The sequence below is a fragment of the Canis lupus genome, chromosome 7 (assembly GCF_048164855.1).
Source record: "Canis lupus baileyi chromosome 7, mCanLup2.hap1, whole genome shotgun sequence".
In the NCBI taxonomy this organism is placed as follows: domain Eukaryota; kingdom Metazoa; phylum Chordata; class Mammalia; order Carnivora; family Canidae; genus Canis; species Canis lupus.
The window spans coordinates 40,156,544-40,444,901 of NC_132844.1; the positions used below are offsets into that span (position 1 = coordinate 40,156,544).

Genomic DNA, 288,358 nt, shown 5'->3' on the forward strand with positions numbered 1-288,358 from the left:
ACAGGGATTCAGTTAAACATAAAGCCTGATTAAAATTAGTTAGCAAACAAAGATTTGAAGTTATTAAGTACCATATGCTATGGAAGACATTCTCTACATTTGTGTAATTGAAATCAGAATCCAAAAACAGATTAATTATATAGCCAGACATAAGTCTGTATCTTTCTACTATACGACTCAAGACTGGATGATTTTGTTTCAGCAAACACCATCATTCATCACATTAAAATAATGCTTTCAACATGGATTTTATTTTCTTTTAAAGTTTTGCTTAAATTTTATTTTTTAATTTGTTTTAAAGTTATAAAAGATCTATAAGCTCAAGTTATTTATATATAATTTTATATTTTTATATTTGAATTTTATATTTTTATATTTGAATGGCATTACAAAAAATAATTTAAATTGACAATGGGATTCCCCAAAATGTTTTCCCCTTTGAGAATATCCATCCATGTATTATTCAAGTTTGAGAAACACTGGATAATCATCTAAAACATGGAGACTTTTATTTACTTTTAATTCCAAAGCAGAGACCTACTTCTCTTTTTTATTTACTTAAATTCAGTTTGCCAACATATAGTATAATACCCAGTGCTCATCCCATCAAGTGCCCTCCTTAGTGCCTGTCATCCAGTCACCCCATTCCCTCATCCTCCTCCCCTCTGTAACCCTTTGTTTGTTTCCCAGAGTTATGAGTCTCTGGTGGTTTGCAGAGACCTACTTCTTAAGAAAAGAGCAACCAGAAGGGAGGTAGAGGAATAAAACCCAGATGCTTAGCAGGAGTTTTGTGAGGTGAGAGCAATGTACATAAAAATTTAATAGGGAGATAGGAGAGGTGGGGGGGGGGATACTGTTAAGAAAGGAGTAGTACTTAGCACAAAATGTCAGCCTGTCTGATCTTTAGCAAAGTTTTCTGGGAATTAGCCAGAGGAAGAGAGAGAGAATTTTTTTCTCAACCGCAAGGCAGTAACTTTAGGGAGTTAGTCCTTTTCAGGAAAAAGAAAACAAAATTAATAATACAAAGTCCGATTCAAAAGTGAATTTTCATTTAGAACAAGAAGAAAACAAATTAGAAAATTGTAATAGCTGACAAATACCACATACATCAAAAAATAAAAAATAAAAAAGTCCAGGCTTGATTCTGGCTCCACACTTTTCAAAACTTGTGTCTCCTTCATCACCCACAAACTTCTGCTATTGAGTACTGAGATTTTTTTCTCATATCACACTACAAAGGCCTCTGGTCTTGGCCTTTGTATCATGGCACTCATTAAGTTGTGGGATATTTACCAACACCAATAATCAACTTTCCAATTCTCCTAACACAAGCTGGGTATCCAACAATTCAATTCAAATCTGAAACAATCTTCCTGGAGCTGGTGTCAGATCTCACAAGCTAAAGGGTTTAGTCCTGTAAGACTGCCTCCACTTGAAATACCAATCTCAAGTCCTGGGTCACTCATATTTCTGATTGGTAGTAAATCTGGGTTTCCCACAATTCCCTCAATGATTTGCTGGGTTCTATAATCAGTTAGAATGGCTCACAGAGCTTAGAAAGGCAACTTATGTTTATGTTTTTTTATAAAGGGCACAGCTCAGGAATAGCCAAATGAAGGAGAAGCAGAGGACAAGGTATGGGGAAGGGGAGTCCTTAGAACTGTTATGCTCTCTGGGAATACCATCCTCCCAGCACCTCAATATGCTCACAATCTGGAAGTTCATCAAGTCATTCAAGAGTTTTTATAGTACTTAATCGCCAATCCCCAACCCTCCCCTCTTAGATGTTGTTGAGTGGGGCTGAATGTTCCAACCCTCTAATCGCTGAGACTTTCCAGTGACCAGCCCCATCCTGAGGTTGTCTATGAGACCACTCTAAGTTACCTCATGATTGTCAGTATAGGAGTGTTCACAAGGGAGCTCATTATAAATAATAAAAGACATTCCTATTACTCAGGAAATTCCAAGAGTGTTAGAAGCTCTATGCCAGGAATCAAGGACAAAAACCAAATACATTTCATATATCACAATTGGAATAGTGGGCCATAAAAACATTCCTAGACACCATTCCTACACCAAGATGTCTAGCAATAACTTAACTATATAAGAGTATAACTATGAGCCACACAAATATATTTCATTTAACCCAAACTGAATGAAGCCCTAACTCTATTTGCCCAGAGCTGGATTCTCAGAATGCCTGTGGTCACTCAAAAGACACTCATAGGAGAGGGACCAGGATACAGAGATCATCTAAAGGGAAAGAGACGGTAGTGTCAAAAGATTAAAGTGAAAGTACATTTCTCTAAAAATTTTTTACAAATACCATGAAACCATGTGAACACATTGCTAGGCCCTTTTTCAGGGACCATGAAAAATACCTATGCAAGTGGGCCATCTAGGTTTAAGTTTCATTAGCATCACTGTAAATCTGCCCCTGGAGACTTGTGAGAGGAAATGAGAGTAAGGTCTATGGGGGACTTTAAAGAAGTGTAATTACCCTAATTATCCTTTGGTGATTTCTCAAGATCCTAAGTAAAGATTTTACTTCTTCTAATTATATTTTTATGCCTACATGGTATAATTCTTTGAGTCCAGACTGGATTATGAGTAGCCCCAGAATCATACAGGTTACAAGATAATTAGATAAAAGTAAATTGATAGTTGACCTTGGTAGATGGTAAAGACCAAATCGTTTTCAAAAAAAGTTGTGAAAACTTATATTTGCATATATTTATCAGAAAAAAAAATTTGGCCTGAGGGGAAAAAAGAGTTCTAAATATCAGAAATGGATAATTTCTTATCTTCTACAGAGCTCCATTTGCCCTTAAAAATTAAGCATATTCTAGAATTGGTCAGATATTCATCGGCAGAATGGCTTAGTGTTTTTGGTTTTTGTTTTAGTTTGTTTAAAAGACGTGAAAAGGAAATTGCTTAAGGTTTTCTATCAAATTTATTACCAAAGCTGTCTTCTATTTTAATATGAGAAAAAGGCTTGTCTGAGTGACAATAAGCTATCAATCCATAAAGTGTGCATGTGGACACATTTATGTATTGATGAGAATAATTTTGAAATCAAAATTTGATACTTTTTTAAAAAAAGATTTTATTTGTTTATTCATGAGAAACAGAGAGAGAGGCAGAGACATAGGCAGAGGAATAAGCAGGATCTCTATGGGGAGCCTGATGTGGGACTTGAACCCAGGACCCCAGGATGATGACCTGAGCCAAAGGCAGAGGCTCAACCACTGAACCACCCAGGTGCCCCATGATACTTATTTCTAGGTTCTGGTTCTTTTTCTTTAAGGTCCTATATTGGCAGAAATAGCCCAGGCTTTTTATTTTACACAATTTTTAAACTGTCTGCTGGCTAAAGTTTATCTATAATTGATGATAGAAAGGAAATAGATATGGAATCAACATTATAAAAAAGCCCCTTGATCTTTAAGATCTTTAAGACCTATGGAAAGTTTTTTTTTTTTTTTTTTTTTTTTTAATCCAGTAGAGTTAACACACAGTGTTACATTAGTTTCAGGTATACAATACAGTATTCAACGATTCGTACATTACTCAGTGTATATCAAGATAGGTATAATCTGGGATCCCTGGGTGGTGCAGCGGTTTGGCGCCTGCCTTTGGCCCAGGGCGCGATCCTGGAGACTCGGGATCGAATCCCACGTCGGGCTCCCGGTGCATGGAGCCTGCTTCTCCCTCTGCCTGTGTCTCTGCCTCTCTCTCTCTCTCTATGTGACTATCATAAATAAATAAAGTAAAAAAAAAAAAAAAAGATAGGTATAATCTTAATTTCCATCACTTGTTTCACCCTACCCACCCACCTCCCCTTTGGTAACCAACAACTTATTTTCTATAGTTAAAAGTCTGTTTTTAGTTCATCTCTTTTTTCCCCTTTGTTCATTTTGTTTCTTATATTCCTCATATGAGTGAAATTGTGTAGTATTTGTCTTTCTCCAACTGCTTAGAATTATATTCTCCAAATCCACCTATACTGCAAATGGCAAGATTTGCCATTCTTTTTTATGTCTGAGTGATACTTCAGTGTGTGTGTGTGTTTGTGTGTGTGTGTGTGTATGCACCACATATTCTTTATCCCTTTATCTATCAATGGACATGGACTGCTTCCATTTTCTGGCTATTGTAAATAATGCCACATAAGCATGGGGTGCATATAATCTTCCAAATTAGTGTTTTTGTATTTTGGGGGTAAATACCCAGTAATGGAATTACTGAATCATATGGTCATTCTGTTTCTAATTTTTTGAGGCAACTCCATACTGTTTTCCAGAGTGACTGCACAGTTTGCATTCCCACCAACAGTACAGGGGGATTCCTTTTTCTCCATATCCTCACCAACACTTAATTCTTGTGTTTTTGATTTTAGCTGTTCTGACAGGTGTGAGGTGATATCTCATTGTAGGTTTTTTCAAAAAAATACTTTATCCATCTATCTGAGAGAGAGTGCACAAGAGAGAGCAGAGAGGACAAGCAAGAACTAGGGGGTGGGGGAGAGGAGCAGAGGGAGAGGGAAAAGTAGACTCCCCGCTGAGCAGGAAGCCCAATGTGAAGCTCCATTCCAGGACTCTGAGATCATGACTTGAGCTGAAGGCAGATGCTTAAATGACTGAGCCACTCAGGTACCCCTCATTGTGGTTTTTGGTGGGAAACAAAGGCAAAAGAAAAATTAAATGTTTTTAACTGTCTACAGCCCATTGACAAGTCCTTGAAACAAGTCCCTTCCTCTGGGAGCTCAGGTGCCCCAATGTTGACACTTTGCTAAGGGCAAAAGGCAATGTGAGCCATACCTCCAGGATCTTGTAAGTCTACTTTAATGTATAAAAATTCCTTTGCAAACTTCCTTTATCTCTATGCCCCGAGATACATGCTAGCAATCATCCCCCAAGCATATGGCCCACTTATATACATCTGAAGGGCCTCATGACTGAGTTTTTACTAGACAGTAATAAATGACCTTTCCTAGCAATAGCTAGCCCCCTTAAGGTCCTGGAAATCTTTTTTCCAAAATACCTTGGGGGTTTGTGCTATCCTTAACCTCTTCCTAACTCATCAGCCACTCTTCAAAACCTCAGTGCAGCTCTTTCTGACCTGTCCCAGTGCTTTAATAAAATTGCCTTTTTGTGGGGCACCTGGGTGGCTCAGCCAGTTAAATATCCAACCTGAGGTCATGATCTCAGGATCATGAGATTGAGCCCCAAGTCCAGCTCCACACTTAGCACGGAGTCTGCTTGAGATTCTCTCTCTGCCTCTGCTCCTTTCCCCACTTACACTCTCTCTCAAAACAAAAATAAAAATCACCTTTTTGCACCCAAGACCTCTCAAGAATTCTTTCTTGATTATTGGCTCCAAGCACCACCACTTCAAACCACGTCAGTTTTGCTTTGTATTTCCCTGATGACTAGTGGTGTTGAGTGTCTTTTCATTTACCTATTGGCCATCTGTATATGCCTTCTTTGGAGAAATGTCTGTTTATGTTTTTGCCCATTTTTAATTGGGTTATTTGGTGTTGAGTTGTCTAAGTTCTTTATATATTTTGAAAACTAACCCTTTATCAGACACATCACTTGCAAGCATCTTCTCTGGCTTAGTAGGTTGTCTTTTAGTTTTATTGATGGTTTCCTTGGGTGAGCAGAAGCTTTTTATTTTGATGTGGTCCCAATAGTTTATTTTTGCTTATTTCCCTTGTCTCAGAGATACCTAGAAAAATGTTCTATGTCAAAGAAATTATTGCCTGTGCTCTCTTTTAGGATTTTTATGGTTTCAGGTCTCATATTTGGATCCTTAATCCATTTTGAGTTTATGGTATATGGTATAAGAAAATGGTCCAGTTCATTCTTTTTCACGTAGCTGTCCAGTTTCCCAACCTCATTTACTGAAGAGACGTCCTTTTTCCCTTGCATATTCTTCCCTCTTTTGTCAAAGATTAATTAACCCTATAATCATTGGTTTATTTCTGGGCTTTCAATTCTGTACCATTGATCTATTCAATGCAATCTCCATCAAAATACCAACATTTTTCACAGAACTAGAACATTCAAACCTAAAATTTGTTTGGAACCACAAAAGACCTCCGAGTAGCCAAAGCTATCTTGAAAAAGAAAACAAAAATGGAGGTATCACTATTCCAGATTTCAAGTTATACAAAGCTGTAGCAATCAAAACAGTATGGTGTTGGCACAAAAATAGATACAAAAACCTAAAGAAAAGTTTAATATTGTTCTTTTTTTTTTGGGGGGGGGGTAAAGTTACCAGTGGCAGTTATTTTTTTAAACATCAATTTATTCAAAATTTTTAAAAAAGAATCATCCTCCTAATTGGAAAGCTGTAAAAACAGCTTTTATGAAAAGATGAAACATGTGAATATTTTTGTAATCCTGCAAAGAATTAGAATCTTTTTATTTTTTATTTTATTTATTTATTTTTTTTAGAATCTTTTTAAAACCATAGTTATCATTGGTTGTTTTCAATGCAAAGTGAACAATGGGTATTAATTAAGACAAGGATGCTGGGCCTTTTCTTATTTAGAAATACCAGTTTCTCATTAACTAGGCAAAGTTAGAATAGTCTTTGTTGTCACTACTGCTAGAATACATCATAGAATCTGTAGAAAATGCTTTCTTTGTCTTTACGAAGAGTTCTATTGTCTTGGGTCTTAACTACCATTTGGACAAGCCCTTCCTTTTCTGTTCATTGTTTTCCATTTGCTCCTCCAGATCCATTCTCCACTCTTCTCCACCCTGCTGAATATCCAAGGAAGCTGATTATTATGCTTTCCATCAGATGGACTCCCTTGCCCTTTGACTTCTTAAGTTCATCTGAAGAATGCAGTGGCAGGATGGGAGGAGAGAGAATTCAGGGCATTTATCCTCCATGGCTCTCACTCTAAGGAACTTTGGGTTGACAATGGCTGCTATGCAGTTCTTTCCTAATAAGTTTACAGGTCTTGCCAGATTTCAGTAACTTCTTGTTTTATCCTTTTAGCAGTGGTACTGACTTCCTGCTGTTACCAATCTTAGGGTTAGTTTAACTTTATCCTGTTCACACTTTTGTAAATAGCTCAGTCATTGACCTGTCTTGAATCACCTCTTTTGGCTCTAATCTTTGCTTTTTTTTCTGCCAGGATCCTGGGTGATTAACTCATCTCCTTCCTTTCACCTGACTACCTCATTTCTTCAGAGTTCAAGTTGTCAGTAAGATGACCTTATAACCAAATTTAGACTGATGTGCTAACTGTGGCTCTTGTCTTTACTATTTATCTTAGAAACAAGTTCAAGGCTGAGTCACTTGTAACAAAATCTCCTTCGATCTCATTCTCTTCATATTTTTTTCATTGTCCCATCCTCCTTAGTCAAGCTTCCTTAAAGAAATGTTCACATTCCTGATCTCTGCTGTCCCAATTCTCCTTCATTCCTTAGTCCAGTGCACCTGGCTGCTTCTTCACGACTCTGCCGGTCATTTTAAAAGTTGTTAGTGGCCCTTATCTTGCTATATACTCAGTGGGTACTTGTCATTTCACTGCATTTGACATTGATATCTCCTCATAGCTTGTAAAAATTATCTTCTCACTTTGCTTTTATGTCATTTTCTGAATTTTTTTCTGATGACTCATTTCTTTTTTTTTTCTTTAAAATTTTGAGTTCTTTACAGTTGCCTATTCAGCTCTTCTCATGCCATCTGCTTTCCCTAGAGATTTTATCTATTTCCATTGCTTCAACTTTCACTTGAGTAAAGATGACTCTAGAAGTCCTATCTCTATGGCAAGCCTCATAGCTGGGTTTCATTGTTTCCTACCTATGTATTCTATGAACTAGAGTGATCCATGTCCCTCAGGTACTTCAAATTCAAGATACCAAATCAAATCCATTACGTCCTTTCCTTCAATCTAAGGTATCGTTGATTGTAAGGCATACCATCATTTTATAAAATACTAAGGAAGAGATTCCAATTAAAGTAGTAAGATCTCATCAATTGCAAGATGCATCCTGACTTCAGAGGCATTAAAACGTAAAGAGGGCAGCCGGGATGACTCAGTGGTTTAGCGCCGTCTTCAGCCCAGGGCGTGATCCTGGAGACCCAGGATCCAGTCCCACATCTGGCTCCCTGCATGGAGCCTGCTTCTCCCTCTTCCTGTGTCTCTGCCTCTCTGTGTGTGTCTCTCATGAATAAATAAATAAAATCTTTAAAAAAGAAAAACAAAACGTAAAGAAGAAAAGCGTATCTTAGAATCTCCTGCATCTTAGGATCTTCTTCATGTGTTCCCTACCCTAATTAGTGGCCCCCGTCCTTCTCCACATTTTTCAATTGAGAACCAGCAGTGATGTTGCTGTGCAGGTATTTCCTAGGTGTGATTAACATCTACAGCTGATTCAGTAAACAAGATTATTTTCCATAATCAGGATTGGTTTGATCCAATCAGTTAAAAGGCCTTCAGAGCCGAACTGAGGTTCCCATGAGAAAGAGGATATTCTGCCTCTGAAGTGCCAATGTCAGGTCCTGCCTGAGAGTTTTTAGCCTGTGTTTTCTGGTGGCCTGCTCTATGGAGTTCCGACTTGCCTAGCCAGCCCCCATAATTGCGTAAACCAATTCCTCCCGATAAAACTCTCTCTCTCTCTTCACCTTTCACACTTAGACTTCAGGTCTTGGAAATAAATCTTTATTACAATCTCATAAATCTATCTTCTGCTTTCATGTTGACAGCCTGTTTAGCTTTCATCATCTCTTGCCTTGACTATGGTGACAGTATCTTAACAGAAATAAACTCTCCTTCCAGTATGCTCCATCTCCAACTCAGCATTCAGATTATCCTAAGGGGACCTTTCCAAAATGCAAGTCTTATTATATTCTCTCTGCTTAGAACATTTCATGGGTCCTTGCTGACTATAAGATGAAGCCCAAGTTTCTTAGTGGGGAATATACATCCTCTCCTGACCAGTCTCTCAAATGTCTAATTCCTCTCCCCTCACACTGATTGCTCAAGTAATACTGAATATGGTATCTCATGCTCTGTGTCTTTATACATGCTATTCTCTTGATGGAATCTTTGCTCACTTTTCTCCTTGTCTGTTTGAAAAACTCTTAAGTTAGTCTCTAATGGTTCTGGAAGCCAAAAGTCCAAAATCAAGGTGGCAGCAGGGTTATGCTCCCTCCAAGGCTCTGGGGAAAGATCTGTTCCATGCCTCTCTTCCAGCTTATGGCAGTTGCTAGCAATCTTTGGTGTTCCTTGGCTTATAGACACATTAGTTCAATCTCTGCCCTCATGTCCGCACGGTGTTCTCCCATTGTGTCTGTGTTGATAAATCCATTTTCATCCTTTAAAACCTGATCCAGTGTTACCTCCTCCTGGAAGCTTTCTAAACTTCAATGAATGTATTTCATATTTTTAATTAAAATATTTGTCAAAAAAGAATTTGGACATAGTGATCGAAATTCCCACTTTGGGGCACGTATGTGGCTCAGTGGTTGAGCGTATGCCTTTGGCTCAGGTTGTGATCCTGGGGATCCAGTCCCACATTAGGCTCCCCTCACAGGAAATCTGCTTTTCCCCCTGCCTATGTCTCTGCCTTTCTCTGTGTGTCTCTCATGAATAAGTAAATTTAAAAAAAATCCCTACTTTATAACATTAAAAAACAATAGAAGAATTTACAGTGACTATTTGGCAACAAAACATAAGGTTAAATGTCTTTATCAATTGTTTAAAAACTTAAAAGATCAACTTAAAATTCATTCATATTGTGCTACAGATATAGCTATCTAGACCTGAGCTACTTTAGCTCTGTAAATTCTAATAATAACAATTGGTTTCACAAAATTTTATGACTTATAAATTATTAACACTTGGGAATTTAACTCCAAAAGTTCCATTTGATTTATTTAAAACTTATATTTAATAAGTTGAGAAACTGTCCAGAAGTGAAGCAAGCAGAACCATACAAAGTATGAGAATAGATGTTGGAGTCAAGAGAGGAACCCCATTGTTTGAAAAAAGTTGAACATATGTTACAAATAAAAAATGCATTGTTTATTAAAATTATGCAGCATGCTATGGATTTTAACTATAAATTAAAAATCAGTTTCTATTGTAACTTTTACTCATATTACAAACTGTCTTTGACATTTCCTTATTTTGAGTTGTATTTGCAAACTTAACTTTTTATATCTTAAAGTAAATAAACAGCGGATTTAGAAATTGGCACAATGAAAAACACTTGGATGTATTAAGTGACATTTTAGCATGTCTAGACTATGTTTAAATAATTTATTTCATAGCCAGAAGAGAAATCTTAAGAAGAAAACTAACATGCATCACCAGTTCATATGGGAATGTTTGTTCCACTGGAAGTATATAGATGTTATCCATTAAGAGTTTATAATTGCAGAAATATGGAGATGTGAATTTTACAATTCACATTACGATACTGTGTGCAATCTAATTTTAGGATGACAAATTGGAAAATTGTCTTTGCATCCACAAATCAGAAACACCAGATATTAACATTTCAGTGTTATTTTCTATACAATGAAAACAGATGAACTATACTTTTGAATATACCTTATACTTTAGGGGCTCAATAAAAGCTATTTTGATTTTAAATGAACAAATGTAGCCCATGAGCATTTTTCATGGATTGGCTCTTGTGCAAAAACCTCTGGCTCCCCACAAAATTATATACAAATGAGCAAATATTCTAGTAGAACCAAATAGACCTCTTCACACATATGTGCCAATTCCCTCTGAAACACACTTTCAGTACTTTCACAGAGAAAAGAAGAAACTTCTCAGGGTTTCAATGACCAATTCAGTTGGATGACAGTGGAAAGATTAGGGGAGGAAGGAGATAATGCAGTAATAGGAAAGAAAGGTTTGCTCAGACCTTCTCAGGCCCACGGTAATGTTCACTCAGAATCACTGTTAAATCCTTTTGACAGAAGATTAAGTGTAGGCAGTACATGGAACAGAACAGAGAGTTAAATTCTAAATCAACACATAATGGATCAGGCCCGACATGTGCAAAGTCACTAGGATCTGAGGCCAACAAGGCTTAACTGTAACCTGACTGAAGGTATTAAACAAGCTAAGGAAAGAATTTGTCAATCAGAAGGATTATTGGTTAGCAAGAGAAGCACAGACAACATGACAGAAAGAGAAATTTTAAGGCTTTTCAAGTATCTTATTTGGACAGAAAGTTCAATATTTTAAATTTTCAACAAGGTAACAAAAATAAGAGAAAAATGATGTATAAAAATCAGCTATTTCAAAAAGAAAACACAAGTTAACATCTGGTTGTATAATACACACAGTTAACTTGGATGCATAACTAGACTTTGCTGTGGTCTAAGTGTAATTTCAGACTGCAAGCTGCTTCATCACCTTGTATACTTCCCATTGGGTGGTTAGCTTGATGATGGAACTTTTTGAGATTACTGACTGACCCCTTTGCCAGACCCTGAACTTTCTGTGTTCCTGTCTCATCTACCCTCTAATTCTAGGCCTCATTAGGCCTCTATGTCCTACTTTCTTACTTTATTCTCTACCTCTTTTTTGTCTCATTGACATAAATTATTCTCCCAGTCTTACTTTTTCCTCTTAATAAATTAAAATGTTCAGTTTTCTTTTTGCTGTTTCTACCAATTCCTATGTTAAGATCCTTTTTATAAATTTCACCTCCTAGCCTGTGTCACTTGATCATAACCTAACCTGGAGTTAGGAGTGATTATCCTTTCATGAATTCTTTTGTTGGCAGTTTTGGTATCTGTGTTCACTGTAGTTTTCTATATTCCATTTCATCTTTTTCCAGTTTTGGTAACAAGGTAACCTTTCTGTAGGTCATCACTGCCTGTCCCACTTGGGACTTTCCCCCAACTTTTTGCTATCCACATGTTTCTGGGTCTAGGCTGAGAGAATTCTTAGTAAGCTCTCCTCCAAAACAAACAAAAAATTAAAAATTAAAAATTAAAAAAAAAAGAAAAGCCTCTTCTAATAGAGGTTGCTGAATGTGTCCACAGGAATAGGCACATAGATAGGGTGGTTCTCAAGGGCTATCTACGAAAGCCTTCTGTATGAATTGAATGGGCATTTGTGGGCGGGGTTGGGAGGAAGGATGGGAAGGAGCTAATCTACACACCCTTTCTACACCAAAATACTCCCAGCACAGGTTTCTTTGCTAGCTCAGCACCAGGTACCTCTGTGAGTCAGCCACTCTCAGCACTTGCAGCAAGACCCTGGGCCTCTCCCAAAATTCAGGTCACACCCTCTAACCACATGGGTGATTCTCTTATGTGATCCCCTCTTACTGGCTTTAGGGGAGGAGGACAACTCAAAGGCTGAAGAACAGAGGAATGAGGAGAGGATACTTGTTCTCTTGCAAATGTTGCTTTCCTCCAGAGGTCTCTAGCCCTCTTAATATAGTCAATGTGGCTAGGTTTTGATAGGAGGTTTTCTGCAATGTGTCCTCTTATTAAATCCCTCAGGAGTGATGGGCTCTACATAACCATTTCTTTGAACTTAAAATAGAACAGAGTTGGGGCGCCTGGGTGGCTCAGTCAGTTAAGCATCTAACTCTTGGTTTTGGCTCGGGTCATGATCTCAAGGTCCTGGGATTTACCCCTCGTTGGGCTCCACACTCAGCATGGAGTCTGCTTGGGATTCTCTCTCTCTCTCTCTCTCCCTCTGCCCCTTTCCTTGCTCTCTCTCTCTCTCTCTCAAATGAATAAATACATCTTTTTAAAAATGGAAGAGTCCACAGTACCTTCCTAAGAGTTGCTGGTTGGGGGTAAGGCAAGGGCATTCTTTAGTAATGCCAGGTGTCTTAGTCTCTTTAGGCAGCTATAACAAAAATACCATAAAAGGGTGACTTTATAAACAACAGAAATTTATTTTTTATAGTTCTGGAGACTTAGGAAGTCCAAGAACAAGGTGCCAACCGATTCAGTATCTGGCTGGGGCCGGTTTCCTGGTTCATAGCTACTATCTTCTCACTGTAACTTGATATGGTGGAAGGGGCAAGGGAGCTCTCTGAGGTCTTTTTTCCATAAAGGCACTAACCATTCATGAGGGCTCCACCCTCATGACCCAAATGCCTCTTAAAGGCACTATCAACAAATACCATCACCTTGGGTTTTTAGGATTGAACATATGAATTTGTGGGTGTGTGACACAAATATTCAGTCTATAGGACAGGGGGAGCAGAAAAGGATTATCTGTTGGTTTTCTGTAACTAGTCACAATTATCAGCAACACAGGTTTGTAAATTTTTTTCCACTTGAAAATCAAGCAACTGCCTAATAGGACCCCAATACTTAAGCATTCAGAGTCAACAAAAAAGCTAAAGCAGTTTATTAAATGGGCTTAATTAAATGGACAGTACAGCAGATATTTAAAAGGTTCAGTTTGGTCTTGCTAAAAACTCCAATTTCACATAAAATTTAAGTGGTAAGAAAGATTATAGTCTTTAATTCTTTGTCTCTCTCCTAGCCATGAATTCTCCTTCATATGCAAAATTAAAAAGGGTTGTGAAAGGAAATTATTTTACAACTCTTGAACCCCTCAGCCAAAAAAATAAAATGTTAGGAAATGGATTAGAGTGAGGAGAAGAAAAATTGAAAAGATTTCTTTCTTTTTCTTTTTGTTTTGTTTTGAAGAGATTTCTTTCATGAGAATTTTCCTGGTTTGTGGATTTCCACCTTTAACTCCAAGGGATAGTGTGCGTTTGGGGGAAGGGAAACATCAGGCTAGGATGTTCTCATGTTTCTAACTAACTCTTAGACTAATAAGGGAGGCCTCAAGGGAACCACTGGGAGAATTTGAAACATGGCGTCTGCAGTGGGGAGATACAGAGGGCTGGTACTTGATTCAGGCCTGGGAAAACTGCAGCAAACTGGAGGGCAGACTGACTCCTTTTGGGATATCCAGGAACAGCTGATTGCTTTGATGGTACAAATAGGAGACTGCAGCAACCCTGAGATTGGCCTGTGCTTCCAAAGGTAGTAATGCAAGGTATGCAGAATCATTTCCTATAGAGAGGGTTTGGGCCATGGAGGAAAGGGAGAGAACTGGCCTGGGGTTGTCTTAGACCTTTCCTTCAAGCCAAGTGAGCCCCTAGGAAAGGATAAGGAGACTAGCAGGAAGAGGCAGAAGAATACCACAGGGGTGCCTGGCTGGTTCAGTTGGTAGAGTGTGCTACTCTTGACCTCTGAGCTCTACATTGGGTGCAAAGAATACTGAAAAATAAAATCTTGAAACAAACAAACAAATAAACAAAGGAGTACTACGCTATACCTGAGAACTGGTGAAGGAATTTAAATGACCACTTGAAACAGAAATGTCTCTATTCACTTTAAGGAAACTATAGATTTCCAGAGAAATCAATGTCCCACAGAAGCAATTCATGAGCAAACATATGTAGATCCAGAGAGCGTGAAGCCAGGTTATGATGGCACCAATTCATGTTAAAACCGTTCTGTCCTCTATTTCCTTCTTTCCTTTTCCCTTCTTCCTGACATCAGGATTCAGCTAGAAGTAGGCCTTAGGCGGGGGATAATTTATCACCGCATAATGCATTGTAAAGAGAGGACAGGGAGACGCCTGGGTGGCTCAGTCCATTAAGCATCTGCCTTTGGCCTGGCTCCCTGCTCAGCGGGGAGTCTGCTTCTCCCTCTACCTCTCCCCCTTGCTCCTGCTCGCTCTCTTACAAGTCCTGCTTCTTCCATTTAGTGGTTAAATTATGTAACCCCACTCCAGGGAACCCAGGCAAGCGCTCCCAGGAACTACCCATCCCTTTGCCTCACTAGGGCCTACCGCACGCCTCTGTTAACTTATGAATACTAGGAGAGCCTGCAGTTTCGCCATGAACGTGTTCACAACGTCATTACTGGAATTCGCAGGGAGGTATAGGACTAAACAGAAAGGCCACAGCATCACGTGATAAGGCAGCATCCGGCCAACGAGTGACCCAGGCTGGGCCTCAAAGCTGGCAAATTAGGAAGTCCCTGGGCACCAGGCAAACTGCTTCATCACAGCCAAGCCGGCAACCTGGTGGGCTCTGCTAGTTACAGGGCCCATTCTCTAGGACACCAGGTGGAAGTCGGAGCTCCTTAACGTCGGCGTGAATTTCTGGAAAAACGCAACCCAGGCCCTGTGGAGTCTCCTCGCGTTTCCAGTCCATCGGCTCAGGCCCAGCCAATTAACCCCGAGAAGGGCGCGGGGCCTTCCCAGCGCCCGCGGAGCCCCGGCGCGGGCAGCGTGGTGACGTCACGGCGTCCCGGGCGCGCCCCGCCCCCGCCCGGCTCAACGCCAGGGGACGCTCGAGGGCCGGTCTCCTTGGCAACGAATGCTCCGCCCCCTCCGCCCCTTTAACCTTTAGGGTGCACGGGCGCCGCGTCCGGCGCGCTCTTTCCCCTTTCCCCCTCCCCTTTCCCCACCCCCGCTGCCCCAGGCGTCCGGGCCGGAAGTGAAGATGGCGGCGGCGGCGCCGGCCGGCGCGGCTTCGGCCGGCGCGGCTTCGGCGGAGCTGGTGATCGGCTGGTGCATATTCGGCCTCTTACTGCTGGTAGGGGAGGTGCTCGTAGTTTCCCCGGTGTTGGGGCTGGTGGGAGAGAGGGAGGGGCCGGCCCCGGAGCTGGCCTTCGGGGCCGGGAGACCGTCTCCGTCCCGCCCGCCCCCCGTTTAGTGTGGACGGGGTCGGGGGGGCCCTTCTGTCCCCGGGCGGGGGCTGCGCTCGGCGCGGGGAGAGGAGGCCGGCGGGGGTTCCGGCCGCCCTTGCTGGCGTCTCCCGCACGACGGCTAGGGGTGCAGGTTTCCGTTCTCAACGCTCTTGCCCTTGCCCCTGACGAGGGCGCCGGGACGGAGGGGACCCTCGGGGTTGAGAAGGGAGACGTGGCCTTGGGTCCCCAAGGCGCGGGGCACAGCGCCCGACCTGTGCAAGTTCGGCCGGCTCCGGCCTCGGTCTGGGTGAAGGGGCCGCCGTGCTGCTCTGAATGCGTGTGTCCGTGGTCCCTACCCTTGCGGTTCCTGGACCTCCAACCTTCTCCGCCCATTGTGCGATGCTGCCTTGATGACGTGAGGTGCTCGTTCTGACTTCCAGGTTTCACGTTCCTTCCCAGGCTTTCTTGTTAGACGTAGAAACCTGTGCAGGGAAGAGCCGTAGCCCTCTTTACTGCCAGTATCGGTGTATTCTGCTACAACTTGTCGGACCTCAGGTGCTTTCTTTCCCAGCCATCTAATTCCTGGTTATCCAGTGATCAAAACGTGGGCTTCAGTAGTCCACATGCCCTAGTTTTTACTCTTGCCTAATATGAAAACCCATGAGCTTATTTTATTTGGGGGCCCAGTTTTTCTCCGCACTCCCCACCCCTCCCCATTCTCACTCTTTGCTCGTTGTCTTCATCCTGTCGGGTTGTAGCATTGTGTCCCAAAGTATTTTGCTGCTTTGCATTTACTAAAACAAAAACAGAATCAACCCCAGAACTCACTAATTTCGGTTTTAGAAATCAAGACTGCTTGGTACTTGTTAGATTGCACTACAGTGTCTGCAACCTGGGTACTAAGTAGTATCTTTTGCTGGTAAATGTCTTAGTAGAAACTTTACAAAGAAAAAAAAAAATATATATATATATGTGAAAACTTATGGAGAGTTATCTGTTCTCACCTCCACACTCTCAGAAAATAATACTGTCTTTACACTACAGCATACTTTACTCCTGTTGATGGAGAAAATGGAAACAGTAAAAGGTGTCCCTGGTCCTCAAAGCCCATTCAGTCCTGTACTTGAGTTCACTGGCTTTTCCAGACCATCATATATTCATTTGGTTTAGAAGAGGACAAATGAGCATGTAACTAGTATCAAAGTCTAGTGGGAATATTTTGGCAGTTATCAGTTAATAAGTGCTTAATGTAGAGCAGCCCCAGTGGTGCAGCAGTTTAGCGCCGCCTGAAGCCGGGGGTGTGATCCTGGAGCCCTGGGATCGAGTCCCACGTCGGGCTCCCTGCATGGAGCCTGCTTCTCTCTCTGCCTGTGTCTCTGCCTCTCTCTTGCTCTCTCTGAATGAATGAATGAATGAATGAATAAATAAATAAATAAATAAATCTTTAAAAATAAGTGCTTAATGTATATGAGTTGTGCAATAAATCGTGGGAGGATGCAAACAAAACAGTGTCTTTTAAGGGGGCCTGAAGATAGGTGGGAAAACGAAGTTTCTTTCTTTTTTTTTTTTTTTTTTTAAGATTTATTTATTTACTTAAGGGGTGTATAGCACAGAGAGAGAGAGAAATGCATGGATCTCCATGCCCAGCTAGAGATCCAATGACTGAGATCAGAACCATAGTTGAAACCAAGAGTGGGACACTTAACCAACTAACTATACCACCTAGGCTCCCTGAGCACAAAAATTCTTAAAATAGGTATATATAAAAAAAAAAAAAAAACAACAACAACAACCCACAGGTATTTTAAGTACTAAAAAACAAAGTATGATTTTATAAATGAAATAGGACCTTAGAGAATAGAGAACAATATTGGAAGAAAGCGAAATTGAGGTAGACTTCGGATAGATGAAGAAGGGAAGGCATTGAAATTGGTTATAGTACAGCAGGAAAAAAAGTGAGAAGGGAATTAAGGAGTTTGAAGCTAGATGTTGGAGTAGAAGAAAATAAGTAATAAGGGCTATTTAATTTTCTGCAGATTTCTTTAATTCCTGACTGATTAGAAGAGAGCTAGATTCTCATGTCTGCTGTGCATTCAGTCTTTTGAGATGTTTTGTGGTGGTGAAGAATGGAACAACTATTTGATTCATGCCTAATTTGCCAGCAGGAAAAAAATAAAATTGCCATTGTCTTGATTCATGCTTGATTTGCCAGTTTTTTACTAATGACTTACGCAGCATGAGTGCAAGTATCAACATAGTGAAAAGGGAAATAAATGACTTTTTAGTATTATGATCATACTTTTCAATTTGTAAATCCCCAGAAAGGATTCTGAGACTGTTAGGGGTTGGAGCACTTCACACTTTGAGAACTGCTGCCAGTAATTTACTAAAGAATCAGAACTACTAGTAAGCTTGACTACAAGTGTGATCCTGAGGAAACAGAATGGACTTTAGTTTCTTCTGCCATGTGAGAAATGGTTAAATTTGGTCCTCCAACCCTGTGATCTAACTATATGTTTCTTTTATGAAATCTAAACCTTTCTACCTAAGTCCCCCAAGATCTTCAATTACATTTCCCTTTGCTATATAAATAAGAGTCTTCATTTCTGTAAAGCAAGTTTACTCTTATTACTCAAAATGGTCACTTGGGAACTTGTTAGAAATACTATTAAATATAAGACCCCAGCCCTACTGAATCAGAATCTGCAGTTTAACAAGATCCCAGGCAGTTTATATGCTCATCAGTTTAAGAAACACTTATCTATTTTCATTCCTACCTCTGCCCCAGTCGTCAGCCTTGACTGCTCATCAAAACCAATTAAGGAGTTTTTAAAAATCCTAATGCCTAGACCAATTAAATTAGAATCTCTTGGGAGGGGCTGGGGCCTGTTCTAAACCTTTCTTTATAATTGTTAGCAAAATTATATATTTCTTTTATGAAATGCTCTTAAGATGTTATTTCATTACATTTGGTTTCATATGATATATATTATGACAATTCATATGACAGTTGCTATTTGATAGTTACTGTGGCCAGACACTGCTAAACTTTTTTTTTTTTTTTTTTTTTTTTTAAATGATAGTCACAGGGAGAGAGAGAGGCAGAGACACAGGCAGAGGAAGAAGCAGGCTCCATGCACCGGAAGCCCAATGTGGGATTCGATCCCGGGTCTCCAGGATCGCGCCCTGGGCCAAAGGCAGGCGCCAAACCGCTGCGCCACCCAGGGATCCCTGCTAAATTCTTTATATCTTATTTAACCCTTATAAGCGGTTATGAAGGATTTTTGTTACTATTTTATAGATGATGATATTTGGTTTATTTTATAATATAGTAACTACTGATAGATTTAACTCACATAAATACAAAAAGCTCTTTGGGGTTTTCAGTTTTAAAAGTATAAAAGTATAAAGGGATCCTGAGACCAAAAAATTCAGGATCATTTGGCTTAACTATTTTGGCTGGGTTGCTTGCCCTTCCCCCCTTGTCTGCCTGCTATTGGCAAACATATGCCTCTGCAGTAAAACCTATCACTTTGAACTTTGTAGATATGCAGATCATTTTGAAATCCAACAAAAAAATTGTTGAATACTTTGTGTCAGGTCCTGCTAAGGATAGAATGCTAAGCTCAGCTTCCAGTGGCTTCAAAATAATTTGAGGAATGTTTTAAATAATTGTGAATTCACCTAAAAACAAAAACAAATCCATTAGTATAAATTTATGAGAAGTAATTTCCTCAAACAAAAATAAATTAGTAAATAGTCAGAATTTGAACCTAGGTCTTTTTCCCCTCCAACATCCAGGTTCCAAAGTACATTCCATTCTCACTTTATTTTTTCCTACTGTTCTGACACCAGGTGAAATGTTAGTAATGTGAAGGAATTACATGAAACAACTTGGATGGATTTAAAACGCATTGTCCTGGGATCCCTGGGTGGTGCAGCGGTTTAGCGCCTGCCTTTGGCCCAGGGCGCGATCCTGGAGACCTGGGATCGAATCCCACGTCAGGCTCCCGGTGCATGGAGCCTGCTTCTCCCTCTGCCTGTGTCTCTGCCTCTCTCTCTCTGTGACTATCATAAATAAATAAAAATTAAAAAAAAATACAAAAAAAAAAAAACCCCGCATTGTCCTAAGTGAAAGAAGCCAGACTCAGAAGACGATATGCTATATAGATACATTACGACATTCTGGAAAAGGCAGAAGCTCTAAGAACGTATAATAGTGGTTGTCAAGGGTGGAGAGTAGAGAGAGGGGTTCAATATACAGGGCAAAGGGGATTTTTCTGCAGTAGTGGAACTGTTCTTATGTCTTGATTGTAGTAGGGGAATTTGGAAGCTGTGAAACAAATTAGGTGGTGGTATTAGTTCAGTACAGGCTCCTATACTAGGATACCCACAAAGGAAGTAACAGTGGTATCTGTTGAAAAGAGTGAAAGGACAAAACAATGCCTTTGTCTCAGAGCTCTTAATAGAGTTTATTTAAAACAATGGTTCTCTCTTATGGCTAAGTAATATTCCATTGTCATTTGCCACAACATGGATGAACCTAGAGAGTGAAATAAATCAGATACAGAAAGACAAATACTATATGATTGCACTTACATGTGGGATCTAAAAAAGCAAAACAAAAAAAACAGAAACAGACCTGTAAATACAGGGAACAAACTGGTGGCAGCCAGAGGGGAGGGGTTAAGCAAAATGGGTGAAAGGGAGTGGGAGGTATAGGCTTCCAGTTATGGAATGAAAAAGACATGAAGATGAAAGGTACAGTATAGGAGTCAGGGACACTGTAATAGTGTTGTATGGTGACAGATGGTAGCTATACTTGTGAGCATGGCATAGGGAATAGAGTTGTGGAATCACTATGGTATACACTCGAAACTAATGTAACATTATGTGTCAACTATAGTTCAGTAAAATAGGAAACAACAATGATTCCCAAGTTTGGCTCAGATTGGAATCCTCAGGCTTTTTAATTTTTATTTATTTAATTTATTTTTTTTAAGATTTTGTTTTATTTATTCATGAGAGTTACACACACAGAGAGAGAGAGGCAGAGACACAGACAGAGGAAGAAGCATGCTCCACTCAGGGAGCCCGATATGGGACTCGATCCTGGGACTCCAGGATCACGCCCTGGGCCAAAGGCAGGTGTTAAAACCACTGGGCCACCCAGGGATCCCTTATTTTATTGTATTGTATTGTATTTATTTTATTTTTTATTATTTTATTTTATTATTTTATTTTATATTTTATTTTATTTTTTTATTTTATATTTTATTTTATTTATTTTATTTTATTATTTTATTTTATTTTATTTTATTATTTTTTAGTTTAGTTTTTTTCAACCCTCAGGTTTTTTAAAAGTGCTGTTGCCGGGAGGAGCCTCACTCTGATTGAATTGGTTTGTGGGGACAGCATAAGGGTATTTAAAAACTGCCCAGGTGATTTTGACAGTCTAGGCTGAGAATCACTGATTTAGTACCTATCTGCATTTTCCTAAATTTGAGTAGAGAGCAGAGTTTCTCCTAGTTCTGGACCAGTAGCAGCCTCACCTGGGAACTTGTTACAAATACAGATTTTCTGGGCCCAGTCTAGACCTCTGAATCTGAAACTGGGGGTGGGGCCCATTCTGTACTATATAACAAGCCCTCCAGATGATTCTGATACTACCTAAGGTTGGAGAACTGTGAGTAAAGTTCTGTATTCTATGTCAGTCATTAGAAAGGCATTGGTAACTATTAAGAATACTTGGTGGAGGGACACCTAGGTGGCTCAGTAGTTGAGCGTCTGCCTTTGGCTCAGGGCATGATTCTGGGATCTGGGATTGTAGTCCCACATCGGGCTCCTTGCAGGGAGCCTACTTCTCCCTCTGCCTATGTCTCAGCCTCTCTCTTTATGTCTCTCATGAATAAATAAATAAAATCTTTATTAAAAAATAGTACCTGGTGGATTAGAGATGCCATTGTCAGTACCTCTGGGTGTACTTTTATCACTGGAAAGTTCCTTGCGATGCACCTGTACTCATTTTAAATGTTTTCTTTGTTTAATGCCCTTTAAAATTTGAATTCTAGTATAATTTGTGAATTGCATGGTGATTATTGGCATTTAATCTTTAGCTGAATTCTTGAACTGTCATAATGGGGCTAATTTCAGTTCAAGTTATATTTTATTAGGTTGGAGAAATATATAAATAGAAAGTATTCAAAACTAATAATGACTGTGGTGATATGTGAAACCATTAATGTTTGCAGTGTGTTCAGTGAGGATATATATAATTGAGCACTGTTAACAAAACTTGGTTTTTTGTGTGTCTCTGCACCTAAGTGAGATTGTACTGCATTCGTGAATAGGCTTTGAAAATTATAAATCTTGAATAAGTTTATAAGAAGTAGTGGACCTTTCATACACATCTAAAAGAACCTTTGTTTGACATAGTTTCCCATTGGAAACTTAAACTTATACTAACATCTGTGTTAAAGAATACATAGAGCAATAAAAAAACATTTTTGTTTTCTTTCAGGCAATTTTGGCATTCTGTTGGATATATGTTCGTAAATACCAAAGTCAGCGGGAAAGTGAAGTTGTCTCCACCATAACAGCAATTTTTTCTCTGGCGATTGCACTTATCACATCAGCACTTCTACCAGTGGATATATTTTTGGTTTCTTACATGAAAAACCAAAATGGTACATTTAAGGTAATTACTGTCATGCTTTGTGATTTCTTTTTCCTTCAAGTTCTTGGTAATTAAGTGTTTTAAGTTTAGCAGTCCAGTATATATTGTGCTTTTTATTGTGGTCTCTGGGGAATAAATGAGAGTGGAAATGCAGCATAGAGGCTGAGAATGGGACAACCACCATCGAAAACTAGAAACAAACTGTTAATTGACTTAAGAACTGTTAATTTGGGAGCCCTTCAAATGTGAAGAATCCCTTTTGTTTATCTGAAAATATATTAAGTAATTGAAATAGGTTTTATTTTTGTGTCTCTTATAGCTCCCTTGAAGTTTGAGTTGATTTATATTAATGCAGTAAATAAATAATTTAGCAGGGCTTTTGTTAGTGGTGGATCAGAATCTCAGTCTGTTTCGTATTAAGTACTTTGAGTCAGTACTTTATGGAACTTTATGGAAAAGTTTTTTTCCATAAAAGTTTTTTCTTTATGGAAAAGACCACTAAGCTAGCTCGGAGTTATTAAGACCTGCTTTCTAGTCTTGATGCATTATTATCTAGGCTGTGTCTTTGGCCAAATTAGTTAAGTTTTCTGAACTTCAGGTTCTTCATTTTTAAAAAGAAGGGTATTGGACTGGAAGGACTCTTTTCAATTATGTAAATTATTTTTAAGTTTCTTAATAGTGTAAGCTTCTTGAGGCAGGAGCTGTGTCTTATTTATTGTTGTATCTCAAGTGTTCAGCACACAGTAGATATTTAAATATTTGAATGAAATATTTCAGTTAACTCAATATTACATGCTTTCAGAATAAGTTCCTGGATTGAGCCAACTGGACTTAAATAATTTGAAAATGTTTTTGTAGTTAGGTTTAGATACATTATGATTGGTGTGAAAACTAGTTACTTATGTAGGTTATTTATTTAAAGATTTTATATATTTATTTGAGAGGAAGCATGCTGCAGAGCACAAGTGGGAGAGCACAAGTGGGAGAGGGGCAGAGGAAAAGGGACAAGCAGACTCCCCACAGAGCACAGAGCCCAACCAGCCATGTGAGGCTTGATCCCAGAATCTTATGATCATGACCTGAACCAAAGTGAGATACCTAACCAACTGAGCTACCTAGGTACCCCAGTCACTCATTTATTTAGCAAGTATTAATTGAGTGCTTAGCATGTGCTAAGTGCTATATGAAGATAGTAATTAACATCTATTGAATATTTACTGTGTTAGATCCTATTTTCAATGGTTAATGTATATATGAACTCTCTTTAACCTCCCAAACAACCCTGTGAGGTATAGTATTATCCATGTTTTTATGGGCAAGAAACCAAAGTCTGGAGAGGTGAAGTAACCTGTTTAAGGTCCTACAGCTTGTGGGTGCCATAGCTGAGATCTGAAACTCTGCAGTCTGGCTTCAACAGCTCTTTGTTCGCTATATTATATATATATTCTCAGTGAGTACTATATAGGTATAGAGGTAGATAGGTATCTGGTATGGAAGTAGTAGTATCCCTTATAATTATTGATTGAATAGGACATTTTTAAATTTTTTAATTTTATGAATTTAGAATATTTGGTTTGTTTAGATTTTGTGGAGATATGTTTCCATCTTGAAATTTCTAAAGTATTTTCATGAAGTTTTGAACCTTCTCTTAGAATATGTAGTTAGTTTTCTGGGACTATGCTTAAATTAGTAGTTACTCGGTATTAGTTTTTGTTTTTTAATCTGTGAGATGCATTCTACCTATTTGAGCAAGACTGAGAATACACCCTCCTACAAAAGCAAAACTATAACCTATAAAAATTTAGGGTACTTGTTTTATTAAATGTTTCCTAAGAGAAGAAAATGTACAACTCTATTTAATGTGCTTATTTTATATTTGTTATGTGTAAATGTGGCACCAGTAATTATGAGAGAAAAATGTTCATGTTTTTCCTCTATTTTTACTAACTTCTTTCTTTGATTATCAGATTATTTATTCAGTAATTATCTGTTCTCTTTTTACTACTTTGCATTTACTTGTCTCTATTTTGTTCTATTTTTAGTTACCTCAGAGCTTAGATAATGTATTAGTTTTTACCCTCAGTACTTTGAGACTTTTTTTCTTGGTATCTTGAAACATTCTTTGCTTCCCTTTCTCTCTTTCTTTCTCTTTGCTTTTTGAGGTGGGAGGCTGGGGGACTGGTGAAATTCGTAGTTTTCATTTGAAGAATGCCTGTGCTAATGCTTAAAAGTAGAACTGAAAAGACTTAAAAAAAAACCTTTTCCTGAATAAACTGTAGAAAATATTTCTCCAAAGAGTTCTGATGAAACTTCTTGAGGTGTTTAGTGAAAGAAAGACAAGTGCAAGTATTTAAGAGTTCTTCACACTTCATGCCACAATTTTAAGTTCAGCCATATTAGAGTAAAAGTTTGGCATAATGATTTTAATCTGTCTATCCTTCTTTATTATTTAGGAGAAATGTACAAGTTCAAACTTTTCTATAATGAATTATATTTTATCTTAATTTTTCTGATGTGCATTTATTCTTAAAATTCTTACCCATTTTCACCTCAAGTATTTTGAAGCCTCTGAATGAGTGTAGGCTTGTTGTTTACTTTCTATTATTAATTAATTAATTAATTTTTGTGTATTATTTTATTGGAATTCAATTTGCTAACATAGAGTATAACACCCAGTACTCATCCCGTCAAGTGCCCCCCCTCAGTCTTACTGTTTATAAGGTATAATTATTTAGAAATGCAAATGTCATGATTGTGAACCGAAGATGCCTAAGCTTTTCTGTGAGCGGGTCGTAAACAGTGCTTTTTTGTTTTGTCTCAGTTAACCTTCCTTGCTTTCTATGCCTCTTATGGCAGGGATATATTGTAATAATGCCTGAGTTTCCGAGTTTCCATTGTTTTTTTTTTTTTTTTTTTCCTTCTTCTTCTACACATGGCACTATGGCACTATGAATAATTTTAGCCAGATAATGTTTCTAGTTCTTTTGCAAAACAATTAACTTTTCAGATTAAACAAACAAGCAAACCTTAAAGAATAGTTGTAAGTATTCCGTTAGTGTCTTATATAGTTGGCCAGTAACTTTGGATAATGGTATACACAAAATGTGCCAATCACAAAAAAATCAGAAATTGGCACTGACTTTAAAAAATATTTTTTATTGTATACAGTGTGTAAGAATTGTTCTAAAAAATTAATAGTTAAGATATGGCATTGGAACATTTAGTGTTTTGGTAGCTAAAATGTTCATATCTTACTCCCTTTCTCCAATGATTAATCTCTCTTCATGGCCTGTTATTAGATGTCTGGGTTTAACTCTCCAGTACTGCCTCAGTACTCTCAAATTGTGTTTTAGAACTGCGTATTTTTCACTGCACCTTAAATATATTTATTTGCTTAATACTTATTAAGTATGTAGTATGTACTTGACACACATGAGTGCTGGAGATTAATAAAACAAATGAGGTTGCTGTTTTCATGGGGCTTATATTCTGTAAGATCTGGCCAACAATAAACAATAAACAAATAAAACAGACTGACTTTGTAGTGATACATTCTATGAGGAGATATAACAGATTGATGTGAAAGTCTAAGTCGTAGGTAATTCAGATAGGGACATAGGAAGGCCAAATTGCTGAAACAGATTACTTGAGATGAAGCTTGGACAAGGGAGAGCCAGTCAGAGGAAGAGCCAGAGATGAAAGCCTTTAGGGAAAGGGAACAACAAATACAGAAGCTCTTAGAGATGAGTTTGGCCTGTTTGGCTCAAGTGTGGTGTTAGGGGTTGTACTTTGGTACCAGCTGAGATGGAAAGGAATGGTGGGATCCAGATTGTTCATGACTTTTAAGTCGTGTTAAAAGAGCTGTAGTTTGGGCAAATTACCTTCAATATTGTCTATTTGTGTGTGTGTGTATCAAGTAGGGAGTTGGAAGAGTTGGTGAGAGATGTAGTGAGAAGGATAGAGAAGTGATTGCTGGCTTTGGTCAGTGGTGACCAAAGAGCAATGTAGTTTCAGTGGAGCATTTGGGTGGTTAGGTTGGAGTGGGTTAACCGTGGACAGGGAGATGAGGAAACATTGACAAACATTGATAGGGAATGCTAAAAACTTTTCAAGAACTTTTGTTTTCCTAAAGAAAACAAAAAAACGTGGGGTCAAGGGAAGTATTTATTATTTATTTATTTTTATTTAAGGTGATTCTGTGTATATCTCTGTGCTTAATGGAAGTTACTAGGGTTTATACTTTAGGATTCAGTGGAGTAGGAGAAATTTTTAGAGGGAAGAGAGGATACTATTGCAAGCCAATGTCTTTGAGAAAGCAAAGGGGTTGGGGGTTTAATGTGAAAGAACTGGCCATAAGTAGGAGTATAGGTACTTGGCAGAAGGAAGGACTAATATTTAAATACAGATAGGGTTAAGTTTTAGATTTGGTAGTAAGTTGAGGAATTCCTATCTTTTGACTCCCAAGTTATTTTAGGGACCTCAGAGTCAGTGTTTCTGAAGCATTGACATTTTGTGCTGGTTAATCTGTATTGTGAGGATTGTCCTGTGCATTGTAGACAGCAGATCTTTGCTTCCTCCCACAAGTGCCAGTAGTACACGGACACTCTCCAGAATTCCTGGGTCTCCATTGCCAAATGTTCCATAAGGGACAGAGTCACCCATGAATGAAAGCCACTGGTCTAAGGTGAGAATATCAGTGAAAATTGAAGAGAGTTGAATACTTTTGCATTGGGCAGAACATTTCCAAACATCATCTTGAGGAATAGGAAAGGAAATTTTACATACATGACCTACTACTTCTTTCTTCTATGGAATTTATATTCATTTTCTTTCATCTGAAATGTAATTTAATATTCTTCAGTATTCCAGTTCTTTAAGTCTTAAATGACTCTGGTTTCTTTCGGTCTCTACTTTGGGAGGCTGTGATCTATGAAACATAGCAAGGGCATAGTGGTTTTCAAAATGTAAAAGAAGGAAGGTTTCATAAACTAAGCTTTTTTGACAGTATATACCTTAAAGACAAGACAGGGTATAAAAGCCAAATGCACTAATAGTACTTGAATGATGTTGTATATATTACACATATTTTTAGCCTCAAAATAGTAACATTAATATTTTCTTGTTATAAGATTTGGTTAAACAAAAGAGCTTTTCAGGGTAAAAGTTTTTTTTTGGGGGTTAAAGTTTCTAAATGTCAGTGTATCTTTGGCTTTAAATTACCTACATACTTTCTTCTTTCAACTTTTTTCTGGGATTGGGGTCTTAGTTAATTTTAAAGTTTAACTTTTAAGTATTCTCAGTGGGTTCATTAATACTTTGTGGGATTATTTTGGAAATTGGAAGGGAGTTTGTATAAGGATAGGTGAATTATCCAAGATCTTCAAGATTTAAAAATCTTTTTAAAATTCCATTTTGTGTATAAACAGTAACTAAAACTGTTAGGAATTAAAGTTTTGATTATGTGCATATCCATTTGGATACTTGAATCATTGATGAAAAAAATTTCCAATCATTGCACAGAATTATTCCCAGTGCTTTGCAATTCCCATGTGGTAAAAGCACTGTTCCATTTTTTTGGTATATGTGTGGTATTTCATTTTTTAGACAAAGATTGCATGTGTTAAAACTATTAGTTGGAATTCATTCTGTGTACCTCCCCCCACTCAAAAGTACCTCGATATTTATATATACCAGGTTAGACAGATTTCATTGTTTTTAATGTCTTACAGTTTTTCCTCAGGCATTTAGATTGTTTCTAATTCTTACTGTTTTTGATTTTTTTTTAACAATACTGTACTGCATATTGTTGGATAAGGAGGTCTTGAGTGAAAAATCAATAAACATTATTTGGTGTAGGCTGGAATTTATAAGGATAAGGGTCCACAAGTGCACAGGTTCTAATATACTTGACATTCTGTAAAAAGGTGAGCTTTCCCAAAGTGCAGGTGCTTCAGCAGAGGTACCGCTATCTTTTTTTGTTTTCCCTTCTTCTAAGGCAAGAAGAGTGGCCTTGCAGATAGGTAAACACTAGAGACTTCGGTGCCAAGTATTGTGAACTTATTTAGATACAAGCTGTCTGTGACATGAACATTGGACATTCCAGTTGCTGAGCACCTAGAGTCTTCGGGGCCCTGTAGTACTGTAATAGAGATGGGGTGCAGCTCTTCTACTGAATGGGAAGAGGAGGCCCCCTTTTGGTAGCTTGTCATGCAACCCAGTAAGACCTCTTGAGGTCATTAATTACATAGTACTACTACTTATCTTTAAAACTTAGGTGTGTACTGATATCTGTGCTGATTTGTGTGACTCTTTTTAGGATAGATTCCAAAAAAGAATGTCTGTATCATAGACTATTTTTCTTACTATGTAGGAGATGACTTTTCCTCCAAGTTTGCCATTAATAATGTATTTTAAATTTTGCGACTTAGGTAAATAAAAGGTAGTAGATGTTCATGTTTTATTAATAAAATCTAGTAATTGGGTAAATTCCTCATTGTTGGTCTTTTTCAAAAAATTTCTTAGCTCTTGCCTATATGTTTTTCAGATGATTTTTATAATCAGCATGTCAAAATTACTCTACTTCCTAGTATATTAGGATTTGGATTGACAGTATATATAGTTTTTATAGATTAATTTTTAGGGATTTGGTGTTTATAGTCTTTTCATGTAGGTGCATGTTTCTTTCCATTTATTTAGATTTTTAATATTCTATAAGTTAGTTTTCTTTATGTAGTTAACATAAAATTTTTATTTAGCCTATTAAGTTTCTTATAGTCTTTATTGCTATTGGAAAAATACAATTTTTATTGTTCTTTGTCAAGGTTTTGCTTATAGTGCTAAATTTGGATATTCCACAATTTTGTTCTTTGAGGAATTTGTCACTAAGAAATTCATAGATGTTCATTGCTAGAGGTGTGTATAGATGAAAAAAAGGAAAACCTAATTATTTGAGATTTAAATGTTGCTATCCTTCCTTCAGTGCCAGTGTAGTGGGATGTTGATATTGCCTTGAGCTCTTAAAGTGTTTATAGAAAAGAAATGATCTGTATACTAATTTAAGCCTTATTATTTAATAGTAGTAGTCACTTGGACTCTCCAGGTTTAATTTTTCATATGCTTAAGCATAGGACATTTGGTAAAAAGACTTGCCATTTATACCTCAGTTCTGATTCATTAGTGTACAGATTTTTTTTATTTGAAAAGATTAATTTGAATTATATTTTTTATATTTTTATTAATATGAATTATATTTGTAGTTAAATTACTACATTTAAATTACTAATCTAATGAATTCTTGTGTGGGATGAGTGCAGAGGAGTTTTAGATTGACTCAGGTATTTTTAAAAAATATATTGTACTAAAAATATATATATGTAGTGTACTCAAATATCTTTCTAAAATACAAATCATATTTCACTCTCTGTATAAAAACTCATCACAATTTTCTGGTGCCCTTAGGACAGAGTCCAAAATACCTAGCATGACTCATAACTTCCTTAAACCTGTGTCCTTTCTTCGGTTGTTCCACCTGCTTTTTCTTACTTTTCCAAAAGCTCTAATAAATCTATACATATCTTCTTGCAGTTTTCTCAGACTTTCCTATACGTTCCTTCTCTTTTCTATCCTTCCTATTGTGTTTTCTCCTTTTCTCTGAGTATAACCTTTCTTCCTTCATTGTTCAGTTTCGAGTCATTTTAGGAAGCCATCTCTGATCTTCAGGCCAAGTTAGGTGCATCTGCTTATGTGTTTCCCTAGAACTGTATTGCCATCTTATCTCAGTATTTACCTATTGAATGTGTGTGTCTATGTATCTGTTTCTCAGTTATTGAAGGCACTGATCATACTTGGTTGGGTTGTAGATACATTTATAAGTGAAATTCAGTCATATTAAAACTTAATCATAACTGTTAAACAAATGGATGTTTTGTTAATATTGCTGTTATTTCCTTTTTATTGTAGGACTGGGCCAATGCTAATGTCAGCAGACAGATCGAGGACACTGTGTTATATGGTTACTATAGTAAGTATTTGAGTTTCATTTCCTTTCTGGGCTGCTAACCAAGATATAGAATTAAGCTATGTATAAACATTTAATTTTGATACCACATTTGTGATTACTGCTTCAACACCAGGAGTAAGTAATACAGTATTCATTCTCATAATCCAGAAACTTTTCACCTATTTTGCTTTATTTAGGTTCACTTGTAATATGTCTTTTTGGAGTTTCAGTCAAATACTTTTTTATTTTATTTTATTTTATTTTTATTTTTATTTATTTATGATAGTCACACACACACACACACACACACACACACACACACACACAGAGAGGCAGAGACACAGGCAGAGGGAGAAGCAGGCTCCATGCACCGAGAGCCCGACGTGGGATTCGATCCCGGGTCTCCAGGATCGCGCCCTGGGCCAAAGGCAGGCGCTAAACCGCTGCGCCACCCAGGGATCCCCAGTCAAGTTACTTTAAATCCCAAGTCTCTTCCTTTGTCTATATTACCAGTATGCAGTCTTGATTTTAAAAATCTCAGTTTTCTAGACATTTTTTCTAAGTATTGACACTAGTAGAGGGCATTCCAGGGAGTTTGTAACATCAGCTTTATTGTACTGTACAGAGCCAGTTTAAGGGATTCTGATTACAGAGCCACTTTAAGGGATTCTGATTGATTGGGCCTTCCCTCTCTCTTCCTTCCCCAGTGTTCAATTATTAAAGCTTTATAATTAGTTTCCCAGTTTTTCTCTTTAAATATACACATACAACTTGTGTTTTTATAAAAGTGTGTAGGTGCTGGGGCGGCTTGGTGACTCAGTTAAGTATTAGACTCTTGGTTTTGGCTCAGGTTATGATCTCAGGGTCCTGGGATCCAGTCATGTGAGGCTCCGCTCTCAGCAGGGAGCCTGCTTGGATTCTCTCTCTCCCTCTCCCCACTTCCCCCCTGCTTACGGGCACATGGGCATGCACACACACATGCTCTCTCTCCCTAAAGTAAAAATAAAATAAATAAATCTAAAAAAAATGTCTAAGTACTGAATTAAGAAAGGGATGTGATTTTTTTTTCAGCAGTTGATCAAGATGTTGAATAAGATTTCAGTAGGACACTAAATTGAAAACTGAAAAAACAGCTTATAGAATTTCTTTTCATGGGATAATTTTTTCAAGGGTTTCATTGAATTTTCATTTAGCTGCTCTGACTCTGCCTTATCTCTTGATCTGAAATCTACAGAACCCATGAAATTATATCCCTTTGGTGTATATTTTAGAAATGTTTTGTGGTATTTTAATGTAGAATTCATTATTTCTGATGAATACATTATATTTATATTTTAAAATATAAATTTGACTTCTTAAGTTAAAACCTTTGAAGTGGTGCTATATTACACATAAATAAGATTCAGGGTGGTGGATTCAAGTTTTCCAAAAATCCTAATTTTCTTTTGAAAGCTTAGGTTTTATCATTGACAGCAAATACTGTCATTTTTTTTCTTTGAATTAAAGGGTCACTTTATTCATTTTTGGAAAAGTCCCTCTAATGCTCAAGGGTAGATAATTACTATATTTTAATGTAGAATTCATTATTTCTGATGAATACATTATATTTATATTTTAAAATATAAATTTGACTTCTTAAAACTTTTGAAATGGTGCTATATTACACATAATGTTGCCTTTCAATACAAATTTTGGGAGGATATAAATCACTTCAAAAACAATTTTACGGGAAGTGAGCCTCTCTCCTATGTGACATTTTTTTTTTTTTTTTTAAATTTTTTTTTTTAATTTTATTTATTTATTTATGATATTCACACAGAGAGAGAGAGAGAGGCAGAGACATAGGCAGAGGGAGAAGCAGGCTCCATGCACTGGGAGCCCGACGTGGGATTCGATCCCGGGTCTCCAGGATCGCGCCCTGGGCCAAAGGCAGGCGCTAAACCGCTGCGCCACCCAGGGATCCCTCTCCTATGTGACATTAAAGAGTATTTGTGCTGTAGAACATGTGACAAGATAAGGTAGCTTTTATCTTGGTGCAGTCCAGGTCCATGAGCCATATCTTATCATTGAACCTAGAGGCTGTTGGATTAATCCATTGTAACCAAGGTTACAAAGACTTATAAACAGAAATATTAATTTATGCAGCCCTTCCACTTGTTTCATGTAGAGAATTAAGTCTACCAAAATGATTTTAGTGAGTATTTTTTTTCAATTCTCCTAAGAATAGTATGTCTCTAGTATATTAAATGCATAGGAGATAAGTTAATCATTACAAACAGTAGATGACTTAGGTATTAGGGTTTGATTTTCTGCAGAAGTTGAGTTGTTAGAAATATAACTACCTTGGGATAGGATGGTTGAGATACTCATATAAGGAAGGACTTTGCATAAGAAGCCAAATAATGATAGAAAACTTCTCGATGACTATGGATTCAAAGCAAGATTTAATTCAATAATATTAATGGTGGTTGTTATAAAGATGACAGTCATATCCACTTTAACTGTGGATAATAGGCCTTTAACTTTGTCTTAGAAAGGTGACCTATAGTCAGGAGCCTAAAAGGATATATAGCTTCTGAAATAGTTACTATCTTCAAGCCCAGGTGTTTTTCTAGAAATGTTAGATATTATCTAACTGCCTGTTAGCTATCTCCTCCTGGATGCTGAGAACAAAACAGACTCCAGATAATTGAAAGCACCATTTTTATACATCCCCTTATAGTTCATCCAGTCTCTCCTAACATCAACACGTTTTCATTGTCTAACCTTGCCAAAAACTGTAGAAGACTTTCACCTCAACATTTTACTTAATTTTCATGAGTGTCATTTTTTGGGGAATATATTTTATGTTTTACAGATGGAGAAATTGATATTTAGAGATAATAAAGATCGCCTTGTTAGTGAGTGGCATAGCCTAAAGTGGATTTTATTTCCTAAGCTGGAGCTTGGTAGCATTAAGTGAGCTGCCTTATAATAAATAGTCCTTGGGATGTTTCCTGTGAGAATGCTTAGCAGCACTGAACCCTCAGGGCAGCTCCAAATATCATCTGGGACCTTTTAAATAATACAGAATGCTAGAGTCCATCCAGAGAGATTCTGATTTCCATTAATGAATTCTCTCTTCTGTTAGTGTCAACACTGCTCTTGTCAGAAACATGTTTATCTATAGGGAAGAAGTAAGATTCAGGGTGGTGGATTCAAGTTTTCCAAAAATCCTAATTTTCTTTTGAAAGCTTAGGTTTTATCATTGGCAGCAAATACGGTCATTTTTTTTCTTTGAAGTAAAGGGTCACTTTATTCATTTTTGGAAAAGTCCCTCTAATACTCAAGGGTAGATAATTACTGCTGGTCTGTCAGTTCTTTCAAGTAAAAAATGGTGTTCTTTGAAGGAAAGTGACTAGTGTAGCTCATAAGTAAAATAGCACAGTGCGTCTCAGAAGTGTGATTCATGAGTACTTCCTTTCTCACAGAAATTTTTTAAAATGTGTATTAAAAGTAGACATCTAATAGAATCATTACTACTTCAAAAGGAAGTTTCCTGAATAAAAGTGCTCCCCACTAGTGAGTGCTTGATGGTGACAAACATAACTGCTGGTGGAAAGGCTAACAACATTTTGATATTATTATGAAAATAGTTTTCTTGTTTTGGGTACTCTCTAATCCCTGCAAATCAGGGTCGGGAAAACACATTTTTGAGATCCTTCTGTTATATTAATTGAACTTTTGTGTGTGTGTGTGTGTGTGTGTGTGTGTGTGTTTCTGGAAAATTTGTAGAAGTCAGGCCAACTGCTGCTTCTACCTACTGGTTCTTCCCCAGCTGCTAAAATGATTATTATTAACAGTCCTTAATTACCTCACACTGACTGCATGGGAAATACAGGTTCTTGGATCTTACTGAACGATGAAAGAGTAAAATTGTTTTTCTGCCCTTTTGTCTGATACTCATAGGGACCCTATACCTAGAAGGAGATCCCTTCATCCAAGGATGTTGTACTCCTCCCAGAGACATTAAGGATTCAGTCTTTTTTTTCCTTTTTAAATGTTTTTGTTTCTTCATTTATGTCTTTAAACCTCTTTGATATTTTCCTTTAAAAAACTACTCTTGTCTTTTTTATTCTCAGTTCCGTTTTAATCCTATGTTTGAGCCTATTCAGGATTTTATTTCTTATGTATTATGTTTAGCCTTTTATCTGAGTCCTATTTTTATATTTCAAATTTATTTTCATCTTTAAATCTTTTACATTCTATTTAATGTACTTTATTGTAAATGTTTATTCTAATGTTTTCTCTAACCATTCTTGAAAGTTTTAGTCTTAATTCTTTCACTGTCCACTTTAAGTGAATTTCCATTTTACTTAATAGTTTTTCTAGCTTTCTGTTTTGATTTTCAGTGTATACAGGGGTTGTAGAAAAGGAGAGAGCTCAAACCATAAGCAGGAATTTTTCCAGACTGTTGTGTTCAGCCCTTCTGTAGTTGTATCACTTTATCCTAGAGACACTTTATTTTCTTGACACTGATTCTTGGGCTATCGTTTTTGTGTGTGTGTGTGTGTGTTGATATAAATTGAATCATACAGTAGGTATTTTTTCTCTTCTGGTTTAGTGGTCAACATTTTATTTGCGATTTATCTGTATTGTTGCAGGTAACAGTACCTCATTGAATGTCATTGTTGTAAATATTCTATTGTATTAACATCCCATGGCTTGTTTGTCCATTCTAAAATTTATGGTCAGTTAGGTTCAGTTTTTGGTTATTTCAAATACCGCTGCTTTGAGGATCTAGTATATGTATACTTGCATTTTTTAAAAAAGCATTTACTGCATTGTTTGCCATTGTATGAGTACTCTTCTTCAAAGAATCCCAGATTATTAAGATGTTTAATAAGTTCTTACTTTTTGCTCTCCAGCATTTCTGCAGTGAAAATAGGTGTATACATATTTGGGTAAGGTAAATTATGGAACTAAGGAGGAATAAGATGGACGAAGACACTTTCAGACTCCTGTTTCTATGCCATGCCTTTTAGAGTACCTAAGAGAATTTTTAGTAAGTTTTTCCGTATGTCCTATTGGTTACTTGCTGAAAAATTGTACCTGGAGTCTATATTATGCGTTTTGAACTTAAGGTTTACAACTTCCTACTGTCTAATTTGAGAAGAGTACCATGAGACCTTGAAGTCACTTAACTTCTTTATGACTTTTCCACTTGTGAAATGGTGATAAAGTAGTATCTACTTCATGGTATTAGGAGTGTGAGATGTGTGATTAGTGCTAAATAGCTGATAACTGCTATTGTTTTAGTTCAGATTAGCTGAATTAAAACAAGGGTAGTAAACTCAGTGCAATGATATGAGAAAATTAATATGAAAGAATTGACCTAGCATCTCATCATGTTTATGTCTTTTTGATTCTTTCTTGTTTTGGAAACATCTCTAATATATTTAATTGCTTTTCTAGATAAGATAGACTGGGACTAATTTGGGGGACCTTTTCAGTTCTGCAGAGTTCTTCTTGATGAGATAGTTGTATCCTATCTCCTGCTTTCCCTCTCCCTTTTTAAAAGACTGTATTCTTAATCACTGGGGGAGTTTTCTAAATGGTTTCTAATTATATTTGCTCAAGAAATTCTCTAGATAATGACTTCATGAGATTCAGTAACCTAAGAATTTGTTTCCACGTGGAAAGATTAGAGGAAACCAAAAAAATCCATAAGGGAAATGACTGTTCTTCAGACTACATATTCTAAGTTAAAGCCTGTAAACAATTTTGTACTCTAATTGTATACACGGTCAGATCATGCCCTTTAATGTTTGAATTAGTGAGGTACTATGAGCAGTGATAATAGTTACCTATTGTGGTATACCAAATTATCCCCAAATTTAGCAGTTTAAAACAAACATTATCTCATAGTTTTTCTGGGTCAAGAATCTATATGTAGCTGATATAGGTCCTCAGCTCTGGGTTTCTCCTCACAAGGCTGCAGTTGTGTATTTTGGGACTACAATCATCCATTAGGGGAGAGTTGGCTCCCAATCTCCCTCACGTGGGTAGGGGCTGGCTTCAGATCTTAACTACCTGTTGCCAGCAGCATCAGTTTCTTACCACAGGGACTTTTTCATGGGACGGTTGACAACATGGCAGCTGAGGTTTCTGAGAGCGAGCAAGATGGAAGTCAGAATCTCTTAGTACTAATCCTAGGAGTGACATTCCACCACTTTGTCACATTCTTTTCATCAGCAGTGAGTCAGTGATCTACCCCACACTCAAGGGAAGGGGATTGCACAAGGGTGTGGGGATCATCAGGAGCCATTTTAGAAGCTAACTATATAGCAGTCTTATAAGTATTGACAGTTTTGATGTTTATTCAACATATAATGCTTTTATACTTGCAATATATCTATTAAGCATGCAAAGTATGAAGTTTGAAGCCCCTTGTGTGCCTTTCCATGATGCCACCTCTTCTCCAACTCCCTTAGAAGTAACCACTATTATAATTTAGTCTCTGTTAAACCCTTGATTTACCTTTAAAGTTCTACCAAGGTGTATCTTTAGTTTTACATTTTTTTTACTTTATATGAAATTTCATATAAAGTTGCTTGTTTTCTCTCAGCCATATGTTTCTGAGATTCTTTCGTATTCGTGCATGAAGTATAGCTTATTTTTATTGTCTATGAATATAACACGTGTTAATCAGTCTGGACATTTGGATTGTTTGCTATTAAAAATTGTGTGTTGAACATGTTTGTACACGTTTCTTGTTGCCTAAATGCAAAATGCATACATACATAGAGTTGATAGACCATAAGTTACATGCATCTTCAACATTCTAAATAACGACAAATTATTTTTCTAAGTGTTTATACAAATCCCATTGAAAAGATAAAAACATTCCAGTTGCTCTGTATCCTAAACTTGGTATTTTTTTAAAGATTTTTTTTTTTTTTAATTTTATTTATGAGAGACACAGAGAGAGGGGCAGAGACCTAGAGAGAGAAGCAGGCTTCCTGCCAGGAGCCCAATGTGGGACTACTCGATCCCAGGACTCCAGGATCATGCTCTGAGCCAAAGGCGGACACTCAACCACTGAGCCACCCAGGTGTCCCTAAACTTGGTGTTTTTGTTCTTATTTTTGTTTTTGTTGTGTGTTCCAGTAGAACTTTATTTACAAAAGCAAGTGGTAGGCCAGATTTGGCCCTTAGGCTGTAGTTTTTTGGCACCTAGCCCAATGAGTTACATAGCAAATAAAAATAAAAACACTGTGTATACAATTAGTGACTAGAAGAAGATATCCCAAAGTTTAAATTAGGTGGCATTTAGATAGTTGAATTATCTATAATTTTAATTTTGTGTATATTTTTGTATCTTACAGAATTTCCCAAATAAGTATATACTACCTCTAAAATGAAGGAGAGAAAAAGAACATTTGAAACTGTTCATGCATTATCTGAGCCCTTGGAATAGCAAGGAAACTTTATCCTGACATTAAAATATTGCTGTAAAATCCTGCCGACAAGACTAATATTATTTGGATTATGTGGGACATCAAGATTGTAGCTGTAATTTTAAAAACCATAGTGTACTTTTTAAAATATGGCTGACACAAATATTACATTAATTTTGGGTGTTCTGTATGCCAGACTTTGGTATTGCTATGCATTTTTAGTTTTTGCCAGTCTGGGAAGTGTGAATTGATAGTTCCTTAATCTGCATTTCTCTTATTTGAAAATGAAATTGCATGTTCTTAAAATATTTATTGACTTTTTCAATTTTCTGCTTTAGTTACCTTTTTTAGTTGGGTTGTTTGTATTTTTCTTATTTAAGAAATTTTTTTTATGTACTCTGAGTAGTTTGCACAGTGATTCTAAATATTTTCCCCCCACTGAATTCTTAGGAGAGTAGGGACTTCTGAGCTTTGATTTTGCCATATCCACGAACCCTAGAATGATGCCTGGAACATACTAATTAGATATTTTTTTAATTGAATACCCTTTACCAGAGTATCATACGGAGTTTTTTGTTGTTGTTTTGTTTTTTAATAATTCTTTCAAGTAACGTATTACATGGATAGATTATTCTTCAGTCAACTTTGCATTCCTAAGATAAACCTTGACTAGTCGTGATGATGGCTTTTTTGGTTTTTAAATCTCTTGCTGGATTTGATTTGCTGTTTTCTTATTTGGTTCTTTTTAAAAAATTGACTCAGGTAGACTGGTATATAATTTTCCTTTATCTTACTATTCTTACCAGGTTTGTGTATGAAGACCCTACAAGCTTCATAAAATGAACTTTGAAGTGTTAATTTATTTTTTTCATTTAGGGAATGCTGTGGACCAGTGAGCATTACATGGTCTCTTTGTCCCATAATCTAGACCTATGTTTGATAACTAAGGGATAGAAGTGAGCATGGCAGTTTGTACAATAATTCCTAATGAACTAGCCACAAAACTTGTTTCTTGTAGCTGAGTTCTGCTAGTTAGAATTTTTAATAGCCATATGAGAGTACTTCCAGCAAGGATGCAATAATAGCTTTGTTGAATTAGAGGTATTATTTCCACCTGACCATTTGGTCTCCTTATTCTGTTGCATAAACAGGCAATAATAGTTACCATGTAGTTTGGAGTGATTGATCCTGGCTATAAAGGGAAATAGAGTTGCTGCTACCTAGTAAAGACAAGAACTGTATCTTGAACCCAGGGGATTCTGTGGCACTTCATGATGCTACCATGTTCAATGGTTAAAGTTAATTGAGATCTATTACACTCATGGCTCACAGGCAGGACCACCATAGTTCAGGAGTGAATGTTTGGGTTCCCCCATTTCTTGTATCAGATTCTGCTTCAGCAATTACACTTGGCAGCTGTTAACAGACTGGAAGTAGATGACTTAATGGATTGTGGTTTTAAATCTCACTTAAAATAAGTCTAGAAATGGGCCATCCATGGTTCAGATGGCAGCATTATGGCATGAGGATCCTAAACATGTGTTTGTTTTTTTCCTTCTCTTTTCCATCCTTAATGCATGATTTCCATCTTAAGGTTACGAGAGTCCAAAATGGTGGTTAGAGAGTAAGCTATCATGTGTCCATTTTAGGCAGGAAGTAGGAAGGAAGGGGAAGGACAGAAAGGAGAATGCCAGCTGAGATGAAAATGGGATATGTAGCTAGCAGTCTTGACCCCAGATTTCTCCAGCTGGGTAAATGGGATAATTTTAGAAGGCTTTTAGAATTCCCAGAATATCTTTATACTTTGGCCTTCTGAAACAAAAAGCTTTGTAATGATTAATTATACTATCACAATATTGACTAAGTTATTCTTTGTCTTAATGTTTTCATCAGTAGTTGGGAGGAATAAAAAATGTCTAAAAATCCAAAAGCTTAATTTATCCAAGTTAATTTTCATGTGAGTTATAATTTAATGATACCCAGTTTTTAAAAGGGGTAGGTTATTTGCTTCATGTATATGAAAAGATAACGATCATCATATTCTTTGCCACAGTTTTTGTCCATTTCCTTTTAAGGGTTGATGGCTGTCTGTTCACTTGTTTTTGCTTGTTCTTGCTAAGATGTTTTAAAAAAAGGACTTGTTTTATGAGTTTATTTTTTTTGCCAACTTCTGTGCACATGAAGTTTTAAAATTTGTTCTTAATATGTTTTCTTTGTTTGTGGGACTAAACCAAAGAGCCTGTTTATCTTTTCTTTGCTAGTAGCAGTCTTTTAACAAAAACATTTACAAATAAAAGCATACTTTATAAAGATGTCAGGATATGAGAGTGTCATCACTGTTGGAGTTAAGAATAATTTTCCTTTGAAAATAGCTATCAATTGGAAATAGAACTGTAACAGAAGCAGTTTCTCTGTTTCATAATAGTGGTAGCAGCAACTTTTTTTTTTTTTTTTTCATTTACAGATATATAAACCCAACTGGACATTAGAACTGATCTGAAACACAAAAATGTTAATTATTTTTCTTTATAGATTAACACTTATGGGTTAAAGGAAGAGATCTTTATGAAGGACACTGAGGAAAGAACAGTTAGCTTCACAGAAGATCATTTATTTAGCATGTGGTGTTAGCAAAACAAAGATTTAGAGCAGTTGTTCTATACCTATTTTGAGTCACAGACTGCTGAGGGGTTATTATAGTCTTTTCAGATTGTTTCTGTTCCCCACTTCCTTCCCCCAGGCATGGATTGCTAGTAACTGCCTTTTTCTGAATATTCCTGTTGCCATATATCTTCATGTCTCTTTACAGTCAGTAGCTGCCCCAACCACTTTTTTGACTTGCAATAAATTAGTTACGCCAGTTTTAAAGCTTTCCTAAGTTCAGTCATAGAAAATGTACTCCTGTGTTTAGGCTTATTTTATTCAGCATAAGGTTTGTGAAATTCATCCTCATCTCATGTATCCATGGTTGCTTCTTTTTTATTGCTGTATACTAGTCAATTATATAAGCAAGCAATCTATATATTGTTTATCTGTTCACATGTTGATGGATGTTTGGGTCATTTCCAGTTTTTGACTACTGTGAATAATGTTGCTAAGAACATTCTTGTTATGAAAGAGTTAATGCAGGGGGTACTTGGGTGGCTCAGTCTGCATCCGACTGGATCTCAGCTCAGGTCCTGATCTGAGGGGGGGTCCTGAATTCAAACTCTGCATTGGGCTTCACATTGGGCATGGAGCCTACTTTAAAAAGAAAGAAAGAGAGAGAGAGAGACAGAGAGAGAGAGAGGAAAAGCGAGAGGAAGGAAGGAAGAGAGAGAGGAAGGTAGGAAGGAAGGAAGGATTAATGCAAGACACTTGAGATAGTTCACTTGTATACTTTCAGGAGGGCCTTCTTCTGTGGCTGACCCTTACTGATTTGTATAAAATCAGTTTTATAACACTACATATTTTAAACTTCGATTGGGGAAATTATTTGTATCAAAAGGACAGTATTGATTATAGCTATTTTTTTTAATTTGACTGGAAAATATTGTGTCAACTTGATTTTCAGTTGGAAGGAATATAAAAGTTAACATTCCTTTATTTTTTAAAAATATTTTATTCCTTTATTTATTTTAGAGACAGAGAGAGAAGGTAAGTACATGTGTGTGAGCAGGGGAGGGAGCAGAGTGAGAGGGGAGACAAGCAGACTTCATGCTGAGCACAGAGCCCCTTGTGAGGCTTGACCCCACAATCTGAAGCTCAGGTGTTAGCTGCTACACTTGTTATAGGCACAGTTATTATCATTACTGCTGAAAATTGCCCCATGGTTAACTTAAATTATGATCTAATAATGCTATTGATTTCTTGGGACAGGGATCAGAAAAGGCTGATTGGGATATTACATATAAACAGTTATGGGTATAGGGATCAGATGGGGAAGTGACTTTGTTATGTAGTGTGAATTTGGTAAGTTACATTTGTATGTTAATATGTACACACACAAGTATATATATCACAGTTATTAAGTTTATGTGTATTCGGTGGAACTCAGCTTATGTCTTTCCACAGCCTTATATTCTGTCATACTGTTCTGTGTGTTCTTCTGGATCCCTTTTGTCTACTTCTACTATGAAGAGAAGGATGATGATGATACCGGTAAATGCACTGTAAGTATGTTTATTTTATGTTCAGGGAGGAGGAAAGATTATTTCCTTTCTCAAAGAATGACATGACTGAATTTATTCTGGAGCAGTGTTGTCTAATGGAAATACAATGTGAGCCAGATGGGAAATTTTAAATTTTCTAGTAGCCACATTGAAATAAGTAAAAAGGAGCAGTTGAAATTATTTTTAATGATACATTGTATTTAATGTAATAGGTTCCAAGTATTACCATTTTAAATAGTCAAAACGCATTCTTAATGAAACATTACATTTCTTCTTTCACACTAAGCTTTTGAGATTTAAAATGTATCTTAACACTGCAGCACATCTCAGCTTGAACTAGCCATTTTTCAAAAGCTCAGGAGCCACATGTGACTTGTGACAATTGTTTAGACAGCAGTTCCAGAGCAGGGGTTGGTGGACTTTTTCTCTAAAAATCAGGCAATAAACATTTTGGGCTTTGTGGGCCATGTGGTTTATCGCAGCTACTTACCTCTGCTGTTGTACTGTGGAAGTAGCCAGAGATAATACTTAATAAGCTTGATGTGATCCAGTAAAATAGGAGATAGGCTACATGTGGCCAACAGGACAGTCTGCTGACCCCTGTCAGCAGGAACACTTGTAGACTATTTTTACTAATCCAGGATAACATTGATATAAAAACCTGATAAATATAACATACATATATATATATCCAAAACTTCAGACCAACATCACCTAAGTGCTGGTATACGAATCTTAACTGAAATATTAGCAAATTGAATTCAGAGGTATCTTAAAAATATATGAATATAGTACAACTGAGTTGGGCCTGTCTCTAGATTGCATGGGTGGTTTAGACAGCGTATCTATTAATATATAGTCATTTAATAGGTCAAAGAAGAAATCATGTTGAAAGATAATTTGCTAAAATTGGACCTTTTTTTCTGATTTAAGGGAAAAAAGGCAACATAAAAGGAATTTTTTTAATTGCATTACAGGAATTTGTTTTATACCTTTTTATGTTTTGTATTTAAATACAAAAAATACATATAACTTTCACTTAAAAGCCAGCATTATGCCTAATCATGTTTATTAAAACCTTAAAGTATTCGCATTAAGATCAGGAGCGAGTACAATGTTTGAAGTGATTCCAAGTGGCAATCAGTACAGTTTGTTAGAGAAAAAAATAAGATGTTTAAATATTTATATAGAAAGTCAAAATTAATTCTTTGCAGATACTTCTGTAACTCTGTATTTGTAAACCCAACATATATGTAAGTTAAAGTGGCTGGTTAGGAATTTAATGTTAAAAATGGAATGAATGAGGGACGCCTGGGGGCTCAGTGGTTGAGCGACTGCCTTCGGCTCACAGGATCCAGGATCGAGTCCCTCATGGGGCTCCCTGTGGGAAGCCTGCTTTTCCCTCTGCCTGTGTTTCTGCATCCTCTATCTGTGTCTCTCATGAATAAATAAATAAATCTTTAAAAAAAATGGAATGAGATGCCAGCTTTCTCTTTTCACTTCTTCTGAAGTTCATCTTCCCCAACCTTTTGGTTGAACTTAAGATCCTCCTCAACCTTTACTTTAAGATTTTTCGTAAAGATTGTCTTAACTCCTTTGTGAAGAATTCGTCAAATGAAGCATGAATTTAAATTTTAAAGGTGATTTTTAGAGAATTCCTTAGGCTGAGAGATGAATAATGTTTGTTTATTTGTTTTACTGATTTAACCTTTTCTCTGAGATTAACTTTTCTTTCCATATTTAGAATATCCAGCTTTGTGTTTTTCTTTGTCTTTGGACAAAGATAATAATAAATGTGTTATATATTTATATATATGTTCTATGTATTTTCATTTTATATAAATATAATTAATATATGTTATATATAAATATAGAGATATATATACACATACATGCATATTAAATATTATAATTATTATTTTAACCCATTTTAATGAATTAAGGGAGAGGTATTGTAGTTTCTGTTTGCTTCCTGTTTTGGGGAATATTTTATTAAATATTCTTATAATTTTACTAATGATTATGTTGAACTGATTACAGTTTTCAGTACTGATTTCCATAAGTCTAACCATTGAAAAGATTTTAAAATCTAGTGTGGTTTGCAAAGATACTTATGATGTGACGTATACATTGTTTTTCCTTAAATTTCAAGATTATTTTTCAACAAGGAAATTGTACATAGTTGAATATAAATGTGTATTTGATGTGAAAGTACTGTTACACTGTAGCAAGGATATTTTACATTTTAATTTTTTAAGAGTATTTTATATATTAAAGGTTTAGTAAATGGTATACTTTTTCCCCTTGACTTCCAGCAAATTAAAACGGCATTCAAGTATACCTTGGGATTTGCTTTAATTTGTGCACTGCTTCTTTTAGTTGGGTAAGTCTTGATTTTTTTCCCCCTGAAAATGGAAATAGCATAATAATAATAAAGGCTCATTCAGAAAACTGTAGGGAAAAAAAGTGTAAGAAAAAGAATAAACTACTGTTTATGTTACGACTAACCACTAACCTTTTTTGTGTATATTTTTCTATTAAGACATTTTTTATGTGCTCAGATACATTCAGGGTGCTCTCCCCCCCCATACATATACCATCCATGTTATAATTTTAATGGTTTTATTTTATGAATTCTTGATAATCTACTTGCTGACATACTGTAGGCATCTCTTTGGATAGTAAATGTAGATTCATCAATTTTGACTGTATTGCATTCTCCTTTTAGGATACAACAATTTAATCTTGTAGTGATGATTACTTGAACATTTATGATGTTTCTAGGTTTTCCATTTTTATGAACAGTTCTTAAATGAAATCCTATCTCTGCATCTTTTCGGAGTTGATGCATCAGTCTTTAAATCTTTGAATTAGGGATCCCTGGGTGGCTCAGCAGTTTCACGCCTGCCTTTGGCCCAGGGCACAATCCTGGAGTCCTGGGATCGAGTCCTGTGTCGGGCTTCCAGCATGGAGCCTGCTTCTCCCTCTGCCTGTGTCTGTGCCTCTCTCTCTATCATAAATAAATAAAAATAAAAATAAATTTAAATCTTTGAATTAATCTTTGTGTATGAGTTCCTTTCTTAAATCTTCTTCCTTAAGGTTTTATACTAATTTCAGTAAAATTTTGCATGTTTTTATACATTTAAAATTTTCTCTTTGGAAAACATTTGTCCTTGTTAATGGAAGACATTTCTCTTTGTTAAAATAGGTTTTGATTCTTTTTTTTTTAAATGTTAGGAAATAAAGTGAGGTGTTAATAAGCTTTTAAAAGGTCCTTTGTATAATTTGCTCTCAGAAATTTCAGTAAATAAAAAATGTCATTGAATACATTTTGTGGTGGGAATAAAATTGGTCAGTAACCTTTTGTAGTTCTAGGAGTTCTTAGAATACAAATGTTTTATACTCAAGGCATATTTCCAGTACCTTTTGTCTGCCTTGATGTGTCATGAAAAAAGAGTACTTATTGAACGGACAGGTTTTTTTTTTAAGTAGTTTTTCTATTTATTTTAGCTATTGATTTTTTTTTTCCTAAGTCTCTTTTGGCCTCTTAAGAAAGCAAGTTATGTGAATTTTCTTTGTTAATATGAAAGTCTATCATTTAGAAAACTAAATTATCTAGAACAGAATTTAGTAAACTTTTCTTTGAGTAGTTATTAGTAAGTATTTTAAGTTAGAGGTCCATATGGTCTTTGTGGAAACTACTCACCTCTTTTGTAGCTTTATAGCAGTCATGGACACAATGCGAAGAGAAGGACATGGCAGAGTTCTAATAAAACTGCTTACAAACAATCAGTAGTTTGCCAACTCTTCATTTAGAATGTGACTAAGAACCATTAGTAAACCACACTTCTTAATTAGCAGTCAGGGTATCTCCCAAAGGTATCCGAAAGTATATTTGTAAATTTACTTGGTCTTTTCATGGCATATTACCCTCAGGCCCCATTTAGAGTTACATTTTACACAGTTCTGATACAACTTTAACATTCTCTAGATGACATTTATTTATTTAGAAGCAGTATACTAAAAGTTAAGAAAATGTTTCCTTGCAAATACACGAATAATAAGCAACAGTTTCATCAGCCATTTTGAACAATATAACATTCACTTATTTTTCCAAATATTATTATATACTAGTTAGTTCCAGATACTGTACAAGAGCCTAGTGAAACAGCAGTTAACAGAAAAGATAACTCCTCTTCGTGGAGCATTCAAGAGAAGTTTAGAGGGGCAGGGAAAGAGAATAAAAAAATGAGTTGTGTTAAAGTTGTGAAATGTTAGGGAAAGCACTGATAAGGGAATATTTGAGAAGATATTTGAAGGAAGTGAGGGAGCCATGAATATATGTGGGGTGAAGAGCATTCCAGACTGATAAAACAACAGATGAAAAGCCCTGAGACTTGAGAGTATCTGGCATATTTAAGACAATGAGGAAACTTAGTGGGCTGGAGTAGAGTGGGTAAAGGCTAGAGTAGCTGAAGATATGGTCAGAGGTAACTAGAGCTGCCAAATTTCGTAGGATATCATAGGCCATTGTTAGGATTTTGACATTTATTGTGAGAGAAAGATGGGAAACTCTCAGAGGAATTTTTGTCTTTGAGCAACTTAATCTGATATTTTAACAAGATTCCTAGATGGCGTTTTACAGTTTGACTTTATAGGGGTAAGGGTAGAAATATGAGATCTGTGAGGAAGCTGTTGTAATAACTGAGGCAGTGCATAATGATAGCAGTAGTGATTTGATTCTGCCTATCTTTTGGAGAAAGAGCCAGCATGATACTCTGATAGGATGCATAGGTGTGGTGTGAGAGAAGGAGAAATTGAGGATATATTGTGAAGTCTTAGGAACACTTCTCTCACTTTTGACACCAACTGCAACTTTGGGAGTTTCTTAAAACAGTCTCAGGTTTGATAATTCTCTAGGATTCACAGAAATTTTTAAAAGCTATTATATTCATTGTTATCATTTATTATAAGCAAATACAGGTTAAAATCAACTAAAAGAAGAGACACATAAGGTAGAGTCTGGGAAGATTCTAAATATGAAACTTCTATTGTCTTCAAGATATGTTACTTTTCTGGCATTGATATATAGCTGTATATGTGGAGTATTGCCAACCAGGGAAATTCACATGAGCCTTAAGACAGAGTTTTTATTAAGACTCTGTTATTTAGGCAAGTCTGATTGATTGATCGCCCACATAGTTATCTCAGCCTCCAGGTCAATGGATCCCATGTGTCTCAAAGTCCTTACCCTAAGTCACGTGGTCAGTCTTTCTGGCTAACCATTTAAGATGTTGCTAGCTCCTGCCCTAAACAAAGACATTGAATACTTGCCAGAACCATGGGTAAAATTCACACCTTTTTTTGGGCAAAGCCAAATTTTTTGCTGCACAGAAAGGGTGAAGTTGTTATCAACTCAGGCAAATCTGAAGGAGGAGGTTTGGTGGGGAAGTATCAGGAGCTCAGTTTATTTCATGGTAAGTTTTATAGGCAGTCAGGAAGAGATGAGTAAGACACCAAATCAGGCGTCAGGAAAGTCAGAGTTTAGTCTTTGCTCTTCCAAAGCTATATCTAGCTCCAAAGAGAAAATTAATTTTTTCTTTTGTAAAATGTAAAGGATAAGCTGAAGTATTTTTCCCTGTGCCACCTCTTGCCTTTTTCAGTACTATGGTCCTTTTGTAATTGAATTGATAATGTTGCCTCTCAGGCGGATAATAGGTGAGAAGAAATGGCCTTAGAAAGCATTAATTCAGTGGAAGGCTTTGATTTAAGTGGAAAGATATTTCCTCCATTGTTATATGAGCAATAAAAACGAAAAGAGGTGCAGGTGGTTTCTTAGGTTTTGTGTGCAAATAAAAGAATTCTTCTCTGATTGGCCTCTATTTTCTCACTGATATTTGACATCATCAGCTGAGGGCACTGATAGAGGGGACTGCTATATTTCACAAGCCTGAAATTTGTGAATAAAATACTAATTATGTTTTGGTTACCCAGGATAATGTTCTTCTCATTACCATATTTGAATGAGGTATATTATACATTTAAATTAAGTGATTGACTAAATTTCTTAAAATTTTCCTGAAGGTAACCTACTTCTAGTTTTTGTTAAATTATGTATGTTTTTCTTTTAAAACAATAGATAATTTTATGGCAAAAATGTGGTTGAGGTTTAACTAAGTCATGTAGCTAACATTTTTGGAGCACTTTGTTGGGTAGTGGGCAAGGGCTTGGGGATAAAGATGGAGGGCCATTGTGTCTTTCCTCAAGGTTAACAGTGGGGAGAGACATAAATATATAACTTGAGCTATAATTAGGTGTTCTCAAAAGGGATAAATACTAAGTTTTGATGATAGAGTAGCAAATTCCTATTCTTGCCTTGAAATCAGGGAAGACCTAATAGGGAATAATATTTGAATTGAAATTTGAAGAGTGAAAATTAATCAGCAGACTAAATAGAGAAAAAAAGATAAATAGCACGTATAGTGTATTAGTCTTTTCAGAGTGCTGTAAGTGACATATATTTATTTTCTCATAGTTCTAGAGGCTAGAAGTCCATGATCAGAATGTTGGCAAGTATGGTTCCTGGTGAGAGCTCTTGTCCTGGCCCATGGACAGCTGCCTTTTTACTGTATCTTACATGATCTTTCCTGTGTGCTCTCACTAGGAGAAAAAATGCTCTCTGTTGTCTCTTCCTTTTCCTAAAGAGACTCAATCCCCTTGGACTAGGGTCCCAACATTATGACCTCATTGAACTGGTTACTTTTCTAAAGGCCTTATATCTAGATGCCATCACATTAGAGGTTAGGCCTTCAACATAGGAATTTTGTGGGGACAAGTTCAGTCCATAACATTCTGTTCTCTGGCCTTGCAAAATTCATGTCCTTCTTATGTGCAAAATACATTCATCCCATCTCAGCAGCCCTCAGAGTCTGAACTGAGCATCAGTTCTGAGTCCAAAGTTTCATCTAAATATCACCTAAATCAAATATGGATGAGACCTGAAATATGATTCATCCTGAGTCAGAATTCTTCTTTAGCAGTGAAGTTGTGAAACCAGACAAGTTATGTGCCTCAAAGATAGAATAGTAGGGCAGGCACAGGATAGACATTTCTGTTCTAAAAGGGAGAAATTGGAAAGAAAAAAGGGGCAATGGGTTCTAAACAAGTCAAAGCTAACAAGGCAAATTATATTAGATCTTAAGACTCAAGAATAATCATCTTTGGTTGGATGATCTGCTCTATAGACCTACTAAGGGGTAGGTGGTAGAGTCACCACCATGGCCCTAAGTAGTGGCCCTGCCCTCTTGGTTCTCAGCATAGGTCCTGCTCCCTTGACCCTTTGTAACAGTTTCCTGGTGGCTGCAATTGAGGAAACTGAGGAGGAAGCAGCCTTGCCACCTGGGCCTGTGGTGGGAATGGCAGCCCTATTGATAACTGAATTGCTTTTAGGTACGTTTTTGTGAGGGATAAAGCATGTTCTCAACTAAATAATTCTGTCTTGTCCTGTAGAATCCCATAGGCTACCTTATTTTGTTCCATCTCTGTTCCCTATATTTTAAATTGGCAGTGTCCCTGCTAGTATCATCCTACCACTATTCCTGTGTAGGCTGAAACTGTTGATTAAACCCATTGTTGCCACCCATACCCCTCTCCTCATCAAATGGTTGTTCAGCCACATTCTTAGCACAGGCTTCAATCATTTTTTTTTTTTTTTTCAGTATGGATGCATTAGTTCTTTTTTGCATAGCAGTTCCTTTACCTTACCTGTCTCCTCTCACATTTTACTGTAAACAATAATGAGAAACCAATCTACTCCTTCAACACTTTGCTAAGAATCCTCCTCAGCTTTAACACTTTGCTTAGAATCCTCAACTAAATACCCAATTTCATCTCTTAAAAGTTCTGCTTTCCACAGAACTACAAAACAGTTTAGCCAAAGTCCTTGCCACTGTTTAACGAGTTATCTTCTTTCTTTTAATTTCCAATAACATGTTCTTCATTTCTAGCTCAGATTTCACGACAATGACCTTTAGTATCCATATTTCTACTAATGCTCTATTCTATATCTTCTCTAAGACAACAGAGGCTTTCTCTGTAATTCTTTTTGAGTCCTCCCTCTTGCCTTTAACATCCATGTTTTTATCAGTAGTCTCTTTGTTAAAATATAAAATATTTGTTAAAATATAAAATGAGTAAATTTGAAGATCCAGTTGGTTTTATTCAGCAGTTTGTGAGTTTGGGCAGCATCCAATCTAGCAAATAGAAGGGAGCTCTAAGGAGTTATGCGAAATGGAAGATTTTTATAGGTAGACGAGGTGGGATAAGGAAGTTCAAAGAGGGTATTGTTTCAGGCAAGACAGGGTTTTATCAGGCAGACTCGGAAATTCCAGACTGATTGGTTTAAAATTCTACTCTTGGGAGAGGCTGAAGTTGCAATTATGTATTAAATCTTGGTGGCGCTTAGCACAAGTGACTCCATTTGGGACTGACCTTCCTCCCCTCCCCTCCCCTCCCCTCCCCTCCCCTCCCCTCCCCTCCCCTCCCCTCCCCTCCCCTCCCCTCCCCTCCCCTCCCCTTCTCCTTTCCCTTTTTAAAGTCACCTTCAAAGCAGCCTAGGCTTTTTCTCATATGCACTAAAACTCTTCCAGCCTCTGCCTATTACTGAGTTTCAAAGAGATAGCCTCATCTTTAGGTATTTGTTACAGTAGCAATACACTTTATGGTACCAAAATCTGTACCAGTTGGGGCGCCTGGGTGGCTCAGTGGTTAAGCATCTGCCTTTGGCTCAGGTCATGATCCAGAGTCCTGGGATTGAGTCCCAAATTGGGCTCCCTGTGGGGAGCCTGCTTCTCCCTCTGCCTGTGTCTCTGCCTCTCTCTGTGCCTCTCATGAATAAATAAATGAAATCTTTAAAACACACACACACACACACACACACCCCAAATCTGTATCAGTCTACTTGGGCTGCCATAATAAAATAGCACAGACTGGGTAGCTTACACAGTGAACACTTATTTTCTCACAGTTCTGGAGTTCTGGAGGCTAAAAGACCATGATCAGGGTGTCAGCAAATTTGGTTTCTGCTGAGTTTACTTGGTGTGTAGATGGCTGCTTTTTCACTGTCTTCTCACATGGCCTTTACTCTGTGCTAGCAGGGAGAGAGCGAGCTGTCTAGTGTCTCTTCTTTCTCTTATAAGAACACCAATCCTGTTGGATTAGAGCCTTACCTTATCTTTAGGACATCATTTAACCTTAATTACCTCCATAAAGGCCCAGGATCCCAATACCATCACATTGGTGGTTAGGGTCAACATGAATTTTAGGGGGCGGGGGGGTCTATAACATGGTAACTGAGAGACTGCAGTTAATATGGAATATTTGAAAAATGATATTAAACATATAATGTGTGGGGTTTTTTTGTTTTGTTTTGTTTGTTTTTTAGAGCAAGAAACAACACAAGTGGGGTAGGAGAGGGGTGGGGAAGCTGGGAAATCCCAAGCAAGCTCCATGCTCAGTGCTGAGCTGGATGTGGGGTTTAATCTCACAACCCTGAGATCATGACCTGAGCCAAAATCAAGAGTCGAATGCTTAATTGATTAGAGCCACCCAGGTACCCTACATATATTGTGAATTTAAACTCCTACCCTCTCAATACAAAAAAAACCTATGATGTGATGTTTCAGGTGTTTGTGTGGGTGACAGGCCATGAAAGCCAGGTAGGTAGACTCTGGGTCTTACAAACAATGTTTAAGAAATTTTGAGTTTTATCCTGCTGAACAATTGAAAGACAGTGGAGATGTGTATACATTTGTATGTGTGAATGCATAAAAGTAAATATATATGAATTTATTTTAAGAGTTACAGCACTGTGAAGGATGCATTTGAAGGGGCATTTGGGAGTTGGATTGGAGAATTGGAATATAAATGGTAGTTAGGAAGACAGATTATATAATTATTGTAATAGTTCAGGTGATAGATGAGAGTCTGAATTAGAGTAGTTACAAAGAGAGCAGAAAGGAAGAAACTGGTAAGTTTGGAAGATAAATATGACTTGGTGATTTGGTATAAGATGTGAAAATCTTATTTTCTTTTCTACTGAATTTATCATTTCAGTTTCATATCTACTGAAATTCATTAGCCTTTCCTTTGTCTTTTCCTTAAGAGACAATCTATATTAAACTAATACCGTGAGTCAGATTGGGTATAAAGTATTTTTACTAAGCAGTTATTCAGTTTTACTGTTTTTAAGATTATAAGAAAAATTTATAACCTTTTGAGGCTCCAGTTCTTGATCTAGTATGGTGTATTTTTGGAAGCTAAGGTTCTCTTTATTCCTTTTTTTTTTTTTTTTTTTTTTTTTTTGAGAGACTGAGATTAAGAAAATACCTGTATTTTCTACCACACAAATCTCATTATACTCATACTCTTGGTTACGTCATTATCATTTAGTAAACGGCTGATAACCATTAAATGCTGCCTCCTCATCAAAATTGATATATCTGTATTCCAGACATATCTGACTTTAATTTTAGTTGCCTTTGCATCTTTTAGGAGATTTTCCTTTCTCTTTATAGATCTTTGTTCTACAGGATAACATTTGGCCAGTGAACATTGGTTTGCCCCTTCCGTTGTTAAGAGGTTGAAATGCTTTCATATCAGTCAGCTGCTGCTCTGCCTTCCTGAATCTTCTTATGCCACCCTAGGCCCATTTAAAGGGTAAATCCTGGTTCAGTAGGATCTTCAGAATTAAGGCCAGTGCCTTTGTCGGCTCGTTTGTGTCTTTGCCAAATTGGTTGTGAAATGTTTTGAATATTACTGTTTGGGACATGTAGATTAATTTAGTTATAACTCTTGAATTCTGCCTCTATGGTGTTTCTCTTAGTTTATGTGAAAATATTTCACATCTGTTTCTTAGATTATACAATCCTGGTGGCAATGCGATTCTCCTCATTGAGGGGAACCTGCTTTGGGGTTTGTGCTTTTGTGACTACCTCTAGTTCCTACCTAAAAGTAAGTGCTAAAATGCTAACTCTACTGGATCTCTTCAAAATAAGTATTTTCCTGGAGTCATTCTGACAGTAGTTTGGGCCATTTGATCCTTTAAAAAAATTTTTTTTTCTTGGTCATAGTTTTTTGTTATATATTTGAATTGCTAAAGAGTCCAACTCAGGAGTTTGAACATGTAAGTGTCATCAACAACTAAGAGTTAATTTTCTTCTACCATTAGGCAGAACCTTTGATTACCTAAAATTGATATAGATAATAAATATGCTAAGTACAAATACTTTTTTTAGATATTTGTAATATATATTTCTATTTTAAATAAAATCAGTGGTATTTTGTACATGGAAGTTTTTCCCCATACTCACAGAATTGGTCATTCCCAACTAACAAATTCAAAATAAGCATATATATGGAAAAAACTCTGTCCAAATAAAATCGAAGGATATTATATAGGTAGTTTTTTCTTGCTTGGTTTATACTTTTGTTCAATGCAAATAAATAAGTTAATATCATTATAGAAGCATAATTTGCAATAGTTTTTTTTTTAATTTTTTGATTCCACTTTACTACTTTAATTTGCTTTTGATTTTATGGCCAGGGCAATAATGAACTATTTTACATTTATTGCTATCTGTGTGAGTAATCACTTTTCTTTCTCAAAGTGGTATGAAATAAGTCTCCAAGGTTAAGAATGCAATAAATGGACATCAATGCAAATAATTAGAAATTTTAATAACTTTCTGACGTGCTCTGATTATTCATCTTTTTATAAGAATAGTAAGTATCAGTAGTACCCAGGAGTAAAGGCTAAAAAAAGAGAATTATACTTTGTTTTAGTTACACACATTATCAGAGTAGATATTTACTATATTGTTGAACTCATTTAGCATTTCTTCTTTATAGATTTTTGTGATTTACAATTAAAATTAGGTTAGAAAGGAGGTAGTATTAGAGTTATTTCTTAAATTTGTTTGATTATCCACATACACAATTTAGGGATACTCAGCCCGTTACTTTAGTCTTGTTTCTGAGCTAGATACTAAAGTGGTATCTTTCTTCTTCCTTCTCTTTTCTTTCTTTTTCTTGATTATTTCTTTGTCATTTCTTTCTCTTATTTGTTTCTTTCATCTCTGTCTTCAATTTGTCCCTGTTTAAGCATCTAGAGCAAGTCCTAGGAAGCCAGCTATCACTGTTATTTTTATGATGCCAGCTGTGGATTGAAAAATAAATAGAAACTACTTTCACTCTATGTATTGGTTAGACTCTTTGAATGACCTAAAAAAAATGCTAAGAAGAGAGTAAAAAAATTACCCCTAGTCTCACAATAAGATCTTTATTGTTTATTTTCATATATTTCCTTTCTATTCTATATGCATAAATATGTTGAAATCATTACATATAATTTATATTCTGTTCTCCTGATTCAACACAGAAATTCTTAACTTTTTTTGTGCCATGGACCTTATTGATCATCTTTGGCCCAGGGCTCCTTCTCAAAATATTTTAAATGCAAAAAGTAAAATACAGACTACAAAGGAAACTATATTGAATGAGGTAATAAAACTATTAAAAGAAATTTATAATATGATAAATACATAGGTAGGAGACTTATCACACCCCTCTGTACATGGTGCAGTTTGATTTGTTAATTTGTGTGTGTTGGGGGAGTTGACTTTTGTGTTAAAAGATTACTAGAATTTGAGTTTTAGACCATTATCTTCTATTCAGATTTTTTTATTTACAACATTAAGCAAAGTTATTTTCTTTTTTGTAGTGCTTTTGTACCTCTGAATATTCCAAATAACAAAAATTCTACAGAGTGGGAAAAAGTGAAGTTCCTGTTTGAAGAGCTTGGAAGTAGTCGTAAGTATTCTTTTTAAAAAAATATTCAGGGGGATCCCTGGGTGGCACAGTGGTTTAGCGCCTGCCTTTGGCCCAGGGCGCGATCCTGGAGACCCGGAATTGAATCCCATATCGGGCTCCCGGTGCATGGAGCCTGCTTCTCCCTCTGCCTGTGTCTCTGCCTCTCTCTCTCTCTTTCTCTCTCTGTGTGACTATCATAAATAAATTTAAAAAATTTTTAAAAATTAAAATTAAAAAAATAAAAAAATATTCATAATATTTTATGACTCTTGGGACTTTTCTGAGTAGTCTGTTTTTACCGTGTTAAGAATTTAACTCACAGTTCTTTTGACTTGTGGTTAAAAGTGTACTAGAAAAATTGGGAGCTTTGTGTTGTTAATACTCATTGCTAGTTATTATATAGTTAAGTGTCTTCTTCATACAGTTACCAAGTTGAAAAAAACTCTAATCTTCAAAATATTTCAGTAGTGAAGGTCTTATAATTTCTAGTTGTTTGTTAAATCACTTGGGATTACATAGAATATGTTAAAGAAAAGTACTTGATATGTTTTTTTTTAATTTTTAGCCAATGAACTATATATCGCTGTTTGATCATCATTAATTTTTTATGTGGAATATAAATTACAGAGGTTTTATATGAATGAAATAACATTTTATTATAAATTTACTTCACCAAAACATTTTGGAATTGCTTTTCCAGAAGTTTTCCTTAACTTATTAATCAATGTGTCTTTGGCTTTTAAAAGGAAAAAAAAATAGGCAACTTTAGGAGGTTAGGTTAAGAAAAATGCTCAATCATTGAAAAATACAGTTGGTATTATAAACTGATATCAAATAAGAATGTGTATCTTTTCAGAATTTCATGTGCATTTGGACATAGTAATAACTTTATTTTCAAAGAAACCTAGAGTATTTTATAAATGTGAAAAATGTTTATTGATTTGGTATTTATTCTTTTAATAAGTACTGTACAATCTTGATCAGCATTACTTTTCCCTCACCCAGATACGATATTAAAGGATGATTAAATTAAGTCTTGGAATCCTTGCTGTACAACTTCTTAATTTTCTTGCTTTCCACTTAAGATTTCATCTTGTAAATTGTGGTCCATTAATATCTTGCTGATACTAGCAAGACTAGGATAGCAGTCCTGGCATGTACTAATACTGAATTGTTAGGATTTATGCACCTGATCCTATTACTGAGAAATAAATTGCTTCTTATAGTTAACTCCTTAAGGTCTCTTGCATAACTACTCTTCCGTCTTATACATTAATTTATACTAGTCTTTGAGTATTAGTATAACTTGAATTGGTAATTATAAGTAGCATTATTCTAATTTCTGTAATCTCATGCTCTTTAGTCTTAATATTATTTTCTTTTATCTCAAATCTTAAACACTGTATCCTGGAGTACATTTTGCTTATCTTTGTTAGTAATACTAAGTTTTTTAATTGGCCAAATATGTTAACATAGTATTCCATTTTATCAATTGTAAGAGGCATATTTTCCCACATTTTTGTATTTTTGATATTGGAATGTGTTTTATAAGTGATAGTACTTTAAAATTGCTATTAGCTAAATACCAGATATCTCCTAATTTTTTCATCTTTTTTTTTAAAGATGTTATTTATTTGAGAGAGAGAGAGAGTGTGTGTGCACATGCACAAGCAGGGGATAGGGGCAAAGGGAGAGGGAGAAGCAGACTCCCTGCTAAGAAGGGAGGCTGACATGGGGCTCCATCACAGGACTTTGAGATCATGACCTGAGCCAAAGGCAGATACTTAACTGAGTCACCCAGGTGCGCCTCTCCTAGTTTTATGAACACTTTCTGTTGATAATTCTAGTAAGATCAAGAAGATCTAGCATCAAAATGTTTTTAATAAAATCTAATATTTTAAAATGTTTTGTGAAATGAAGGCTTAAAATTTAGCATTGCGTAGTTTGTGAATTTAAAAATATGCTTTCTTCATGTACTATATAAAACTGAGACGTGAATTTTAAGAAGATAGATGGTTTTAATTTTATTATTCATGAAAGATTAATATACATTAAATTAAAATTATATTTAGTTGCATAGGACCTATATTTTAACTAGATCAAAACAAGTTCAATAGGACCTGTATTAAAACTGAAAAGTTATTATTACTCCCATTTATGAATATTCAAATTTGCATAGTACATCATTGTATAGTCTAGTATAATTATTTAAAAGTATCATTCCTGCCTCTGACTTATTAGCCTTTCCTTAAATAATTTACTAAGTCTAACTTGTTATAGTATTCCTATGTTAGTGCTTTGTTTGAATTTTGTTTGCTTTTTGTTTTTGTTTTTTCCTGCCAGATGGGCAGTCTAGCTCTTTTCAAATTAATGAAGGAAATATACTCTTTAAGATTTAATTTTAGGCTATATGTTGAAAACTTAATTTGAAAATTAAGAAAGAAATTAGAAGGGATGCCTGAGTGGCTCAGCAGTTTAGCATCTGCCTTTGGCCCAGGGCGTGATCCTGGAGGCCCTGGGATTGAGTCCCACAATGGGCTCCCTGCATGGAGCCTGCTTCTCTTTCTGCCTATTCTCTGCCTCTCTCTCTCTCTGTATCTCATGAATAAATAAATAAAATATTAAAAAAAAAGAAATTAGGAATATCAAGATTGAGGGCAGAGGGAAGAAGTAGTCAAGATCAGTGGGTTTCCTATGTAATGTTATTTCTCAAGCACTGCTATTCAGAAAGTCTAGGATAGTTTTTTTGCCACCTTTTGAGCATCTACTATTTTGTTGATTTCTTTTTAAGCTCAATAATTAGACAGTAATTTTCCTCTTTAATTTTAAGAAGTGAAAGAAAGAAAATCATAGTTCAGAAGATCTTTTGCAAGTCAATTTGTGAAGAGCTCTTTAAAAATTTCTTTCTCTGGCACCTGGCTGGCTCAGTCAGTAAAGCATGTAACTCTTGATCTCAGGGTTTTGGGCTCAAGCCCCACATTTGGTGTAGAGATTACTTAAAATCTTAAAAGAAAGAAAGAAAAATAACCTTAAAAGCTCTTTTCTCCACTTGGAGTTGGCACTTCAAAGACAAAGTGATACACATTGGGTTTTTTCCTTCAGAATATATAAAAACCCAGTTTTTATATCTTTATGTTGATTTGAACATAAATATTTGGATAGTATATGTGTACATTTTTAACAAAATTCTTCTTTTTTTGCAGATGGTTTAGCTGCATTGTCATTTTCTATTAGTTCTCTGACCTTGATTGGAATGTTGGCAGCTATAACTTACACAGTAAGTGTAATGGTGATAATTGAGTTAAAATCAAGAAATTACTTTATGAAGCAATTTCATTTTATCTTTGTCATGTATTCAATTTAATTATATTTTCCTCTTCAATATTTTAGTACTTTCTTCTTCATGTTCTTAAGTTTTCTTTACTTAAGGGGAGGATAAATTTTTAACAACTTAGTCACAGTCATTTTATCTGTATTTTTGAAATTTAATATTCAGAAACATTTTATAACTTGTAAAACTTGGAGTTGGTTATATTATATGCAATAGATTTAGTGATTTATAAGCATATTAGAACTCTGAACTGTGTAGATCAGTATCTATTACTGATGCAATAGATTCATTCCACTTGGGCATATAGGGTTTTTAAAATTCGATTTTTTATATAACGTGATATTTCTGTAGTATACAGAATCTAATCTTCTACTCTGAGAGACTACTTTTTTCCCCCATCTTTCTGGAGATAGTAAAGTATGAGTTATAGCCTGCCAGACTTGTGTTCAGACTCCTTTTTGAGTTTTTTGCTCAAATTATAGAGGGAGAACCAGTAACAAATGCTTCTAACCTACATCTTGAAAGAGAGTAGTGTAGGAAACTTTAAATTATCATGAACCTTTTCAGATTAATGGAGTTTGTGTTTACAGCATTTTTAGTTCTTACAGAAATGGGAAATACTGGTTATAAAGAAAGCATTTTTGGATATTGTTCCAATAGGTCTTTCTTTAGACATGAAAAAAATGGGCTGTTAGTGTGATAGCAGAATCTAACTTTGTTACATAATTATTCAAGGGTCATCATTTAGAATAAAAGAAGTCTAAAATACATGCATTTTAATATCTGTCAAGTACTTATTTGGACACTCCATTTTATTCATTGTCATTTTTGTTTTTTTCATTGTATTACTCTGTAAGGAATTTGTCATAATATCAGCAGGTAATTATCCTTCCATTTCATAGAATATATGTGTACTATGTTATTTATCTGTATTTTTTTTTCTTTTTGGAGAGAGAGTGTGTGAGTGGGGAGGGGCAGAGGGAGAGGGAGGAAGAGAGAGAAAGAATCTTAAGCAGCTTCCATGCCTGGCATGGAGCCCATCACAGAGCTCGATTCCATAACCCTGAGATCATGACCTGAGCCAAATCAGGAGTTGGACACTTAACCAACTGAACCACCCAGGGACCCCTATTTATTTGTCTTTTAAGAAGCAGTCACAAGTTAACAACACATTATGAGTTAGACCTGGACTCTAATTGCTATTCTGTGACTGATGTGTTAAGCTGATTTTGCATTTGTTTTCTAACCTTCCTAGGTCAGTGTCTTACCCATTAAATGCTAATTTTAAAAAAATGCCTTTTAGAGATTTTTAAAGGTCAAATGATAGATGTAAAAGCGCTTTGAAAACTACAGGAAAATGAGTATATAACAGTTGACAAAAGATTAGTCAGGTGAAACAAATGGAAAAAGAGGAAACCAATATGTAAGGTCAACATCAAGAACTATGAAGAGTCTAACATTTTACCCTACCTGCAGCCTGCTGTATTTCTGTGGTTGTTGGCTGAAATGCAAGACTTCTGGGTCAAAGAAAAGACCTTTATATTGCACCATTAACAGCCATAGGGTTAACATTTTCTTGTGCTGGCTTCCTGAGTTCCAATTCCCATTGGGCAGTGTGAAGTGCATAAGATAATACTTTCGTATAGAAGAGGAACATTAACCTGAGGGAAGCTAAATCTTTTATAATGGACAATAATCCTGCCTGCTCTTTGCTCCAGAGAAAGATGTTGTCTTTGTTTTCCAAGGCTGTTTTCTATATAAACATCCTTGAAAGGATAGTATGGAAAAAAGTGAACATGTGTACCTGGCTTGCAAGGTTAACAGAAGTGAGAGACCCATTGAGGATTGATGTCCAATATTCAAATGGTATTTGCAATGAAAAAAATAAGGCAGTATAATGGGATAGACAATACAGGAGGCTGGTTCTACTATAAAGGTCAGGAATGACTTCTCTAACATTTGAATAGAGACTTGAGTAAAGTGACTAAGCCAGCTATGAATGAAGAGTAAGTGCAGAAATTGTGAGGTAGGCACATGTGTGCTGTGTTCAGATAATAGCAAAGAAGCAAAGCCAGTGTGGCTGGAGCTCAGTTAACAAGGGGAAGGATGAATGAAGTTTAAATGAGAAATAGCCAGAGGCCATGTTATGTAGAACCTTATACACCATGGTTAGGATTTTGAATTTTATTTTGATTGAGATTAGAAACCATTGGGAGGTTTTAAATGGAGAAGTATGATAGAACCTATCTAACATTTTAATACTATTACTCTAATGGCTCTGAATTACATAAGCTGTGGCAGTGATGAGTAGGAGTGGGAAAAATGTGTGAAATTATAAAATTCTTTGAAAGCTTCCCTGTAAGAACAATATTATTGTAAAGAAAATATTTTGAATTAATATTTTATATTACTCTAACAAAAACTGTGAAAATTATCATTTAAATAATTAAACCAGATAAAATAATCATACTGAGTTAAGGTATTCTTAGAAGAGCTTTACTTTTTTAGGTTGTAGAGGGCATTGATAGAGGACTCTATGATGGGGCTTTGGCTAGGAACCTGAAAGACATAGAAGGTATGCTGAATAAGTAGGGAGGGGTCCCTTAAGTCCTAAGCCCAAGGGAGAGGGTCCAGTGTAACAGTATAGCAAGGTCAAACTATCTAGGAGTTCTATTTTTTCTTAAGTAGCATAGGCAATAAAATGTGATCCTGGTGGAGAGTCTTTAGTAGTCTTCAGTAGTCTTCACTACTAAAAAGTCTTTTTAAGTCTGTGGTCCCTTGAACTACTTTACTATCTAAATTTACTAATTTCTAAAGTAGGAATAATGTTTAATAAGATTTTGATAATTTAAGTAAGCAGTTTATCAAGTCTTGGAATTTGTTGCTCACCAAGTAGTCACTAGTAGCTCAAATTGTTGAATATTCATGGTTTAGCATGGTTTAAACTATAATCCACAGCTCTTTCCATGTCTTACTGTGAAAATAAACTAGATGCTCAGTTGTATCATGATCAGTGAGAATGTGGCTTATGAAAAGATGAGTAAGTCAAAAGAGATATTCCAAGTTGGGTGGTAGTTACTTGGGGGAGGGGATGGATAGACAAACATCATTTAAATAGCACAGAATATACTCAGAAGTCTGTGGGAGAATGTTTTGCTACCAAGCCAGTCAGGCCAGTTTTACTATCTAGTGTGTATCGAGGTGACCCTGTTTAGTGGAGGGAGAGCATGGCCTTTATAGCTGAGCGCTAGTAGTGAGTGAAAGTCTTTATGTAAAACCTAGTATCTGAACCCGAGCTTCTTCATCTGTAGTAATGGGCCATTAATACTCAAACTTTATTGAAAATCAACTGTTTATAGAAATGTGATTTTATTATAGAGAGGTGGTTAATAGTGCTGATTGTTTCCTGCAGATGTAAAGTTTTGTCCTAACCTGTTATGGAAAAGCCTGAGAATTGAGCTTTTCACCTTGTAGAGCATGGAAAGAAGTACAGTGTATATTCACGGGAACTAGAAGAGATTTATTTTATTTTACTTATTTTTGAGAGAGCGTGTAAGCAGAGGAAGGGGCAGGAGAAGGAGAGAGAGTATCATAAGCAGGCTCTAAGCTCTGCGTCCAGCCCAACACGGGACTCAGTCTCATGACCCTGATATCATGACCTGAGCTAACATCAAGAGTTGAATGCTTAATCACCCAGGTGATCCAAGAGATTGATTTTATTCAACATTAAAAGTTAATACTTAAGTACTTGGAACCTGAGTGCAAAGAACTAATTATTAAAGGTAAAGTCATGTCTATCATGAAGTCTGTAACTGTTAATATTGAGCCCAGAGAAGTTTTTGTAATGTGTCAGTAGAGTATGATTTTCTTAACTACCCACTATTGTTTAGTTTAGCATCTAGGTGATTATTTAAATTTTACCGAGATTATCTCTACTATGTTGAAAGGGATAACCCAATAATTAGGTACTCAATATTAGAAGAATGTCAAACAACATACAGCTTGCCTATTCAGCTTAAATTGAAAGGGAATGCTACTTTAAAAATAATAAAACCTCTAGACACAAATATTTATGTAGATATTTTAATTTTTTGGTGCCACCAAGTGGGGAAATGTTGAATAATAATACTTTCATATAAAATGTGTCGTGTGGACCACTGAAGTGCCTATAGAAGCAGTGGCTACTGAACTTTTTATTATATACACATACCAGTAAAATATTGACTATATTGTCACACATATATATTTATGCACATATACAATATAACATGCTAATCTATATACATTTAACATAAAATATAAAGTAGTGGATTAAAGAAAAAGTGATAAACTAAAGATTCAGAAATAGAAATAGAGCATTGGTTCTCAATAATCTTTAAAGAGAGAAATGCTCTTTAAAAGTCCAACTTCCTCAGCTTTCTATGTGATACTATGTTTCATTGAGTCTATACCACTGTATACCTTTGGTATACAAAGGTACTGTAAGATGTACCTTTATTTTACATACCAATATAATGATCTCTGCCTTTGCTTTCTATTTATAATTTTTGTTTTATGTTAGTGCAAATCTTTTAAACTTGTATTCTTTTATTTTTTGTTTTTTTAACTTATATAAGTACTTTTTAAAAATTGTATCATTCTTCATGTGTAATAAGGAAAATATAAGTGAAATAAATTGGAAAGGTGTTCCTTAAAACTTCACATTTGGAATCTGAGTCTCCTGAATCACTTTTTAAAATATGTTATTCATGTTCTTATTTTACTATATACAAGATGCTTCTTTTACACTATCAAGAGAATTGGTGATGAGCTTTTCTTAAGGCCTCCACTCTTGTCTGGAATTTTCTCTGAAGCTGCTAACATACACATTTTGTAAGTGTAAGCTGTTTTTGCTGTTATTTCTTGTCCTGCCATGTGATGGGCAAATGAAAAATGGCTTTTACTTTGGGTGTGTTCCTCTAAGCTCATAAAACATTTGGTTGTTGCTTTGCAAGAAATATGGGATTATGCTGCTCCTTGTTTCTTTTTTTTTTTTTTTAAGATTTATTTATTTTGAGAGAGTAAGAACAAGCACATTCAGGAGGGGCAGAGGGAGAGGGAGAGAGAATCTCAAGCAGACTCCATGCTCAGCACAGAGCCCCATGTGGGCTTGATCTCATGACCTGAGCTGAAACCAAGAGTCAGAAGCTTAATCAACTAAGCCATCTAAGTGTCTCTGCTCTTTGTTTCAATAAATATTTGCCTCACTATTTGCTTCTTTGTTCTCTTTCTTCTTACACATTACCTTTTGTTTCAATGTTAAATCACAGTACTATCTTAAAGATATTTTAAGTGGCAATTAAACTCAGGAGTGGTAGCAAGAATGCATGTAACTATAGTGTAACTGGCTGTGACCAAATTTGTAAGTGTGCAAGTAATGACAAGTATGTCATGACTTCTGTGTAGCCAGTGATTTATAAGATGTATACAGATTTCACTAATGTTAAATGTGATAAAATATGTGTCTTAAAGTCCATGAGTAAAGAAGAAATCTTAATTGAGTATGTGTTTGATGAATTGTTTCATTAGTTAGAAGTGCATACGTCTTTGAGTAATAGGTGTTACAAATATATGCCAGACATTTTTGCAGTCTACAAGCAGTGGTTGGTGTTGACCCTATACAGTAATCTAAGGATCACAGGTTGGAAACTTATTCTAGATATTAGAGAGAGAGAGAGATTGAGGGAAAAGGTGCTGTTCTAAACTGGGCAAGATAACAAGGTTTTAGAAAGGTTTGTAGTTTGTATATACTTTTTCAAACGCCGGGTTTTATTATATATGGTGATTTATTTTTGGAAGGTGAAGCATAATATTAGAGGCAATTATGACCAACCTTAGAAGCATTTTTAAAGGATATAATCTCTTTAGCCTTGTTGATTTTCTGATAATTCACTAGAGGGCAGTAGTAAGCAGTGGACGTTTAGTTTCTGAAAAGGATAGCTTTTTTTTTAATACCTTTTTTTCAAAGTCTGAGGCTAAATTCAAAAGATTATTCTATAAAGACATAAGATTGTAATGATTAAATGTTTTATGTAATGTTTTTTGACAGTTTTACCATAATTAAATATTACAGTTAGATTTTCTGATAATCATTAAAACTTAAATATGCAATCCAAAAAAAAAAAAAAGCTGAAAAGGTAGATAATCCAAAACTATAACAACTTACTTTTATTGTTCTTTTCAGACAAATAAAAGGTCGTAAAAAGATGTTGTGTTCTGGTCCCATGTTACCACAAGGTATTACCAAGGACATGTCTTTATTTTCTAAGATTTTCATATTAAGCTACTTAGGAATTTAGTTCAGCTCTTTTAACAAATAAATAAATTCCACGGAAGGAAATGAATTCATGTGAATTAAGGTTTCTTTTTTAAAACAATTTTGGTTAAATATTATTAGAAAAAATATCAATTAAAATAATAAAATAAAATAAAGAAAAATTATCAATTGAATAAATCTGTTTTTGGAATAAAAGTAGGAGAAAAAACAATTAAGACTTGCTTTTACACACCAAATAGTCTACTGTACTTTTTTCAATCTGGCTGAGAAATCTGTGTTGTTTTTTTTTTTTTTTTAAGATTTCATTTATTTATTCATGATAGTCACACACACACAGAGAGAGAGAGAGAGAGAGAGAGAGAGGCAGAGACACAGGCAGAGGAAGAAGCAGGCTCCATGCACCGGAAGCCCGACGTGGGATTCGATCCCGGGTCTCCAGGATTGCGCCCTGGGCCAAAGGCAGGCGCCAAACCGCTGCGCCACCCAGGGATCCCGAGAAATCTGTGTTTTTAAGAATTTTCTGAGTGATTCAGAGTTTGGCGGATCTAGTGATAAAATAAATGTGCAGACCAATAATGTTAATGTATAGCATTTTGTAATATAATTGAGTTATAAGCAAGGCACCCTTATAAGTCAAGGCATATTTCTCACACATGATGTAATTGAGACCTGAAGGGCATTGAAATTTGCTAAAGAAGTAGGGTTAAGAAGTTAGAAATTCTAGATGAAGGCACTATATGTAGCAAAGTGTGGAAACTGGGCAAAGCTAGAAGTAGTATAAAACTAGAGAACAATTCAGAGGTGTGAGGCATGAGATGAAGTTGGTAAGGGTCAGATCATGAAGGGTTTTGTATGCCAGGATTAGATAATTACAGTCTATTCACAAGACCAGTAATTCTACCTCTCATTGAAAAAAAAAAGTAACAAACAATCTTACATGAAATTCTGATATATAAAAAAGTTAGGTGTACAACATAGAATTGCTCTGGTTAAAGTAGTAGCAGGTCCCCATGCAGCTACCAGTCTTCTTCTCTACCGTAGTGGCCTTAAAGGCATCTACCCCAACTCCTAGAGTGCCCTTCCAGAGCACTTTGAAAACTCTTCTAACTGGGGGCTCTTGGGTGGCTCAGTTAGTTAAGCATCTGCCTTCGGCTCAGGTCATGCTCACAGGGTCCTGTGTCAAGCTTCCTATTCAAGGCAGAGTCTGCTTCTCCCTCTGCCCCTGGCCCTGCTTATGCTCACTATCTCTCAAATAAATGAAAAAAAATCTTTGAAAAATAAAATAGAAAACTATTCTAATTAGTCCTGGAGATCTTAATGATGTTAATTACAGGAGTGACATAATCTGATGTGAGTCCTAGAGATTACTTTGGTGGAAACAGTGTAAAAGATAGATTTATAGATAATGAGACAGCAGTATTTAGATGATCTTGTATTTGACAGTATTTGACAGTAGACTCTAAATAAGGGCATTGTTGATACTGACTAGAGCAACAGATTCCTTTGGAAATAATATTGAATACTGCGGTTCTATGTTTAGGGATCCATTAAATAGAGATTAACAAGCATTAGAGTAAAATAAGCTTGTTTAGAGGGAGTTGGGAGGACAAGGAATTTATTTGGGCATAAATTTGGTTGTAAAAAGCAACATACTCTTCTGTTAAAACTATATGTGAGTGGATAATTGGTCAATAGTCATTATGTAATATTCTTCAGAGTCTTCAAGCATTATATTACTTTATTTCAGTTTTGAAAAGTAGTAGAAGTATACTAGAAACAAATGGGTCAAATGATAATAGGGATAAGAAAGTTCTATAAGGAAAGATTAAAGGAACATTGGGATAGGCTTTTTTATTTACATGAATTTCAGTGTTTTAAGGATATGCTATTATATATTCTTTTTATATTTTACCAAGGTTATTACAGGTACAAATTTGATAAGAATTGATTAATTACAAGAAAATTACTCTGCCTAAATTAGGTTTTCTTTTAATATGAAACAATCTTTCCTACTTTCTGTTTCTCAGGGAGGACAGGGAGGAGAGGAGATGATGGGGAAATCCTGAGAACATTAACTTACATTTTAACATTTTAACAATCTGTAAAATACAATATTTTAAGGTATTAGAAAATAGAAGGATTTGAATGTGGGTAATAAGTTCAGCTACTGAATTATCTAGATACAATGTGCTATATATATTGATATATATATTGATAATATATTGATATTACCTGATAGAACTAGTTAATTTCTGGGATTCCTTTTTGGTCATGTTCTTTGTTCGTATTCTCCCTTTATTAAAAAACAAAACAAAACATTGATGAATAAAATGATGGTTTTAAGATTGTTGCACAAGAAGACCCTGAACTCACCTTTTCCCATGGACACAACAAAATTACAGCTATGTTTGGAATAAATTTTCTCTAAAAACCACTTGAGAACTTAATAAATAATACCTCTGCAACAAAAGGCAAAGAGACACATCAAGTAGTGTAGGAGAGTCGGCCTTACACCCACCCCTATCCCAGATGACCCCACAATCAGAAGATATCCCAAAATAAGGAACTCTCCCTTGAGGTGTGAGGGGATTGTGCCCCCTATCAGGCATCCTGACCCTAGGGGCTAGCACTGGAAAGATGACACCCTCCTTCCCCCAAAACATCTGGTTTTGAAAATCAGAGGGGGTTTAAAAGAGGAAGAATGCTAGAACTATAGGTAACAGAAGATCCTGCTCTTAAGTGGCTTGTGTACAAATCTGCTCTCCCTGAGATCCAGCACAAAAGCAACAGATTGAGAAGTGCCTACATTGTGAGAGAGAACCACTTACTAATGTTAAGGATGCTGCATGCAGCAAAGACAGGGACTTGTAGGCACTTAATATGGTGATGGAAGCATTGGTGGAGTCCATTTTTGGAATCTCATTCTAATTTGCTGGTGACAGCAGTTGAGTACCATTTTTCATTTAAAGATTTTATTTATTTATTCATGAGAGACACACAAAGAGACAGGCAGAGACATAGGCAGAGGGAAAAGCAGGCTCCCCAGGGGGAGCCTGATTCAGGATTTCATCCCAGGACCCCAGGATCACAACCTGAGCCAAAGGCAGATGCTCAACCACTGAGCCACCCAGGTTTCCCTCTAGCTCTCCCTCCAGCATGCTAGCACCAGAGGGCATACTCTGCTCACTTAATCCTTAACCTGGCTGTCAGGCATCCCATACCACATTACACCCCAGCTACAAAGGGTCAGGCTAGTGTTCTGAGCCCTGTTCTCACTCAGCAACCAGGGTGCAAATGGGCCAGATGAGCACCATAAACCCCATTTTCCCCGTCTGGTAGCCAAGCTGCACTTGGTCCAAGTGGGTGTCCTAAGTCCTGCCCAACTGTGCAGAGAACCAAGCTGTAACTGGGCTGGGAGAGTGTACTGAGCCTGGCCCTTACTATGCAACAGCCAGGCCACAACCCAGTTGGTTCAGTGACCTGAGTCCCACCTTCCTTGTGCAGCAGATGGGCTATAACTGGGCTGATAAGCACCTGAGCCCTGTCCTCCTGTAGCAGGAGCCAAGCTGTAATTAGCTTCCAGGGACACCCTAAGCCCCAGCTAATCAGCAGAGACTGAGCCACAACTGTGATGGGCAAGCTCCTGGAACCCCACTCTCCCTTCATGGTGCCCAGGCGATAACTGGTCAGGGCGAGTGCCCAGAGCCCTGACATGTCCACATAGAGTGGTTGCCTGTATGAAGTGACTGACTCTGATAGCCAAGGGAGATTGCTCTAATGGCCCACATGAACTAGCTATTACACAAGACCACTCCTTCAGGACTGAGGGAGGTAGCCATTTCACCTAATACGTTATAGACAAATAGGCAGAATGAAGAGATAGGAGAATATGTTCCAAACCAAAGAATAAGGCAAATCTCCATTAAAAAAAAAAAAAAAAAAAGAACCTTAATGAAAGGGGGATAAGCAACCTACCTGATAAGTCAAGTAATGGTCATAAAGCTATTTAGCAATGTTGGGGGAAGAATGGATGAACATAACAAGAACTTTAGCAAAGCTACAGAAAACATAAGAAAGTTCTATATAGAAGTTATAGCTGAACTGAAAAATATAATAGAGGCATTCAGTAGCAAAAGGGATAAAACAAACATAAAGGCAAAACTTGAAGCCAGAGCAATGGAAAACATCCAGATAGAGCAGCAAATTGAAAAAAGAATTAAAAGAAGTGATGAAGACAACTTAAGGGACTTCAAGGGATTACATCAAATGGGATAACATTTGTATTATAACATTCCCAGAAGAGATGAGAGAAAGAAAGGGACAGAAAATTATTTGAAGAAATAATGGCTGAAAACTTCCCTAACCTGAAGAAGGAAACAGATATCCAGGTTCTGGAAGACCAGGGAGTTACAAACAAGATGAACTTAAAAAGAAAAACACTCAGACACATTGTAATTAAAATGGTCAAAGTTAAACATAAAGAGAAGATCTTAAAAACAGCAAGAGAAAGCAACATACTGTATACAAGGGAAGCCCCATAAGACCATCAGCAGATTTTTCAGCAGAAATTTTACAGGCCAAAAAAAAAAAAAAAAAAAGAAAATTTTACAGGCCAGATGAGAATGACATAGCTAAATTTACTTATTTATGTGGCATAATATATTTAAAGTGCTGAAAGGGAAAAAAAAACTACCACTTAAGAATTTCCTACCTGGCAAGATTATCATTTAGAATTGAAGGAGATGTTAAGAGTTTTCAACATAAACAAAAGCTAAGGGAGTTCACCACTAGGGTTAAAGACAAGAATAGAAAAAATAAGAATATAATCGTTAGTGGGGTGCCAGGGTGGCTCAGTTGGTTAAGTGCCCAACTCTTGATTTGAGCTCATGCCATGATTTCAGGGCTATAAGATCGAGCCCCGTGTTGGGCTGCATGTTCAGTGGGGTGTCTGCTTGAGATTTTCTTTGTCCTCCCTTTACCCTTCCCCCTAGGTGTGCACGCATGCTCTCTCTCTCTCTCTCTGAATCTTTTATATATATATATAAAATTAGTGAAGGGATACATAAAATAAGATGTAAAATGTGCCATCAAAAATATAAAATGTGGGTAGAGGAAATAAAAATATAAAGATTTGGGATGTGTTCCAAGGTAACTTGAAAGATAATGTTATATACATGGATGTTATACATGGATATTATATGTGAAACTTAGAGTAACCACAAGAAAAAACTTAGAGTAAATATACAAAAAGAGAAAGGAAACTTAATGATACTAAGGGAAATAAATCAGGGAAGAGAAGAAAGGAACAAAGATGAACTACGAAAAGCGCCAGAAAACAAGATGGAAAAAAGACAAAACAGTCTTTAAAACCAAGATGTTAAGAAAAAACAAGAGTGTTACATATTGATAAAGGTATCAATCTAATAAGAAGGTATAAATGTTTATGCACCCAATTTGGAGTACCTAACCATATAAAGTAAATACTAACAGAAATAAAAGGAGAAATAGCAATACAATAATAGTAGTGGATTTTAGTATTCTCTTGGATCAATGAATTGGTCATCCAGACAGAAAATAATAAGGAAACATTGGCCTTAAATGACATATTAGATCATATGGATTTGATACATATAGAACATTCCATCCTAAAACAACACAATACACATTCTTTTCAAATACACATGGAACATTGTCTAGAATAGTTCATATGTTAGGCCATAAAACGAGTTTCAGTAAATTTGAGATTGAAACCATATCAAGTATCTTTCCAATCACAGTGGTATGAAGCTAGAAGTCAGTTACAAGAAGAAAATTGGGGGGAAAAAAACCCCACTAACATGTGGAAGCTAACAACATGTTATTAAACAGCCAGTAGGTCAGCAAGGAAATCAAAGAGGAAATCCAAAAATACCTTGAGGTAAATGAAATACCTTGAGGTAAATGAAAACAGAAACAGCATTCCAAAATCTTTGGGATACAGCAAAAGCAGGTCTAAGAGGGAAGTCATAACAATACAAGCCTACCTCAGGATACAAGAAAAATGTCACATAAACAGTCTACATTTAAAGGAACTAGAGAAAGAAGAGCAAACAACCCCAAAGTTAATGGAAGGAAATAATAAAGAGATTGGAAAAAATTGGGACTAAAAATCCAATAGAGAAGATCAATGAAACAAAGAGCTGATTCTTTGAAATGATAAAATTGACACACTTTCAGCCAGACTCATCAAGAAAATGAGCCCAAATAAAATCAAATCCAAAATGAAAAAGAAATTACAACTGTTAGCACAGAAATAAAAGAGGATCATGAGAGAATACTTTAAACAATTATATGCGAACAAATTAGGCAACCTAGAGGAGATGGATACATTTCTAGAAACACAGCTTCTTCTAAGATTGACAGTGAAAAATAGAAAATCTGAATAGATCAATTACTAGTAATAAAATTGAATCATTTACAAAAAACTGCCCAGAAATAAAAGACCAGGTCTAGATGGCTTTACAAATGAATTCTACCACGTTTATTTATTTTTTTTTAAGATTTTATTTATTCATGAGAGAGAGGCAGAGACACAGGCAGAGGGAGAAGCAGGCTCCATGCAGGGAGCCCGATGTGGGGCTCCATCCCAGGACTCCAGGATCATGCCCTAGGCCGAAGGCAGGTGCTAAATTGCTGAGCCACCCAGGGATCCCCCTACCACAAGTTTAAAGTAGAGTTAATATCTATCTGCCTAAAACTATTATACAAAATTGAAAAGGGAAGAACACTTTCATGCCCATTTTATGAGGCCAGCTTTACCCTATTACCAAAACCAGACAAAGACCCTGCAGAAAAAGAAAACTTTAGGCCAATATCCCTGATGAACATAGATGCTAAAATTCTCAAGAAATCAAAGTCAGTAATACATGAGAAGGATCTTACAGGGGATGAAAGGATGGTTTAGCTTTTGCAAATCAATCAATGTGATCGACCTCATTAACAAAACAAAGGGCAAAAATTATATGATCATCTCAATAGATGTAGAAAAAGCATTGACACAATTCAACATCTGTTTATGATAAAAACTCTCAACAAATGGTTATAGAGGGAACATACCTTAACGTATGAAGGCCATATATGGCAGACCCACAGCTGACCTCATATTCAGTGGTGAAAAGCTCAAAGTTTTTCCCCTAAGATTAGAAACAAGGCAAGAATACACGCTCTCACCATCTTAATTCAACATAGTATTGTAAGTCTAGTAACTGCTGTTAGGCAAGAAAAAGAAATAAGGCATCCAAATTGAAAAGAAGTAAAACTTACATTATTTGTAGATGACATGATACTATATATAGAAAACTCCATCAAAAAAAAAAAAAGACTCCATCAAAAAAAAAAAAAACAAAAACAAAAACTATTAGAACTATTAAATGAACAGTAAAGTCACAGGATACAAAATAACATACAGAAATCCATTGTATTTCTGTACACTAATAACAAAGTAGAGAGATTAACAATCCTATCTACAATTATATCAAAATGTACAAAATACCTAGGAATAAATTTAACCAAGGAGGTAAAAGATCTATACCCTGAAAACCTAAAGACCTTGAGGAAAAGAAAATGAAAGCAACCCCCAAACTGGAAAGATAATAACATATTCATGGATTGGAAGAGTTAATATTGGTAAAATGTTCATACTACCCAAAGTAACCTCAGAATCAGTGCAATCCTCCTCAAAATGCCAATGGCATTTTTTCACGGAACTAGAACAAATAATCCTAAAATTTTTATGGGACTCCAAAGAGCCAGAGCAATCTTGAGAAAGAGGAACAGGGGATCCCTGGGTGGCGCAGCGGTTTGGCGCCTGCGTTTGGCCCAGGGCGCGATCCTGGAGACCCGGGATCGAATCCCACGTCGGGCTCCCGGTGCATGGAGCCTGCTTCTCCCTCTGCCTGTGTCTCTGCCTCTCTCTCTCTCTCACTGTGTGCCTATCATAAATAAATAAAAATTAAAAAAAAAAAAAAAAAGAGAAAGAGGAACAAAGCTGGAGGAATCCAGCCCCCTGATTTCAAATTATACTACAAAGCTATAGTAATGAGAATAGTATGGTACTGGCACAAAAGACAGTCACCAGGATCAATGGAATAGAATAGAGATCCCTGAAATAAACCCGTCTTTATATGGTCAGTTACTCTACATGAAAGAAGGTAAAAACAAATGATGAGGAAAAGGCAGCCTTTTAAATAATGGTATTGTGAAAACTGGACAACTACATAAGAAAAAATGAAATTGAGCCACTTTGTTATACCATATACAAAAACAAGCTCTAAATGGATTAAAGATGAATATAAGACCTGAAACCATAAATCTCCTTAAAAAATAGTAAGCTTTTTGGCATTTCTCTTAGCAATATTTTTTTGATATGTTTCCTCAGGCAAGGTCATCAATAGCAAAAATAAAATAAATGGGACTATACACAGTGAAGGAACTCATCAACAAAAGGAAAAGACAGCTATTGAATGGGAGAAGATATTTGCAAGTGATATATCCAGTAAGAGGTTGATACCCAAAATATATAAAGAACTCCTACAACTCAACAACAAAAAGACCCAACCTGATTTAAAATGGGGGCCCCAACAGACATTTTACCAAGAAGGCATACAAATGGCTAACAGGCACATGAAAAGATGCAGCATCACTACTAATCAGGGAAATGCAAATCAAAACCACAATAACATTACTTTACCCCTGTCAGAATGGCTAGAATCAAAAAGACAAGAAATAACATGTTTGGCAAAGATATAGAGAAAAAAGAACCCTTATGCAATGTTGGTGGGAATGCAAATTGGTGCAGCCACTCTAAAAAATAGTATGGAAGTTCCTTAAAAAATTAAAAATAGAAATACAGTATGATCCAGGATTTCTGCTGGGTATTTACCTGAAGGAAATGAAAACACTAATTCAAAAAGACGTACCTCTCTGTTCATTGCAGCATTATTTACAATAGTCAAGATATGGAAGCAACCTACATGTCAATTGCCAGTTGAGTGGATAAAAAAGATGTAATATGCATGTGTGAACAACATGGGGATTAGTGGTGCTGACCCTGTTCGAAAAGACTTATGTACCTTTTGTTCATTGCAGTATTATTTACAACAACCAAGATATGAAAGCAACCTATATGTCCATCAAACAAGTGAATAGATAAAGAAGATGTCATGTGCCTTTGTGAATAACATGGGGGTTAAGGGTGCTGACCCCCCACATGTGTGAAAATCTGTATATAATCATTGACTCCTCTTAAACTTAACTATGAATAGACTATTGTTGACCAGAAGCCTTACCAATAGCATAAACAACACATATTTTGTATGCTATACAAGTTATATACTGTATTACAATTAAATGGAGAAAAGGAAATGTTAAAATCATAAGATTAAATTTATAGTATTTATCAAGAAAAGATTCTATGTATAAGTGGACCCTTGAAAGTTCAAACCCAAGTCATTCAAGGGTCAACTGTAGTTTAAATTGTCACTAAAGATATTTGGAGTTGATATCTAGGTAAACAGAGTTTTAGGGAAAATATGCAAGATCTCCCAGGATATTTTGGAAGTTTTGGGATTAAGCCTAAGAAATAGTATTTATCACTTCTGCCTACACTCATTGTCTTGAATTCAATTTCGTGAGCCTAATTTAACTTCAGGAAAGACTGGCTAAAATAGTTTGTTCTGTGCTTAGGAGGAAAATGAAGGCAATGTGTCTGCTTTAGAGCCTGTTGTGCAAGTATGATCAACCAGGAGGTGACAATTGACAGTTTTGTTTCTAAAGATTTAATGATTTAGAATAATAGTTATGTAGCAATTGCCATTAAGTGTTACATGATTTTAATTAAAAGTAATCATTTGGGACTGACTAATATGGAATGAGGTAATACAAAATGATACATTTATTCTTTTTTTTTAATTTTTTTCAATTTTTATTTATTTATGATAGTCACACAGAGAGAGAGAGAGAGAGAGGCAGAGACACAGGCAGAGGGAGAAGCAGGCTCCATGCACCGGGAGCCCGACGTGGGAATCGATCCAGGGTCTCCCAGATCCGGCCCTGGGCCAAAGGCAGGCGCCACACCGCTGCGCCACCCAGGGATCCCTGATACATTTATTCTTAATGCCGATTAATATTAGAAAACTACTTTTAGGAAGATATTTAAAATACTTAGCATAATGATTAATTACACTTAAAACTTATAAATTATACAGATAATTGATATGCTAATTAAATAACACATGTATGTTAAAATATATTTTAGTCAGGATTTACTTATATAGTCGGAAAAATTGTTTTTTCCATAGAAAATAATTTTGTAAGTTGTTTTTACTAATTTACACTATCTTAACCTGTCATTAATCTGAATTTATGGTTTATTACTTTGGTAAAGTATTCTATTTACACTAATTTTGCAACTTCTCCTTTGAACAGTACATGCTATCTATTCTGTGAATAGTTAATATTACAGATATAAGTTAATATAACTGTAAATATGAAGAGAATTATTGGACAGCATAATCATGATTCACTCCCATATACTGTTCTTCAGTGACTATGATCCTTCACAATGGCTTATACTCTTTTGCATTCATTTTAAAGGACATTTTTCTCTCAAAATTGTGCATATTATGTATAAAATAATAGTACTAAAACATTTTAATTTTCTTTCTTTTAGGCCTATGGCATGTCTGCATTACCTTTAAATCTAATAAAAGGCACTAGAAATGCTGCTTATGAACGTTTAGAAAACACTGAAGACATTGAAGAAGTGGAGCAACACATTCAAACGATTAAATCAAAAGTGAGTTGTTATTTTATTGTAATTGGGAAGCATAAAAGGATGTTTTCTTTGCACTACCTTCTGATAATGATTTAGACATTGCCAAACCCATATTTTTGACATTGTTTGAATTTTCTTGTACCATATCCTTGACAAACCATGTCCATTGTTTTAAAATTTGTCTTCTGTGATATGCAAGACAATGTCAATTTGAGAATTTCTGTCAGTGTTCTAACAGCGAAAAGCAAAAGTTTTGCTCAGGTCTGGTCAAGACCTTGCTTATTCTCAGATATGCTGATTTCATGTTGTAACATCAGTTTTTATGGTATCACGTATGTTCAAGTTATATGTACTAGTGGAATAAGCTAAAAATACTTATGTAATCACTTGCCAGTTAAATGTACTTCTAAAAACACAATGAAGTTTCTTCCTCTATCACTTTCAAGTAACAGATAAATATTAATTATAGAACATAGGAAAAAATGGAAAGTTTTCTAAATTATGCTAAGATAGCATAATCCTGATACAGAAATCAGATGATAATTGCGTACAAAATAAATGACTACATATGTACTGGTCTTTCTTATGAACATAGAAGCAAATGTTTTAATACAAAGAAAAATATTAGCAATTCAAACCTGTGCTGTAAGAAGAGATTACAGCATTATCAGATTAGGTTTATCCTAGGAATGCAAGGATGATACATTAGAAAATCTGTTAAAGGAGTTTAATGTATTGAGGATAAATGAGAAATATAACCATTTAAATAGATGCTAAAGAATATTTAGTAAAACTCAATTTGTAGTTACGATTTTTAAAAAAGCCTTACAAAAATTAGAAGAGAAGAGAGTACTTAGGAAAGGAACCCTATATTGAGCGTCATACTTAATGATGAATTAATAAATATTCCCATTGAAGTCACACACAGGGCAGTGTGGTCAGTACCCTTGTTGCTCATTAGCATATTCCTGGAGGTCTTAGATAAGAAAGAATGCAGGTATAAACATTAGAGGGAGAGGGAGAAAAAGGGAAATATCCTTTATTAGTCACAGATATCATCTACAAAGAATATCTGAAAGAACAAACTGACTAATAGAACTAATAAGAGTTCATCAAAGTGCTGGATACAAACATAAATCATTAACCAGTTGGAAGATGGAATAGAAAATGATCTCATTCACAATAGCTGCAAACTATAAAATAATAAGAAATGTCAGAATCTTCCTGGTAGAAATTATAAAATTTATTTAAATACATAATAGGAGACTGGACTAAATGGAGAACTTCATCAGTTCCTGATTGGGAAGATTGAATATTATAGAGATGATAGCTTTTCATAAGTTTATGTGGAAATTTAGTGCAATCTATAAAAGACAAAATATGAAATTTTTGTAGACTCCATCCCATACAGTAAAACAATCCTGAATTCAAATAAAATACAAAATTTACAAAACATTAGGAGAAAGTAAAAATAAAATTTTTATCTCGGTGTATAGAAGACCTTTCTAAACAAGACACAAGATAACTCTAAATGCTAAGAGATTGGTGAATTTTACGTTTTTAACTTCTAAAATTTATGTGCCCAAAAAGCACCACCAAAAAGAAAGTTAAAGAACCAGCAATAATGTAGGAGGAAATAATCTGCAATATAGGGTGTGTATATATATATATATATACACATATATATATATATATATATATACAGAGAGAGAGAGAGAGCGCATCTTCAAATCAGTAAGAAAAAGGAGGGCAGCCCTGGTGGCTCAGCAGTTTAGCGCCGCCTTCAGCCCAGGGTGTGAGCCTGGAGACTGAGATTGAATCCCATGTCAGGCTCCCTGCATGAAGCATGCTTCTTCCTCTGCCTGTGTCTCTGCCTGTCTCTCTCTCTGTCTCTCATGAATAAATAAATAAAATCTGTTAAAAATGAACAAAAGACACAAATAGAGTATACTGAAGGAAAAATTGAATTGTCCAGTGAAAATATAAACTGATGCTTCAGCTCTTCAGTAGAGTAAGACCAAGCATCCCAGCTTGCCTAGGACCCAAGGGGATTTTCTAGAACATGGAACTTGCAGTGCAGAAACCAGAATGGTTGATCACCCTCGTAATGAAAGATATGCTAATTAGAACAAGTCAGTATTTTTTTAATCTTTTAGACGTCTTTGAAATTTTTACTTTTGTCAATTATTAAAGAGATTTTAGAAATAGATGTCCTGCTTGTGGGAATGTAAACCATACAGCTTTTTAAAGAAAATTGTATGATGTAATATGTGCCTGTATACAAACACATCCCTTTTAATAAAGTTTAATCCAGCAGTTGACATCTAGGAACATATCTTACTCAATTACATGTATATATTTGTATCTGGGTGAATAAGAATGAATAAGAATGTTTGTGCACATTGTTAATACTCTCAAGAAAAAAAACAATCTAAGTGCTCAAAAGTAAGGTATTTATTAAGATACTATGGTATAATGTGGTGTGTAGTGATGAAGAGGAATGAGGTAGGTATTTATAGACTGAAGAATATATCTTTATAGAACCAAACCAGATGCTCTCAGTTCAAATTCTCTCTCTCCTCATTATGCTTATAATTCTGTCCAAGCCTTATTTTACTCATCTAATAAATGGATATAATATTACTACCAACTTCAGAGTTTTATTCTGAAGATTTAAGGAGAATAAATATAAAAGAACAAATCTTTTTTTTTTAGGGACAAGAAATGTGCTCAAGAAATGATAGCTGTTAGGTACAACAAAAACCCATACGTATATTAGCATATATGCATTCATGCAAATACATAGAAAATGTATAGAAGGATACTGAATTGCTTAATGGTGATAACAATAAGAAAGGGCAGTGGTACTCTGGGACAGTGTGAAGGGAAGCTTTCACATTTTACTTTGTTTTAAACAAAGGGTATGTATTCATATACTTTATAACTACGTTTTTTTTTTTGTTTTGTTTTTTTGTTTTTTTTCCAGATGAGATAATTAGCTGACTGCTGGGTTTCTATCCTGGTGTTTTGTTTCTCTGACCAAAAATTATTCTTATATTGGTTTGGTCAGTAGGCAAAGCAGAATGGAGTTCTATCCTTCACTCCTCTGAAATACTCACCAAATAGGCAGATGGATAACTTGGGTTTATTTTCAGTGGACCCTTAAATCGGTTTACTTTTTTTTTTTCTCCTGAACTAGTGAAAGGTAGTTATTATATAAAACTACCTTATTATTGGTATCCTTTTGATATTAGAAAGGCACTTCGGAGAAAAATTCTATGTTTAAAATACAAATTATTGGACTTTTCTCATTCCACACACACAAAGTATTACTGCTTGGATCTTTCTTCTAGAAAGGAGTGTTTGTTACATTCCTTTGTCCTTCCAAAAATACCTTTCTCTGAGGCTTCTTTTCTGGGGGGGTTATAGTTTGATTACTTAACTAAAAGGAGTGAAGGTGATTAAATATAGTCTAGTGAATGCAAAGTATGGTCTCTGGACCAGTAGCACCAGCATCTCCTCAATGCACATTTTAGGCCCCACTCAAGACCAATTAAATTTTATTTGTGGGGTCTAGAAATTTGTGTTTAACAAACTTTGCAGGTAATTGTTATGCATGATAAAGTTTGAGAAGCAACATGACAAGGTATGGAAGAGGACAACTGATTCCAGAAGAGCATGGCAATGCCATTATGTAAAGAGATCATTATAACTATGTAGATCTCTTTATTAAAGGATAGTTGAATTTTGTCTTCATTATATCTATGATTTCAGATGAGGCTGTACTGGGCTATGTTAGAGAGCAGTTTTGTTGACGCTTAAGAACCTATTTAAATCTGAATTAGGGATATTAACATTTTAATATCTTTACAATTTACTTTTTAAAGTATGTATGTATGTATGTATTTAAGAGAGGGAAAGAGCATGAGTTAGGGGGTGGGGGCAGAAAGAGGGAGAAGCAGACTCCCCGCTGAACAGGAAGCCTGATGTGAGGCTGGATCTCAGGACCCTATGATCATGAGCTGAGCTGAAGGGAGACACTTAACCGAGCCACCCAGGCACCCTTGATATCTTTACTGCAAATATTTTTCTTGTTGCCTACAATAAAAGCAAACAAATTTGCATTTCACCTTTTTTGTATTTAGCACTTGTCATATTATTGGAATTTCTTATTGTACCCTATTGAAGACACTTAGGGGGCGTGGGAGTTCAAGTAGGAAGGTGTTATCTTTGACATCATGAGAAAAGTACTGCTCATGGTTATAGTAAGCATCACATAAAAATAGATGGGTGAGAGTTACCGTTAGTAAGTTGGCCAAAGAAAACATTCATTTGCAAAAGTATTTGGAGAATAAGAAAGTGATAATTTTTAGCAATTGTTATAAAAACCTATATAGCACATACTAGTATTACATCCCTCTGCTGCTGTCTGAATCAGGGGCTGATTGAAGGGAGGGGAGGGGTGGAACCAAATATATTAAGATAAGGGATAGGAGGAGGAGCTTGGAGGTGAGGGAGAGTAAGTGAGCAAATTGAATAAAGTGCCCTACAAAAAAGGCATTTTTAGAGATATTTATCTCTCTCCACATAACTACTATATATTTGGAAAATAGAAATCAAGAAGTTTGATATTAAATGGACATACATCTACATTTTGATGCTGACCTTGGTTCAGAGATATGTATTGTCACAAAGATCTTGTCATTTTTTTTTTTCAGTTTGTAAATTTGCGTAAGGAGTATCCAACCTAAAAAAGGGCTTGTTGCATGATTTGTTAAATCTGATGGGTACTTTACTGAGACCTTAATGATAAAAAACTTTTATTTTATTCTGTTATTTGCAGAGCAAAGATGGTCGACCTTTGCCAGCAAGGGATAAACGGGCCTTAAAACAATTTGAAGAAAGGTTACGAACCCTTAGGAAAAGAGAGAGGCACTTAGAATTCATTGAAAATAGCTGGTGGACAAAATTTTGTGGTGCTCTGCGTCCCCTGAAGGTAAATGGAGTTTTAAAAAATTATGTTGTCACTCTTCTCTCAAGTTTAGATAGACCTCTCAGAGTAATTGAGTTCTCTTGTGAGGCATTACCGCATGGTACTTACAAGCATGAATTTTGGAGTTAAAGTGATTTTGAATCATAGCTCTGTCATTTGGTAGTCTGCGCCAATTACACACCTCTCTGAGCTTCATTCATTTACTCATGTGTAAAGCAAGTGTTAAAACAGAGGTATTGAGAAATTTAAATTAAAATATAGATAAGTAATGTAGTATGCTGCTAGCACATTTTGCAAGTTTGTACTTCTCCATAAATAGAACTGGGACCCATACTAGAGCTCAGGACTCTAACTGAAAGTAATAGAATTTGCTTCGTTATTAGTTGGTGTGTTTCTGAAAGTATGTAAAAAGATATTATTTAGGACAGAAAACCATTAATTTTTCTTTCTTTTTTTTTTTTTTTTTTAATTATCATTTGCTAGCCTTGCTTGACTTCTTTGGACAGTGGTATCTAAACTTAAATACCTATATTGAACTAAGGGTGTAATAATTCAGCTTTGAAAAAAGTAGCTAGAACTGCTGGCCACAGACTTCTGTATTATCCATTCTGTATCTGGCATTTCAAACACCAGAGCTTTGTATATAATAGTATACAAGTTGTAATTTAAGAGGTGCAGTGAATAGACAGATTTGAGGAAAGGCAAGATAAAGCTATAAAGTAGGTTTTGGCTAAGTTGAAAAAAAATGATTTAGAGAGCCCTGTGAAAGGATTAGTCAGGTTGAGTTCTGCTTTGTCTTCCTCTTGTCAGAAAGGAAATAAGGAAATGCATTGACTGCTCACCAAAAAAAAAAACTGCTTTTTGAAAGAGCTCTTCAAAAATATATTGTAATATTAGATCTATTGTGTATTACATTTTGAACCTTCTGTTAAAATCAATTTTGTTAAAGACTCACCGCTCCTTTTTTGCAGGGTAATTATTTTCATAATACCAAAAGTATGATGCAACCTTCCTCAGACTTTTTTTTTCTTCATCTCCTCAACCTTATCCTAATTCTAAATTTTATATATGGCTTCTTTATAAATATTTATAACCTGGTCTCTAACATTAGCTGCCTTGATTATAACATGCTCTGTTCTATTTCACTGAACCTGTGTTTAGAGGAATTTTTAAATCAACTTTATTAAGTGTGCAGATTGATTTTGCCAAATAGAGATATGTAGATATAGATCTACATTAATGCAGAAAAGATACTTGATGTCTTTCCCTGTTCAGTCAAACTCAGATCCCAGACAACTGTTAATGTCCTCTATTGTTATAGTTTAGTTTATATGTTATAGTTTAGTGTTCTATAATTTCATGTAAGTGAAATCAGAGTGTAGTGTAATCTTTTTTTTCTGGCTTCTTTAGTGCAACAAAATGCTTTTAAGATTTGTCTGTGTTGCAGGTTTTCTTTCAGTAATTTATTCTGTTTTACTGCTGGGTAGCAACCTGATATGTGTGTCTATGTCACAATTTGTTTATCCACTCACCTGTTAGTGGAGATATGAGTTATTTGTAGTTTGAGATTATTATGAATAATGTTGATGTGAACATCTAGTGTAGATGTGTGTTTCAATTTCATTCATTTTTCTTGGATAAATAGTAGAATTTCTGGGTTTAATGTTTAATGTACGTTTAACTTTATAAGAAACTGCCAATGTATTTTCCAAAATGGTTTACCATTTTGCATTCCCACAATATGAGATTTCACATTGCTTCACATCCTTGTCAACTCTTACATCGTAAGTTTGTAATATCTTTCAATATAAGATTGTAAAATCCATCTGATGGATGTATAATAGTATTTCAGTATGGTTTTGATTTATATTTCCTTGGTGACTAATGAATACTGAGAATTTTTTGGTATTCTTATTGTGTATTTTCTTTAAAATGCCTGTTTAAATCTTTTGTCCTTTTTTAAAATTAAGTTTTTGTTTTATGAGTGAGTTACAAGAATTCTTTATATACTACACATTAAAAACTTTGTCAAATATATGTATTGTGAATGTTGTCTCTTTATGACTTGGCTTTATGTTTTCTTAACACTGTCATTCAAAGATGTTCCTTAAATTCTTACTGCAATCATTTTTCTCATATGCTTTCTTCTGGAAATTTTATGGTTTTAAACGCTCTTATATTTTAGGTTGTAGTCCATTTTAAGCTAATTTTGTGGGATGACATGACTTAAAGGTTTGTTTTCCATATGGATATTCAGTTGTTTCAGCAGCATTTTTGTCAAGACTGTTCTTTGCTTATTGACTTTCCTTGATACTTTTCTCAAGTCAATTCATCATGTGTATGTGTGGGTCTATTTCTGGACTTTCTCTTTTGTTCCATTGATTCATAGGTCCTTATGCTAAAACTTGATCACTGATGTGTTTTACAATCAGTCATGAAATTAAGTATTGTAAATTCTTCAGGTTTTTAAAAAATATTTTATTTATTTGAGAGAGAGAGAATGAATGGGGTGAGTGGTAGGGGAAGAAGCAGATTTCCGTGAGCAAGGAGCCTGATGCAGGGCACGATGCGGAGCTCAATCCCAGGACCCTAAGATCATGACCTGAGCCAAAGTCAAGTGCTTAACTGAGCCACCCAGGTACCCCTTTGGTTTTGTTTTTCTTTTTCAATATTGTTTTAGCTATGGTAGATCCATTGCATTTCTATATAAATTTTAGAATCAACTTAGAATTCTACAGAACACCTACTGGGATTTCTATTTGGATTACTTTGAATCTGTATGCAGATTTGGGGAGAACTGATATTGTAAACTTGAGAAATGAGAGTTCGTTCCAGTGCACAGCAAGCCAGTAAAAACTGAGGCTGGCCTTTCCCAGTCAAGAAAGGCTGTTGATTGCTGTGGCACCACCCAGGATAATAGGGAGCTAATGCTCTAAAGACCTGAACTATATGGTGGCTTGCAAGTGAAGGTTTTTAAAGGCAAATGACAGGACCCCTCCTGTCAGTGGAGTCCGCCTTCTTAGGAGGCCCATGTTAGGAGGTGCTCTGGTGCTGCTTAGTCTGGTACCCCAGAGGTCTCTTCCATCTCAAGAGTTTTGGAATCTGAAAAATACCTTTATGTTTTATGTTAGAAATTTCATTACATTTGGTACGTTTGGTGATTGTATCTTTACTTTTAAGCTAGTAGGGTTGTATTCCTACAGGTTCCCTGGCCAATCCAGCTGTGCCCAGGGATGGTAGGACCTTTAGTATTCATTCTTTAATCTGAACTGACAAGATGGGTGCCGGCTTTAATATTTTAATACTGAATCTTCCAGTCCATGAACATGAAATATTTCCATTTATTTATGATATCTAAAAGTTTTCTCTGCAGTATTTTGTAGTGTTCAGTACAGAGGTCTTGCAAATATTTTGATAAATTTATCTGTATCTTTGTTTATACTGTTACACATGATTTTGTTTAATTTCAAGTATCAATTATTGGCTTCTTACTATGTAGAAATTTGTTTTTGTACAGTTGATCTCCTATCATGCAACTTGGCTAAATTATTACTTGTAGTAGCTTTAATATAGATTGTTAAGGAAATTTTATGAACATGAACATGTTAGCTACTATAAAAGACAGTTTTGTTTCTTCCTTTTCAATTTAAGAGTTCCAAGTGCTCTTTTTTTTTTTTTTTTTTCCTTATTGCACTGGCTAAAATCTCCCATACAATCACCTTACCACTCATTCTTTTTGTTACATAGTGTATTATTCTTGAATATGGATCGAAATTCATTTTCTGGGCCTGTTAGGAATAACTAGGAACAGTTAGGAATAATAGGCATGTCTGAAGAAAAACTCTGGGAATACACACTTACTGTTATATAATTGAGGGTTTAACATGAATGTGAAGGGATAAGCATTGCTTTTTTTACTTAGATGAAATATGAAATCACTTCTCTGTGACAGTTGATATAATTCAAAAATAGGAAGCCACATGTTCTTAGTGCTTCTTAAACATTAGCATCCAAATAGTCCTAGTGGAAGAAGGTAGAGACAGGTTTGCTTATCCTTCTGCATTGCTTAGTACATGCCGAAGGTGACATAAGACCTGTGAGAAACTCCTGATACAAAATTTCTTTGAAGTTATACTCTATCTCAAAATTTTGTGCTAGTATTGCCTTTTACGCTGTATTCTAATCCATGTTTTTTTATTATAAAATGAATTAGATTTAAATTTTTGCAAATGCAAAAGTTCAGAGTTCTATGATTACACAACTTTTTATGAGAAAATATAATATCTTTCATTAAGAGTAGACCCCCATGAGATACCTACTGATCTTGTGATTTCACATTGCCATGTATGCTGTAGGGTTTGCAGGTGTGGACTGGGCTGTCACATACATCTGGTTTTGAGTACTTGTTCTGATCCTCACCAGAGGATATAAACTCTTGTTACTTCATCTTTTTCTTGTCTTGTCTTTTTTTTTTTTTTTTTCCACTTTATTTTTGAGAGAGAGAGCGCGCACGCACACGCAGGGGCAGGCAGTGGGAGAGAAAAACTTTCGCAGACTTTTCACTGAGCTTGGAGCCTGACATGGGGCTTGATCACACAACCCTGAGATCTTGACCTGAGTGGAAATCAAGAGTCGGACGCTTAACCGACTGCACCACCTGCGTGCCCCGTTATTTCACCTTTCTAAACCTTAACTTTTCTCATCCTTCTAATGGAGTTATCTATTTACCTTATTTTTGTTATGGGAATTAAAAGAAATAATGTATGTAGTGTTAGTGCCTTTTGATGTAAACAGCTCAGAAAACTGCAGCTGCTGTTGTTACAGTTCTATATATATGGGATTTTTTAACTTCTTAAATACTGCCATAGAACTCAAGGGAAAAAATCAGTTTTGTGTTGCAGACATTTATAAAACTAAGCATCTAATTAGAGTAAGTTAATGGCTTCTACAAACAGCGTTTATATATAATACCAAACACATCTAAGCATACAGTCTAATGTTAATTAAATACTTGGTTAATTTCTCCCCATCAGGAGGGCATATGTTAAGCTTATACAGCTAATTGGCCTTGGTAACCTTTAGATTCATTAGGTTTTAAATACAATTTTTGATATATACACACATATACCTCCTATTATGTACATACTTCTTGTATTTACATAGAAAGTATAAATTCATGTCTATAATTACATAGATATTTTTCACACTTTTTTATTGTGGTAAAATATACATAAATTTGCCATTTTAACTATTTGTAGGTATGCATTCAGGGGCATTAGGATATTCACAACATTGTGCAACTATCACCATTATCCATTTCCAAAACATTTTTTCATCTCAAACAGAAACATTGTGCCCATTAAACAGGAACTCCCCATTCCTCACCGACTTCCCCCAACCCGCATCCCCTAATGACCTCTATACTGCTTTCTGTCTCTGAATTTGCCTATTCTAGTATCTCATATAAATGGAATTGTACTGTATTTGTTCTTTTATATATGGCTTATTTCAATTTGTATAATTTTCAACATTCATCCATATTATAGATGTATCAAAATTTCATTCCTTTTAAGATTAAATAATATTCTGTTATATGTATATTTCCATTTTGCTTATCTGTTAATGTACATTTGGGTTGTTTCCAACTTTTGGTTATTGTGAATAATGCAGCTGTGGTAACTGGTATACAACTCTGTGTTGAGGCCCTGCTTTCAATTCTTTTGAATATATACTTAGAAATGGAATTACTGGATCATATTCTAGTTTTGTGTTTTTACTTTTTGAGAAAACTGAAAACTGTTTTTCACAGTGGCTGTATCATTTTATATTCCCACCAGAAATGCACATGGCTTCCGATTTTTCCACATCCTTGCAAACACTTATTTTCTGTTGTTTTGATGATAATCAATCTTGTGGTTGTGAAGTGTCATCTCATTGTGGCTTTGATTTACATTTCCCTAATAATTAGTGATGTTGAGCATCTTTTCATTTGATTATTGGCCATTTGTGTATTTTCTTTGGAGAAATATTCATTCAAGTCCTTTGCCCATTTTTAAATTATTTGTATTATTGTTGTCAAGTTGTAAGAGGTTGGTTTTTTTTAATAGTCTGAATATTAACCCCTCATCAGATAAATGATTTGCAAAGATTTTCTCCCAATCTTAGGTTGTCTTTTCATTATATTAATAGTGTTCTTCATAAACACAAAATTTTAATTTTGATGAAGTCCAATTTATTTAATACTTTTTGTTGTTGCCTATGCTTTGGTGTCTTATCCAAAAAATAATCGCCAAGTCGAGTACCATGAAGATGTTTTCCCCTTTTTATCCCTAAAAGTTTAATAGTTTCAGCTTTTAGGTGTAGGTCTTTTGATAACTATATTGAGTTAACTTTCGTATATGGTTAAGGGCAGAGGTCCAGTTTCATTCTTTTGCATTTGGCTGCCCTTTGCCCAGCACTATTTGGTGAAAAGATAGACCTTTTCCAATTGAGTGGTCATGGCACCATTGTCAAAAATCACTGGATCATACATGAGAGAGTTCATTTCTGGTATCTGTTATATTGGTTATATATCTGCCCTTATGCCAGTACCAAATTGTTTTGATTACTATAGCTTTTACTAAGTTTTGAAATCAGGAAACGTGAGTCTTAAAACTTTGTTTTTCTTTGGCAAGATTGTTTTGGCTATTTGGGTTGTTTTTTTGTTTTTTTTTTTGTTGTTTTTTTTTTTTTTTGAAATTGCATATAAATTTTAGGATAGAGTTTTCTGTTTCTGCAAAAAAACACCTTTGTATTTTTTACAGGCATTGCATTGATTCTGTAGATCACTTTCAGTGGTATTGATATTTTAACAATATTGTGTTTAGGTCCATGACCAAAGTGTGGCTTTACATTTATTTATGTCTATTTGAGTTTCTTTCAGCAGTGTTTTCTGGTTTTCAGTATGTAAATCTTTTGTCTCGTTTTAATTTATTCCAAAGCATTTTATTATTTTTGGTTTGTTCCGTTTATTTGAATCAGATATTTGGATAATGATATTCATAATTAAAGAACTAGCAAAAGTTTCTTTTTCCACTTGTCCCACTAATCTAACCCCCAACATATACAAACAAACACAACTAACTTTCATTAGGTAAGCCAGCAGTGAAAAATAATTTCATCATACACAATGCTTAGTTGTTTTGAAGGTGCATGTGGTCATGGTGGTTTGTTTTAGGCCACACTATTTGAATATGTCTAAAGACAAAGACTGGCACTTTCTAACTTTAAAAGAGTTTTATTAAATATTTTATTGGAAGTATAAGTGTGCATTCCAGATTTTTATTTGACACTATTTGAGAGATGTACTTTAATGCAGGTGCTTCTTAAGATGTGTTTTGGGTGGTTTAGGTTGGTAGTAATTGTCTACTAGAGTTTTTATAATGTACAGTATTTTTTGTAAATTGCCAGTAACCTTATGGTATGGATATTGAAGTTTTATATAAGAATAAACCCACTTGTAAGTGACCTAACCCATCTTTACATTGGTACAGTAATGAAACTCAAGTATATAAAAAAGCGTGGATTGGGTCTCGGAGGTCAGTGACTGATCAATATATAACGTTTAGTGTTTGTGTGGAAGAACAACTTGTTTAATATATGTGGTTGATTCATTAACATTAAACTTAAGACCCAACAGTAGAATACTCATGCCTGGACAAAGCTTATATAACACTTGCATTTTTCTCAGTTGTCACAGCCTTCTTAGTCTTAGGGACATTAGACAGCACTATGCTCCTGGGCTGTTTGAAAGTGCAAAAGTACCAACACGAAAGCACAAAAATCCAAAATGTGTAACACTAAATAGACAAAGGATACTTGTTTACCAAATGGGAGCTGAAATAAGAAAGAGTGTTGCCTTGTTGTGGAAGCCGGGAACTTGCACATCAGGTGACTTAGATTTTTCATTGCTCTGCACATATCCCAGAGGACCACAAGTGCCCCAGGTATTGATTTTAAGGTTGTAAATAAATTGTAGTGAGTAGATGAATTTGCAAATACAGAATCCTCAAATGAGAATCAACTGTACCTATAAGTAAAAACAAAAAAAATTCCCAAATCCAGCAAGTGCTCTCTCTAGCTCTCGCTGTTAAACTTTGTGTTTAAACAAAGATAGTGGGAGGATTGCATGGGAGAGAGAAGAGGAGATTTGGAGGTGGGCCTAAGATTGATCTGAAGTGCCCTAAAAGTTAAATGAAATAAGCTAGTCACAAAAAAAATAAATATTGTATAATTACACTTATAGGAGGTATCTAGTATAGTCAAATTTGTAGAAATAGAAAGTAGAAGGTGGCCAGTGGTTGGGGAGAAGGAGACATGCGGATTTGATACAGAGTTTCAGTTTTGCAAGATAAAAAGAATTATTGGAGATGGTTGCACAACAATGTGAATGTACTTAACACTACTAAACCGTGCACTTAAAAAAGATTCAGTTGGTAAGTTTTATGTTATGTATCTTTTATTGCTATTTTAAAAATAGAAGAAAAAAAATGACCAAAAACGAGGGAGAAATGAAGAGTTGGACTTAGGGAAAAAATGGAGGAAAGCACAATTAATTTCAGAAGACAAAATTACAGGGTGTCCAAAGGAGAATAGATTCAAATAAAATTTAATATGTGGCACTGAAGAAAGGTAGGAAACAACCAAGAGAAAGAAAGCAAGATGAGGTAGAATCAGTGTTGAAGCAGAAGAGAAAGAAAACTATATATGTATAATTGGTGTCTATACAGTAGCAAAACAAAACAAATTAGCCATATTTCAAAAAATCCACAATAGACAGACATGTATCTACATACTGAAAGAGCCACTTTGTACCTGGGAAAATTTATGTGCATTTTCCTTGCAACACTGACTTCAAAATTAAAGGAGAGCCTTCAAGATTTCCAACTAAATCAACTGACTTGCAAGGGCAACATAGATCTCTATTGGACTTCTCAAAAAAACATGATAAAGCAAGGCAAGAATGGGGGAACATTAAAAAAGTCTCCGTGAAAAAGTATGAAGCCAGAAATTTATATTTAGCCAAACTTAGAAAAGTAGTTCTTAAACATTCAAGAACTCAAGGAATTCTGTATTCATGTTCTTTTGAGAAATCCACTAATTAACAAGCTCTAACCAAGAGGTGAGAAGGAAAATATGAATAAAGGAAATAAAGATGAATATATAATATTTCAGATCTATGAAGAAAAGGTGTGAGCAAAGGTGAGACTGTATAAATCTATGTTCTGTCGAAACTAATCATGCAATTAAGAAAGGAGAAAGAGAAGTCGGATTTCTCATAGACTAGTGTATGACCAATAGGTGGGAGTTGGATACATAAAAACTAAGCGACTCTATACCAAAGTGCTAAATAAAAAAATGGGCTAAGGGCATTTGAATATTGAAGTACGCTAAAACAAAATATAAATCTTCTTGACAAAAGGGAACTAAAAGAGTGGAGAACACATATTAAGTAAGAAAGAAACTCAAGAAATATACACATGATTGTCAGACAATAAGATTGTTGAGATCAATGTTCCAGGCATATCAATAAATATGGGTGGACCTAACTCGCTATTAAAAGAAAAATTTTAATTTTCCTCATGAAGCAAGATATAAACAAGATATGTTGTTTAAAGGAGCCACCTAAAATAGATTGACAAAGGCTAAAAATGTGTGTTGAAAGATATACTAGGCAAATGGAAATAATAAGAAAACATTTAGTGATCTTAATATTAGATAAAGTAGAATTTAAAGCCAAAAAATATTAAATCCCACAATGGATCCTTTTTGTGATAGAATCCCTTCCTCCTCCCATAATTATTTCCATGCATTAATCCGTGGAACCCTTCTTATGTTACATAAAGTGGCAAAAGGGACTTTGCAGATGCAATTATACTTACAGACTTTAAAGAGGTTATCCAGGATTTTCTGGGTGGGCTCAGACTAATAACATGAGCCTTTAGAAGCAGAGAACTTTTTTGGCCTGAATCAGAGATAATGTGGTATCAGAGATAGTAAAAGAGTGAGAAAGACTTGACTTGCCATTATTAATTTGAAGATGGAAGGAGCAGTGTGGAAAAAAATGGAAACAGCCTAAGGAATTGAGAAGCTCTCAGTTGATAGCCAGCAAGGACTGTAAGTAAAGACCGTAGCCCTATCCTCTCAAAGAACTGAATTCTGTGAACAATCTGAAAGCATGAAGTGATTCTTCCCCAGAACCTCCTGGAGGGAATATAGCTCTGCTGACAACTTGGTATTTTGGCTTTGTGTGATCTTAAGCAGAGAACTAGTAGAGCTGTGCTGTGCCCAGACTTCTGACCCACAGAATAAGTAATAGTTCAGTTGTTTTAAGCCACTAAATTTGTAGGAGTTTATCACTGTAGGAATAGAAAACTCATATACTTATTAATATGAAAATTCACAAGTCACAAGGAAGATAAAGTAGTTATGTACCAAAGAACACAGTAACCAACTTTATGAAGCAAGAAGTAGAAGAGATTCTAGGAGATCTAGATTGAAATATGTTAACTGAGAATAACATAACACCATAGCCAGGGTAAGACATTTGAGGTACACAAAATTGAATAAGAATATAGAAGGTCTAACATATAATCAGTAAAGTGTATATCATAACTTCTGAATTTTACATCCCAATAATAATGACTGTACCTTCTCTCCAAGTGCACATGGAACATTCACTAGATTGATTATATATTATGTTATGAAGAAACTGTCAGTAAATTTTACAGAGTAGATGTATTACAAACAACTCTTCTCTGATTGCAATGCATCATTAAAACTAGAAATTATAACAAAATCAATAAACTAAGGCATTTTTCACTTAGAAAATAACCTTATATTCAACTCTTGGATGAAAGGAAAGGAGAAAAACTGCAAAATTTCTAAAAATTAGTGATGAACACATCCTATTAGAATTTCTGGGGTACATTTAAAACTAATCAGGAAATGCAAAGCCTTAAATGCATTTATTAATGATAATAAAAGGATAAAACTATACACACTAAATTCCAAGCACAAAAGGCTAGCAGTGGAGCAAAGTGAACCAAAAGAAAGCACAAGGGAAAAAATAAACGTAAAAGCAGAAAACAATCAGGAAAAACTGATCAGTTAATATCCTTTCTATGTGTATGTTTTAATTAATAAATAAAACACTAACTTCATTGAAAGGAAACAGGGCCGATGGAGAAATGGTTGATGCTGGAAAAGTATGTAAGCCCACACCTGCTATGTCAGAAGGAGAGGATGTGCTGAGGAGTAGCAGGGTATGATAAAAGGAACCCAATTAAAAGAGCTCCTGCTTCCTAAATCTGGGACCAGTTAAGTATCAAAATATATTAATATATTGATATAAATAATAGAGAAAGGAAAAAAACTCTTCCCTACAGTGGAATTCTAATAAATGTAGAATGAATGTCAGAAAAATCAGCATTTGGCAAACACCACATACTGTTTCTTTAAGAATAAATGAATACTAAAATTAGAAGGTGAGAGTTTGGTAACAACAGGATATTTGCATAAACTCAGAGTATTTCCCCAGAAGACTTATTAATTACAAAGAGAACAGTAGTAATTTTACAGTGGAAAAACATGACCTGAACCACCTTAACCACGTGATCCAAGTTAAGCTCATCAGTAATGAGGTGATAGATATATTGTGCCTCTGTCATTTCTGCCAAAAATACATGAGCTGAATTAAGTGTGAGGAAATAGGCAACCCACCTTGAAGGATAAGGCAAGTAACTGCTCTGGACTCTTTAAAATCTAAAGGTCATGAAAATAAAAGTGATTTAGGAACTGTTGCAAATGAAAGGATATTAAAGAGACAAAAGCAATGTATAACACTGAATCACAGTTTGGACCAGGAAAAAAAAAAAAAACTTTTTTTCTGTAAAGGACTTCAGTTGGAACAATTGAAATTTGAATAAAGTCTATAGATTAGATAATAGCATTCTATCCGTATTAATTTCTTGATATTGACAATTGAAATGTGATAATGGGAGAGAATTTGCTTTTAGAGAATAGGTACTAAAATATTTTTCTGCAACTTACTCTCAAAAATAATAGTTTAGCCATATAGATGGAGAATGATAAAGCAAAGTAAATGTTAAGATTTGTAGAATCTGGTTGGAAGGTAAACTAAAATTCTTTGTGCAATTTTCTCATATATCTGACATTATGTTAAGATAAAGCATTAAAGTCTTAACTTCTACCAAATCACCCTTACTCCTCCACCCCCAAATTTTGGCATTATCCTTACCATTTTTAATGTCAATTTTTATGAAAATCTCTTCCATAAGATTGTATTGAACTGAAGAAATTGCTTCTAATATATGGAAAATTATAACCATGACCAAGCTGGTATGATGCTGACAAATCATCATGAGAATCTTTACAACAATAATAATTTTCTTCGCAGTATAATAATTTTTAGCCAGAACTGAATATTATTGATCTAACTTTAAAAAAAAAAAAAAAACTTTTGTAGAACATTTAAAACCTGGAAAACTTAATTATCTTCATAGAACTATAACTTACAATGTCCTATCAAGATCTGATAATGAAAATCATGTGTTCTTACCTTCTCCCTATGAGGAAAGTCTTGAAGACTAACTGGTACCTAGAGTTAGGGGCCCTGGGACCCATGGCCATTTGCTATGTAATACTGGACATATGAAATCAGATGATCTCTGGAAAGAAGTAAGCTCAGTTTATGGTAAAATTTAAGTCCAGTTCTCCATTCCAAAATTCTCTTTTCAAACTCTTAACCTGGATTGACTTTATATCTTTTTATTGTAGTCATCTAATTTTCTAAGGCACAGATTCTTAATTTTAATGGAAGAATTATTTGGGAATCTTGTTAAAATACAGATTCTGATCTAGTCCACCTGAGATAAGCCTCAAGAGTATGTATTTCCAACAAGCTCCCAGGTGATACTGATGCTTCTGGTCCATGACCACTCTTTGATTAACAAGATTCTAAGCAATTTTAAAGAGACATCATGCATCTGTTTCCGAGCCTCATTGTTACTAAAGCATTAGAAACCTAGAAAAAGGTTTTTGTTGCTCGCATGCTTCAATATGCCTCAAAAACACAATTTTTTAAAACATTCTTGACACCGGCCATTGCTTTTGGCAAAAAAGGAAGCAGTACCTGGTATTTTATTTAAGGTAACATTGATGATAAAATTCAATAGAAATTACTTTTTACATTTAAACTTTTGTTGGAGTCTCTTTTGGGTTATATTCTAGATACACAAAAGTTATTTTATGCATATAGGAAGTTCACCTATGAAATCTGATAAGATATATCTCTTTAAAAAAAACAAAAAAACAACGCCCCTGTATTATTTCATCCTATATTGCTTGGAAGTTTTGTTTCACATTGTCAGATAATATTAAATTCTAGGATCGTGGACGCCTGGGTGTCTCTGGTTGAGTGTCTGCCTTTGGCTCAGGGTGTGATCCTGCGGTCCTGGGATCGAGTCCCACATCAGGCTCTCTGCATGGAGTCTGCTCTTCCCTCTGCCTACATCTCTGCCTCTCTCAGCGTCTCTCATGAATGAATAAATAAAAATAATTTTTTCAAAATTCTAGAATCAGAGATTTATTTTAAGCTAATAAGCATCTTAAAACAGAATGATTTAGGAGAATGGTAAGTTTATTTTTGCTAAAATGATATAATGCTGCTTTCTAATGCCATGCAGAGTTCAATTTAAATCAGATTTTCCCATTTTCAGCACAATTGACATTTGGGCCCCAATGATGCTTTGCTGGGGAGAGTGAGTATTGTCCTGTGCATTGTATGATATTTAGCAGTATTCTTATCCATTTGATGTAACGCTCCCCATCCTGCCCACCCTACCTCAAGTCATGATAGACTCTTTCTAAACATTGTCAGATGTCCTTTGAAGGGGGGGGGGGAGGTCATCCAGTTTACAACCACTGATTTAAATGAAAAGAACATAGGGTTTTAAACTTAGTATAAAAGGGAAAGGGAAGAGATATGGGGGAATGGTATACTATTAATGAGATAGAGGAACTTCTAAATTTTCTTTGTTGGTAATGGAGAATTTTCTAGACAGTTGATCCATCATTGGTTTAGATAACATCACATATAAAGTTAGTAGTAGTAACAGTATATTTACTCTAACAGATAATGTCTTACTCAGTATTGCTCGGTATTCTTCATAGATTATAACATTTCACCTTTTTATTGTGGTTTAGTGAAAGTAACATGATTATATCTGATTAATACACAGGAAAAAATGGGTTTCTGTCACATATATTTATATTTCTAAAACAACATTTTTTAAGAGGTCAATTTCCCCAACTTGACCTATAAATTTAGTACAGTTCTGATCAAAATTCCAACAAGTTATTTTGTGGATATTGACAAATTGATTCTAAAACATACATGGTGAAAAATAAGACTTAGAATAACCACCATAGTACTTAAGAATAAAGTCAGAGGACTGACACCATTCACCCAGTGCTCATCCCATCAAGTGCTCCCCTCAGTGCCCATCACCCAGTCACCCCATCCCCCTGCCCACTACCCCTTGTTCATTTCCCAAAGTTAGGAGTTTCTCATGTTTTGTCACCCTCTCTGGTTTTTCCCACTCATTTTCTCTCCTTTCCCCTATAATCCCTTTCCCTATTTTTTATGTTCCCTGTATGAGTGAAACCATATAATGATTGTCCTTCGATTGACTTACTTCACTCAGCATAATATCCTCCAGGAGACTTTTAAAGAGCTCCAGCCCCTTTCTGTTTCCTCAGGTGGCTGCTAGGCTTCTAGCTTTTACAGGCTATCTTCCAAGGCTACCATACAGTTAGAGAGGAGGAATTGGGGCTAGAGCAAGTTAAAATGCTATAATGCTTTGTGTTCTTACCGAGATTTTGTCATTTTTCTTAAATGTCCTTGGACTGTTACATGGCTTTGGTTAATTTCCCTAATGTGGAAAAAGTTAATTCTGACAATTTATGCCAGTTTCTTCATTGCTTTTATGGAGGAGATTTTCAGAGGTTGTTACCCCTCTCTCTTTACTGATGTCACCTCTATATCTTAGTCTTTATTTCAAAATTGACATTTTAGCTAAAAGTGGAATATTTAGGTCAGTTCAAGGTAGTCATTACTGACATGATTCTGGAAGTGCTAATTTAAGTTCTCATTTAAGTATATGCATTTAAGTATATGTTGTTTTCTTGGTTTTTATAAAAGTTATATAATTTTTACATTCTGTATTCTATTAGGTAGCTGCGATTAAACAGTTTAACTGTGGGTCATTCATCTCAACAGATTGAGAAAACAGTCAGAGATTTTTTTTTTCCTTTTCTTTTTCTACCCTAAAATGGATATCAAGGAACAGAATTTTAACCTCAGCTATTTCTGTGTTGTGTGTGTGTTCTAATAATTGGCATCTGGCAGTCATACTCCCTCATGCCACAAGCTATTTCTTATTAACAGTCTATTAGGAAGTGGTATGTTTCGCTTGTAGATCCTCAGTGTAATTACATCGTCTTCTAGTTCAGCCTAGGTAGCAAATAAAGATGCTCAAATCTAGTAGAAAAAGATTGTGTAAGCGTCTTTATACCTTCCACTACTGGACTTTTGTTACTATAAAGGAGTCACTTCAAACTTCTGTAGCAATGAGACCTTTTTAAAAAAGATTTATTTATTTATTTTAGAAGGAGAGAGACCATGTGAGCACAAGTCAGGGAGGGCCAGAGGTTGAGGAAGAGGGACAAGCAGATGCCACACTGAGCACAGAACTTGATGTGGGGCTTGACCCCAACCCTGAGATCATGACCTAGCAAAAGTCAAGAGTCAGCTGCTCAACAGACTGAGTCATCCAGGCACACCAGCAGTGATACCTTTTTTTTTTTTTTTTTAATAAATGAATTCTCATGTGAAATTCCAGTATGTAAAATGGGTACATGCAATGTTTTCAATTTCAGATAATGACTGTATCCTTTTTGGTCCTCTCTTGCCAATTTTCTTTCCCAGTGAGTTCCAGAGGCACTCTTTCAGAACTGAAGAATTCCCTAGAACACAGCCTAAAATGTATCCCAAAATCCGTCTTTATATGTGGGGTAGGATGATGTGTTATTATTTTACTCCATTTATCCAGGCAGAATTCTAAAGTATACTTAAACAATTATGTGGAATAAGATGAAAAACACCCTCACATTCATGAGGTTATCCATGTATTCCTATCAATTCCAGTCAAAAGAGAAGCCAAAAACACTTACCTGTGCTTAATTGGAATCTTCTTTTTTTTGTTCTGACTTTGTGGACTCTTCAGTCTACTTGTTGCTAGAACTTAGGGATGATGACAGAGAACAAAAAGAGCCTAAGTTTTTACTAACATAAATTGCAGCCCTTTTTTATTCCTTAGAGACCCAGTTCTAAAGATTTTTTGCTTGTTTTCTCACCATCTCTAATATAAAGTTCATATGGTAGAAGGAAATATATTCTGCCAATTACAAAGCTTAATACATTTCTCCTCAGAAATATCATTTAACATGACAGTTTCTTCAGTGCTGTTAGTACTCTCTATTTCAGGAATATTAGCAGTTATACAGACTTTTAAGGACCATGGTATGAGATATACACACACACAATATGTAAACAACAACTACAAATTTGTGTATGTGAAGCTATAAATTATATGTATGTGTGTATAAAAGTTCTGTGCGGAAATGTTCCGGGTTCCCTTTTTTAATAACAGGTTTATATAACCTGGTGAGTTTCATGGTTTTGGTTTTTTTGTGTATGTATTTAAGTCTTACTGTACTTTTCAGTTATCTTTGAAGTTTATATTTCATCATAACTGAATATGGACCTGTTATGTGACCTAACAGAGTCTTACTTGTTTACTTAGTAATGAAGACTTTTAAATACTTTGTCTCTTTTGTATGTGTGTGTTCAGTCAATCAATCTCATAATGAAAATTTGGATGACAAATGCCTAGGATTATATACTAAATTAAAATATATCTTGGGTCATTTTATTTAGATCATTGTCATAGGCTTGTAACTCATATCGAACATAATGGTTTTGTGCTTTTAATATCAACTTCTAGAGCTATATTTTAATGATTTTTTTTTAACTTTTAGATCATTTGGGGAATATTTTTCATCTTGGTTGCATTGCTGTTTGTAATTTCTCTCTTCCTATCAAAGTAAGTATAGTACACATATTTTCTAAAGCACACACATCCTGTGATGTTATACAATTTCCATTCTGGATTCCATTAGTGTATCCTATTCATCTTTGGTTATTTTTCTTGAAGTGTTCTACAGCATTAACTCAAAGAATGACTAGAAAGTTGCAATAATAGATGGTGTTTCTTTTTTCTGTATCAGTTGAACAGTATCTGTAAGGTATTTAAATGAGATTTAATTTGTTATCCATGGTTTTCTTTGACTTTGTTGAATCTGCATGCTTAAGTTATGATATTTTTCTAAGTTAATTGAAAATGTGCTAATATAATAAATAAATTCACTTTTTAAATTTTTGTTGTTTTAGTTTGGATAAAGCCCTTCATTCAGCTGGAATAGATTCTGGTTTTATAATTTTTGGAGCTAACCTAAGTAATCCACTGAATATGCTTTTGCCTGTACTACAAACAGTGAGTAAAAAAAAAAAAAACAGTCATTGTATTCTCCAGCAAAAATTCTCACACTCTGTCAAATTATTATGTTAACAAACTATTAATACTTGGCAATATATGCTTATGCCCTCTGTTGATTTGGCTCTTTATTTATATATAACTTCGACATTGATATATTATTTTAAAGATTATTACATTGATATATTGCTGAGCTCTTATACATAATTTGATTTGGCATACATTTTAATACCTCAGATGAGCTTTTCCAGTTAATTACTATTTTAAATTTTTAATGAAGTCTTTCATTCCATATGTAAATGTAATTTTAGTTTAATTTATTATAGGATTTTTCTTAGGATAATAGTACTAAGCAATTTGGTAACAGTTTAGTAATTGTTTTTTGGAAGATTTTTTTTTTGTATCATAGTAGCATGATTTAAATCAGGGTTGATATTTTACACATTTGTCAGATATTAATAATGAAGTTTCAGTTAATTTTACATGACTTCTAGTGCCCTGTTTATGTGTTAAATTAAATTTTATTTTTTTTCAGGTGTTTCCTCTTGATTATATTCTTATAACAATTATTATTATGTACTTTATATTTACTTCAATGGCCGGAATTCGAAATATTGGAATATGGTTCTTTTGGGTTAGAGTGAGTATAACAATATTAATTTTGATTTTTTTCATCATTTGTACATAATCTCTATTACTACAAATTAACTTAGATTTATAATATGAAAGTTGTAAATATCTTGCTATTAAAAGTGATGGAAATATTGGCTTCTTCACTTCATGTTAGCATAAAGGTGCTTTTTATCTAAAAGTGGTGGTTTTTCAATGGGCAAGTTTGCTCCCTGTGTACATTTGGTTTTCGGTTGTTAAAACTAGTGGGTATTACTGGTGTCAAGTGGGTAGAGGCCAGGGATTCTGCTAAACATTCTGGATTACACAGGGCAGCCTCCTGTAACAAAGACTTACCCAGCTCCAAATGTCAAGAGTGCCAAGGTTGAGAAACTCTGGTCTAAAAGTTAAATTATTTTCCTTAGTGTTTGGTGCATGGAAACACATTGAAGTACAAATGAATACACTGAAGCTCAAAAGATGGCCCTTCATACTAAAACTTCTATATGACTGGAGAAGAGTTATTTTGAGATAAATTAAGAATTTTAAAAGATGATTCAGGTAGAGATTACTTCTACCTGTGAGTAAGAGAAAACCCAGTTAAATAGTGGTTTGAACTAATAAAAGATTTCTTGCTAAAAAAAAATCTAGCGTTGCTTTGTAGCTCAAAAATGTCAAGTGCAACATCTCTGGCTTCTCCCTCATGATTGTAATATAGCTGCTGCAGCTCCATTTATCCTGTTCATGTTCCATTAGAAAAACATATCAACAAAGCAATGCTTTCCCAGAAATCCCCAGCAGCCTTCTTTCCTTTTGATGTTTAATATTTCATCACTGCTAGGTACGACTAGATGTAAGGGAAACTGGGAAATGTCAATTTTTAGGTGTTCATGTTATCATCCCATCCAGAATTGGCACTCTTTTACTCTATATTATACTAAAATCTGTTAGTAAAACAGGGAAGTGATTTCTTAGTTGCTAAAATAAAAATGTGCTCTGCCATTGAAATGAAGTAAGTCCCCTGGCTCATTGTATTTGTTAAAACATGTTTTAGTTTTCCTTTATTATAGATATATATGAAAATATTTACAGTCAGAGTAATATAAATTATTATAAACCAAAACTTGTAACAGTATAATATGAGAATATCATGAGTATTTCATAGAAATGAGTATTTCATAGAAATGAGTATTTATAAATGCATGGCATGTCTGTTCTTGTGTAGTAATATTATATAAAACCATGACTATATTACTAATGCTTATAGTTTAAACTCATTCCTCTAATCTTTAGATAGCATTAGTGGTAGCTCATAATTCTCCTTAGTACTATAAACTTATAACAGATGCTATTATGTAGTAAGTTTGGAAGATTTGTCTGGAAACAAACCAGGTGAATACTAATATATAATTTATTCTCTAGGTCTTCAGTTTTTCAAGGATCATTTATAGGATCCTTTGAATATAGTTGCTTTACTGTGACTTTAAAATAAACATAAATCTAAAACTAAAAGCTTTACAGAGAAAAAAATGTCTTTGACATTCACGTAATCATTTGAAATGATTAAGAATTTTTTTTTAAGATTTTATTTATTTATTCATGAGAGACATAGAGAGAGGCAGAGACATAGGCAGAGGAAGGAGAAGCAGGCTCCATGCAGGAGCCTGATGCGGGACTTGATCCTGGAACTCCAGGATCACGACCTGAGCCAAAGGCAGGCGCTCAACTGCTTGAGCCACCCAGGTGTCCCTGATTAAGAACTCTTACTCTTTATTTTAGAAAAAAGAAATGCTTGGTTGAACTGTATTCATTATTACCTCTAACACATAAAAAGGACTTAGTGCCTTAAAAATAAAGCATATTGCTGAAATATTGTTACTGTCTTTTTTCTTTTCAGCTATATAAAATTAGAAGAGGTAGAACCAGGCCCCAGGCACTCTTATTTCTTTGCATGATACTTCTGCTTATTGTCCTTCACACTAGCTACATGATTTATAGTCTTGCTCCCCAATATGTTATGTATGGAAGCCAAAATTATTTAATAGAGGTAAGTGCAAAATTTTGAACGTCATCATTTTGGTATTTTAAAAATATTGATATTTACAACCAAATTTTAATTTGTGAAGGCTGATATAAGATAATAACTAAACAGATTAAGTTTAACATTGCTTAAACAGGTTTTTCATTCCCTTTTTGAGCATGTTTATGTTTGTTTTGTACAAGTTTTTTTTTAATAATACTCTGAATTTTATTATAATGGTTCTTTAAATGGATTCCATGGTGCTATGCTCCTGAGCTTTATCTCAGTCCTTTATTAAAATTCATAATATTTCTTTTGAAATAATACTTTAAGAAGTTTTATTAATCTAGCTCCCAAAAAGTTTTGATGAGCAAAGTATGTCTGATTATTGGAACTGTGAATCCCATAGGAAAGACTTTAAAAATATTTTATTTGTGGGTTGTCTGAGCTTTCTTTTAACATGACAATTGTCCTCTTACCTGTTACACCCCAACGTTGATTTTTCAGAAGCCAGCTGTGGGTCCTGGTTGTAACTGGACAGCTAACTTGGTTTTTTTGACAGTTTAAAATATTTTGACCATATCTGATTCTACCTCTGTGTAGTTCTTTTCTTTTTTCTAAAATACCTCTCACTCTACTTAATAATGCAAATCACATCTGTATTTCATGTTCTAGTTCAAGTTTTGCTGTAATGGAGTCTTTGGTTACTAATCTAGTCTGCCCAGATCACTGCCTTTTTAGCCTGTACTTCCTCCATTCTTTACTTTAACATGTACTTAGTAACAAATATATAACAAGCACATTAAACCTTCCCTTATATCATACTAATAAATATTGCCGGTGGTTGAAAAATCAATTCATTGACAGATATTAATAATGTAGGTGGAACAAATATAAGGCACAAACTATTATAGAGGTACATGAGTAACCTGGGTTTGGGAGACAGTACTAGAAGATCACCTGAATCGTGTTTTCCACTTCTTATATATTTTTATTCTCTTCTGGCCTTATCACCTGCACCTGGTTCACTAGGTCATGCTTATTAAACTTTCTTCTATGAATAAATGAAGGGAGATCATGCATTTGCATGGACAAAAGATACTCTTATTGCACAGTGGAAAAATAAGTAAGGTGTTTCTCTGGGAAGAAGCTCTGTTCAGTCCAGTACTTAAAGATTGTTGCAAAAAAGTCCTAATTTGTTAAAATTTACCGTAAATCCTTTTGTTCTAATTGTAATTTTGTGTAAAATTTACCTTTTATTTATTTTTTTAAAAAAGATTTTATTTATTTATTCATAGAGACAGAGAGAGAGAGAGAGAGGTAGAGACACAGGCAGAGGGAGAAGAAGGCTCCATGCAGCAAGCCCGGTGTGGGACTCGATCCCGGGTCTCCAGGATCACACCCCGGGCTGCAGGCGGCACTAAACCACTCCGCCACTGGGGCTGCCCCTAAATTTCACCTTTTAAAATATTAGCTAGGTGTAGTTTAACAGAAAACAGAATAAAATTCATAATATGCTTACTTTTTCATCCAATTATATTTCTTAATATATTTACATTTTAACCGTATTTTTGTCTTTTAGAGCAATATAACTTATGATGACCATAAAAACAATTCAGCCTTCCCTGTGCCAAAGAGATGTGATGCTGATGCCCCTGAAGGTAAGGCAGCTCTTATCAACTCTTTTAGAATTTATAACTCTATGAGAAAAGAGTTGGCTTGCATTTTGTTGCATTAATCATTTAATGCATCTATTTTAATATGTGGTGACAAAGGAACTTTTAGCAAGAAGAAATTGGTAAGTCTTTTCAATGGAAAATTTCTTTGTGATATAGTGATTTCCATTAAGGAAAGGAACATTATAAATTCGTTACTTACTAAGTAACAAAAAATAGTTACTATTTATTACATTTATTACTGAAATAAGAAATCACTTTTAAATGCCTTTTTTACCCCTTGAAAAACTCAAGATAGTTTTGGTGGAATCTAATTCTTAGAACCAAGACAAAAAGTACCTATGATTTAAAACTTTTCATTCATATACGTCTAGTTATTTTACTTAAGAATAATAATGTTAATGATAATAGCAGTTCACTTTTAAGAGCATATAACTGTTCCAGTTCCAGTTGTAACTGGAACTATGGTAAGTATTTTATGTGTATTCTAAGAAAAACTCTGTGATCTTATGCTTTTAACCTGTTTTTAGAGATTTTTTCTTCCTTCTGTTTATTAAGGTAATTTTTTTTCCTTTTGAATATTATTCTGTCCTGATTAAGGATTCCAGATTCATTTTTCATTTGTAGATTTTTCCCTACTGTTATCTTCAAAATGCTTTTCCCATCAGGGTAAAGTAATATTTAAAATGTAGTATATTTTTTCATAAATCACTCATGGGTGCCATTATAAAAAGATAAATTCTGAGTTTTTTAGTAGGGTCAACTGCAGACTGTGATGGAGTAATAGAAAGAATAGGCCTAGCCCAGAGTGGAAGTAATTAACTCCACCTTGAGGAGATTTTTGTTGTGCAGTGGTAGTCAAAAGAAAGGCTTTTGGAAAAGTGACACCAAAGCTGCATTTCAAGGTTAAAGAAGAATTTATCTGGTGTGCATCAGGGGAAATTGTTCTGGGCCTAAGAAAAAGTGCACAATAAAATTATCATAAACTATATGGGTATGTGTCTAAAAGAATCTAAACCATTGTTACTGTATTTTAAATTCTAGGGGTAGGAGGTTGGAGGGAGGGAGGAAATGAGATTGAAGAGTTAGGGGTCAGATCACAAAATGTTTTGGAAAATAACTTAAAAGAGTCAATGAAGAGTTTTAAGCAAGATTCTAGAATGGCCCCCCAGTTACCAAGTAGTTTGGTAAATTTTAGTATTACCAAATTGAGTTTAAAAATACATACTGAGATTGGACAGAATTGTAAGAAACAATTAGTTGGCCTGAGATAATCTCTAGGACATTTAGGTAGAGGTTTCATAGGCAGTTGAAACTCAGTAAGGAACTAAGAGGGTAAAGAGAAGACTGAAAAATAGTGAGAAAAATGTTGATGAAAAGGAATCTAATTGTACTGAATAAAAAGGGATATAAATCAGTGACTGAATTGACATTAGTCTTCATGGAAATTCTTCATAGGGATTACGAGAGATTAGTCAGAAACTAAAGGCATGCAGGGTCAAATAATTTTTTTTTTTTTTTAAGATAGATTTGGAGAGACATCAGGGATGATGGCCTGGAACTAGTAGAACAGGAGAAGATGAAAAATATCAGAAAGGATGAATGATGGGACAATATCCAGTTCTAGAGGAGATGATATTAAGAACATCCAAGACAGGAGGCTTTAGATAGAATGAAGGGTACCTCTTTCTCTAGATTGTGAGGAAAGAAGCAAGGACATGGACTCAAATAGTAGTTTCTTAGTGAGAGTGGGCGGGAAGTTGTTATTTGTATCTGACTGCCTCAGTTTCCTTTGAAGTGTAAGTCCAGGTCATCTGCTGAGAATTGAGTAGGCCATTTGGGGCCCATAATTCAGGAAAGTTGCAAAAGTTTTTGTTAGATAATGAAAGTGAATAAAGAGGGATCTCACTGAAGATAAATTAGTGATAGATAAATATGTCGGGGGACAGAGATGAGATTAACAATTTGTGTGTTTGTTGAACAAGTCTGTACAACCGGTGTGATTATTCTTCATCAGTGCTTAGCTTTCTGGGAAGGGTAGTTTGAAGGTTTGAAGTAGGATGCAAAGGACAGGCTAAGAGTGACAGAATAAAGTGACCAACCACAGTTTGGGATGCATAGGGAAATAAGGGAAGAGACTAGAACTGGGAGAAAAGAACAAAAAGAGAAGAGATGGGAGAACAAATCCAGTAGGATACCTTTTGTAGCCTGAAGAGCTAATAGTAAAACGATTATAGTATAAATAGATATGACTTGACTTTCCAGTTCTACTCCTGTAATGACTTTAGTCCCAGATTTTTTACTTTGAAATGTACACATACATCACATCACAGATAGGGTTGATATTTGAAATGCTTTGGGTTGTCATTTTTAACTAAATGAAAATAGAATGAAAAATTACTGCTGAGTTGACTTGTAATTTTTTTTTTTAATTAAGAGGACACTGACCCTGAAGATCTAAAATAGGCTCTGCTTTTAAAGTTCTTATGACAGTATTGAAACTTTAGCAGAAAAATAAATAAAAACAAATTAATATTTCAATATTATGTTACACTGGTAAAGAGAATTTAAAATGCCTCTGTATTGCTGAACAGAGTGAATTCATGTAATACTCAAGTATCATCTGACTAAAGCTTATTTAGATGATACTAAATAAGCTTTAGTCAGAAGATATACTTGAGCATAATTTGTTATGAATCCTATTTAGTATTTCTGTCTAACCTAATTTACAGTAGTTAAAATGACTCTGAACTGTTTAAATATTTTTCTTAAACATTTTAGTTGACTTATCCTTTGAAAATGTTACTTTGCAGTGCAAAACACACCCTATAGATTTATGGATTTGATTAATGTTTCTCAATTTTTTCTTTTGTTCTCTAGCTCATTTTTATTTTCCTGGTAGAAATATCATTGGATTTGGGGTAGCAGGGCAGATTTTTTAATAAAAATAATGATAGAGAAAGACAAAGAACAGATAAGGACATGTGATTTGACACGTAGGAGGAGGGGTGGTGTGGAATATATGGTGACAGGCTGGTATGGCTGTATCCATTTAAACACAAACTTGGAAATCTCAGCATACAGAGAAAAAAACACTGTTGTTTGTGACATTTTGGTGGGCACATTTGACTAGAGTAGATGGTGCTACAATATAAATATGCCATAAAGCACTTGGTGGCACTTTTGTTATGTGTCTGTTGCAAGTAACAGAATCTTGAAGAGTTCTAGATTTAGAAACAAATTATAATTTATAACGTTATACTTAAGATTAGTTCTGAGGAAAGATAATCTGGAAAGATTATCTGGAAAGATATTAAAGCAACAATTTCTAAAAATACATATATGGATCTCTTATCAATCAGTACATTTTAGAGACTTTTTTCTTAAGTAATACTGTGTTAATTAATATATGGGGTAGTCTTGCATTCATTAAACATAGAAGAAATTACTGACACCTAGTTTTAAGTGTTTATAGTGTCTCAGATTCAAAAGAGAGTTATTCACCTAAAAATAGGTTTTTGTGTTTACAATAATTTCTTACAGAATAGAATGATTTAGCAGATTTATGAGGAATACTTATCATACTGGGTTTATAAACTTTTCCTAAAATGACAATATTACATAATTTATCTTGACAGGTAGTACATAGTTTATATGTTTAAAGTGAGTCAACTTGGCAAATTAGAAATCAAGTTTTAAGTTTTACATGCCATTGTGGCAAAAGGATTTTTACATTCCTAGTTTTACATTATTTAATTGCTACTTCATCTAAAAACTGTTAATATATAATTTACATAGTAATGTAAATAAAATAGTTAAAATAAACAATTATCACAAGTAACATAAACATACATAAATATTGGAATCAAAATAGAAGGTTGAAAAATCATTGTCCCTTAATGGACAAATACAGTAGGCATTGTGAGTCCTGGGGTAGATTTTGGGAAAGTGTCAGAGGAAATACATATCCCTATTATATGTATCTCTGCCATTGAATAACAATAGGCTAATGGAGTTGGATATGAAAATAAATAATTGTAATAGAAGGAAAAGTAAGTGGCAAACTATAAAGAAATGATAGACAAAATTCTTTAGGAAGGCAAAAGAGAATAATGATTTATTCTGCCCAGGGGGCAGTATAACATTTCAGCTGGGCCCAAAAGCATAAGTTAAATAAATCTAAATGAACAACAACAACAACAAATGAGGATAGTCCAAGCAGAGAAGGCACCTGCATTAATAAGGCATAAAGACATAAATATATTTGGCATATTATGGTAATAGTAAATTATGGCAAGAGCATTGGATATTTGTGGAATACAGTGAGGGATGAGGGAAGATAATACGTTTCCAAATATAAAAATCCAAGTCTTATCTGTGCTGTTCTATTTAATTCTTTTATACTTTCCTTGAAGTAAACGTGTGTTGTCTTACTTGGAACTGGAAATGAAGTGGTCTGTATAAGTCAAACTTGATTTTTGTGGGTTATTCTGATTAAGTATATTTGTTAACATATATAGCCAGTCTTAAATAATCAAATGATTTACTACATAGCGTTAGATTTTAGCTTAGGATATAATTTTCCTAGGACAAATAGTTAAGATGACTCAAGGTAGCTGGTGATGCTAAAATAGAAGATGTGTTAAACTAAACCACATGAATTACAAAAAACTAAGCAGACTTAAAAAGTAAAGCAGAGTTATAATTGTATATATACTAAGTACAAAGGGAAAAGTGATAATTATTTTGAATTGATAATGTTGAAAAAAAGTAAAATGTTTATGATACCTTTAGAAAGTAAACACTAAATTCTGAAGTAAGCCCATCATCAAGAAATGACTCAAAATACTTCTTTCTCCTTAAATAAAACTTGTTTACTTGGCTGTTTTGCCAGCAAATAAACACGTTGACCTATTTTGTCAAAACTTAAGTACTTATCCTTCTAAAAACATTTATCTCTAACATATTATGTCAGTTACGAATAGAGAATTCTTTTTCTCCTTATTTTCTGTGTGAGAAGTATAGAGATGGAAATAAAGGCCACAAAGAGATATGTAAGTTGTAAGTAGGATTAGTCAGGGTTTGCTGGGCAGAAAAGCTATGAGACTGGATGAGAGATCACCAAGAGACTGAATATAAATGGAGAAGAGGTACAGTACTCACTCTGGAACTGTCCAATGGTAAGAGGTTAGAAAGAAGAGCAAGCAGCAAAGAAATAAGAAGGGACAGTGAATTAGGTAAAAATTAGGCAAGGGAAGAGTGGTGCACCATTTCAAGTGCTGGCATTTGCCAAATTAAAAAAGAGAGAGAGAAACTATTTAAAAAGATGATGACAATAGGAAGAGGAGGACTTTTGCAATAAGGAAAAACTCTCTTACTGTGAGATCTCTAATTGTTGCCAAGATAAGGCAGAAAAGAGGTTTTTTGTTTGTTTGTCTCTAGGTAGGGAGGAGTAAATAAGGCTAGAAAGAGCCAGGTGTTTGGGAGTAGGGTGATGAGAGAATGATCCCCCCACCCGCCCCGAGGTCAGCCAAGGGGGGGGGTGTTCAGGAGCAGATGCAGGCTAAGGCAGGCCAGATTAAGGGGTTTGGAGAAGGAGAGGAATTTAAATTGGGGCCAAATCAAATTAATAAGCCTTTTGTCCTGATTGATCAGTGTAGACACACAGCTCAGGTCATCTTTTTTGAAGCAGAGACTGGGAATTTAGAGGGCCTGTGTCTTTCTTGTCAAAGGTAAATATTTGGGGGCCATCCATGAGTCTTAACAAAGTCATGTGGGAAGGGGAATTCTTTTCCGTAGACACACAAAGAGTAGGAAGATTTATTTAACCATGGTTTCCAGAATCACAGGGTCAAGTTCAACATTGTCAGGATAAATCAGGTAAGACCAGGACTAAAAAATGACTCTTGGTGGGGTGAGTTGGATGACTGACAAGAACAGTTCTGATTGGATGGTGCAGGCAGAAACCTGATGGGAACAGGTTAAAGATGGAACGAGGAGTTGAATGGCTAAGAGTTTGGAATGATTGTCATAATAAAAACCCCAAGGGGGAAAAAAAAAAAGCTGCTGAGTAAAATATCAAGTTTCTTAAAAATATCAAAGTGTTGATAGGATCTTAAGACAAAAATCTCAATTGTTTTCAGTCATCATTAGTTAGACCAGCAGCATCTGGGAACTTGAGAACTTGTTAGAAATGTAAATTATTAGGCCCAACCTTAAGCCTACTAAATCAGAAACTCTAGGGATGGAATCATACTAAGTCTTCAAAACCTGGTGTATATTTTTGCACTTAAGTAACACCATAATTCAAATCCTAAATTTTCATCATCTAAGTGAAATCATTTATTAAAGTAAAATATAGTTTTACCAAAGCAATAAAGTTGTGTTTAATGAAAAAATATTTTATACTGCTTCAGTTTTTTATTTATTTATTCATGAGAGACACAGAGACGGAGAGAGAGGCAGAGACACAGGCAGAGGGAGAAGCAGGCTCCATGCAGGGAGCCTGACGTGGGACTCGATCCTGGGTCTCCAGGATCACGCCCCGGGCTGAAGGCAACGCTAAACCGCTGAGCCACCCAGGCTGCCCCTATATTTTAATTAATTATAAGTAAAAGTAAAATTAGAAGTTCAGCTCCTTAGTCTCAGTAGTCACATATGAATTATTTGATAGCCACATGTTATTTGTGGCTATTATATTGGACATACAGGGCTAGAACACACATAAGTGGGGCATCTCATAGGAGATGAATGTACCCTCTTGTAAAGCTAAGCCCCTCACTCCCTCCTCCCAAGAATTACATCACCATCTGAGGATGAGCAAGAAGCAAAGTTCTATTATAACTTCCAGAAAATTGAAGGCAAAGTTGACCATAGTGTCAAGAACATGAAGGTTCAGAATCACGTCCCTGAGAAACTGTAACCACAGTACCACCAGCTCTTTGCAGATTTGTAGTCCAAATACACATCACCAGAATGAATTTGTTTCATTGTCATCTCAGACTGGCAGATGAGGTACATGGCACAAGTAAATATAAAGGTTCACTAGAGGAACGCACCTTAATTCTAGGCCTCAAGGAATTTCCTCAAAGGAGCACAAACGAAGACATTAGAGCCAAATGTTTAAGCACACAAGGTAAAACACCATGAAAAAAAGAAGAAATAGCAGGCAGCAAAAAGACTTGCTAATAGCAGATACTGGAATTATCAACACAGGTTATAGAACAGTGAACTATGATAAAAGGAATAAGACCAGATCAAAATATTGTCAGGGAACAACAAAAAGAATGAATGAATGAAAATGTAACGAATTTGTAATGGACCCAAATACAATATTTAGAAATGAACATACAGTAATGAGAATTAAACACACTTCAGGGAACTACAGCTTTAAATCACAATGATTTCTCCATACATTGTTTATTAGTTCCAAGAGGAAATGTGGTAGCTATTATAGCTATATGTCAGAGAAACTGGGCAGTAGCTGCACCAGTAGAACAAAATTACCATCATCAAGGGGCAGTGCATGACATCCTGAGAAAAAAGGACAGCATGAATCAAATCATGAGGAAATATCAGACAAAACCAAATTGACAATTGACAAATATTGTATAAAGTAACTAGCCTGTGGTTTAACAAAGAGGTTGAGAAACTGTTACAGATTAGATATGTTAACCAAAAGTAATACATGATCTGGATTAGATCCTAGACTAGAGGATAAAAATACTAGAAAGAATATACTGGGATAAATGAGTTGGAATATGAACTGTAAAGTCTTAAAAATACAGTATCAACGGCACCTGCGTGGCTCATTGATTGTCTGCCTTTGGCTCAGGTTGTGATCCCAGAGTCCTGGGATTGAGTCCCACCTCAGGCTCCCCTGGGAGCCTGCTTCTCCCTCTGCCTATGTCTCTGCCTCTCTCTGTCTCTCATGAATAAATAAATAAAGTCTTTAAAATATATATATAGTATCAATGTTAAAATTCTTTTTTTTTTTTTAAATTTTATTTATTTATGATAGAGAGAGAGAGAGAGAGAGGCAGAGACACAGGCAGAGGGAGAAGCAGGCTTCATGCAGGGAGCCTGATGTGGGATTCGATCCTGGGTCTCCAGGATCGCGCCCTGGGCCAAAGGCAGGCGCCAAACCACTGTGCCACCCAGGGATCCCTCAATGTTAAAATTCTTGAGTAGCTATACTCTGGTTATGTAAGAGAATATCCTTCTGCTTAAAAAATCCTAAAATGTTAAGAGGTTGTTACAATATATGGTTCAGAAAAGATAAGTGTGTATATGTTAAGAGAATGATAAATGGGAGGGGGAAAAAACACATGAGAACTGCTGAACACCACCAAATGGCAACTATTTTAAAAACTGATAGTCCCAAGAATAGACCAAGATATGAACTACTGAAGATAACCATTTCTAACTACCATTTAGGGGATATTATATATTATATATATAATTACACATTATTTATATACTGTTAAAATTTACATTTATATGTTATTTTTCTTAAATTCTATAAATTTAAGGTTACATCCCTAGTGGTTCAACATGATGTATTTGCCTTACAAAATGGCAAAACACATTTTGAGCATGAAAGTTCGTAAATTCCCTAAGCAATTTAGAATAAAAGATATATGAAAGTGAGTTAATCTTTCTTGTTTATTTTTAATTTTGAATCTGCTACAAAATAATTCATCTCTCATATTTTCCTGTCACTTCTGGTATAAATTTCTAGCATCAGATAAACCTTGATTTAATTATAGACATATTCAATCATGTAAAATGAGTTATTCTTTGGTTAGGTTTACAGAATGTATTCCTATTGAGGTTCTATGCAGAAGGACAGTTTAAATTCACTAAGCACATATTAAAAACACTTCAAAAAAAAAAAAAACCTCTTCAGAAATTAAACCTCTTCTCTAAAGCCACATAGTACTTTAAAACTTATTGGAGAAATTTTTCATATTTTTAATAATCCACCAGTTTAAGTGCAGTGATAATGTTCTATATTTGGTTATATAATCCAATTTCTTTAAATAATTTAAGATTTTTTCCATAAATTTATCACCTATATTTATTGATAGAACAATTTTTACATTTTCCTAGATGAAGCTTTTGTTTTGAAGGCTTCGAGTTGAAATAGGTGGATTTTCTAACTAAAGTGGTTTCTTATGATAGTATCAGCAACCTGTGAGAGTGGATTGGGTAGTTACTGAGTTTGAAAAATTTAATTCTTAAATTCTTAGTACCATCCTTTTCCCTAGAATATGGAATGTTTTCTTTCTACTTGAGCTTCTAAGATTCCAGGAAATTTTATTTAGAGGTCTAGATTACTAAGCAATACTGCTCATAACACTTTATGTGATCACTAACAATGGATTCAGGTGGTATTGTTTTGTGTTTTTTGGGTGTGTGTGTGTTTTAAGACACAGGGTTTGATCCTAGGACCCTGGGATCATGACCTGAGCCAAAGGCAGATGCTTAACTAACTGAGCCCCTAGGTAATTTTTTTTTTTTTTACCCACCCACTCATACATTGACCTGTAAGCAAAAAAAAAAAAAAGAAGAAGAAGAAGAAAGAAGAAGAAAAGAAAAAAATGCTTTTTTAAGGAGATTCTTATTTCTGTTTAAAAAACCAGTGTTATTAAAGGAATTACTACACTAGTTGACATTTGATGTTTGATTTATATAGTTATAAATAAAATTCACATTTTAAAGAAAGCCATTTTAACAGGCTCAAAATGAAACTGCTCAAGATATTTCATTAGAAACTAAAGCCTTAAGGGCTACGGTCAAAAAAGGACCCTGCTGTTTTGTGATGACAGTATTTGTTAATGCCTCCTCTGGTGCTGTGTGCCCACATGGATGGTCCATAAATATAATTTGAAGTGAAAATGGTACCCGACTCTTACTGTGGTTATTTAAAAGGCGGATTTTGAATATGGACTATCAATTTAACACCTCCTACCCCATATTAGGTGAAGCTAATTAATTTTAGCTCTCTAGAATTGTGTAACTAATAAGATCCAATTCAGGATTCAGGCAATGGCCTTCAAACAACAACTATGTGTGGTCTTTTTGTCTTAGAGTCTGAAAATTTGGGGTTGGGGGTGGGGATGGGTAAATTAAGGATAGTTAGATTTCGACTATAAGACAAAAAGATAGATTTAGTTATAAGACAAAGATAAGTCAACTCTTAGAATTGTGATAGTTTTGATAGCCTTGTTTTAGAAAGTTAAAGGATTTCTTTGAGGAGTACACCATTAATAGCTATTACAATTTGCACACCTTTAGAAGATACTGACATATCTTTTTTAGTAATACTGAGAATCACCATCCTATCTGTCTTGAAATTTTAAGGTAAGTTTATAGATGTCTTAATTTCTGGGATTCCATATGGTTATTTAATTTTACTTACCTACTATTCCTGTGCTGCTTCATTTAACAAATGTTTATTGATGTCTACTGTGTGTCAGCTGCTATTCTAGATACTAGTGTAACAATAGTGACAACAGAATCAAATATTCCTGTCCCCATGAAGCTTATGTAGTAGTAGGAGACAAGTTGTAAGTATTATGGAGAAAAATAAAGAACCGAAGGAGAGTAACTGGTGTCCAGAAGGAGGGATGATTTGAAATTTTGAGTAGAAAGGAAATTCTTACTGAGAAGCTGTCATTTAAGGAAAACAACCTTAAGCAAGTGTGGAACAAAGGCAGCTATGGGGGAGAAGACCATTCTCGATGAAAGTAACAGCAAGTGCAGAGTAGAAGTATGCTGGAGGAAGTAGTGGAACAAAAAGCAGCCAAGTTTAAGGACTTTAGCTTTTACTTTCAGATGCAGGATTATGAGTAGAAGAGTGACATGATGTTCCCAAAGGATCACTTTACTGTGTTGCCTAGGGACCAGGGCTTAGCATACTTTTTCTGTGAAGGATAAGATAGTAAATATTTTAGGCTTTGTGAGACATACTGTGTAGCTCTGCCTTTGCAGTATTAAAGCTGCCATAAACAGTACATTATGGATGGCTGTGGCCATGTTCCAGTAAAACTTACAAAAACAGGTGATGGGCTAAATGTAACCTTTGGATTATAATTTGCCAACCCCTGAGATTGACCATAATAAACCCAAGGACAAAAACAGGTTGACAGGAAGCTTTTTCAGTAATCCAAGAGAGAGCCTGTGATGATGATGCAAGTGGCAAGAAGTGGTCAGATGCTGTTGTATTTTGAAGGTAGAACCAGTAGGATTTGCTGAGAAATCTAGTTATAGGCTAGGAGAGAAAAAGGGGTCAGGAATGATGCCTCTGTTTTTTTTTTTTTTTTTTTTTTTAGCATTTTAATTAGAAAATGTTACTTAATGTTTTGTATTCTACTTATTAGATAATATCTAGAATAGTTGTCTTTGAAAACTGCTTGCAGCTATTAAGATTATACTTTTTTTCTTTGAGCCTGTTTGACTTTGTTTTGTTCCTGGTATTCCTTATTAAATAGAAAACTAGTAAGATAACCTATTAACTTCTCGGTCTCACTGTTGGTCATTGCACATTTTCTCATTAGATTTCCCTTACAGTTGAGAGCAAGTGTGGTCATGTGGTATGTGGGGTTAGGGCATTAACCTCATGGTCAAGAAAGCAAGCAAAATAAAGATGTTAGCCTGTTAGCTATTTATTAGTAGCTTTATAAGACTTACCAATATAAGTGAAAATAATATACAGAGCCTACCTTATTTTGGTAATGTTTATTAAAATGTTTTAAAATGACTAGTTCTTGATGAAGACAGTATAAACTACTAGATAAAGCCTTTGAACTATGCTTACTGACTTTACTATTTCTCACATTACCACCATTCTTCAAAGCACACTTAACCTTCATTCACTCTTCCTCCACACCCAGGCAGCTGCTAAGGGATGCAGCTTGTTGCCAGAATGACCTTCACATCTCACATGAATTGTACCTTTTAACTAGTGCTCCAGTCTAATCTACACTGCACAGTGCTGTTAGCTTAATTGTTTTGAAGCAGTGATTATCAGACTTATATATGCATCTGAGTTTCTAGAAGGCTTGTTAAACACCAATGGCAAATTTTTGATTCAGTAAATCTGAGGTGGGAGGATTTTCGGAGGGTTCTGGTCTGGGAGCCACACTGTAGAAACCACTGATCTAAAGTAAGTACTCTGATAATGCCATTTCCCCCAATAGAAACCTTAAGTGCTTCTCCCCTCATCATCTGACAGATTCAATCTAGGATTGAAGGACTACCTCTATTTAACCCATCCTACAGCTATGTAGCTTTTTTCCATACATTTTCTGAACATCACCATCTTTTCCACCTTTGCTTTTCAACTATTTGTTCTTGAAATATCACAACTAGTTTCTATGCCACCCTGCCTGTTTTCATTGCTGAGTCCTATGATGTTTATTTCAAACCTAACCATTTTTTTTGAGCCTCTAAACATGAGCAGTCTCTTTTTATCCTTTGAATTCCCATATCATTTACATTTTATGACTACCTTACTCTGTCTTAATTTATGGTCATTTATATATATTATCGCTCTTTTAGTTTTTTAAATTTTCTTAATCTCTATGCCCAACGTAGGACTCAAACTCATAACCCTTAGATCAAGAGTTGCATGCTCTACTGACTGAGCCACCCAGGCACCCCTGTTCTCTTATAGGAATGTAAGCTCCTTGAGGATAAGAAAATATTACCTAAGCATATTTTTCTATCCTCCTCAAAATAACAATCTAGAATTAAACCAGTTTTTTATTTGTTATTTTTCTTTGTCATTTTAAAAATGTTATTTAAGTATCATAAAATATTAGTTTAGCTAGCATCTTCTAGCTTTTTTTTTTTTTTTAAGATTTTATTTATTTATTCACGAGAAACACAGAGGGAGAGAGAGAGAGAGATGCAGAGACACAGGCAGAGGGAGAAGCAGGCTCCATGCATGGAGCCTGATGTGGGACTCCATCCTGTGTCTCCAGGATCAGGCCCTGGGCTGAAGGCGGCGCTAAACCACTGAGCCACTGGGGCTGCCCATTCTACCTTCTTTCTTATTTAATCTGTTGGATGAAATCCATTGTACCTTCTAAATCCCTATTGACTTCCTTTTCTTATTTAGATCAATTGTTTTCTGATTCTGCTGCTTATCAGTAATCTTATAATTTCTGTTCATTGGACTTTAGATGCATTATAAGCCATATCTTTTTTGATTTCCTCTCCCAAGCCCTTAGTTTTTCTTGAGTTAAAAAAAAAAAATGCCTTGTATTTTCACATCTGAAAATGACTTATATGTCCAAAAAGTATCTCAGTTTATATAATTGATGGGTAATTTGGTTGCACTTAGAAATCCACATAAGAAATCATTTCTTTTAGAATTTTAAAGGCATTGTGTCATCTTTTATTTTTTAACTGGTCACATCTTTCGTTTTTTAACTGGTGAGAAATCTCATGCCGTCTACTACTTTTGTTTTTTTCTTTGTTTTGTTTTGTTTTGAAATTTAGTTATGGACTTACTTTATTTATTTTTTTTTTTGCAAATTTATTTTTTATTGGTGTTCAATTTGCCAACATATAGAATAACACCCAGTGCTCATCCCATCAAGTGCCCCCTGCAGTGCCCGTCACCCAGTCGCTCCCACCCCCCTCCCACTTTCCCTTCCCCCACCCCTAATTCGTTTCTACTACTTCTTTTGAAGCTAACTTGGTAAGTTCTCTTTTCTCCATTCTCTCTTGGGGAGCTCATCTTCATTAGTTGCTGGATATCTTCAGCTGATCATCTATCTCATCCATATTTCATATTCTATGCCTACCGTTTTACTCTGGATACTTGCATGTTTGTTCAGCTTTATCTTCAAACCATATCCTAAAATTTTTATTTCATATAACAAAGTCATAACTTTCCTCAAGTACTTATTCTGATCTTTTTCAAGCATCCTTGTTTTATGGCTGTAAAATCTTATTCAATACCTGAAGGTACTAAACATTTTTCTTAATGGTTTCCTTTAAATAAAATTACAATTCTGTTTACCTTGGAACAATTCTGTTTATCGTGTCCTTTCTCCTTCATGCTGATAGTTTCTATATATATCTGATGTATTCATATTTATGCTAATTTACATTTAAGTATCAGGAACTAGGAAGCCTCATCATGGGAACTCTGTGACTGAGGTTTCTAGTGATCCTTAAATTATATTTTAAAATAAATGAGAGGGAAACTAGTTGTTTTATTGGAAACCTTTTAAGTGTGGCTTTTCATCTTCCAGGTTATTGTTGATTTTCATCACCTGATGGCTTACTTCCCATTCTGTTTGCTGTTAAGAGATTGCTGCTGGTTTTATTCCTATACTCTAACTTTTAATGAGGTCCTGAGAAGGAAAGAAACAAATGACTGTGCCCAGTCTGTCATCTTGAACCAAAAAGCTTTGTTCTCAACAGATTGAAATAGTTCTTCATGCTTAAGTACTGTAAATTTATAATCTTTTACTTGACAGATAACAAGTTTGTGAATTGATAGCTTTATTTGATTTAAATCTACCTACCTTTCAAATGCTCCTATACCTTGGTCTTTATTGTCTATATTGGGCTTCAGATAACTGACCGAACAGAGAAGAGACTAATATATTAGCCAGCTGTGAGTTTATTAATTTATCATAGGAAATATAACTATTAAAGAAACTAGAGACTCAGGGTTGGTGAATTCTCACCGCAGAGAAAGAATGTGTTTTGAAAACCAAATTTATAGTCACAGTTTCTAGGTAGGCATAGAATCATAAAGAAGGCCTCATTGATCTTATTGGCTGGTATCATCTAGCTGAGATAGCCTGATATATTGTGTCCATTGTCAGGTGAGGTTGCCATGCAGACCAGAAAATTAGGTATTGACTACAGCATCATTTTTCCTGGGTTTTGCTTGCAATCCAGAAAGTCTCTTGATGTCAGAGTTCTTTTTCTAGGTGACATTTTGACTCCGTTGATAAAAGTTCAACTAGGAATACTAAAGTTAATTAGGTGTAAGCTTTCTGAGTTCTCTGGAATCTATGCCAAAGCCAACCTAGGTAATTTTGTGAAACTTAGCCACTTGTATAGAGTTCTTGCTCAAGGTTGCTAACTCCTAAAACAGTCTTTTCTTTTTTTTTTAAATCACATGTAGATTTCTCTCTAAATTTAATTTTCAGAAGATCAGTCTATCAAAAAAAAAAAAAAAAAGATCAGTCTGTCCTGTCACTGTATACCACAAGCAGATACTATTTCATTGTCACTTAGAAAGAAACTAATATTCAGAAGTTAGATGACTCACCCCAGAATCTCACAGTATATGTGGCAGACTCAAGAACCAAATCTCACTTTTCTATTTCTACCTTTAATATTTTCTACTATACTCATTACACTATTACTATTTTATGAAAAAAATATAATGGAAAATGGTTGTTCTTTCTGTTTTATGTTTGACTGTCTTTGGGCAATTAAGACTAGTAGACAGTAAATCTTAATTAATTTAGAATTTACTAATGAGTTTGTGATTATTTCTACAGATTATATGCTAATGCTTATCTCTGTGACTCCCATTTTATAAATTTTATATGGCCAGTGAGTAATATAGTGATATTCAGAACATTCTTTATTGGAACACTACATATTTTAGCACCTTTGAAATACCTTACATTTTTAAAAGTATAATCAGAGCTCAACAGAAGTTATCATTTGTTCTTAAAAATAATCACTGTAGAATTCATTCTTTTTTTTTTAAGATTTTATTTATTTGAGAGAGAGCGTGAGCGAGAGAAAAGCACAAGCAGGGGAAGGGGTAGAGAGAGAGGGAAAAGCAGAGTAACCACTGAGCAGGGAGCTCCCCATGCAGGGCTCAATCCCAGAACCCTGAACTGAAGACAAATGCTTAAACCAACTGTGCCACCTAAGCACCCCTGTAAAACTTATTGTTTAGTGTAAAACATCTGACAAGTGGTATCTTTATTAACCTGATACAGTTTGTGTATTCATAAAATATAATAAAACTACTTCCTTTAGAATTTCTGTACTTCTTTATGTTTACCAATTCTTTCCCTTTTGACTAGCCCCCCAGTGAAATTTAACAAAACATTGATTTAACTGAATGCCATTTGTTCAATTTTAAGAAATATAGAACTTTGATTTTTATTATGTATTTTAATTTTTTTCTGCCCCTTTTTATTTGGATGTGTGTTGTAAGTATCTCAAAAATTTTTACGCGTGTATATTTCATATGCTGTAAGTCCATTTGACACTAAAACAGTGATTAACTGGAATTATACTTCTAAAATCTTTCAGTCTAACCTTTTTTTTTTCCATCCTAATAGCTCACATTTTCACTTGGATTGTCTTCTACCTGAGTGAACTTCCATCTACTCTCAGTCCCTTCTGCTAGTCTATGGCCACTCATGTTATTCTCTTTCTTAGGATTAATAATTCCTAATCCTATCACAATAAAATCGAGCTCCTTAGTCTGTATGTAGTTTAGATTCATGTCTATTTTAAATATTCAATAGTATCAAGACCCTAATCAGAAATCAAAGTTAGCATAATCTTGGATAGCCATGAGAAATGAAGTGGCATTCTAAATAGTCCAATCTTCTGCTAGTTTTTTGTCACTAGCCAAACAAAATATTCACTTCAAAGTTCATTCTCCATGATGCAGGAGTTTTCTCATAGGCCTTCTTTATATATGCATATGTAATATAAGGATTCGTTTTATAAATAAAGTACAATTATAGAGTGTAATTAATTCTAAGTTGATTTCAGGTGAAGGTATAACATGATGACTTAATTGTAGCTTAAATCAACACTAAATGTTTTAAAAATATATTTAAAATAGATGGTGTGATTTATCATAGCTAATAACCAAAGTTATCTTAGTGGTAGTCAGCATACATTAACGATGACATAACAAATAATCTAAGAGGAAACAAGAAAATGGAATATAAAATTTATGAGGTATATTTTTAAAGGTTGCTGTTACGTGAAAGCAGATTTAATTGTACTTTCTGTTATTTATTAGATGATAAGTGAGAAGAGATAGAGAAAGGGTAGTAGTGTCAGTATTCAAAGTCTTTTGATTTTATTCATATGCTCCCGATGCCCTTTCTTGGCTCTTTTAATTTTGATCTTTTTTGTACAGCCACTTTGTTGTCAGAAATTTTTTTTATCTTAACCCCTACTTTAATTTTTCATTGTTAATAGTACTCTTTAGTTTAATTAGAACTTTTGTATGTCCTTTTGAGGTACAACAGTCAGAAGTTTCCTGAACACTTTTGATTTTAGAACACAATCCTTAAATGAAATATCCGGCAATTTAAATTTACTTTGAAGTTTGAGCCAAGTTCAAAATATTTAATTATAATTTTTTAGATAACTAGAAAGACCTCTATAGATCTCCTAGGTATCGTGATTCAGGTAAACATCTAGAAAATGGCAAATGGTCAGGAGAAAAGCCTCCTCTGTTTATTCAGTGTGGAATCATCACTTGAATATAAAATATATGCATACACTTATTAACCAAAATTATTCTGTAGTCATATATACCACTTTATATAAATGTAAACATAATAATGCATACATATAAAGATAGCTAGAAAGAGTTGTTACATACTCATTGTGTATATGGATTTGTAGTGTAGTGTAGATTTGTGTCAAATCTACGACCTTTGAAAATGGTGGTAAGCATGTAAAAGTGATAAGAAAAATATTTAAGGTATATTTTTTGTGGTGGGCAAAATCATCAGTGGGTATAGGCCAATTTAAAATGTCACTGAATGGATTATTAGACCTCTGTGGAAAAATGATTTGATCTGACTTGCTTCTGCAGCTCAGCTTCTGTCTTATAATCCTTGTTCTGGCCCTGAAATTTCTAATTCAGTGAATTTTTGACTCCCAAAGAATCTTTAAGTATACCCTTGTAAGGGTAAGGTGAAGCTCATGTAATACGTAAGCCATGGAACATACTTCTCTTGTTTTTAAAATAATTATGAACAGACATTTTTTGCATAAATCTTAATCTGTTCCTCTCTTCATTTTTAAAACATCAAATTGGTTATTTTTATTTAATTAAAGGTATATTACTGTTTAGGAGACAGCATATTACTGAATTATACAGGTTCAAATCTCACCAAATCCCTTTGTATCTGTATTTGTAACTGAACCAATCAATGTGAGTTTGCTCCTAGGTGAGTCACAAACTGCACCAGGTTGAATGGTCATACCAAGACTTTTATTTCTGGCAAAGAAGGAGATCATGAGGAATGGCTTCCTAAGCTGTGATTCCCCAAGAGAGGGTGAATGAGTACCCTGTTTTTAGGGTTAGGATGAATAAATAGTTAGATAGGGGGATCCCTGGGTGGCACAGCGGTTTAGCGCCTGCCTTTGGCCCAGGGCATGATCCTGGAGACCCGGGATCGAATCCCACGTCGGGCTCCCGGTGCATGGAGCCTGCTTCTCCCTCTGCCTATGTCTCTGCCTCTCTCTCTCTGTGTGACTATCAAAATAATGAAATAAAATAAAATAAAATAATAAAATAAAATAATTAATAAAATATAAAAAAATAAAATAAAATAATAAAATATTTAATAGTTAGATAGGGAAGCCTTTTCATCCTGTGTAAAAATGAGCATAAAGTCATGCATGCACCTTAGAAAGCATGTCTATACATACGTAATATGTTATATAAGTGAGGCTATGGCTCCTCTTGGGGCAGATATTTTAGTATTATAATGAGGTAAAGGTAATTGTTGGTCACTCCAGTGGTCACTCCTTGGTCCATCTGGACAGGCACAAGTTAGTGTTTTAGCTCAAATGGCTTGGGTGGTCTGGGCAGCAGGAGGTCTTGTTAGGGCAGTTGCCATCCCCTGAATGGTAGTTTCCAGTTTCATTTGCCTGAGTTAGAAGGTAGCCCAGAAAGAAGAGTTTAAGGGAAAATGCAAGATAGGGATTAGTGAATACAGACAGGTGGGCAGTAAAGGTCAGATGTTGGGGTCTCGCTGGTGAACACTTTAACTATAGGGACAGTAAAATAATGAACATAGACACAGTAGTCATGATACTAATACCTAAGCAATTATTTTCTTTACTACTATTGCTTTACTACTTTTAAAATCTTAATATTATTTGTTTTCCTCAAGACCACTTCAACAGCTCTTGAGAACTATGTTCTTATCATGGATTCAGCTATACTTCTACACTTTTCATAGAGATTTTGATATACCTCATCTGATCTTTAGAATGACCCTATAAAGAAATACGGTGATATCTCCATTTTACAAGCACAGAGTCTGAACAGTTCAGATTTTCCCATTCACGTGGCAAAGAAGTGGCCAAATGATATTTGACACTAAGTTGTCAGAGACTGGAGTCTGGGCTCTTCCTTCACCATACTGGATATTTAGTTATACTTTCATTTTTAAGACATATGCAAGTGTCTTGTTTTGACATCATTGGAATCTTGTCAGATTTTAAATTAGAATTGTGTTTAGCGATTCCATTTTAAAATAAAATACCCCTTTAAAAATATTTAGCTAATTTTGGCAGTTACATTGAATATGAATGCCAGGTATACTGATAGATATTTGAAATACTCAGGCTTATCTAATGAAAAAAGTGTCAAATTGAATACAAGCATAACTTGTTTTATTGTGCTTCACTTTATTGCACTTTGCAGATACTACATTGTTTATAAATTGAAGGTTTGCAGCAGCCCTGCATGAGCAAGTCTGTTGGTACCATTTTACAACAGCATTTGTTCAGTTTATGTCTCTTTGTCACAGTTAAATTCTCATAAAATTTCCAACTTTTTCATTTTATTTGTTACAGTGATCTGTGATCAGTGATTGTGAGTTGCTGAAAGTTCAGGTCATGGTTAGATTTTAGCAATAAAGTATTTTTTCATTAAGATATGCATTATTTATTTAGACATAATGTTTTTGCGCATTTAATTATTAATTAATAATTGTAATTATTAATAATAAATAATTTTTAATAAAAATTTCATTTGATTCGCTTTTATTGCAATATTTTATTGCAATATTCACTTTTTTGAGGTGGTCTGGAACTTAACCTGCAGTATCTCCAAGGTATGCCTGTAGTTATATTACTTTGAAGCGAATTCTATAATAGAAGAGAGTAAAATATTGAGGAGCAAAGTGAATGACTAATGACTTTCCTGTCTAGGTTTCTCTGCTAGACTGAACTCGCAGTACAGCGTCTAGCTATAATTTTGGGCACGAGTAACCATAGGAGAGTAGAGAAACATTCGTTCAGCCACTACTGCTTGAATCCTTTTTGGTTTTTGTTAGGAAGCTTTGAATATTCCTTCTAGACTTTTCTATTGAGAAAGAGAGCAAAAAATATGTAGGAGGACTGTGAAGGTATGGGGATCAATAGATCATCATTAGATTGGTGATCTCTGCTTGTGAAAGGAAGATACTGCCTCTTTATTAAACTGCATGCTTCTCTGCCAGAAGAAAAAAAAAATGCTTTGTCCAATTGCTATTGAGTAATTCAGAAGTAAATGTTGAAGTACAGTGGAAGGGATTAGAGTAGATAAGATTTAGATTATCTGTTTATTTACATGACCTATTTAAAACTTTATATGACAAGTGTTATATATGCATAAAGTATAACCTAAAGCCTGCTTTTCAGAAAACCATGTGATAGACTCCCCAAGATAAAGTGTTTTAGAACCTTTGTGTAAAAAACTGGGTTACAAAAAAAAAAAAAAAAAAAAAACTGGGTTACAGATTTCTCAACTCAACTTTATGTTTTAAGAGAAAATAGTACTTATTTATTTACACTAGAAGAGAGTTCATAAAATTAGAAATCAACAGTGTATTTTCTTAATCAGCAATAGGATGTGATACTCGTCTCCTAGTTGCATGTGGAATTTCTTGCTGTTGTCAATTTTGGTTAAAATATGCAGAAATCATAATCTGTTTTGTAATTAATTGACTAAAAAGAAGTTGCCTTATAAGATTAAGGAAAGATTTTTTTCCGTAGCGAAAAAAAAGGCCCTCTGAAATTTGGAAGGTTAAATCCTCTGTTAGCTGCAGAATATATAATTTTTCAATCAAGCCTAAGCTACCTCAGGCCTTTCTGAATGGTATCAATAAACAAATATTTCCTCAGATACTATTTCTCAAACATATCTATTTAAAGGACTTTGTAACCTAATGGAAATAACGTATTTGCATGAAAATAGTATGGAGTCTAACACAGATGTTAAATAACCAGTCTGCCACTTTCTCTTTAAAGGTTACTTTCCTTTTTTTTTTTTTTTTTGAAAGAGAAAAATATACAATTGATTGATTTTTGGTGTATGATTTATTTTTAATTCAAGCATAAGTACTAATCTAAAATTCAAATGATAAGCATATCAGTAAATGACATATTTGTATTTCTTTCTCAATAGCGGTCTTTTTTTTTTTTTTTTTCCAATAGCGGTCTTAAAAAGAAAAAAGTAAATCTCAGAACACCTCTCAAAGTTGAGCTGTCCTGAGAATTAGATTTTTAGAAAAGTACAACTTAATTATGATCACACCTGATTACTTTGTTCATTTTTTCTTATATTCATCATATCTTCTTTAACAACACATAAAAGAAAACTTTGTTTTGGTTAGGACATATCTGGCACTCCAGGTTAAAATGCTTCTTCTCTTTCAAGTAAATGGAACTGTCCAATATAATTTTTCTTATACCTAAAAGCCAGGATTACATAGGTGTCATTTATTTTTTTGAAATGTCATACTATTTGGTAGTTTAACACTATATTAAGGATACTGAAGGAGTGGGCTTTAGAGAAAGACCTAGATTTCAATTTTCTCTCTAACACCTATTGACTATATGACCTTGATCTTTAGTTTTGGTTAATAATCTTTTAGATAAAGTTTTAATAGTCCATTTCACGAAAGAAACTCTCACTATTATCCTTTATTTGCTTTTATAGATCAGTGTACTGTTACGCGCACATATCTGTTCCTTCACAAGTTCTGGTTCTTTAGTGCTGCATACTATTTTGGGAACTGGGCCTTTCTTGGGGTAAGTAGTACAGGTATACTAGGGATGATCTGAACCTCAATTGCCCATTTGTATCACAGTGGATTTTAAATTCACTGTGCATTTTAAATTCATTACTTTCTGAATGACTTTAAATTTAAGAAATAACATGTAGCTTATTTAAATTTACAGGTATTCTTGATTGGATTAATTGTATCCTGTTGTAAAGGGAAGAAATCTGTCATTGAAGGAGTTGATGAAGATGATTCAGACATAAGTGATGATGAGCCCTCTGTCTATTCTGTTTGACGGCCCCTCTCTTAGGGGTTTTATAAGGCTGATTGAATGTCTATTATGCATTTTTAAAGTGTTAAACTAACATTAGGATAAACTGACTAGCTTTCATCAAAAATGGGAGCATGGCTATTAAAAAAACTATATTTTTTATGTTATCCGAAGTAACATTATTGTATCATAGATTAACATTTAAAATTGCTATAATAATTCTATGTAAATATAAAACCATGGACTTTGTGAGAGAATGTTTTGTGGAAATTTTCTTTCTCTAGTGTATAATAGTGTTGAATTGATTAAAAATCTTCCAGAATTAATATTCCCTTTTGTCACTTTTTAAAAACATAATAAATCAGTTGTATCTGTGCCTTTGGGTCTCTAGAGTAATGTGGAATTCCAAAGTGTCTATATCCGATTGTCTAAAAATAATACAAGATAGCCGATAAATAAATGTTACTCCTCTATGCAACTTGTTTTCTATTTTCTGCATTATATCATTAGTGCCATTCAAATATATTTCATGAGCAGATTTCAAGCTACTTGGTGCTATAAGACCACAGCATTCCAAGATGTGTTGTATGGTTCAGATATTACTCCATTAGATATATTACCACCTCTTTAGTATTTAAGCCTTACACATTGTTGTAGGTGGCTAACCTCAAAATTTGCCTTCCAACATAAATGAGAGTCTTATCAAGAATAATTGATTTTGAAAAAAAAATCAGTTTACTTATTATTTTAAGATATGTAACCTTGGGGCACCTGGGTGGCTCAGTTAAGTATCTGACTCTTGATCTTTGCTCGGGTCTTGATCTTGGGGTGGTGAGTTTAAGCCCCACATTGGGCTCTTCACTGGGCATGGAGCCTACTTACATATGACATCATATTTTGTGTTTAAAAGTACGTTTTCATTCTAAAGATTTATAATTTTCAAAAGGCATAAGGAATGCTGTATAATATAATATATAATATAGGGTATTTTGGACTTGTTTTGGGTAGTGAGAAACCATTATTGTAGTTTACTCACAGAAGCAAATCAGAACTCCTAAAAAGCACAAATTAGAACTCATAAAAACACATCTTTGAAATAAAATATCAACTTTCTGAAAAAGTCTTAGGAATTAATAACCATCTCCCACTTTATTTTTCTTTCCCTTAATTCTTGTGTCATTTTGTTCTGATTCTTTGTCTGTCTAGATATACCTTCATGGCCTTCATGTTTGGCTTCTTAATGCAGTCTTTAATGTTATTTACCAAATTCCATTCCCCTTTGTTTTTATATTTTCTTTCTGGACAATCTCTTATACCCTTGGTTTCCATCTATATATTAGATCATATCATATGTGTCATATTATTTATTATTATTATTATTTTCCCAAACTCCAGAGTTTAACTTACCTGTTAACTAGAAATTACTATTGCAGTTGCAACTTGAACTCCTCATTTTTCTGGGCATACCAAGCCTCCTTCTGTATTGTTTTGTTGTTGTTGTTGTTGTTTGACAAATGGCACTAGCATATACCTCATTGTCTAAACCAGAAATGAAGCAGACTTTATCCCCTGTGTATAACTAACTTACCAACCAATCAAGTATCTGATTTCAACTTCTTAAGTATCCTTCCATTTGTCTTTTTCTATTCTTACTGCCAGTCACTGTGTTTTAGATTGAGTTGTGTTCCCTCAAAATTCTTAGGTTGAAGTCCTAAGTTCCAGTACCTGAGAATATGACTATATTTGGAGATAGGGCCTTTAAAGAGGTCAGTAAGGTAAAAAGAGGCTATTAGGTGGAGCCCTATTCCAGTATGACTGGTTCCCTTCTGAGAAGAGGAAGAGACATCAGGGATGTATACAGAGAAAAAGACCATGTGAGGACACAGAAGGAGGCCATCTGCATACCAAAAAGAGAAGCCTCTGGAAATTGAACCCTGCCAGCATCTTGATCTCGGACTTCTAGCTTCCAGAACTGTGAAAAAATAAAGTTGTTTAAGCCATCCGATATATGGTATTTTGTTATGGCAGCTGTAACAGACTAATACACACTACTGGAACTTTCTGAGTGGATTTTGTGCCAAGTCATGACTTCTTTCAGTCTTTCCTTGATAATCAAAATATAAGTCTGATTATTTCATTTCTTTCCTGTGAAAATTTTTCAGTTATTTTAGAATGAAATCATTTTTTGTCATATGACGGATAAAACCTTTTTTGTGTGTTTCTTACCTGACTATCTTGCTTTCTCTGCTATCATCACACTGATTATATGAACCAAATGTCTCAGCATTATCCAATTGGCTCTGATTTCTTACTTTCCCCTGTTGAACTGTTCCTTCTTCCTGTTATACCCTTCCCTACTTTTTGTCTTAAGAAAATCCTTATTCTTAAGATCTCAGTTTTAACATCTCAGGTACTCCTCCCCTAAGTCTCCCAGACAGTTAGGTGGCACCTACTCTACTCACATGGCACCCTGTAAAGTGTGTTTTGATTTATTGCTTTGACATCTCCTGCCTCTGAATTGCAAGTGCTTGAACACCCTTCTGGGTTTGTCATCCTTGGTGCCTGGAATAATTCCTCGCACATGGAAGACACTGAGTTGATGGGTGATTTTGCTAGTTAGAAGCTCTAAGTCTGAATATATAGATTAAGCGTATACAAACTGCATGAGCTTAAGGGAATGTGTGTGTGTGTGTGTGTGTATTATATGTATATACACACCCACATATGGCCTGTTTTTAAGATTTATTTTGAAAATACTGCCATATTTGTCTTGAATACTACATATACATTTTATTACTGCTAGGAATACTTTGTTTTTATTTGTGTCAGATCAACGTCAACTTTTTATTTGGCTAGTTATTTTTTTAAAATATGTTTTTCTTCTTAGATTCTATACATTTGCTTCTTACCTATGTAGAAGTTTACTTTTATTCTAACAATGTTTCCCCCCCCCCATTCATGAAATGGTTTTACCTTTATAAAGCCGATTTAAGTGTTGTGACTTCACTAATGAAAGATATATTTTCTTTGAAGTCCTCTGAAAAAAATCTCTAGAGATCATCCATAATGACTCTAAAAGGTCAAGGCCTCTTAATTTATGCAAAGTTCAAACAAGTAATTAATTTGTTCAGCCATGCAGCAAGGTGCTGGCAAAATTGGGACCCTGGAACTGACTTCTATCTCGGTGCCACTATACCAAAAGAAATGAAAATGCATATTGTATTTTTTTAAAAAAAGGAAAAGGAAAAAAAAGCTCCAGGAAAACAGCAAGCAATACAGGAAAAAAAATGTTTCAAAGTACACTACTGAGCTCTTTAGTGACTGCTGTGCATATAGCCATAGTAATATACTCTTAGAATTAATTCCTAGAACATAGTAGACATTGATTATAGCACTGAATGTAAGTATCAACCTTGACAATGTAAAAAGACAGCTGTTAAAAATTGGAAGATTGAAAGAGCTGGTGGAGGAAGACCTAAGCAGAGAGGTTATTAATATCCTTACTTCATGGGAGAGTGGTAAGGGGGTGTGGGGACATGAAGAAAGAAATTGAGAGATACTGTCTCTGGTAGAGGGAGCAAAGAAAAAAGGTGTGAGCATATTAAAATTATAATGGTAACCAACAAAGCAGCACAGAATACTAATAATTTGGGGGCTAGGGGAAGAAAGGCAAGCAAGGGGAAATTGTCTCAAGCAGGCAAAATTCTCTCACCATGGGAAGTCAATAGATATTTAATATGGATAAACTTAGAAATAGCAATATATTGAAATGTAACAAAAGATTAAAGCAAGTATTATTTAAAAGAACTCAGAAAATAAAGTCATTGCAATTATACATAAATATATCTTTGAATTTCATGGTAGCAAAGACAGACTACAATGGATGATGAAGTTTTTATATTTGATAAAAGGAAGCACTAAATTCCTAGAGGTAATTTTTTTGGCACCAAAATTTAGAAGTTACATTGTAAATTTTTATGTAAAGAATGCTAACAATGAACAAATGTCTTTGCTAAAATTTAAATAGGCATAAGCAAGGAGACAGAATTTGGGAATACCAGGAAGAAATAGGTTGGCTACCAAGAAGCCTCAAAATGAATTAGCTTTATCTATATACCATTTATTCATTCCACTCAGCAAATATCCAAGCTCCTACTTATTCCAGGCATTGGATGATAGCTACTGATTTTCTAGGATTGAAGAAGATAATCTCCATCCTTTCAGAACTTGGTCTAGGAATTTGTAGCCAAGGGGTTCTTGGCTTTAACTGGACTTTATCAATATTTACTTGTATGTATGTGTCTGTTATGAATACATTTAAAAAATCACTTTTATAGGGATCCCTGGGTGGCGCAGCGGTTTGGCGCCTGCCTTTGGCCCAGGGCGCGATCCTGGAGACCCGGGATCGAATCCCACGTCGGGCTCCCGGTGCATGGAGCCCGCTTCTCCCTCTGCCTGTGTCTCTGCGCCTCTCTCTCTCTCTCTCTGTGTAACTATCATAAATAAATAAAAATTTTAAAAAAAAATCACTTTTATAAAAAAAATAAAAAATAAAAATCACTTTTATCAAGTTAGAGTTACAATGGAAATCATTCCCATAACTAGAATGCTCTTCATCTCCAACCCACAACACGTCCTCTCTTCATGTCATAATCAGAAGGCTATTTGAGCGTGCAATTGAAGTGATGTGAGAGAAGTAATTTTAAGGGGTATTTTAAGTATTTGGTGATGCTTAAGTACTCAACTCTTTCAACAAAGACCACCTCCAGAGTGACCAGATTGTTCAAGTTACCCAGATTGAGTTGTACTGCCCTGGACACAATCCTGTTCACATACCACTGTGTTTAACTGAATTTCAGTTGACACACTTCTAAAACCACCCATCATCTTCAACTGTGAAAACTTTCTTCTCAGAACAAAGCCAATAAGCAAATATTAAGTCATGATTTAGGGACAATATTTCTGTGGAGAACTTAGCTAGTATGGTATGTAGTTTTCTGAATGGTTCCCTCATTGACTAATATGTGTTTCAGCTCTACATTGAAGCTGCTGGATGGTACTCAAATCAAGGTTGAGCTCCTTGACAAGTATGTAAAGAAATGTCTTCTGTTGATAGCGAAGAATAGGCAACAAAGTTAATACTTGGAAAAATTAGGGGGCACTTAGAACTATTCCACTTTCATATCAAGAGCTAGGGTATTTGTAGGCCAAGACAAAATGTGTATCTAAAATAAATGTTATATTTGTACAGAGTTCATTCATTATCCAACTAGTGGTTACCATGTGCCAGAAACTATTCTGGACTTTATTTTAATATTTAATGAAAAGCTCCATCAAATTTGGTAATATCTAATGTCCTCACCAGTTCTGGTTCCACTTTCTACTATATTTATCTGAAGTTTTTAAGGACCTCAGGTGTATGTGTGTAAATATTTGTACACACATGCATAATATCTCATTTGATATAAGGGAAGAAGACCAGTCTACCCAGTAAAAGAAGAAATGTAATGTTTATCCCTGATGTATACAATAACTTAAATGCTGACCAAACTATATAATTAAGTCTGAAAAGTCTTCCATAATGGAGAGATCTAATGATTCATTAATATGAACCAATATTTGAGGCCTAATATATAACAAACTTATATGAACAGGAGACACATAAATGAAAAAAAATGATGCCTATTCTCAAAAGATGTTTAGAAACCATGGAGCAAATTCAAAAATAGAAAATGATACTGTAAACAAATGCTATAAAAGATACTATAGAATGCAGTGAAGCTAAGAGTGATATCTTGTAATGCTTAGGGAAGGCCTAAGACTTGAGATAAACAAATGTCAACAATTACAGGCAAAAATCATGCAACCAAAAAGAAACTGGCTTCTATTTAGTGAGCCTATGATGGCCTTAGACAGTGGCAAGGAGCTAACTGTGGGGAAGTCTTGAAGAGGCCGTGTGAGTGGGAAGGAGGGCTGCCTAAGAGGTGAGACAGACCAGTAACCCATGAGCAGAAAGTGTAGAGCCTGTCTCAGCAGTAGCAATATGTGGTACTCTGAAACAAATGTCCTCTCAAAATTAGTCTCAACCCTGGGAAAAAGAGGGGAATTATAGAAGGGGGATTGTTAGCATATATGAAAAAGAACCTTTTCAAATGCTTTTAGCATGTTGTTTCATAGTTTGTTTTTTTAATGAACAAACTTAACTTTTATTCTGAGGTGATGTGAACTTGTAAAAGAATTTATACAATCCAAAGTTGTGGCTGACCAAGAATGGAGAAGGCAATGATCTCCAAAGCTATTTCACCAGGGATCTGTTTGACCCATATCTTCTTATATGGAACCTAGTGGGAGAAATGATGGACAAAATGATCTATAAGGTACCTTCCACTTCTAATATTTGTGTACTATTTCTCTCTTGGTCATAGAGAATTATAAATGTGACTCCAGGGTTGAAAATTGTACTAATAATTTTTCTCTGAGTCACAGTTTCCAGATTTGTAAAGTTGGGATAATACTATCCCCTTTATAGAATTATTGGAGGCACTAAATTAGTATAAAATGCTTAGTATAGTGCCTTTTAGGTGGTAAACTCTCAACATTTATTAGCTATTGTTAATTCTAAGATGGTTTCCTTTATTTCATAATGCTCTTTAATTATCAAATCTCCACACTATGTTTGAGAAATGATCCTATACCTCAGGATTAGGTTAAGTACCTAATAGATTCAAAAGCTATTTTGTAGGTACTTCAAATAGATTTAATTCAAAATCTAAATACCTAATAGATTAAAAAACAAGCATTTAATTGTATTATGAAAGCTCAAAATATAAGAAACCCTAGAGAGTAAATATTTTTGAGACTTAAAAAGAACTTTTGTAATATAAATCATCACTATTAATGTCTCTATTTTTTTAGAGATCTTTTTTGTTCAGATTGTATTTCAAAACTCCAAATAATGAGATGCAAGTATACAACGTCCCAGTTATTTCAAGCATAGCAGCAATATGTTGTAGTTAGAGCACTAATTATGAAGCATAAGCCATTGTGCTCCACCTTCTTCACATTGCTCCCTTGCTGGGTTGCTTTGAAAAGACTACATTATAGCCTTTGTCTTCTAGGTTTTTGTTTTTCTGTTTACTTAAATGTTAAAAGTGAAGAATTTCTCTTCAGTTCCTCATGGGAACATTGTGAATTCAAAAAATAACACTGGTAAAGCTTTTTTTTTCTTTTAAAGTGAATAAAATATTATACATGTGCCATCATTGTAAAGTGCAAAAACAAAGTAAAATGAAATGTTTGCTGTCACTTTGCAATATATTACATAAGCTTGTCTCCTCATACTCACACCTCCAGCAAGCTTGATTCCATCAACAGTGTGGTTAAAGTAGAAAGGACAGACCCCAGATCAAATTCCAACCTGAGTTACTAGGAGCTGGGTGAACTTGAGCAAGTTATTTTACATCTATAATCCTATTCCTTCATTTGTAAAATAGGCTCATATTATCTACCTGCCTGAGTTATCAAAATTCACAGCACCCAGAACATAGTAGGCACTCAATCAATATCACCAAGAACCACTTATACATACCTACAGCCGTTAGAAAGGCAGAGAGTTTTAAACTTGAAATGAATTTGAATACTTTTGGGTGGGGCATATATTCTCCAGTTGCCCATATTTCCAACCCAAAAGCATCACATGTGCAAATACATGTTCTAAGAAAGGCTTTTGAGTTTGGCCCTGGGCCTTGGGTTCCTCATCTAGAGTTCAGATGGATAAGCTTCCCAAAGGAGTGGTTAAATGAAAAACAAATTTCTTTCCCCATTCATTTACTAACATTTCCTGTGGGCTAAGAACAGAAGTGGAGAGCTACAAAGATATAATAAAGCATAGGCCCTGTCCAAAAAGCTTTTCCATTCAATGGTAGTTTTTTCTGAAATTTGCAACTAAAATTATGTAGTATATTATGACCAGGGCAAATCAGTGTGGCAGTATTTAAAAGCATGTAAATACCAAAATATAGTGAATTAATTTTCTGTCTCACCTTTCTGTCTTCTTATTCTTAATCGTTTCCTAAAACTTTGAAAACTGAACCTCTAAGTCTTCATCTATATGTCTTCAGGTGTCAGTTTTAGGTGTAAACATACAGTTTCACAGTATCCACAATGAACGACCCCCAGGAGCCTTTCTCAACGTGGTAGCTGTCCATCATCTCAGCCTCTCCCTATTTAGTTGTTGAAGTAATCTCTGAGGATTTTGTTTCTCTCTTTCCAAGCTATCCTTCTCTTTAGTTTGACAGAAAAAGAAACTTCAAAGGTGGAGGCTCCACATTTCCCAGCATGACTATTTTTCTCCTCAGGAAAAGGAATTTCTCCCCCACTCAGCCGTTGTGCCCCAGTCAGTTCGGAGGCTGCGGCAGCAGAGGAACCACCCGAAGAGAGGCTGCAGAGATGCTGTCGTATCCCCTTGGTCGTGGCCCACACCCTCCCTCATTGGGCCGGGCTGGTCTCCAAAAATGCTTTGGGATCATCCTTCATTGCTGCAAGGAACCTCCATGCCTCTAACACTCGTCTTCAGAAGACTGGCACTGCTGAAGCGTCCTCTATCCTTGAAGAGCGTATTCTTGGAGCTGACACCTCAGTCGACCTTGAAGATGCTGGGCATGCCCTAAGCACTAGGGATGGTATTGCCCATGTACACGGGCTGAGGAATGTTCAGGCCGAAGAAATGGTAGAGTGTTCTTCAGGCTTAAAGGATATGTCTCCGAACTTGGAACCTGACCATGTTGGTGTTGTCGTGTTTGGAAATGATGAACTAATTAAGGAAGGAGATACCGTAAAAAGAACAGGAGCCACTGTGGATGTTCCAGTTGGCCAGGAGCTGTTGGGCCATGTTGTAGATGCCATTGGTAATGCCATTGATGGAAAGGGTCCAGTTGGTTCCAAGACCTGTAGGCGACTTGACCTGAGAGCCCTTGGGATCATTTCTCGAACCTCTGTGTGAGAACCAATGCAGACTGGCATCAAGGCTGTGGATGGGTTGGTGCCAACTGGTCGTGTTCAGCGTGAGCTGATTATTGGTGACCGGCAAACTGGCAAAACGTCAAAACGTCAATTGCTATTGACACAATCATTAATCAGAAACGTTTCAAAGACAGAACTGATGAAAAGAAGAAGTTATACTGTATTTACGTTGCTGTTGGTCAGAAGAGATTTACGGTTGCCCACTTGGTGAAGAGACTTACAGATGCAGATGCCATGAAGTACACCCTTGTGGTGTCAGCTACTGCTTCTGATGCTGCTCCACTTGGGTACCTGGCTCCTTATTCTGGCTGTTCTATGGGAGAGTATTCTAGAGATAATGGCAAACATGCTTTGATCACTTACAATGACTTATTCACACAGGCTGTTGCTTATCGTCAGGTGTGTCTGCTGTTCCACCGGCCCCTGGTCGTGAAGCCTATCCAGGTGATGTGTTCTACCTACACTCCCGTCTGCTACAGAGAGCAGCCAAAATGAACGATTCTTTTGGTGGTGGCTCCTTGACTGCTTTACCAGTCACAGAAACGCAAGCTGTGATGTGTCTGCTTACATTCCAACAAATGTCATTTCCGTCACTGATGGACAGGTCTTGGAAACAGAATTGTTCTACAAAGGTATCCGCCCTGCCATTAACGTCGGTTTGTCTGTGTCCCATGTTGGATCTGCTGCCCAAACCAGGGCCATGAAGCAGGTGGCAGGTACCATGAAGCTGGAATTGGCTCAGTATTGTGAGGTTGCTGCTTTTGCCCAGTTGGGTTCTGACCTTGATGCTGCCACGTAACAACTCTTGAGTCATGCCATGCGATTGACTGAGTTGCTGAAGCAAGGACAGTGTTCTCCCATGGCTATTGAATAAGTGACCATTATTTATGCTGGTGTAAGAGGATAAATTGGAGCCCAGCAAGATCACAAAGTTTGAACGTGCTTTCTTGGCTCATGTTATCAGCCAGCACCAAGCCCTCTTGGGCAATATGAGGGCCGATGGAAAGATCGCGAACAGCCAGATGCTAAGCTAAAAGAGATTGTAACAAACTTCTTGGCTGGATTTGAAGCTTAAACTCCTGTGGATTCACATCAAATGCCAGTTTGGTTTTGTTGTCGTTTATTCTAGTAATTAGTTCCATTTGTAAAAGGATTACTCTCATGTTCCAGAGGTACAGAAATTACCTTAAAAATAAAGGTTCCATATTGCTTGCTGGAAAAATAAAAGGAAAAGGAATTTCTCACCTTTCCTTTTGTCAGTCAACTCTTTCTCCTGAACTTCTTTATAACTTCTGCAAATTTTTGCCTTGATCCAGATTGCCTATATGTAAAAGGGCCAAACTTCCCCACCCCCTATACATTAAAACAACTTTAAAAAATGCACCTAACAACTCAACACATTTAAAGCTAGATAAGAATTTGTTCCCATACTATAAATTTTTTAATGAGCTAATAAAAAACCAAACAAAAAAGAGTTTGCTCTTACTACATGAAAATCAATATCAAAGTTATACTCTCTGTTCTGACTGTCCTTTTGAAACAGAGACATAATAACATACATTTGTAAGATTTGCCACTTTCAGAATCATTAAAGAAAAGTAAAATAATTGGAATCTATAAATTTCCAGATGACTGCACAAAAGAGAAAGTGGAGCCAAGGGGATGCCCTGGCTATAGCCTCAGGAGCCCCATCTGAGGGATTTCTACTTCTGTGTCACCATTTACATAAATATCAGCTTGACTGATATTTAGTGAGGACAGTAACCACACCTTGTCATTCTCTTCAGACATGGCTTTGGTTGAGCCCTCCATCTCTGTCTCCTTTCTGACTTCCTACCCAGTCTCAGCAGGTTACCCCCACTTATTAACTCTGGGATCTGGGGTGACTTGCTGTGAGAATTAGCAATAGCATATGTAAAGTGCCTATAGTGATGCTTAACGTTTAGTAGGCATTCAGTAAAAGGTAGTTGCTATTATTTTACACACTGGTGTTCCTGCAAACAGAACTAGACCTTCCCAACAGTCTCTCTTAGTAGCTGGAATAATGGGTTGCTAATTGAGTCCATCCATCCACATTCTCCCACCCTCCCTGGGTAAAAGCCATCCCTGTTGGGAATGTTTAGGCATGTGGGCACAGCAGATGTTTTCTGTGAAAAGGAACTTGTGTGATTATTTCAAGGATTATATAGTTTTTGAAAATGTAAGGACCTTACTTAGTCTTTTATTCAACCTTCAATTAACAGATACTGAGAAGGTAATCTAGCTGTGGCTATGTTAAAATTTCAAGATGTATCATTCTTTACATTTACAGCAGCATGCCTACCACATTATTTGCCTGAGAGCAACAGTTACAAAGAGTCATGGTGGCTTACCAAATGGAAGCTCTTTCCATCAGAAACATATTGTGAACTTTTACTGTGTGCCAGACTCCAGGTGATGCTGAGATTACAAAGACAAACACAACCTGCAAGACAAAAATCCTTCCCCACCTTTGAGGAAGTCACATTTCATAAATGGGCTTACATAGGAGCTTTCAGAAAAGCAGATTATATGACTCTGAATGACAGAGTGTGTGAGGCAGATAATATCAACAGTCTGTATCACCAAGATTCCTGTCCACCTATAACTCATGGTTACAGACATTGTTTCCAAAACCCTTCAGGATCTTCTCCACAAATAATGTGTGACCTTCGCTAAACAGTTTTTTTTTTTAATTTTTTTTTTTTATGATAGTCACAGAGAGAGAGAGAGAGGCAGAGACACAGGCAGAGGGAGAAGCAGGCTCCATGCACCGGGAGCCCGACGTGGGATTCGAACCCGGGTCTCCAGGATCGCGCCCTGGGCCAAAGGCAGGCGCCAAACCACTGCGCCACCCAGGGATCCCCGCTAAACAGTTTTTTATTTGATTATAGGCCACTTGATCTGTAATGATGTTTTCCAGCATTTAGGCATTCTAGAACCCACCTTGCCCAGTGCATGTGTGTACCTCTGTTTGAACTCTTTTTTTTTTTAAGATTTTATTTATTTATTTATTTACAAGAGACACAGAGAGAGAGAGAGAGAGAGAGAGAGAGAGAGAGAAAGAGGCAGAGACACAGGCAGAGGGAGAAGCAGGCTCCATGCAGGGAGCCCGATGTGGGACTTGACCCCGGGTCTCCAGGATCAGGCCCTGGGCTGAAGGCAGCGCTAAACCGCTGAGCCACCCAGGCTGCCCATCTGTTTCAACTCTTAACTGTACCCAACAAGCTAGGAATTGATATACTCCTTACCACTTTTTCCTGGCCAGAATACCAACTGTGGCTGTTTATTGTACCTCACTGATAATCAAGCATGAAAGAATCGGGATTTTTATGATTAAAAATTAAAAGTGTGGATCCTTTTAAATACAAAAATCTTTAGGTAAATACCCTGGCAAAAGTAAAGGATTAGGAAATATTAATGTTGGGCTTTGATTTATGATGTTGAGATTTTAAAAATAAATATTTACAGACATGTAAAGAGATTCTTTCATACCTACCAGAGAAAAGCAGGCTGCTCCATTCCTATACCTGTAAAAATTAGAAACAGTGCTGGGACTTCTGTGTTGTCTCTCTCTCTCTCATGTGCCTAAGACCCTAAGGCTTCCTGATTTGGGCACAGTGTAGTTTGTACTTTATTGTAAACGATACTAAGAATATTAATAAAATTGGCATTTCAAAAATATACTTTTCACCTACATGTTCAATCCTGTATTTCCGTCCTTATTAAGACTTGGAATATTCATTCATTTTTTAAAAGAAAATATTCCTGTTTAAAAGTAAAAAGGGTCAGTGGGGAAAATATAGCTTAGATTTCAGAAATTCACTATGGACATAACTTTTTGGAAGTTTATTTTAAGCTGTGCAAGGAGCTGATTTTGGTGTATGCATGCCTTCGACTAAAAAAATTATAGAATCTTGCCAACTTAGATAATAGTGTTTCATGTCAAGTTTCTTGTACTGTATCCTCACTTTTAGAAAAAAGGTAAGGATTGGTTAGTATGGTGAAATCCATGATTCTATGGATTCTATGGATTCTATGGTTCTATGATTTTGCTCAGTTTAAATACCTTTAAATTTTTACTTTATATAACATGGATTTTTGGAGAGGTTACTATTATTAAAAACTGAGTTAAATTTACAAGGCAGAAGAGCAGCCCTTGTGGTAACTTGTTTGGTGTTCTGGCTGCTTGACTTCATCTTTCTCAAAATTTGGCTCCCATTCCAGAAGCATCAGCATCACAAGAAAGGTGATGAGAGGAAACTCTAATGGAGTTGATTTATCCAGATGGTACCCTGAAAATGTCCTCCACACTTCCCAGCTTTCCAGAGCAGTCTTTTCCCCTTTTCCCTTTGTCCTCTTCCACACTGTTTTTCCTCTGTATTTTTTAAAATTGATTAGTTTATTTATATAATTTTTAAATAATTTTTTAAAATTTAAATTCAATTTTTCAACATATAGTATAACAACCAGTGCTCATCTCATCATGTGCCCTCCTTAATGCCTGTTACCCAGTTACTTTTTCCCCTCAACCACCAACCCTTCTGCAACTCTTTGTTTCCCAGGTTTAGGAGTCTCTGTATTTTAGACTGTTTTTTTTTTTTTTTTTTTTTTTTTTTTTCAGACTGGTAAACCTGTTCTTAGCCGTGAGTTTCTTCCGTTTTAGTTTGTCTATTAAAATTTTTAACTACTAATTATACATATATATTATATAATAATTATATAATTTAAATTTTAGTTAAGTGGCTATAAAAGTTTAAATGATCATATGCTACATAAATTAAAATCATTTAATTAAATAATATATACTTATTCTTCCTGGAAAGTCTATTTTTGTACTCTGATGTCTAATTCTAAGGTTTATCTTTAATTATTTTGTTTCTTCACTTCTTCCTCAAAAAGAATGCTTTGTTCTATTTTTATTATCAAGATGTAATTAGCATAAAAATTACATTAGTTTCAAGTGTATAACATACTGATCTGACAATTCTATACATTATTCGGTGCTCACAATGATAAGTGTGGTTACCATACAACATTATGAAAATATTATTGGCTCTATTCCCAATGCTGTACTTTCATCTCTGTGACTTATTTCATAACTAGAAGTTTGTACCTCTTATTTATTTATTATTTATTTATTTATTTATTTATTTATTTATTTATTTTTATTTATGATAGTCACACAGAGAGAGAGAGAGAGAGAGAGAGAGGCAGAGACATGGGCAGAGGGAGAAGCAGGCTCCATGCACCGGGAGCCCGATGTGGGATTCGATTCCGGGTCTCCAGGATCGCGCCCTGGGCCAAAGGCAGGCGCCAAACCGCTGCGCCACCCAGGGATCCCTCCTCTTAATCTCCTTTATCAATCTCACCCATCCCTGCTCCACTTCCCCCCTGCAATCACCAGTTTGTTCTCTGTATTTAAAGAATGCTTTATTCTTCCTTTTCTGGGGTTACACAGTCCCTTGAAGTATATTCTAATTTTGCCTTGCTTGCTCATATTATGTTTCTTCAACATTCAGATTGCTTTGCATCCTCCATCACCATCCCCAGTGAGTGTCTGTTCTGGTGGATCAGTGGTGAATCACTTGACCAGTGATTGCCAGTTTTGGGAGAGAGAGATTCTCTGTCAACACAGGCAGGAAAGGGGGCAATTAAGCCCACCAGGTGGTTTCTGCCCTGAGCTCCCCTCAACCAAGTCTGTGAAGATGTAGCAAGCCCTCATAAGACCAAAGATAGCAAGCAAGCAAATACATTCTCCTGCTGCATCCTGTGGCCCCTCAGGGAACCACAGAAATCCCAACATGCTTCAGTCCTGAAGGAAAGGGCATCTGAACCACCTTTGGTACATCAGCTGTTTTAGTTTTCAAGGAAAATAATTTATATACCTACCTTCTCCACTGGGGATTATGCCACCTACCCTCCACCAGTCTGACTGCCCTTCTTGTTTGAATCCACCAAAGAAATGGAAGGGAAATGTGATCAAACTACTAGAAGAAAAATATTAGATGGCTTTGCTAATCCTAATAGTTCCTTTAGCAGATATTTTTATATCTCCTATGTATACAAAAGTATAACCTATGTGTAATAACATTTTGTTCCTTTATATGAACAAGGGCTGAGTCATTCATTTTATTACTTTCCCCAACAAACTGTGAGTATTAGTTCTTTATAATTTAGCTTGAACCCAAGCCTTGGCACAACTTAACCACATCATTACACTATAAAGAAAATAGAGACATTGGGGTACCTGGGTGGCTCCGTGGTTGAGCGTCTGCCTTCGGCTCAGATCATGATCCCAGGGTGCTGGGATCAAGTCCAGCATGGGGAGCCTGCTTCTCCCTCTGCCTAAGTGTCTGCCTCTCTCTCTCTGTCTCTCATGAATAAATAAAGTCTTTTTTAAAAATGGAGACATTGCATTGTATTTCCATGTAGGGATCAGATTCAGGCCTAAGTGTAAGAAAACTTTATAAGATGTGTTATAGAAGATTTAGATCCCATTCAGAAGCCATAAATAAAATCTTAAATACCACACAGTTAGATAAAAAATAAATACTTGCTACTAGGAGTCTTTTCCTACTAAGAATTGATTAGATTGGTTTATTATGGAAGTAATAGGCCCTTATTTTATTTCTTTTTTTTATTTTATTTTTTATTTTTTTTTTAATTTTATTTTATTTACTTATGATAGTCACAGAGAGAGAGAGAGGCAGAGACACAGGCAGAGGGAGAAGCAGGCTCCATGCACCGGGAGCCCGATATGGGATTCGATCCCGGGTCTCCAGGATCGCGCCCTGGGCCAAAGGCAGGCGCCAAACCGCTGCGCCACCCAGGGATCCCATTTTATTTCATTTTTATAGGTCTTTTTAAAATATTCTTTTTTTTAAACATATATACAACCTTCTGAAGTACTACTGCATTACATAACCACTCATGTGAAATATTCCTCCTGGGGTTGTGCACTGTAGCAACCCTGTCCATATATAACTTTACATAAATGTGTACATATGATCATACATGTACAATGATCACAAATTAGTGAAGTCTCTCTGAGTACCCCTCTTGCTCAGTTTAACTCTCTCTCCTTTTCATTTCTTTTTTTATATATTTCCCTACCTCTGCAGACGATAGCCATGTAGTGAACTACCACATTAGAAACTTCTTATATTATTCCACATTTAAATAACCATGTTTATAACTATATTTAAGTAATTATAGATAATCTACAGAATCCTTTTTTTTAGCCTTTGTTCTATAGTAGATATTATATGTTTATTTCTTTATTACTGGCTGTACAAATATCAACAAATGCTCTCGAATATCCCTACTTCCCTTAAAAATTTTTTTGCTTATTCTAAATATTATAGTTATTTTTTCAAATAAAACTTTCATCTGTAAAATACACAGATCTTAAATGTCTAATGACTTTTTTAAAAAAGATTTTATTTATTTGAGAGAGAGAGAGCACAAGTGGGGGTTAGGGGTAAAAGGACAGGGAGAAGCAGACTCCTTGCTAAGCTGCCTGGGGCTGGATCCCAGGATTCTGAGCCTATGTCCTGAGCTGAAGGCAGACACTTAACCAACTAGACCACCCAGGCGCCTCTAATTTAATGACTTTTGACATAATATACAAATTCTTGTAGGCAATACCCCAATCAAAACCTTCCATCATTTTAGAAATCCTCTGAGTGGCATCTTGAAGTCTGGTTTTTGGCTATCACTGATAAGGCTGCTATGAACATTTGCACACATGTTTTTGCGTGGGTAAGTTGATTTATTTGACAGACCAATGAATTGATTTACCGTGTAAGTATTAAATATAGCTAAAACTAAAAGGATGGAACATAGGAAGTGTTGGTGAGAATGCAGAAGCAACTGAACGGTCATGTGCTACTGGTGGGAATGAAAATGGAAGATGGTGGGAATGAAATGTGCCATTTCATTTTTTTCTTCATTTTAAGACTGCTTCTTAAAAAGTTAAACAGGCATTACTGTATGACCTTGCCTTTCTACCACTTGGTGGTATTGAATGAAATGGATGCATCTTTCTTTCCTCCAGGACTGAAGAGAATTGATATTTCTGTGGTTCCCTGAGAGGGCACAGGTTGCAGTGGAAGAATGTATTTTTTTTGCTTGCTATCTTGTTCTTATGAGGGCTTGCTACATCTTCACAGACTTGGTTGAGGGGAAGCTCAGGGCAGAAACCACCTGGTGGGCTTAATTGCCCCCTTTCCTGCCTGTGTTGACAGAGAATCTCTCTCTCCCAGAACTGGCAATCACTGATCAAGTGATTCACCACTGATCCACCAGAACAGACACTCACTGGGGATGGTGATGGAGGATGCAAAGCAATCTGAATGTTGAAGAAACATAACATGAGCAAGCAAAGCAAAATTAGAATACATGTCAGGGGACTGTGTAACCCCAGAAAAGGGAAGTCACACCAATCGCAGAAACAAAGCACTTCACTTTGAGGAAGTGAAGACACAAAAGAATTAAAAATAAATCTTAAAGAAATGACATTAGAACGCAAAAATAGACTTTCTGGGAAAGATATGTGTACATCATTTAAATGATTTTAACATATATAGCATATGATCATTTGAACTTTAATATATAAACATCTAACCAGAACTTCATTAAAATTATATAGCTATTATATAATACATACATTTGGTAAGTATTAAAATTTTCAATAGATAATTTCTTATTACTGCCTTTGGAGTCTTCTCTATATAAGTGCAATTTAGACATCATCTAGTGATTTGAAAGGAGGTTTTTTTTGTTTCACAGATTTTGGGGCTTCTTCCAATGAATGGTTCCTCCTTTTGAGGATTGTTTTCTCTCAATTTTCACTCACTTTGGCAGACCTAAATCTTACTCTTGACATCTCAGGCAAATAAAATAGTTTTCTGCTTGAGTTCTAGTGACTCTGTTCCTTTTGGGCTAAGGTAGGCCCTCAGGAAAAACGCTCCCTAAAAGTAGGACTGAACCATGCATTTCCATTCTTTCAAGGCTCGAATCCCTTCCAATTTTTGTCTGTTTTTGATCACTCTCCATTGCTTTTAATTTTTTAATATTTACATTTTATTCAGAATTTATCATTGTAATATGCAGGAGGTTGTCAGAGGTGGTTCTCTACGATGCCCCTACACATTGTATGACAGCTTCCGTCCCAGGCAATCTTTACAAGGATGTTTGAATAGAAAACACCCTTAAAAAATAGAAGTAGGTGCTCTGTTTTGCCATGAAAAATAGTCTTTTGATTTTGACCTAGGAATCTTGTTTCTTATGCTAGCATCGATTAAACTGTGGTAGGCTAAATAGAGTAAAATCTTAGACTCTCCACAGCCCTTAACCACTCCTATATTTGTTATCCTACTTGTGGGCGACCACGTACAAGCGAGCCCTGAGAACCATTGCTCAAGCCCTTTCTCAAGTGTCTACCAACTATTCACCCTTTAGGCTCCTGAGCCTTTTGAGTGAATGAGGGACGCAAGTCCGGGCCTGGTTTGGTTCAGTTACTCCAGCTAGTTCGTGGTCGCCCATATTTGCCCCTTTTTTGTTTTAAGATTGAGGAAATGTAATTGAGCATCCATGCTGAATCTGTGCTGTCTTGCTTTGGCCTGAACCACACACCATGCAAAGAATGAAATAATCATAATAGTAAATACGATTATAAACATCCAGAATGAATATCTTAATAGGTTGCCTGGATTAAATCCGTGCAGGCCATCCAAGATATGAGCCACCATTTTAGCCGGGTTTGTCACACCTATTTGAGAATGACTGATAATGGAAATTTTCTTTTGCAACTTTAACAAATTAAGACTTATATTACTATGAAACCATATTCCTGGTAGATGTTTTTTAACTTGTCCCCATGTTACATTAGTGGCTTTTATAGGGGTGACACATATATGCTGAAACCCGCCATGGCAAACCAAGGACATCTGGGTTTTAAACAGGGATAGTTGATTCCCTGGAAACTCTACTGCCTCTTCAAGCCCATCAAGACGACTGAGAACCTTTTGATCTACACGCTCCTGAGTAGACAGCGCATAAGAGATGTTTTTTGCTAAGTGGCTAACATATTGTGCTGTTTGTATACCCTGGGATAAGGCCACAGAGGCTGCAGCAACAGTAGCTATAAGAGTAACCAAGGCAGTAATACCGGCCATCAACAGCCCAAGGAAGCCTTTCAATCTTTTCAATTGTAGCTGCATTTCCACAGCAAACTGATAACCATAATTAGCATACCAAGGGCCTTCAATCTCAACAGGTAATAGTAAATAAGGCGGTTGCATAGTCAAAAAGATAGTGACAGGACCTGTTTGAGGTGAGGGCAAGTGCACAGGCAAACAATTGGTTAATACACAATTTTTACATTCTAGTTCAAATAACGTATCAGCTCCATTATTTTGCATAAAGGAAAAATTTGTCGTCCCATATCCCACCACCCATAGGAATGGCCTAGGCACACAGGCCCGTATAGTAAGATTAGAGTCCTTTGTGTTTGTGTAGCCGTTCTTAGCCATCTGTATCTTGGCCGGTCCCATAGCGGCTACCAATTTCCAGAGTTCTGCGTGGTACATTTCTCCGATGGTGGAAAAAACTCCTCTGGGTATAGTCACATTATGCATTGGTCGACCAGGTGGATATGCAATATAGCGCAGAGGCTCCTTTCTTGTCATTCTCGACCAGTCCGTGATAGAAAATTCAGGGATGCCGTGAGGAGAGATGACCAAAGGTGTCTTCTGAAGGCACACCATCCAAATAGGACCTGAAATAGCATAGGTTAAATTATGAGGACAATTGGGGTACCCGGGAGGGTGCCTACCTTGTTGAGGGTCACTGGGAGGGGTGTCACCAGTGACCTCATAAACGATCCACCTTTCTAACATTATGTCAAGTTGGGATGGAGGGTTTTCATTCTTTTCCATTTCTGAGAGATATGTCACTATGTGAGGTACTGGCTGAACTACCAAGCAACCATTAACTGGTTTTTGGTTACATAGTGGCAATTGGAAACACAAGGGTACCTGAGCTACCAGGCCCGTTCAATTGATAGAATGGTTTGCAACCTCCATGCCATCAGAACTACTCCCTCCAAAATATTCTGTCATATTGGTGTGTATTTGGGGAGTAGGATCATCCCAAGTAACTGGCCTTATAGTAGGTGGGTCAGGTACATAGGCCCAATATACAGCCGCTTTGCCAACAGGAGGGGTTGTAGTAGCTACTACAGTAAGAAGGATAATAAGTAAGGACTCATTAGGCTGTGTCTGTTCAGCCAGGCTTATCGCTTGATCGATCAGTTTCCTTATCCAGGCCCAATGGTGCGACAGGAGATGTCTCTTTCTTCTTTTTTGTGGGCGAGTTATCGTCAGGCTGGCTAGTCTCCGGCATAGGGGCGAGGAGTCCACACCATCATTCCGGGAGCCTTTGCGGGGTGTCCTCATCCTGGAGGGAAATACAGACGAACCCACGCCCCTTGCAAAGGACAGGGTCGGGGCCCTTCCAAATGCCAGTCAGTGGATCTTTCCACCTAGCCTAAGGGAGAGGAGAAAAATCTGGATGCCAAAACCGTTCAGCTGCCGTCCGTCCTATATCATCAACATTCAAAAAATTTAAAATATAAAGAGTTAGAGTTAAATGCATATGGGGAGAGTATTTCACTGTTCCCTGTAGTATCTCCCCCCTCTTTTAATTTTTTAAGGTAAGATTTGAGAGTACTGTTAGCTCTTTCAACTATGGCTTGACCTTGTGAGTTGTAGGGAATTCCTGTAGAGTGTTTAATTTTAAAGGTAGCACAAAGGTTCTGGAAAGTTTTGGAGCTATAAGCTGAGCCATTATCAGTTTTTTATGGCCTTAGGGGTTCCCATTTGGGAGAAGGCTGAAAATAAATGATTTTGAACATCAGTAAAGGCTTCTCCAGAATGTGCAGTAGCGTGGATATATCCAGAGAAAGTATCAATAGAGGTATGTATATATTTTAAGCGGCCGAAAGCAGGAAAGAGGGTAATATCCATTTGCCAAAGATGATTAGGCATCAATCCTCCGGGATTAACTGAATAAGTAAGAACAGGATGGTGGATTGGACAGGCCGGACAGTTTTTTACTATTTGATGGGCCTCTTCTCTAGTGATGTGAAACTGTCTACGAAGAGCTGAGGCATTTTGATGAAAACTAGCATGACTCTGCGTGGCCAATTGTTTGTTGTTTGTGTTTATTCTATAAGTATGAGTAATGGTGTCAGCAATGTGGTTGCTTTCAGAGAGGGGACCAGGCAAATTAGTATGAGCCCGTATGTGGGATATAAAAATAGGAGCATGCCTGGCCCATAATATTTGCTGAATACCAGAGAATAAGTGATATAGTTCCTCATCATTTGTGAGTACATAAGCGTGTGGCAAGGCTGGAACAGCTTGAGCCAGGTAGTGACTGTCAGTGAATAGATTGCAGAGTTTAGGACACATTTGCAAAGCCAGTTGGACAGCCTTCAGTTCAGCTCTCTGTACTGACTTAGTGGGATAATGATTTTGATAAGTTGTTTTAGACTTAGAGGATTCCTTGTAAGTTCCAAAGTGCCCTGTTTTATCAGCATTAACAAATATAGTGACGGCGTTAGCCAGAGATTCTGTTGCTATAATTGTAGAACTGAAGACAGACGTGGTAGAAAGAAATTGCAAAAGTCTGTCTGCGGGAAGATGATATTTAAGTTGTCCGGGATAACAGGACAAGGCTATTTGCCAATTTAAATTTATACTAAATAAAGTTTGTACCTTATCTGCGGTTAATTAGTTTTGCCCATTGAGCCGACGTTCCGGCAGTCAATGGCTCTGCCCAGATGGTCTCCGTTTTCGTGGTTACGGCTGCCCCCGTACACCTGACTCCTTTTTGGACAAAACTGCTGCTCTTATCAAGAGCAGACTAACAAATTAAGGAAACTTTTGAACAGAAAGTAGACTTTCAATCTTATACTCTCGTACTTTAAAATCCATTTACTTTGATATTAGTTTGTCCTGACCACATCTAAAATTCCTTTTCAAGGACTTCCCTTCATAACACTTTTACATCTTTTTTTGTATTTAGAATTTGTTTTAAGCCATTTTTTTTTTCAGTCAGTCTCATTTGGGACAAAATTATTTTTTTTGAACAAAAATATATTCCCATTCCTTACATTTTTTTACATATCTTTTTTTTTTACATACAGAGTAGCTTTTTTTTTAATTTTTCATTTTTTTTATCAGTCATCAGTTTTATTTTAGCAGAGTTTTTTTTTTTTTTTATTTTTAGGAACCTTAGTGTCCAGTGAAAACTAAGGAGTAACCGATTTTTGAACATCAGATCTTTTTAGACGGCAAATTTATGAAACAGTTAAGCATAAAGCATGTTCATCAACAGATTTAAATCAACGTTTTAGTACTTTTCCTTGTTTGGAAAAGACCTAGATGTCCAATGAATTTAATTTTATTTATCATCAACGTGTGACCAAGGTTTTAGGTTACCAAGAACTTTGAAAGGTATCTTAACAATTACTTATGAAAACTTGTAAACAGACAATTAATTATCAATTTAGTCAATTTTTTTTTTACTAACAGATTGCAAAAAGATAGCAGAGCTTATGTGACTTTTAGTAAACCTCAATAGAATAAAAGTTTTAGGTTTAGTAGTGATAATTTTCAAGACCTGTTTACTATGTTTTATCTGGATCCATTTAAAGCTAATCAATTTGCTCCCCATCATTAATTTTTATCTGAGACACTGGTGGGAGAATCTGGAGGGGGCAGTGTTAAGTAATTGGTGGTGATGGTGACTCAATCACCAAATTATTATTTACTTTTTGTTCCTCTGAAGAGGTCTGAACATCATTTTCAGGGAGGGATTCATGAGAGGGTATAGAGATAATTCGAAAGTGTGTTGTGGATCTAAAATCTCTCTTATTTCCTCCCAAATTTGCATGGTGCCTGGAGGACAGGCCATAGGACCATGTTTTTTAAGTTGATTTTTAATTTCCTGCCCTACCCTTTGCCAGGCATCCAAACTGACAGTCCCTTCTTTTGGAAACCAGGGACACAAGTCTGATACAGTACGAAAGAATTGTTGCAAGGCCTTTTTAAGGACCTTGGACCCTTCTTGCTTCATAAGGGCCTGCAAAGCGGTCATAAAGACCTGTTCCATAGATTGTGATTGTCCCATATTTTTTTACTCCTGTCGTGGCCCTAAGTAACTGGGCTCCCCTTACCTGATTGTCAGCGACGACTTACCTATATGTGCACCTCTCTTGCATGTGATCAGGTCCCTGTTTGGGCGCCACTTGTTGTGCGCGCTGCGGCAACACCATCAGGGTCCTGAGGATTAGGGGATGAGGAAAATAAAAGAAAAGAGATGGGGACAGGAGGGACACAGTGGATGATGTCCAAGCAGTGCCAGATTTATTCAAGGTTTTACAACATTTTATAACATGAGCAAAACAAAGCCAAGAAGGTGTTTATTTTTAGCAGGTTTGTGAAACCCTCCAAAGTTCCCCTTTCTCAGCATGCAAGACGGACTCATGGGTGCCAGAAGACCTTGGTAAATAGATAAGCTTGTTGCTCCAGATGTGCATACTTCAAAGGAATATCAGATATGGTAAACAAACCAGCAAGGACAGACAAACCCTTATTTACATTTATGACCAGGTCAGAATAAGTTGTATCTATTGTGGGCGATCACGTACAAGTGAGCCCTGAGAACCGTTGCTCAAGCCCTTTCTCAAGCGTCTACCAACTATTCACCCTTTAGGCTCCTGAGCCTTTTGAGTGAATGAGGGACGCAAGTCCGGGCCTGGTTTGGTTCAGTTACTCCAGCTAGTTCGTGGTTGGTCGCCCACACCTACTACTATTGGAACCTGAACCAGTTTCTTGTTTAAACACTGCATGATATTTCAGGATGTGTAGACATATTTATTCAATCATTCTCACATTGATTAAAATGATTTTTCTTCTCTTGCTCTTTCCCTCTGCCACTATGAATAATTTAACAATAAATGTACCCTTGTAAACAAAACCATTCTGTTCTGGTTGTGTGGGTTTGTTTGTTTTTGTAATTTGATAGATTGCCAAGAAAATGATGATTTTGTCCTTATTGCAAATCTATTTACTTGTCTATTAACTCTGTTTATGATATCTTTTGCCATACAAAGTATTTAAGCTTTAGGTAGTCAACTCTATCTGTACCAGTATTAAACATTATTTTTTTAGCTCCAAAGTCCAAAGTCATTCCAAATATTGGAGCTAAGACTCTGCAAACCACTTTTGTCCTTGCAGCTGGCTTCTTGTTGGGTATGAAGCAGAGGTCCAAGATCAGGTTTAGGATCCTGGGCTCCTAGCGTTAGATAACCCCAATCTATTATGTTATCCCAGCCCTGGAGTAAGAGAGTATATGTGTGTGCATGTGCACATACTTCTTCCCGCAATTACTGTCTCGGGATTACCTCAGTGTCTTTTTGCTCATTGAGTGCTCCAATAACTGTGTACCAGATTTGGCATATTAAATTCCCTTTGTTGAAATAATCAATGCATTTATTGCTTTCCTTACTGGATCCTAACACGCAATTTTGTAAAAACTTGTAGGCTTTGATTTTTAATATATTTTCTAAATATTAGTTTGTACATGTCTTAGATTTCCTTATAATACTTAATTTTCTATACATTGAAACATATATCTGAAATTTAGTTTTGGATTGTTGTATAAGAGAAAGATCACATTTTAATTTTTTCCTGATGAATACTCATTTGGAATAGCAGCCATGTATTAACTAATAGGTTCTCCCATTGAGTTAATCATGTTAATTGTCATATATACTAAAATATTTCTGTAAACTGATTAGTTTTTAAAATACACAGCTTATTCCATATTGCATTATTATAGCAGCTTCATATTTTTATATTTAAAATTTCTGCTTCTACTTCTAGATGCTTAAGGCTGGAAATTTTAGAAAGTTATTAATTTTGATTTTGAAATATTAATCTAAAAAACTAATCTACAGTTTTTTCTCTAAATTTTTATTAATTCCAGAATATTTTTTCTAGAATATCTTTAGCTGATGGACCTATAATATATAAAGATTAATTTGAATGAAGATAATATGTTAACATTGTTAAAACAATGTTTTTTATTTTAAAATTTATTTCATCTGTTACTAATTTGGGTTTATAAATCTTTTGATCGATAATCTTTTGGTATATCTTTGCTCTCCATTTACCTCAGACTTTCTCTGTCACTTGTAATCTTTGTATAGGTGAAATTTTAGTTTATTTCTTAGTATTGTCTAACAATGTCTTTTAATTGAAAATTTAAGTTCATTTAAATGCCATGATTTTTCATATATGTAGACTTTTTCCTGTATATTTTATCGAGGTTTTTATTTATCCTGAATTTTTTTTTTTTTTAGTTTCATTTTCTCCTTTCTGTCTCTGCTTTCTTTTCTTCTTTTGAATTAATCAAGCTGTATTGCATTGGGAATTATCTCTTTTCCTATTATTTCAGTCCATACTCTGAGAATGTAAAGCCAAGATATGGTCAATATCTTTATGCTCCCCTTAAACCAGAGATTGGTAAACTTTTTCTTTAATGGGGCAGATAGTAAATATTTAAGGATTATCAGGTCATAGAATCATTCTGCAGCTACAACTGCCATCGTAGTATCAAAGCAGCCATAGACACTAAATAAACAAGATGTAGTTGTGTTCCATTGAGGCTTTATTTATAAAAATAGATGCTGAGCTGCTACCAAGTGCCTAGAGGGTGGAGCCTCTTCAATGCCAAGGGTCCACATGATAGAATATCAAGACACAAACTATTGTGAGTTGAACTGTGCCCCACAAAAGTATATGTGGAAGTTCTAACTACCAGTATCTGTGATTACATCTGTAAAGACTTTACAGATATAATCAAACTAAAGTGAAGCCATACTGGATTGGGATGGACCATAAATCTAATGACTGGTGTTCCTGTAAGAAGGCCATTAAGAGATACAAACAAACACAACAGAGAAGATGGCCACGTGAAGGCAGAGGCAGAAATTAGAGTGATGCTCTTGCACCCAAGGAGCACCAAGAATTGATGGCAACCACCAGGATCTAAGGAGGCCAGGAAGAATTTTTCCCTAGAAACTTCAGATGGACCAGAACCCTACCAATTCCACCATTTTGGATCTATCCTCCCAAACTGTGAGAGAATAAATTTCTATTGTATCAAAATATAAGAAAATAAGAGGCAGGGAAGGTTTAGTCCAAGCACTATAGTTCGTCAATCTCTGTCATGAGGATCAATTAGTTTAGAATGTTTCAATGCTAGCCATCCCATGCTTTTACAGCTGACATTCAAATGTTGCCATGATGGGGCTCCTGGGTGGTGCAGTTGGTTGAACATATGATTCTTGGTTTGGCTCAGGTCATGATCTTAGGGTAATGAGGTCAAGCCCAGCATCAGACTCCATACTCAGCCCAGAGTCTACTTGAGATTCTCTCTCCCTCTTCCTCTGCCCCTCTCCCACTCTCTCTCAAATAAATAAATAAATAAATAAATAAATAAATAAATAAATAAATCTTTTTTAAAAATGTCAGGAAACCTAGCAGTTTCTTTTTCAAAAATTCTACAAATTGGATGTTATTTTATTGTTTTATTTTTATTATTGTTACCATTATTTTACATTAGTTTGTATTTAGATTTATCCATATGTTTACCATTTTATTCATCATTTTTTCCTGTTTCTCATATATTAAGTGTGGAATGGTTTTATCTTGAATTGCAGTTTTGGATTTTATTTTAGTGAATACAAATGGTGAAAACTTATTTATCTGAAAATGTTTTTATTTAACTCTCATTCTGGGGAAGTAGCTTTTTTGTGCATAAATATCTAAAAGTTAAAACTTACTCCACTGCCTTCTGGGTTCCGTTGTGTGCTGCTGGGAATGCAGCTGTCCATTGGTGCCCTTTCTCTCTAGCTGCCTAAAATGTCATTGGCAGTTTCATCATATTGTGTCTTGCTGTGGATTTCATTTGTTTAGTAGATATGTTGAGTATCTACTCTATGTTGAGCATACTTTTAGGAATTTGGGATTAATCAGGGAAGAATGAAGACAAAAACCTTCAAAGAAGATTATACTTTGTGGGAATAGGAAGAGACATAAAAAATAAGCATCATGAACAGTATGTTAGATATGTGCTACTGGGAAACAGTAGATCATAGTAAAGGTGACTAGGAATTCTGGGGGGATGGATCAAATTACAGTGGAAAACAAGGTGGTCAGAATATGCTTCATTAAGAAAGTGATAGTGGAAGATGTGAATGAGAACATTGGCTAAATGGACATGTAAGGGGAAAGCACACTATGCAGAAGAAACAACTAAACTTAGGTCAAAATACTCTTATTGTATAGGAGTAATGGCACTGAGGTTAGTGTAGCTGGAATGGAGCAAGTATGAGAGCAATAGGAAGAAACAATAGAGAAGTACAGAGGGCACAGCATGCAGTGTTACTATAGAGATTGGATTTTATTCAACATTTTGAATAAAGGAGTGACAAAAAGTGACCTTTTTTTTTTTAAAGATTTTATTTATTTATTTATGAGAGACACAGGCAGAGGAAGAAGCAGGCTCCATGCAGGGAGCCTGACGTGGGACTTGATCCTGGGTCTCCAGGATCAGGCCCTGGTCCAAAGGCAGTGCTAAACAGCTGAGCCACCGGCGCTGCCCAAAGTGACCTGTTTTAAAAAGATCACTAACCAGCTTCTAAGTTGAGAATAGGTTTTAGGAAGCAAGGGTAGAAGCAGAGAGAACTGTAGAAATCTATTTCAGTAACTCCAGGGAGAGATGATGGTGACTTAGATTAAAGTTGCAGCAGTGATGGTGATAAGATGTGTTCAGATTCTGGATACATTTGGAAGGTAGGACCAACAGGATTTCTATTAGATTAGATGTGGAATGTGAGAAACAGTGGAGAGGTAAGGATCAGAGTAATCAATCACAGGATGGAATAGCATCAATCTCCCTTAGAATTCATTGGCCTTCTTCTAAATGAGGGTTATAATTGTAAAACAAAAAATTCTGGGAGATTCTCAGGCTTTATCTTTTTATTTCCCCTTTCTAGAATTCCAATAAAATGTATATTAGACTCTTCTCTGTGGTTTTAAACCTTTTTGTTCATATTTTAAATCTGTTTCTCTGGGCTTCATTCTGAATTAACTTCTTCAGATTCACTATATACCTTAATCCAGATCTCTAATCTGATGTTTAATTTATATGCTGAATTTTAATTTCATTAAAAAAATTATCATTCCACTACCAAACATTCTCCCAAGGCAGTGAGATGACTTGTGTCTAGAGCTATTGTCATTTGCTCTCAGGAATTATTGCCCTTCATTGACTGATAGCCAATATCTTAAAAACTGTTGTTAATATTTTGTCTGTCTTGATATTTTGTTGTCTTAGTTGGAAGGTAAATCTGGTCCTTTATTACAACTTGGTTAGAAGAAGACATGACATGAAATACAACATTTAACCTGTGCTTAATAAAACGTTCCAGACAGAAGGTAGAGCAAATAAAAAAGTTTAAGACGGAAAGGTGCTTGACATATTCTAATCATTAAGAGAAGATGTGTTCTAATAACTAAATGAACAGTGAAAAGGAGAATTGTTTCAGATGAGGGTGGAAAGAAATGCAGAGCCCTGATCATGCAAGGATTTGTTTACTTTGTTATCTTTGTATTTTTAATATATAAACTGCATATGTAGGTTTATGACTACTGTATCATCTTTATGAGTTGTGGCTTTTATACTGTTCTTTAATTCTATTTGGTCCTTTCAAACTTTAGTCGTACCTACTCTAAAATTAATATTATGATGTCTTTATTTTTGTTGCATTTGACTGGAATCTCTTTATCTCTTTATTTGTAGTATACCTTTATCATTTTGGTTGTTTTTTAAAGATTTTATTTATTTATTCATGAGAGACACACAGAGAGAGGCAGAGACATAGGCGAAGGGAGAAGCAGTTTTCACATGGGGAGCCTAATGTGGGATTTGATCCCAGGATCCCAGGATCTTGCCCTGAGCCGAAGACAGACACTCAACCACTGAGCCACCCAGGTGTCCCTATGATTTTGTTTTGATTGTTTTTATAAACACTACATTGCCTGGGTTTGTTTTTTAAATGAATCTAACAATCTCTTTGCTTTAATAGGCAGAGTTTATTCTCTTCCCTTTTTTCTCTAAGGATTGATACATTTTTTAAAAGATTTTATTTTTTTCTATTTGAGAGATGTAGAATGAGTAAGAGAGAGCATGAGTAGGTGGAGGGGCAGATGGAGAGGAATAAACAGGCCCCCTGCTGAGCAGGGATCCCAATGCAGGGCTTGATCACAGGACCCTGGATCATGACCTCAGCAGAAGGCAGATGCTTAACCAAATGAGCCACCCAGGCATTCCAGGATTGATACATTTTTATTTGATGATTTGCCTTATTTTAGTTTGTTTAACGATTTGATTTACATTGATTTTTCTCTTCTTTATTTTTGTAGTTTAGATCAGTTTGCTATTCATTTCTTTTTTTTTTTCTTTTGTTAATTTGGAAGCTCAACCACAGTTTTCCATTTCATGAATTATTACTTTGTACTCAAAATCTTTCATCTATTTCTCTACTATTATTTAAAATACATTGCCAATTATTTTGTCTATTCAGATGTTCTATTTTCCCACCTATCTGTTCTGTTTTTCCCTGCTCCCAACTTTTATTAGATGAGAACTGTATAATATTTTGACTTTCCTCCTTTCTTCTTTGTGTCACTCACTCACAATGAAGCATCTGGAAAAATTTTGCTTTCCTTATATCATTTCCACTGTATTAATTCTTAGGTTTTGCCATATTGATTGTGGATTTTAGATCCACAATTAGATCTAGATCACAATTAGAATTTCCATTGAATTTTATTTGTAAGAAACTACTTTGTTTTAGGGTGCTTGTTTTTGTTTAAATAACATTAAAATTAATAATAATATCATATGATTTAATGTCATATATAAAGTATATAATATACTAGCATGACATATATTTCAAGAACACTTCCAGAGGGTCTAAGAGATGAATCTATTCAGACCTGTCCATGTTTTCCATTATTTCTTTTTTAGGTCTCCATCTTGAAGTCTCTGTTTTGCTTCATTATTTTCAGTTTGAATAGAAAGTGTTTTCTAGATTATTGTTCTCAATTGGAGTACGTGATATGCTCTCTAAAAGCTATATAAATAGCTTTTGGGTGGTATTTTTGGCTGGGTATAGAATTCCTAAATTACAAAACTTTTTTCCCATTAGTCTCCTAATTAGGTCTGTTGTAATTTGTTACAACAGCAATAGGAAATTAATATACCAATTTTTAAAATTTTAGACTGTGGTTTGATATATTTCTTGCACTGATTCTTTATGCTTGTAGTTCAAGGATCAAAAACATTAGCCTCTCTCACTTCTCCTACTAAAATAGCTATCTATCTATCCATCCATCTACCTATCCATCCATCCATCCATCCATCCATCCATCCATCCATCCATCCAACCATCTATCTAAGTATAATTAATATACAGTGTTACATTAGAGAAAGTGGAAGAGTGGGGGAAGGGGCAAAGGAGGAGAGAGAGAGAGAGAGGAAAGAGAGAGAGAGAGAGAGAATCTTAAGCAGGCTCTGTGACCAATGTGGAGCCTGATGTGGGGCTTGATCACAAACCTGAGATCATGACCTGAGCTGAAACCAAGAGTCAGATGCTTAACTAACTGAGCCACCCAGTCGCTCTTATTTTTTGGAATAATTTAAGAAGAATAGCTATTAGCTTTTCTTTTCTTTTATTTTTTTAAAAAGATTTTATTTATTTATTCGAGAGACAGAGAGAGAGAGGAAGAGAGAGAGAGAGGCAGAGACACAAGCAGATGGAGAAGCAGGCTCTATGCAGGAAGCTGGAGGTGGGACTCGATCCCAGGTCTCCAGGATCAGGCCCTGGGCCAAAGCCAGGCGCCAAACTGCTGAGGCACCCGGCTGCCCCACTATTAGCTTTTTAAAAAATGTTTGGTAGCATTCACCTGTGAAGCCATCTGGTCCTGGACTTTTGTTTGTTGGGAGGTTTTTTTTTTTTTTTTTAAGATTTTATTTATTTATTCATGAGAGACACACAGAGAGAGGCAGAGACATAGACAGAGGGAGAAGCAGGCTCCCTGCAGGGAGCTTGATGTGAGACTTGATCCCAGGACCCCAGGATCATGACCTGAGCCAAAGGTAGATGCTCAACCACTGAGCCACCCAGGTGTCCCATGTTTGTTGGGAGTTTTTGATTACTGATTCAATTTCATTGTTAATAATCATTCTGTTCAAATTTTCTATTTCTTCTTGATTTAGTTTTGGAAGCTGTTTCTAGGAATTGATCCATTTCTTCTAGGTCCGATTTTTGGCATGTAATTTTTCAACATTGTTATCGTTATTTCTTTTTGGGGACAGCAAAGCAAAGTTTATTGAGTGATAGTATAAATCTCCTGAAAAGGGAGGGAACCCAGGAGGGTTACTCCCATTATATTTTTTTATAATTGTTTGTATTCTTTGGTGTCAGTTATTTCTCTCTTTTCAGTTCTCATTTTATTTATTTGAATTCCCCCTGCCCCTTTTTCTCTTTTTCATAAGTCTGGCTAAAGGTTTATCATTTTTAAAAATCTCTTGTTTCACTGACCTGTTCTATCGGGTTTTTAAAAAATTCTATTTGTTTATTTATGCTTTAATATTTTTAAAAAGATTTTTATTTATTTATCATGAGAGAAACAAAGACATAGGCAGAGGGAGAAGCAGTCTCCCTGTTGGGATCCCAATGTGAGACTCCATCCCAGGACCCTGAGATCACGATCTGAGCCAAAGCAGACACTCAACCACTGAGCTACCCACGTGCTCTCTGCTTTAATCTTTATTAATTCTTTCCTCTCCTGGCTTTGGGCTTTGTTCTTCTTTAGGTTAAGTTTGCATTGTTTATTTGAGATTTTTCTTACTTTTTGAGGTAAGCCTGTATTGCTATAATCTTCCCTCTTAGAATAGTTTTGCTGCATCCCAAAGATTTGGCACCATCATGCTTTCATTTTTATTTAACTCCGTGTAGGATTTAATTTCTTCTTTGATATATTGATTGACCCACTCATTGTTTTAATGTTACTTAACCTCCATGTATTGGTGTTCTTTTTAGATTTTTTTCTTGTGATTGATTGCTAGTTTCAGACTGTTGTGCTCAATTGTTGAGACTTATTTTGTGGCCTAACATGTGATCTATTCTGGAGAATGTTCCACCTGCACTTGAAAAGAATGTGTATTCCACTGTTTTTGAATGGAATGTTCTGAATATAATGTCAGATTCATGAGATACAATGTATCATTGAAAGCCATTGTTTCTTTGTTAATTTTCTGGCTGGATTATCTGTCTGTTGATGTAAGTGGAATGTTAATGTCCTCTACTGTTATTGCATTACCACCAATTTCTTCCTTTATGTTTGTTAGTAGTTGTTATACGTATTCAGGTGCTCCCATGGTGGTGCATAAATATTTACAATTATATCTTATTCTTGGATTTTTTTCCCGTTATGATGGTGCAGGGTCCTACTTTGTCCCTTGTTAGTCTTTATTTTGTGAATCTCTTGACTGATTTTTAACCTGGAATTAATCCCCACAAATCATAAATCTCATGAAGTTAAGCCCTACTGTTTTTCAGAACCAAATGTTATGAGGACTTGTCTTCCCAGTATAGATCCCCAGTGTGTGGGTGCCTAATGTGGTGTCCATTCCTCTCTATTAGGCTATAAGTCTCCTAATCAAAAAACCTGGAGGAAGCCTGCCTGTCTCCTGCTGTCTTTGTACTCCCTCATGCTCTAGGCCAAGGATCCCTCATTCCATCATTTCAGCTCTTCCTTGGTCTCTTCAGGGCCAGGGATTCTCTACATGCTTGCTCAGTGTTGCTATTGACGTTTCCACCTGGTATTCATAACACCTTGCTATGACCCTCCACCTAAGGCTTTCTAGTGCTGGTCTCCAAGTTCTAGCCCTGCCCCAACAGTTATCATCATACCATTTCTTTCATTTAGGAGGCCCCCTGGGTGCAAATTTTCACTTCATTTGGTTGCATGTTGGCACCATCAGCCATTTGACTCAAATGGGGAAGAATGATTGAAATTGGTGCTTGAAAAGAAAGATGCTATATTCAGGTCATTATCTTTCTGGAATTCCACAACTGTGGATTTTTTTCTTTATACTTCTGAATAATTATTCTTCATATGTCTTATTTTTTCATTAAATTCAATGTATAGGGGTACTTGGGTGGCCCAGTGGTTGAGCATCTGCCTTCAGCTCAGGACTTAATCCTGGGGTCCTGGGATCGAGTCCTGCATCAGGTTCCGCTCAGGGAGCCTGCTTCTCCCTCTGCCTGTGTCTCTGCCTCTCTCTGTGTCTCCCATGAATAAATAAATAAGATCTTTTAAAATATATAAATTCAATATATATCATGTATTGATTATGTTTTTATAATCATATCATCTCCATTCAAGAATTTGTCTTCATCTCCAGTATTCTGGAGCATGTCTTCATTTGACTCCTTTAAAAAGGTTAATACATTTTCAGATACTCTGCATACCTGGGAATGTCATATTGCTTACTTTCCATACAAATAATACCTTGAATCATTTTTTGGACTATTTATGAGATTTCTTCAGATGCAACTCTTCCATTCTTGTCTTGATTGCTCCAGAGGAGAAAAATGTTTCTCTGAATTTTTATTTTTGACCTCTTTAATACAATACTACTTTCAAATTTTATGTTTGAAAATCATTTTTACTTGTAGCTAATTATTTTTTAAAACCTGAAACATGGAACATGTTGATGCCTATTCTAAGTTACAATTTTGCTTATGTATGGAAATTTTTCTTAAGTTACATACTTTATTAGTGATGTCAACATCCATTCATCCTGTATTCTTTGGAAAATGCTGCCATTTTTAGGTTAAATTTCTTGCTTTGTTCTCCCTGAATGTCATCTTTCTGTGAATTTATAATATTTATAGTTATTTCTTCAGTGACCAGGATATGGTTGTTACTTTCATCTTCTATCTTACGGATTTGACATTTAGTCATGAGGCTTGCTTTTATATGGTTTCAGGTGAGGTTACCATATATGAAAAGCCTACTGTATATGAGGAACAAATGTAATGTTAATATTATTTTTCACTAGAAAACTTCAATACACTTTATTATACAACTGTAGGACACCATTTACTTTATATTCCTCAGGGTTGTACAGTGGGATGTTTCTGACTAGCCTAGAAAATACCATAAATCTTGTTTTACATATGGAGAAACACAGAGAGGTTGAGTGATTTTTTGATGATGACATGGTGGATAAATAGCCAAATCAGTTTTAAACCCAGATCTTCAGACTCCAACTTTCACACTCTCTTTGTTCTATCATACAACAACGTCCCATAATAACCAGCTTTTGGCTGCTTCCAACAGTGATTTTATTTGGTCTATTACAGATTTCATTTTGTTTTTTACTTTATCCTGGGCTGTTCTTGTTTAATAGATGTCCTGTCCCTTTTTATCTCTTTGAGAATAGATTTTATCCCTTTTCTAAAATCTTCTTGCAGCAAATCTATTTTGGGGTTATGTTTATCTCTGAGCTCCCATAGTTTTGCTCTACTTTAGTGTTACAAAAGTTTTTCAATGATACAGATTTTTTTTTTTTCTGTATACTCACACTATCTTGAATTTAATCTGTGGAACTTTTGTGTTTCTACTGAAAATTATCTTTGTGTGAATTTTTGCGTAGTGTCCTATATATATGTGTGTGTATACATTTATATGTGTATGTGTGTATACATACATGGAGATGGTACCTATCATTTTTGCTTATGTGTCTGCTTATTAACTTCAGAGAAATCCATACCCATCTACAAACATATAAATATTCCAACATTTTTGTAAAGGATGATTGCCCCTTGAAAAAACAATATTCTTTTTGTTGATATCCCTCAGATTGCCCAAATCCCTATAAGGTAGGGCCACTTTCCCACATCACATTTAACATCTTATGAGAAACAAGTTCTTTCTATTGTAATTATTTTAACTCTACATTCTAAAACTCCCCTTCAAATAATAGGGGCTAACTGATTTTGGAAACTAGATTATTCTCAGTAGATGCTCTCAAGTTATCATGAATAGGAAAAAACAAGTGCAAAATATCCACTTACATGACATCTCTTCAAAATGAATATGGGTTTATTTTATTATATTTCCTGCTTGTCTGATGATACTGAGGAATATTCTATTTGTTCATTTGAACTAATTTGTTTTGAACTGTTTGGCTTGGAGCAAAAAAGAAACTAAATTAATCAGGGTGGCATATTCCTGTCCAGTGACTTATACGAAATGAAATTGATAGCCTAGTCTTACATTATACAGATAGTCCTTGCTATTGAAATAAACTCTGCATTTAGAAATTCACTTTTACTAAATATACAAGAAGAAAAAAACATTTATCTATCATTCTCAAACACGGTTGGTTTGCAAGCTGGCTTTGGCCCCACCTTACTTCTTTTGTCAAATTATTCAGACTGAAAATAGTTCAGGATAGTAAAAAAATGACATCTTTGTTGTTCCCACTTATAATTTGTTAGGCTTACTTCAGACATTAAATGAGTAGAGGGGTTAAATATTAGGGTCCATAAATTTTCAACAAGTAATTCAAAGCCCTTTTAATTATGTTTGTACCTCTAAACAACATTCCAATGACTTTCATGTCTTGATATGGCATAGTTTCTAAGCTCTCAGAACTAGCACAAAATTATATAAAATATAATTTGACTAGTCAATGGTTATAGGAACTTAACCTGAACATATCCTGAGTCTTTGATTTTGGAGTCTTGGTCTGAGGTTTTGCCTTTTTTTTTTTTTTTTTTTTAATGTCTTCCTGTGAAACACTGGACCCAAGACTACCTTTAATAATCTGTAATTAATGTGTTGGGCTCCATCTTTTCAGAGTGGAAGTTCATTTCTTCTTGCAACTTTCTAATGCCTTGGAGATTTTTCTTGAGGCCTAGCATAATGGATATTTGCTACAGGACAAATCCAAGGAAGTCCAGCGCCATGAGGAGAGGATTTTCAGGCTCTTCCAAGGTCCCAATGATGCTGCTGCTGCTGCTGCTGCTGATGTCATCTAAATTAAGTAGTACTCCCAGGAAACTCATGACCATGGTCTCTGTTTCCATCAACAGCTGGAAGGAGCAGGGCTGTCTAAGATCCCTTGGGATATTCTTTCATATTCCACACAGAGAGATGAAAACTTTTTTCCTTGCCTTATTTACTTAGACATTTCCAAATGCCCACTCATGAAGTATATCCACTAACTTTCCAGGGGTCTAAGAGGTATTGTAGAATGTTAATCCAGAGATTAATGAGGTACACATACCTGGATTTTAGCTAATTTTTTTCTCAAATATAAAGTAGAATGCTCTGTACATATCAATTTTTAAAAGAACCAACACACACACACACACACACACACACACAAATAAAAGAACCAACAGATTCTGAAATGTGTATGTATATAAGTCTATATATACTACAGCAGCTACCCCAAAATACCTTTTTTCTTAACATCTCATTGAAAGAATAAAAGATTAAGATCCAACAATAGATGGTAAATTGGATAGCAATTCTATTAATTGCCAATTTGTGTGAAGGGTCTGTTTTGCCTTTTCAGTTATTATAATTATTTATAGGGCTTTCTTGAATTCACTTGCCTCAGTCTTCTGAACTCTAATATCTTAAATTTCTTTTTCTTCTAATTTAGAAGTTTTTAGGAAGTTCTTCAGGACTAGGACTATCATACTTTCACTGGATAAACACAAGAAACCACCATGAGGATATCCACAGAGGCCACAGAGGCTTGATGAGCACACCTCACCAAGCCATGGGGACACATGAGGTAAGAGTGGAAGGTAGGATGGGTGAAAGAAGATTAAACAAATAGGAGAATGAGGGCAACTGGGCGGCTCAGTTGGCTAAGCAACTGCCTTCGCTGGGCTCGGGTCATGGTCCTGAGGTCCTGGGATCGATCCCTGCATTGGGGTTCCCTGCTCAGTAGGGAGCCTGCTTCCCCCTATTCCTCTGCCATTACCCCCTGCTTATGCTCTCTCACTCCCACTCTCTCTCTCTCAAATAATAAATCTTTAAAAAATATTTAAAAAATCAACTCAGAGAATGAATAGAGAAACCGAGATAGTTAATGTTCTACAAGTGGAATTGGTTATCAATATTTAAAACCTCTTGAATTTCAAAAAAATAGGATCAAATGTTGATCTAATCAAGATGTTAAACATAATATAAAATAAGTGGATTGGGAAATTTTAGGAAACCAAAATATGTGAAATACAAATGAAACTTTGGCATAAATGTGCTCAGAATTTATTATATCTACAGAACTGACAACATGCATGGTATTTTTTTTTACTGACACACAAATACATTTCCTGCCCCCAATACAAAAGACTATAGCTCAATAAATACAAAAGTATATGTTACTCCACTTATAATTTTTATATACTACATATTTTAAAATGTCAGCCTACAATTTGATTCAATTTTCTTTCTAAAATTCACAATTATGCAAACAGTAAGTACATTTAATTCTATATAATTATAGCACAAAAAATACTTCCAGAAATATATAAAATTTATTTTTATTATATAGGACACATTTATTACTTTGGATGTAAAATATAAGACCCCAATTCCCTAATAAAAGTATCAGGTTCCAATTTTAAAAGTTATTCTGTCTTATGGAAGTAAAATTTCTCCATTTAATGAGCTGTTTGACATCCAGATTTTAATATTCTTCTTAAAGCTTCAAGAAACTACTCTTCTATAATATGAAACAAAGTATTATTTTGATATATTCTGAACAAAAGAGAGGATAGAGATTAGAAGCTGAATGTCACATTGTTTTCTCTATTCCTAGGTTTTACTGTTTGCTAAGCAGCTGATATTGACAATAATTTTGAGAAAACTACATTTTTCCTCATATTTCTTTTCATCGTAAGGATTTTATATGCTTCTCTGAGTTGTTAACTTTTCCTTTTTTGATCGGAGGTTTATTTCCTATTGTGTAATTGGCACGTATACACACATCCACCCTTTCCTCTAGAATAATTAGAATCATTTGCTAGCTGATAGCTTCAGCTGGGGTTTGGACTGGTGACTTAGGACACATTTTATTGTTTTCTAATTACTCAGCTGCAAATTAACGCGTGGATTTGGTTAGTCTTGCTTGGACTTCCTATACTTTCCCTATAAAGAGAGAATTCATTAACTTTCCTCTTTAAACATAGTGTCTGGTTGTTTCCTTGAGGGACAATTCTTTTTAATGTGTGCAGTTGGCTAGAAAATGTAAGTGTGGGTCCATTTAATATAATTTTTATTCTAGTTGTTAAACTGGATGTATCCAAAGTGGTGAGCCTCTGTAACATAATCAGAAATAGTCTAAACCTGCAACCTATAAGCCTAGAATGTCTTACTGGAGAAGTGGAAATTCATGTTGACATTTATATAACTTTTGAGGATGTAGGGATTTAAGATTTAGTTGGGAATTAGTGCCATCTTGTATTATGACCTCAATGCTTTCTCATTGCCTGCCCCTCGATGAACACTGCAGCCCTGCAAAAAAATTAGCATTGCCTCCTATTTGGAGTGGGGGGTCAATACAGAGAAGTAGGAGTGGGTGGCTTTGGGAGTAGGAAACTAATCCACCCTGTGTAACATTTCTCCAGTTAATTGATGTTCAGAGGAAAAATATAAACACATTTATTTAATAACCTTGGGACCTAGGCAATTTGGTTGACTTCTCTAAACTTCTATTTCCTGATCTGTAAAATCGAGATAATCATGCCACTTGTGGCATTGGATTGTTCTAAGGGTCAGGTAAGATAATTTAAGGAGCTTAGCATGGACCTCACACAGTGAAAGTTTGATAAATGGTGGATTTTCAGGACACTTTGTATTCCAATGTATACTGTGAACTTTCAAAGAGTGATACATGATTTTTACTATGTCTTGACTGCAGCTAACAGCATATCTTATTTTTCATTATGCATCTGGGATTATCATTTCGTAGAAACATCTTTAGAAGATACTTTTCAAGGGATGGTGTTTTATATACAACATTATAAGTATGTATTATAAAAAAAAAAGTAATTCCACAAATAAAATGCAAACTAATTTAAAAAAACAAGTAATAAAAAAATTGTTAATAATGCCAACTTTCTCTTTTAAGTCAATGCCCAATTATTTTAAATTTAAATACAACCACTTAAATATGTTAATACTGCTTTGCCAAGTCATCAGACAACATTCCTTGTTGCTTCTTATAGCTACAGTATCTATCACATATGGGCTTTCATTCTTGGCCACTTCTAGAATTGACTAAGGGCTTTCTCTTCCACTGCATATTTAGACTTTGTGATATTATCTCCAAGATCATACAAATAGTCATTGTGATTTTGTGGTGTTTACTAAAGGCATTAATTGGTCTATAAAAATTTGTTTACATATACTCTAATTTGGTATTTTCCCATTTTGTAATATAGTAGAAGAAGGGGAGAAGGGAATGGAAGTACTCAGGTCTCCTTACCTCTGAGCATCTCTGTCTATGCTTTCCACTGTTTATGTACATAAAGTAGGATACCCCCCAATCTGACCTCATGGTCCATTTAAATATAATTCTTCTCCTAGGGCCAGTGGTGACTCCATTATCTTATTGAGCACTGGGGGCTCAAACAGTGGTTATTTTTCTCCCCTCCCCCACAGTTTATTCACTTTGCCACAGGGAATAAATCAGTTGTTGAACACTGTAGAGTCTGTCCTTATATCTGCTGACTCATCCCTATTGTTACAGTTATCAGGCTAAGTTAAGATCCTTTTTATTCCTCACCTGAAAATAACTTCCTGCTTGATTCCCTTTTTCTAATCTCTTCCCATTCTTACCCTTTATGATGCTGCCAGATTAAGATCTGAAAACATAGCCCTGACCTTTTCCTTAACCTGCTTAAAAAATATCTGTAGCTCCATACCCACTAAAAAATAAAACCTTTTTTCAAGTCCATTTAAGTTCTGATTACTTCATTATAAATATTAGTTCTCCTATGTCTCTACAGATTGAATTCAGCCCTCAGTATCCCACTAACTGCCATTTCCTCCATAAAAACTACTCAAATTCTCTTCTCTTTCCTCCTCACCTATCCAGCTCTAAAGAATACTTTTCTTCTGCCATATGTACTTTATTTTTACTTAGCAATTATAGCTATATCTGTACATACATACATATATACACACAGACACACACATATATAAAATACTTGGTAAATATAAAAAATACATCATGTTTTTACCAAGTAAAATTTATTTACATATATAAATGGATAATATGTATGTATATACATGTATATACATTTGTAAATACAAATCTCAACTACAACCATTTTATTTTATTTTTTTAAAAATATTTTATTCATTTTATTCATGAGAGACACAGAGAGAGAGAGAGAAAGGCAGAGACACAGGCAGAGGGAGAAGCAGGCTCCACGCTGGGAGCCTGATCCCAGGTCTCCAGGATCACACCCTGGGTGAAAGGCGGCACTAAACCGCTGAGCCACCCGGGCTGCCCTCAACTACAACCATTTTTATGGTGAGCCTTTGTCTAAATCATTTTCGGCCTCTTCCACAGTACATAATAGAGAATCCATTTCTCCCTTGCCTGTCTGTGTCTCCTTTCTGGATGCAGAAGGCGACAGCTATTTGCTTTGGTTTTGCCCAGACTTGCCATTGGTCTGTGATACTAATATGAGTACCATTGCATCAGCTATGGTATATACTATTGAACATGTACTGGAATACTGTGCTTTTTCTTTAAAAGTAAGTCTCCTTTGCCTCTTCACTGAATAAAGTTATATTCCTTCTTTATTCTTTCAGATTGAAATTGGTTTATATTCCAAGGGGGTTGAGGCCAGGTAAGAAACTATAACAGGGCAGAAGAACAGAAGAAATAATAGGTTCCAATCAAAGCACCAAAGAAAAATTAGAGAAACTAGACCAAAAGGATTTTATTTTAGCTACATGAGGAAAGGAAGATTATTCAGTCTACATGATAACTGGCCAGATCTGCTTTAATTATGAATTTTGAGTCACCTTCTGTGTCAGTCCAACCCCTGATTAATGAACTAAATGGTGCTAAAATAAATTTGCCCATATTGAACATGGCCTAATGAGATTTCTTTATATAAAAAGATATTATTGGTATCAATCTTTCAAGAATTTAAAGAATGTCTTAAAGTCATTTGAGCAGTAGCCATCTTCCATTTTTTGTTTATTAAACAATTACCTGGTTTCTTTTTGATATTTCCTCATTTGTAATTTATTGAGCACCTACCATGTATCAGCTTCTCTTTAAAAAAGTAAACATCACCTTTTTCCTCAAAACTGTTACTGAAAAACTGCATTTAACCTGATATTTGTGATCTACTGACAAACAACTAAAAACAGTCGTCATTTCAAAGCTTTTTTCTCTTCCTGTGTCTCCAACAGATGACATAAGTAAGTCTGCATCTTTCTTCTTCTTTTTTTTAATCCCAACTCCTTTTCATGGTCCATTGTGTTTTCTCTGTATCCCTTGCTTCCTTTTGTTCCAAACCCTTCTTTCTTAAGATAGACTTTCTGAATCATTCCTTATCAGCAGGGAGTCAGGCTGCATGCAGAATAGTCAGAGGCAGACTATTGGAAACTTGTGGTTTTTTAATTTAAAGGTTGACTGGGTTACCCTGTAGGAGAGAGGTGTGTTGTTTGTTTGTTTGTTTTGTGTTTTTCTTTTCATGGATTCACAGAAAAGAAGTGGGCAAGGTGGTTCCCAGAAAGAAAAGTACTAGAAAATTGCAGCAATCATAAGCCCTGGGCAATGATAATAACAAAACCTTGTCTTAAGGTCACCTGACCTAAGCTACAGGAGTTAGGTTTTTCCTTTCTTGGGTTATTTGGCAAACCTACCCCTACTAAATTTGTACTGCAGCCTCAAATGTCTGCATATTGGCCTTCAGCCCTCAGTGAACATATGTGAACCTGGGTCACTACCCTTCCCATTTCTGCTCTACTTTCTATTCCCAACAGCTCAAGCTAGGCTTAAATTCCTCCTTCAGCAAGGACTCATCTAATGGTGACTCATGTGCAATGTTGCAAAACGAGAGTTCTTATGTAGGGACTGAAGAGGCATTGCCCTCAAGCTTATGCTAGGCCTAGGAGCTGGAGACTCTTGTGAAATATTTGTGGAAAAAAAAGAAAGAAGGAGAGAATGGAAGAGAGGAAATCATGAAAAAAGTGGTAAATGGATAGGGAATGGGACTTCAGGAGACAAGTGTGGAAGATAAAACCTACAGCATTAGTTAGTATAGCACTAGCTGTTGTAAAAGATAAACCTACAAATTTCAATTATTTAATCCAAGAGAAATTTATTTCTTGCTCACAGAAGTCTAAAACAAGTGTTTCTGATTGTCAAGCAGCTGTTTTCCCAAGCTAGGATTCAGGGATGGATCCAGATTCCTCCCATTTTATGGCCCTGCCACCTTTAATGTGTGGCTTCTAAGCTACTCTACATCAAGCCAGAGGAGGCGACAAGAATTTATAATATCAAATGTGAAGTTATCCAGGCCTGGAAGTGTGAAACATCTCTTTATTCACATTGGCTAGAACTCAGTTATGTGGCATGGATGAAGGCAAGGGAGCATGGGAAATATAGTCTAGCTGAGTGCCCATGAAGAAAAGTGGGTTGGATAAATACCTAGCCAGTTTAACAACACTCACTTAATTTTGCACAAGGAAAACCCTGACTGTAACCCAAAAGTATAAGTCTATAGGTTGGAATTATCATATTTTTGCAATGAGAGCACTTAGAGGTTGAATAAAATCTAGAGAACATTTAGATTATATAGATTAACATCTCTCAAAAAAAAAAGAAAGACTGCCATCTCTGCCTTCTGATCATCTTAATGGCTAATGCTGATATTTTGGTTCCAACTTCTGGTCATAAAAATGTTGCAGAATCAAAGGCCTGATCCTGTTATACTAATGGAAACTTGATTGTATTCTTTGTCTAAGAGGGTCAAGCATGAGCAACAATGTTTTCCAAATATTTCCGCTTTATAATAAACCACTACCATATATCTCTAAAAGATTTTAACCTATACAATGTCACTCTTTTAACATATACAATATCATATATAAATATAGTCATACTTTCATATATATATGAAAGTACACCTTAGTAAAATCATTTTAAAGATAAAATTATAAAAAGTCAAAATGACCTAAAAAGCTAATTCAGCTTCAGATTTTTAGATATTCCGTTATGTACCAAGGACTGTGTTAACAGAGATATATTTCTCCATCATTTATTAAGTTTGTTCAGGTCAGAGCAGAACTTGAGTCAACTTTTAGCTGGCTAACATTTCAATGGTACAGAATTCTGAGTTGAAACTTTTTTGTAGCACTTGAAATATAATGTCTTACTGGTCTTCATGGTTCCTAATAAATCTTTTGTCATTTATTTTAATTATTTTCCCTATATATAAGGTATTGTTTTTCTGCTTTTAAGGTTTTCTCTTTGTCTTTATGTTCAGAAGTTTAATCTTGATGTGTCTTGGTTTGAATTTCTTTGGATTTATCCTATTCATGATTTGATCAGCTTCTTGAATCTGTAGGCTTATGCCTCTTACCAGCTTTAAAAAGGTTTTCAATTATTTTTTCTTCAAGTATATTTCAGCCTCACCTTGTTCCTCTACTCTTTCCGGGACTCCAATGACATGAATGTTAGATCTTTCATTATACTCCCATAGTTCCCTGAGGACCTTTTTCCTTTTTTTTTTTTTTCTTTTTTTCCCCAGTCTATCTTCTCCCTATTGTTTAGATTGTGTAATTTCTATTGCTCTATCTTCCAATTCACTGAGTCTTCCCATTATCTTTTTTTTTAAATTTTTATTTATTTATGATAGTCACAGAGAGAGAGAGAGAGAGAGGCAGAGACACAGGCAGAGGGAGAAGCAGGCTCCATGCACCGGGAGCCCGACGTGGGATTCGATCCCGGGTCTCCAGGATCGCGCCCAAGCCAAAGGCAGGCGCCAAACCGCTGTGCCACCCAGGGATCCCCCATTATCTTTTTCTGTCTGCTGTTGAGCTCAGGTTCTGAACTTTTATTTTTGATTATTGTATTTTTCAGTTCTAAAATTCTCCTTTTTTAAAAAAAGATTTTATTTATTTATTCATTCATGAGAGACACAGAGAGATAGAGAGAGGCAGAAACATAGGCAGAGGGAGAACCAGGCTCCCTGTAGGTAGACTGATGCAGAATTTGATCCCACGACCCCAGGATTACAACCTGAGCCAAAATTAGATGTTCAACCACTGAGCCACTCAGGAATCCCAGTTCTAAAATTTTCATTTGGATTTTCTGTATGTCTTATATTTCTTTTTAAAGACGACTTCTTCTTCTTCTTCTTCTTCTTCTTCTTCTTCTTCTTCTTCTTCTTCTTCTATTTGTTTCAAGTGTATTTATTGCTTGCTCAGGCATTTTTATCAGAGCTGTTTAAAACTTTTATCAGATACTTCTGATCTGTGTCATCTTGGTATTAACATCTATTATCTTTTTTCATTCAGTTTGAGATCTTCCTGGTTTTCTTTTTTTTTTTTAATTGAAAACTGGACATTTTCATATTAAGTTATAAATAAATTTTATTTTTATTTTTGAAAGATTTTAATTTTTATTCATGAAAGACACATAGAGAGAGGCAGTGACATAGATAGAGGGAGAAGCAGGCTCCTTGCAGGAAGCCTGATGTGGTACTCAATCCCAGAACCTCAGAATCATGACCTGAGCCAAAGCAGATGCTCCACCACTGAACTACCCAGGCATCCCTAAGTCAATTTTATTTTAACTGACTTTCTCTGAAACTGGCCTAGCAGGGGAAGTGGTGCAGGAGGTAGTCACCAAATGGTTTTATAAGTCCAGGTATCCCATTCAAACTCTGCTGATATCTCATTACTGTTGGGCAAGGGTAAGGGTTTCAGCTTCCCACATGGTTCCATGACACCATGTTTAGGATGGCTATGTTATATTGGGCAACACTGAAAGTCCTGACTCTTCCCTATGCCTCCTCTGACAACATTCCAGGAGGGAGGGAGTGGGGCACTTCATTTCTGCTGGATAGGAATAAAAATTCAGACTTCTATGTGATCTCCACTAATACTGTAAGAGGTGGGGGTGTTACCAGATGGTGAATGTGAGCATCTTGGCTCCCTACTTGACCTTTATGACAAAAACCAGTGGGAGTGTTCAGATGCCTTGTTACTACCTTTCATGGGTAGAAGTGTAGGCTTCCACTTCATTATTTTTGGGTATGTGGATGTAGGATAATTTCTGTGGTGTTTGTCTAGAATAGAGCAGTTATTATCTACAAGTTTTCTATCTTCCTGTGCTATACCTTTCCTGGTCCTTCGACTAAAGACAGCAGGCTTTTGTTGGAGGTTTTTTTTTTTTTTTTTCTGGTGGCATTTCTGGGTTACTGGCTTCTTTAGGACCTAGTCTGGCATATATTTGGTAAAAGAAAATTGAGGGAAGTTACCACAGTGTCATTTCTCAAGTCAAGTTTCCTAACCAGTCTGCTTTCTTCCCTCTATCTTTCATAGTCTTCTTATGTTGTTCTATATCTAACATATAGGGGTTTTAGTTGTACTTAGTGGAGCAATAAGGAAAAGCTTGTTTATCTTCTCAGAAATAGAAGTCTAGTCTTCATGAAATTTTTTAACATGCTCAGATTTGTGTTAAGGAGTGAATTTGTTGTGATAAGCACTGGATATTGTATGGAAGTGTTGAATCATTACATTGCACAACTGAAATTAATATTATATTGTATATTAACTAAATTGCATTTAAATAAATTTTTTTTTAAAAAAAAAGAAGGACCAGTGTAAACATAGTAAGGCCTGTTACAGATCTAACAAGACTCAGAGTTAGATTGTGAGGATAAGGAAGATAACACAGGGACAGAAAAGATGGGAGTAAGAAAAATTGAGCGAAAGACCAGTGATATACATACCCTCAGACCCTAAAATCCTATATGACAATGGGAAGCTAGGGTGGATATATATTCTTCATCATATTTCATAATGATGTTATAGAAACAAAATAACATTAGTCAATGGAAATCAAACAGTTTTTTTTTTAAAGTAAAGATGCAAATTGGACATTCCTTGAATTGATTTTCAGTGAATTGATTTACAACTGTTTCATGTAAGGCAGACAATGACGTGTAATAGGTACAGGTTTCATGAAAAATCAGTAACTGATTTCATGAAACTCTTATGTCAATCTTCAGTAAAAGCTGATAACTAAACCTAATTCAGTGAAAGCAATTTTTGAAAATTATGCTAGTAACCATGTACTAACACATTCATCAGTAATTTAATATGTCCAGTTACTAATATGTATTGCTTTCTATCATCTGATACAATTCATTGATAGCTATGGTTTAGGACCTTTTTTTGATCACTAACTCCTTTGAAAGCCTGATAAAAGTGTAGAAACTGTACAGAAACATGTAAAGAGACTTGATACCTGAGACACAGCATGATTAAATACTGGCTGGCAGCTGTTTGGACTGGCCAAGCATACATTCTTATTGGATTGTGCCTAAGACATACAGGTAGTTAAATATTTTAAATATAAGCCCTGCATTATCAACCCCTAATTTTGTATAAAATGTCAAGAAGTTCCTGAACACCCCCCAAATCTGTTTCTGAACCAATTAGATCGCATGTATGTTAAGGTAAGAGCTCCTGATCTAGATATGTATGGACTACTATCTTTCAAAACATTTTCCAGAAGTATTAGTTTTCTGATCCAGGTTTCTATTACTTATGTCTGTTACTTTATCTTAGGCGAGGGTTATATACAATTAGAGATGGCTTCAGTACGTTCTCATTCATTATTTAATCAAATTTTGGCTATATTCCCAGCTTTAAGCATAACTCACTTACCTTGATTCTCAAGGCCTTCTGGAGACTTGAGTCCTTGACATTTAGCAGCTTCTCTTGGTATCAAACTTTCCACAGCATCTCTTGTATAGATTGCTTTATGCTAGTCCCTTGTTTCTCAAATTACAGTATATGGATCAGCTGCATTGGGATCTTGTCAGAAAGGCAGGATTCATACCTATTGAACTAGGATGAAGATTTTAACAAGATCCCCAAGTGGTTTGCATACTCTTAAAGTTTGAGAAGCAGTTCTCTAGTAAATAATTTATTTCTTCAGCAAGATTGTGTTTGCCTCCAAGTACAGAGAAAAGTTAGAATATACTTCGTATAGGATGCTAGGTTACCCAACAGTGAATTTTAACTCTCTTTCCAAGTGAATCTACATGTAGAATTTACTAAACTGCTCTAACAATTTTGTTTCTCAGGTGAAAATTTGTTCTTGAGATTGAATTTGAAAGAATGTGTGCATTTGGTTGTCTCTCAACAATAATTCCCTTAAGACATCACACCAGACTATTGCAGTTTTTCATTTAGCCAGGATAGAACTACCTGAAATGATGTAAAAAGGCTCATTTCTTTTATAAATTTCAGAATCTTTATCTCTAATGCTGATGATGGGGATGGCTAGGGTTGCCAGATAAAATAGAGACCCAGATAAATTTGAATATCAGATGAGCAAGAAATGCTTTTTCAATATAAGTGTGTCCCAAATATTGTGTGAAACATCTTTAAATATTAAATATTCATGGAACATAGTTATACTAAAAATATTCATTGTTGATCTGAAGTTCAAACTTAATCGAATGACTTACAGTTTTATTTGTTAAGTCTGGCAGTCCTGGAGGGCAAAACTTAAATGAGACAAATTAATGGGAAATCAGAAGATAATATTTGAATATCAATGTTTATATTTTGACATAAAACATAAAGGCACCCTGTGAGCCTCCTGAGATCACTTTCTTAGTGTCAGGAAAGCCAAATTTATTCCTACCAAATTGGTGGAGAAAGCGAATGGAAAGGACTTTGATTTTGTGTTAATACAGGTCTTGCTTTTAAGAATGCATATACCTTTGATGTAACACATCAAGCACCAGTCCAAATCTCCAATCTCCATGGTATGAGAAAACCAGGCATGCTACCAGGCAATTAGCTGTTGACAGCTGCTAAATTCAGTGGAGATTTCTGCAGTTATGTTCTTTGAGATGTTAAATTCTGGTGGCCTTGACTGCATAGCTACAGATGGGATTACTCCAATTTATTACAATGAACTGTCCTTGTAGAAGACGTACCTGTAGCTCATTAGGCACGGAATAGGAAAATGCTTGTTAATTCTGTCTTATAACTCAACATAAATTAAATTTGACAAGCATTCCAAAAATACATAATTTTCCAGGTAACCAGTTTCTTCAGCAGCTTAGATGATATGAAGAGGTAATAAATTGGATGACAATTAATTCCTTGGGTAACTTATTCCTATGAATTTATTTTATTTTAAGATTTTATTTATTTAATCATGAGAGACACAGAAAGAGAGGCAGAGACACAGGCAGAGGAGAAGCAGGCTTCATGCAGGGAGCCCGACGTGGGACTTGACACCGGGGCTCTGGGATCATGTCCTGAGCCAAAGGCAGACGCTCAACCACTGAGCCACCCAGGCATTCCTATTCTTATGGATTTAGACTAGTTTGGGCTATAAAGTGCTCCTGGGTAGTTGTAGAGTGAATTATACCAGAGGAGTGTTTCCCATCAGGAATTTAAATGCTGCAAGCACACTGTTAGAGACTAATTCATTTCAGTGTACCATCATCTAAAGTTGGAGAGGTTTTGTCTGTAGTAGATGGTAGAGTTGAACACTCAGTTGAGAAATCCATACTTTTCTCTTGGTTATTTCACCATAATAATGATGGCAAAAAACTTACTCTGTTTTTAAAAACTCTTTAGTATAGAAAATATCAAACAACCACAAAAGTAGAGAATATTATAATAAATTCCCAGGCACCTACAGCTCATCATCACAATGTTTCCTCTATTTCCTCTCTCCCTGTGGGATTATTTAAAAAAAAAAAAAAACCTCAGATGTCATCTTTCACTTGTTTATGATATCAGACTGTATTTGAAATGCAAGGACTTACTTTCCTTTTAAAATATAGCTGTTATGGTATCATCAGACTTTTCCCTAAATAAATAATAATTCTTTAGCATCAAATATCTAGTGATCCTATTCCCCTATCATTCTGTAAATATTAATTTTGTTTTTGTAGTTTGTCTGAATTGGTGTTAAAATAAGGTGTCATTTTATCTGTAGGTGTTTCATCCTTCCCTTTTTTTTTTCCTTGCTGATTTTTGTTGTTAATAAATTCGGTATTTGACCTGTAAAATTTGTGAATTGCATTCCTGTATTATCATTTACATGTTCTTATGCCCTTATTTCCTGTGAATTGGTAGTTAGAGCTAGAGGCTTCATCATAGTTGTTTTAATTATTCTGGCAAAATTACTTCATAGGTGGTGCTGGGTACTTCCATCAGGAGGTACATTAAATTTAATGGTTTATGTTTGTATCATGATCACTGTAAAATGATGACATGAAAATCCATTTAATAATTGGATTAGTTATATAAAGAGAAACTTTTCCTCATTAACTGTTTGCTTATCTGAGGTATAGTACATGTAGGGAAAGCAGAAAAATGCTGGGTTATTTCACTTTATTTACCAGTTTTCAAAATTATGTTTTGGTTTCTTAGAATACCTCAAAGGTGATCAGTGAGATTTTTAAAAAAATTATTATTATGTACCCATGGACTGAAACATATTTCATATGTTGTAATGTATTGTAGTTATTATCCTTTCTGGTGCTCAAATTGTTCCAGTGGGAGCTTATTCACATTGATTCCTGAGTCCTTTTGACGTGATTCTAATGATTTTTCAGAGCTTCATTTTGTTTTGTTTTTTCTCTGGGATACTAAGATTTTCTAGGATCATTCTAGTCTTTTTTTTTTTTTTTTTTTTTTTTGCCCCAGAACTGGATAAATCATTTCTCCAAGGAGCCCTGGTTTCTGTCAGTGGGAAAAAGTATTTATAGACAACAACAATAACAGAATTAGTTACTCTATTCTTTCCAGGCAGGATTCTATTTTGTCAGTGTAACTTCAGAATAGAGAGAGGTGGGATTGCTGGATCAAAGGGTAAATACATATGCAATATCAGAAATATAAATGTGAAACACTTATAAAAACATATCATTTGATAAAATAATTCTTTAAATTTTATTTACATATTCATGAGTTTGGAAAAATAGTTTTTTAATTTTAATTTTTAATTAATGTTTGCTTCATCAATTAGCCCAAAAAGTATACAATAGTTTTTACTTAAAATTCACAACTGAATTTATAGATTTCACATATAAGTGAAATTATATGGTATTTGTCTTTCACTGTCTGGTTTATTTCTCTTAGTATTATACTCTCCAGGACCTTCCACAATGTCACAAATGGCAAGATTTCATCTTTTTTTAAGGCTGAGTAACATTTGGTATCTATGTATATCATATATATCACATATATATATTTCATTGTATATTTATACATATATATATCGTATCTTCTGTATACATTCTTCTACTGATGGATACTTGGGTAGCTTGTATCCATCTTGGCTATTATAAATACTGCTATAATGAATATAAGAGTGCATATATCTTTTTTGAGTTAATGTTTTTGTTTTCCTTGGGTATATACCCAGTAGTGAAATTACTGGATCATATGATATTTCTATGAGTAAATTAAGAATGAAACTGGACTACCTTCTTATACCATATATAAATAAACTCAAAATGGATAAAAGACCTAAATGTGAGACCTAAAATCATAAAACTCCTAGAAGAGAATATAGTAAGTAATTTCCTTAACATTGGCTGTAGCAACATTTTTCTATATATGTCTCCTAAGGCAAGGGAAACAAAAGGAAAAATAAACTATTGGAACTACACAAAAATAAAATATTTTGCACAAAAAGGAAATCATTGGCAAAATGAAAAGGCAACCTACTGAGTGGGAGAAGATATTTGCAAATGATATATCTGATAAAACATTAATATCCAAACTATATAAAGAAGTTATATAACTAAACATACACAAAATAATCCAATAGAAAATGGGCAGAAGACCTGAACAGACGTATTTCCAAAGAAGTTATACAGATGGCTAACAGATACATGAAACGATGCTCAACATCACTCATCATCAGGGAGATGCAAATCAAAATCACAATGAAATGCCACCTTACACCCATCAGAATGGCTAGAATAAAAAAAGACAAGAAACGAAAAGTGTTGGCGAAGACGTGGAGACAAAGGAACCCTCATGCACTGTTGGTGGGGATGTAAATTTTCCACTGTGGAAAATGACATGGATGTTCCTTAAAAAATTAAAAGTACCCCATGATCAAAGTATTTTTTGTAAGCTTATAGTATTTATAGTTCTGAAGTTAATAAAGCTTAAAACTTCTCAAAGACCTTTAGGAGACCCTTATAATTTAATTAGTGTATTAGTTTGCCAAGGCTGACATAACATAATTCCACAGATTGGGTGGTTTGAACAATAGAAATTTACTTTCTCACACTTTTGGAGGACAGAAATCCAACATCAAGTTATCAGCAAGTTTGGTTTCTCGTTAGACTTTTCTCCTTGGCTTGCAAACGGCCATCTTCTTCCTGGTTTCTCTTTGTGCACGCAAGTATCTGTGTCTGTTTTGGATTTGGGCCCACCCTAATAGTCTCATTTTGACTTAATCACCTATTTAAAGACTTATCTCCAAATATAGTCACATTCCGAGGTACTGGGGGTTAAGGGTTCAGCATATAAATTTTGAGAGAACACATGCAGCCAATAACATGTCCAATTCTCCGTAGGGGTTGTGACATTTAGCATTTCCACGAACACTGCTTGGAAGGCCCCTTTCTTCACAATTTCATCAACATAATACCTTGCCAAACCTTTGAATTTTTGACAAACTGAGTGTAAAGAACGATATCTCAGTGTAGTCACTTCTATAAACTATTTTATATAAATTATTTTATTGAAGTATGGCATGCATGAAGTTAAGTACACAAATATAATATATAGGGTATCATTAATTTTTCCAAAGTTAAGATACATGTGCAGTCATTACCCAAATCAAGGGAGAATACTATCAGTATCCCAGAAGCTTCTCTCTGTACCTCTTAAGTAATTTACCTCCTCTCTTAGATGACACTTAGATGACTTCTATTGCCAGATTCTTTTTGCCTATTTTTTGAACTTAATATAGATGACATCATATAGTAGGCACTCTTCTGTGCCTGAATCATTTTGTTTATTTCTATGAGGTTCATCCATATTGTTTATATAGCAATAAAATATGCCCTTTCATTATAAAATATCCCACTATATGAATATACTAGCGTTTATCTATTCTGTTTGTTTCTGGCATTTGGTTTGTTTCAAGTTTGAGGATGTTTTGAATAATGCTCAGCCTATGATGTAAGTACATTCAGCTTTAATAGAGAATAATTGATTTTCCAAAGTAGTACCAATTTACCTTTCTAACAGTAGTGATTATGACCTCCAGTTGATACTCATCCCACCAACACTACGCATGGTTAAATTATAACCATTTAGGTGGGTAAGAGATGGTTTCTTATAGTTTTAATTTGCTTTCTTTTGATGACTAATGATGTCGAGCACATTTTTATGTGTTTAGGGGCCATTTGTATCATCTTATTTTGTAAAATATCTAGTCATTTCACTTGGCCATTTTTTCTCTCACCATGTTGTCTTTTTTTATACATTCTGGAAAAATCTGTTCTTTATGTTTTCTATATATGAGTCCTTTCTTGGATATAGATATAACAAACAAAAAAAAGAGATATAACAAATATTTGCCTCTCTTCTGGGTTGCAAATTATTTTAATGATAAACTTTTATTTTAGAACAGTTTTAAGCTTGCAGAATATCGCAGAGAGTACACAGCATTTCCATATACTCTACACCCAGTTTCCTCTATTATTATTTTCTTTTTAAAAAGATTTTATTTATTTATTTGAGAGAGAAACAGAGATAGTAAGAGAGAACACAAGCAGCGGAGAGGGAGAGGCAAGCTCCCCACTGAGCAGGGAGCCTGATGTGGGGCTCAATCCCAGAACCCTGGATCATGACCAGAACCAAAGGCAGACACTTAACTGACTGAACCACCCAGGTACCCCTCAGTTTCCTCTATTATTACAGGGACACCTGGGTGGCTCACTGGTTGGACATCTGCCTTTGGCTCAGGGCACTATCCCAGTCTGGGGATCAAGTCCTACATCAGGCTCCCTGTGAGGAGCCTGCTTCTCCCTCTGTCTGTTTCCCTGCCTCTCTCTGTGTCTCTCATTAATATATAAATAAAATATTTTAAAAAATATCCTACATTAGTATGGTATATTTGTTATAATTAATGAATCGATATTGATACATTATTATTAACTAAAGTTCATATTATCCAGATTTTCTTAGTTTTTAACTATTTTTTTTCTGTTTTAGGATCTTATCTAGGTTATCATGTTACATTTAAGTGTCATATCTTAACCTCCTCTTGGTTGTGACAGTTTATTAGATTTCTAATTATTTTTGATGGCCTTGTGAGTTTTTAAGGGTATTAGTCATGTATATTGTAGAATGCTCTTCATCAGAATTTGATGTTTTTCTCATGATTAAACTGGCATCATAGGCTTTTGGGAGGAAGACCATATAGATAAAGTGTCATTTTCATCGCATCATATCAAGAATAAAATACTTATCGACATGACTTGTTGCTGTGGATGTTAACCCTGCTCACTTGGTTGAGGTAGTGTTTGTCAGGTTTCTCTTCCAAAAAGTTTTTTCTCCATTTATATACTGGACCCTTTAGAAGGAAGTCTCTGTCTTCAGCCCACACTTTCAGAGTGGAGAGTTCCACTGTTATACTCCTTATCCTTTAGGGCAGAGTATCTATATAAATTATTTGGAATTCTCTGCATGGAAAATTTGTCTCTTCTCCCCAATTTATTAATTTATTTAATCAATTTATATCAATATGAACTCAAAGATATTAATTTTACATTTTAAATTATAATCCAATGCTATTTTATTTTGTTGTTCAAATTGTTTCAGCTTTGCCTGTTAGGAGCTCTTTCATGGCTTCTGTGTCCCTTTGATGTACTCTCAATAATGTGGGATTTTTTTTTTTTGAACACTTTCTGGCACTACAAGGATGTTCTAGTCTCATAAAATTCCTATTGAAGTCCTTGAATCAGCCATTTCTGTGAGAAGCTCTGATTCCCTTTATTGGAGAATGATAAAGAAGCCAAGATCAGGGCACTAAATGGGTTCCTCACTCCTGGAGTATCATTGCTTCCAGGCCTTCTCATTAGATAGAGCAAGGCAATATATGTGTATATGCCATCCTGTGCATGCACATGTATCTACACATTTTTCCATGTGTAAACATTTGTATCTATGATAGTTAAATTAATTCACACTGATGAGTTTACACTCGGCTAAACCAATTCATATGCAGACTCTAATCCATACTTCATGGACCTTTAACTTCTTTTGCTTGTGTATCAATAACCTTCCATTCTAACAGAAAAATCTAGCTCCCACTATCTACCACCTATTCACTTAATTGTTCAATTCCAGTATATATATGTAGTGATTCCAGAATTTTAAAAAAATGTATTCTTTTTTTTTAAGATTTTATTTATTCATTCATGAGAGACACACAGAGAGAGAGAAGCAGAGACACAAGCAGAGGCAGAAGCAGGCTCCAGGCAGGGGAGCCCCACGTGGGACTCAATCCAAGGTCTGCAGGATTAGGCCCTGGGGTGAAGGCGGTGCTAAACTGCTGAGCCACCCAGGCTGCCCAAGAATTATTAATTTTTTATATCTGAGGGATACAACTTTATCAAATAGAATATTGTTTCTTTTGCCTTTAGTGTTAAAGACACTTATTCCAGAGTTACCTAATTGAACACCCATCTCCTTCAGGGAAGTTGTTTCATAGTGTAAGACATTTAGATTGTTTTGTCATACTCTACATCAACTTGTCCAAATCGCCATTTATGTGCTCCTACCAATTTGTGTCTTTAGTGACTTCTGCTCTAGGTAAGCTGACCTCTGTTGCTATATTAATCTGCCTGTGCCTATTTCCCTAGATTTTGGAGTGGTGGTTTGCCCTGAAATCCCATTTCTCCAATGGGTTAAGCAAATTTGTTTATATATAATTTGTTTACATTTGTTCTTTAAGGATAAAGATGACTTCCATTTTCTTTACATGTTGGAGATTTGGCTTGATTTTTTATACTCTTAATGATGTCTTTTGATGAATTGATGTGATTTTTAAAAAAATATTTTATTTATTTATTCATGAGAAACAGAGAGAGAAAGAGAGAGGCAGAGACACAGGTAGAAGGAGAAGCAGGCTCCATGCAGGGAGCCCAATGTGGGACTCGATCCTGGGTCTCCAGGATCACACCCTGGGCTGAAGGCGGTGCTGAATCACTGAGCCACCCAGGCTGCCCAATTGATATGCTTTTTAATGAAATCCAAATTATCATTTTTTAAATATTTTTTGGTTACTGTATTTTTCTACTTTATTTAAGCAATATTTGCCTTCCAAGGTTGTAAAGCCTTTTTCTATATTTTTATCTAACAGCTTTATTGTTTTATCTTTCACATTTGATCTACGATCCATCTGAGATTCATGTTTGTGTGTGGTGGAGATGGAGTTAGGATTTACTTATTTTTCCCATGTGGATTTTCAATTGTTTCAGTACCATTTAATGAAAATTCCTTCCTTTTTCTACTGTTTCTATTGCAGTTCACCTTCACTGAAAATTAAATAATACCTATTTAGACTGTTTCTAAACTCTATTCTGTTCCAATGGTCTATTTGTTATTCATTATATCAATCACATTGTTTAATTACTGTAGCTTTAGAATGTCTTAATATTTGGTAGTGTAATGTCTTAATGTTTAGTAGTAAAAGTCCTTTAATTTTATTTTTCCTCAAAATTGTCTTCTCTATCATTGTCCCCTTGATTTCCATAAAAATTTTAGAATCAGTTTGTCACTTTCCACCAAAATTCCTGCTAAAATTTGAATGAAATTGCATTGAATCTGTACAGTGATTTGAAGAAAATTGATAACTTAAAAATATTGAATGTTCCATCTTTGAGTAGTACAACACTCCATTTATGTTGCTGTTATAAAATCTGGTGGGTTTTTTTCCCTGTAGTGTTTTTATTTATTTCTCAAATTAAGTCCTAGGTGGCTAATGTTTTTGATGTTATTATAGTTTTTTAAGTTCATTTTCTAATTACGCTTTTGTCTACTACATACAATAATAATTTTTATGTTGTCCTTATAGCTGGTTACCTTATTAATTTATTAAGTCTAGTAGTTTATAATAAGCCTTTAAAATTTTTCTGTGTATACTATTATATTATCTGTGAATAATAATAGTTGTACTTCTTCCTTTTGAGTCTTTATAACTTTTATTTGTTATTCTTGTCTTAGAGCAATGATGAGGACTTCTATCATATTGTTGAATAAAATCATAGTAGCCGACTTTCTAATTTTATTTTTAATTTATTTTTAAAAGATTTTAAAAATTTATTCATAAGAGACACAGAGAGAAGCAGAGACATAGGCAGAGGGAGAAGCAGGCTCCCTTTGGTGAGCCTGATGTGGGACTCTATCCTAGGACCTGGGGATCATGACCTGAGCCAAAGGCAGACACTCAACCACTGAGTCACCCAGGTGTCCCATACCTCCTTATTTTAGTCTCAATATCAGAGGATAAAGCTTACAGTATTTCAGCTTTAAGCAGGACATTTACTGGGTAGTCTCTTTTTTTTTTAAGATTATATAATTATTCATATCATACAAAGAAATTTATTTTTCATTCCTATTTAATAAAATTAAATATAAATATATATAATATATAGAAAGAATGAGTGGTAAATTTCTATCAAATTTTTCTGTTGATATATCTACACGTTTTTTTCTCCTTATTTTGATAATGTGGTTAATTACATTAATTGATTTATGTATTTTTAAAAATTTACATTCACGGATTAAATACAATGAGATCGTGATATATATATGTATATATATTATTAGTTTTGATTTATTAGCTTTTTATAGGTGTTTCACATCTATGTAGTGGGACAAATTTTAATGCAGTTTTCATTTCTTGCAATATTCTTGGCAAGTATTGATATCAAAGTTATGCTGGCATCAGGGGAAGTGCACTTTCTTTTTAAAACCCTGGAAGAGTTTGCATGAGATTGATGTTATATATTTGAAAGAATTCACTAATGAGGTCATCTGGTCCTGGAGTTTTCTTGGTGAAAATGTTTTAAATTATAGACTACAGTGCTTTAATAGATATAGATGCATTTGATTTTCTGTTTTTTATTGTGTCAGTGTTGCTTAATTGGATTTTTAAAGAAATCTAATTTTTACTTAATCTATCTGTTTAATATTTGCAAGATCTCTAGTGAAGTCCTTTTAACTCCTAAAATTGGCAATTTATGTCTTCTTTGTCTTGATCACTTTTTGCCAAAGATTTATTGATTTGATTAGCTTTCCAAAAAAATCAATTTTTGGTTTTTAAAATTCATTTTCTTTTTTTAAGATTTATTTATTTATTTATTTGAGAGAGATAGAGAAGAAGAGCAGGAGAGCTGGCGGTAGGGGCAGAAAGAGAGAGAATCCCAGGCAGACTTCATGGAGAGTGCAGAGCCCATACGGGGCTCCATCTCAGTATCATGACCTGAGCCAAAACCAATAGTCAGATGTTCAACCGAATGCACCATCAAGGCATCCCTCCTCTTTTTGTTTTATATTTTATTTATTTCTGCTTTTTTCTTTCTTTTAAAGTCCTTTCTTCCACCTTCTGGATCTTCCTTCTTTATTTCCTTCCTCCTTTCTTCTTTCCTTTTTTTGTTCCTTCCCTCCCCTTACCCCCAATTTCTTTCTCCCCTTCAGGGAGCCCGATGTGAGACTCGATCCCAGGACCCTAGGATCACGACCTGAGTCAAAGGCAGATACTCAACCACTGAGCCATCCAGGCACCTTTATTGTTATATTCAGTAATTTTCTGTTGTTGGAAATGTAAATTGCTTCTAATTTTTAATGCTATACATGAGTCTAGATATCTACCAACATTTTTTGCGCAGTTTTCTTGTAAGAATGATGTATTTATCACCAAATTCAGACATTCTTTAAAAACTAATTTAGAAAATCACAAGCAATATTGAAAGGAAAGCTCAATTCCCTCCGTTGGCCAATTTAATATACCTTTATTTTCTGGCCTGGGAATATCTATAGGGTTCAATATTTCAAGCATTATCCAATTTAAATAATACATGCTTTAGTATACATGAAGTTCCTCAAACAATGTGTTGGTGTTAATATCAATTCTATGGTTAAGATGCCTATAATTTCTTAGAAATACTGTTGTACACATTTAATTGTAATATAAGGCAGAGGATTACAGAGATTTAATGGATGTATGGTGCTTATCACATAGCAAATGTTTGACTAATATGTTAAAATAAATTCTATTAAACATGATTCTATATCTCAGGGGAATGAGTGGATATTTGTGATGAGGAGAATACTGGAGAAGGCTCTATGCAGCAGCTAGTCTTTAAACTCTTCTGCCATAAGAGGACTACTCTGGGCAACAGCATGACCAAAGGCTTGAGAGTGGAGGCTCTCAAGAAAGAGAGTCTGCTGCAGCTGTGGATGATGCCAAAACACAAGCCCTTAAAATCTATGCATACATGTATTCTAGGTTAGTTGGTAAATATGGTCCTAAAAAATTATGTGGAATCTAATTTTTGTGAACTAATGGTTATTGTAGGGAGAATAAGCATTGTTCCTTTATTAAAGGGAAGAATTGTTTTTTTAAATGTCTAATTTTTATCTAGATATTTACATAATAGTTTGGCTTCAAGTTGGCTATTTCTGTGTTATTATACTCTTCCTGGAGTTTAACAAAGTTATTTTGGTCTGTTTGTCTCTCTCTAACATGACTGTACATAATAACTTATAGTTTGGGATTTGGGATTTAATTCATGCAAAAACAGACTTTTTGAATAGAGAGAATGTGAGTTATTTTCTGGAATTTATAAAAATAAGCATGGAGATGTAGGAATGTAATGTCTATAGTAAGAAAGAAAAAGGAGAAACAGAAAAGAAAGTCTTTGCTTTCATTATGTTTATCTTTGCTTCAACCCCTCTGTGGTGACTGGCAGGCCATTTGGAATTTGCTCGTTTCTTGCTTCCCTGTGCTCTGAAAAGCATCCAACTTCACTCCTTCATGGAAAATGTCTCTAGTATTATCCTAAGGGGTATGGTGTCATCACCCTTTTATTTGATACCACAAGGCCAAAGCTACTGAAAGGTTAACTAGCAGTTATTTATAAAGCACTTCAGAAATAAAAAGTGTTCTACAAAAAGCCAAGGTTATTAAGACATTGGCAGCATATATCAGAAAGTGGAAATTTTTCTGCTGGCTTCGTTTTTGCTTAATCTTTAAAAATGAAGATGTCAAACACTCAAATTTCAATTTAATTCAACAAATATTTATCGAGCACTATGATTTTCAGTTTGTAGACACAGAAGAATAAAACTTGGTCCTTCCCCTAAAGAGGTTCAGTATTTAGTAGCTGGATACACAGATACACAGCTCATTATAATACAGGGTAAACTCCAAACTTTCCTCAAAGTGGTAGAGAATCGGTAATGTAGGTATCAAAGTGAGAGGGTACTTTTACCTGGAGTTAATTAGAGAAGAATCATGTAGAAGGGACATTTGATCTGAGCCCTGAGGGATGGTAAATTTTTAAGAGAGTAAGTACTGAGGAAAAGGGATTTTAAGTAGAGGTAACTGAGGTTAGAAGTGGGAAAGGCATTTCAAGGAAAATAGGCTGTTAAACCCAAACAGGGTCAGATTATAGAAAACCTTTAACCCTAGCCTAAGGAGGCAGTTGAGAGCTGCTGAAGACTTCTGAAAGGGGGAAGTGAGGAAGGTAATGCCCAGGGCATGACTAGACAGAAAAAGTAGGCACTTGACAATTATTTATGTCATCCAATGGATCACACTTTTTTAAGGTACATTCTAATGCTGAGATCCGTTTCCTTGGATTAGTTCCTGTTTTTACTCAAGGTCATGGGTTAAGTTTCTGCTAAAATCTAAGTTGTGGGGATCCCTGGGTGGCGCAGCGGTTTAGCGCCTGCCTTTGGCCCAAGGCGCGATCCTGGAGACCCGGGATCGAATCCCACGTTGGGCTCCCGGTGCATGGAGCCTGCTTCTCCCTCCTCCTGTGTCTCTGCCTCTCTCTCTCTCTCTCTCTCTCTCTCTGTGACTATCATAAATAAATAAAATTTAAAAAAAAATAAAATCTAAGTTGTGTTTTAATGGTATCTGTCCTCTACCTTGTAAAAAAGCTTCTTTTTACTTTCTTTTCCCCTACATCACCCACCAACCTTGATCTCCTGTCTGCTTGGCTCAGCCTATTCCCCCAACCTCCTTGAAGACAAGGCCACTTTCCTATTCACTCTAGCACTGGCATCTCTAGTCAGGTTACTTTTGTCTTCCTACTGACTTTAGGTTTTAGTATTTCCCCAGATAATGGAGAGCTAGATGCACTTTGTGAACTTCTGATATTCCTTGTTCTAAGTTTTCAATGCTTAGTGTGACTCATTGTAGAGAAGAGTGAGAGTAAAGTGTGAGTGAAACAAAAACAGAACCCTGACAGAGCGTGGAGAAGGAGAGAGATTCAAAGCATTTTTAAAACAAATTGAAAAAAAAAATAGAAAAAATAAATAAAACAAATTGAACTCCAATAAAAATATGCAAAATAAAAAAATAAAACTATCCATTAAGCAAGATAATATCTCTGCCTCAGCTTCTTTGTGTATCAGAAGGAAAATAATAGTATCTACTGCATGGGGTTGTTAAAAAATTAAAGTAGTTAATATTTTGAGCAAAATGTTTAGTGAGGTGACTTGTCCATGGTTGCCATTCAGTAAAGATTAACTTAAAACATAAAGGCAAACATCTAATAGATATCTTAAAATAATTTTAACATGGAAACAATGTTATTTTTACTGAAACCCTTATTCTCATTCTACTTCCCCTTATTTTCTTTCTGCTTCATCCTGTTCCAGGTTCTTCTAGCATTTGTAACCTTGAGATAACATATCATAACCTGCTTTAAAAAGATTTTTCTCTTTCCCAGAAATCAACTAGTAGAAGGAAAGTCAAGTAACAGCCGGAGAGACACTACCTCAATTAAATAAGTGAGTTGTACTGAAATATTTCTTGCTTAACTCCAAATATCTTGGATTACTTCTTATAGATGAAGCATGGGGCATCTCAGCATGTTTTATCTGATGGTGATATGATCACATATTCTACTCAGCCAATTTCAGTCATATGATAACTTAGATTAGTGGTTCTCAATCAAGAGCAATTTTACACACACCCCTCTCTCGCCCCCGAGAGTTTTTGTCAGTGTTTGGAAACATCTTTGTTTATCGAAAATGGGATGTGTTACTGGCATCTCATGGATAAAGACCAGGGAGGCTGTTAAACATCCTATAATACATAAGATGGCTTTTACAACAAAGAAATACCCAGCCGCAAATGTAATAGTGCCAGAGTTGAGAAACTCTGGCTTACATTGAATCAGTCTACTCAGTGCCAGCTGAGAGTGAGGTTCTGAGGAGATGAGTGACTTACCAAGCATACTTGAATGGGGAATCCTGACCCAAGGCAGGTAGAACGACAATTCTGTAATCCAGTGAAAATTTTCAACAATCACAGTGTGCAACAAACTCTGCTTATTTGTCAATTTTGTCAACATGATAGAAATAGGATATTCAGGGTATCACATGGCTGCAGGGCAGGGCTTAGGTAAATGACTGCTTTTGTGTTTCTTCTGATGGAGACCCTCCCAACAGGTATGAATGGTGACCTGGGACAGTTTGAGGACATTATCAGCTAAGTGGTTAGTTCAGCATTTTTAGCACATTGCAATGGAATCAAGATAACAGGAAGAAAAGATGTCACAGAGACAGAGTTATTTAAATTATTTACAATAAGATCGAGGTAAATGTTGAATTAAAATATGTTCAAAATTCTTTGACATTCTCTTCAAAGGGTGAAACCTAATTCTCTTCCCTTTGAGTTTGGGTTGGACTTAGTAACTCACCTGTAATGATGAGCTAAAGCAGAAGTATGATATGTGACCTCTAAGGTTAGTTACAGAAGACATATGATGTCTGCCTTGCTCTCCTTTTTGGATCACTTGTTCCAGGGGAAGCCAGCTACCAGGTCATGAGAACACTCAAGTAGCTTGATGAAGAGGTATGTGTGACAAAAAATTGAGGCCAACAGCCATGTGAGTGAAGCATCTTGAAACAGGTCCTTGGCCTCAATTAAACCTTCAGATGAGTGTTTGAGAATAGCATGAAAATCCTAGCATGAGCTCGACCCCTCATTTTGAATTCCTGACCCCCAGAAACTGTGATAATGTACTTATTGTTTTAAGCTGAGAAATTTTGAAATAATTCATTAAGCGTCAATATATAACAAACAAATACTCAGAAGGGAGTTTTTAAAGATTTATTTATTTTAGAGAGAGAGAAAAAGAGAGCACAAGTAGGGGGAATGGCAGACAGAGAAGAAAAGAGAGACTCTTAAGAATACTCCTAGCTGGATGCAGAGCCCAAAGCTGGGCTTGACCCCACAACCCTGAGACCATGACCTGAGCCAAAAATCAAGAGTTGGATGCTTGACTGACTAAGCCACCCAGGCACCCCATGAGTCGTTTTTTAATGACTGTTATAAATAGTATGCAGGCAGTTTGGGTATACTTTTTGAGGGGAGGGAGTCTCATTATCTATGTAAGAGATAGAATTTTGATTCAAAATTGTGTGGTTAAGAATATGGGCTCCTGGGCAGCCCTGGTGGCTCAGCAGTTTAGCGCCACCTTTGGCCCAAGGCGGGATCCTGGAGACCCAGGATTGAGTCCCACGTGGGGCTCCCTGCATGGAGCCTGCTTCTTGCTCTGCCTGTGTCTCTGCTTCTCTCTCTCTATGTCTCTATCAAATAAATAAAAAAAAAGGTAAAATCTTAAAAAAAAAAAAGAATATGGGCTCCTGAACTAGACTGTCAAGGTTCTACGCTGACTAACTAGCATTGTGACGCTGGATAAATTAATTTCTCAGGCTTTATAGTCTCTTCATTTAAAAAACAAAGATAATAAATAATAGTTATAAAGTGCTTATTAATATTTTTGGAATATAGTAAACATAAAACAAATATTAGCTGTTATTATTTCTGTAGTTCTATAACCTTACACTCAGATGGTGATTTATGTTTATAAAATTCTCTGCCTGCATTATCATAAATCTTGGAGGCTGGTTCGAATGGGACCAATGAATGAATTCTCAAATCAAGTTATTTAGGGCTATCTTCATCTGAGCTCTTGTCACTCACAGCTCTGGGCTTGTCTTGACATGGCAACACATAAAGCCAATTGTGTTAGGACCATAGTAGCAGTTGCTTGTTAAATATTATCATAAGAACAACCTCAAATATATTTGCATGAGAGACAAATTTGTAAAATGTTCATAGTTTTTAACAGCTTGGTTCTAAGTGAATGATCTTTCCCCTGAACTCATAAAGAAGACATATCTAGTTTTAGTACCAGGTAGGTTAATTTCTCAAAGAAGGAGAGTTGATCTCCAGTGTCTTATGCTCTTGCCTACAACTAACTTTTACCTTCTGGTTAATGTTGATGACAATGTTATGTGAATTCAAGCATCTGGTACAAATCTGAAGCTTGAAGTATAGAATTGCAAAATGAAATTTAAATTTACCAAAACTCTTCTCAGAACTACATTTCTATTTAAATAAGAGCTATCAGACCTGCTCCTGGCCATTTGCTTTCTCTGTTACATGTATCTGTGAGCTTTTAGAATAAATTCAGTGTTATGCACAGAAATTGTGTGTCCCTGAAATTCCAAATGTTGAAAACCAAACTCCAATGTGATGGTATTAGGAGGTGAGGCTTTTTAGAGGTGACTAGTAATAGATGAAGTCTTCAACATGGAGCCCTCATGAATGGGATTAGATTAGAATGGGATTAGGATTGGAGAGAAAGTTTACATCCTATCCTTGTAAAGATACAACAGAAGTCAGCAGCCTGCAACCTGCAAGAGGGTCCTTGCCAGCACAGTCTGTTGCTGTGAAAATCTTAAGATTTTCAGCTTCCAGAACAGTGCGAAATAAATTTGTTGTTGATAAACTACTCATTTTATGATATTTTGTTATGCAGTCTGAGCTTAGACACCTAGGCATGGTTTACTAGACAGTGTCACAGTTGGGTTAATTGTGTACTTAACAAGGTGAGAGTAAAGCAGAGCAATCTATGGCTTTGGATATTTTTTCTGATTATTTTAAACCTGGAAGTAGCATAATAAATGGGGAGAAATTTTAGAAAATTTTGCTGGGAGAATAAAATGTAAGAAAATATACCAAGAGTATGTCTTTCCTGCTTTGACTAGGAAATGGCAGATTTTCATCATGTTTATTAGAAAGTACCAAGAATAAAATTAAAGCACTTTTGAACTGTATGCACTTCTAAACTCTAAAAAAAGTACTACATGGCTCAAGAAACAATAAATTAATAAAAGACAATTTGGTGACATTTGTTGTATGGGGAGGGAAATTTCCTTCATTATAACTGACACTGTTTAGAAAATCTCAATGTCATCTCAAATCATGGTGCATTTTTGTGTGTGGCTAACCTGTTTACATCAAAAAATTTACTGAAATAAGTCTATGTTTTGTCATTTTTACTAAGGTAAAGTCTTTAGCAATAGCATTTCAAATCTTTCCTTGATATAAATTGCTAAAGTGATAGAAAGAAGAGAGGTAACTATTGGGGGAAAAATACTCCCCTTTTTGTAAGAAGAAAAATATTTTGAAACAAATTTTTTTTAATAAATGAGTATAACAGTAGTTTCAACTTTTCAGGGTTGTTACCAATATAAGTTATCATTATGAGTTAGTATTAATAAGGAATTTGGAACAGTGCCTTGCATAGAATACATATTATATAAGAGCTAGTTAAGTGCATAAATAAAAGAATTCTTAGGATTCAACCATTTAGGGAAGAAATAAATGCTAGTGACAATGCTCTATGAGATGAGTGACCAGAGGTATAATAGGAATGTAGCAGCAAGTGGCTGAACACTTATTTGTGTGATGACTTAGATCTGTTATCAAATGAAGCTGATCCAAATAATTCCTATAGGTCTACAAAGGTTTTCTAGATATAACATGACACAGAATAGTTTTCTTGAATATTGAAAATGCTTTCCTCTTTTTTCCTTTGTTAGGGCTTCACCTCCAGTTGGTAGGTTCTAGATGAGTCTTTCAGGTTTGTTCTTTAAGGATTTAGTGCTGAAGTTTTTTCATCAGAATATTCCCTAACCTTATTATTTTGTCCTTTGAATTTGTCTTGTGCAATTTCAACATGGTGTATCTTTCCAAAACACACACACACACACACACACACACACACACACACGGCAATCACAGAACTATCCCAACATGAATGTTAGACAAGTTTCTACTGAAGTTTGGATTTCTTGGTTGTCAGATATCATTTACCCTCCAGGATGATTATTCAATATCAGGGAAGAAATGGTTGGAAATTCTGCTTCTTTCTGAAGTAAATTGAAACTTTCTGTGATAATCTTAATAATTCACATTTGCTTTAGGCTTTACAGGTTAAAAAACACTTTCTAGAAATTATCTCATTTGATTCTCACAACAGTCCTATAAAACATTAATAGTATTCACTTTTTATCTGATGAGGAAACTGAGTCTCAGAGATTAAATTACCTACCCCAATATCACCACTATGTGCGAAGACTTTCCCTAAACTCTCTTCCTGACTAACCTTCAGTACATCACTCAAGGCACTTTAAAATTAGGATCAATCCAGGGTGCCTGGGTGGCAGATTTGGTTAAGTGTTTGGTTCATGTCGTGATCTCAGGGTCATGAGATTGAGCTCTGTGCTCAGAGCAGACTCAGAGCAGAGTCTGCTTGAGATTCTCTCTCCCTCTGCCCCTCCTGCTATGCCCCCTCTCTCTAAAATAAATAAATCTTAAAAAAAAATAAAAACTGGGATCAAGACCAAAAAATTCAAGATGGTTAGCAGTTTTTTCACTCTTTTAAAAAAAGTTTTCTGACAAATATGTTTCACCCTTCATCCATAGTTGCTTAAGACAAGTTTGAGTCTCACTTAGCTGCATATTAATGCTTTTGGTTTGAGATTTTTTGATCTTGTGGGGGCAGAATTTTTAAGATGTCTCCCATCATTCCCATTTTCTTGCTACTCAAATACCAAAGTAGGTATTACTATGAAGGGACTTTGCATATTTAATTAAGATAACTAATCAGATGACTTTAAAATAAGACTATCTTAGATTTTCTCAGCCAAAGAGGAAGTAAAAGAGAAAGCCAGCGGAATTCAAAGCATTATTGACTCCATATACAGTTGCTGGCTCAAAGATGGAGGAGGCTGTGTGGGAAGTCTGAGAATAATTCTGCCAACAACCAATGAGCTTGGAAAAAGAAAACCCCGAGCCCCATATGAAAACTGCAGCCCCGACTAATGTCTATGGGACCCTGGGCAGAGAATCCAACCACACTATGCTGGATTTTTGGCTTATAGACATATAAGATGATAAATGAGTATTGTTTTAAACTGCTAAATATATGATACTTTGTTATGCAACAATAGAAAACAAATACAGAGTTGTACATTTAAAGCCTATGAAATTCAAGGAGAATACCTGTTATTTTTATTTACCATGTGCTTGGCCCCATTCACATGACCCTTTTCCTGGACACCAAGACGAGAGAGTAGTATTGTCTCCATTCATCATTGTCAAAAAGCACATGGCTCCAGGGGATTCTGAACAGCTCCTTCACATCTTATCAAGAGACTTTTACTACTCCCTAAGCAACAGTAACATTGTTCTATTTTATAAATAAAAGAGGTCTGAACCACTTTAAGAGGTCATACATTTAAAAAAAAAAAAAAAGAGGTCAGACATTGTATAATTCCAATGGTGATGATGTTATCTGCTAAAGTGTATACATGCCATTTCATCTACCTACTGAGCAGGGCCACACACTTATTGTAGTTTCAACGCATTTTTTTTTCTTTGTATGACTCTAACTGATCCCCTGGCACTAGACCAAAGGTCCCTTCCCCTCTTTGTACACTTGGGAAAAAAAATTCAGCCAGCACTTAAGTCCCATCTAATTGGGCATTTTGTTTGGACCATGAGTTGTATTCCTAGCTATTGTAGGCTTGTGTTCCTCAGAAATTCCTATGTTAATGCCTTGTGCTCTATTACCTCAGAATGTGACCTTATTTGAAATAGGGTCATTGTGGATGTAATTAATTAAAATGAATTCATACTAGAGTAGGGTGGATCTCTTAGTCTTTACTGGTATCCTAAAAAAAAAAGGGGGGGGGGAAATTTAGAGACAGATATACACACATGGGGAGAATCTATACAGAAATGAAGGCAGAGATCAGAATGATGCAGCAGAAGCCAAGGAATGCAAATCATTGCCAAAAGCTAGGAAAGACATCTGGAACAGATCCTTTCCTCACTGCCCTTAGAAGGAACCAGCACTGCCAACACCTTGATCTTGGACCTCTACCTCTAGAACTGTGAGACTAAATTTACGTTGTGTAAGCTGCAGTTTGTGGTATTTTGTTTTGTTTTGCAAACTAATATACTAGGCAGTGTGGGAACCATTCCCAAATCAGCCCTCACTGTAGCTGATGAGTGGCAGAGATAACCTGTTCCACATGCTTGCGTCAATCTTGTTATAATTTTGCCCTTTTTGGCAAGCTTCTTCTGACACTACCAAAGTGTTCTGCAATCTGGTGTCATCTTTACACCTTTTCCCAATCAAGTCTGCCCATACAATCATATATTCATCAGATAACCTAAAGCTCCACATGGAGGAACATCAAGTAACAGAACCTAGAATAAGCATATAACTCATTAATGTGTGCTGGGCCAAATATCTAAGAGATATTTTGTTACTTGTCATAAAAAAATTTTAAGTAAAGATGCAAAAAAATATTTCCAAAGAATTACCATAATTTTGTTAGTAAGCAAGGCATTGGGTTTTTTGAAGTTGACAAAATCAACTCATGGTCCTTTACATCATTATAAAAATTTACAATAGAGAAAGTACCAGGGATTAAGTTTTTACTAATTATAATAATGTCTTGTATCAAAAGCAAAAAAAAAAAAAAGTCAAGTATTTTTAACATTTTTCTGTCAAGTAAAGCATGCATTTAGCAACAGAATGTTTTTCTTATTCATATATTTAGCAACCTTAAGAGCCAGTGTTTGATAACAGGGAAAAAGGGATAATCCAGATTTGGGAACCATGGGTCTCACTTTCAGTTTCTTGACATTTTGCATGATTTTGAGCCATGGTTGTAACTCTTCTCTTCCTGGTTCTTCATCTGTGAAGTGGGAGTGGATGGGCTGCCACTATATTCTTCCCTAGGATGAAATACTAGCTGTGGAAATTAAGTTCGTTGAAAAATATGTCCAATATATATATATTCCCAAGGAAATATGAAAACTATTTCTGTATACGTTTGTGTGAAAATTCATCTGTCACTGTGCCTTCCAAGTCCCAGCTTATTGGAATCATTTTCTATCAAGATTTGGTTGACAAGAGAGGAAAGTGAGCAGGGCATGGAAGCTAGAATTATAGGAATAGCAATGAGCAATGCCTGCATCAAAGGAACCAAGACTGGAAGCAGACCAGGAGGGGCAATTTCACTATTGTGAGCTTCTACATTTAATATTAGTATTGATATTATCAATGCCATATGACATTTTGCAAATATGCTGAGGTTGGGATAATCTTCTGTATGTATGTGTGTACATGTATGTAAATATGTATGTAAATGCATATGCATGATTATGTGTATATTCAACTGCTTGTATATATATGTATGTATATGTTTATAGATGTATATATATATGTATATACACACAAAATACTTTGAAGCTTCATAGAATGAAGACATATATAACAAGTACTTTATATAAATACTGAAGCAAAATGGGAAAGACATATATAATATGAATTTCCAGTTTTGAAAGATTTATCTAGCAATATTCACCCTTATGTTGTATTCTTAGATTTGGAGCCTTAAGAAACTCCTAAAATACAGTGTTGTGACAAGAAATCAAGTAGGCTAACTAGGGCAGATTGATCTAAAAAACTCATTATAAAATCTTACTCATGCTCCAAGGCTCAGTTATTTTTCTTTGAAATGTTTCTGGTCTCTCACTACCCCTTTCTGATGCCCCCAGCACGGAATTTATTCATTCCACTACTATAAATTTACCATATGGGATTAGCTCAGAAATTGCTTTCTCCCTTCCTCATACAAATACTTTGGAGTTTTGGTGCTGAGGCCACAGCAAGTGGCTAATACAGACACTGTCAGGACTGGATCTTTTATCTTTCCTCAACTCCAAGCAGAATCAGAATGTCTGTAGCTTAGGGGCACTTGAGTGCATTTGATTCCATTGAATCCCTTGTGTATGTGTGGAACATTGACTTATGCCTGTCTTCACATCAAGCCTCTAGTCACTGGTCATGCCTTTATTTCTCTGACTTCCTGTTTTTGTGACTTAAACTATTATTGAGATCCCTAGCATAAGGGATGACAGAGTCAATAAATATTCATTGAATAAGTAAATGAACTTCTACATGATTTGCTGCTGTGTAGTGCCACAGCTCAGACGCTGTGGTCAAACTTGTATTTAAACCCTATGGTGGCCACTTGTTAGCATTGTGATTGCAGGCAAGTCCCTTAATCTCTGTAAGCCTCATCAGTAATATGGAGCTAACAGTATTCACCTTATAAAGTTAGTTAAAAACAAAATGAGATAATCCATGTGACATATAATTACCTTATGATTTGCATTGTCTTTTTGTGTTTATGACCTGTAATTACAGGGGACGTTTTTATTCATATTTATATCTTTAGAACCTATTCCAATATACTCTGATTTAACTGTGAGTGGCAATGTTGGATAAATGACAGGGTCATGGCAGGTCACTGGAGTTTTTTTTTTTAAGACTTTTTTGAAGCAGTTTTAGGTTCACAGCAAAACTGAGAGGAAAGTAAAGAGGATTCTTATATGCTCCCTATTCCCCAAACTGCACAGCCTTCCCCCACTATTGCCATGCCCCACCAGAGTGGTACATCTCTTACAACTGATGAACCTACATTGCACATCATAATATGATGGGTCCTGGAACTTTATAATGGCCTTCTCTACCCATCCACGTTCTTTCTGCTGGACTTGATTAGTCTTTTAAAACTTCTCAGTATTTTTCCAAATCCCTTATGAATTAATGTCCAAGAAATGCAAACAAAGCCTTGAAAGGTGAGTCATAGAAAGAATCTTTGTTAAAGACCGTAAAGCATCCACTCCAATCATTGTAAGTAGGAGGGCTTACATGGCTGGAAGAGTAACAAGAAGAGCTGGAGGAACAGACCATAGGCTGGGGTTCCTAGTGACCTATTCCAAGACCATCCCCGGAAAGGGAGCTGTTGATCCTGCTGGGTTCAAAAGACTGTCATTGCTACAGAACCTTGGAACAATTGTTGTGACTGCCCCAAACCACACTGCTTTTCCCTCCACCCACCCTAGTTAAGCGGAGGCCCTGCATTCTCTTCCTTTTTAAATTACAGTCTAAATCAAAGTCTCATGCAGATGTGTTGACTGCAGAATCTGTCACATGCCTGCACTGTTGCAGCAAATTCAGGTGTTGGGATTCCATGATAGGAAGGAATGATCTGAAGGAAGCTCAGAGTGTTTATAGACTTGAAAGAAAGCCAGTGTTCTGGAGTAGAAGGAGTAAGGGAGTAAGACAGCTGTGATGTGAAGTATGGGTTTATATGGCAGGACTTTTGCTGATCTGAATGAAATATATTAGGATGGATATTTAATCTTTCAATGGTTCAAGATCAGTACCAAGTTAAAGAGAGAGAGAGAGAGAGAGAGAGAGAGAGAAGAAAGAAGAGAGAAGAGAGAAGGAAGAGGAGAAAGGCTATCCAGTGAGGGGGGATATGGAAATATTTACTGGAACTTTAGGTAGTTCCCCTGGATTTTACTTGAGTTTTAATTGCTCATTCCTCAGATATCTCAGAAAGACAGGAGAGATAGATTACTTGGTTTTAAATTAAAGTATAGTCAGGGACAAAGAAAAAGTCTGTCATGCAGGGAGAGCATTTCTAGACTCAAATCCTAGGGAAACTGCTTGTGTCTACTGGTTTATTCAAATAGGAAGCAAGGGTCATATTGATTTGCTTTCAGATGCGTCTCCTGCCAGGGCATAAGCTCTTGAAGCTGGGTAAATATTTCATGTCCCTGCCTTAGGCCAGGTTACTCTGACTTCTGACTGCTAGTTACCAATGAGACAATGTGCTACTAGCCTAAGATCCACATCTGTCTCACCTGAGATAAAAACATCTCCAAATTTCTTCCTCTGAAGGAAATGGGCATTAACAGTTTGTGAAATTGCCTCTTTAAAATCAGATATAAATTTTGCTTTTTTTTTTTTAAGATTTTATTTATTTATTTGAGAGAGAGAGAAAGAAAGTGTGAGCACATGAGTGAGGGACAGGTAGAGGGAGAAGCAGACTCCCTGCCGAGCAGGGAGCCAGACATGGGGCTCTAAGTCTACCAAGCTTTTCATTTAGCATCCCTTCCTTCAATTACGTTCTACTTAGGGAATCTGTTTTCCTTTGCGCTTTGTGCATATTCACATTTATTTCTATCAACCTCTTTTGTAAGTTATCTTTTTATTTTTATTCACTAAATATTGTTAATTCTTTAACTTACCTGGACTATATTTTGAGTGAGGCGGTAAAGTGAGAAACTAGTTTTAAATATCTAGACATTAGGCAATTATTTCAGCATTATTGCTAAGACAGCATTCTTTTGCTACTGATTCATTCACAACTCTACTGTTCTGCTAAATTCTGATTTACAATATTGTCTGCTTCTGACTTCTGCGATAGTTTATTCATTCTGTCTGTTCTCATGTTATCTACTAAATTTGTACTCAATTTTAATTGATGAAAAAGGTTTCCTCATTGCTTTCATATAATTTTTTTTGCTTCTTCAATTTATTCTTTTAGCTGAATTAACTTTAGGATCACTTTTCAGTTTTTTAAAAAAATTACCAAAGGTTAAGTGGAAATTCATTAGAACAAAACATTAATTTGAGAGAGGTTGGAATATTTACCACATTAAGTCTCTCCATTTAGTCGGGTTCTATTTATGTTTTTGAGAAATATTTAGTCATTTATACAATATAGATCCGCAAACACTTTCAGATGTTTTTTCCTACATGTGCTAAATTTTCTTGTGCTAATAAAGTTTCATCCATTACATTTCTTTTTTTTAAATTTTTTTTATTTACTTATGATAGTCACACAGAGAGAGAGAGAGAGAGTCAGAGACATAGGCAGAGGGAGAAGCAGGCTCCATGCACCGGGAGCCCGACGTGGGATTCGATCCCGGGTCCTCAGGATCGCGCCCTGGGCCAAAGGCAGGCGCCAAACCGCTGCGCCACCCAGGGATCCCATCCATTACATTTCTATGTGAATATTCTTGGTATTTAAAAAGGCTATTACTTTTGTAGCAGCCTACATTCATATATTCTGTTGATACTCTAAAGCTCTTCCTCTGTTGATTCATTTGGGTTTTCTAAGTGCACAACTTTTCAATTTATTAAACTTCTGACTAAATTTTTTTTATTGTGTCATCAAAAGTTCCAGATAGCATCAAGCAATAGCAGTAACTAGTAGCTGTATGCATATTATCTGTGCATTGTCCCTCAATTTAAAGTAATTCTGTATATGTTTCTCAGTTATATATGAGGTTGGCTTATGGGCTAAAACATATTTTCTACATCATGTTAAGGAAGTATTCTGCTCCTATTCTGATCTCCTAATAAAAGTATTATTTTATTAGGAGATCAGTTGCTTGAAAATCAGGACTATTTGCTGAAAATTATCAAATGGCTTTAGACATGCCACCCCAATTAGTCTGAATTTTTCTTTTTGACATATTAATAGGGATTATTATATTAATAAATCTCTATTCTTAAACTATCTTTGCTTTCATAAAATAAGCCCTGCTTGCTATAGGGTGCCATTCTTTTAATATTGTTCTAAATAATTTATTTTCACAACTCTATTTATGGTCATAATGGATTGTGGTTTTATTTTTGTTTTATCTTTTTAAAGGGTTGTTATTTAGTTTATACCAGCTTGGTAAATAAACTCAGGTGACTTTATGATTCTTGTTTTGGTGGTGATAAGAGCATTTAACACTAGATTGAAATTCTTAACATATTTTTAAGTGTATAATACAGTATTAGTAGCTGTAGGTACGATGTTGTACAACAGATCTCAAGAACATATTCATTTTGTATAACTGAAACTTTATGCCTGTTGAATAGCTACATCAATCTCTTCCTCCTCCCAGTACCTGGCAACTACCATACTACTCTCTGGTTCTATGAGTTTGACTATTTTAGATACCTCATATAGTGAATTGTATAGCATTTGTCCTTCTGTGATTGGATCATGTCATTTAGCATAAGGCCATGGTTCATCCATCTTGTGGCATATGGAAGGATTCCCTACTTTTTAAGGCTAAAATAATATTCCTTTGTGTGTATATACCACATTTTCTTTATTTATTCATTCATCAAGGGACATTTAGATTATTTCCATATCTTGGCTATTATATAAATGCCACAATAAATATAGGAGTACAAATATCTCTTTGAGATCTTGATATCAATTCCTTTGTATAAACACCTAGAGAGGGATTACTATATCATATGGTAGTTCTATTTTTGATTTTTTGAGGAAATTCCATACTATTTTCTTTCCTACCAACATTCTACTTTCCCACCAGCAGTGTACAAGGGTCCTCCACATTCTCCCCAAGACTTGTTATCTTAAAACAAAAATAATAGCCATCCTAACAGGTGTGAGGTAGTATTGTCGTTTTGATTTTCATTTCCCTGATGCTTACTGAAGTTAGCATTTTTTATCTACATCTTGCCCATTCATATGTTTTCTTTGGAGAAATTTCTATTCAAGTCCTTACTCATTTTTTAATAAACATTCTGGAACAGTTTATGTAGCATGACAGTCACTTTAAAGTTTCACCAAACTTACTAATAGCTTCTGTGGATCTAGTGACTTTTAGGGTTGTCAGTAATGCTTCTAAATTATTTTCTTTGGTGAGTGATTTCTTCCAATTTTTTTTAAGTTTTGAAGAAATTCAAAAAGAATGTTGAGTCAGAATGTGATGAACTGTCCTGGGTACATAGCTTGAAGAAGAAAGGACTTGTATGCATATCAACTTTTTCTTAAATTTTTTTTTTTTTTTTTTTTTTTTTTTTTTTTTTTTTTTTTTGGTAACACCTTCCAGCTCTGAGTGCCTGGAATTTCCATTCCAGACACCCGCTGCTTTATCCTCTCCCAGGAGAAAATGCTTTAGTCTTCTTTTGGGTGGGAGAGAAGCAATTAGGGGGCTGTAACTGGAGAAGAGAAGTACAGATTTGCTTCTTAAATCATCTTACAACCACTCTTTTGTTTAGTGTAATTCTCAGAGGTAGCTGATACTGCCAAAGGCTGGGCCTTTGAGGGGATTCTATAGTGTAAACTAGCTGGCGATACCTACCACTGGCTAAAGATTCAGCTTTTTGGATCTGTTAGGTTAATCACTATGTATCCATCTGCTTCTCTGTTTCCCAAGTCCTGTTGCTTCTGATGTCTCTGTCCTTGTGGATTTATACTGTATAAAAATCACTTCTAGTGAGATTTTGTGGGACAGTGAAGCTGCCTGCATTGTTTACTTCCATATTTTGGGGTGTCCTCTTTTTAAAAAACTTTTTATATTAAAAAATTTTAATTTATAAGAAAGCTGCAAGAACATTACCCCTAGGTTTATCAATTGCTAACATTTTTTAAATCAGATTTGCTTTATCTTTCTATATATCTACTGCATATTATTATTAGTTTGGCATCTATTTTGCAAGAAACACATTCTCTTAATAACCATTATACAGTTATAAAATTCAGGAAATTTGACATTTTTTTAACATTGATCAGATATTATTATCTAAAAGACAGTCTGTATTCAAACTTTGCTAATGGCTGCAACAATGTCCCTCTAGCAACCGAGCTTCTTACAATGCATCTAGTTGTTGTGCTGCTATATACTTCTCCAGACATGTGTATAACTATTATAGGGTATGAAAGGTAGTTTGGTAGTCTTGGACTGGAATAAATAAGGGTACAAACAATAGGATTTGTTTCAATGCTTTTTGGGAGACAAAACCTAAATGAAGCTTATTATCTTTGCATCTTAATCTTTAAGCACCAAAAATCATGTATTTAACTTACTAGGCATAAAGAAAGATAATGATAAATAAAGGTGAGAACTTAAAAATGAAATTGAATTTGGTTACATGAGACAAATGTTGATTTTACATATTTTTGGTCAAAAGTCATACAAGTATCATATCTTAGATACTCTTGAGCATTATTAAAGCAGTACAATAGAAGTAACTTAAAATCATCTTTACAAAATAGCTATTCCCTGACATGAAGTGGAAACTTTTATTATGAGCTATTAATTCTTTTAGAATGCTACCTATTGAATGATTTCATTCAAAATAATTTGGTAAAGTAAAATACAAGAACTGATATTTAGTGAAATCAGACTGTGATGACAACATAAAAGAATGTTTATGTGTCATAGTAACAAAATCAAATCAGGAAACAATAGGTTTACCATTTTATTTATGGATTTAAAGAAGAATCAGAGGTAACATTTAGAAGCAACTTATATCTATTTACTTTGGGTTTTTTAGGAAAACACACTCTTTGTGTGTACCCTGTTTTCTTTCTTTCTTTCTTTCTTTCTTTCTTTCTTTCTTTCTTTCTTTCTTTCTTTCTTTCTTTCTTTCTTTTTCTTTCTTTCTTTTTTCTTTCTTTCTTTCTTTCTTTCTTTCTTTCTTTCTTTCTTTCTTTCTTTCTTTCTTTCTTTCTTCTTTCTTTCTTCTTTCTTTCTTTCTTTCTTTCTTTCTTTCTTTCTTTTCTTTCTTTCTTCTTTCTCTCTCTCTCTCTTTTTTTTTTTTTAGAGAAAGAGAGAGAGAGAGTGTGTGCATGTGAAGTAGAGGAGGGGCTGAGGGAGAAGGAGAGAGAGAATCTCAAGCAGGTTTCACACCCAGCACCCAGCACAATGCAGGGCTTGATCTCATGACCTTGAGATCATGATGTGAGATGAAATTAAGGCTCAAACAACTTCACCGACTGGGCCACCCAGGTACCCCGCCATGTTTTCTTTTTTATCCCACAGTCTGATAATTTTTGTGTTTTGTAATATACTGTCCCTTCGGCCTTCATTGTGAGTTTGAGGTTTATGGGGTTGGGACTGAGGTGAAGTTAGAGGGAAGTTTCATGGTGTTGACACAGCCTCACCACCCATTACATTCAGGAATCCAGCTTGCTGATACTCCTTTATGTTATAATTAGACTTACAAGAATCTGATTGCCACCTGTGAATGCCAAATATGCTTCCACACTGTGTTTCACATTTTATCTGCAGAGGCAGAGCACCCAGGAAACAACCAGCTTAAAGAATGTGCAAATTCACACCCCTGAACTGCTGAGAAATTCTTTAGCTCCAACTTAGTAACTGTCAGAGTGAGCTATATTTGCTCTCCCTGACTGACATGTAACAGAAGTTCAAGAAGTCACTTATTTTTCATTCCATTATTACAAATGTGACTAAAAATATACATAGAATGCAGGGATTTTGCTCCAAAGCTGAAGAAATCATAGTGAGCAACACCTGCCACACAGAACATGGTAATTAGCTTAGATATTCCAGCTGGCCTTTCCTGGACTGTTGAGGGTACCCAGACAGCTAGTAAGGGTTAGATTATCCTCTGAGCAGAAAGCCAGTGAGGAAATACTTTCCTTGGCTAAGAGGACTCACCAGCCAATGTGGGTGTCCTGGATAATTTCATTAAGACAGGGCACTCTTATGCTCAATTTTAATTCAGTCACAGTCTCCAAAATATTTCTTCTGGCATTGACATTTCCTGGGAGTAATTTGAAAGAGTGGAGGCATAATCAAGGAAATGAAATGTTTCTATTTCTCTACTAACTTTAGAACTGTAGTGGAATAAATGCCAAGGCTGAAAACTTGGCTGAATGTTCCCAGAAAAGAGGTAGTTACCACTTGATGAGAACAAGAGGAGATATTGAAGAAAATGTCATCTATCCACAGACCACCAAACTGAGCCCAAGGTTGGGTGTATTATGAGCCCCAACACATAACTTCAACACTGAATTTAGATATATGTATGGCATGCAGTATGACAAGAATTTAGTCTAGGATCCAGATGAATGTGTATGGAAGCAGCTGGATTCTACAAGATTACTCTCTTTAATTTTATGACTCTTAGTGAGTTGACAGCTCATGTCAGACAACCAGACTCCAACCTAAGTAATGGTGGGGGAAAGAGGCTTGTAAAGTGAAGCTGAAAAGGGCATGAGGAAAGCAAGTATTCCTTCTGAAATAATTGAAGATTTTTCAGAGCAGTTATATTGAATTTGAGCTGCTGGATTAAAAAAAAAATAGCATGTAAAGCACTGTCTTCCCTCCCTCCTCTCCTTCCTTCCTTCCTTCCTGCCTTCCTTCCTTCCTGCCTTCCTGCCTTCCTGCCTTCCTGCCTTCCTGCCTTCCTTCCTTCGTTCCTTTCTCCTTCTCCTCCCCCCCCACTTTTTTTTCTCAGAAAAGCCATGATTTGTACTACTTTGGTGCTAAGAGGTAATGTGTGTAGGTTGATCTTTGGTATAGTATTAAATTGGGGTCATGCTGGTTTCATTCTGCTGATAAAGGGTTATGTGCAAGTTTCATTTGCCATTCTTTCTACCCTGTCCCCTTCCAAACACAGAATGGTCTTCTATTTTTTTTACTCTTCACCTCTTTCAAAGGCTTGTTCACTTCACTTATCAATAGCGACACTGTTGTCTAAATCAATCTCTCTAGAGCAGTGTTTTTCAAACTGGAGGTCCTGATCTATTAGTAGGTCTTGAAAATCAATTTTGTAAGTTGCAACCAGCATTAAAGAAATAAAGTAGAAGGGAATATATGATACATTGCACAATGGGAAGAGTCCTGTTTTAATGAAATTGGTTTAGTTATATATGTATAAGTATACTACAATAAAATATAAATATATTCCTTAGTGTGGGACACAGATAAGAAAGGTTGAAAAATGCTGCCTAGGAATGATGGGGATTCATTGGTAGCTGCTGTGGGAGTTTTCATAGGCAGTGGTGACAGTGTTTTGTTGATACTCTTTTGTTTTCTGACCTTGGAGTGGCATTAGTTTCTGTTTTCCAGGCCTTGTCCTTTAGATAGTTTAATAATCTCTCAATATTATTTAATTATTTTACTGCCTAAGTGAACCAAAGTTGAACCATAGTAGTTTGCTAAGGTTTCTGTAGAGTAATGTAGAAGAGTTAAATGTTAATCCACCTAACACTGATGCTACAGAGTTCTGAAATGGAAAGATCAGTCATAACTTGTTGTCACAAATCCAAAATTAATGTAGTTTACCCCCTTTCCCTTCCCCCACCCAGGAAATACAAAGAAAGCCAATTTGAGTTCTCCATTAGGGCCAAACAGATCCTCCAATGAAGCAATGATATGGTTATTGGTAATAATATTTAGAATTTTAATAAAAATTAATATATCACATCATTCTTAGTTAATGTTCATTGAAGACGACTGTTATACTTGGCAGTTCAAATGGAAAGGGTATAGAGGGCACAGTCACCAGATGAAATGGTTTCAAGTATTACAGTATGCCTCTGTGCTAATATTTAAATCCATATGTTAAACATTTATAAGGATTAGGATCTAAATGGAGTCCTAGGCTAGAGTATTATATATATCACTTCATTTATAGTGATATAATATGGCAAGCAATCTAAATGTTGATCAATAGGGAATTTTAACAATTGGACATCTATACAATTGACTATTCAGTGAAAAAAGAAACTTTTCTTTATGTACTGACATGAAATAGTCTTTGAAAAAGTTTAGTGAAAAAATCCAAGTGTAGACTAATTCTTTTTTTTAATAATAAATTTATTTTTTATTGGTGTTCAATTTGCCAACATACAGAATAACACCCAGTGCTCATCCCGTCAAGTGCCCCCCTCAGTACCCGTCACCCATTCACCCTCACTCCCTGCCCTCCTCCTCTTCCACCACCCCTAGTTCGTTTCCCAGAGTTAGGAGTCTTCATGTTCTGTCTCCCTTTCTGATATTTCCCACACATTTCTTCTCCCTTCCCTTCTATTCCCTTTCACTATTATTTATATTCCCCAAATGAATGAGACCATATAATGTTTGTCCTTCTCCGATGGACTCATTTCACTCAGCATAATACCCTCCAGTTCCATCCATGTTGAAGCAAATGGTGGGTATTTGTCATTTCTAATGGCTGAGTAATATTCCATCGTATACATAAACTACATCTTCTTTATCCATTCATCTTTCAATGGACACCGGGGCTCCTTCCACAGTTTGGCTATTGTGGCCATTGCTGCTATAAACATCGGGGTGCAGGTGTCCCTGCGTTTCATTGCATCTGTATCTTTGGGGTAAATCCCCAACAGTGCAATTGCTGGGTCGTAGGGCAGGTCTATTTTTACCTCTTTGAGGAACCTCCACACAGTTTTCCAGAATGGCTGCACCAGTTCACATTCCCACCAACAGTGTAAGAGGGTTCCCTTTTCTCCGCATCCTCTCCAACATTTGTGGTTTCCTGCCTTGTTAATTTTCCCCATTCTCACTGATGTGAAGTGGTATCTCATTGTGGTTTTGATTTGTATTTCCCTGATGGCAAGTGATGCAGAGCATTTTCTCATGTGCATGTTGGCCATGTCTATGTCTTCCTCTGTGAGATTTCTGTTCATGTCTAATTCATATAGGTAAGCCCTATTAGGTTCAAAAAAGAGAAAATTACATATTCATTTGCTTAGGCATAGAAATAACTATGGAAAAGCCACAAGAAACTTATGGCAAAGGAGAAAGGGGGACAGAGGTGGTTATTTTTCCTATTACCTTTAGGACATTTTGAATTTTGTATTTTAAAAAAATCAGTATATTTAAAATGAAAAACACCTTTTTACATGCTGATTTTTACCCAGCCTATCTGGTTTTTAAACTCATTTTGCTCTTTTTATCCAACCCTTAACATAATGAAAATTATAGGCTCCTAAAACTCTCCATTTGGTAGAATATGGAATTGAGGTAAGTAATTAGCCTTGATGAATCCTGAAATACTGGGGATCCTGCAGCTTGTGACTTTCCAGAGTGAAATTTGGCCCTTGTTACTTGGACCAAGTGTGTTTTGGCATATTGTAAGCGAGTAGCAACATCTGCTTTATTATTTTGCATAGAGTATGACCACTTGTGTTTTTACAAATGGCAGGTATTTAAAACATAACACCAAATGTGCACAAATAAAAATCCCCAGTGTTGAGGGCTCAAGTGCTATCATAACTCATTGATGCTTCTGAAATTGACTATTTTGTGCCACCCAGGATATCATTTGCTAAGATGAAACCGTTGCTAGTGTCTACTTCCTATCAAGGCATTGTTATGAATATATGATAAACAAAAATTATATTTCATATTTATGAAACAGATAAAAAGGTCTGATACAATATGCTAATTTTTATATAAGACTGGAACCTATAGCAATAAGAACAGCATTTGGACCATAATTGTTTAAAGAACCCAAGAGAAAAGAAAATAATTAGATACCTTTTTTTTTAATTAGATAACTTTTAATAGGATTCATATCTGTGCATTGGTTTAAGAATTAAAATGCCGACACTGTCTATAATTTCTATTTTTCCATTTCCTTTGATTTTTTCCAGTACTGGAATAAAATAAATCCAACATGGCTCTTTATTTTCTTTTAGAGCTCTTATTTGGTATATTTAATCTGTAAAAATATATATTCTCATATACATAGTATTTTTCAAGAACTTTAGATCAAGTTCTTGAGACTAGCTAAGTAGGTGCTTTAATAATATTCTATATTCTGCAGAGTTTTGTTAGTGGAGGTATAATTGTGAGATAAAACTTGTTTAAACTTCCAGGTTCAACTCTATAATATTTAATTCATTGTTTGCATTTTAAATGGTGTCATATTTTCCACTAATACAACTTTCATGCCGTCTGTTGGGTGAGGGGATATTTGAAGTCATGCCAGTTGGCAGCAATAGTTATTGGTGAAGCTGAAATTTGGCACCTAATACCCTCCTCTTCTCTATCCCTACCACTTAATGCATTCATCCACCAATAAATGTACTTGAGTTATAGTGGATAGTGTTAAACAGTTCAGCCACTCACAGAGAGTCTCTTTCTCTCTCTTTCTATCTTTCAAATAGATAGTGATCACAGTGAATTCTGGAGTAAAGATAATTACTCGTCTCAATATGAATTCTGGAATAGAAAATGTTATAGTCTGCTTCTCCCTCTGCCTCTTCACCCCTACCACCATCATCCCCAGCTCATGCTTGTTCTCTCTCTCAAATAAATACATAAAATGTTAAAAATAAATAAATAAATCTCAATAGATCATGGATTTGGGAAGAATTTATAGAAGCTTCAGTGATATTCTTTGCTACCAAAGCTGATGTTCTCCTCCTTATCTAGCTGTTGGCTGACTTCAGCAATACTAGCACTTTGGATGCTGATTTAACTCAGATTATAGATCTTTCTTTCTTTCTTTCTTTCTTTCTTTCTTTCTTTCTTTCTTTCTTTCACTTTGTGGGGAGAGACGGAGAGAGAAAGAATCTTTTTTTTTAAGATTTATTTATTTATTTAAGAGAAAGAGAGAGAGAGAACTAGAGACACAGGAGGAGGGAGAAGCAGGCTCCATGCCGGGAGCCCGATGCGAGACTCGATCCGGTGACCCCAGGATCGCGCCCTGGGCCAAAGGCAGGCGCCAAACCGCTGAGCCACCCAGGGATCTCCAGAGAGAAAGAATCTTAAGCAGGCTCCACACCCAACATGGAGCCTGACTTGGGCTCCATCTCAGGACCCTGAGATCATGACCTGAGCCGAAATCAAGAGTCGGACACTTAACCAACTGAGCCGCCCAGGTGCCCCTAGATATTAACTTTTAAAAAGAAACACTGTCGGGTTTTATCTGGTTAGAAAATTATTTTAAATAATGCAAACAAATTAATAAATCAAATTATATTTGCAAATGTTATTAAAATTTCAGTTTCTTCTTAGTGTAATACATGCCTGATGATGCTTTTGCAGGTTCAAAATTCTTTAGGTAGTTATTGATAATCAGCCTCTGCCTTCCTGCAAAACTGCTATATATTCAATTTGAGCAATATTCAATTTGAAACTCAGTTAGTCCTTTCCCATTGAGACATCTACACTTGTTTTTCCATTTGTATTCTCCAAACACAACTCTCACAAGGATACTGCTAGACTGTTCCATTAGGAAAAGTGGTAAGGATATATCCTTGAATCACCTGGGTAGAATGACCTTATTTCAAAATGTCTTAGAGAGGGATCCCTAGGTGACCCAGCAGTTTGGCGCCTGCCTTTGGCCTAGGGCGCGATCCTGGAGACCCAGGGTCAAATCCCACATCAGGCTCCCAGTGCATGGAGCCTGCTTCTCCCTCTGCCTGTGTCTCTGCCTCTCTCTGTCTCTCTCTCTCTATATCATAAATAAATAAAATTAAAAAAAAATGTCTTAGAGAAACTAGCACTTCATCAATTACATGCATTAAACAGTGTTTTCTTCAGTTTTGCTTTTGATAATGACAAACTCTTCCTACTGAATCGAATGTTTATATAGGGATACACAGTAGTATCTAGAGAGCCAGCCTCAGAATTAAAAGCATGGACTTTGTAACAAACTAGGTTTCAGTTCAGATGTCAGATCAAGACTTATTGTCTGTGTGACCTTGTGCAAGTACTGAATCTCTTGAGTGTCAGTTTTTATATATGAAATGGCAAAATAATTATATCCACATCAAAGACAGAATTAAATAACTTAGGTGTGATTTGTATTTTTCTTTTGTGGTCAACTGCTTTTGCTGTTTTGTTTGTCAAACATAGGGGAAGGGAGGGAAAAATAAAACAAGAGGGAATCAGAGAGGCAGACAAACCATAAGGGACTCCTAATCATAGGAAACAAACTGAGGGTTACTGGAGGGGAGGGAGTTGGGGGTGGTGTGGTAACTGGGTGATGGACATTAAGGAGGGCACTAGATGTGATGAGCACTTGGTTGTTTTTTTTTTTAATTTTTTAAAAAAGATTTATTTATTTATTTATTTATTTATTCATTCATTCATTCATTCATTCATTCATTCATGAGAGACACACAGAGAGAGTGGAAGAGACACAGGCAGAGGGAGAAGCAAGCTCCCTTCAAGGAGCCTGATGAGGGACTTGATCCCCAATCCCAGGATCATCCTGAGTCAAAGGCAGACGCTCAACCATTGAGCCACCCAAGCATCCCAAGCACTGAGTTTATATAAGACAGATGAATCACTGAACTTCGTCTGAAACTAATAATACACTATATGTTAATTAATTGATTTAAATTAAAGAAAAAAAGATTAAAAAATAAAATAAAAATCTACATCCTGGCTTTAAAGACAGAATGTAATAAAAAAATCTTGATGTTTTACTTATTGATTTGTAATTTTGTTTTGTATGTAAAGCTAATAATTTGATTTATTTGTTGTTAACAATAGTTCCCAATTTATAGCTTTGCATTCTATGATATTTTAAATGAGTAGATTTAGAATTTTGGTGTCGGCAAAATTGCCTTATCCTCTCCAGACTATTTCTTCCATTATGCTTTATGTTAAGAAAGTCCTTCCTTATTCAGGGAGCATATATCTATCTATCTATCTATCTATCTATCTATCTATCTATCTTGATATTTATGCTTCAGTTTTACCTTTATTTCTTCAATTTATTTGTGATATATTTAGTGTATTGTCAGATGACATCATAAATGAATGTTCCTCCAAATAATTAGTCAATTTACCCAGTGATGTTAATTTAATAATCCTTCCACTTTTTCATGTTTTTAAAAATATTAAATCCTATTTTCCTAGGATTGACTTCTAGGCTATTTTTTTTCTGTTACACTGATCTTTCTGTTTATTCTTCTGTCTGTTCTTCACTGTTGAAAATTTTCTGTGTTTATAGCACACACATTACCATCTGGTGTGGCCAGGCCTCCTCCATTACACATTATCAGAATTTTTTTTTTTGGGGGGGTTCCTCCCAGTTTTTCAGATATGCTTTAGAATTTATGTAATATTTTTAATAAATTTTATTTTTGTTTTGAAAACATTGTACATGCACATGGTAAACAACAGACAATAGAATGAAAAACATTCCACCCAGCCCTGACCCTTGTTGTCTACCCCAGAGGCAAATTACTTAGTGATTAAAAACTGTTCTGGAGGCAAAGTATATGGTTTCAAATCACAGCTTGCAGTTGCTGGTTATGTAACCTTAGGGAAATTACTTAACCTCTCTGTGCCTCAGTTTCCTCATCTGAAATATGGGGATAATAATTTTATTAACATACAGAGTTGTTTTGATGATCAAATAATATAAGTAAACCATTTAGAACAATGCCTGGAAAATTGTAAGTGATCTGTAAAACATAGCTATTGCTACCAATAACAAAAGTTTTTTGTAAATACTTCTAGAGATAGCCTATGCAGATAAAAGCACATGTGCTTTACACAAATGGAAGCAAGCCATGTACATGCTTCTGTAACACTTTTTTTTTAATAGACTATGGAGATCACTCTATATGAGCATATATATATATATATATATATATATATATCTTTTCTTTTTAAATAATGCATAATATATTCTTGTATAGATGTATTATTTATTGGAAGTCTTGTTAATGATTGTTGTTTCTAGTCTTTTGCCAGTACAAACAATGCTGCAATCTTTATGTACGCATATGCATATATTTGTTGATCAATTCCTTGAGGTGGAATTGCTGAATGAAAGCATGTGTTCATATTAAATAGTAATAGACCTTTTTGACTTGACCTTCCCAGATATTGTATCAACTTGTACAGCCATCAGTAATGCATGATAGATTTGGTGTCAATGCACTATTATTAACACAAAGATCTATGAAGCTTGGCTTTTGCTAGTCTGAGAGGTGGACATTTGCCTCTCACAATTCTTTTTTTTTTTTTTAAGATTTTATTTATTTATTCATAGAAACACAGAGAGAGAATGAGAGGCAGAGACACAGGCAGAGGGAGAAACAGGCTCCATGCAAAGAGCCTGACGTGGGACTCGATCCAGGGTCTCCAGGATCACGCCCTGGGCCAAAGGCGGCGCTGAACCACTGCGCCACCAGGGCTGCCCGGCCTCTCACAATTCTAATTTGTATTTGCTTAACTATGGTTAAGGATGATTTCTTCTCTAAAGCTTTGACATGTATATTTATTTTTATTTGAATAGTCAGTGAATATCTTTTGCCCATTTTTTACTGGAGATTTGGTCTTTCTTTATATTGATCTGTAAGATCTTTTTGAATATTAGGAATATTTGGTATTTGACAACTATGTGGCAAATATATTATCCCCGTCTTTCATTTGTCTCTTATGTAGCTTATGAATTTTTTTGTGTGATGCAGACATTTAGAGTTGCTATGTGGTCAAGTCAGTATTTTTTCTTGTGACTTCTGGGTTTTGTTACTGGCTTCTGACTTTTCTTTTGAATCATGAGCTTGGTAGTAGGTCACATCTGGTCTTCTTTGTGTTATTTAGAAATGAGCTCAAGAGAATGAAGTGTTAGGAATAATACATTCAATTTGTGATAGTGATCTAACTCAATTAACAGGTTTCAAGGCATGTCACCAGAAGATTAGAGTAATGGAGTCAGAAGAAGACAATCATTATTACACATATCTGTCATAGGAATGAGCTTAGTGTCCTCTCTAGATGAGGCTTCCTGCTATTAATGCTGTCCAACCTATAGGCCATAAAATATAACTTCCATTTTGTCCCACTCGATAACTTCTTTTCTATGGGCAAATTACTAAAAGTGGAATTTTGGATCCAAGAACGGACATATTTTTAAGGTCTTTGATACCTATTCATGTATGATCACCCATAATTCGTAGAAATTGTTAACAATAGATTAGAGTCCCCTTTCCTAGAATTCTTGTTAAAATTTTAAAATCTCTTCCAATTTGCAGGTGAAATACATAATCTCTTTAGTGGTATAATTTACATTTATTTAGTTGCTAGTGAGACAAAAATGTGTTCACTTGTATTCTTTCAGAAAATGATTTTGTACTTAAATTGTTTTTTATTTTATGATGTTTGACCTTTTGTAATGGATTTATAAATGCTCATTATATACAGTTGATCCTTGAATAACACAAGTTTGAACTGTGTAGATGCACTTATACATGGATTCTTTTGATAAATATAGTATGGCACTGTAAATGTATTTTGTCTTCCTTATAGTTTTTTTTACATTTTTAAAATTTTTAAAATTTAACTTCAATTTGCCAACATACAGTAAAACACCCAGTGCGCATGCCATCAAATGCCCTCCTTAGTGCTTGTCACCCAGTCACCTCATCCCCTTATAATGTTCTTAATAACATTTTTTCCTCTGGCTTGCTTTGTTGTAAGAATACATTATACAATGCATATAATAACTTATAAAACATGTGTTAAATCATCTATATTATCAGTAAGGCTTCCAATAGGCTTTAGTAGGTAAGTTTTGGGGGAGTCATAAGTTATATGTGGATTTTTTACTATGTAGAGGGTCAGCACCCCAAGCTTTGCATTGTTCAAAGGTCAACTGTATTAAGATTTTAAATCCTTTAACTGTCATATAGTGTAATGAATATTCAACAATCTAAAAGCTCTCCTAGATTTTAAAGTATATGTATAAAAATACCTATATTTGATTTTTATACATCATTTTTCTATTTTGCTTTTACATATAAAGCTAATATAAATGTAAATGTGTTCATAAATATAATTAAATGCCTATGTAACTCTGTATTATTTCTTCTTAGATTTGAGATAACAATGTGACTAAAAAAGATATTAATTTATGGTGGCATATTGTTTTGAAATTTGTTTTTAAAAAGTCTCTTTGGGGGTACCTGGGTGGCTCAGTTTGTTAAGCATCTGCCTTTGGCTCTGATCATGATGGCAGGGTCCAGGGCTCTGAGAGCAAGCCATGCATCGGGCTCCATGCTCAGTAAGGGAGTCTGTTTTTCACTCTTCCTCTGCCCCTCCCCCCACTTCATGATCTCTGTCTCTCTCTCAATTAAATAAATAAATAATATTTAAAAATAAAACACAATAAGAAAGCCTCTTTGTTAGAACTTTTATGTAAGTTTTGGAAGTTATCCTTCTAAATTTGTATTGAGGGAAAAGGACATTTTGCCTTTGTAATGTTGCTTCAGAAGATTTCTTTTATTAAGAAGTTTGAAGTATGTTTCTTTAGTTACTTACAAGATGAAATTTCTGCTGCCTTGTGTTCAATTACTTCAATTTATATAGATTTTTGAAGCTGGAAGTTGCTTTGAAAGGGATTCTTCATGTCATTGAGCATATGCAATGCTCTCTTAAAACAAGCCATCATGTTGGAAGTCTATATAACTCAATTGTTTATCTGTTTCACAAAATATGCCTTACTGATCAATTTTAAGTCATATTCTTGTGTTCTTATTAATGCTTGCCTCAAGGTTTCAGGGTCAGTTTATCAAATACAACAGTAAGCACTACTACTACTAATACCTAACAGGTATTATATAGTTACACTGTGCCAGGTGTGTTCCAAGTATTTTTAATGTATTGTCATTAAACCTCACAAAAACTCTATAAAGTGAGTTATGGTATCATGTCCATTTTATAAATGAGAGAATTCAGGCACAGAGGATAACTTGCCCAAGATCATTCAGGTCAAAGAGCTAAGACTAGCTCTATGGAGCCCCAAGTGAATCAGAAAATTGTATTTTTATATAAAATCTCCAAATTTGCTAATATTAGTAACTAACTTAAGTAAATTTTAAATATTCTGTAAATTGAGAAAACTGGACAGCAACTTACAGAATGAAACTGGACCACTTTCTTACATTATACACAAAAATAAATTCAAAATGGATGCAAGGCATCAAATGTATCCATCAAAATGGATCAAGGCATTATCATTTGAGGTATGAAACCATCAAAATCCTAGAGGAGAACACTGGCAGCAACCTCTTTGACCTTGGCTGTAGCAACTTCTTACCAGACATGTTACCAGAGGTAAGGGAAACAAAAGCAAAAATGAACTATTGGGGCTTCATCAAGGTAAAGAGCTTCTACACAGTGAAGGAAATAATCAACAAAACTTAAAGGCCTTGAGTGATGAGCATTAAGGTGGGCATGTGATGTGATGAGCACTGGGTATTATATGCAATTAATGAGTTATCGAACTCTACATCTGAAACTAATGATGTAGTATATGTTGGCTAATTGAATTTAAATTAAAAAGATGAAAACAAACAAACAAAAACCTCTAAAAGGTAGGCTATGGAATGGGAGAAAATATTTGCAAATGACATATCTAATAAAAGATTAGTATCCAAAATCTATAAAGAATTTGTCAAACTCAATACCCAAAAAACAAAATCCAGTTAACAAACAGGCAAAAGATAGGAATAGACACTTTTCCAAAGAAGATATCCAGAAGGCTAACATACACATGAAAAGATGTTCAACATCACTCATCATCAGGGCAATACAAATCAAAACCACAATGAAATGAAATCACACAATGAACCACAATGAAATACCACCTCACACCTGTCAGAATGGCTAAAATTAACAACACAGGAAACAACAGATATTGGTGAGGAAGTGGAGAAAGGGGAACACTCTTTCGCTGTTGGTGGGAATAAAAACTTGTGCAGCCACTCTGGAAAACAGTATGAGATTCCTTAAAAAGTGAAAAATAGAACTACCTTATAATCTAGTAATTGCACTATAAGGTATTTACCCAAAGGATACAAAAATACAGATTTGAAGGAGTACATGCACCCAATGTTCATAGTAGCATTATCAACAATAGCCAAATTATGGAAAGAACCCAAATGTCCATCAACTGATGAATGGATAAAGAAAATGTGGTATATATATACACAATAGAATATTACCGAGCCATCAAGAAGAATTAAGACTAACCATTTGCAACCATGTGGTTGGAGTTAGAGTGTATTATGCTAAGCAAAATAAATCAGAGAAAGATACCACATGATTTCACTCATATGCGGAATTTAAGAAGCAAAACAGATGCACATATAGAAGAGAGGGAAAAAAGAGAGAGGGAAACAAACCATAAGAGACTCTAAAGATAGAGAACAACAATAAAAAAAAGATAGAGAACAAACCGAGGGTTGATGGAGGGAGGTGAGCAGGAGGTAGGCTAGATGGGTGATGAATATTAAGGAGGGCACTTGATAAGATGAGCACTGGGTATTGTATGTAAGTGATGATGAATCACTGAATTTTATTCCTGAAACTAACATTGCACTGTGTATTAGCTAACTACAATTTAAATTAAAAATTGAAAAGAAAGAATATTGTGTAAATTAACAAAATGCAGGCCATAGACAAAATATCTGTACACTGAATGCAGCCCTTGGCTGCCATTTCAGTTCAGATTTATAGGATTCCTTACTCATTTATATCTTTTAGGTACTCCTGGCTTTGCTCAACACTGCTGCTTTTCTGGATTTTCCTATGGGCCATCCATCATACTCGTCTCTACATTGTTAAGTTGGGCTTGCTCACTCATTTCTTCTGATTTAAAAGAACAAATAGGCACATCTGAAAAGGAGAGAGTGGGAGGGAGAGATGGAGAAACACACAGAAAGAAACAGAAAGAGAAGCTGTGGACATTTGAAGTACACTGAAATAGAATATGACAATACTGTTGTGAGATTATCAGAAAATCTTACAAAGAAGCTATTCCTTCCTTCTTATTCCTTTTAGAGGTTCTGTGGACCTAAAAACTGCAGTGTTCTATCTCATTAGTCAAGTGCATTATGTCTATTACAGGGTTATATTATCTCTTATCTCTGTCCTGTTGTCTATAACCTCCTTTTAGAGCTAGAAAACTCCTCATTTGAAATACCTTCCCTGTCCTCTTTCTTGTGTAACATTGGTCACAGTTATGCTCCTTTATGTTTTGGCATATATATTGCTAGCGATCCTGGTCTTCACATTTCAACTGTACTTTAATTGGGATATTTCATTTGAATCCCTAAGCTTGTCAGTTTCACGCCGTCCTGCTCACAACATCCAGCAGAGAGCTCAGTCCCATCAGCTCTCTTCTCTCTGAGTTGACATGGTTGAAGTGCTCTACAGGCAAGGGATGCTTTTATTCCAGAAATAGAGAGAAACTTCGTGAACTGAAGGGCTGGTGTGTGACCTGCAAAACCAAAAATGGGATTGACTAAACTGGGACATCTCTGCCTCTTCCTGCTGGACTAAAATAGAATATATTCAGCTGACCCGATTTGTAGTCTGGTGTTTGAGTGCTCTTGTGATAAAGGCTACAATAATGACAGGGAATAAAATCTAAACAATCACCAGCATTTATATATATATAAATATATATATATATATATCCATATATATATAAATATAGATATATTTATTTATGGAATTCATTTAAAAATATCTGATGTTACATTATGATTTTTTAAAAAGAGATCATGATTGAGGATTTACTTTTTATTATAGTTTAAAAAAAAACTTCCCTCTCAGTTTTTTCAAAAGTACTCCTTTGAATCATGAAGTACTAAGCAACCAGATATATCATAAAAAATATATTTTTCTGTATTTTCTAAGCTTTCTATTTATATTTGTTTCATATTTAGAAAAAAAAATACTTTTAAGACCAAAGGAAAAGGATTGAGGGTAAAGCAGAAAGGATGTTGTCAAAGTAGCTGTACCTTTTTGTCACCTACCCTAGGATGCTCCAAACAGCCAAATGAGGAATTGCCCATCAGTAAAAAATATTTTTTACATTTTTAAATGTTTGGGAAACAAACAAAAATAATAATATTTTGTGACATAAAAAATTATATATAATTCAAATTCTATAAAGTTTTATTAAAAAAAAAGTTTTATTGGATTTGTGTGTAGTGCTTTCATGTGATAACTGCTGAGTTCAATAGTTGCAAAAGAGACCATATGGCTCTCAAAAGTCTAAATTATTTGCTATCTAACCCCTTTTCAAAGAAACTTGCTGATCCTTAAATCACAGTAATAATTTTTTACTATATCCTTCTTAATTTATGAAAAATCAATGTGTTTTATTGATTGCTAGCTCACTCTTTTCTAGTTCAGCTGAAAGTTTTCCCCCAAATCATTACTTTACATATATTTGCTCTGCAAAATTATTTTTAGCTTTAACTTTAGTAAGACATGCCAATTATCCCTATTTCTATCTGTATTTGTGCAAAAAAAAATTCCCAAGCAAATAAAAAATAAAACAAAAACCTTGAGGCTATATCCAGTCTTTAGCAAAGCATGAAGGAAGAAGCAGAAGTAAAATTAGATTTAGGAAATAGTCCCTAGCATGTCACAATACTCTAACACTTTTATTGAGCCTCACCATCACCTGATAGAAGCCACTTGAATTGCTGATCTGCTCTCTAGCAATAATAAACAGCATTTATTGTGATGTATAATGTAAATTCCATACTTATATTAGCATAAGCTGTCTTTGACAGTCTTGCCCCAAACTACTCCCTGCCTTATCTTCTAATACATACTTGTCTTGTACCCTCTGTCTCTGCCACAGCAAATCTTTCATTCTTCCCAATATATGCTTTTCCTAGTCCATCCATTTTCCTTACCTGGACTTCCTTGCTCACCATTATTATCTCTGTGTTTGAATGTACTCAAAATTTGTGATGACAATACCCTGTGGTCCAGATCATATATCCTCTTGATTTATTTCATTTCTATGGCATGATAATTTCATGTCTTCAAGAAATAGAGGTGTTTCAGAAATAGGGATGCTTGGGTAGCTCAGTGGGTTAAGCATCTGCCTTCAGCTCAGTTCGCAATCCTGGAGTCCTGGGATCGAGCCCCGCATTGGGCTCTCTGCTTAGCAGGGACCCTGCTTCTCCCTCTCCCTCTGCCTGCTACTCCACCTGCTTGTGTTCTCTCTTTGTGTCAAATAAATAAATAGTATCTTTAAAAAAAGATCATAAATAGGGAACAAGTTTTAATGTTCATTTGTTTCTCATTAAATAGATGTCCAAACTATACTTAGCTATTATTTCCATGTTCTTGGTCTTCCATTAAGGGGTGGGAAACTGAACAATCCTAGATCTAGACCTTGTTTTGCTTATATTTAGGTCATGGAATATAATGTATATAGTGAAGCAAAGAATTACAAGTTCTCACCTCCAGGGACTGGAAATGATATATCCTAGTTCTCTATTTTTAGGGGCTAAATGGGAAGAAATTGTGGCTGCTGATGAAATTATTTACATCCTCCTTGAAGATTAATTCTTCCAAGTATGCAAAGGTTTAAAAAGTGCTTAAGCTAATAGCAGGAAATTAGCCCTCAAGAACTTGGAATATGGAACCCTGGGAAGGGAACTTTGAATGTACTAGTCTTCCTTCTTTAGTGCAAACATGAAAACATCTCACAGAAAAAAATAAATGGATGCAGTAATCTTTGACATGCCCTGTTTTGGAACAACAAACATATACTTATTAATATTATTTATTCTAATAAAAATAAAATATTTTTTTCAGGAGGATAATAGGAGTTTGGGATTTTCTTTAAAATGTTCCATAGAAATCTGGCAAGTTCTACTTATATTTTAAATTTAGCTTTTGTTATACTCCTTAAATCTGCCAGGCAGAATTAATTACTTATCTTTTCTGCCTCACAATATTTTATTCAGTCATAGTACTTAGTATTTTGTATTACACTTTATATTTCTGTCTCCTCACAAGGACTAAAAGCTTCTGGGAGAATAGGATCTCACTAAAATGTTAATGACTATTAGCTTTAGATAGTAAGATTATTTGTGATCTTTTATTTTTTATCTTATTTTAAATTCAATTAATTAACATATAGGGTATCATTAGTTTCAGATGTAGTTTCAGTTATTTGTCAATTGTATATAACACTCAGTGCTCATTACATCACGTGCCTTTCTTCATGCCCATCACCCATTTACCCATCCTCCACCCACGTCCCTTCCAGCAACCCTCAGTTTGTTTACTATTGTTAAGAGTCTCTTATGATTTGTCTCCCTCTCTGATTTAAACTTATTTTATTTTTCCTTACCTTCCCCTCTGATCCTCTATTTTGTATCTTAATTCTACATATGAGTGAAACCATATGATAATTATCTTTCTCTGATTGGCCTATTTTGCTTAGCATAATACCCTCCAGTTCCATCTATATCATTTCAAATGGCAAGATTTCATTTTTTATGGCTGAGTAGTATTCCATTGCATATTTATACCACAACTTCTTTATCCATTCATCTGTTGATAGACATCTGGGATCTTTCCATAGTTGCCTATTGTGGACATTGCTGCTATCAACATTGGGCTGCAGGTGCTCCTTCGGATCACAAGGTTTGTGTCTTTTGGGTTAATACCTAGTAGTGCCTTTCCTTTTTTGTTTATTAAACTTTTGTTTTTTTCTAATATTTTGTCATTTTTTCAGCAAGTATTTATTGGCTTTTTGCTAGTTATTGTTTTAGGCATGAGGTAATATGTAATCAGTAAAGCAAAACAGCAAAATCTCTGTTCTCATGGTTATATTCTTGTGGGAAGAAACAGATAAAAAATGTAAAAAAGAAAAAGGAGGAGGAGAGAAAAGAATAAGAGGAAGGCAAAAAGAAGGAGGAGGAAGAGAAAAGAAGAGATAAGAAATAGTAAGAATAGTAATAGAGAGTGATTGATAATGGCTATAGATCATTTGGAAGTAAAAGCAAGTTAAAGGTTGGTTCCTAATAGGGATAATCTTGTTAAATAGGGAATAATATATAGTATTTAGAAAATATAAGCATATTTGTATGCCAGAGACTCCGTTAACATATTCTCTGGCAGTAAAAATTTATTTTCAGAAAAAATTGTACTGGAAACCTCAAATCCAAGCTGTGTAAAGCCTTTCTGCTGTTCTGGATAGTAGTGATGGGTGGGGATTAGATGGAGCTCTGGCCTCTCAGTCTCCTGACTACTCCACTAACTGCCTTTGCCCTTATAGAAATAGAAATGTAAGGTACAGCTTAGGGACTATAGTTAATAATACTGTCTTGTATATTTGAAAATTGCTGAGAGTAGTTTTTTGTTTTGTTTTGTTTTTTTTGTTTTTTTTTTTTTTGAGAGAGAGAGCACACATTAGCCAATGAAGCAGGGCAGAGAGAGATGGAGAAAGAGAATCCTAATCAGGGTTCATGCCCAGGGTGGGTCTGATGTGGTGCTCAATCTCATGATGCTGAGATGACCTGAGCTGAAATCAAGAGTTGGAAGCTTGCTTAACCAACTAAGCCACTAAGCCACCTAGGCATCCTAAGGAAGTAGTTCTTAAAATTTCTCCTCACAAGAAAAAAAAAATGTAACTATGCATGAGGATGAACGTTAACTAGACTTCTTATGGTAATCATTTTGCAATTTATTCAAATACCAAGTCATTACGTACACCTGCAATGAATATATGGGTTACATCTCAATAAAAAATGACTATTATTTGTTAGATCTACCAGAATCTAGAATATAGATTCTATATCTATATCTATAGATATAGAATATATATATATATTCTATATCTATATATATATATTCTATCTATCTATCTATATATATATATATAAAGGTATATATTTAAAGTTTGAAAGAGGAGTTAATTCATGAGTTAGATTCTTGGTAGAAATAGGTTAGGATGTTAAGAGCACGACTTTGAGAAGGAGGTGGGACATAGTTCTTTGGCAGAGAGAAATAAATATGAAAAGGGAGGAATCTACAGAAATGTTAGGATAATATCAGTGGTGGAATGGAATGATTTTAGCTCTGTCCACATACCTCCAGAATTATCACCAAAACTACCACAAACAATCATCATCATCTTTAAAATGAGGATTTACTTTTTCTTGATATTATTTAAAATGTGAATAAGTGACCTTTAGAATATTTTGTTTATTGACCCAAAACAATATGCTTCATGAAAACCAGTGTGCCTGTTTGTAAATGCAATTTCAAGACTTGGATCCTAGTCCTCCCTGCGAACCAGATCAACACACTATGCCTGTCCTTTCTAAGGGCCAAAAGGAATGGGAAAAGAGAAATCACATTAGATAGCTACATTTTTCTCAGGGAAGTAGAAGGTTGGTTCATAGATATAAATTTGTGAATTTGAAAAAAGGAAAAAGATATTTGGAGTGGGAATGAAAGGCACCTAATAGATAAAATGAATTTGAATAATGTGGCCCAGGCATTCTCAGCTCTTACTATGATACACAGTTATTTGTTTTACTCATTTTCTTCCTTATCAGCAGTAACAGGTAATCATCTTTCCTACTTCCCTGAAAATTCACTCATTTAATCTCAAAATACTAATTTAACTATGATCTTAAACTATTGCCTTCACTATTGTTTACCTTATTTTCATTTGCCCATATGTACTATTAACATACTAGTAAAAGTACATAGTGTTGAACCACTTGGATAAGCACCAGAATTCTGATGAAAAGAAATTTCAAATAGAGGTTAGAGATAACGGGGCCCCTTTAATACACTGGGAAGAAGTTAAGAGTTGGATGTGACAAAGAATCTAATGTTATAGGTAGGTTATTATTGTTAACATAGATTCTGTACTGGGGCTAGGCTGATAAGAAACTATTATCTGTCCATTGAGGGAGGTAATTGTTAAATCTAATGATTGCTTCAAGGAAGAATAGGATGACGATTCTAAGGTGGAATCGATGCTTCTACTCTGATACAGGTCTAGGACTAGGGATTTAGTGGGTGTGACAGCTCCTTTGCTGTAGAACACTACCTATTAGTCCTGGAGTCAGGAGGTAGGTGAAGGGACCAGGTAACATTTAGGTCTCCCCCCACACACACTTAGTGAGAGATTTGACGGCGTCTGGAAGGGGAAAGGACAAAGTGATTTAGCCAACTGTGGGGGGAAAAGGAATAGTAAAACGATCAAATCTAAAATAGGAGGCAGGGCAGCCCGGGTGGTCCAGCGGTTTAGCGCCACCTTCAGCCCAGGTCCTGATCCTGGAGTCCTGGGATCGAGTCCCACGTCGGGCTCCCTGCATGGAGCCTGCTTCTCCCTCTGCCCGTGTCTCTGCCTCTCTTTCTGTGTGTTTCTCATGAACAAATAAATAAAATCTTAAAAAAAAATAAAATAGGAGGCAAATTATACATGACAGTAAGGTCCAGCCTTTGATCATATGGAGACATAGACATTAGTTTTTCCCATCTCTTGATAATTCCCCTCCTTATTCCTGGTGAAGTTCCTCTCTCTATGGCTGAGGGAGCTGGATTCCCTTACTGTGGTGCTTTCTGTTAGACTACCTTTGGCAGGAAGCTTTTAGACCTAGTCTACCTCCCACAGATCCTCAGACTTCCTTCTTTCTCATCATGATGTCAAAATGAGTGCTATGGATTGAATTGTGTCTCTTCTCCCTTCAACTCCCTAATTTATTTTTTGACTTTCTAATCTCCAATACCTCAGAACGATACCTTACTTGGAAATAGGGTCTTTGCAGATAAGCAAATTAAGATACGATCATTAGAGTAAGTCCTAATCCAACAGAGCTGTGTCCTTATAAATAGGGGAAATTTGGACACAGAGATAGAGACATAGGGAGAACACAGTGTGAAAATAAAGGGAGAGATGAGATAGTGTATCTATCTACAAGCCAAAAAAACAAACAAAAACAACAACAACAAAAAACCTAAACAAAAAACAAAAACACCAGATACCCAAAGGTCACCAGCAAACTTCCAGAAACTAGGAGAGAGGAATGGGACACATTCTTCTTCACAACCCTCCAAAGGAACCAACCCTGCTGATACCTTGATCTCAGATTTCTAGTTTCCAAAAATGTGATACAAAATATTTCTGTTGTTCAAGCCACAGAGCTTGTGGTACTTTGTTACAGCAGTCCTAGCAAATTAATATATTGGGGGAAAGCAATTTAAGCAATTCTTTTCGAAAGTAATAAGAACACATGACAAAGGCATTAATATTGTCCCAGATTGTTCATAGTTCTTAACAATTGAGAACACCATGTGCATATGAAGGTTGGGGGTGAAAAATGGAGTAGGAAACAGGAAGTATGGTTGAAAATTTGTAATAAGAGCCATTATACCCTCCAGGTCACCTCTGCCACCTTCCACAAGTATGCAACATCCCAGCTGGAAACAGAGGCTTATTGTCTAAGCAGTCCACCCAGAGAAGCTCTGGATTAAAGGAGCAGAAAGTACAGCTGATAGGAGGGAAGACTGCAACATTGTACCTTTCAACCAACATCTTTCCATTTCTTCCACCTCCCTGTCCTGGTAACCACTGTACCACTCTCTGCTTTTAAGTATTCAGCTTTTTAAGATAACATATGTAAGTGAGCCAATGCAGTTTCTTTCTTTCTTCTATGTCTGATTTATTTCACTTAGCATAATGTCTTCCAAGTTCATCCCTGTTGCAAATGGCAGGACCTCCTTTTGAAAAGCTGAATAATATTCTATTTTCTCTATTTAAACCATGATTTCTTTATCCATTCATCCATTGCTGGACACTTAGATTGTTTCCATATCTTGGCTATTATGAATAATACTGCAAATAACAAGAGAACATAAGTGTCCCTTTCATTCACTGGTTTCATTTACTTTGGGTATATACCGGAAGAGGCAATGCTACATCATATGGTAATTCTATTTTTAGTTTTTTAAATAAACCTCTACATTGTTTTCCATAATAGCTGTGCCAGGTTACATTCTCATCAACAGTGAATAAAGTTTCCCTTTTCTCCATATCCTCGCCTACACATTTTTAAAAAAATAATAGCCATTTTTAAGATATTTTAACTATATGGCAATCTAGGTGATAATTAGTCAAGTTTTATATTTTAAATTACAATTTTTGAAATTGTTTGTTAAAATAAACAAGTATATCTAATTCTTGCAAAAAAACTTGAAATGTTAGTAAAACCTGAGATTTTTAGCCACTGACTTCCCAGTTTCATATAAAAGGCAACTTGATTTCATCAATTATTTGTAATTTTTAAGAAACAAAATCAGTAGTCTACAATGTGTATATAATCAAATAATTGATTTTTTCTTTTTAAAAAATCAGATAGGTTATAGATAATGTGTATATTTTTCAACATTTCCATTCTCAGTAGTCCTCTTTTCTAAACATTGCTAGAAATTTTAAGGAAACTAGAGATAATTTTTTTGTTGCTTCCTATTTTTCACTCCCTCTCTTCTTTCTCCAGTATGGGCACCTTAATTTTGAGAGGTGGTAATGGTGAGGGGGCATGTTTGTGGGATATGTTGCTTGCATAGTTCTAATGTTTGTATTACAGTTCAGTTTCCTTAATGAACTTTTTGGCTAAAAGCAAGCAGAAAGAGTACTCAAAGGAGTATTATCAGAGATAACATTTTGTGCTCTCTGGACTCATATGTTAATCAAAAGGAATTCACTGAATTGAGCCTTTTTAAATTTTTTAATGGAAAGTTCTCAGAAATCAACTGTAATCTAAATTCCCAAATGGAAAATCAGCAAATTGAAAAACTTAACTAGATAAATGCATTTGTGTTTATTTTACCCATCCTGATTATAATTGTAAAATATTTGCCATAAATAGGGTGAAATTTTTGGTAATGCAGCACAATTGCACATCTTTACTGCTGACAGTTTCTTTATTTAGATTTTATGAGCTCTTTATAATTCTTAATGACTTAGCCTGAAGCAACATTTGTGTGTGTGTGAATGAAAAGTTTATCAATTCACAAGTGTAATGTTTTTGCAAAGAGTACTATTATAACACGATCTCCTTCCTGTGATAGGTAAAGGTCAAGCTCAGGAACTTCCTGTTATTATTGCAGATATTATTATTATTTTTTTTTTTAAATTTTTATTTATTTATGATAGTCACAGAGAGAGAGAGAGAGAGGCAGAGACACAGGCAGAGGGAGAAGCAGGCTCCATGCACCGGGAGCCCGACGTGGGATTTGATCCCGGGTCTCCAGGATCGCGCCCTGGGCCAAAGGCAGGCGCCAAACCGCTGCGCCACCCAGGGATCCCTATTGCAGATATTATTTTGGGTGTGCCATTATAGGAAAGATAAAGGTCGGACTGGAACTGAGCCATCATGCACTTTATGCAGAGGGAAAATGTCAGAACCAGAGAGAAGATAGTAGAATTTATGGCCATGATATAGGGGTGACCCCATCACTCTTGGATGGTACTACAAATTGATAATGAGGACACCTCTCTGTCTAATTAATGCCAATTCTTCAGCATACAATATTTGTGACACATTCAATTTATGAAGTTCTCCATCTTCAAACTTTCCTAGAGTTTAAATTTAGTGATACCTGCTCCTACTGCCTCACTACTGAGATGCGTATTGTGTCAGACTTGACCTTCAGAATTATGGAGAAGAATGAGAAAGAGATGCGCTTTTTTCAAATTAACCTATGATCACAGAAAAATTACTTCCCTTTTTATCACCCCAGTTTCATGTCCTGCCTTCTCATCACATCATAGAGATTTCTTTTTATTTATCTTTAATTTTTAATTTTTTTAAATTTATTTATTCGTGAAAGACACAGAGAGAGAGAGAGAGAGAGAGAGAGAGGCACAGACACAGGCAGAAGGAGAGGGAGAAGCAGGCTCCATGCAGGGAAACTGACGTGGGACTCGATCCCTGGTCTCCAGGATCACCCCCTGGGTTGAAGGTGGCACTAAACCACTGAGCCATCCGGGCTGCCCTACATCATAGAAATTTCTAATAATAAACATTAGTGCCTTAAAATAGTATTTCACATACTATTGCTATTCAATTGTTATTATTAAGGAAAAAGTTTTCAGAGTTACTGAAAGTAGAATGAAAGACTCCTAATTCTTCAGGGACACCTAAGTGTAAACTGCCTGGACAATTGTCTCTAACATCCAAGCAACCTGAGGTAGATTACCATGCATCCTCTTCTTAGGCTCTCAGAGGATAGAAGACTATTCATTTCTGCAGGAACCTCTATCAAACCAAGCTCCCTTTTCCTAGTGTAAATCTCATTTCAATAAAAATGTAAACCCATTTTCCCACTTTTTAAAGCCTTTATACTGGGGAAAAAGCTGGAAATATCCTTTATGTAAAATCTTTCTGCGTTTCAAAGTAGTTATCATCCCATTACTTTCATTTCTGCAAATTAAAAAAACTCAAATGCTTTATTTGTTCTTCATAGGCTTTATTATCATCCTACCCATAATTTTGGCATGCTTTTTCAAGATCTTTCTCAAATTCTTCAAATTGCTTTTAAAATATAGAGATCAACATTAAGCTTGTACAAGTACGGGGGAATTATTGCCTGTTCTCATCTGGCCAACTCCTCTAAGTATTGAATTCTTGAAGAACCCAGTCTTGACTCATAAGAAACTTATGAGTTTCTTATCAGTTTCCACTTTTTAAAAGTGTGGTCCTGCTTAAAGCCAGTGATTTCCACAATTGTGGTAATGTTTGGTTCAGGACTAAAAGGATTGAGGATTCAAGGTGAAATCATCCCTTTTTCTGGTCCCACACTCATATTGTACCTCCATTGGAGAACTGTTGAATTTCTTTATCCTACTTTGGTAAAGATAGCCTAATTAGGAATATAAAATGTTTAAATACTTTGGGAATAAGAGAGCTATTAGTTGGCCAACTTGACATTACTATTTAAGATATCTTCTCAATTAGTAGAAGTATGCCAATGGTTGTTTTTTAAAAAATCTGAAACTCTTTTGAAACTTCATATATATTTATCTATAATTTGTACATTAGTACATTTATGATAACACATACATATGTTTATTGTGTCTCCTCAGTGTGTTAGGCAGTGTGTAGAAAGGAAGCATAGTTCTGGTTTCCTATCATTTTGCAACACTGCAGCAGGTCACAAATAGAATATATGTCTGTATAAATATGGCTGCATGTATTTAAAATATATAAATGTTATAATTCTGCTTTTCTATTTTAGAATTTATTATTTATTTTTTTCTTATTAAGAAAAGCAAGGTAGACATAACATATATTGCCAGACACATGGATCTAAATATGACACATATCATTTCTTTCCAGACTCATACTTTTTCTGAAATGAGCTGGAGTTTAAGAAAGATTTTTAATGAAGGAGATATGATGTTTTAACAGATGGCAGATGGGAGCTTGTTCTAGGTTTTTGAAATAGCATAAACTGCCCTATAAAGCATCTATAGAAGTAGAGAAACAGAAGGGAAAATGAGTGGTGTTTCTTGTTTAGTGTGCTGGTAACAGGTGGGGAATATGATGGAGGTGATATAGGTAGGCGGGCTGGGGAGAGTGATGTGGACACCCAGACTTTCTGGCAAGGCAAGATAGAACACCACTGAAATCCTTTGAAGAAGAAGATAATTTTTGCAGCAGCAAAAGAAGAAGAACTAGCTTTTTGCTAATTGAGAAGAAATACAATACAGATAGTAAAGAGAAGACTTCACATATGGTGAACATTCAACCTGACTAGAAAGCATTCCAGCAACCCTGTCTAGCTTCCCACTGTTAATTTCCCCACCTAAGAATTGGTCTCTGAACTAAGTGCAATGAAGAACAAGTTTAAGGGAAGAATCTCTACTTTCCATAAACACCCACTCATCAGCATTCCAACACATGCATGCTACAACTACGTGGTACTGCATTTACAAAGGTCAACAAAATAGTGATGGTTCTTAGTTCTTGTGGAGATTGTAATTTGGAGAGGAAAAAGAAAAAGTAAGCAAACAAGCAAATACTTTACAAATTGTTCTGGAAGCTACAAAGAGGAGATAACAGTGCATAGTAAGAGAGACTGTTGGGAAATGGAAGGGAGAGTGAGAAAATCACTTTGGAGAGCATGATATCAAGAAAAGTTTCCCTGAGGAGATGATATTTGAAGTTAGACATGAGATCAAAGAAGTTGGCAGCTAAGGGAAATAAAGAGCATTCTAGGTAAAAGAAACAGTCTTTGTAATGATTTTTTTTGTGTGTGTGCCAAAACCCAGGAACAAATGTAATGATCTTAAGGAAAGTAAGAATTTAGTGTGTTTCAGAAGTTAAAGAGAGCCTATGTGCCTGGAATGTGAGATGCAAGAAGAGCAAAGAGCAGTGAGCCATGGGACAGGGCCAGAGCATGCAATCTTGTAGGCCATATTAAATTATTTTATTTTATCCTAAGTGAAGTGGGAGGTAATTGGAGAGTTTTTAATAGGATTATGACATGGCAAGTTTTACGTTTTTATGATTGTTTTGGCGATTATATTGAAAATGAGTGGAGCAAAGGACAGGATTATACATAGATAAGATATAATAATTTAGGCAAGAGATGATGGTGGATTTCATTATATCAGGGTCAAGTTGAGATGAAGAAAAGTGAATGGAGTCAAGATATTTTTGTATTTGAATTGACAAAGCTTGAAGGTAGATTAATTATGAGTGATGACAAAGAAGGAGGAATCAAAAACAATCCTCAGACTTGAGCAACTAGGTGAATACTGTTACCATCTGTGAGGATGTGGAAGACACACAGGAAAGAAATTGGGGGTCTGAGAATTGGAGGCACTATTTTTTAGATACATGAAATTTCCTGATACCTATACCACATCTAATTGGAGATATCAAATAGTTGCTTAATATGTGAGTCTGGAGTTCAGAAAAGGTATGTGAACTATGCTATACATTGGGAAGTTATCAACATATACTTGTTATGTGACATTTTTATATGGACATATATAGTGTAGCATACACCTATTCTGTGGATATGAGGTATTGAGGATACAAAAGCAAATAGATTTTATCATGAAATTAAATTTGCCATCTTAGATAGCTCAGGTCATATGAACTCTAGATTTTACTCGAGGATAGGCTTTGGTACCTAGCTCAATTTTACTTAAACAACGTTTTGTGGGAATTTCAGGATGTATTTGAAGACAGCTGGCTGAATGGGTTTTGAAGATCCTGTTCTTCCCGGCAAAAGGTGAGAGAATCTAATTAGGATTCTCTAATGCAAAACTTTAGCCCTCATCAGTTTTGCAATTACTGCCTTACTTCTGTAGTTGGGCTCGAAGGATTATTTTTTCTTTGCCACTTCCACAAATGGTCGAGGGCATCTGTAGTAAGTCACCAATTAGAATCATTGCATTATTCTTCTTGCCTTTTAGCTATTGTAATAATAATCCTGATTAGCATTTTGTAGTAATCTTTTAGGCCTTCAAATTATTTTAAAAAGCACTAATTATTCCTCAGTATATTCCTCAGTATACTCTTGTGTTAAGGATGCAAAAATGGAAGAACAGGTAAATTGATGCCATTATGACAGCTGTTGTTTATTCAAACCATCACTGAAATTGTTTGCTAGGTGAAATTTCTTACCTGGTGAGTGCATTTCATTTGCTTTTTAAATCAGAATGACAGAAAAACTACAACAGAGTTACAAAGAATGGTCACAGGAAAATTCGACCTCAATTATTCTAAAGACTGAGAAACTGAATCCTAGATAGCTGAACTATAGTCTGTACAACTATATAAGTATATAACTATGTATAAACCTTTATAGCTTTATACATTGTATGCAATACATATAACTTTATATATTATATATAATTTTAGATATAACTATATATATAAAACTATAGATTTGTCTCTTTATCAGACATGGAATGTCAAATATTTACATAAAATATTTTGAAAATAGCCTTTCATCTTCTTAATCAGAACAAACTAAATATAATTTAATCTTTTGTAGATGATTTAGAATCATTGTTATGAACATTCACTGCTGTACTACACAATAATGTTGTCTTCCCAGAGGCTATGGAGTTTGTCTTTCAATCTGTCCACAAGAGGGCCACAGACAGCTGTACTCTTGCTTGATCTGCTTTCATTCCTTCTTGTTCCTGTTCCTGCCTATAACTCTTTTTTAACTGCTTCATTTACTTATTTCTCAATGTCATCAGACTAAGTCAATGTGTAAGGAGCTCTACTGAGTAAAAATTCACAAGTTTTAGGACATATAAATGTATCTTGGTTACTTTTTTATTAAGCTCCTTACCTCTGTTTAGAGACAAGAGTCACAATCAGAATAATATAAATCCATTATGTTATTTACTAATCTACCTACAGAATGATTCTACATTACTATGTATAGATTCTCATTTGAACTACCATAGTACCACAAACCCAAGCAGAGATAGTAATGTAAAAAACTATCTGGAAACAGTGAATTCCATACAGCTATGAACACAACTAATTTAAAATTTTACCATATGAATTTATTCCAGGAATGGAAGTCTGATTTAATAGTATTTTTAAAAATCAATAAATAGAATTCACATCAATAGATTAAAATATAAAAATAATATGATTGTCTCAGTGGATACAGTAAATGTTTCCTAAAATTCAGTAAATGTCTATAATAATAATTCTCAGAAAACTAGGAATAAAGGACTACTTTCTGAATATTATGAAGGGTATCTATAAAAACCTACAGCAAGCAATATTCTTGATGAAATATTGAATTCTTTCCCTGGAAGTTGAGAATAAGACAAAGATATCCCCTCTCATCACTTCTATTTAACATTTATATTAGAAGTCTAGTAAATCAAGGGGGAAAAAGGTAGAACTAGAAAGGTAGAAAGAAAACTGTCACATTTTTACATTGACATGATTACATTGGTAGAAAATCTTTTAAAAACTACAATTATTAGAAATAATGCAGTTACTAAGGTTGCTGGATATAAGGTCAATATACAAAAATAAAATCATATAGATAAAAATAAATGTCGTGTGAGTGCATGAAACACTACAGAATATTGCTGAGAGAAATTAAGGAAGGTTAAATAAATGAAATGATTTACCATGTTCATGAATTTAAAAATTTAATATTGGTAAAGAGTCAATTCTCCATAATTTTATTTGTATATTTAATTCAATCACAGTCACAATCCTGACAGTTTTTTAGTGGAAATTGACTAGCTGATACTAAAATTTAGATGGGAAAAAAAAATTTAGATGGAAATTCAAAGGATCTAGACTAGAAAAGGCTGTCTTACCAAAGAAGAACAAAATTGGCAACATGAATACTAACATATTAGTTACCTATATCAAGGTAACTAACTAGTATATAGGTACACTTCAAACCTTTCGAGGATATAGGCTAATAGTGGCCACAGGATACTGGAAACATTCTATATCTTTTTCTATGTTTTATGTTTTACCTCAGTTTTAAAATAAAATAAAATTGGTCATTAGGAAGTCTCTATAATCAGGAATGTGTATCTGTTAAAGAGGATTTCACAGGCAAAAACACAAAGTACACAACAATAATCCACCACCAGGGGAGGAAGAATTTGTTTCCAAAGAATAGGAAATAATAGAGCAATATAAGAATAATGCTAAAATAACTGTTTAAAATCAAAAGAATAAATCAAAGATTTATCAGAGATAAATGAAGAAATAGAATCTATGGAATAATGACAAAATAGTCTATGTATGTATTTTTGTATTCCTTCTGTCCTTCCTTCCTCCTTTCCGCATGTCTGTTTAAATCTAAAACTCATGCTTTGTTCCTTTATCCCACTAAGTTACTGCCATAAACCATTACACAGATTAAAGAAACTATTTAAATTACCATATTGTTGTTGAAGTATTTAGATTCTAATGAAAGACAAAATTAGTAAAAATAGATTTGAAATTTGAGCATTTTTTATTAAATATAAGAAAAATGAATTTATATTCATATTTAAAATCCATATATTAATATATTCATCCATATATACTTTCCATATATTAATAATAATAAAATACAATGCTTATAAAATCAAAAGAAGCTACAAAGTGCAAGTATTCTTGCATACATTATCTCTAAAAATATCTACATATTGGCTCTGATGCAAACTAGTGAATCAATAACCCTTAAAAATTTTGAAGTAGAAATAACTTAATTGAAAATTATGAAATTAGCTTTTTTTCATCTTAAATCATAATCTTTTGATGGAAGCTGACAATGACTAGTTATTTTTAATTGTGTTTGTTTAAACATAAATATTAATCCTTTCCCAGGAAAATAAACTAATAATATAATGGATAAAGTATGTAAACATGGTCAATACAGTATTTTGACACCTCTGATACCTAAACTCCAAAATATTTCATTTACTTTGATATTCTAATGCAGTATGTGTAACTTGAACTGTACAAAAGAAGCTCGTAGAGTTAGCACCTTTTATTTGTTCTGAAAGAATGGAAATAAAATGTTTGCAAGATTGCAAGAGTTTATTGTTCTTTACCAGTAAGCTGAATTCTGGGTCATGACAATCCAGTAACATAGCTATAAAAATGAGTCAAGATGCAAATATTGGCCTTCTACTCAGAAAATAAATCACTTGAAAGGCTCAGCAGTATAATAAACTGACAATTCAAACAACTTGTCAGGATACATTTCTTGTCTTATGGCATGAACAAGTCATAAATTCAGACTAGAGGCTATACTTTGCCTTTTGTTTTTATTTTGGAAATTGTTATGGTGGGTGATTTATGGAGAATATTTAAGTTAGATGAATTTTTTACATTAGTGATGAATTTTATGGTTTGAAAATATAGAGTGTAGTTTAGTTGCCATACTTTGTGTCCTGAACATTGTTATGTTGGGTAAAGCTACTCTCAGATCCAGAAGAATATAGTCAATCCCATGACAGCTGACAACTATGCTCTTACATTTCTTCCTTGACACTTACTCTATTAATGCTAACTACTCAGCAAGGCAGCCTGTTATATTCAGTAGAGACAGCCAGGATTCACTTAGGGATACCCAGGAGATAAGAGTTACCTAGGCAGAGAGTATATTCCTAAGGAATTTCATTCCTAGGTTTAGGAAAGTTAGTCCAATATTAGGTGGACTAAAGAAAGCAAAGGCCTTCTTGCATTAACATCTGGCATTGTCATATCTGGCTATCTCATAGTAAAGAAAGAAAGTTACTTTTAATTTTTAAATAGTTGGTGGGGGGAGGATAAAGTTGAATAACTCTAGATGCCTCCTTGCATCTGCTGGAAGGAAAAGGTCATATATTTTAGAACTGAGACTTGGGTTTCAAAGCAAGAGAGTGATAATCAGGAAACCCCTTCATCATAACTCCCCATATTATTCAATTACCCCTAAAAGCATACTGCTTTTTATTATTATTATCACCGTCATCATCATTATTTATTGAGCATTGAAAAACTTTGCCTCACCTTGTTGATTAAATAAAGTCAAACAATGTGATTTGTTTCAGTTGAAAGCATTGTTTCTGTTTGTGTGTGTGTGTGTGTGCTTTTTGCATATATCTATAGGTTTTATATTTATGCTGCAAATCCATATAAACATCATTTCTTAAATGTACAGGAGTCATGCTATGTTGATGCATAATTTAGATACTTTGGTCCTTTTTGCTCCAGTGTAGGCCCAGGGTAGTGTTTTTTTTGTCATGTTTGAAACTATTCTCACTAATTATTAGTTTTGTAATCTGGGGCCCATCACTTTACCTCTCTAAACCTCATTTTATTTCTTTACAGAATGTGGATAATAATTGTGCCTACTTTGCTGGGTTGTTGTGACACATTCAATACAATGCACGACAAGGAATAATATATGATAGGCATCTATGAAACTCTTTTAAAAATTTTAGCCAACTCTTATTAAACAAAGAAAGTTTCCAGAGGTCAGGAATGATATTTATAGACAAGTCTCTTGGTAAAAATCCCATTCTTGCACAATATGCCTAAAGGCTTCTGATAAATGCTGTTTGATTGCATGATTCGGAATGATCAGATGAGAAGGATTCAGAATTTAGGAGCTTTCTGGTGCCACATAAATGAGTCAGTAGAATATAAAGCAATAATAAATTAGAGATTCCATGGCATAATTTAGTAGCCTTTCAATGATCTGTTAACTGTTCTTTGAAAATGGCATTGTCTTGCCTTAACCAAATTTACTACTGACATTAAGTGGAGAAATTAAATAAAGACAGTTCTGTATTTGGTAGGGGTGGGTTTCTGACAATAGATCTGACAGCTTGGAACAGGAAGGGGCTGTCACTTTTAGGTAGCAGCATTAAGATCCTCTTGATCCTGGAATATGTCACCAGTTATTCATAGATATTTTTATTCCTATGTTTCCTTTGCAAAATAGGCTCATTGCAAATAAATACATAATCTTGCACTTCTCAAATTTAAAAAAGAGAGAAAAAAACCCAAATCATTGGAATAGTAGAGAAAGTAATATCATGATAATAAATTTCAACTTCAGCTCTGAAGAGAGATCTCTCTGCTTTAATTTTGAGCATCTTCTAATTGTTTTCTTTAAAATAAACATTGTAGTTTCCATTTAAACCTAGGCATCAAATTCTCTTTAGGTTTTCTGACCATCCAGTTTATGCAGAAATGCTGGTCTTAAAATTAGCTAATCTACAATTTATATAGGGAGTTCTTGCATTTTCTCATGATTTCTTTAGTTGTATAACGGGGTAGATGGAATAATCCTTTGAGTTTACTGAGTTTTTCAGTTGTAAGGCTTTTTGTTGCTCCCTGCACTTCAACTTTTCTAAAATCATGTGCCTGGTATAGAGTTTAACTTCAAAATTAATTTAAGATTCTATTGCCTTGATAATTGCATAATATATCCTTGAGATTTATTGTGAAAAATGACTTTTAATGGCTAGAAAACATTATATTTATATACTTGTACATATATTTAAAACATATATCTTTTAAAATTGCATATATATTTAAGAACTGATAATATTCATATTTATGTACCAAATCCACATGAAAAGTAAGACATTTATTTAATGGCAAGTATTATAGAGAAATATTTACTCCATGGAGTAGGAGAAGAGATATTACTGATCTATTTTGAGACACAAATTATATATCGTGGGAATTCTAGTCTTCTCTGTCTTACACAGGGGGAAACAGAAGAACCAGACTCTAATTGCCAATATCTACTGTGTTCCAAAGACTTACTTTAACTCCTGAGAATCATGAAAAAAATATGAGTGAATGGCATATCAGGATTTATAGTCCATCATATTTTTCTTTCTCTTTTTTCAATTCATTTTTCTCTGAGGTTTTTTGGAAAATGGTACAAGGTATATTTAAAACTTTAAATTGCTGATAGTTGAATCCATTGTTGAGTCCCTTTTCCCTTCTTATGGGAATCAGAATAACCTGATTTGTGATTCGTAATTTTTAAAATCTGCATTTCCTATTTTCTCTTCCATTCTTTTGCTCTTATGTAGATTTTTTCATTGTCCTGCCACTGTGATTCTTTACAAAAAATTAAGACAGTGTTAATACAGTAAGTGTAGCAGAGCCTGCTAATTGTCAACTCCAGAAAGAAACCTGGCATTTACTCCAAGCAGCAGATAGAGTCTCTAATTCCCAGCTTGCAGAGTGTGGTGGCAATCAGATATTGCTGGGTAGGGCTCCAAGGAAGGCTCCTCAAAGGGAGGAGATGACTTGGTAGGACATGTGCCCTTTGTCTACACTTTGTCATTCTTCTTCCTGCCTGGAATGTGATAAAATGGACAGTAAAGTGACCTAAAGAAGGAAGCTATGTTCTACTGGTGGAGCAGAAAGTTATGAGGATCCTGGGTCATTGATAACTTTGGAATTGCTAGACCTCCATTAAGCGAGAGAAATAAACCTTTGTCTTGCTTAGGCCATGTATTTGGTTTTCTATGATGCACAAACAAATCTAATCCCATAATACATTTAAACAAGATTTTGGGGAGCTGTATTTCATAGAAAATTCAAATACATTTCATATTTTAAAAAATGTCTGCAGCAAATAGATGTATACACATAGGCACATTTATACATATATATGGACACACTTTTTCTCTATGGACACTTTTTAAATATGAAAGAGTATAAAAAATTAAATAATAACCACTTATATTCCCATTACATAGATATATACATTGTTGAAGTGTTTTTCCTTCTATTCTTATTTTTTAACAATTTATTTTTTTACAAAATTGAGATCATCTTTATACTTTTATACCTGCTTTTTTTTTTAATTTACAACTAGGTCATGAACATTTTTCCATATCATTAAATATTCTTCCAGAATCTAATTTTAATAATCACATAGTTGTCTATTTTTTTAATCTGCTGCAATTAATTTACCTAATCTCTAATTGTTGGATATTTAAATTGTTCTCAACTTCTTACTAATTTACCTAATCTCTAATTGTTGGATATTTAAATTGTTCTCAACTTCTTACTAATTTTAAATCAATCTTTTTATACTTTATAAATAAATGTTTCTTTATAATAAATGTTTGGAAATGACATCGTTAATCATGGTTTAAAGTGACTCAAACATTTCTAAAATTCTTGGCAAATTAGGTCAAATGGTTTTCCAAAAAGGACATTCCCTTTGTCACTAATATAAAGTATGGCCATTTAAATTATATTGTGTAAGTTGACTGATAAAAAGTGGTCTCTCTTTTTTAAATTTGATTGTGTTAATTTGATTATGAATGAAATCAGCTCTTTTTAATATATTTATAAGAAATCATCATATTTTTCTTATTGGTTTATAAAAGTGCATTAGAGTTTAAAGATATCAACATTTTAGGGGTGCCTGGGTGGCTAAATCCGTTAAGCGGCTGACCCTTGATTTCGGCTCAGGTTATGATCTCAGGGTCCTGGAATCTAGCTGCACATTGTACTCCACATCCAGCAGGGGGTCTGCTTAAGGATTCTCTCCCTCTATCCCTCCCCCCACACAGGTGCTCTCTCTCTCTCTCTCTCTCAAATAAATCTTCCTTAAAAAAAGGGGTATCGACATTTTAGTATTAATTTACATTGTCCTTCCTGGCATCTGTAAATACTTAACAAATATTTCTTAATTCTTTTAATATTTAATGACTGGAACATAGGAAAGATCCATTTGGGGTTTTAGCAGAAAATAAAGGAGAGGTGTTCTGTTTTGGGTAAGTTGTTCTGGGGTGGTTTGGATGAGTTGTTCTGGGGTGTTTTGGATGAGTTGTTCTACAATAGTATCCAGAGAGGGGTGTGGGCACTCATTGTGGTGTATAAAGAAAATATTAGAACTTCCATTTGTGTTTATTTTTAATTTTTAAAGGAATTAAGCTTTACTCAGTGTCCCCTGTGGATGCACACTGGCTGTTGCACATGGTCTCTGAGTTCTGTAGCAGGATATATTATGCATAGTAAGTGAGGTTTCCTGCACAGAGTTTAGATCTGCACTTAAGGGGGGGGGGGGGGGTTGCTGAGAATGGCACACTAATGTGTCTAACCAGGGCCCTGCCACACACTGACATTATTGGATAAATGGATTCCCAGAATTTATTATTCAGTTTTAACTAAATATACTTCAGGAATGGGAAAGAGTCTTAAATATTAATATGGGAATTGTAGTTTAAAAATTATATCAATATTGTAAGTGCATGTGCACCACAACAAAGTGTTAGAGCTGACACTTCTCCCTGGTGTTCTTTGTCAATCACATTCCATGTTAAAAACAATGATCATCTTCTTGGATCTGACAGGGTCCACCAAATACGTTCACAATTATCTGCATACAAGTTTTACATGAACAGTGAGTGAGAAAATGACTGCTTTTTGTATTATGGAGTTTATTGCAAATGAGCATTTGGAAATCTTTTCATCATTTCAGCAATAAGAGAGCCAGTGATAAAGGGTTTTTTATATTTATATATACACATACAATCACATATGTGTGCATATGTACATACACATATACACACACTCACCACATTTAAGAAACTTGAAACAATTCTCTAGATGTTTCATTTTTCATTGGTTATTTGAATCCACTTGTTAAAAATATAAACAATCAACACTGTCCAGTGAGTTTTCAAGGACAGTTGGATGAAATCAGGGAAAATGTGTATTTATTGGTCAAGTATTTGCTTTTAATGACTTCCATAGTCAAATGAAAATGCCTCACATAGATTTCAAAATAAACTTATCTTAGAAACTTACCTGGAATCTAATGTATAACAAAATATTAAACTAAGATTTTCAAAAATAAGGCAGAGAGTTCAATAACATTGCACTCAATATATTTAGGCAATAAATAAATAAATAAAACTTAAAAGTACTGAAAATATTATATTGTAAATGTTTATTACCTTTCATTTAAAATTTTTCTTTAGGTATTATAATGTATTCAGCATATTAATATGCTAGTAAAATTATAAATATATATGTATATATATGTGCTGTATGATAAAAAATTTTGTACTGCTAGGAAAACATTATAGAAGAAGCTTAGAGACTGCTGATTGAGTAGAAAATTGGAAATTAGAATGAAAGACTGCCATTTTGTGGATAATTGAGCGATTAAAGGCATCCAGTGATTGTATGTTGAATGAGAAAAAGACTAACCAGAGAGCTCCTCTGTCTCATAACCCTTTCAAGTTGAATTGTAGATAGAAGCCTATAGGGAAAAATTCAGAATCTATACTAGAAACCAGAGTGAAAATGTGAAGGGCTTTGGGTCCAGCAGTCCCCAGCTTCAATGTTTCCATCATTTCCTAGTTGTATAATTTGAGCAATTTATTTCTCAGAAACTCAGGTTCCATGTACATAAAATGTAAGCAATACTCAATTCTTAGAACTACTCTAAGCATTTCTTAAGTAATGTATGGGATACTTAGCATTCTGCTTAGCACACAATACGTACTCCATAGTGACAGGTTTTCTTATGACATTCTTCAAAGCACATTTTCAGTAGCCGATTTGCTCAATGTTATGTCATTATTTGGGAAACTAAATATTCTAGCAATTATCAGATGAGGCTGAATTTCATTTGAGAATAGAAGTCACTACCATTTCTTTCATTATCATTACTAAAGTGATATGAGCTGGTATTTAGTCCAATTTTACAATTTAGGATATATTTCTACTTGGTGTATAAGGTTATAAAAGATTTATATTACCTGTAGTATGTTCCAAAAGCATTTATGGTTAATTTTATCTCTGATCCCAGGCCATCTTGCATCTTTAATCCTTTTATTAGACTAGACATCACATCTTTTTGATTTCCCCCTTTGCTGTTTATTAAATCATATTGCTTTATAAAAATATCCCCATGCACTTTTATCTTGCCCTCCCATCTCTCCACCCATCCCCATTGTGCTCAAGACACTACTTTTAGACCATCTGTTCTTTAGACAGAACACTGCTGCTGAACAGTGCTGCCTCCCTACCAGGAAATCTTGAAAACATCTTTTGTAGACTTTCCAGTTTATCTGCAGGTGCTGAGAAATTCATATTTTATCATCCCCAAGGGTCCAAATGCTATTCAGAAAACCCAGCCATTGAGCAAACCTTGTGTTTAATTACTGCTGTCAGTCGCCTGTCAGCAGAAATGATGTACTCATCTTTGGCTTTTCATCTCCGAACCCAAGAGGATGAGGATGAGGATGAGGATGAGGATGAGGATGAGGATGAGGATAATGGCAGGCTAACTTGAATCTAGACATGCTTGGACATCCGTCCTCTTCCCACACAAATCTTTTCTAGCCTCTCCTTGTGACTCTTATGAACTCCCATGGTTTTATCTCTGCTTGCCCTAGGGCCCTGCCTGGTGTCTAGCTCTCAAACCCCATAACATAGGTAAGAGAAAAGTAGGCACCATGTGCAGTTTCTTTTTCTCTTTTTCTTTTCTTTCTTTCTTTCTTTCTTTCTTTCTTTCTTTCTTTCTTTCTTTCTTTCTTTCTTTTTTCTTTCTTCTTTCTTTCTTTCTTTCTTTCTTTCTTTCTTTTTTCTTTCTTCTTTCTTTCTTTCTTTCTTTCTTTCTTTCTTTCTTTCTTTCTTTCTTCTTTCTTTTCTTTCTTCTTCTTTCTTCCTTCTTTCCTTCCTTCCTTCCTTCCTTTCTTTCTTTCTTTCTTTCTTTCTTTCTTTCTTTCTTTCTTTCTTTCTCTTTCTTCTTTCTTTTTCTTCTTCAGCTATAACTGACATAACTGTAAGTTTAAGATATATAATGTTTAAGATATATAATGTGTTAATTTACTACATTTGTAGTAAATTCTCTCAATATGATTGCCACCATAGCTTTTAGCTAAAACCTCCATCATGTCCCACAATTATCATCTCTTCTCTGTGGTAAGAACATTTAAGATCTAGTTTCTTAGTAACTTTGAAATATATGACACAGTACTGTTAACTATAATCACAGTGCTGTGCATCAGATCCCTGGAACTTATTCATCTTCTAACTACCAGTTAGTATCTTTTGAACAACATCTTCCAAACTCTGCCACCCGCCATTCCCTGGGAACCACCATTCTACTTTCTGTTTCTACAAATACTGTATGATATCACTTACATGTGGGATCTAAAAAAAGCAGTTCTTTTTTCTATAACAGCAGAAGAGTTTTTAATTCCATTTTTTAAAAAATCAAATGGCTTTTTATTATTTACTTGTTAACAAACTACTTGTAGTACATATTGTATTTATTTCTATCTCCTTTTCTCCAGGATCTTAGAACAAACTGTATAGGACTGACTTGGGAAATGAGAGACATATTCACATTGTCATGCCACAGGTCAGTGATTCCTAAACCTGGCTGCACATCGAAATCATTTGGGAAAGTTTCCTTTTAATTGTAGGTTTAATTATATGTTCTGGACCTGAACTTAAGTTCCTAAAACTTGCTGAATGTGAATATTTGGGTGGGGTTCAAGAATCCCACCAAACATTTCACCTCTGAGTGACAATCAGAGAGTGCTTCTGAACTACGTTCAAGAATCATATTTTCCTCCTACCTCAGAGCAAGGTCTGTGTTTCTTTTCTCCTTAATTTCTCTCCACATCCCCCACTTTGGAGTTTTTCCGTAAGTGGTCTCCAAACCTTTCCTTCCTCATCATACATGATTACAGTAGGTGCAACAAGGAGATTGAAATTAAGGTATAATTGAAAGGACAAAGACAAATTAAGAGGCCTAATTCTCCCTGTAGAAAATAAGGGAAGAACCTTATCCCCATTCCTCTCCTTAGAGAATTGATTTTAGAAAACTCAAAATTGTATGTTTTTTTCCTTTCTTTAAAATTTTACAAATCCCTTTGAAAACTGCATAAGCCATTTGTCAGCTTTATGACCCATGGATGTCTTTCTCAAGGATCCAGAGTCAATTCTTTGAAATGTAAATATCAAGATAGAGAGCACCCATGTCTCCCAGTTGCTGTGGGGGGTAGAAACCTGACTTCAGTGGGTGCCTTGCTCCAAATTGTAAAACTGCTTCCTGTTATAAAGATATGAGAAGTTTTTCTCCCTTGGGTTAAAGCCAATTAGTTAACATGGATGGTCATTCCAATTACCAGGTAAAGTTAGGAGGAACTGGATGTGACCAATGGTTCTGTCAAGGCCTCTTACTTAAGGACTAGTTATTTATCTTGAAAACACATGGAATGGATTGTATCTGCTCAGCTACATGAAAGGGTGAGATTTCTTTCTGTCTTTGCAATCCCTGAGCAGACGGTGATGCATATCACATTCTAGTTTAATGTTTATACAATAATCCAAATGTTCTCTTTCTCTACTACATTTGTGGAGAGGATTTCTGTGCTGGGGGATTTTGTTTTTAATTGTATTTCCCCAACACAATCAGATAAGGGAGGGCTTATGTTTACAGTGAATAAGATCAATTTCACTGACTGGTATAGGCTCTGAAGACAACAAGGAGGAGAAATAAGAAAAAAGTGGACTGTAGTAGAATATCTAAGAGTAGATGGGGGCAAAAATGTATGAGTGACCTAAGACACCTAAGATGAATGGTTATGTTAAAATAAAAATCAGTGGCTCTTGTTCCGATTTTCATAGTTACCTTGGGGTTGAGGTCTAAGAATGAAGCATCTGTAGGCTGTGGCTTTCCTAAAGGCAGGCAGGACTGGGTTGAAGGAGTAAGAGTTCTGTTTCAAACCGAGGCTGATGTGAGTTATGCAAAGAGTTATAACTTAATGACATATTCTCTTTAAGAAAAAGAAAATTTCTGACAAGCACTTCAAAAAAGTAACAACAACTGGCAAAGAAATCAAGACGATGAACAAAATGTTCAGTGAAACTGGAATAATCAGTCTTTGGGGATATGGACAGGAAGAGTTTAACTAAAACAAACACAAGATTTGAGAGCCGCTCTGTTCCCATGCCATCTGACAAGTTTCTGCTTCTTCCATAATCTCACTCCCGTCTGCTGATAGGCAACTGTCTGCCTCGCCAGGGGAGGTTGGCCATAGAGCTACCTCAAATGGTAAGTGCAAAGAATTGGGAGTGAGCAGCCCTCATGCACTCCAAAAAATCAGTTCTCATATGGTTCTCATTCAGTGTTTCCTTCAGCTGCTCCTGATACTTACCTGTAGGAAGCCTTTGGCTGACATCAGAGTCTGTTCATTTGTAAGACTGTTCTAAGAGCTCTGCTGGAATTTAATGTGAAGAGACAGACTACACATCACCATCAAAGAACTATAGGCTGAGTTTACCTAAATGGCCCCACAATTTGTGGATAAAGATTTAATCTACGTCTGCAGTTCCACAAGGAGCGAACTACCTGGATGTTGGATCAGGAAACATTTTGAGTTCTGACATTTGAGTTCTTGACAAGCCAGTACACTTCTGTTTGTTTCATGAACTGGAACAAGTATAAACATTATCTGATAAACTTTCTGTTTCTTAGTTTACATATCTGTCTAGTGTGCTAGTACTTAGGCAGAAGGCATGCTGGCTTAACTTCTAGGGCCTCAAAACATCTCTTAAATAATAAAGGAAGTAAACCCTGAAAGTAGAATTAGACCCAGTGACTTCAGTGAGACCATGGCACATCTGTCCAATTTCTTACACATAATGGTAATGTGCATTGTCTCATGAGGGTTTTCCTAGGCAGTGCAGAACTGTTTGCCTAAATGTTCATCATATGCACTTTTGTCTGACCTATCCTGGGACAGATCTTCCTTTGGCTGGGCTTACACATTGTGATTCAGGTATGAGAAGACATTCTGAGTTTTAAGAATGAGAACCTGTTACCTCATGAATAAGTGTGGCTCACTTTTGCTCAAATTTATTCAAATATATCCATCAGGTATTTAGTAGTTGTATATAGTATGAGGACCTTGGAAATAAAAATAAAACAAAATAAAGGATTCCAATTCTTTAAAAGTGTACACTCTCCTTGAGCATAAAAGTTCAAAACACGTGACTCAAAGAATGTAATAAAATATACAATCTTATTTGAATATATTGCACTTAATTTTAAGTAGTGAGAAAAAACAAACATGCTTCAGGATATGTATAGAACTTTAATTGCTTTGAACAATTTGTAAAGGTGGTCAAATGGAGGAGGAGAAAGTGGGCTGTCTAGCACGAGCTAGAAGCATGAGCAGATGAATGGAAGTGTGGGAATAATCAGAGCCAATTAACAAGTTTTAAAGGTCCTAGTTTCTCTGCAAAAAAATATTACTTACTGGAAAGCATATCACCTACGATGAAATACAAGTGACAGACACATCCTAATTAATGGAGGATCTTGTTTAACATAAAATTGTGTCTCTCACTATGTAAAAATCCTGAGTTATAGTAGAAACACTGATGTCAAGAACCCAGTATTGGTCTATTTTGTTGGTTGGCTATATATTAACTCCATGTCCAAAATAATTTTATAGCAAATGTTGGCTTTTCTAGTTATCTTGGCATCATTCCTTCTAGAAAGGAGGCAGAGAGAAGGAAAGGGCATTTCCTTATTTTAGAGATACATTTTTCCTTTAAGGACACTTCCTGGAAGCTACATACACAAGTCCACTGGATTCTCATGAATTTCATTGGCTATAACAAGATGCAAGGGAAGCTGAGAAATTTAGTCTTCATTTCAGGCTGTCATGTGTTTAGCTAAAAAAATTAGAGGTTCTATTACTATAGAAGGTAAACATAAATATAGGGAACAACTAGCCATCAATGCTATAGAAAGTGATGAGGTAAAAGAATACTTTGAATGAGTCTAGACCAGGGCTCTGTTAACTATTTTCTGTGAAGGACTGGAAAGTAAATATTTTAGGGTGTGTGAGCCATACAGTCTTTGGTGTAACTATTTCACTCTAACATAGGCAGTGGTACAAAAGAGCCATAGACAATAAGTAAAGGATCGTGGCTGTGTTCTAACGAGGCTTGATTTACAAAAAGCAGATTGAAAGCAAAATTTGGCAGTGTTATATAGTTTTGTAATTCCTACTCTAGATTATAAACTGGATTTGATCAGTAAGAGTCTTTGAAAATTTCATGTGAAGGGCAATGGGAGGATAGAAAACGTCATGGTAGAAAGACCACTGAGCTACTATTTGGGAGATCTTGAGTCCAATCTTAGCCTACCACAAATTAGATTTACAAATTTGAGAAAGTCATTGTGCCTCACAGAATAACAGTTTCCTCATTTTGGTAATGAGAGGATTGAACAGAAACTCTCTAAACTTATTTTCAATTCTCAAAGACTGTGGAGATAGTGGAATTAAGATGTCTAATTAGGGGACACCTGGGTGGCTCAGTGGATGAGTGTCTGCCTTCGGCTCAGGGTGTGATCCCAGGACCCTGGGATAGAGTCCCACATTGGGCTCCCCATGGGGAGCCTGCTTCTCCCTCTGCCTATGTCTCTGCCTCTCTTTCTGTTATCTCTCATGAATAAATAAATAAAATATTTTTTAAAAAGTGTCTAATTGGGAAAGTTTTGGAGGGATCCTGGTGAAATGGTGAAGCTAGGTCAATAAAATGGGTAAGCTAGGAAAAATAGAAAATTTAAAAGACATTTTAAAAGAAAAATAAACAGAAAACAAATGATGATTACTTAGATAGGGGCTTAAGGCTAGTCATAAAGTGCCTGCTAGGTTTTGAACTACGGAGCTGAAGGGATGTTGGTCCCACATCAAAGATAAAAATGTAGAAGGAGATTCCATCTCTAGTAAAAATCCCAAGGAGATTTTTCTTCCCCAGCCTAGATTTTTCCCTTTTTTTGTCAGGAGTCAGCAAAGTTTTCCTGCCAAAAGCCAAGCAGCAAAATATTTTAGGCTTTATGTGCCATACCGTCCCTGTCACAATGACTCTCTTCTAGCCCTGTAGACAGCCAGCCAGAGACAGTATGTAAACAAATGAGCATGGCTGTGTTCCAATAAAATTTTATCAATGGACATTAAAATTTAAACTTCATATGATGTTCATGTATCGCAATTATTCTTCTTTTGATTTTTTTAACCATTAAAAATGTAAAAACTATCTTGGCTTGCAGGCTATACAAAAACATGTGATGGACCAAATTTGGTCACATGAGCCATAATTTGTCTGTTCCTTTTCTATATGCAAGCAGTTCTCTATCAATAAGATTTCAGACCTCTCAACATTCTCATTCTGAGAGTGTGGAGGGAGAAACTGGGCATGGGTAGCTCTACCCTTTCTGTTCCCTTTGGTTTTAGGAGTTAGGAGTACACTTCATTCTGTTTCTCCAGAGAGGCTCTGCCAAATTGGGGATGTGATACACTATGTATTAAGGAAGACTTTTCTGGTCCCGTGCAAGGTACATCTGTTGAGTTCTGGAATTCAGTATTGGGAAATTCACTAGGCCACATACATAAACTACACCCTTTGGTGGAGATTTATCTGGGTAATATTTTGACCTGCAACATATTGATCTTATTGGGTTCAGAATGTGAACAGTAAGAGGAGAACTGTTTAGCAGGCTACCTCAAATACCTTGAAAATTGGTATCTCTTCCTATGGACTAACAAATCATTGTTTCAGAGACTTGGTCACAGATATCAGTGACTGGGAGTGCCTAGAATATATCAGTTAGTGCATAAATGAATGAATGTGTAAATGCTAAAGCAGGGGAAGGTCTAACTTAATACTCGGTCGGAATAGGATTCTGAATTGGGTCAGGGGACAGAGGTTGATGGACTGTAACCTAAACTGGGGTTATCCTCACACAGTTTTGAAACTACCTATCAGCTGATGCATATGGTTGTCAATACTTTTTACTCAAACTATTAGGATTTGTAGGAAAGCCCGAAATGACTAAGAACTTGACTTAAACCAATAACTCTTCCTATTACAGATATATTGAATTTACTTTAGAGAAACAAACATAACATGTACTTTTTAAATTTTGAAGTGATGTTTGAGAAAAAAAGTTAACTTCTTTTTAATAAAAAGTGTGCTTTTGTACATCTCAGAGGCAGAGAAAGAAAATCCATGAAAAAGAGATTTATTTGGACTCCTAATTAATGCATATAAATACAACAGGCAAATTGACAGCAATTACTAAAACTGCCATCCAGATTTAAAACCAGTGCTAAAGGATTTTACATTTCAGCTTTGTAAGCAATCTGGCCTCTTCTTTTCTTTCACTTCTTCTTAAGGTTTCTATTCTCTTCTAGAGAAGTTGGTCTAGAAAACACCATGCACCTATATCCCACCATGTGGCATCTGGGCATAGTATTTTCCTTAACTCCACCTTGGCTGTTCATTTTTTAAAAAGATTTTATTTATTTATTCATGAGAGACAGAGAGAGAGAGAGAGAGAGAGAGAGAGAGAGGCAGAGACATAGGCAGAGAGAAGCAGGCTCCATGCAGGAAGCCCGACATGGGACTCAATCCCAAGTCTCCAGGATCACGCCCTGGGCTGATCATTCATTTTCCCTTGAAATGACTCTCATTCATTTTCCCTTCTCTAAACTTGTAGCTCGAAAAATCTATTCCTTTTATTCAGCAAGATGGATGTTGTTAACATTCAAGACCTACTCCCACTGAGCATATACAGATCTTGACAGAACTATAGGGAAGTATTTTCTGGATCTATAGGCTCATTTTGTTGCATAGTATTTATAAAATTATTTTATTTTATTTTTTTTTTAATTTTTATTTATTTATGATTGTCACAGAGAGAGAGAGAGAGGCAGAGACATAGGCAGAGGGAGAAGCAGGCTCCATGCACCGGGAGCCCGACGTGGGATTCGATCCCGGGTCTCCAGGATCGCGCCCTGGGCCAAAGGCAGGCGCCAAACCGCTGCGCCACCCAGGGATCCCCTATAAAATTATTTTAAATAGGGCAGCCTGGGTGGCTCAGAAGTTTAGTGCTGCCTTCAGCCCAGGGTGTGATCCTGGAGACCCGGGATCAAGTCCCACGTCAGGCTCCCTGCATGGAGCCTGCTTCTCCCTCTGCCTGTGTCTCTGCCTCTCTCTCTGTGTCTCTCATGAATAAATGAATATAATCTTTAAAAAATTATTTTAAATGTACTGAGTAGCTATAAACGACACACTGGTCACAATCACTCTTTGTGCAATTGGGCTTAATTATAGTAGATTGTGGGATGTGTTCATTTTCCAGAGTTTTAATATAACTCCATCCCTTTACCTCCTGTTTAAGAAAGTCTAGCTGAATACAAGTGAAAGTGAAGTTTGGTATTAGGCAGTATTTCATTTATCTATTGCTGAGAAACAAACCAGCCAAAATTTAATGACACAAAACAACGATATTAATTTTGCTCACGTATCTGCAATTTGGGCATGGCTTGGTGGAATGCGTGTACTTGGTGTCAGTAGGAGTGGCTCAGTGTGGGGGCCCAAGGGACTGATTCCAAGATGGCTTACTCACACAGCTGGCAAATTGGTGCTGGCTGCTGGTTGCCAGCTCAGCCAGAGCTGAGAGACAGAGGTGTTAGTTCCTTTCCACGTGAGGCTCTCTGTGGGCTGCCTGGGTTTTTGCACAGGTGATATCTGCTTTCCCAAAGCAAACATCCCAAGAAAACAAGGCAAAAGTACATGGCACTTTTATGACCTTGCCTCAGAAGTCACTTAATATCCATCTTCTCTACTTTGTTGGTTGAGGCAGTCTCAAAGACTTATCTAGGTTTAAGGGGAAGGAATATAAATGCTACTTCTTGTTAGAGCATAGCAACATTCTAGAACAGGATGTAGGATAGAAGGTATTGTTACAGACATTGTTGGAAAATATAGTATGTCACAATGGAGATAGCTTTAAAGGATATTAACAACTGATTATAACACACTAGTATTTAACATTTTATAGAGGTTCTGCTGACTCATAATTCAATGTTACAAATTTAATTTTAAATTTATCTTAAATTATTTTCTCATTGTCTTATGTGTGTATGCTTCATACCCCAAACTAGATTAAAGGACAAGGACCATGCCATGTCTTATAATTTTTAACCTAGGTGAGAAATACTCATTGGGAGGTGAGTAGAGAATAGTTCATGCCATAAATTCTATCTAAATAAAGAAATCAGACATGTTTTAAGCAAAATCTGAGTAAATATCCAGTTGAGTATTGTCAGTCATCTTGAGAGGTTCCACACCTTTTCCAAGGTAAAGGCTCTCCTGGATAACATTTTACAAATTCTTAGTACAACTTGCTTCTTGGGCTCTATCAGATGCCTGAAGATGTGTGAGATTTGGGGGGGCTGGATGCTGGGACAGCATCACAAGTGGATGATCAGTGAAAATCAATCACAACTTTGCCAACAGCTTGGCCTAGAGGTATCACTATAAGCTATCCAAGTCACACACACAGACACACACACACACACACACACACATACTTTACATAGTATAAATACATGTCTATCTTTATATATACAGACACATAGATCAATCTAGATAGATCAATCTAGGTAAACAGATCGCTCATGAATCTGGTCCCTTCTCTGCATTTCCACTGCCATAATCCTGAACTAAACCTCCATTATCTCTTACCAAGTTTCAGCATTCTCTTTGTCTCTGTTCTCTGTTTCTACTTTTGCTTACTGTGAGTTTATATCATAGTAATGAGAACAGATTTTTTTTTTTAAATGTAAATCAAGGGGCACCTGGGTGGCTCAGCGGTTGAGTATCTGCCTTTGGCTCAGGACGTGATCCTGGTGCCGGATAGTCCCACATTGAGCTCCCTGCAAGGAGCCTGCTTCTCCCTTTGCCTCTGTCTCTGCCTCTGTCTTGTATCTCTCGTGAATAAATAAATAAAATCTTTAAAAAAAATGTAAATCAGAATTCTGATTTATGTTACAGCATGGATGAATCTTGAAAACATTATGCTAAGTGACAGAAACGAGACTCAAAGGACATATGTTGTAAGATTCCTGGCCTCTGCTTACCCTCTGGCCTCACCATTCCCATCTTCTGCTTTTGTTTGGTGGGGTTGTAGCCTACCTTGCCTCTGTGTTTCTCTTTGAATATGTTCACAGTGTTTCTCAAGGCTATTTCTCCTGCTGTGGCCTTATCTGGAATACTTCCCCCCCGCCATAATCTTCCATCACTCACTCCCTTATTTCCTTAGATCTCTGCTCAGCTGTCACCTTTACTGAGAAACCTTTTTTCTTTATCCTATTTAAGGACACTCAACATATCCCCTCACAACTTTACAGTTGTCTTTCTCTCTGCCCAGCTTTACTTTTCTTCATAAAACAACCACTAACTGGCATCATATTACAGATGCTTTTGTTTATTGTCTGTCTTCCCAAAGTACAAATGCTTGGCAGTTAGGGGCCTTGTGTGTCTTGCTCACTGCTATATCCCCAGTGCCCAGAACAGTGGTTAGAGGCATGAATGAATAAAATAAAAATAGGTTCTTTTATTTATGTAGTATAGTTGACCCTTGAACAACATGGTTTTGAACTGTGTGGGTCCACTTATATGTGAATTTAAAAAAAATAAATACAGTACAGTATTGTAAATGTATTTTCTTTTATTTATGATTTTTTAAAAAAGATTGTATCCATTTATTTGAAAGAGAGAGTCAGAGATAGCAACAGAGTGAGAGAGGGTACAAGCCAGAAAGGAGAGGGAGAAGCAGGCTCCCTACTGAGTAGGGAGCCCAATGCTGGGCTCAATCCCGGGACTCTGGGATCATGACCTAAGCTGAAGGCAGACACTTAACTAACTAAGCCGCCCAGGCACCCCTCTTTATGATTTTCTTAATAACATTTTCTCAGGACACCTGGGTGGCACAGTCAGTTAAGTGTCTGCCTTTGGCTCAGGTCATGATCCCAGGGTCCTGAGATCAAGCCTCACATCAGGCTCCCTGCTCATTAGGGAGCCTGCTTCTCCTTCTCCCTCTGCTGTTCCTCCTTCTTGTGCTCTCTTGTTTTCTTTTTCATATAAGTAAATAAAATCTTTTTTTAAAAATAACATTTTCTGGGGCAGCCATGGTGGCTCAGTGGTTTAGCGCCACCTTCAGCCCAGGGCCTGATCCTGGAGACCCGGGATCGAGTCCCGTGTCGGGCTCCCTGCATGGAGCCTGCTTCTCCCTCTGCCTGTGTCTCTGCCTCTCTGTGTGTTTCTCATGAATAAATAAATAAAATCTTTAAAAAAATAACATTTTCTTTGTTCTAGCTTACTTTATTATAAGAATAGAGCATGCAATATATGTAACATAAAATATGTGTTAATTGACCATTTATGTTATCACTAATGCTTCTAGTCAACAGAGGGCTATTACAAGTTAAGGTTTTTTTGGAGAGTCAAAGCTTATATGTAGATTTTCATCTGTGCAGGGGAGTTGGTGCTCCTAAACCTCACATTGTTTAAAAGTCACCTGTACTTAAATAATTTCAGTAGTACTATAACATGTATCCCCAAAATAAACCCAGAATATATTCTCAAAATCATCCTGGGGGTTTTCAGGGATATGTTATGTACCTTATATAGAATCACCAATGACAAATATTTAATGTATATTATGATCCAGTATATGGTTACAATTATTATCACAGCTCCATATTTATTATGTGTTTACAATATGTTCCAGGGACTGAGGTAAGAGCTTCATATATATTATTTTATTCACCTTAATAATAAACATATAAATTAAATAATATACTCTCATTTTATAGATGAGAAAATTAAGATTTAAAGCAATAACTTGCCCAGTGTTAGTCAGCTAGTGGCACTGATTTAAACCCAAATGGCTACTCATTATATTAGTCATAAAATTGATGCTGAAAATCAGGGTTTTTCAAACATGACTACAAATCAGAATTACTTGGGGAGTTTAAAAATGGTTTTATATCTCAAACCCAGACCTATGTATTACATTAATATTTTGAACTAATAACTAAAGAATTATCTGATCCCATTTATTTTCTTATGTCCTGGCCTATTGAGTCAACTTTGCTACAGGTGAGGGTCCATAGATACCAGAACAACAAAAAAAAGTCATTTAAAGCCCTAAATGGATTTTTTAAATTCAAAGTAGACACAGTAATCAGAAAAACAAAACTTTTTAACGTGCCTTAGATTTCCAAAACCAAACCAAATCAACCCCACACACTTGATGGGAAATGTTGGGATCCATATCTGTGAAAGGAAGTTTATCAGATTCTACTGTGAGCAATAGACTGAAGAAAAAATAGACAAAGAGCTTATTCCATCCACTGGGAGAAAAGGTAAAAGCTCTCCAGGACTGGCTGCAGAGAGACTCAGACCCACATACTCTCTCTCACCTCACCCTTTTCATGGAGTCATCTCTTGTTCTCAGGAATGTAAAGCATAGAATTGTGGAAGCAGTAATGAAGCAACAACAGTGAAGATCAATCCAAGTATGACTATGTCCCCTGAGCCAGTTGGTGAAACTGTCTAACTGGGCAGAGGGAAGCAGTTATGAAAGTCAGGTGGTTTTTCTCTGTCCTAAGCATCACTTAAAAGATATTTTTAAGAAATGCTATGTTTTATTAGAGCTCTAAATTCCAAATTGATCTCTCTCTCCCTCTCTCTCCCTCTCTCTCTCTCTCTGTTTGCATGTGTATGTTTAATACCTTGGAATCATTGTGTACTTCTGATGAAAATTACTTTAAAAATAAACATAAAAGAAATAAAGATTTGTTTTGTTTTGTTTTTTTATTTTATTTATTTTTTATTTTTTTATTTTTTTTTAAGATTTGGTTTGTAATACTTCTCAATCTAAGCATGTTTTAAGTCACAGTTTTTAACTGCACGCAGTGGGCTGACTTCTTAAAAGTAGTATTCATGCCTTTCTGTAATCCCTTCTTTTTTTAAGATTTCTTTATTTATTTGAAAGAGCACAAGTGGGAGGAGGGGCAGAGAGAGGGAATATCCAAACAGACTCTCGCTGAGCATAGAGCCTGATGCAGGGCTCCATCATAACCCAGGAGACCAGGACCTGAGCTGAAACCAAGAGTTGGTCACTTAACCAAACGAGCCACCCAGGCACACCTGTAATCCCCTCTTCTTGAGTATGTGCTAGACCTAGTAATTTATTTCTAAGAGAAAGTGATGGGATGTCATTTCCATGATTAAGTTAACAAAGGCTGTGACTTACACTTTGGTAGGGTGCTCTCGCTTGCTAGAAGATTCTCTTTTGCATTCTTGGCGCTCTCACTTTGATGACATAAGCTACAGTGTGGAAGAGGCTCATATGGAAAGAAACCAAGAGTGGCCTCTGGCCAACAGGTAGCAAGGAATGTCTACAGTCTAACAACTCACAGGAATGAATTCCTGCTATCAACCACAAAAATGAGATTTGAAGTGAATTCTTCCCTAGTTGGGCATTGACCTCAGCCAGCCAACACCCTGATTGCAGCCTGTAAGAGACCCTGAAGCAGGAGCCACAGCTAAACTAAATCTGGTCTTCTGACCTACAGAAACTGTGAGATAATACATCTTGTTGTTTTAAACCACTATATTTTGGGGTGATTACTCACACAACAATAGATGACTAATATCCTGGGATAACTAAAGCAAATCTTAATCCTAACATCTGCAAGAAAGTGAAATGAATCCCTGCTTTAGAAAATATAGCCACCCTAAACCAGGTGATTGATAAACAACTAGATATTTCTTTTCCTTTGTATGACCTTCATTCCTTTCTTAAAAAGGGTTCATCAATGAAAAACTAGTATTGGACTTAAAAAACAAAATACAGCAATTTTAGAAGTGCTCGTCTTCAGTATGAATTATTTCAAACTTTTTGCACTGAGCCCCATGTTCAGGGTTTGTTAAGTACCAAGTTTTGGTAGATGTTTCCAATAGAATTTTCTTTGTGCTCTGCACTGAATGATACAAATTTATGTTTGACCTCAATGATAATTCTGTAAGCCTATATTATAAACATATGCCAATTAAGCAGAAAGCAATAAATGTAAAACCAAGAATATATATATAGCTTTGGGCATAGGTCACTTGAGTTAGTGCTCCAACCATAGGCATCCATGCATGTGTATGAGTGTTGAGTTCCCATAACAAGAATCCATATTTTGTCAAGATTTCATTGTAACTCTCTCTGGAAATTCTCCTGCCAAGTCCATGTTGGAGGAAAAGCAGTAAAAATGGATTCCCTCACCTCATTAGAGAATTATAGTCCAGTAGTACTAAAATAATGATTGTCTCAAATGCCAATTACTAATTATTTCTTGCAAATCTTCAGTCTCACAAATCAAATTTGGGTTTACCAATTAGGTTTTATTCTGCTTCCTTTGGTGTGACCAAAGATAGCTTCTAATGTGACAAGTTGCATTGGATGAGTGAAAAGCCATGAATAGAAAGCAAGAATAAATTAGTTTTCTATCAATGATAGGCAGTAGCTTGCAATGGTTTTGCCTTACAGATGTTTAATAAATACAGACCCTTCATGGTTGGAAACATTCATCCTGTGCTACTTGGACCAGATTCATATTGTTTAACAGTCTTACTCTATGAACTAGATGTTTCCTGGGAGATAACTGTTATGAGTGAGTTATTAAGATAACCTCACAGGAAAAATAAAAAAGAATGATTGCTTTTCAATGATGACACTTTGTTTAATGGGGCAATATTTTTCTTTACAGAACCTATTGCTTTCTGGCTAAAGGTAATGAGAATGCAGGCAGAGCTGTAGCCTGGCATCAGTTATTTTCAGGGTGTGAGGGCTGGGACATCCCTCGCACCCCCCAACAAACATTAAATGTAACTGACAGTGGGAATAAAGCTACTGCATTGAAATGGTTTACTATTTTTTGCCTTTGTTTTTACAGAAACAGTATGCACAGCGAAATATAAAACAACATAGAGGCTGGGCTAAGTTTCCAGAGTTTAGTATAAAAAAACATATGTGAAGAGGATTAATATGACTGCGCATTATACAATTAAGCAGTCATTTTTCCTTCAGCTCTCACATCAAACATTAATACTCATCTTTATAGCTATATAATTTATTGGTTTTATTAATAAGTGCTCATTTTGGGAAATTTAAAGAGTACAAAATATGCAAAATATGAAAACATAAATGACCCATACTCTACTACATAGATCTGTGTTATTTTTTCTGCCATAAATCTGTGTGTGTGTGTTCAGCTTTGCTATTTACTATCTAATATTGAGCAAATTACTAATCTCTTTGTGGTTTGGCTTCTCCATCTCTAAAATGATGACAATAATAGTATTTTTCATAAGATTGTTGTGAAAATTAAATAAATTTATGCATATATATGCCTGGCATGTGACAAATAAAACCTATAATTCTTAGGTACATATTGCTTGATTCAAATTGAAATTATATTATACAAAGGATTTTTTAAACAGCAACATCTTAGGAAAATTATTTCTGGTTCATAAAATAGTCTTTTACAATATGATTATAAATGGTTAGATAGTATTTTGTCATATGAATGTACCATAATTTAACAAATTACCTCTTATTAGATGTGTTACTTTTGTCATTATAAATATAATGTCACAACCAACATCATTTTATCTCCATGTTTACCACAGATATGGCTCTTTCTTTAAAATAAAGATATAGAGAGGAAATTCTTGAATCAAATGACATTTATAATTTAAAGACTTTTGGTAAATACTGCCCATTTGCTCACCAACTGACACCTTCCATGGGAAATCTGTGAGTTCCTTTTTTTCCCAAACCCAAACAATATAAAAAATCCTCTTTACTCTCCTTATTCCTTAAAAAACCAAACCAACACCAATTTCAAAACCTGTAACTATTTTACATAGGTAAAAACAATACTTGAATTTCCATTTTTTAACTAGTGAAGCTGATTTTTTTTTAAAGGGTCCTTACATTTATTATACAAAAACTAGAAGCTTTTTAAAAATTATTATGCAGGGAACAATGAAAAGACAGATCACGTTTATTTTCCTAACTCAGGGAGTGTTTATCACAGTATTGTATAGAGACAGAAATAATATAATTCAGGAGATAGTTAAAACAAACAAACAAACAAACAACTACAAATCCCTATGTCTATATGCATGAGAAGAAACCCAGGGCCATGATACTAATTGGTAATTTACTTCTCTACAATAATTAAACAGCAGTCCTGAAGCCTGAAGAATTCACAGTCACCTTATAAGAAAGATATTTTTATGTTTATTGATCCTTTCTATTTCTTTTCTTTCTTTCTTTCTTTCTTTCTTTCTTTCTTTCTTTCTTTCTTTCTTTCTTTCTCTTTCTTTCTTTCTTTCTTTCTTTCTTTCTTTCTTTCTTTCTTTCTTTTTTTGGTCTGGGTCTCTGAAATCTTAATAATAGTTGCCATTAGGTGTAAATTTAGAGAGACTGTAAAATCTCTTTCTATATCTTTAAGGACACATAGCCAATGCCATACCAAATTGGTACTCTGTTAAAACACAGGTAAGTTAAGCTTCAGAAATTTTCGACTTAAAAGCTGACAAAGATTATTAAATCAGTTAATTATTGAACTGATCTGGTTTAAGAAACAAAATGTAAGTGAGGTTTTACTTGACTTGCTTCCACACGAGGGCTCTCAATGCTGCTAATCTTCAGTTTTGGAGGAAATTTTTCTTTTTAGAGATGCTAACATGAAGATTTTCTTAATGGTGAATTTCAATTTGATTATTAATACCTTGGTTTTTAGGAATGTTCCACTCTTCCATGTGAAATAAAATGTAAAGTAAAATGTTACACATGATGTGATCAACTGAATAAAAAAATCCAAGAGCATCTACAAACTATTTGAACTGAGAAATCAGATCAAGTTTGCTGGATGTAAAAATCATTACACAAAAATTAACAACACTTCTATACTCCACCTAATTAGAATATGTGGTTTTTAAAGCTTATTCAATATAGCAAAAAAATCTATATGGTATTTTTAAAAGATAAACTGAGACACACTGAATTTTTTAGAAGTATATTTGAGCATACATCAGTTGGAATCAGGCAGCACCCAACCAGAAATGGTTAGGAAACTCCACCAACAGGAGTGAGGAGAGAGTTTCTATTTTATAGAGAAGATAGGGAAGCCAAGCATGGAAATTATTTGGTTGGCTGTGGCTTAAGCAGTTGATGTTGTTTGGGAAAGCCTTATTTGGCAATTTGTGGTTGGTTGTACCTAAGTTTCATTTTCTCTGGCTTAGTTTTTGATTATTATGGAGGCTACCAAAGTATTAGAGCCACCCCAGTCTAGTGGCCTCCTTGTTTAATTACTTTCATAATATCTAAGAATAAATATAACAAAAGTCATTCAGTTCTCTTTTGGAGAGAATTTTAAATTTTTACTGAAGATAGATCTAAAAAATGGAGAGAAAATGGAAATACCATGTGTTGAAAGACTCAAAATTGTAACTGTTTCTATTTTGCCCAAATTAATTAGTAAGTTCAATACTATTCTAATAAATCTCAGAAGTACTCTTCTTGGAACTTGATAAAGTTATTTTAAATTTGGATGGGACAGTGAAAGGCAAAGGATAGCCAACAGTTTCAAAGGAGAAGAAGAAGAGAAGATAGAAGAATATTTATTTATCCTACCTGAGTTCAAAACCTATAAAGTCATCATAATTAAAACAGTAATACTGGTACTGAATTGGACAAATAGGTCAAACTGAATAGAATTTAAAAATCTAAGAATAGGTCCATGTTTATAATAACTTCTCAAAGGGTGAATTTGCTCTATAAATTCATGGAGAAAGGATAACTATTCAAAATATGGTGCTGAGACAAAAATCACTATCTACATGAAAAAAAATAAAATAATACTCTCAATTTGTACTTTATAAAAAATCTCAGGTATATTAAAGACATATATAGGGGTACCTGGGTGTCTCAGTGATTGAGCATTTGCCGTGGGCTCTGGTAGTGAGCCTGGGGTCCTGGGATCGAGTCCCACATCAGGTTCCCCACAGGGAGCCTGCTTCTCACTCTGCCTATCTATCTCTCATTCTGTGTCTCTCATGAAGAAATAAAATCTTAAAGAAAAAGACCATAGAAAAGCCAAATTCTAAAAGTTTCATGAGAAAAAATAGACAATATTTATGACATCAGGATCAAGAAGAGTTTCTTAAATAAGAAATAAAATGCACAAACCATGAATGAAAGTATTGATCAATTTCTCTATATTAAACAATACCACTGAATGTAAAGATAAGTTCCAAATTTGGAAAAGATATTTGCAAACTATAGATCTAACAAAGATTGATATTCCAAACACACAAAGAATATCTACCCCTCCTAAGAAAAGAAACACATATTTCTCTCTCTTTCTATGTGTGTGTGTGTCTGTGTGTGGGTGTGTGTCTACTTACCTACCTACCTACGTATGATTCATAGAAGAAAGCTGAATGGCTAATAAACATATGAAAATATGTTCAACCTTACTCATTGTTCCAGTCAGGGTCACTCAGGAAACATTAATCATACCAATTTTGAACAGGGAAATTTTAATATAAAAAAACTAACTAGTAAAAAGTGGTTAACTGCTAAAAGAAACTAAAAGAACTCTAAGGATACAGAAGTTGCTAATGCATAAAACAGTTATTATTTCTAAGCTGAGGGAGAATGAATAAGAAATACTCTGCCTTCCTTCTCCCCTAAAGCTGTTAATGAAGGAAATTTGCCAGAAGACATGATCTGGAAAAGATCCAGATGAGCAACCAGCCAGGTGGCTGAGAAGTTTGCCAGAGCGCATGGGTAGGCTAGAGTCCAACTGTGCAGGCCACAAAGGTGAGTGTCTGCTAGCAGGTCTCTTGCATATGAATTTACAGCTGCTTGCTCAACAGAAAAGGACACTGGATTGAAGAAGGGAAGCCTTCCTCTCAGTATGGCTTTGCACTCCCTCCAGTGACCTCTACTGATAGAACCTAACATAGAAGGACAAATATTTATAAGGGTACAGCTTCAGTATCACAGAGCAGGACAAAAAAGGGTGGATTTGGAATTAAGAGTCAGTAAATTGATGCTGGCACACTGGTAATCAGGATAATGTGTGTAAAACAACAAGGAGATACTACTGACAAAACAACTAGGTATGAGAATAGCAAATATTCTCAAGGATGTGGGGAAATAAGAACATTCATACCTTGCTAATGAGAATGTAATCAGCAAGCCTATTTTGGATAACAATTTGTCACTGAGCAAAGCTGAAGATAGGCATATCTTACAGCATGCAGTGCTACTTCTAGGTATATATCCTGGGACCGGGGGGTGGATATTGCACATGTGTATGGGGTGATGTGTATAATGATATCTATCTCAGATATATATTTAATGACCCCAAGTTGGGCATAACATAAATGTCTACCAGTTAGGGTATTATTCAATAAACTGTGGGATTTTTGTGGTATTTTAACTATGTAGTAATATAAAAGGATGTATTATACCTACGTGCATCTACATTGATAATTTTCAAAAATAATGGTGAGCTAAAAAAGAAAGTTGCAGAAGACTTTTTTAGTATGATGTGATTTATATAAGTTTTTACACCACACAGAAACATACGCCATATGAAAGATTAGTAAACTTATCTGTAAAGAGCCAAATAATAAATGTTTTAGGCTTTGTGGGCCACATATAGTCTCTGTTACATATATGCTTCTTTTTTTTCAGTCTTTTAAGAATAGAAAAACTTTCGTAACCCATTGGCCATACAGAACAGGCCAAGTCTAGATTTGGTACACAGACTATAGTTTGCTGACTTCTGATCTATATTGTTTATGGAAATGTATGTATGTGAGAAAATGGATAGAAAATCTTTAATAACAGTGTCAAAATGGTGGCTACTTCCAGAGGAAGTAATATAATCAAATGGGTAAATTATGGCAGAATGTTAATATTTTTGGCTTCAGGAGGTGATGACATAAGATTACCTATTATGATCTTCCATATTTTCTGTATATTTAATATACTTCATATAATATAAGTTGAAAGAAAGCATAATGAAAACCCTGTGCATATATAGTTTGCAGATTGGGACTAGGAAACTATAGGTATGATCTAGTTGAAATAAGCAACAGAATTGTTTTCAATTTATTTTTGTATCATTTATATAAAATCTATATTTAGAATTAAAGCTAAGTGTCTTGTTTGTAATATCAGTTTATAGTTCTCCATAACATTTAGGAAGAGATAAGGGGAAAACTGTTTAAGAAAACAAAACATTTGAAAGATAGAGATAGAAGCCTAGATATAAAAGAGAAAATTATTTGAGGCAGATATTGAGTTTGTGATGAAAAAAGCTAAGGTAGACATAAAATCAGAGAGACCAAACTTTTAAAATGTTGGGTTTAAATGTTAAGGCAGTAGCTTCATATACATGCCCATATTATGGATTGGGGGCATAAGAAATTTTTTCCTATTCTTAAATTCTTATGGGAAAGCAGTAATATTTGAGTTAAAGAATAAAAATCATGACAGATCTTATTTAACAGTCGTAGCATCTGCATTTAAAAATACCTTGGAATGCTATTGTTTTGGTAATGATAAAATTCGGGTCACAGAGAGCAGTGTTCTATAGAAATGCCAAGGAGATAGAGTCCTTATTCAAAGTTGTTGGAGTTCTTAGGTTTCTGTTTTATCTCTGTTGAAGGTCGTAGGGCATCCTTTTTTTTTTTTTTTTATGTGTAATGTAATGTAGTCTAACATTAAATGGCGTAGTCTTTTAATTTTAACTTACCTAACATCTTATTGTAATACTGCCAGGAAAGTAATTTTAAAAATATGACTGAACCAAAAATAGAGGTCATTATACAACAGCTAGTACATGCTTAAGGAGGTCAAAAGCTCTTTAGAAGCATTAAGTAAAATTTGTAGCTCTCTGGAGAAGTAAATAAATATTATTTTCCTATGGAGCAGTAATCTTGACCAAGAAGAGTATTGTGTTGTCATGAATGCTTAGTTCAAAGTCAAATGGTGAGTCATTATCTAGGATGCACAGAAAATTTAGGATTCTCCTTTATATTCCCTTGAGAAACTATTGCACAATTAAGACTCTAGGTGCTAATTATGGAAAAACCAACAAAAACCAAATAAACAAAAAACTCACAAAGAAATAAAAGGCAAATGAAGCTTAGAACTAACGATACCATTAATTTTTATAATAAAGGACTTTCTTAGTTCTAAGAGTGTTCATCTAGTTGAACCACCCACACCTCTAGCTTTGATTTCTGTGAGTGTAGTTTGATGATGATGGTTACTGCTAAATACCTCATGGTCATTCTCAGCTTATGACATGATGCATGGAAAGCAACTTTAGCTTTGGGGAGAAATTTACTCTAGAAATATGATCATCATTTTGGATGATGAAACAAGTAATATAACCAGCAACGTAAATGAATTGCTTATTAATGGCTTGCATACAGTTAGGTCTACATAAAGTGAAAACCATTCTTAATGAGGAAATTTAATAATTGATACAAACGCTTGTAGGATATGGTCTTCTAGAGCATTTAAAAATATATATCATTATATTTCAGGATGAAAAGGTGATTTTTCTCAGGTTCTAAGATATATGGTTAATAATCACTCAGCGAAATTGCTACTTAGCCAGATATGCAATTAAAATGTTGCAAGATTCTAAGGTTGGTAATATAAAATAAGAGAAATGTTAGCAGTAAGTTTTCGATGGGCAATAAGATAGATTTTTCACAAGGTTCTAATAAATGGTGAGTACCTACCAAAGTTTATGAATCAGATGATCTGATTATTAATACATTAAACATTAAATAAGTAGATTCCATTTGGGACTTCATTTGGGAATTTGTTTTCTTAAAAAGGTCTTGCTATTGCTCCAACCAATTTAAAATCTAACCATAAAATCCAAAGAATAAGTACAACAAAAGCATCTGTATTACAGCACAATTTAGCACATTTCCCAACATAATTGATTTCAGGGAATATTGCTGTGCTAGCATATTTCTAGCACTCCTGGGAATATTGGAGAGACAGGACAGCTACATTTAGTGCAGGGTTATAATAATAAGTTTAATTAAGATAAAACAACATTAATTCAATGGTTTGACTATGAAGTTGGCAACACTTCTTCTTCTGTCCTGCCAAAGTTATAATCTCATGAGTGTCTGTCGGCTGGTTTAGAAAAGCTGAATGAGGGGAGTTTTCCTTTCAGGCTTCCTTGAGGAAAGTGTACTTTCCTCTTGCACAGACAGTTCCTTGTTTACTCAATGCAATTACTTCTAAGACTCTTGGCACTGGTAAAATCCCAAAGTTGCCATCTCAACCTCATACCTATGTTGTTTATGTAAAAGCTAGATTCTTGTGACAACGAACGTTTAATGATTTTTGCCACAGGATGGATAACTTCTCACTTTTGACCAGAAGGCTCAAAGGCTTTCAGGTGTGCAGATCCATCACCTGGATATGAGATTGAAGAGAATTATTGATGTGTCAACCAACCCCAGCATTTTACTAATTTGCTGATAAGTAGGGCACACGAACCTGTTCAAACTATAGGGTAAGGATAGTTAGCACAAATATGACCTAACGTCTATATTTACAAAGAGAGATGGAATTAATTAGGTCCAGAGTTATTCTCTTATTGAGAATGCCCTCTATGAGATCCCTCACAGATGAGTCTTAGACTTTCTGTAGTAACAAATAATCCCATAATATATATTTTATATATATATATATTTCATATTTATTTTAATATTGGCTGCTGTGGTTCTACTGCATATGCCATTCCAGGATTGAGGAATTGAGGAAGGAGAAGACCAAATTTAGGACATGCTGATTTCATTGCAAAGAGAAAAAGCAAGAGAGATGAAGGAAACTCAGAATGCCTCTTAAAGCTTAGATGCTGCATAAAACCTTGCTACTCAAAGTTTGGTCTAATGACTAGCAATTTCAACGTCACTTGGGTGGTTATTAGAAATACAGTATCTTGAGGTCCCACTAGACCTACTATATATGAACTTTCATTTTAACAAGATCTTTAAGTAATTCATAGACACATTAAAATTTGAGAAATGTGGTTGGTGTACATCATACTTCCTCATGATCATTGCCTTTGACATGGCCAAGCTCAACATGAGTCAAGGAAGCACACAGGGAAACACCACAAGTTGTATAGCAAGTGACAGGGATAATCTTTCAGGAAGACAGAAAAAAACAAAGACAAACAAACAAACAAACAAAAAAACCTTGAAAAAAAAATACAATCCCTAAAGCTGCTGTGTATACCTGAGATTAATTATCTCTTGAGGCAGCGCATTTCAATTGTTGAATATAACAATCTAATTTTCAGCCATTGATTTTACTTTTTTCCTGAAGAAAGTATTTACTCTTCATTTCATAGAAAGTTTATTCAATGAGTAAAATGCATTTCCTGTGTTATTCACTCACCTGAGTATTATTCAAATTAAACAGACCTCCTTTCTTCAACATTTTCCTTGGATAGTCCAGCTCACTATTCTGGCATATCTACTTCATAGCCAAACTGTTCAGGTGGGGTAAACTAGAATACTGAATGTGACTCTTTAGTATCTGCCCAGCATAAAAAAATGAGGATGTTTGATCTTTCTTTATTAGTATATAATACTTCTATAATATGTTTGCATCAGATTTGTGGTAGTTTGCTATTGTGGGATCCTACTGTGTTTATGCCAATATCATAGAGCTTTTTCATATCAGCCACTGTCAAACATTCCTTTCCCATTTGCAATTGATTTCCAAGCAATTGATTATTTCAAGTCATTATTAGGGCTTTACCTTAATTTTTTTTAATCTGCTGAATTTTCACTTGATTTTTCTTAATTCCAATTTATTTTTCTTAATTCCAATTTATCTAATGGTGTTATATAAGTTTCAGGTGTACAATATAGAGATTCAACAATTCTATGCATTACTCAGCGCTCCTCATGATAAATGCACTAATCCCCATCACCTATTTTACCCATCTCTGACTCATTTCCCTTTAGTTAAGAGTCTAATTTTTGTCCTTTATTATCTTGTTCGTTTGTTTTGTTTCTTAAATTCCACATGTGAATGAAATCATACTGTATTTCCCTTTCTCTGATTATTTCACCTACCATTACACTCTCTAGATCCATTCATGATGTTGCAAATGGCAAGATTTCATTCTTTTTTTATGATTGAGTACTATTCCATTGTGTTCATTTACCACATCTTCTTTATCCATTCATGTATCAATGGATGCTTGGGCTGTTTCTATAATTCGGCTATTGTAAATAATGCTGCAATAAGCATAAGGAGTGCATATATCTTCTCAAAAGAGTGTTTTCATATTCCCTGAGTAAATACTCAGTAGTGGAATTATAGATCATATGGTTATTAGATTTTTAAGTTTTTCAGAAACCTCTATACTGTTTTCCACGGAGGCTGCATCAGTTTACATTCCCACCAACAGTGCACAAGTGCTTCTTTCTCCACATCCTCATCAACACTTGTTGTTTCTTGTATTTTTGAGTTCAGCTATTTGGACACGTGTGAGGTGGTACCTCATTATGGTTTTGGTTTACATTTCCTTGATTTTGAGTGATGTTGAACGCCTTTTATGTGTCTGCTGGCCGTCTGTATGTGTACTGGCGAACTGTCTGTTCATGACTTCTGCCCCATTTTTTACTTGGGTTATGCACTTTGGGGGTGTCGTGTTTTACAAGTTCCTTATATATTTTGGATACTAATCCTTTATTGGATATATCATTTCCAAGTATCTTCTCCTGTCTGTAGGTTGTATTTTAGTGTTGTTGATGGTTTCCTTTGCCGTGCAGAAGCATTTTATTTTGATGTAGTCCCAATAGTTTATTTTTGCTTTTGTTTCCCTTGCCAAAGGAGTCGTATCTAGAATAATGTTGCTACATCCAACGCCAGAGAAATGACTGCCTGAGCTCTCTTCCAGGATTTTTATGGTTTCAGGTCTCATTTGGGACTTTAATCCAGTTTGAGTTTATTTTGGGGTATGGTGTAAGAAAGTGGTCCAGTTTCATTCTCTGGCATGTAGCTGTCCAGTTTTCCTAACACCATTTGTTGAAGAGACTGTCTTTTCCCCATTGCATATTCTTGCCTCTTTTGTTGAAGATTGATTGACCACGTAATTGTGGGTTTATTTCTGGACTCTCTGCTCGGTCCCACTGATCTATGTGTCTGTTTTTGTGCCAGGATCATACTGTTTTGGTTACTACAGCTTTGCCATAGATCTTGAAAACTGGGATTGCTCTACCTCTGGTTTTGTTGTTCTTTTTCAAAATTGCTTTGGCTATTTAGGGGCTCTTGTGGTTCCACACAAGTTTTGGGATTATTTGTTCTGGGTCTGTGAAAAATGCTATTGGTACCAGCTTGGATGACTTTTATTTCTTTCTTTTTACACATTTAAAAAAAGATTTTATTAATTTGTATTTGAGAGAGAGAGAGAGAGTGCACAAGCACGGGGGAGGGGCAGCGGGAGAGGTGCAAGCAGGTTCCCTGCTGAACAGGAAGACCATGGGGCTAGATCCCGGGACCCTGGGATCATGACCTGATATGAAAGCAGACACTCAACCTACTGAGCCACCCAGGTACCCCTACTTGTCTTTTATTTCTTTTTGTTGTGTGATTGCTGTGGCTAGGACTTACAGTACTATATTAAATAAAAGTGGTGAGAGTGGACATCCTTGTCTTATTCCTGACCCTAGGGTAAAAAGTCTCAGTTTTTCACCATTGAGGATGATGTTATTTTGGTTTTTCATATATGATCTTTATTATATTGAGGTTTGTTCTCTCTAAACCTACTTGGTTGAGGGGTTTTGCCATGAATGGATGTTTACTTTGTCAAGTGTGCTTTCTGCATCAAGTAGATTTCAAAAACCTTATTTGTTCTCCCAACTCTTATTTGTTAGTCAGGACTTTAAAGCCTTGAGTGATATGCTCTACATTCCTTCCAAGATTTTCCCATGCCTCCGTTTTTGAAATGAATCCAAACTGTCTTAGAAGTTTGACAAGACTCAGGAATCCCTTATCTTGAGCCATTTCTATAGATTCACATAGGAGATATAATTTTATTATCTGGAGGAACCATGAATTCTTGCTGTTACATAAATCTTGAAGAAGATGAGGCTGATGAATCAATATATTGGCTTTATGAGTTTTGTCAAACTCTCTGGGACAGTTTGGTTTCATTCTCATAAGTGGCATCTGGGAGAAACTTTTATAGAAGCTCAGATCACTATGCATATAAAACCAAGGAATTAATAAGAGAGACTCTGAGAGTTGAGCTACTTTGGTGTAATATGTAACCCTTCATTTATGTGTTGAGATTTGCAGAATCAGTGTGTGAAAATTTCCAATATGGATGGGAAGGCTTACGAGCATAAACTTCACAAGAACACTTGCAAAATCTGAAAGACATAAGATTCGATAAAATGCACAGATAAAGATCGCAAAAAAATCACGTTATGTTTTAGACTATGTAGTGGGTTGGAAGAACAATAGTAAAATTTTAACTGATGTTTTGTTCTTTACCTTGATTTTTTTAGAAAATCCTGACCACGTTCATTTTTTAAAAAATCCATATATACTCCAATAAGATTTCTATAATATCTGAATACTTGGATCCTCTGTATTTTTTAGAGTAGTTTTAAGTTCACAGCAATACTGAGCATAAGTTACATTTACCTCTTGCCCCAACACACGCACAGCCTTCCCCACCATCATGATTTAGTTCTTCCTTTCGTGAAAGGCACTAAGAATCCCCAGCTAGTTCTGAGTATTTTATTAAATATTGTATCCTAATAATTTTTCAGAAGGTTAATATTTACTTTCCATGGGCCAAACCTCATACTTATTTTTAACTTGTGATTGTTTCTTTTCTTCTGATTTACATCCTTTTACTCTCTGACTTCTTTATACTACCTATGATTCCCTCTGTTCCCTGGAATCGTTTTCTTCTTCCTTTCCTTCCCTCAAATGATAGGACCTATTGTTTTTGTGGTGTACATGATAATTGATGATGTGATTATTATCACTAATGATTGTGCTGGATTATAGTAATATCAATTATACATGTTTGTACCTATAATTTACTTGGTGTTTGTTCTGTACCAAGTACTGTATGAAGCACCTAAAAAAAGCACTTCATTGACAGGTGAGACAACTGAGGCAGAAAGGCTTTGTGAGTTAGTGATTCTAACAATGGTAAGACATGCTACACAAGAGCAAAACCTTTTTATGCATTGTTTTCTATGCTGATCAGACAGTGTAATCTGGTGTCTTCATTGTAATATCTTATTTTTAGTATGAGTGCACTGGTACACATCATGAGAGGAACATTTCTTTCTTTAGCTGACATGTACTTGCTTCAAGGGCTGTCCAATTGCTCTATGAAGAGACTTCTGCTTACTGCTCTGGCTCAGATTTCAGACCTACACAATAACAATCTCTTTACAACAATGAATTCCATATCAAGTAGATCTGTGTTTAACAGCCAAAAATCACTTTCTTTCAATTGCAGGGGACTGTGTCCATTCAAACAGAAGTTTCAGAGTTCACATTACTTTAAAAGGGGCAGAAAATATAGTTGGTTTAAATGCTCACATAGTATTGTGCTTTTTGCCACTGAATGGTTTAATCTCTAAAGCTGCCTGCTACAGACAACTGGTCTTTATTGCATAGTGGTTAGGCATGTAAGCTCTCAAGCTAGGCTGGCTTATTTAGTACTTGGCGTCATCACCACCTATGAAACTTGAGCAGATTACTAAACCTTTCTAAGAATCAGTTGCTTCCTCTGTAAAATGGGAATCATGATTGAGCCTATAAAATTGTATGGATTGAGGTGCCTGGGTGGCTCACTTAGTTAAGTGACTGACTTGGTTTCAGCTTTGGTTGTGATCTCAGGGTCAGAAGATCAAGTCCCACATTGGGCTCTGTGCTTAGCACTCAGTCCACTTGGGACTCTTCCCCTCTGTCCTTCCTCCCTGTTCTCTCTCTCTCTCTTAAATAAATAATCTTTAAAAATAAATAAAATGTAATAAATAAATAAAATTGTGTGCATTAAATAAAATAGTATATGTAAAGCATTAAGTACAGTCTCTTATACATGGGGAAGCACTCAATATATATTAGAACCTACCATATTTATTACTAATAATAAATATATGCCTTTACTCTTTTATGTATAGCATAGTCATTAAAAGTATGGGCCCCAGATTCAGCTCCACATTTGCCAACTGTGAGACATAAGGAAAGCTCCTTCACTTGCCTGACCCCTAGCTCTCTCATCTGCGTGATAGAGATATTAAGAGTATTTACTCCACAAGATGGTAGGAAATGCTCTGAATTAGATAACATACATGAGATACTTGCATAAAAACTGAGTATCTATTGCTATTATTATTCTTATCATAAAGATTTTCTTCCTCTTTCCATCTATCTGTGGTGGTTTTCTCCTATAAATATATAAAGGGCATACCATTTGTTTCAACAAATATCATATGCTGAGTTGTACAGTTTATCTTGTTATAGAAATATTTTTCCCTCCATCTAGATTATAAGTCCCTGCATGAAAAGGTTCATGTTAATGTCATCATCCACATAAGCTACCTGTATGTATCTTTATTTAATATACATTTACATATGATTGACTGCAGGATGCATATACTATATAGATGCTCAGAGAAATAAACAAGTTATGTTAAGTGAGTAATAAATCATTCATTCAACACAGAAATTGAGAACCCACTATGTGCCCGGCACTATTTTAGGCTCTGGGTCTACCACAGCAAGTAAAGCGGTTCTACTTCAAAGAGGGAGGTTTTGTGTATTTCATTCTGTGGCAATTTGGGGTTGAGAACATGCTGGTGAAATATGAAAGTGTAAAGATATGGCTGGGAAATTTTTGATGTTGAGATGGTGAGATAGATCATAAGGAGGTCAAGATGTTGATTATGCTACAGGGAGGCCTGAGGTACTGTTCTCTTGAGTCATGAACTGCTGTACCATGTTCCCTTTAGCAGCTCGGTTTTTGCTTCCCTGTCTCATTACTGCTTTTCTGCCCCTGGCCCTGCCTGTCTCCTGTGTCCATCATTCATGCCTGTAGCACTTATTGGACTTTTCACTGTGACTCCAATGTTTGCTTAAATTGTGCCTGTCCTTTGATATTTATCTGATACGTTTATGTGGCACAGAGAGAGAGAGAGAGAACGGTTTATCCATTTAAGGCTGATAATAATTGATCAGAGGTAATCTATAAAAGAAAGTGGAGGCTAGGGTAATCAAATCTACTGCATATACTGTTTTTGTTTATGTAATAACCATCCGTATAGTTTATGAAGATTAATCTGTGCTTAACATGCCAAAGAAAATGCACAGTACTACATGTAGATCATTTATATTCTCTTGGTGCTGTATGGTAAGGACCAGAGGTGGAGAGGATAGATTAAAAGGTAATGAGCTCTTCATCTGAAATGTAAGCTTCTGGTGAGGCAGAGATTAAAAGAAGCTTTTCTACTTGTTGCAGTTATAAGAAAGCCAGTATCAGAGATGCTCCATTTTACTCATGAGATTTTTGGGCAAATATGCTCCACAACTATGATTCTATCTTCCTCCAGTTTGATCATATTCTCTCACTAATCTAGCAGCATCTGTTTCCCAAGTAATTTTTCACTCATTTCCTTATATTCTGCTGCACTGGGATATGACATTCAAGGATCCATTTAGTACATGCTGGGGCAGTTAATAGTGCTGAATGACGTCATTTTTGGTCACTCTGATACATTTAATGGCAGAACTGAGACTGGATCAGCTACTTTTTCTCAATCCTGTCCTATTCAGTCTCTATCTTTCCTTCTGACTCATTACAAAAGGGATGGATCTTAAAAAAAGCTTCTTTCCTAACCCACCTCTACTCCTCCTGGACCTGAATAATATCCCTGAAAAGAAAACTCCACTGCTTTCTTGGTGCATCTTTCTCAAAGTTAAAACTTTGCCTAATCTATAATCTTGAAATTGTTCCATGGAGCTCACAGAACTCTAAGATAAAGCAATCAAGGCAGGCAGCTTAATTTAACAACAAAAGTAAGATACAAAATAGGTGGGGTGTCTGTATATTAAAAAGATACTAAATTTAAGTCTAGCGTGTGGCCTGTTATCAGATATTTTCAGCAGAGTCAACTCTACTATCTCATTGAAAATCTTGTAAAGATTAAGGATTAATTGAGGGTCTTGAGCTCAGGGTAGGATGGGGTGGGTGCACTCTCGGGAAGTACTGGGATTCTCCCTCTTCTGTAGTTGACTTTGAAGAGTCAAAACTGAAGAGGTTCCATCAGGTCTGTAAAAACCTAGTTGGTTCTCAGATTAAGAACAAGAGGCTGACCCAATTTGCTGATAAAAATACCTACCTGATAAATGATTTCTAAAAGTTTGATTTGTAACTAAGATTTGTATTTTTTTACATTATGTTAGGACAACAATTTAGAACTTTTTTAGTGCTAGAAGATACAAATTTTAAAAGCAAAAGTTCCATTTTATTTTGCTTTTACTTTTTTAAAACTTTATTGTTCTGCGAACAGTTTTGGTTGACAGCAGACTTGTGAGGAACACATTGCCCATATATCCTCTGACTTGTGAGGAACACATTGCCCATATATCCTCTGCATCTACGCTGGCGTAGCCACTTCTGTTAACAGTGTTTCCCAACCCAGTGGTATTTTTATAACAGCTGATCAACCTGCACAGCCACATCACTACCATACAAAGTCCACAGTAGATGTTAGGTTTGACTTTTGATGTTACACATTCTACGAGCTGGGACAAATTTGTAATTAATGTATCCCTAATTATAATACCACACAGAGTATTTTCACTACTCAAAAAACCTCTGCTTTACCTATTTTTAAAATTCAAATATAATCAATATACAGTATTTAGTTGCAGGTGTACAATATAGTGGTTCAACAATACTATACATTCCTGAGTGCTCATCATGATAAATTACTCTTAATCCCATTCACCTATTTCATGCATTTCCTCACCCAGCTTCCCTCTAGGTACCATTAGTTTATTTTCTATGATTAAAAATGTGCTTTTGGTTTGTCTTCTTTTTTTCTTATTCATTTGTTTTGTTTCTTAAATGCCACCTATGAGTGATATCCCATAGTATTTGTCTTTCTCTGACTGACTTACTTCACTTATTTCACATCATCTCCTCTAGATGCATCCCTGTAGTTGCAAATGGCAAGATTTCATTCTTTTTTATGATTGAGTACTATTCCATTGTGTTTATTTACCACATCTTCTTTATCCATTCATGTATCAATGGATGCTTGGGCTGTTTCTATAATTCGGCTATTGCAAATAATGCTGCAATAAGCATAAGGAGTGCATATATCTTCTCAAAAGAGTGTTTTCATATTCCCTGAGTAAATACTCAGTAGTGGAATTATAGATCATATGGTTATGAGATTTTTAAGTTTTTCAGGAACCTCTATACTGTTTTCCACGGAGGCTGCATCAGTTTACATTCCCACCAACAGTGCACAAGTGCTTCTTTCTCCACATCCTCATCAACACTTGTTGTTTCTTGTATTTTTGAGTTCAGCTATTTGGACACGTGTGAGGTGGTACCTCATTATGGTTTTGGTTTACATTTCCTTGATTTTGAGTGATGTTGAACGCCTTTTATGTGTCTGCTGGCCGTCTGTATGTGTACTGGCGAACTGTCTGTTCATGACTTCTGCCCCATTTTTTACTTGGGTTATGCACTTTGGGGGTGTCGTGTTTTACAAGTTCCTTATATATTTTGGATACTAATCCTTTATTGGATATATCATTTCCAAGTATCTTCTCCCGTTCTGCAGGTTGTATTTTAGTGTTGTTGATGGTTTCCTTTGCCGTGCAGAAGCATTTTATTTTGATGTAGTCCCAATAGTTTATTTTTGCTTTTGTTTCCCTTGCCAAAGGAGTCGTATCTAGAATAATGTTGCTACATCCAACGCCAGAGAAATGACTGCCTGAGCTCTCTTCCAGGATTTTTATGGTTTCAGGTCTCATTTGGGACTTTAATCCAGTTTGAGTTTATTTTGGGGTATGGTGTAAGAAAGTGGTCCAGTTTCATTCTCTGGCATGTAGCTGTCCAGTTTTCCTAACACCATTTGTTGAAGAGACTGTCTTTTCCCCATTGCATATCCTTGCCTCTTTTGTTGAAGATTGATTGACCACGTAATTGTGGGTTTATTTCTGGACTCTCTGCTCGGTCCCACTGATCTATGTGTCTGTTTTTGTGCCAGGATCATACTGTTTTGGTTACTACAGCTTTGCCATAGATCTTGAAAACTGGGATTGCTCTACCTCTGGTTTTGTTGTTCTTTTTCAAAATTGCTTTGGCTATTTAGGGGCTCTTGTGGTTCCACACAAGTTTTGGGATTATTTGTTCTGGGTCTGTGAAAAATGCTATTGGTAATTTTTTTTTAGATTTTTAAAATTTATTTATTCATGAGAGACACAGAGAGAGAGGGAGGCAGAGACATAGGCAGAGGGAGAAGCAGGCTCCATGCAGGGAGCCTCAATGCAGGACTCAATCCCAGGACTCCAGGATCACACCCTTAGCCTAAGGCAGACGCCCAACTGCTGAGCCACCCAGGCATCCCTGCTATTGGTAATTTGATAGAGATTGCATCAGATCTGTAGATTGCTTTGGGTAGTATGGATATTTTAACAACATTTGCTCTTCCAATTCATGAGCATGGGATATTGTTCCATTTGTTTGTGTCAGCTCCAATTTCTTTCATTAATGTTTTAAGAGTTTTCAGAGTACAGGTCTTTGAACTTCCTGGTTCAGTTAATTCCCAGATATTTACTACTTTTTGGTGCAATTGTAATTGGGATCGTTTTCTTAATTTCTCTTGCTGCCTACTTCATTAATAGTGTATAGAAATGTAACATTTCTATTCTGTGTATTGATTTTGTATCTTGTGACCTTATTGACTTCATTTGTCAGTTCTAGTAGTTTTTGGTGGAGCCTTTCAGGTTTTCTATATATAGTATCATGTCATCTGCAAATAGTAAAAGATTTACTTCTTCCTTACCAGCTTGAATGACTTTTATTTCTTTTTGTTGTCTGACTGCTGTGGCTATTACTTCCAGTGCTATGTTAAATAAAAGTGGTGAAAATAGACATCCTTGTCCTTTTCATGTTCTTATGGGGAAAGCTGTTTTTATCACCATTGAATATGATGTAAGCTGTGAGTTTTCATATATGGTCTTTACTATGCTGAGGTATGCTCCTTCTAAGCCTAATTTGTCAAGAGAGTCTTTTTTTTATCATGAATAGTTGGTGTACTTTGTCAAATGCTTTTTCTGCACATATTGAGATAATCATTCGCTTTTATCCCTTGTCTTATTAATGTGATGTATCATTTTGATTGATTTGCAAATACTGAAGCCCCTTACATCTCTGGAATAAGTCCCACTTGATTGTGTTGAATGATTTTTTTTAATGTGTCATTGGATTTGGTTTGCTAATATTTTGTTGAGGATATTTGCATCTATCTTCATGAGAGATACTTGCCTGTAGTTTTCATTTTTTTATAATATCTTTATTTTGTTTTGGTGTCAAGGAATTGCTGGCCCCTTAGAATGAATTCGGAGTCTTCCTTCCTCTTCTATTTTTTAGAGTAGTTTGAGAATAATAGGTATTAAGTCTTCTTTAAATGTTTGGTAGCATTCACGTATTAAACTATCTGTTCCTGGACTTTCATTTTTGGGGAGGATTTTTTTTTATTACTGATTCAATTTGATTACCAGTGATTGTTTAAATTTCTTATTTCTTCTTGACTTACTTTTGGAAGGTTATGTGTTCCTAAGAATTTATCCGTTTTTTCTAGGTTATCCAATTGTTGACATATGATTTTTTATTATCTCTTTTATTACTCTTTGTATTTCTGTGGTATCTGTTATTATTTCTCCTTTTTCATTTCTCATTTTACTTGAGTCCTCTCTTTCACTCTTTCTCTCTTTTTTTTAGATAAGTCTGGCTAAAGGTTTATCAGTTTCCTTGATATTTTCAAAGAACTAGCTCCTGGTTTTGTTAATGTATTCTATTGGCTTTGTTAGGCATTATTTAATTTATTTGTACTATGATACTTATTCTTTCCCTTCTTTTTCTAGCTCATTTTGGTGTGAAGTTAAATTGTTTATTTGAAATTTTTCTTGCTTCTTGAGGTAGAGCTGTATTGCTATAAACTTTCCTCTCAGAACATCTTTTTATTCACCCAAAGATTTTGGACTGTTGTGGTTTCAATTTCATTTGTCCCCATGCATATTTTTATTTCCTCTTTGATTTCTTGGATGACTCATTCGCTGTTTAGTAGCATGTTATTTAACCTCCATGTATTGGTGTTCTTTCCAGATTTTTTCTTGCAACGATTGGTAGTTTCATACCATTGTAGTTGGAAAAGATGCATTATATGATTTCAATCCTTCTCAATTTATTAAGATTTGTTTAAAAAAAAAAAGATTTGTTTTGTGGCCAAACATGTGCTCTCTTCTGGAGAATATTCCATGTGCACTTGAAAAGAATGTGTATTCCACTGTTCTGGGGTAGAATGTTCTGAATATATCTTTTAGATCCATCTGGTCCATTGGATGTTGATATTTGGTCTGGAGGATCTATCTATTGATGTAAATGGGGTTTAAAGTCCCCTCCTATTATTGCTTTGCTATTGATTTCTTCCTTTATATCTGTTAACAGTTGCTTAAAATGTAAAATTTTAAGTTGAACACTAAGTTATCAACAAAGAGTCACTGTGCCTGAAGTTTGGCCTCTCCTGCTTCTCATAATATAAATGCCCTGGGACATATGCAAACAACTCCAGACCTCTATAGACAGTTTGAAAGCCACTGTGCTAGAATTTAAATTTCTAATAGGTTTCATAGACCAGTGCTTAAAAGGACAGGCTCTAAAGCCAGATGATCTAGGTTCTAATTCTAGCTATGGAATTTACTAGTCTGATGAACTTGGTAACATCATTCAACTTTCTCTGCTTCATTTCCTTTAGCTCTAAAATGAGGATGATAATATCAAAATCATAAAGTTGTAAGAATTAAATGAGATATTATAGGGGTTCTTAATGATTTATTGCTATGGACCACTTTGGTGCAATTGAAAATAACATTTTTTCCAATCCATAAAATAAAATATATTAAATCATAAAAGAAACCAACCAGGCAGCCCTTGTGGCTCAATGGTTTAGCGCCGCCTTCAGCCAAGGGTGTGATCCTGGAGACCCGGGATCGAGTCCCATGTCAAGCTCCCTGGGTGGAGCCTGCTTCTCCCTGTGTCTGTGCCTCTCTCTCTCTCTTTCTCTCTCTGTGTCTCTCATGAATAAATAAATAAAATCCTTAAAAAAAAAAGAAACCAACCAATCATTTTGAAATAGAGTTATTAAATTATTATATATATTTTAAAGGTATTATTTATTTATTCATGAGAAACACACTGAGAGAAGCATAAGTAGAGAGAGAAGCAGACTCCTTGAAGGGAGCCTGATGCAGAACTTGATCCCCAGACCCTGGGATCATGCCCTGAGTTGAAGGCAGATGCTCAACCACTGAGCCACCCAGGAGTCCCAGAGTTATTAAATTATTAAAGATAATGTGATAAAGTAGTATACATGATTCTTTACACATTAACAAGATCTGATGCTGAGTCTAATAACTCGTAATTTCAATGTAGTGATGAGCATAAACAACTATTTCAAATTATATTTTGTAAGTGTAATGCGTGATGAAAATATTTGTGGTTTCTTTTGAAAGAAACTCTAAATTTCTATTGAAAGGAGTGGTAAATTTCAGTTAAAGGTTATTGAAAATAAATATGTAATTTTTCTTATTTAAATTTCTGAATTCCTGAATTTTACTGGACTCCAAATTGAGAACCCTTGTAGTAGAGGGTTTCGCCATAGTATTTTACAGATTAGGTGTTTAAAGCATACTTGTTTACAGTTATTACCATCATCATCACCACTGTCATTATTACTGAAGGGAGAAATATATATTTGGAATTCTTAATTTAGCAATAATGTTTTAAGGTTCTTAGGAGATACTAAAAAAAAGTTGAATATTTGCTAACAATATGGACTAAAATATGACAGTATCAACTTTTTTAAAAACTGAAATTCAAATTAGCTAACATATGGTATAGTATTGGTTTCAAAAGTATAATATAGTGCTTTACCCCTTACATATAACACCCAGTGCTCATCCCAACAAGTGCCTTCCCTAATATCAATCATTCATTTAGTTCATCCACCCACCCTCCTCCCCTCCAGCAACCTTCGGTTTGTTCTTTTAACTACAGAATCTCTTATGGTTTGCCTCCCTCTCTATTTTTTCTTTTCTTAGTAGGAACTCTATACAAGGATATTTTCTTAAAATCAAAATACCAAAGTTTATAAATATGAACAATAAGATGACCTGCTATGTCTAAAGTGTTTTTCACTTTTGGTTTTCAGGGTTTTTTTCTTTTCAATGATAATCCTAATATGTTGTTAGGATATCCCATCTCATCAATAATCTCCACATTTTGTCACACTAAATAGATAAATAATTTAGCTTTAAAAACCACTAAAAAATCTAAATATATAAATCTATTCAGAAGTCTCTTGAGAGACTGGCCCAAAAACAAAACAATATTACTTGACTTTGCACAGGTTAGATTAGTTTTGCCTAATACATCTTAGTCTGGCTTAATTCAATCAACATTATCTTTCTGAGTTGCATCCATACTAAATTCATGTAGTTGAAGTTATTAGTTGCTGAATCGCATTCCATTGTGTGAATGTATCACAATTTGTCCATTTTTCTTTATGGGCTTTCAGATATTTTCCAGTTTGTGGCCATTAAGAATGAATGCAACAGTTCTGGGTCTTAGTTGAACATGTGAATGATTACTGTTTGGCATTTACCCCTGAGTAGGATTATTGGGTCTAATTGTATAAGCTACCACATAAGATGGAATAATCAAATCAGACCCACATGAATCACAGAGATCTTATCTTAGCAAACTTTATTAAATAATTTCAATTTGAAGACAATAGAAAATTTCAGGAAGAGGAGAGAGTGGTTTAGGACATCAAAGGTAGTTCCCCAGGACCTGTCTTTTTCTGTCCAACATGTGGCTAGAATAATAGATAAGATCTCTGTGTTACATCTGCAAAGTCACTTCACACAGCAGGAGCATTTAAATTGTGAAGCCAGAGAGCTGTGTACCTTAGGTGAAATCCTCTAGAGGGCCATTTCTCATATACCCTTGGTTCTTTTTCTATAGATAATCCTTAACCAGGACATCCTGACAAGGGTATTTCAGAGATAAGGTCACTTCTTCCTAGCAAATATCATTAGTCTATTTATCCACAAGTCCATTTATGAAGAAGATTAGACTGGATGACCCCAAGAGCCTTTCTCTCAAAGATTTTTCCTTGGTGTAGTGATTAGATCAAACCCAGTTGTTTTAACTCCTTCCTCTCAGCATAAGCAGCTTTAACAGATACTGCCAGCTTTACAAATTGGTTGTACTCATTAATCTTCTAACAGTAGTATATGAGCATTCTCATTGCTCTATATCCTCACTAACACACTTTCCATTGTTTTTCATTTGTTTGCCATTTCACATTTATGGCAAGAGTGTAATGAAATTTCTTTGTGGTTTTCATTTGTATTTCTCTGATGACTGGTAAAGCTGAAGTTTTCTTATCTTCATTGGCTTTTTGGATTTCCTCTTTTGGAAAGTGTTTGTTCAGCAATTTTTGCCCATTTTTGTACTGGATTTGTGTGCTCTTTTCCTATTGACCTACAGGGGCTCTTTATATATTCAACATATTGTTTTTTAAGACATGCATCACCATACACAGTTACAGAATTTAATTTTTTCTCGTGATGAAAACTTTTAAGATTTATTTTCTTAGCAATGTTCAAAAATATGAAATGCTTTATGACGTTGTGTGTCATCCTTGTACAGGGGTCTTGCTAATCCTCTCTGTATCATTCTGATTTTAGTGTATACGGGCCAAAATGAGCATGAGAATACATTTTTTAAAGATAAACTGTTATGAATACATTTTCCCACTTCATGTTCTGCCTTTATTTTCTTATTAGTAATTTTTTTGATGAGTAGCAATTCTTAATTTTATTATCCAGTTTCCCATGTCTTTTTGAAATCTAAAGTGACGTACTAATGACCTTCTAAATTTCTTCATCCATTAGTCTTAATTTGGGAAATAAGGGATTCTGGAAAGCCATCTGAAAGATGATGCCTTAGAGGGAAGGAAGAGAATAACCATAAATGATTTAATGCCACTTTGGTCATTTTGCACAACCACATAATTTACATTGTCATATCTTATGTTCTGAATGGTTGGCCCTGTTGCATTCTGACTATTTTGGCATTAGAAGATCTGAGAACTTGTGGCTTTTTTGGCTCAGTATCTATTTGCTACTTTAGGTCCAAAATATGTTGCCTAATCCCTACTTTCCACATCAGATAAACAGAAATTATGTGTGTATTCTCTACCCAGTAGTAGAACCAAGTACATTCCATATCTGCTTTTGTTTTCTAGATAAAAAGATTTTTTTTTTAATTTTTAGAGAAAAATGGGCTTCATCACCAAGGTTCTTCTTCAGCCCCTTCTTAATGGTTCACTTGTTTGAATATAGCAATTGTAAGAAATTTGTCTATAGTTCTTACTCCTAAATATGTAACTGTGTTTTGGTATTGTCAGGTTTTGGATTTTAGCAATTCTGATAAGTACATAGTGATATATTCATTGTTGTTGTTTTAATTTGCAATTCTCTGATAACAAGGGATGTTATGCATATTTTCAAATGCCGACTTGTCATCTTTATATTCCGTGTGGTGAGGTGTCCAGATCTTTTGCCCATTTTCTGCTTGGTTACTTATATTATTACTATTATTAAGTTTTGAGTTATTTGTATATTTTTAATACAAGTCTTTTATCAGATAGTGTTTTGCCTATATTATTACCCAATCTGGGCCTGTCTTCATTCTCTTAGTAGTATCTTTCACAGACCAGAAGTTTTTAATCTTAATAAAGTCCAACACTTTTCTTTCATGGATGTATTTTTGTATTGCATCTGAAAATTCTTTGCCATGCCCAAGAACACCTAAAATTCCTCCTGTGTTTTCTTCTAGATGTCTTATGGTTTTGCACTTTACATTTAGATCTATGATCCCTTGTGATTTGATTTTTGGAAATGGTAGAAAGACTGTGTTTAGATTTTTCTTTTTTTCAATGTAAGTGTCCAGTAGTTCCAGCACTACTTGTTGAAAAAACTCTCCCTTCTCTATTGAATTGCCTTTATTTTCTGTCAAAGATCCTTTGACTGTATCTGTGTGGGTCTGTTTCTGAGTTTTCTATTCTTTTCCATTGATCTATATGCCTATTCTTTTGCTAATATCATACTGTTCTGATTACCGTAGATTAGTAAATTTTGAAGTTAGCGTCAATCTTTAAACTTTATTCTTCTCTTTTAGTGATTTGTTGACTACTCCAGGTCTTTTGTCTTTCCATATAAACTTTAGAATCAGTTTGCTGATATCCATAATATAGCTAGCTGGGATAATGATTTGCTCTGAATCTATAGGCCAAATTGGGAACAAATGACATCCTAACCTTATTGAGTTTTCTAGTCTATGGACTTTCCATTTGTTTAGATTTATTTTTAAAGTCTTTTAAATCAGAATTTTGTAGTTTACACAAATATACAAACTCTGCACATTTTGTTAGATGTATTCTTTTGTACTTGATTTTTTTTTTTGGTGATATTGTAAATGGTATTGTATTTTTCACTTCAAATTCCAATTTTTCAATTCTGGTATGTAGGAAAGCAATCAACTATCACATATAAACCTCATATCCTGTAACCTTATTGTAATTGTATATTAGTTTCAAGAGTTTTGTTGTATATATACATGTCTTACTGTCCTTGCTAAGACTTCCAGTACAACATTGAATAGGTGTGGTGAAAAGGAACATTCTTACCTTCTCCCCATTATTAAGGAGACTCACTAGTTTATTAGCATAAGTATGATGTTACCTGCAGGGTTTTTGTAGATGTTCTTATTCAAGCTGAAGAAGTTTCCCTCTATTCTAGGTTGCTGAAAGATTTGTTGTTTTTTTTTTTAATTGTGAATAGATGTTGGATTTTATCAAATGCATTTTTTTGCATCAGTTGATAATGTCATATGCTTTTTTCTTCTTTAGTCTGTTGATGTGGTGGATTACGTTGATTGATTTTCAAATATTAAATCAGTCATGCCTGCCTGGTGTAAATATCACTTGGTCTGTGTTGTATAATGATTTTTATACATTGTTGAATTTAATTTGCTAATATTTTGTTGAAAATTTTTGCATCTGTGTTCATGCATGGCCTTGTGGAATGAATTAGAAAGTATACACTCTGCTTCTGTTTTCTGGAAAAGACTGTGGAGGACTAGTATAATTTCTTCCCTAAATGTTTGGTAAAATACATCAGTAAAACCATATGGGCCTGGTATTTTGATTTCATTTCCTTAATAAATATAGAACTACTGAAGTTTTCTCTTTCTCCTTTTATCATGTCTGGTAGTTTGTATCTTTCCAGGAATTGATCCATTTCCTTTAGTTATCAAGTTTGGGGGCATAGAGTTATTCAAAAATTTTTTATTATCCTTTTACTATCCACAGGATCAGTAGAGATGAGCCTTCTTTTATTTATTTTAATGTTATGTTTTCTCTCTATTTTTCTTGGCTAGCCTATAGGTTTATAAATTTTATTGAGCTTTTCAAAGAACCAGTTTTTAGTTTTGTTAGCTTTTTATATTGATTTCCTGATTTTAATTTTATTAATTTCTGCTCTCATTTTAATTATTTTTTTCCTCTGCCTGTTTTTGGCTTATATTTCTCCTCTTTCTCTCACACATACACTCACTCACTCACTCACCACTCACTCATTCATTTAAATTTCCTAAAGAGGAAATTTAGATTATCAGTTTTCAGATCTTCTTTTCTAAGCAATTTATAGCAATTTAATACTATAAATTTCCCTCTAAGCACTGCTTTTGTTGCATTTCACAAATTTTGTCACTTAACTTCAAATATTTAAAAATTTCTCTTAAGACTTTTTCTTTGGTCCATGTATTATTTATATGCTACTTAATGTCTAAACATTTTTGGATTTCAAGCCATCTTGCTATTATTGATTTCCAGTTTAATTCCATTGAGATCTAGAGCATACTTTGTATGATTCCTATTTTTAAAATAAATTCTTATGATATGTTTATGGCCCAGAATGTTGTCTATCTTGGTCCATACTCTATGCCAGCTTGAGGAGAATATGTGTATTTTTCTGTTGTTGAATGGAGTATTCAGTAAATATCAAATCTATAGATTAAAAGTGCTGTTCAGTCAACTTTCCAATAAAAATATTTCACTCTAAATTGGCACACATACCTTATAGCAAAGTATTTTCAATTTCTCCCTCTCATTCCTTATAACATTGCTGTCCTTCATTTCACTTATCCATATGTTATCATCACTCAGTTGTATTAATTTGAAGACTTATCTATTAGATCTAATAATAATAAGAAAAATTAAAAATCTAAATTTTGTTTTTACTTTCTTTGATGCCTGTCTTCTTCTCCTCCTCCTCCTCCTCCTCCTCTTCCTTCTTCTTCTTCTTCTTCTTCTTCTTCTTCTTCTTCTTCTTCTTCTTCTTCTTCTTCTTCTTCTTCTTCTTCTTCTTCCATAGATCCAAGTTTCTGACCTGTATATTGTTTTCCCCTCCAGGAAGAATCTCTAACATTTCTTATAGATAGCTTTGTTTAAGATTTTACTTCTCTTTCATTTTTGAAGGATAAATTCACTAGTATAGAATTTGAAGTTAATGGCTTTTTTTTTCTTTCAACAATGTAAATATTTCTTTCTACACTTCTCTTGTTTGCATATTTTCAAGTAAGAAGTCCAATAGAATTGATATCCTTGTTTCTTTATAGGTAAGATGTCCTCTCACCACTACTGACTTCTTTCAAGATTTTCTTTTTGTCTTTCATTTTCTACAGTTTGAATATGATATATTTAGGTTTATTTTATTTTTTGTTATATTGCTTGTTTATTTTATATTTGCTTTATTTTATTTTATTGGAGCTTTTTGGACCTGTAGTTTGGTATTTATCATTAATTTTGGAAAATTCTTAACTATTAAAACTTTAAATATTCCCTTTTCCTTATTTATTTTTTAAGATTTTGAAATCTTGCATGTATAAACAGGGGGAGAAGGAGAAGCTGGGTCCTGGCTAAGTAGGGAGCCTGACACGGGTGGGGCTTGATCCTAGGATCATGGCCTAAGCTACCCAGGTGGCTCTGTCTTTGCCTTTTGAAATTTCAACTAAGTGTATTTTACACCTTTTGAAATTATTCCACAATTCTTGGATAATCTATTCTTTTTTGTTTTTCCTGATTCTTTTTTATCTTTGCATTTCAGTTTTGGAAGCTTTTATTGACATATTTTCAAGTTCATAGACTCTTTCCTTTTTCATGTCCAATGTACTAATGAGCACACCAAAGGATTATGCAGTTCTGTTACTGAATTTCTGATTTTTAGTGGTTCCTTTTGATTCTTTCTTAGAGTTTTCATATTTCTACTTTCATTACCTATCTATTCCTGCCTGTTGTCTACTTTTTCTTGTAGAGACTTGACTATATTAATCATCATGATTTTAAATTCCTTATCTGATAACTCCAAAATCTGTGTCCTGAGTATGATTCTGATGCTTTGTCTCTTCAAACAGTTTCTCCTTGCCTTTTAGCATGCATCGTAAAATTTTTTTTTTGAGATTATTTATTTGAAGGAGAGAGCAAGGGCGAGTGTGAATGGGTGGAGGGGCAGAGGGAGAGAATCTTCAAACAGACTCACTGCTGACCATGGAGCTTGTGCAGAGTTCGGGGTGGATCTCACCTTGCATGAGAGGAGGATCTTAGTTGAAACCAAGAGTGGGAGGCTTAACCCACTGAGCCACCTGGCCCCAACATGCATTGTAAATTTTTATTGAAAGTCAAGTATGATGTGTAGGTAATAGAAACTGGGACATTTATAAGCTTTAACTATAAGGCTTTACACTAATGTGGTTAGGATTTGGATTTTGTTTAATGTTTGCTGTAGCTGTAGGTGTCAAGAGCTTCAGCTTCCTCCTCTTCTCCCACCTGCTTTTGTCTCTGTTTCCCTGAATAACTCCTCTTAAACAGTATCTTTCTGGTAGCTCCTTCAGTGGATACCCTGGAGCTCTGTTGCTGTGGTGGTAAGGTGTAGGGCAGGGGTAAGTTTTGTAAGGTTGTAATTAAAACTCAGTCTTTCAGAAGACCCATATCCCTGGACTGTGACCTTCCCAAGTATCTCTTCATTCCCCCCCCCCCCCTTCCCCTTAGGTGAGATAGGATGGCTAGAAGGGAATGGAGTTGGTTAATTACACCTTTATTCCAAGTAGGATAAAGATCTCATAAAGTCTTTTCCCTTTGTTATGGAGAAAAACTGAGGATAATTCAAAATGGTTACTTTTCTCCTCCTCCTACTAGAACCATGAGGGGGCTTGTCTTGGATCTTCACTGTAAGAACCCATGGAGTTCCTGGGACTAAAACATTTAAAGGTGTGCCCCCTCACAAGACTGCACCCTCAGGTGTTCTCACTCTCAAATTGGTCCAGATTCAGCCTCCAGCAATTCACTAAAATTACATTTAAGTGTTTCCACCAATTAATGGATCCAGCAGCTGCTGCTCCAACAGATCTCTTATGTGATTCTATATATTTACCTTATCACTCCAGATTTTGGTAGCCCTGTCACTTTAGCTCTCTAATGGGTCCAGAAAAAGTCACTGATTTCTAGTTTGTTTAGCTTTGTTCTCATTGAAAGAATCAGAGTCACTACTTCTAAGCTTTTTACATGTCAGAGCTGGAACTGGAGCTTGAATATCTTTTTTATAAATAAAAACATAAAACTTTGTATTTAACATTTCAATGAATATGGAATTTTCACAGAGTTTTTAAGTCAAGATGATTTTAAAATAATTAAAAGTGAATATATTGAAAAGTAGAGTAGTCAAATCTTACCCAAAGGTTTATTTTACTTATAGATTGTCTGTAGCCCTGCCTTGTCACATTTTCCTTCAAGTGTTTCTGATTTGGAGCAATGTTCTTACTCATATAAGACTTACTGAAGTTGTTGGAGTGGGGAAGAAAGAGGACAGAAAAAACATCTAAGATTTTTTTCTCTGTTGGAAGCATAACGTAAGCAATAAGGAACAGGTTGAGGTAAAGTGAAGAGTTGGGATTGTGGAAATGAATTATATTCTTTCTCAGGCCCCTAATTATCCCTAATTGAGTAGGCTAAGTAGAAAATAGGAGTGAAAAGAGCTTGGTGAATACTATTAAGGGAAAGACCTTGCAAAGTGTGAGATTCATTCTCTTCACCTTGTGAAATTTTTCACTTCATTCGCAGTGGCTAACACAGTTTTCAAAGCCTTTATGTCATTTTCATCATCAGAGAAGGCTTATCCTATTCAAGATTTGACAGTCTTTTAAAGACCTTCTTCTGTGACGGTTTGCCTCCACTAAAGAAGAAGGGTTATACATTAGTATTTGGGATGTTATATCACAAAATCTTTTTTAAAGATTTTATTTATTTGAAAGAGAGAGAGAGAGAGAGCTCCTGTGCATGCGCACATGCACAAGCATGGGGAGGAGCAGAAGGAGAGGGAGAAGCAGACTCTCCGCTGAGAAGGGGCTGATCTCAGAACCCGAGATCATAATCTGAGCCAAAGGTAAAGGCTTAACCGGCTGAGCCACCCAGGCACCCCTATATCATGAAATCTTTAATCCCTCCGCACATTACCAGGTAATATCCTTGGAGCTTTCTTTCTATAGAATATAGAATATATTTCTTTCCAATATCCTTGGAGCTTTCTTTCTATAGAATATAGAATATATACTATATTCTTCTAATTTGGAAGGCAAGTAAAATGCTTTCACAAGCATTAGTGCTTAATTGACAATATACAGCTCTTGATGAAGTATCACTCAGAACAATTTTGTTTTCCAAAAGAACTCCATCTATTAGTTACCCATTGCTGCTTTTAAAAATGGCCCCAAATTCAGTGGCTTAAAATCTTGTATTATCTTTCTGCTGTAAGGTGGCTCACTTAGTTGGCTGGCAATTTGATGGTGGCTATTGGTCTCAGAGACCTCAGCTTATTCCACCTGGGTCTCTCTGATGGATAGCTTGAGTGTCCTAATGGCATAGTGGCTGACTTCACCGAGAGTAAGCAACCCAAGAACCTAAACACCCAAAGTGGAATCTGTGATGTTCTTTATAACTTTAGCTTGAAATTCACTCCCATTATATTCTCTTAGATAACAGTAGCATGATTCAGCATGCTCTAAACAAGGGCATAAATAGCAGGAAGCACAATTATCAACAATTAACAAATTATGGAAAGAGCTCCAGTGTCCATTGACTCGTGAGTCGATAAAGATGTGGTATGTACATCCAATAGAATATTACTCAGCCATCAAAAAGAATGAAATCTTGCCATTTGTAACCATGTGGGTGGAGGTAGAGTGTCTTATGCTAAGAGAAATAAATCAGAGACAAATATCTTATGATTTCACTCATGTGGAGTTGAAGAAACAAAATAGATGAATATAGGGGGAGGCGTGAAAATGAGAGAGGGAGAGAGGCAAACCATAAGAGATTCTAAACTGTAGAGAACAAACCGAGGATTGATGAAGGGGAGGTGGTGGGGGATGGGCTAGATGGGTGGTGGGCATTAAAGAGCACACAGTTGTGTTGAGCACTGGGTATTCTATGTAAGTGATCAATCACTAAATTCTAATTTTAAAACCAATATTACAGTATATGTTAATGAACTAGAATTTATATAAAAATTTGAGAAAAAAGAATACCATAAGAAAAAGTACTCTAAAAATTAAAAATAATATTATTGATTACTGTTTGTGGTGGGTCTAGATATTCACATTTTAAACATGAATTCCTATTTGTTTTTGATGCTGATTAACAGAATTGGAGAAATACTGTGCTTTAATTCTTTCTAAAGCTACAAAATCTTAAGTGTGAGACCTAATGCCTATGTAAACACTTTCTATTTTCAGGATATTTTCTATTTCTATTTTCTATTTTCTTTCTGAACCAAAAAAGAAAAAAAAAAAAAAAAAAGAAAGCATAGACCGTCAAAGATAGCTTGGAAGCTCACTACTGCTTGAATATGTATTTCAAATTTTTAGAGGTATGTAATAATTTTTATCATTTTAAGATGTGTATATTTTAAATTACTTTTTTCCCCACACAATAGTTCCTTAGAAGTAAACCTCTGTTATTCACTGTTTTTTAATACTCCTAATTATCTAATGGTTTAAATTATATTCTTATTTTTCTCCAGTATTATTCTCAAAAACTTAAGGAGAAAATATTTCTTTATAATAGCAATGTGAAAAGTTAGAGCCATCTACTAAAATCCAGTTCTGTGTCTTTGGAGGAGATAGTCCATATTGATAGGCGATAGTTCATATCCATATCTGTATTTTGTCTATAGTAAATTTTGAGGTTAGATACATTCATGCTCTTATGGGTTTCACAAAGTTAAACAGGCTTTGTTTTTTAGTTGCATTCTTTCAAAGCATTAGCTTTTAATAAGCTGCATTCACTGCAGATCTCTAAGAGGGGGCAATAATAAGCAGCATTTCCCAGTTATTGGAGCATGGAACACTTGGCCCTGAGGACATTTTGCATTGGTATTTCATGAAACACACTTTAGGAAGTGTTAAATATCTTCTTTCACCCACATCTTGTCTCTATATAAAATTTAGCATTATCAGCAGTGTTTATGTTTGAACCTTTCTCCATACCTTCCTGGAGCTTATTTCTTCATGCTATAGGCGGCATGTTTGTTTTTTTTTTAAGGCAGCTGTCACCCAACTACATACAAATCTTCAAATAATCTTAAGTTTTTTTTAGGATAAAAACCAGTCCCTTTAATAAGTCTTTGCATAGTCTGGCCCCTTCACATGTGCCCCCTTTCTCTACATTCACACTGACTTTCTCTCAGTGTTCTACTACTTGCTATGCTCTTCCCACCCCAAGGGTTTTTGTTTGCTGTAACTTCTGCCTAGATCTCTCTTACCTTCCCTTTGTACCTGATTAATTCCAACTTGTCTTTTGTATACAAGCTTGTATTACATGAAATGTCCCTCCTTATCTTACTCATTGAAAGCCCTCAATTATAAGCATGTTCTACCCTTTCAAGTACTTTGAAGTATTTTGTATTCATTTGTGTTATTATTTGATTACAGTCTGTCTCCCACAATAAGTTATAAGTTACACTCAGTCAAAGACTAATGCCCCAGCTGGCATTACTCCATCTCCTAGATATTGTACTGCTAATTAGCATTAAGATATTAAAATGCAATGTTATTTAATTAATTATTTATTTATTTATTTAATATATTTATAACTTACAACAAAATTTATCACTATTTAAATCTCTAATCCAAAATATTCTTCAGGGGCAGCCCGGGTGGCTCAGTGGTTTAGCGATGCCTTTAGCCCAGAGCCTGATCCTGGAAACCTGGGATCGAGTCCCATGTCAGGTTCCCTGCATGGAGCCTGCTTCTCCCTCTGCCTGTGTCTCTGCCTCTCTCCCTCTCTGTGTCTCTCATGAATATATAAATAAAAATAAAAGAAAAAAAAACCAAAATATTCTTCACATTTAGTAAATGCATAATATTTGTCAATTGCTTTCTTAACAACCAGCAGTCACTACTGTCACCAGGTGAAAAGGGAGAGAAAGCTCCTTGGAGCATTACTTGTTAGGCTGAGGCCAATCTTAAGGTGAAGAATTTATTATTTTTATTTGCATGCTATAGTCTTCAATGGAGCCATCAAAGCAGTCTTCTTCATTACCCCATTATCAACACCAATATGTATTCATTCAATTAACTATGTTTAGGAAACTATAAAACATATAAAATAGCATTTAGTAAGAAAGTAGAGCAGAAGTAGCTGCCATCCTATGCCATAGAAAACAATGGAGAAATTATTTGTATTATTTTTGCTAGTCCTAGGTAAACGAATATTGGAAATAAATCTGAAGTAGAGCATTGTGAATGATGATGTTTAGAATGTATAGGAGATACTGGATAGTGTCTATAGCAAACCTATTTCTAAGAAAATGCCACAAAAACCCAGGAAATAATCCAATAGTCGAGCATTTTAAAGCTGGGTTGGCAGTTTCATCAGTGATTGAATAGAATCTGAAAGGACTAGCATGGTGGTTTGAAAGAAATGCAGCAATAGCAGAAAGTAATACCAAGTTGGTACTTTGATGTTACTGCTGGATTTCAGAATTATTGAACTATAAAACTTGCCATGAAGAGTTGACTAATGCATGTTGCCCACTTTCATTTAATTTGCTCTTCTTCTACTTTATTTCCAAATAACCACAATCTCTTAACTTAAAGCAGAATCAAAATGGTCTTATAAACAGAGATACCAAGTTCTTGGAATTTGTCTATGGTTGTGGTATGGAGCCAGTCATTATGTATTATATACATACATATATATTTTATATATTATATATTATATATCATATTATAAATATTATATATATTATATATTATATTCTCTATATTTTATACCAGAAGTAAGCACATTTACTTAAAAATTTCACCAGAGAAGGTTCTTAAAATTCTGCTAGATTTTGAAATGGAAATTTTATTTTATTTTATTTTATTTTTTTTTTTAAAGATTTTATTTATTTATTCATGATAGTCACAGAGAGAGAGAGAGAGGCAGAGACACAGGCAGAGGGAGAAGCAGGCTCCATGCACCGGGAGCCCGATGTGGGATTCGATCCCGGGTCTCCAGGATCGCGCCCTGGGCCAAAGGCAGGCGCCAAACCGCTGCGCCACCCAGGGATCCCTGAAATGGAAATTTTATATATCCTTCTGTAAATGGTGACAATGAGACAGAGTATGTATTTATAAAGGACTTATTAAATCTGGCATTCTGCTGTATAGTTTACATAAGATGTATTTGTTATGCTATTTAAATTATCATGTATAATTAATGTTATTGTTTTCAATGTAAGTATGCCATTTTGTTGATTTCGTACCCAAAGGCAGCCTCTTTATTTTCTTGCATTGTTGCAGAGTAAATTATGATTTCCACTAGCTTTTCTCCCCCACTACTCTAGTTATTCATTGCTATAGCATAGAAACTAGATTGCCCTACTCAGCGTCATTTCATCCCTCTTCTATATGGCCTTCTTATATTACAGAAATAGCCTTCAACAAATTACACTTTGAGACTCCCTTGCAGCTGGGCTTCTTCACATCTTTAGGTTTCTCCAAGCAGATATACCCACAGAAATGAGCACTGAGAGGGGCACAGTACCATAAAGAGAGAGAAGTTCTTCTGGCAGTATGTTTGGAAAAAATAACAAGGCCTGTGTCCTGGAGTGGAACAAATGAGGGGAATGTCTCAGGGGAGAGGATTGATGATCATATTCTGTAGGTGTTTGTAAGGGATTTAAAGCTTTTGGTTTTATTTTGAATGAGACTAGAAGCCATTGAAAGATTTTCAAGGAGGGACACTTATGTGTAAATGGATTTACATTTTAAAGAGAGTGCTTTA

At 35.3% G+C, this 288,358-nt stretch overlaps 1 protein-coding gene, 1 non-coding gene and 1 pseudogene across 3 annotated transcripts; 2 read left to right on the forward strand and 1 right to left on the reverse strand.

The window, feature by feature from the left end:
- Positions 1–15,303: 15,303 nt before the first annotated feature.
- Positions 15,304–125,019, forward strand: LMBRD1 (LMBR1 domain containing 1). 2 transcript variants are annotated; one of them, XM_072832452.1, is made up of 16 exons: positions 15,304–15,578; positions 22,193–22,369; positions 30,308–30,368; positions 41,839–41,936; positions 44,252–44,319; positions 54,715–54,803; positions 58,007–58,080; positions 75,159–75,284; positions 80,107–80,259; positions 97,417–97,481; positions 97,829–97,931; positions 98,467–98,571; positions 100,438–100,587; positions 102,143–102,221; positions 124,207–124,298; positions 124,449–125,019. In XM_072832452.1, exons 1-16 carry the CDS (start codon positions 15,486–15,488, stop codon positions 124,563–124,565), a joined length of 1,650 nt encoding a protein of 549 aa, XP_072688553.1. In that variant the 5' UTR covers positions 15,304–15,485; the 3' UTR covers positions 124,566–125,019. The 2 variants fall into 2 exon arrangements, with proteins under 2 accessions (XP_072688553.1, XP_072688554.1); XM_072832453.1 differs by lacking the exon at positions 15,304–15,578 and adding an exon at positions 16,131–16,227.
- A 7,875-nt stretch (positions 125,020–132,894) lies between these two features.
- On the forward strand, positions 132,895–135,043 carry LOC140636287 (ATP synthase subunit alpha, mitochondrial pseudogene; annotated as a pseudogene).
- A 141,533-nt stretch (positions 135,044–276,576) lies between these two features.
- On the reverse strand, positions 276,577–276,682 carry LOC140637408 (U6 spliceosomal RNA). Its single transcript, XR_012034528.1, has one exon. It is a non-coding gene; the product is annotated as a U6 spliceosomal RNA (small nuclear RNA).
- Between the last annotated feature and the right edge of the window lie 11,676 nt (positions 276,683–288,358).

Bases quoted from the DNA above. Each gene is read 5' to 3' on its own strand.
- LMBRD1 (XM_072832452.1), top strand. From the start codon at position 15,486: ATGGCGGCGGCGGCGCCGGCCGGCGCGGCTTCGGCCGGCGCGGCTTCG. The intron at 97,482-97,828 runs GTAAGTATAGTA...TTGTTGTTTTAG, and splicing joins ATTTCTCTCTTCCTATCAAA to TTTGGATAAAGCCCTTCATT. The intron at 102,222-124,206 runs GTAAGGCAGCTC...TTGCTTTTATAG, and splicing joins TGATGCTGATGCCCCTGAAG to ATCAGTGTACTGTTACGCGC.